This window comes from Mauremys mutica, chromosome 1, assembly GCF_020497125.1.
Source record: "Mauremys mutica isolate MM-2020 ecotype Southern chromosome 1, ASM2049712v1, whole genome shotgun sequence".
NCBI classification, from domain to species: domain Eukaryota; kingdom Metazoa; phylum Chordata; order Testudines; family Geoemydidae; genus Mauremys; species Mauremys mutica.
This window is the reverse complement of record NC_059072.1, coordinates 250,735,117-251,023,474: the sequence shown is the minus strand read 5'-3', so window position 1 is coordinate 251,023,474 and position 288,358 is coordinate 250,735,117. Positions and strand designations below refer to the sequence as shown.

At 43.5% G+C, this 288,358-nt stretch overlaps 2 protein-coding genes across 4 annotated transcripts; one reads left to right on the top strand and one right to left on the bottom strand.

Moving 5' to 3' along the window:
* The first annotated feature begins 69,835 nt into the window (after window positions 1-69,835).
* Window positions 69,836-136,160, top strand: ST6GAL2 (ST6 beta-galactoside alpha-2,6-sialyltransferase 2). Of its 2 annotated transcripts, XM_045006785.1 has the most exons (6): window positions 69,836-69,942; window positions 107,495-108,497; window positions 112,279-112,376; window positions 114,909-115,010; window positions 116,168-116,342; window positions 130,844-136,160. In XM_045006785.1, exons 2-6 carry the CDS (start codon window positions 107,552-107,554, stop codon window positions 131,110-131,112), a joined length of 1,590 nt encoding a protein of 529 aa, XP_044862720.1. In that variant the 5' UTR covers window positions 69,836-69,942; window positions 107,495-107,551; the 3' UTR covers window positions 131,113-136,160. The 2 variants fall into 2 exon arrangements, 1 of the variants encoding a protein (XP_044862720.1); XR_006577165.1 differs by lacking the exons at window positions 69,836-69,942; window positions 107,495-108,497; window positions 112,279-112,376; window positions 114,909-115,010; window positions 116,168-116,342 and adding an exon at window positions 128,862-129,025 and having other exon boundaries at window positions 130,844-130,978.
* Window positions 127,432-268,780, bottom strand: LOC123364566 (pinopsin-like). 2 transcript variants are annotated; one of them, XM_045006795.1, is made up of 4 exons: window positions 268,320-268,780; window positions 215,088-215,413; window positions 169,419-169,652; window positions 127,432-127,833 (listed from the first exon to the last, which is right to left on the bottom strand). In XM_045006795.1, exons 1-4 carry the CDS (start codon window positions 268,663-268,665, stop codon window positions 127,591-127,593), a joined length of 1,149 nt encoding a protein of 382 aa, XP_044862730.1. In that variant the 5' UTR covers window positions 268,666-268,780; the 3' UTR covers window positions 127,432-127,590. The 2 variants fall into 2 exon arrangements, 1 of the variants encoding a protein (XP_044862730.1); XR_006577167.1 differs by lacking the exons at window positions 169,419-169,652; window positions 215,088-215,413; window positions 268,320-268,780 and adding an exon at window positions 128,703-128,807 and having other exon boundaries at window positions 127,697-127,833.
* Window positions 268,781-288,358: the final 19,578 nt, after the last annotated feature.

The window sequence follows — 288,358 nt, the reverse complement described above, 5'->3', positions numbered from 1 at the left end:
CTCAAAAGTTATAGCAGCATAGCAACGCACTCTAAACATAGCTATGCCAAAAAACAAAACAACACAAGTAGCCATCACCATGCTCACACAAGAGTGCTTTTATCAGAATAGCTAACATCATTCAGGGTGGGGGTGTTCCTCCACCAGCAGAAAAACTCTTTCTGTGGGTGCACATTGCACCTACATTGGGGGCTACACAGCCTATCTAGTATAGCAGGGGTTGGCAACCTTTCAGGAGTGGTGTGCCGAGTCTTCATTTATTCACTCTGATTTAAGGTTTCACATGCCAGTAATACATTTTAATGTTTTTATAAGGTCTCTTTCTATAAGTCTACATACAACAATAGTTTAGTTATGTGTTATAAAATAAATAAGGTTTTTAAAATGTTTAAGAAGCTTCATTTAAAATTAAATTAAAATGCAGAGCCCCCCGGACCAGTGGCCAGGATCCGGGCAGTGTGAGTGCCACTGAAAATCAGCTTGCGTGCCACCTTTGGCATGCGTGCCATAGGTTGCCTACCCCTGTAGTATAGGCTCTGTAGTGTAGATATTGCCTGAGACAAGGAGGAGAGATGTGAAGAGAAATGTAGTGTGTAGGCAGCACTTATAGACCAACCACTTTTGCCAGTCTGGCTTTGGGAAGATGCATCTTTCTGTAATATGTAGATAAGGCTTCCCTGTTGAGAGAAAAACAGCCTGTTTGATTTTTTTCTTAATAATGAAAAAGAAATCTAAACATGCCTTACCTTAAAGGACAGGCCGCATGTACAACCTGGCCAATGTTATCCATGCCAGTTCTGGCATACCATTTGTATGTTGCTACTCCTGGTGGCAGCTGCCTCTCTTTGGACCTCCCTGGTCCTGCCTTTCACATTTTCCTGCCTCCCAGCACCCCACTATCCAACCTTATCTTCCCCTGCTTCTCACTCTGCCTCACTCCCTCAGCCTTCTGGTGCACTGGATGTGCCTCACCTTTTCCCATCCCTCCCCTCACCCAGTCTTCCCACTCCTTATATACTTCACCCTTCTTCAAATCGCCATAGTTGTGCAACAGGCAGCAGATCCCCCCACATGTCTCCACGATGTCACTCCTCCCAAAAAGCCGCTGGCATTCTACTCAGCTACTTACCCAACATACAAATGGTATGCCAGAACTGGCATGGATAACATTGGCCAGGGTGTACATGCGGCCTGTCCTTTAAGGTAAGGCATGTTTAGATTTCTTTTTCATTATTAAGAAAAAAATCAAACAGGCTGTTTTTCTCTCAACGGGGAAGCCTTATCTACATATTACAGAAAGATGCATCTTCCCAAAGCCAGGATTCTACCATGCCCAGCTGTACTTCTACATTCAGCAAACTAGTATGAGTTTCAATGTGCTGTCTCTTAAACCAAACAAAACACCTGAATAAGCACCTGTAGACAATTCTGCTTGCATGGTTAACGCCCCTCCACTCCTCATTAGGTAGGTTCATGATTTTGGTGTAGTGTACACATTTCTGGTTGACATCTCTGTTCAAGACTCCTGTGTAATGAAGCCACTGATTGTGAAGTTCTTGAACTCCAGTCAAACACTATTCTGTCTCTTTGCATTTGAAATTGTCTGCATCCTAGTATATGAAAACTTGGAGTGTAGTTTAACTCGCTGCCTACGATACAGAGACAGCAGTGTTCAGGACTGCAGTGATGGCATATCTGAATGAGCAACGTAAGGTGCTACAGGTTTTGCTAGTATCTACTGTGAACTGACAGTCTGCAGCTAGAATCAGGGAACTGGGTATTCTGCAATTTTTGTAGCTGAGGAATTGGCCAACAAAATTCCCCTCTTGGTACAGAATTGTGCTCCAGAATCTAAGTGTTCATTGATAAAAATGTAAAAAACTAAAAACAAGCAAAAACTTGGCCACATTCGAGGCTTCTTTTGCAGTATCTTAGTCATGGAAATCGGCTATAATGCTGCCCTAAAAGGAGCAGCTGAGGATTCTCAGGTAATATAAAGCTTTTAGAAGGCTTCATAACACCCACTCTGCTTGATTTCTTTTAGGGGATGTGTTGGGAGTGGGTTGGAGCATGCCCGGGTGGGTCCAATGCAGTCACAGATTACAGTAGTCCTCAGACACAAGACTGGAAGAGCGGAAATGGGGCTTAGTCACCTTCTTCTCCCCATACCCTCTACCCGCCCTGCATGAGCTGAGCAGAGGGCGGGCATGGCACGTATGAGAATCTGGTGCTGTGTTTCTAGCCCAGGTTGCAAAGAAAAGCTTGAATACATGAACAAAGCATCACCAATGCAGCAATGTGTGCCTGAGTTTGCAGACAACATGGAAACAATAGTTCTAAGAGGCATGGACTGTATCATTTTGATATCGTCAAAAACAAAAATCAGGACCCTTTTTATGGCTCTTTTTTTTTAAAAGGAATGTGAAATACTCACATGCGCAGCACTCTCTCCTTTCTTTCATCTGCTCAGCCTAAGTCAAAAAAGCTCCCCCTGGAGCAGCAGAGCAGAACAAAGACAGGCTAAGCTCTGCCTCATTTTTCTGAGCCCGCCTGTCCCTCATTTCCTCCTCTCTATATTGCTGATTGTACAGAGAAGGGGAGCAAAGGACAGAGAGGCACCATCAGGTCCCCATCCTGCCCCTCCTTTATAAGAGACCAGAGCAGGGTTTTGTATTGACTAGATGGGGTCATTTACTCATGGGTCTGCTGCTGCAAAGCTGTTTCCTGACAAGCTCTGATTTTGAATAGTGCTGGCATAAAGCACACTCCCTGTGTGCTGAGAGCAGGGTGGGTGCAAGGATGTTTTGCATCCTAGGCAAAACTTCTACCTTGCGCCCCACCCCCCGAGCCCTGTGGCAGCTCCCCCCTGCCCTAAGGCACCCTCCTGTGGCAGCTCCCCCCCCTCCACCCCAGCTCACCTCTGCTCCGCCTCCTCCCTGAGCATGCCGTCACCACTCCACTTCTCCCGCCTCCCAGGCTTGCAGCGCCAATCAACTGTTGGGTGCCGCAAGCCTGGGAGGGAGAGAAGCAGAGCGGGGTGGCGTGCTATGGGGAGGAGGCAGAGCAGAGGTGAGCTGGGGCGGAGAGCGGTTCCCCTGCGTGCCGCGCCCCCCCTTACTTGCTGCAGGCGGCCCTCCCCGTGCCCCCCTGCCCCAGGTCCCTCTGCCTAAATGCTGATGATGACTGGGGCGCTGAAGATCCGGCCGCCGCAGTTACTGCCGAAGGACCCAAAATGCCACCCCCCAAATGCTAGTGCCCTAATGGGTTGCACCGGCCCTGGCTGAGAGTGAAAGAGAGGCACAAAATACTTTATATCGGGGTAGCCACACATCAGAGATAAAAATTTCACAGTTAGAAAGTTATCAAAAGTTTTGTTTGATGAAATGAAAAACCAGGTCACTTCAGCCCCGCCCCTCCTCCCCGAGATGTTCTTAGGAATCTGGGACAACCAATGAAAATGGGACATCTGGGACATTACCTCTGTAACCTAGGAATGACAAATTAAATGTGAACGCTAAATGTTTCACTGCTAGTCACTTTGGCAGAAACATCTAATTTGCATATCTGAACAAATATAGAACCATACTTTACTGAGTAGCTAAAACTGAATAATACAACCTTTTTTTAAAAAAAAAGTTATCTGAGGCTGCCACAGAATTTGCAACAGTGTGCTGCAGAATCCAGAAGTTTTGCCACAGAGTTTAGGTTCATCTTGTAATGAAGTACATAGTATGGACCTTGGTTGTAACATATGAAACATAGTAATCAGAACAAGTTAGGGCTTTTACAGTCAACAAATGGTCTTACGACTGAAGCACATGCTGAAATAAGTAATGCACGCATCAAATGAACTTGGAACATGAGTGCATTTTTCTTTTGGTGATTACTGTGAAGATAATACACCTGTCTACCCATGTGTCAAAAACCTATAAAAATGAAAATGTGCATTAATAAAATGCTAGTGATTAGTCTTGTTGACCTCATGACTTCTATAATCCCATGCTGAAACTCCTACTGTTTACGCAACTCTAAATCCTACGCAATGAAGCTCAGTCAGAGAATTGCTCCCTAACCCAGGCAGATGTTCTTGTTTTTAGGAAACTGGATCTTCATTCCTGCAGGAACAAGTACTGTAACAAAAAAAGGAGACTCAAATGACTGATCCTAAAGTTGGGGAGAATATTATTTGTTAGTTGTATTGCACTAGTGCGTAGGATCCCAATCATGAACCAGACCTCATTGTTCTAGTCCATGTACAAACAAAATAAACAGATGGCTCCTCTGCCGAAGCACTTACAATCGAAGTATAAGGTGAGGAAAAACAGCCGAATGCAGTAAATTGACAGGGGAGCACAAGGTAACAAAGGAATCATGAACAGCATGATAAGCACTGTATTCCAGCAGACTGTTTGTAAGTGTAACTAATCTGCCTGTGGCGGGACACAGTTGAGAGTATCAATTCAGGACAAATTGTTTAGAGCAGGGCAGCTACTGCTGAAGACTGGGTTTCCTTTACTATTAAGGCACACCAAACCAGCCAGAGAGGACTCCGGTCTCAACCCACTGGCTAACCAGAAGTCATACAAGCAATTCCCTCAGACACTCCAGTTTTCCAGTATCACCACCAACACCACTCCTTATTGGGATGAATGCAGGGCCGGCTCCATGGGTTTTGCTGCCCCAAGCAACCACACACACACACACACACACACAAAAGCCACGATCACGATCTGCGGCAATTCAGCGGGAGGTCCTTCGCTCCGAGCTGGAGTGAGGGACCCTCCGCCGAATTGCCGCTGAATAGCTGGACATGCCGCCCCGCTCCGGAGTGGCCGCCCCAAGCACCTGCTTGCTAAGCTGGTGCCTGGAGCCGGCCCTGGATGGATGGTTATGAAAACCAATACCCCAGTAAAAGAAAAAAGGTTATTTCAATCCCAAAGGACCAAGCCCCAGACCCAGGTCAATAAACCAGTCAGATCTTACCCACAGATCACCCTGTTGCCAATCCTTTAGAATGTAAAATTTAAAGGTTTATTCATAAAAGAAAGAAATATAGATGAGAGCTAAAATTGGTTAAATGGAATCAATTACATACAGTAATGGCAAAGTTCTTGGTTCAGGCTTGTAGCAGTGATGAAATAAACTGCAGGTTCAAATCCAGTTTCTGGAGTACATCCACAGCTTGGATGGGTCATTCAGTCCTTTGTTCAGAGCTTCAGTATGTAGCAAAGTTCCTCCAGAGGTAAGAAGCAGGATTAAAGACAAAATGGAGAGGTTTCCAGGGCCTTTTATATCCTCTGCCGTGTGGAAGGACCTCTTTGTTCTTACTGTGAAAATCACAGCAGCCAGGTGGAGTCTGGAGTCACATGAGCAAGTCACATTTCCATGCATGATTCAGTTCTTTACAGGTAGAGCAGCCATTGCTCACATGCTACCCTGAACGTTCCCAGGGAGGCTTCTCATATGTGGATTAGAGTTCCCCAAGGTCCTTTGTCAGTTAAGTGTTTCTTGATTGGGCACTTAATCTGAAAATTCCTTTCTCAAGAAGAACAGGAGTCCTTGTGGCACCTTAGAGACTAACAAATTTATTTGAGCATAAGCTTTCATGGGCTACAGCCCACTTCATCGGGTGCATGCAGTGGAAAATACAAGTAGGAAGATATATATATATATACACACAGAGAACATGAAACAATGGGTGTTACCATACACACTCTAATGAGAGTGATCAGTTAAGGTGAGCTATTACCAGCAGGAGAGAAAAAAACTTTTTGTGGCAGTAATCAAAATGGTGCATTTGCAGCAGTTGACAAGAAGTTGTGAGGAACAGTGGGGGGGAGGGAGGAAATAAACATGGGGAAATAGTTTTACTTTCTGTAATGACCCATCCACTCCCAGTCCTAATTTAATGGTGTCCATTTTGCAAATTAATTCCAATTAGGTCTGTAATCGAGTGACCAGGGAGACTGAAGTGTTCTTCGACTGGTTTTTTAATGTTATAATTCTTGACGTCTGATTTGTGTCCATTTATTCTTTTATGTAGAGACTGTCCGGTTTGGCCAATGTACATGGCAGAGGGGCACTGCTGGCACATGATGGCATACATCACACTGGTAAATGCGCAGGTGAACGAGCCTTGGATAGTGTGGCTGATGTGATTAGGTCTCAAGAAGCTGATCAAATGCTTCACTAATGCTACTTAGAATCACACACATTGAGATACAAGTACATAGCCAATAATACAAAAATGATACGTGCGTACAGATAGCATAATCATAACCAGAAAATCATAATATTTTCATAGACACCTCACTTGACAACCTTTGTACAATATTTGCTGCAAATATATAACAGTAGTTGCAACAATGATCTATACGGTCACAGTTCATGTCAATAACGTCACAGTAAGTACTGCAGTAAAGGCGTTTTAAGGAAGAATTTGAAAGAGAATATCGTGGCTTTGTTGATACTTAACGGGGAGTTCCCCCCATGTATAAGGGGAGAAAGCACAAAGGTACTTGTTGAAAAGTTTGACAAATGGGCAATCCAGGACTGGCTTTAGAGGAGCAGGGGTGGGAGCTGATATCTTGCTAGTGTATAAGAGATGATGGGTAGGCTGGAAATAGGCCATGAAGGGCTTAAAAGTGAAGAGAAGCAGCCTGTGTTCAATGTAGGGGTAGAAGCAGGGACTGTTGTTGGGGGAGATGTGGTTGAAGCAGGAAAGCAATTTTCGCAGCAGTGTTTTAAATTGATAGAAGTGGGGCAGCATGGCTCCATGAAGTAGAATCTCTCTACCGAATTATTCATTTAACTTTTTCTTAGAGTCAAGTTTATTTTTAATTGGAATGAGGAGCACATTGGTCTTTGGCAAGGCTGGGGAAAAATTAATTCTCTAATCAAAAGATAAATTCAAGGAAGTAATTTGGAAGATTCAGGCATCAGATCCAAGTACAATTGAAGTAATTTCTTTATTTTACTTACCATGGTTTTATTGTGCTGAAACTACCATTAACTGAAGTAATTGGAAAGGGGGGAGGAAAGTATTGCCTATTGCAATTTAATTTCCACATAGGTGCTGAACACTCAGTGTCCATATTTCAATGTACTGCCATTGGCAGACTATAGTCAGAGAGAAGCCTCTTGCTTCTCCAAGACCAAAATGGCTCTCTGGTGGGCCCTAGTATATACATGGATGCTGTGTCTATACTAATGACAGCCTATAGAGCACATACATGGCACACACCCCTACCACATGTATAAATAGCAGTGTAGATGGTGAGTCACTGCTTAAATGAGTAAAGACACACCAGAACTTCAGCCCTACAAAGCTCTCTAGATCTCTGTACACCCTCCCACCGCTACACTATTTTTCACAGTGTAGCATCCCACGGCCTCTCTTCTGACAGAGCCTTTCCCTATGCCGCAGGGAAAGGCTCTGGAAGTGGAAAAATGCTCTGGCATTGGGAAGACAGTGGAGAAAGGCTCTTGCGGCTCCCTATCGCTGGAGCTTTTTCGACTGGCTCCCCACTGCCAGAACCTTTCCCTGTGGCATATAGCTGCACACAACAGTGTGGACACAGCTTGCTTTTCACTGCAGTGCATAGCTACACATACCATACATGCCATTGCCAGTGTAGACAAGGCCTATGGGTATGTCTATATGGCTATGTAAGCCCAAACTCAGGCTTGATCCCAACTCCTGTATCTGTCTACACACAATTCTGTCTACCTCAGGCCAGAGCCCACAGTGCGGGTGGGTTCAAGACTGGGTCCTGCTGGGACTCAGGTCCAAACTCCCTGGTTTTGAATTGTGGATGTAGCTCAGGCGCCGGGCCCCCCAGACTCAGGCCATGAGAGTCCACCAATGCTGTCCTACAACCCCATAGACTCTGTTCTTTGTCCTTTCTGTCCCAAGTGTAACCAATCAGTTTCCAGGAAATAGAAGATATCCCCACCCCCTTCCTCATGTACAGCAGCTTGGCATTTAACCCTTTCATTTTGTTCTGACTGCTGAGGTGCAAACCCAGTGAACCTTCTCCTGGCTGCCTCTGACCAGAAGTCTTTTGCCAAGCGCACCACTTCCTGGTCGTGGAAGCACAGCCAGATTTGGGTGAATCTGTGCTGCGAGGCAAGCAAAAAGTTCAGTTTTAGTAAGATTAACAGGAATGACCACACTTACCGGGAACTAGTGGAGAAGCTGGCAGAACAGGGGATTCACCAGACCAGTGCAGAGAGTGGCTTAAACAGCTCAAGATTGACTACTGGAAAGCCGAGGAAAGAATTTATCAAGCCTGAGTTTGATAAATTTATGGAGGGGGAGGTATGATGAGATTGCCCAAAACGGCAAGTGAGCCATCTGTGACTGCAAATATCTCCAATGGCCAGAGATGGGACACTAGATAGGGAGGGCTCTGAACTACTACAGCGAATTGTGTTGCAGCTGCGTGACCAGTGGGTCTGGCTGACCTGCTCAGGATCTAACTGATCACCATAGATTCTCTGTAACTTGAAGTTTAAGTCATGATTTGAGGACTTCAGTAACTCAGCCAGATGTTATGGATCTATTACAGGAGTGGGTGGGTGAGGTTCTGGAGCCTGTGATGTGCAGTTAGACTAGATGATCATGATGGTCCCTTCTGGCCTTAAAGTCTATGAGACCAGCACTTCGGGCACCTCACTTGTCATCCTGCTCCTTTTTGAGGTGTTTGACCAGGTGGTGGGTACTGTGCTGAGCACAGAGCCAACTGCTTCATGAGAGCCTAGTCAGCCAAGAAAGCAACCTTCTGATGCTCAAAATAGAACAAAACTGGAGGGGAGCTGCAGCATTTCCTGGGTCCATGCTCAGAGGCACTTTTTGATGACCCCCGCCCCTTGAGGAGGAACCTGATCCAGAAGGAACGGAAGAGACAGAATGCGCCCCACAGCCTGGTAAGTTTCTGGCTTCACGTTTGTTTTTATTAGTACAGAATGAGAGTGGTTGTCAGGCTATGCACCAATGCAAAAGTTATTACAAGCTGTGGGCAGCTGTGGCTATCCACTAATGGCAGATTGCATGCCAGCACCTTGGCATCTTCCCCCCATATGCCTCCACCCCTGGAATTCAAAATGGAGACTGGGAACCACACTGTGAAACAAGCATGCAAAAATGAAGCTTTATTAGAAAGTTGCACATTCTTGCTAAGATGGTCCAGGGTGTTAAAAATAAGAACCCAATATTGCCTTCCCTGGTAGTACACCATGCCATACTAATATAATGGTGTAATGAGCTGCCTGTAAACAATGAACTGTCTGGCGGAGGTTGAAATGTAGTCCATACAAGCTAAATGGAGTCCATGGATGTCCAAAGTGCAGCTGGAGGTTTGCAAGCAGTCAAGAAGTGTGCTGGGGTTGGGGGGGCAGTGATTTCTTTGCAAGCCTGTATTAGTGTGTGTTTGCATACAGTCATAAAAGGCTGTACCAAAGCTGTGGGGAGGCAGTAATCCATGCAGATGCTACTGCAGCATTCTGTTGATTTCCTCCACACATTTTGCCCCAATCCCAGATGCTCAGAGCTGCAAACTTTTCCTGTAGTGGAAACTTCTGATGGGTTGTCACATTTTGGGAAAAGGTGTATTTTCCAGGACCACCTCAGAAGCTGACCATCCCACTGCAGAGGTGTACTGTTCAGTCACCATAAGTTTGACTACTCCAGTGGCATACGTGGCTGGCTGGCCACTGGAAGTTTAGAATAAAAACCTCTTTGCCGCAGAAACCACAAGAATTGTTACATACTCCAAAATGTGGAATGCCTGAGAGACAGAGAAGGTTTATGTAGTATGCCACAGCCACTCTCTTTTCCCCAAAGCCCAAGGTGGTCTACAATTTTTAAACAATTGTGATTTTAACTTACCCTTTTTTGTGTACTCTTCTCACTACAATTAACCTGGTTGTGTCCACGGAGTTTCTAGGAACTGAAGCATTCCTCTCACAATAGACTGAAGTTCAGTTTTATAGAGTATAATTTTTGTCCTTGAGATTCCACAAGGATTTTTTGTGAATCACTGAGATAATAACAGTCTGTTTTATGTCTGCTTGCAGGCACCTTGAGTGGCCATCGTACCTCAGCAGCTCAAACATACTCCAGCAGAAGACTAAATCTCCATACCATCACAGAGTGGTCCAAGAGGAAGCGGTTCTATGATGAACTTACGGCTGACGTTCTGGATACAGACAACAAGCAGGTTCAATACCCAAGAGAAGGATTCATGGCAAGTGGAAAGTCATGAGCAAACTGCAGAGCTTGAAGACAGAACTGCAGTGCAGGAGCAGATGTTTGCATTGCAGTTCCTGGATCAGGAACGGCTGTTCAGGGAGGAAGACAGATCACAGCAGAAAGACCTAGTTGAGTGGCTGCTTTCACTAATGGCTGCTAGAATGGGTAGAATGGGGGCTCCTGCTGTGCCCGCACCACAGCCTAAGTCCCTGCCACACTGCCATGTGCTGAATACCAGGAACACTTTGGACAGTCCCATGGTTGGGTGGCCCATGCAACCAGGACTTAGCAGCTGGACAGGGCAAATCCACTCCTGGCATACTTCTGCTCCTGTGGTGACCTCCTCCTCACTGCACATATCCACCCCCACACACACACATGAACCTTTCCCCCCTGCAGGTCGCCACACCTCTGTAAAGGCAACAAGTCTGTGCCATTTCACAGACAAGGGAAAGGAGAACATGGTAGGGGACATGCAAAATTAGGGGATGTGTGTGATGGCGCTGTTCAGTGTTTGATTTATGCACTTTGTTTTATTACTGGTTGTGGTGTTGGTTTACTACTAGGGTCTTGGTGTTCTAGTGGCAGTTGGCCTACTTGGCCATGCGCTAATATATTTGTAATACAAATAAAGGCTTTTATTTTATTAAGAAAGGTTACTACTATCTCGATACCACATCTTATAATGTGCAGTTTGATTCTAAAGACAAACACAGCGTAAGGCACAATGGGCAAGTTGTATCCAAAACAATTTCTTGATACACATCAATGTAAATGCACAGTCCTCCCCTCACTCCCCCCAATCCTAACTACATTGTCATGTCATCCAAAATAAATATTTATATTAACATCTTCCCCATTCACTGTGTTCAGTGACAGTTAGCCCCTAGCCCCATTTCATTGTGTGATATGGCATTACCTCCTTTACTGTACAAAAACATTCATAAATGTACCATTATCTTTCTTCCTTGGGCCCCTTCATATGGGGGAGCAGAGCAGCCCTGATTTCTGTTGCCAAGGTGCATCCTGCTCCAGCTGGGACTGGTGCATTTTCTGATTGAGTGTACTGGTTCAGCAATCCGCTACTGTCATAGGTCCATTCAGGGGCAAGTGGCTCATCTTTGGCTTCATAAAGATAGTGGCTTGCTGTGCTCCTCACAATAATGCAGATGCTGGAATCCAAATGAGTCTGTGAACAGCACCAGTGGGATTTCAGTCTGCCAAATGTACATTCAGTCACCATTCTACCCCTGCTGAGAATGTAATTAAGCTTTCTTTTGCTAGGCCTTCCGAGATCAGAATGTGGTTTCAGAAGCAAAGGCAAAAGGGGGTCGGCAGGGTCCCCCAGAACAACAGTGCGGACAGTAACTCCATTTATGACAATGTCATTTGGTGGGAATAGTATCCCAGCCTGTCCATGAAGGTCGACTCCTGCCTGGCAGAAAGCCCTCCCATCATAAACCTTTCCAGTGCAGCCCATGTTGGCATCCATAAATTGGCTTCTGTGATCCACAAGGGCTGGCATAACAATGGAGTAGTATCCTTTGCGGGTTTTGTACTCATTTGCTCCTTGAAGAGGGAAGCTATGGACACCTGAGTCCTATCACGATTTGGCAACCCCATTCTCTCAAAGCCAGCAATTACTTCAGGAATATTGTTTGTGTCCACCACCGTTGGCTAAATCACATATCTGATCGCCTCAGAAACCTCCACCACCACTTTACCCACAGCTGACTTTCCAACACCAGTCAGTTTTGGTTCAAAACCAACCAAATTATTTGTGTGTATGTGTGGGGGGGGTTAGGTTTAGACAAAAATCAATTATTTGCTCAGCTCTACTGCAATTTTGCAAGTGGCTTCACGTGATCAGATCATTATGCATCTCCGCTGATTTCAATGGGGCTCTAGTCTGTACAGGAACAAGGATTGGCCTGTGCAGCTCTTCTTACAGGATTGAGGCCTACATTTTGACAAATCAGGAAAGCATTCACGGGCTCAAGAAGTTTGAGAGTCACTGTGTGATATCATATTATGGCACTCCAGTGATCATGCTAAAAGTTTTCACATTTTAGTAAGGCATGGAAGGGGTTAAGTAGTCTGCAGTAACTTGTAAATGGTCTAAATGTCTTAATGGCTATGTTATTACTTGCTTCTCATGGGTTCCAGCTGCCTTGTACAATGTTTACTAGCTGACTCAAAGTACTGCAGGAAGAGTGATATGTCTTCAACAACAATAAAATGTCAGTTATCTCCTCAAGTCTGTTGTGATAGAGACGGTCAATTGAAAATACACTGAGTGCAGCCCAATTCTGATCTCAGTGATGCTCCTCTTACACCACCGCACCATTTACTTCAGTAGAATTACTCCTGATCTCAACCAGTGTAAGTGAAATTGGACTCAGCCCTGTGTCACATCTCCTTTTCCCCAGCTCTGAAGCAGTTTCTGGATTTCAGGATTTACCTCCAACTAAAAGGCAAAGGATTTCACAGTTTCTCTCTTCAACTCTTTAATATTACATAAATCTGTTTTGGTGGGGGTAGATTTCCCCTTTCAATAAAGGAAGGGATTAAGAAACTCAGATTTGGAGGAGTAATGGAAACTGATTCATGAATTCAAATCACTAATATGGATCAAGGGTGAGCTCTTGTAGTACATGAAAGCACTTCAGGAAGGAATCAAGGGAGGTCAAAACGTTATTTTCCACCATTTCCATAGTTCCTTTGCTGTTGCAGAAGAGCACATTAGAGAACCATTCTTCCATCCCCCTCTTCAAACAATATTGTTTCTCATTACAAAGCCACCATATAGAATTTCATGGTACATTGGACCTGATTCTGATCTCTTACATCGATGTAAGATAAGTCACTGACTTCAGTGGTGTTACACCAGCAAACTGCTACATGTTAGATGAGAATCAGGGCCTATGGGTCTGAAAGTGAGTTGATGGTGTTCAAGTAGTCAAGTTTTTGTAAAGACCAAGGATGAACTGTTGCACTGCATTCAGTTAAATTGGACAGTATTTCAAATATACTGAATGCTAAATATGATTCCAGAAAACGAGTGTTATATAAAAGTGTCTTGACAACTCTGAACAGCTTGGCATAATTTCCTTGTCCATCTACACACAGCATTAGGACTGATACTCCTTTCACACCAGTACAACTCAACTGACTTATATGGAGTTGTTCCTAATACATGCCACTGTAAGAAATCAGCAAAGAATCAGGCCCCAGATTGTAAGCAGCTGCAGAGAGGAAGCCATTTGCAGCGCACAAACGCAAGCTTTTAACGATCCTATAAAAAACTGGAGCACTCAGGAGTATTTAGTGTAGCTATCCACTGGCACCTTATCCAGTAACTATTTGCATGTAGAGAGATCTCATTTATAGAGCAGTCTTGTAACACAGATGAAGGGCTCCAGAGCTAAGATAGTGATCAGCTGTATGGCCAACAGTTGAGGAGACATCAAAACTAGAAACTATAACATTTTGTACACCACCCTGATATACCGTCTTTCATTTGATTAACTCCAAGTGCTGCAAATATGAAATAAACCTTTGAAAACCAAGGGGAGGCAAATGCAGTAAGTGAAGTATTATCCTCATATTACAAATAGGAAACCTTAGGCACACAGAGACACTATTGTCAACTTTCAACTTTACTGAAAATCTCAGGATATTTGACAGGTGCTTTTTCTTAAAGCCCCAGCTCCTGTAGTCAAGTGACTACATGAGAATCTCGACTGTTTGTTCAAAAAGTCCATGTTGTCACATAGCTGTAATGCATAAAGGGAAATTCATAAAAGGAAAATGAGTATGAACTTAAAAATTGGATGGTAACCAACCATGAATCCCAGTGAGGATTCAACCTGGTGATGTTCTGAGCAAGAAGAGCTCTCAACCACACTTGCTGCTGTTTCATCACTTCACGCTGCCTCAGACGTTCTAGGATTCAGTGAGACATAGAGTGGGACAACCCTGTAATCTCATTCTATTGACAAGGTATAAGTTTCTAGGTCTCAGGGTAGTTGAGAAAAAGAGCTTAAAATGACCCAAATGAACCCTAAAGGCTCAAATGCCAGAGACAAATAAGACATGTCACAGGGTAGCTGGTCCCTGTGAGTAGAAGGGTGCCCCTGTGTCAGAGCAGGTGAGCCCAATCCAACCAATTAAACAGGGTGAATCACACCTGGGCCAAAGGGCAGTAAATGGATCTGGGTGAGTGGGACAGGCTGTGCCAAGAGAAGGGAAACCATGGTGGAGTAGAGCTAACTCCTGTGGTGTCTCCCTGGAGCAAGGCACCCTAGGGCTACTGCTCCAGGAAGGGAGCAGAGCTGACTAGAACTAGGAAGCTGCCAGGAGTCAGGGACATTTGGGATGGGTGGCCCTGAAGACAGAAAAGAGTGAGTTAGAAGACTGTTTTGTTGATTTACTTGCTTGTATTAAGAGAATAAACCTTTGAAAAGATTGGGTCTGGCAGCAAGTGTTGGAAGCTGGGGAGAAGCCAGGCCCTGTGACACAACCAAAAAACCACACAGTTTTGGTTGGGCCTGACTAAGGAGTTTTGAATACTCAGGTTTGGCAATACTGCAGATCTTGAGTGACTGGGCCAAAGTGTCAAAGTCCATGGTAGAGCTGGGCATAAAACCTGAGCATCCTGATTCCCAATCCCAGTCAGTTTCTGTACTTACTACTAGACTAGATTTCCCCCCAGTTATTCATGTTTCACTCTCATAGCTTTACCCCAAAGCAAGAGCACATCCACTATGTTTTATTCCCTCCTCTTCGTGCCCCTGCCACCACCCCCACCACTTTGGTCAATATTACCAGCAGAAGTGTAATTTATTGAGAAATCACTCTTTACAATTACTATAGTGACTATTTTTCTCCATACAGCTACAAATGCCTAGAGCTTTGAAAAGGTGCATTTTATAGACATCTAGATAAACAAAAATAATTTAAGACATCAAATATTAGTGCACCATAGTCATTAGTATTTAGGATAAATTCTTAGCCTGCTGCAGAAACTCCACCCAAGATTTATACTGCCTGCAAAACTAACCAACCATACCGAGCAGAGGGTTTTATGCAAACAATTTAACAAATTGTAAATCTAGTGCTAAATAAGCACATGACAATGAGCATGGCCATTTACTCAAGACTAAACCAAGATTTACTAAGAGTTATGAAACAGTGGAACCCATTATGTAGTACAGAATCCTGTTTATGACCACTGTTAAATCTGAGTTACTGTGCTTATTCTAAACACCACTTTTCAAGGATTTATAACTCAGCTATTTTATTACACCCACCATTGAAACTTGCCGTTCATGACCACAGCTTAGGGGCAATTTTTCTTCTAAAACTTTGTTCAACTAATTTCAGTCATGTTTTAGAACTAGGGGAGTTAAAAACTCTAGTAGACTTTTTGACAATCTCTGTCTTTAAAAAGATGAGAATTTTATATGCTAAGATTTTGCATGCACTTAAGGTGATCTGGTGCGTTACCTACAGTATTGTTGTTTAAATGCAAATGGCTGGGAAATGTGCTGCTGAAAAGCAGCTATTGCACATTCATAACACAAGTAGTAACATTTCTAATATGATGATTTTGCCCGTGTAAGTCTCATTGAAATAAAAGTGTTTTCAAGTTATTCCACTGAGACCATAGTAACTAACTGAATGAAGAATTTGAGTCTGAATCACAGGCTTTACTGTGTATTTAGAACAAGTGATCTTATTTGGCTCAAGGTCTGTTCCAAAGTTGTGTTTTGTGTCTTCTTCCCTTGTTGCACTCTAGCAGTTTATCGAGTCCTATTTTGTGGAACTAAGCCTAACACTCTCTGCCATGTAGTTTTCTTTATAGCCATGACATGCTTTTCATTTTATCATAGTGGCAGCAGCCTTTGTTAGAATGGAAATCAGGGGTCAGATCCTCAGCTCCTGTAAGTCAGCACAGATGCACTGAAGTCAATGGAACTACAGATGGATGCAATTTTTCAGCCAAAACTTTTAACTGACAAGTGCCGATACGGAATGACCAAAACACTGAGCATGTGTCAGTTTCAGCAAATTGTTCCAGTTGAATGGGGGGAAAAAACAGAAAGGTCTAAATGGATCATTTCAACATATCCAGCTTCTGGAGAAGAAAGCAGAGGGGTGGGGAGAGGTTCTACAATCACAAGGCAACTTAGTTGTCATTCAAAAAAGTCTCTGGTGGTACTGCTATTCTGCTACTGAATAGACTAGCGGTTAAGACACTCAGATTGGATGTGGGAGACCCACATTCAAAGCCCCACCCTAGAACAGGGACTGGAACCTCAGTATCCCCCACTCATAGTTGGCTGCCCTACCACCATGCTACAGAGTCACTCACTCTCACTCCCTGAATATTTAATACAACATGGATCAGCTCCAGCAAGTGACAGATAAATCTGCTATAAAGCAGCCACTAGCCTGGTGGTTGGGGCATTCATGAGACCTGGCTTCAAGTTCCTGCAACACCACTCCTGTCTTGTGAATGGCTCCTAAAATCAAAATGATGGGATTCATTTTGGGTTGAAGAAAACAAACACTTTGTGTGACCGGAGACATAAATATTTCTGGTTTTTTGATTTGCCAGAAATTCAGGATTTTGATTTTGGGTTGATCTGAAATGTGTGTAGGGTTTTTCCCAGAACTGCCAGCAAAACAAAAAAATTGATTAGCCCACTTCTAAGAGGAGCTGCACTATTTACATGCATGGAAGATCTCACCTTAGGGTATTTTTATGACATTTTTATTTCCTGCCGGGATTCTAGGCCATAATATTAGCAAAGGGGCAGAGTGAGGACATGCTCAGTACAAGCTGGTGGGGGCACATGTCCCTGCATGTCTCCCCACCCCCATGCATCGCCTCTGCTAGGACTGCAAATGTATTGACCAGTCTTCCCTGCATATTTTTGGCCCCGTGGAGCTGTTGTATCCCTTTGTAAGTTAGAACAGCTCTTAGCCTGCTTTAACATGGCATGAGCTGCAGCAGTATCAGGTGACTGAGGTGTGCGCTTTAACCTGCAATGCAAATGTTCAGTTCCTCACATACCTATTGAAGTGAGTGACTTGAATTCCTCCCTCCTACTTTTTCAAGTAGAACACCACATACCTGTAGGGCTTACAACAATCTGCCTGAGGTTGGAGCGGAGGCTGTGAGACTTGTAAGGAATGGGGATGTGTGGTGTGGGAGGCTGGAACTGGAAGGGAGTTTGTATAGCTGAGGATACTGTGTCTGAGGGTTATGGATGGATGGAGTGCCAAGGCATGCAAAGTGAGGTTAGTGTGGATGTTAATGTTCCCTCACTGGTAACTTTGTTTAGCAATTGCAAGCTTCTAATTTTAAGGAAGTAACTTGTCTGGGTATAATCTGATTTTCTGACACATGGTCAAACTGAGTGGAGTTTCCATATAATGGGATTTTGAATGGCCGGCACCTCCTATATTAACAGTTTGAACAGCTCAACCAACATTCCTTTAAAAAAAATCACTAAGAAAACACCTAGCAACTACAAGCCATACTTCAGCTACAATAAGTTGGCACAGTCAGGGGCGGCTCTAGACATTTTGCCGCCCCAAGCACGGCGTCATGCCGCGGGGGGCGCTCTGCTGGTCGCCGGTCCCGCAGCTCCGGTGGACCTCCTGCAGGCGTGCCTGGGGAGGGTCCGCTGGTCCCGCGGCTCCACCGAAGCCGCGGGACCAGCGGACCCTCCGCAGGTATGCCGCCGAAGGCTGCCTGCCGGCCGCCCTCCCCACAACTGACAGAGCACCCCCTGCGGCATGCCACCCCAAGCACGCGCTTGGCTTGCTGGGGCCTGGAGCCGCCCCTGGGCACAGTATCCCCTCAATTCTCCCAACAAAAGGAAAACAGACCATCATGGTTAATGGTCTTATCATACTTAGGCATGAACCAGAAAGACATGGGTCAAGGAAATCTGGTTCCAGTCATGTTAGTTGTAGAGGTGAGGTCATCTCTGGCATTACTGGTGCTGTATGTGGCTGCATGCTGCCTTAATGACACTTCTCACGGGAACATTACACCTGTGCTCTATAGGCTGAATGCAAGCCAGTGCCAAATATTTGTTTTGATCTGTAAAGCCCTTCCTGGCTTGGGCCCTGTCTAACTTAAAGCATGAAGAAGTGCAATGTTTAAGTAGGCAGTTAAGATCAGCAGGGACATTAAGCTGATACACCTTAAATATGGCATGGCATTCTTCTCGGAGAGGCCCGGACTCTGGAACCCACTATTGTATTTCTGAACCTCAGTTACAGTTAACTTTTGAGTCACTAAATTATTAGCACTGTAACTATGTAGACAAATACATGTAGCTTTGCACCACAATTAAACATGTATCACTGTGGAAAATCTAGGTCTGAGCACTTTTATTGCAGATTCGCTTGCGATAGTATAACTGACTTTCCCCTAGAAAGAAATTATGCTTAAATGAGAGTGAAGTTATTTGCAAATTGCAGTAATTGCTGTACTTTCTACATAAAAGCAGCACTCGCTTAGCTGCTTTCACAAGGCATAACATGGAGTTTGGCACTTTTTAGGAAACTCATTACATAAGTTAGCAGGGACCTTCTTGGCAAAGTTGCAAGAAAAATCAGTGTTATCAGGCCAAATGTTTGTGTAATGGGGTCCCCACTCACCACTAGCATGCCCTGTTGCATCTGTCAGGGAATGCTTTTGCTGTATCAGGTTCCCTTTGCAATAGCCTTTCTTCTTGTAACTCAGCCCTCCTGCCAGGTCATCATTTTGTCCACTGCTTCCAGGCTTGTAAAGGACAACAGGACCAGTGTCCAAATGCCATTGCCAGATGGCATTCAGTCCCTTCTCTGGCTTTATGCCACTGTTCTAGTGGCTTGTATACGGAATGCAGGTCCACCCATTACATCAGGTTCCAGCCCAGGGACTCCATTACCCTTGATCCAGCTCCTAAGTCTCCATCCTGGTTGCTGTTTCCCTGGGCTCCTTTTATCAAGCCTTCCTATCTTCTCTTTTCTGATTCACCACAGGAGCCAACTCTACTCCCCTTAGCTACTTCACCCCTCCTTGCCTCTTGCCAGAATCGGATCCCAGGGCCTACTCTCCCCCAGACTTCCTCTCAGGAAGCAACTGCAGACTCCTTCCTCTACAGCATCCTTCTGTGCTCAGCTTCCTGGTTTTATAGTGCATACACAGCCCTTCCCCAGCTGCCTTCTCTTAATTTACCCCAGCCCTCCTTCTCTCAAGTGATTCCAGGTAACCTAATTGGCCTCTCAATCTTATGTTAACCCTATCAGGTGGTGTGGGCTGCACACCCATCAAAGTGTTCCAAGGTCTGGAAAGGTAATCCACAATGCATGTTACTCATTCGAGGGTTACATTTTTGTACTGTCCATACATACTTCAGGGGGATTTCATTAGTTCCTGAAATATCCTCCTTGGTAATGTATTATTGGAAGAACAACTGAAGAAGACACTCCAAACTATAAATATAAAATAACTGTTTATCCGTTTACCAGATAATGACCACACAAGTTTAATGTCTTTAGTGTTTGGCTTTAAATTATTCATACTTATTTTCAGAACTATATGATACATAGTGCCAGTTTCAGGTGACAGCACCTGTAATCCACCCACCCCCTTCAATGGTCTGCTCCAGGAATGCCCCTTAGGGCTGTTCACCTCTCTCTGGGCAGGGACCCATATCCCACTCCCTTCTGACTGGGGTTTTAGGTTGGAATCCCTTTGCACTTTACTGTGACTATCCCAAGCCAGTCTGACAGACATCCAGTCCCTGCTCCTTAGTTTCCGTCCAAGGACAATGATAGTGATTTACCAGTGACCCTAACAGCTCTTCCAAAGCAGAACACATTTATTTAAGGACAAAAGCATGCAGAGCAAACCTATGACACGATAAAAAGATCTTGATACATACTACATGTACCAGAAGTTGCCCATCAGTCCTAGTGGGTTCAAGTCCTTCCAACCCCTCAGTACAGTTACCTCCTCCCTTGGAAATAAAGGTCAGGTGGATTTGTTGAATACAAATGAAAGGCCTCACTCAGTTCAAGCTGACCCTTTTATACCAACAGCCCTTTGTCTGTCTCCTTGGCTCTAGTACCTGTTTGAGCTAGTATATGCAAATCATCCCAGGGAATGGTGCTTCTCTGGAGCTGTTTACAATCCCAGGGTCTGGACTAATTACCCTCCACTGTTTACACTTCCTGGATGAGCTGTGCTAACTGTCTCCCATCAAGCTGAATACAATCCCTAACCTACTGTGAGACACAGAACAGTCATAAATGTAATACAATATGGTCTCAAAGATACTGCATGTGGTTGCATATATGTCACACATAGTATTACCATCTCCAGCTTTTATAAAAGAGGGCAGTGGTGGAGCAGGGCCTGCTTATTAGGGTTTTTTTTGTCTGACCTAACATTCCCCACTCCCTTTATATGTCAGCAGCTAATTGCAGGTTTTCTGATGTCCTCAAAGGGAATGTAATTCCGAGCAGGCTGAGAAGAGAACACAGATGAGCAGAACACTGTTATGTCTCTCCACTCGTAATGAGATTTTTAGAATGGGTTTAACTAATTCGCATCCGCTCTTAGTGCTGCATGACTAAGTGTTATGGGAATGGGATAATGACTAGAAAATTGGGACTGCCTCAGGACAAATTCCAGTAAAGGATCTTAACACTGTATTTTGTACCAGTTTATGTTGGTTAGGTATGTGGACTTTTTCTTACCAAAATAGTTAAATCAGTACAACCCCCTAATGAGGACACAGTTATACAAGTATAAAGGTGCCTTTTTAAGTGTGTAACACTTAATAAGTGCTACACACTTAAATAATAAGCAACACCAATATAAGGCCCCTCTACATTGCTATAACTGCATCCACACTAGGGGTTTGTACTGCTTTAACTAGATCAGTACTGTTACAGTCACACAACTCTGGCATATAGACAAGCCCTTGGAGCCCTTATGATGTTCCAGGCTTTCGCTGTCTGGTGCTCTAATACAGTTTGTGCTGCATCATTGAAGTCAGAGCCCATCCCTCTCGCTGGAATGGGATTTTTAAAAAGTCATCCTTGGTTGGATTAAACATGCTCACTATTTGCTTTTGCCTGGCTAGGGATGAATTTTTTTCTTCCTTTAATGCCCCAGTTTCTGATATCTCTTCCCCATTCATTCTAAGACCTTGCTGCTCCCATCCTATCTTTAAAGCTAATCTCTTCCTGATGCCTTTCCTGCCCCTGTTTTCTGGTATTGGCTCCCCACTCCAGCTCCCTACATTACTGCCCTGGTTAATAATTCCTTTTTCCTCTACTAGTAGTTTCCACAAATCTGGACTTGCTCATCATCTTCTTAAATATCTTCCCTTGCCAATGGCACATTTTCCCTACCGCCCCATTTCCAGCTTTCTCTTTCTCAGCAAAGTGTCTTTCTGCTGAGTCTGGAAGATAATACAGTCACAGTTCCTACCTGGAAGGCTTTCTTCGCAAGCACAAAGACTAGAAATGCAACTTTAAAAAAAAAAGAGATTAAATCCTGCAGAAAATGACTGATAAGGAAATAGCTGGGTGCAATAATGAGGAGCTTTTCTTATTGGAACAAATCTTTCTGCTCCAAGTTTGGCACAGTGCTGACTCAATAAAGCTCTCAATGAAAAAGTTTAAAACTCCTGATATTCAAATTGAGGTCCACAATTGATTGTTAGCTATTCTAGCAGGTCACAATGGCCAAACAGCTTCTGAATAGTGTATTCTCTAGATGGACAGGTTGCTGCACTGATCTTTAGCCATTATAAGTAAGCATCAGTGACCACAAAGGATGCATCTTCAAATATTCACTCGTAACTTCTTATTTCCCCCCAGTTATTTGAATCTTATGAAGGTGCCACTGTATTTTTGCCAATCCATTTGAAATATTGTTCATAGCCTGCTGGAACAAGGCTAGTGACAGTGTTTAACCCAAAAGGAAAATGGCGATATACTGGTACCACCCCATGTGCATTTCTATAATGTAGTCATTTCTGTTTTTGCTCTACTTACATTTGCAAGCAAACTCTCATAGATCAGTTTTGCAAAACTTTTGACTCCCAGCTAAGGAAACAATGTTCAGTGTGATGAAGTGAATATTCTGAATCTAATTCTGGGTTTAGTAGACCTGGACAGAAAATTATAACAGTGTTTGGGGTTGGATGGGGTGGGGGCTGGGAAAATTGTGAAAATATATGGAAAATTATAACTTTTCCAAACTCTAAATCATGTTTATTTGAGAATCTTCACACCTCCTCATGGTGCCATCTATCTTCAGCCCTGGCACAATAGCCAGCATGGGGCACAAAAGGTAACAAACCTCCTGCCTTGACTAAATGTAATAGATCCACTTTGGTTGTGGTCTGATGGTGCATGGCACAACCTTTACCTTGCAACATTTGAGTTGGTTGACCAGCCTAATGGTCACTTCTATGCTGCCTTGAAAACAAAACCACAACAAAGTTTCTGAAGCTCTGCAAGTAAGTCTGTTTCACCATTGTTTGAATATCAGGTTAGTTCAGCTGTAACTTTTCAAGCTACAATTGGACCTGTGAAGACAACTCTCTTCCTTCTTTTCCAACTAATCTGTTTGAGCGTGGAGACAATGGTCCCTACAAGTGACATTGCAGCTCCTGGAACAGCCTCCATCAGCTCCATCTAACAGCTGGTTAGATTTTATGTAGTCCTGCACAGATACAGGACAGAGGGTGCAAGGAGCCTTCCCATCCTTCTGCCCCCTTGCAAGTTCAGGCACAGGGGTGGTCTGGGCACTCACGATGCACAAGAAGTAACAATGGCACTCCGTTCCCCACTGGCTGCAGAGCTGGGTCACCAAAAGACTGGATGTTGAGTGTATGATTGATGCTATAACAGGGTGTAGTAGCAGCAGCAGCTGCTGCTGCTGCTTTTTGTTCTCCAACAGGCATTCTGTGTGTTGCAGTCAGTATGTCTTCAGAAGCTACCGCCTCTGCCCTGTCCCCTCGCTGGCGGAGGTGGCTTACAGCCACGATCTAGCCCTTTGTTTGTAAATTGCTTGGAGCAGGGATTATGATTCTTTTCATGTTAGACAGTGCAACCCACACTGAGGGTGCTCATTAAAAAATCATGTTCAGAAGTGATCCCTGGGGCTCTAGTTAGTGCTCTGTGCTATAGCATGAAAGAGTAGAGTCAGACCCTCAGGACCAGCCTCACTCCCTGGTTTGGCAGGGGCTGGGCATGCTGCGGAGGAATGTGCCCCTCTCCTAGCAGTAAGACCCCTATGGGTGATCTGTTGTGAGAGTGGTATCAACGGACACTGCTTGGGTGGGAAGGGTACAATAAGGAAGACCTGTGGAAGGCTTCCTTAAGAACTGTGACCAGTTAAGCCAGTTAAGGAGGGTTTCTAATGGATTTCAAGTGAGACCAGTGCTCCTCAGTTGGACGGAGGGTGAGTAGGTCATGGAACCCTGAGGGAGGTTGAATAGGGTGACCATTCACGCAGCCCCAGAATACTGGACTTTGCAGTACTTCCAGGAACAGCATGGGCCCACTCACACTGGCGTGACCTCACACTCACTATGTGTGCAAGGTCACACCAGCAGAGGTGGGGGGGGTCACGATTTTCAAAATGCCATCCCCCGTCTGACACCAGAAAAAAACACATCCAGTTCTTTCTCGGTACCAGCTGGGGGACAAACTTCAGAAAAGGAGCACTGTCTGGCTTAAAACCTGATGAATGGCCTGCCTGTTGAAGAATGAAGAAATGAAGAGATCCTCAGGCCTCTAACAGCTTATTGACCTATTTCCATATCAAATAGCAGGGTGACTGGTGTAATACAAGAACCTGAATAGAATAGTTCAAAGCACTATTCTGTGTGACATTTGCAGGTACCTAGGAATATAGTTCCCTGCCCAGAAGCTCTAGCAATCTAAAAAGACATAATGCAAAGGAAGCAGGTAAAGGACTTGACTAAGAAGCAAGTAATTAAGCAGTTAAATCTAGCATGCATCACATTAGCTTCAATAAAATTTTTCCTAATGATTATTCTCTGAGTTAATTACATGAGGCAAGGAAGCAGAGATAGATGATGGAGAGCTTAGTGATGCAAACGATCCCTAGAATAGAATACAATACATGTTCTGTTTGTCAATTAAAATAAATACCAGTCACACCAGCTTGGCCTCTATTTCATAGTTACATTGTTGCCATATTACTCAGAACCCCAAACAGGACTGGGACCCCATTGTGCAGCTTGTTGTACAGAGACAGTTGCTACCCCAGAGCTTGCAGTCTAAAGCTTCTGTCTTGCAAACTGCTCCCGTTGACTTGACGAGGCCTCCACACAGGCAGTGGGGTCCTCTCAGGCACAGCAGCTTGCAGGATCAGAGCATACAAATGAAAATGATGTAGGGAGGGTGAAAAGTTGCAAAACTACTTACATTATAAGCTCTGTGTTGACAGCCTCATGACTTTCAGAAATGTTCACCTTTCGGGATGAGATTTTTTTATGTCTGGTCTCTGCCTCAAGATTTTTGTTAAAGTTTAAGCCAAAGCCCTCTAGTCAGTGCCGAGTTTTGGGGAAATGGAAGAAATAAACTTTTCTTACTGTTAGAAAATTGTAAGCACACTTTTTGAACAAAGCTACAGGCATGGCTGAAGTTTGAAACATGCATGTTGGCAGAAACTGTTACCAGTGAGCAATAACATCTTCTGCTTAGTTTGGGGAACAAAATTAAAAAGAGATAAGTACAGAAAATGCTCTAAATTCCCAATCCTGCAAACACTGATTAGCTTTACTCATATGTCCCCACTTTCCTCAATATGACTACTAGCATGAAGTTAATCACATGCTAAGCATTTTCACGATTAGGTCTGCATCTATACTTTTAGCAACCCACTCTCTTTATGATGTATACTTTTTTCCCTATACAGCAAAACAGGAACAAATTATTGCTGCTTCCTGCTAGCACCAGCTGCATGAAAGCACTAGCAACTGTCTTACTGGGAGGTGTGACAGGGTGCCTGGGGTGCAATCTGTACTGTGAGACCACTGAGCCCTCCGTCCCACCAGCCTGGAATATCCCTATTATAATGTGATGTTGTGTAAATCCACAGATCCCTAGCAGGTATTGCACTTACACACAGACATCCACAGGCAGGGACACACCCAACTGAGATACATGAATGCTTTTGCAGCCACTCATGAACCAACAATGGAGAAGCTCTAGCCAATTCCTCCCAGGTCCTGAGACTTGCACCCCAGAACTGTACCATCTTGCCCTCATCAGAAGCCTGGCCAGTGTAAGTTCATTACTCAGTCTGCCCCTCCCTCAATGTGGAGAGGACACACACAAGCCTTTGTAAACTGAGCTGAGATTTCCCAAACACTTCAACCAAAACACACTGTTTTAGGTAAAATATCAAACAGATTTATTAACTACAGAAAGATAGATTTTAATTGATTATAAGTAACAGGTGTAGAGATAAAAATTAGTTATTTAAGAAATAAAAATAAATGTGTAATCTGAGTTCTACAAACTAAACAGGATTTGAATTAAGTAGTGTCTCACCCTGACAGATTGTACAAACAGGTCACAGATCTTCAATACACAGGCTGGGACTATTTCCCGGCCCAGGACCATCCTCCCCAGTTCAAAGTCTTTGTCCTCCAGTTGTGTTTCCATGTGGTGAGTTGTAGGGGGAGGTGCAAGAGGCCCGGTGATAATGTCCCTTCCCCTCTTTATAGTTTCTTCCAGCTTTCTGGAAAGATCTTTTGACGTGGGGATCAGGCAGTCCCCATTGGTCAAACAGTCTCCACTGCCTACGTAGTCTCCCTGAGAAGTCTTCTGGGATGGCCATTGGGAGAGTGGGTCACCCTTAATGGACCATCAGCGCATCTGGCTACTCCATTGTTGTACCTGAAAGGCTGGTTGTGGGTGTTCCCAACCTCCCAACATATTTCAGTAACACACACACAGCAAAACTTCATAACTGCCTATACAAGAGTAGCACATACAATCCAAAAGTATATGAATTTTCAGCTGATCAAGACTTTTAAAATGATACCTCACGAGGCATACTTTGTACAAAACATATTGTAATTATATGACAGTGGTGAATATGGGGGTTCCAGGGCACTGCTTTGAAGTATAGAATGTCACAGGAGAGGAACAGGAAGACCCTCAAAAACACTGTGGGCAAATGGAAAATTTTGAAGAAGGAAAGGAAGGGGGCATACTTAGAACTTGCTGTTTTAGGCTGCCTAGATTTTTTGCTGTATCCTACCTCATTCTGAAAATGGTAGAAGCATTTCTATTAAATTAAAGCTTCCCTTTTTCTGATGTAACATAAATAGATGTGCTGCTGACCTGCTAAACCACCCTTGAAGGAAACTATCTCCAATGAAACATAAGCATTGGCCCTTTCCATCCTATTAACATAAACAAGGTGTAGCTTTGTCAAACAAATTGGGATTTAATTGCTAACATTATTTAGAAGCATTCTTTCTTTGGAAAAAAAATTGTAAAATGGGCTGAATTGTTCCTCTGTGGTATCTACTATTCCTGTTTTAATTGTTGTAAAATGTATGCTGAAAAACATATGCAGTGCAGCAGAATCAATGTTTTTCGTGGAACCTTAAAGTGTTTCTGTTCTGCTCTGAAAAGTGACTGAGTAAAAAATGGCATAATCTTACTCAGCAAATCTGCTTTTCTCCCACTCTGTCGTATATCCTTAATTATTGACAACAAAAAATAGTCTGTTTGTTGGCTGTGTGAGCTCTGCAGTGCTAAGAGAGAGTACACTGGATTATATTCCTTGCTGGACATCAGCAAAATAATTATTTCTACACTGCAATATGTTGCACCTGAACAACTCCATTAAAGACAATGGGGATTGCCCTGGAGTCTCTGATAGAACCTGAAAATGCTGTAGTTGCAGAAGTGCCAGTGAGCATAATTTGTCCTGCAGAAACTTTACTGAACAAAGATGATGGGCACACCATTTCAATCACTATCTTTCTCATGGCACTGGAAACTTGGCACTCTACCAGTATATTGTCATGATGCCTGGATAGTTTTGACAGCTGGAGTATGTAGACCATCTTGTCCTAAAGAAACAAACAGACTGTACAGCCTGAGTGCTCTCATTCTGTGTCACTGACACCGTCAGTGATCTGACTTTCGACCAAGGGTGCTAGAGAACCTTCCTCTGATCGAGAGTGCACATGGAGCAAGAGGAAATGGACCCCCCCTTTGGAAAACCTCAGACATCTTAGAAAGACTTGCTCATTTGTGACTAAGAAGATAAGCATTTGGCTCTAAAAAATATCATCAATTTGGCCTGTCATGGTACCATCTGGAGATCATTTGTAATTACTATAGTTCCATGGGGCTGCACACTCCTTCCAACAAGCTTGGGGAGAACTGATAAGTACCATGAAGTGGCATCTTTATTTATAGCAATGCTAAAAAAATGCTTAATTGGTTCAAATGCTGTAAAATTGCTTTTCTTAATATAGACTCTAGTTCAGCAACAAAAGCATTGGAAATAATTAGGAGTAATCCATTAAAAGAGATACCATTTTATGTAGCTGGAAATATGCCAATGAGATGCTTTGAAATGAAAGTGGGTGTTTTGGTATCCTTTTAACAGCTTTCCACTTTTCAGGTGTTATTTTGCACCTCAATTTATAAATGGCCGTTTACTGCTGTACAATGGGAGAAAGCAAGCTCATAGCTCAGGGTGTGCAGGCACAAGTAAACCAGTTCCTTCCAGCTGGAACTAGGCTATTGCTATAGCAACATCCAAATGATAGACAGATTTTTGAATGTGCAGTGGTCTACTGTGATATAACAGAGCTTCTGGGATTTCTACCAAATGGCTTCAACCGTGAGTGCAATGATACCAAAAATTGCCAGATTTAAAAAAAAATCAGTTTCCAATTACACTTTAAAATAAACCCCACTTAAAACATGGTATTTGTATTCAAATACAATATTCTTATGCCAACAACTGTGTGGTGCACTAACATTCTAACTAACAGGCCATACCCAGGGTTTTCAGAAATCTCCAACAGGGGCAACTTAACTATTTCACTCCAGGCAGTGTAAGGAATAAATCAACTTGCATGAATCTTATCAGATGGAAGTGCTGTGTTCCTGCTGATTTATTCCTTACACCGCCTGAAGTGAAATAGTTAAGTTGCCCCTGTTTATTAGATTTAAGCACACACAAACATAAGCAATAGGTTTAGAACATCCCAGATATACCTAACATCTGGAACGGTAGAGAGTAATTAACAGCAGGTTCGCAGTGGCCAGTTGCTCACCCACCGGGGAGAAAGGATGTCAGGAAAAATGTCTCTCAAGGTGGCTTTAGAGGACTGCTCCAAAGTACACTCTGTTAGCTAATCTTTTATAACTAACTTCTACAAAACACATAGGTCATAATGACCCCTACTGGGTCATCACTTTTCTAACTTTCAATAAACTTTTAATATCAGAGGCGTCTAGATTCAAGGTTTTCCAAACACCAAGATTTTCAGACTCAGCTGTTTATTTGTCTGTCCCCTCCTCCCGTTCAGATTATGCCAGCTAGTTCAGAAACTGCCAGCTAGATTTGACCTTGTCTCTAAAAGCCTGTCTCCAAATTAACCCTTAACTATGTGGTGTTCTATTTCATTCATTCATGGTGGCTGAATGCACATAATATGGTTGCAATTAGCTTGATCACATTCCAGGGTATACACACCCTTCAAATCCAGGGCAACACTCTAAGCTTAACCCTGTCTACATACAGTCCCAATCTTGTAATATGCAGAGTCTCCTATAAGATGCTTTGCCCTCAACTCTTGGTCTTGAATCAATGGAGCTCCACATGGGCAGAAAAGTCTGCTCATGTGCCACCAATTGCAGCATTGGGGCCTTAGTAACTACGTGATTTAGGGCTCTGTAGGCTGTGTCCTATAATCATGAAACATCCCATGAAACTTACTGGAGAGGCCAATACAACACAACTGGCATAGGGAACTATAAAATGCATCTGCATCAGCCAATCCCATTGCACCCATGGATGGGGGAGTCTTCCCTCAGCTCAGCAGGCAATATTTCTGCCTCTGTTCTCCAGAGAGGTTCTGCTGAGAGGGGAGGGCAGCTTTAATTTACCCGGCACCCGATAGAAATGCTGTAGATGGGAGCTCATTCAGACAACAGCAGCTACTTTAGCAAATTTCAGGGATGCTCTGTCCAGACCCCCTTTTCAACCAGCTCTGCTGAGTTTGGGTGTAACATTGTCCCCTGCAGTTTCATTCTAAAGGGAGTTTCAGTGACTTTTGGCCACTGCAACCAGTCCCTTGGGCAGAGTTCCTGTCCCAGGGAACTCTGCTACCAATGACACTGGTAAAAGCAACAGTGACCTTAGCCTTATGTGGCTGGAAAGTCTGGAAATCCTCCCTCTTTTTTTGTTTTAAACATCTTAAATGTGGTGTGTACTGATGGACCACCTCACCCTAGGATCTAAGCACTTCACTCTCCAACTGGTCAGGGAAGATGCAGCCAAAGCAGGAACTGCTGTGCTGGTGCAGAGGGGCTAAAATGAGGCCCAGCTGGGATCACCTCTCTCCTCACCACTCCCCTGGACCTAGAACTGTGCAGGGGATAAACCCCCTTCCTCTGGGAGGCATGAGGACCCAGGTGATACCTCCCTTCCCCCTGCCATGTGGGCTTGAGAGAAAGCTGCAAAGAGGAGCCAGCCAGAGACTCCAGCTGGTGAGAGTAGAAATAGCCAAAGCAGGAACCTCTTTGGGAGAACTTCCTACAGTTTTGACTGGACTCTGTTTTCCCCCCTTTCTTTCAATATCCCCTTTCCCTTCTCTTTAGCTGACCCCCTCCCGCACCAACCCACACACACCCTACAATTATGGAACTAACAAGCCTGCTGCCATTGTTCACTCTGCCTGTTTGTTACAGCCTTTCCCTCACCCTGTGTCTGTCTGGTCTCTTTTGATTGTAAGCTCTTTGGGGCAGAGACTGTCTTTATGTTCTGTTGTACAGCACTGAGCCCAGTGGGCTTCTGGTCCACAATTAGGGCTCCTAAGCGCTATGGAAATCCAAATTAATAATGAATCTATCCTTACAACACTCCTGTGAGGTGAGCAATCTGGTGACCTTGCAGGTGGCCATGCAGGAAGTCTGTGGCAGAGCTCAGATGTAAGCACAAATTTCTTGAGTCCTGTTATGGCATTTTGACCATAGCACTGTCCTTCCTCCAAACACTTTCCAGATAATAAAGAAGATAAAGCAACTTGTCCTGTTCCTACATGCTAAATTCTTCTTCCCTGCAAGAGGAATTACATGTGCAAAGAGGTGCAGAAGCTTAAACTTAAACCGATACTGGGATGTGAGAATAGAGCTGAAGTTTGTGAATGAACGTAAAACACAATTCTTGATTAGTTTTCATGGTAGTTTCATTCATGGTAGCTTTTTTATTATATTCTTAAAGCACCCTAAAACTCAAAATTGTCTTTTCACCTATTTTTGCTTCTTGCTTCGTAGGTTTGTGCAAGTTTGACAACATCCTGTAGTTGGACTAAAATAAACTAAAAGATAGAGAGCCTTTATAATTCACAAGACAATCTGGATAATGTATTTCTCAGCATTCATGGTTTGGCATGGGATCATCAATTTTTCAAAATATTCATGTTTTGCAAACATATCTTCTGGAGCCAGTCGTCTTATGTCAGGAATCAAAATGGATAGTGGAGATATGAGAGAGCTATAAACATTTCTTCCTTGAAATTTTAGTGGTTGCATGCTGGTTTATTTCTCATGTTGAAAATTCTGTAACAGATGTGACAGGACAAGTGCTAAGAAGGAAAAGGAACTGTCAAAGTATCTTTGATATATTTAAAATTGACTTTCTTCTCTATTGTTAATATACTTTGGAATCTTTAAGCTTGTTTTTTTACTGGGACTGAGAGTCAGTGGGGGGAGGGGGGAAGATGATGAGAGGGAGGGGAAACCGATGAAGAGCTGGGGTGAAGAGGGGGGTGGAACTGGGACTAGCTGGGCAAGGAGACTGCAACAAGGAGCCAGAGTAGGGGAACACTGAAATTGGGCAGTGTCGCTGGGGAAAGGTGAGGGGGCAACTGGAGGTCAGGCTGAGGGAGAGAGACGTTGGCTGAGGAGCTGGGATTGGCTGAGCAAGGAGACGCTAAGGAGCCTGAGGAGTGTAGACTGGGATTGGGTAAGCAAGGAGAATGAGACAAGGAGCCGAGGTGGGCAAGAGACAGGACTGGCACAGGGACAGGCCAGAGGGCAGGGAGGCAGAAGTGGTCACATGGTGTGGGAGAAGTTACTGCAGAAGAGCGTGTTTCCACTAGAGCACACTCCTTTCCAGAGTAAGGAATGGAGTCCAAGATCCCTTTGTCCCAGAACTCCTATCTGCTAGTAGGTTTCACAAATACTGTATTTACTAAGGATGTGTGTTATCCTCTGTGTGGGCCAACACTAGAAGAGGAGGACAACCTACTAATACCAGTGGTTCTCAAACTGGGGCTGCTGCTTGTGTAGGGAAAGCCCGTGGCGGGCCAGGCTGGTTTGTTTACCTGACGGGTCCGCAGGTTTGGCTGATTGCGGCTCCCACTGGCCGCGGTTCACCACTCCAGGCCAATGGGGACTGTGGGAAGCGGCACCCTGTTAGCTAGTGGGGCAAGATTTGGGTATCCAGGAGGCAGAATCAGGGGGAAATCAATTATGGAGGATTTTGTAGCGAGTAAAGCATTCCAAAAGGTTCAACAAAGTCACCTAGATTAATGCAGAAAAGTTTCAGCAATAAAGTAGGCCAAAACCAACTTTGCACTGGAATGCACAAAATAGGGGAAGATTTTTTAGCATTGCCAGGCATGCATGCATAGTAACATATGAAAGAAACATGTTAAAGATACTCTTGTAAACGTGCCAACTACATGATCAGTCTCTCCACTAAGACTAGCACGATACTGCAGAGCCTGGCGCTTCTCTTTGAATGTAGGCACTCTTCTTGGCCATGCTCTCTGATGAGTTAGGCCTGGTCTACATTAAAAAAGTTTTTTATATTTTTTATACTGGTATAAGAATGTTGGGCAGCGGTGTGGTTTGTTTGAGTTTTTTACTTGTACAGGATTTATAAACCCTAGTTTGGATGCAATTATGCCAGTATAAAGATAGCTTATATCCAGAGCCGGCTCCAGACCCCAGCGCGCCAAGCGCGCACTTGGGGCAGCATCCCGTGGGACCAGCGGACCTTCCGCAGGCACGTCTGCAGGAGGTCCACCGGAGCCGCCGGACCAGCGACCGCCAGAGCGCCCCCCGCGGCGTGCTGCTCTGCTTGGGGTGGCGCAAATCCTAGAGCTGCCCCTGCTTATATCACTTCCTGAAGTGGAATAAGCTATGCCAGTATACGCACTTTTAACCAGTGTAACTCCATCCACACTTTGGCGTTGTGGAAGGTTTCTCTTCAACTATAGTGGTATAGTTAAAGCATCAAATTTTTCTAGTGTAGACAAGTCCTTGGATGAATTTGTTTTTAATACCTATGTTCCCCAATCAAACAATCTACCTTCCCAACTTGTTTGGGGCACAATTTTGAGTTTACTGGGAGAACCTGGACCCTGACATGAACCCCATGCAATCTCACTGAAATCAAAACTACCACAACTAAATTAACCAGGTGCATGGGATGTAAGTCAGGGTCCAATTTGATCCAAAGCATATCAGACAACGTCAGAGGTAGTTGAAGTCTCCTTTCATGTGATTGCCCTTTGAATACCAAATTCACTGAATGGCTAGGCTTTAACAGCAGCCCTATTTTTCCAGCTTGCTTACAGTGAGTAGTTCCCCTGAAATTGACAGGACTGTTCATGCTTATCATGAACAAGGTCATCAGGATCTGGCCTTAAATAAATTAAGGTAACCTGATATTTAAAAAAAATATAGAGAGGACTAAATCCTGCTAGCTTTACTCCAGCTAGTACATGCACTGGAGTCACTGAGGCCACTACATAAATCTTTTATACCATTCTGTTATAACTGGGGAAACAATTTGTCCTTGGCGCTGAAAGAAACTATTTAAATTTGGATCTCGTCAACCACAGGCTACCTCAGCAGAAGGAGAATAGACAAGATAGAATTTACTTTAAATAGAGTAAATTTAATTACACAAAGCAAGAGAACTTTGTCGAGACAGAAAGATGCCTTTCTTTTGGTGTTTGTTTGGAAAGAATTATATATATATAAAAACTTAGAGTAAAGGAACCAGATCTGGAAAAATCACCATTTTTGGAAAATCACCTCAGGTTTTTTCCACATAAAGCATTCACGTTTTTTCTTTGTGGTTACAATTCTTTGACAAACTAACAACTGATCTGTAAATATTGTGGTGCTTAAATGCATAGTAACATTTTTGTAAAAATGCATGAAGAAAATTAGGTTTAATGTTTTGACACAAGCTGACTAAATTCAAAATTAAGGTTCACTCCATCCTACACTCCTCCTGTTGTCCTGAAGTACTGCAGCATAAAAATTCACACCTGAGAATCCTACGTAACCCTTTTGTAAACCTGGATGACTGAAAGATGTAGTGCCAGCCTTTAGCCCAGATCATCTCTTCTCTATGGGGAAACAGTTTGGTGAGGTAAGTGCCCATGTAATTACACTCCCCTCCCCATTCTGCACATCCCCGCTCCCCACATGGTCCTATAGAAAACTCTACCAATCCCCTAGGATCCACCTGGGTGCTGGGGGAAATGGAGAGGTCAGTGTTATATGTGGGGTGTTCCAACTGCATCCTCTGGAAGCCTTTCTCCCTGGCAGCACAGAAATGTGGCTCTGCTGGCAGGGCTTCACCCTGGCTGCAACTGTCCCAGGAACCTGGGGAAGGAGAAAATGTGGGGGTTGTAATGTCTTAACATGTGGGTCTAGAGCAGGAAGATGTGTTTTCCCTCTCTGCCCATTCCCCAGTCCCTCCCCTGGCATGGACCCTGGACTGAGTGGAGGTGTATCTGCAGGGCTGGAAGGCTTCTGCATGGAACAGGGGTGATCCATATATGCAGAATCCCCTTTGTGCACACGTATAGGGGAGACTATCTGAGCCTCTGTACTTGCTTTGCTTTTTTAGTGTATATCGCAGCCCTCTGTGTTTCTTTTCCTTTGTTTCATTAAGTTCCTATTAAGTCCCTATGAAATGCTTATGAGTTGCTGTTGAATCCTAGCTATTGCGCACATTCAGTAGCCTGTCTTCTAAATGGAAACAAATTCTCTCCCAGCCCCCCACCCCCATTTCCCCACAACTATATGTAGCTCACATTAGGAATTAATGCCCCCACAACTTCACTTCAGCCCATCTCCAGTCATCAATCCCTATGTGGAACACGCCATCGATTTTTATACAATTGTAGAAAAACGCCAAAAGCAATTACTTAATTACAGTGAATCAAAAGTGCCTGAAGCCAAGCACATTTTTGTGCTCCTATAAATTAAAAAATGGCAAATTTGATTCCCTCTCCCCACGCTCTGGTCCAAATTTTTTTAATAATAGCTAAGACCTAGTGTGTCAAAACTGAGTCTGGAGGAAATGTTAAGATAAATTGTACACCCTGACCTAATTTAAATAAAGGTCCTCCAATAGTATTGCTGCAATGTTTAGGGTTACCATGTTTCAGGTTCCCAAAAAGAGGACAGTGTCGGAGGAGGAGGGAGCTGGAGGGAGGATACAATTGGGGGGGTGATGGAGGGCTTCATACTGGGAAGGGTATTTGTGGGTGTTGCGGGAGCGGGTGTGTGTACTGGGAAGGGTGCCTGAGGTGCTAGAGGGGGTACCTGTGGCCTCATTCTCAAAGTGGGGGGCAGTGTTGCTCCCTGTCACAGTGGCAGAGTGGCTGGTGCAGACCCAGGCCACAATGACAGTCATCAGTCAGCACCTCCCTGGGAGCTGAGGCCTGGGTGGGCAACATCCAGCAGCTGCAAGGGACCAATCAGCTGCAGATGCAGGGGAGGGACCAATCAGGAAGCAGACCAATAAGGGTTCTTTCTGAGCTGCAACGTCTGCTCTGCAAAACCCCCGGACGTTTCCTCTTATTTGAAAAATCCATCTGGACAGAGGGTAAAGGATCAAAAAGAGGCAATGTCTGGGAAAACCCAGACATATGGTAACCCTAGAAATGCTTTTTTCTTTCCACCTCTGGCTGATGCTGCGATAAGCAGCATGTGATAATTTAAAAAGGTGGCAAATATGTGCATCAGCGTCTGCAGAAAAAGGAGTCCATCTGCTTGTTTGAGGGATGTATACAAATAAAGAGTCCAAAAGAACACACATGGAACAAAGCGAGAGCAGAAATATAACTTGGTAGCTCTTTGTGTGATATCCTGTGACAATGCACTGAGTAGACTGGCCTTTAAATTCAAAGAATAATACCTCTTTTGAAAATAAAATGCTATGTTTTAATTTGGGTGTGTGGGTTTTATAGAATCTCATTTTAATTGTGTGTTGCAGGGAGATTACACTAGAACTTGGATCTTTCCTACAAAACAGCTTTTCTGTGCTGTTACTAGAGTATCCGATTACCTCCCCACATCTGGGTAGAATAATCTTAATATCCGTGTGTCGCCACTAGGGGGTGTGGCCAGGCACACCTGCTCTCCATCAATCTCTGGCTACTGCAATGGCCCCCTAAGGCCAAAGGAAGCTGTATGTAAGTCTGCCCTACATTATGCCATGCCCAGAATTTGTACCTGGTCAGCCTCAGGATCGGAGAGCTTACAAATGGCCTAAAACAATCTTTCTCTCCCACCCTGCAAAGTCCAATCTCATCAAATAATCTGGACCCAGATGCAGTACCCTACACCACAAGCTTTGATTCTTTCCGCACAATGCCACCTCTGGGAATGTCATAAGCATCCTCTGTTGGCCTCTTCCCAGTGCACGTTGCTTTCCTTAGTGAGTATCATCACTGCAATCTCTGATTTCCATATAAAAGTCTTTCATGAACATGCTTTATGTGGTGATTTTCCTAGAATTAGGGTGGAATTTCCAACCATGGTACAACCTCTTTTGGTTCCCCAATTGGTGAATGAGAGCCATAGTCTGAGTACTCTTGGATTCCTCGCTGATGCTAAACTCTCACATAGCAGCATCCAGGAGTAATGCCTGGTACCATTTCCACTTGGCTAGGAAATTCCATCCTATCCTAACAGACAATGACCTGGCCTCATGTAGTCATGCATTTGTCACCCCTTAGCTGGACTACAGCAATGAGAAATAACTAGGCGTGAAGCCTTCAGCAATTGGGAACTTCCAGCTAGTACAGAATGTTGCAGCACATCTCTTCAGCGATCATCAGCAGCGATCAGCGGCAAGGATGATCTCTTTCACAGATTTTATGTTTCATGGATCCTTTGGTGACTGAGGAGTCCGATCCTTGAGCCACAGGCTCATTGGTAGATGTTGCAGGTGGTGTTGGAAGACGGGGTTGGGCCACGATTGCTGCATGCCAGTTGTCTTTTCTGGTGTTTTTCTGTGACCAGGACAAGGAGATTTTCCTCAAAAGTGGATGTTCCCTCTCTGACAAGTCTTCACCAGTTATCCCTATCCCTGGGCTGCTGTCTCCCAGTGTGTGGTGTTGATGCCACATCTTTTAATGTTTATCTTGAGGGTGTGTTTAAGGCATTTCTTTTGGCCTCTCCATTTCCTTTCTCCTTTGGTGAGTTGGGCATACAGCAGTTGTTTTGGTAAGTGTATATCAGGCATGCGCACACAGTGCCCGCATCACCTCAGCTGGTGCTGGATAATCAGGGCCTCAACACTGAAGATTTTGGCCTCTGTGAGGACACTGATATTAGTGTGACGATCCTCCCACTTTATGTTGAGGATCTTCTGAAGAAAGTGCTGGTGCTGGCATTCCAGGTTTTTCAGGTGTTTTCTATAGGTCACCCAAGTCTCACAGCAGTAGAGGAGAGTTGGGATTACCGCTGCTTTATAAACTAAAAGTCTAGTATGTGTTCTAGTGTTGTGATTGTTGTGATTGTTGAGACAGTCTGGTGAGACAGTCTGCCAAAGGTAAGGCTAGTGCAGTGGATTCCGTGCTGAATCTCGACGTTTATGTCTGCCCTCTGTGAGAGATAGCTGTCAAGATAGGCAACGTAGTCTACATTTTCCAGTTCTTCTTTATCGATATAGATCTTCCTTGCTGGGTCTGACAATTGACCGGCAACTGGCTGGTGGAGAACTTTTGTTTTGCCAGTGTTCAGAGTTAGCCCTAGGCTTTTGTAAGCTTCAGAGAAGCAATTAAGGGCTGTTTGAAGATCCTCCTTTGAGTGTGCAACTCCAGCACAATCATTTGCATACTGAAGTTCAGTTATTGTTGCTGATATTACTTTAATTCTGGCACAAAGACGAGAAAGGTTGAACAGGTTGCTGTCAGTCCAATATTGGATACCAATGCTCTGTGGTAGATGGTCTTGGGTTAATGTTTTCCTAGCTGCCAAGAAAATGAAGAAAAGGGTGGGTGCCAGTACACAGCCTTGTTTTATGCCAGTTTGGATGACAAAGGGCGCAGAGGTAGAGCCACTGCACAGGATGGAGGCAGTCATCTGGTCACAGAGGAGTCTTACAGTAGTGATAAATTTGCTTGGGCGGTCAAATTTTGACATGATTTTCTACAGCTCCTCACAGTTAACAGAATTGAAGGCTTTGGGCAGATCAATAAAGGCCATATACAGCTTCTGGTGGTGTTCTTGACATTCTTCCTGGATCTGCCTGGCTGCAAAAATCATGTCAGTGGTGCCTCGTGATGGCCTGAAGCCGCAATGGGACTCTGGAAGTACTTCCTCTGCAAGAGGAAGCAGGCAATACAGTAAGATTCTAACAAGAATCTTCCCAGCGATGGAGAGGAGAGCAATGCCTCAATAGTTGGCCCTGTCTCCCTTTGTGAAAACAGTGACAATGTTACCATTATGCAAGTCAGCAGGGATTTCTTCTGTGCGCCACATTTTGAGGAGCAGCAAATGAAGCTTGTTAATCCGTGTTTCTCCCCCCACTTTCAGTACTTCAGCTGGTATGCCATCAGGGCCTGGTGCTTTATTGTTCTTCATTTGTTTAATTGCTTTGCAGGCCTCCTCAGGTGTTGGTGGGTTGGCAAGAGTTTCCCAGATTGGGTACTGAGAGATGGAATTGATGGTGTCATCAGTCACAGTCGATTCTCGATTTAGAAGCTTTTGGTAGTGTTCCTTCCAGCTCTCTTTGATAGATTTGTTATCTTTAAGAAGGGTACTATCATCTTCGGATCTTGAGCTTGATCCATACAGGGTCTTTGTCTCACAAAAGGAGCTCTGCATATCATATCTGTCAGCGAATATTTGGATTTCTTTTGCTTTGTCCTACCACCATTTGTTTTTGATTTCTCGGATCCTCCTTTGAACTTCAGCTTTGAGCTGAAGGAGAGAGCTCTGCTTCTGACTGGATAATAGTTGGTTTTGCCACTTGCAGAAAGCTTTTCTCTTCTGGTCCAAAAGGGCTGTAATCTCAATGTTGTTGTTGTCAAACCAGTCCTGATGGCGGGGGGGTAGCAAGGCCAATGGATTCCTGCAAACCTCATGGATGGTCTGATTTAGGGCTACCCAGTCTTCTTCAACACTTGTGTTGTCATTTCCAGGTGTGTGTATGGCCAGTTTTTCACTGAAGAGTTTTTGGAAGTTCTCTTGGTGCACTGAGGATTGAAGTCTTTGGGTGTTGTATTGCCATCTGTGTGATTTGGATTGCTTTCTATGTTTTGATGCAATCCCGATGGACATGACTGACCTCACCAGGTGGTGGTCAGTCCAGCAATCATACAGGGTATTGTGAGCACATCAGACTTGTCCTCTGCTTTCTACACTGGCTTCCCATAGAATGTCAAAGTCTCAGTCCTCGTTTTCAGGGTGCTGTGTGGTCTAGGGTAACAGCGCTGGAATCTTGGTAGAAGTAGGGGGGCCATGAGGCCCTGCCCCCCTCCATGGCCCCACCCTCTGCTTCTTCTCTTCCCCCTGAGGTGCTCCCCCAAACTAAGATGGAAGTCGGAGCCAAGCTGTGGTAAGAGCCGCCCAGGTATCCTGGAATGCTGTAGGGAGTCCCAGACCCTCCACCTGTCCTGGAGAGGGGGCTGGGGTGCCCAAGAGAACCCCCGGACTGTGTCCCCACCCCCACCCAGAGCAGGTGGAGGATCCAGGGCTTCCCAGTGCATTAAACACAGATACTACTGTGATGAGCACACTATAAGAAGCTATATACAAAAGAACACTCTGTTGGGTTTGGCAATACAAGCTATTTTATAGTTCCTTATTTAAGTCAAACAAAATGCTTAGGACTCAATTCTAACAGCATGATCACACTTGATTACAGGGCTCCGCCCCACACAGCACTCCGTATTTCAAAGACTGCAGATTTTCACTTCTGCCAGTTACCGGTATTGGTGATGTGAGATCCCAAAGATGGGCATGGTTTAGTGAATAGTGAAACTACTCCAAACTGGGAACAGTAGTCTAAGCACAACTACACCAGAAAGAGTCTAACAAACTGTAGGAAATTTTAAAAAAAGGGGGGAGGGGAACAAATGATTAAAGAACTTGAGGGATTAATTTATAAAGAAGATTAAAAGAACTAAATATGCTTAGCTCAGTTTCTCTACAGGGGTTAGGATAACTCCGTAGAAGCATGTGAAAGGTGTAAATTCTAGGAAATGAGAAGAATTGTTTAGGATGATGTGAGGAGATAAGTGGTGGTAAAGGAGTTAAATTGATCAGAGGAAAATTTAGACTGAACCAGAGGAAAATGTTCCTAACATTGATTCATAATAGGGCATTTAATTCTCTACTAAAGGACTTGGTGGAAGTCCCATTTCTTGAGTCATTTTCATATAGAGTAGTCAAATCCTCTATCCATAAAAGGAGATGGACAAGATGTCTAAGTGACTGAATCACAGGATAAAACTGTGCCTCTTAAGAGACATTGCCACACTGCTAGGAGAGAATGGAGATGCACAGCTCATGTCTCAGGGGGCATTATTCTTTTGAGTCATAATGTCTCTGCAGTGATGTGCTGCCAAAACTTGACAAGGGGCTCTCTCAAAAATGTACTATCTCAGTCAGGGGCGGCTCTACGTTTTTGGCCGCCCCAAGCAGTCATGCCTGGGAGGCGCCCCGGAGCCGCGGGAGCAGCGCACCTCCCGTGGGCATGACTGTGGAGGGTCCGCTGGTCACGCGGCTCGGCTGGACCTCCCGCAGCTGCGGACGGTTGGCTGATCCGGCGGCTCTGGTTGAGCTGCCGCAGGCATGCCTGCGGGAGGTCCAGCCGAGCCGCGGGACGAGCGCCCCCTCCGCAGTCATGCCTGCGGCAGGTCCGGTCGTCCCGGGGCTCCGGTGGACCTCCCGCAGGCATGACTGCGGCAGGTCCGCCGGCCCAGCCTGCCGCCCCCCGGGAAAGGGCCGCCCCACGTGCGTGCTTGCCGCGCTGGGGTCTAGAGCCGGCCCTGATCTCAGTCACTGATACATGTGACATTCCTTGGGAATATTGCAACTTCCTTTTTCAGCCCCTCAACCTGTAGTCTGGTACCTCTTGGTCCACCATGCTTCCCCTTCTCAGTATCTCACAGAGGCTCTTCTTGGTGGCTTCCCTACATGGGAAAGCAGGACCAACACCAACTAAATCATCCCAGCCAGGGCTTTGTCAAGCCGGACCTTAAAAACCTCTAAGGATGGAGATTCCACCACCTCCCTAGGTAACCCATTCCAGTGCTTCACCACCCTCCTAGTGAAATAGTGTTTCCTAATATCCAACCTAGACCTCCCCCACTGCAACTAGTTTTACTAGTGTAAAAACGCTAGTAGAGAGAGATGGGCTGCAGTGTCTTTCAGACTACCACACAGTTCAGCAATAACTTGGCCCTGTCTCCCCTTGTCACTTTCTGCACATGGTGCTGGAGTGGCTGGCACTGTTAGGATTACATAGTGCAGGCTGCAGCCCATTAAGATGCAAGAATGGAGTTCCCCTCACAGCAGTTGTCACTGTCTTGGCAATAGTGGGTGAAATCAGAGGGCTCAAAACTGTAACAGGCAGAGCTGTCCTTTCCATTTTCAGGTGTGTGGGAAAACTTTTTGTGATCTTTCATCTCCAGCCTTCCCCGTGATCTTGTGAACTTTTGTCCATGATCATCGCACCATTCTGCACAGAGCTGGCCTCAGCATTGTAGGGAGGGTTAGTGAGACAGCTCCTTAGACACATGCCACATGTAACTGACTACTTTTTACACACACATGGCTCCCACCCCATCCACCTGCTGCACAAGTGAAGCCTGCCTATTGCTCTCTGTCTTAGCAACTGGTTAATATGGCTTTGTTTTCAAAGCTGCCTCTTCCATTACATGCGTCTGATGAAGTGGGTATTCACCCATGGAAGCTTATGCTCCAATACATCTGTTAGTCTATAAGGTGCCACAGGACTCTTTGTTGCTTTTTACAGATCCAGACTAACACGGCTACCCCTCTGATCTTTGAGGGATAGTGCTTGAGACTTTCCTTTATGTAAGTATTTTTGAATGGCAGCCGAGGTTCTCTATCCTGGTCCCAAAGGCCAGATCTTTAACATGAGACTCATGCAAACACCTTCAAGTCCCCTCTGGCTCATGTGTTTGCTTCCTGGATGCTGAGAAGGGCTTTTAAAAGGAAGGAAAACATAGAGACATTGCTCCTCTAAATGTTCTTCTGTCTCCTCTCTCTCCGCCCTCTCTCACTGTCAGGACTGCACCCCCATGTTGTGCTTGCCACTGTGCCAACACCTGCCATTTCCCCTAGATGAATATGTACTTTCATGGCAAAGAATAAACAGTGTAGGCTGTGAGATGCTGCAGTCTGAACACTATGGGTTAAACACATAACTAATAATAAAAAAAGCCTACCTTAATCAGCCCAAGAGGAGCAGAGTGAAGATTTCATCTTACTCTGCCAAGCTGGAGTTTCTATGGGCTTTGAAACTCCACCATTAATGGTGATATGCACACTTGTAAAAGTGCTCTTTTCCCTTCTAAGTCAAGCACATTTATCAATCCTGTGACTTGCATGTTAAGTTAGAGACTTGACTATATTAAGAGACCCAATGGATATTAGGGAACTTCTGGATAGACCAAGGGGCAGATCCTGCCCTATTAACTTGAGTGGGATTGCTTATTTATAAAGAAGGGCAGGATTTAGTCTATACTGCATAATAATTTGTTACTTAGATATGCTGTTCCTAAAATTCTATCCAGACAGAGCAAGTGAATGCTAGTACAAAAGATTTACATTCCCAAATTATGCATGGCTGAAGATTTTCGGAGTCCTAGCCATAGTCACCTAAGTTGTTGTTCACCTTGTATATAAAATTGACTCCAAACACAGCATTTTTTAAAAAAAGCCTCCTAATGAAAATCCAAAGGAATGAACTCTTTCAATTTAGAAAAAATGAAAGTCATTAATTGAACTCGATTTCCTTAGGTTTACAAGCATGTGTGTATCACGGGGATTAGTGAGAAATTTAATTGTAAAAAATGTATTACTTTTGCGTGTACTGCCACATCCCATATCTTTGATTGTTCTGATTTTGTTCTGCCTCTTCAAGCTGATGTCTCTGCCTGCATTTATCATGCAACTAATTCCTAGGTTAAGTCAAAAGAAGAGAGTTTAAGCTTGTAGGGCATTAATATTAAAAGTGACTTTCACACTGGAACAAACTCAAAATTATTCTAATACAAAAAGCAATGTACTTTGTCAGTAATTTTTCATATGGTTTTGGTATTATTTCAGCTGTGATTTTAAATGAGTTCTCTGCACTCAGCTTCACTTTCCTCTCAGTTCTCCAATGAAATCTGAACTCTGCATTAGTGACATCATATTTTGCCTTGCTGAGGATATAATTTGGGGTCAGATTCTGCTCTCAGTTTAACCACTGTAAGGCCCTGATTATACCGGGAGTTCATTTCAGATCAGAGCCCTTGGGGCTGCCCACCATAAAACCCGGGTTCACTGGTGGTGACCTGGGAAAGAATCCTGCCCCACTTCTCATAGTAGACACAGGTAGCAGGAGAACTACCAGAGGTCCAGTTTTCACCTTGGATCTCTAGTAAGTGCTTTGAACTCCTTGCTTTTGTTGCAGCACTAAATAGGGTCCTGGCAGTGACACCCCCCCCCCATGCCCGGGGTTGGGCCCATTGCCTTAGCAATGGCATTGTACCCCTCTGTAATGTGGTGATTGTTGGGAAGGACTGCCCACCCCTTAGTCTTTCTGCAGAGGGCAAGGATATCCGGGACCTCAGCATGGCTCCATGTGGCTGCAGTGCTGAGGTATGTGACTCTAGGAGCATGCATCCACAAATAGACTGATCCTGTCTTTGTACCAGCATTTAAATGGGGAAGTGACATCTGGTCAAGATGACCACAGACATCTGGAGAGCACACAGTCAGGCAAGTCCTAGTATCATGCAAAGCAGTGTGGAATGGCAGTTGGAGGACTGGTAAGCCATTGCAAAGTAGAGACGCATCCCAAGAATGTTAGTCCTCAGTAACTCAATCTGCAATTAATTTAATCCAATTTCAAAGTGGATTATGGAATTTGTATTAACTGGCCACTTAATGTGCACTAAGAATTGTATTGTGTGGACGTGAGCCATTTTAATAGGAACAAATGAAAGATAGTGCAAAGTAACTACCCTGGCCCCATATAGACAAGGCCTAAGTTTGGAAGAAGGATGGAATATGATGAAGAAGCTTTTGTTCAACCACTCCTCTACTGAAAAACATACCAGTATGCTCAGTAAACTGGAATCTCCTCTATGGCTACACATAACTGGAATCTCCTGAAATATCTATTGATTTTAATGTAACATCTATTTAGTACAGCACAAAAATGTGCATCTGGGCCTAGCAGCAAAGGAGTTCATTGTGCTTTTAATCAAATGGGTTTATTCTAGTAATAAACATAGACCCAGTTTTATTATTTCTATGGCAGTAAGGAGCCCGAACAGGGATTAGCGCTCATCCTCTCTCTGACAAGGTGTATCAGGCATTCACTGTCCCCTCCTGGAGATCCCACCACCTTGGCACACTCCAGTCTACGAAGGTCTCCTGCTGGAAGGAAAGAGCAGTGAATTCAGACCGCCAGGGCTGCCTAGAGAGGCCTCTCGTGATCAGCTGCATGCAGAATGAGTGAGAGTTGGTCCTCTGGAACACAGAAGAGCCAGGAGCAGACAGCGGCCAATCAGAGCCCAGCAGGACAGATGAACAGGGCTGGCTGCTGTTTCTTCTGCCTAAAGTCAGGACAGGGAAACAAGACTGTCCCTGTCCTAACCCAAGTAACCTGGCCCAGTCAGGGCCTAACCTTGATAACACTGGTCTGGGATCTCTAGGAAGGAGATGTGTTTATATTATAGACTTAATTCACCTCAAAATAGCCAGCTGGGCATTAGTTTTCTGTTAACTCCAGAAGAGGACTAGACTGAGAGCAGACCTGGCTGGAGGGCTGGGCTGTTGAGGCAGCAGACCACTGTGGAAGAGGATGCAGATGGGCGCTAAAGAGGAAGAGTCCTTGCAATGCTGCATCCTGACACAAGAGGGTGATCGCACACTGTAACACTCCTCCACTACATGGCAACAGTGTTGTAGTACACCAGACCCTTCCAGATATTTGCTAGTGTTGTTCTTTGTACCATGAGCTCCAAGGTGTTCCAAGCACTAGGCTCCACAGACTCTAGGCTTTAGTGGGTTCTTAACAAATGTGTTCTCACACTCACTTCTGGCAAAGAATGGGATTCTTTAGGAGGGCTTGCAGGGAGGAAAGGGTGCAAATACTCCAGCAACAAGACTTATACAGTTGCTGTAAAAGATAACAAGTGCTTCCTACTCAGGCCATGGGCATAATCCAATAGAAGGGTATATGCATTATTACCAACCTCAAGAATTAAAAGTCATGAGTCACGTCTCCACAAATCACAATTGGCTTAAAAATCATGAGAATTTATTTTTTCAAATAATGGGGTTCTTTTTATTGGCCTTCTGGTTTCTGAGCCTTTAGGGCTTCATGCTTACAAGCTTTTCTCTGGCAGCAGGAGGACTAGAAAGACTATTTAAAAAAATAAAAAGAGAGAAAGAATTAGAGCTGAAATTCCCTTGGTTCTAGCCGATGTGGCTTGAAGAAAAACCCAAAAATATCATGAAACTCACAATCATGGGAGTTGGCCACACTGTCTATGGGTAAATATGCCCTATAGGTACATACTGTGCCTAGTATCTGGACTGCCCCTTTACTCCAACCTCTGCAACCAATTAGGTATTGATCTGTAGGTCTTACTGGCCAGAGCTGAGTCCTGTTGCTCTCTGTGGCTGCTTTGGGGGTCCTTTGTGTTGTCATCTTCCATCCAGCCACAGCGGCTGAGTCTTTCCTGCATGCAGGCTGCCAGTTCTCTGTTTGCAATGACTGGCTTCCCTGCCCTGCTCTCAGTTTCTCACCCAGTCTATTTGTCCCAGCTCTCAGGCTACTGCCTCCACCCAGCCAGCCACTCACCACCCACTGCTCCCTGGCTCTCTCCCTGAGCCTGATCCCCTCTGCCTTCTAGTTATTATTACTGCTCCCAATTTATTAAGCCTCTCAAATCTGTTTACTGACTAGAGGCTGAATGGGGTCCTTACCTTTCCTAGTTCAGTCCCTTTCCTACAGCTCATCTTGGGGGAGGGGCACTACCCAATAACACATCAGCAGGTTCATTACAGTAATTGTGTAGGTAGCACAATGAGGATATCTTCTTCCTTTACCGGCGGTGCAGCTTTCCAAAAAGGAGCTGAATAAGCAATAGTGCCAACTAATGGTGCCATTGTAACTTAATATTTTAACAGGCTTAACTCCCTGGTGCATTATGAAAGGTTAAATATACATATTCGATAACACTTGCACATGCCCGTTAAGAATTGTTGAAGGGCATGCACAGAAGCTGAGGAGAGGCCTACCAGATGCTGATTTGGGCCAAAAATATAGGCTCTGTTAAAATAAATAAATATTGTAGTGCTAGGACAGGAACTGGCAACCTTTGGCACACGGCTCGCCCGGGTAAGCACCCTGGCAGGCTGGGCCAGTTTGTTTACCTCAGCCCGCGCCGCTTCCCTCAGCCCCCATTGGCCTGGAGCAGCAAACCGTGGCCAATGGGAGCCGCGATCAGCTGAACCTGCAGACACAGCAGTTAAACAAACTGGCCCGGCCCGCCAGGGGGCTTAGCCTGGTGGGCCGCGTGCCAAAGATTGCCGATCCCTGTGCTAGGAGCTTCTGTTTGGGGCAGTTAGTGGTAACAATGTGAAATTAGAAGGACCATGGGGTTACATTTTCTAAGGCTCTTAAGTGACTTTCAGTGAGACTTAGGCATCTAAGTAGGCAAGTCACTTTTGAAAATGGGACTTAGGCTCCTAAATCATGCCCTTCTGAAAATTGTATTCCCTGGTATTTATTGAAGTTTTTAAAAACAAACACCAAAAAAACTATTTTTTCTGTTTGTGTTTTTAATTGCAATTTCAATACTTACAATTAAAGGTGGGCAATTACTGCAATATATCATATGCTTTATTTGTAACATAGTTGGGAGCCACCAGATAGACTATTTACAATAGTACCAACAAGTTTTATTTAGCTCTAGGTGAAAAGCTTATTGTTAGCTGCCATGGTTGGCTGCTGAGCATATAGGCATGTTGACTGCCATTATTTCTTTCACTGACTCCTTTCTTGAGGCACAAGTACTGCCAACAGGATATACCCACAAACACAATTTATTAGTGGTATAAAAAGATTACACTATCAGATGACTTGTAAATTTAGAATGAGTCTGTGGAAAGAACACTGTACAGAACTAAGGAGTCTATCTGCTGGGAGAGACTGAGAAGGCATGAATCTTCCTGAGGACTGGAAGAACTTCAGACAACATACAGAGTTCACTTTGAGTGTCCCCTGAAATCCACAGACGAGGAAGAAAAATATCTGCTAATCTGCTCAGGAGAAAGAGGTATATATATATATATACTGCTTGCTAGATGTCAGCTGAAAATCTGAGTGTATTACAGTAGGTTTTGATAAATCTATCACCTCAAAAGCTAATCTAGTGTTGGCATGCTATAAATGTCATGAGTCAGTACAAGGTCCAAGTGAACCCATAGAATGGTTTATGACAGATTTGTTGGCTCGGGACTCTGCATTTGCAGACATGGAAGAAATGATTCAAGACAAGCTACTGTTTTTGACAAATTTAACAAAATCTAATACAGTGGGGTGCAAAGGCTGATTTAAATAAAGCAGGAGACAGTGCTGGAGCACATGAAATGACACCATCCAGCTAAAATCCAGTTCTAACAAGGAGGCACTGTATGGAGTAGCAAAACTCTGTCTGCAGGCAGGCTATAAATCTATAAGCAAAGGGACAGCCAGTGGCAAATGTGGGAGAACACAATGCCAGCTGGATGTCCATCAAAAGGACACATGCATTACAATGGTAAGAGGAAATCACTTTGCAAAAGTCTATAAATCCTAATAAATGCAGAGAATGGATGGGAAAGCACAGTGCAACACCAATGATGTTTTAGTGAAAGTTATCAGCATCCACAAAGGACAGAAGTAGCACCAGGTTCAACTATTGTGACCCAACGGGACTAAATATAGTCAGAAGGGAGAAAAGTTGCCACTAAGTTCAAGTTGAATACTGGTGCACAAATCAGTGTAATGCTTACATATGTATATGAGCAGCTCTCAAAACTCTTCCCTCCTCCCTCAACAGAGACTGGCTATGCAGGTGACTGCTGCTTGTACAAGGTGTGTCTGTAAGCAAAATGCATATGAAAAAATCTATGGGATATATCTTCAACTAGTGTAAACCAGAATAGCTCTGCTGGAGATATGAATAGTGCAGGGGTAGGCAACCTATGGCATGTGTGCCGAAGGCGGCATGCAAGCTGATTTTCAGTGGCACTCACTCTGCCTGGGTCCTGGCCACCGGTCCAGGAGGCTCTGCATTTTAATTTAATTTTAAATGAAGCTTCTTAAACATTTTAAAAACCTTATTTACTTTACATACAACAATAGTTTAGTTATATATTATAGACATAGAAAGAGACCTTCTAAAAACATTAAAATGTATTACTGGCATGCGAAACCTTAAATTAGAGTGAATAAATGAAGACTCGACACACCACTTCTGAAAGGTTGCCAACCCCTGGAATAGTGCTTAGCGCTACCATGGAAGAACATGATGCAGATCTGTGTTATGCTCCAGACAGCTAGGGAAAAAGACAAGTGAACCACACAGAATAAAAGCATTGTGGTTACATTCGCTCAGATTAGGATATCCAACCCTACCCTAAAAAACTGGCGGAAAATTGCATGATTACTATTGGATTTTAAACTAGAAAAGATTAATAGATTCTAAGGCCAGAAGGGACCATTGTGATCATCTAGTCCAGGGATCCAACCTTTGGCACCCTGGCGGGCCAGGCCGTTTTGTTTACCTGCCGCAGGTTCAACTGATCACGGCTTCCACTGGCCGCGGTTCACCGCTCCAGGCCAATGGGGGCTGCGGAAAGTGGCGCGGGCCGAGGGATGTGCTAGCCGCGGCTTCCCGCCACCCCCATTGGCCTGGAGCAGTGAACCGTGGCCAGTGGAAGCCGCGATCGGTCGAACCTGCAGACGTGGCAGGAAAACAAAAAGACCTGGCCTGCCAAGGTGCTTACCCTGGCAGGCCACGTGCCAAAGGTTGCTGATCCCTGATCTAGTCTGACCTCCTGTATAACACAGGCTGCAGAACTTCCCCAAGATAACGACTAGAATGTATCCTTCAGAAAAACATCCAATCTGGATTTTAAAATTGTCAGTGATGGAGAATCCACCATGACCCCAGGTAAATTGTTCCAATGGTTAATTATTCTTACTATTTAAACAAATACACCTTATTTCCATTCGGATATTGGAGATGGTGATTTCTTACCAGGTTTATACCATATCTTGCAGAAGCATTGATAACAATAAGATCTTTTGAAGAGTGAGCTTCAGTGGCATACTGGCAAGAGTCCACCCTCATTAAAATGAAGCAACTAATTGTTAGCATACGCACAGTGGCATGGCATGATATAAATAAATATAAAATTCAGATGGATGCATCCAAGCAATAACTTGTGGCTCTATTAGTGCACATAGAGCAGTGAGTGGTTTATGTATTCAGGTCTCCCACCACTACAGTAATAACTTATTAACAGATGGAAAAAAAGTGATGTATGTAATTAGGTTCAGCTAGGAAGGCTTCCATCAATATGCGCGTGGGCGAAAAGAGACTCTGGAATCTGATCATATGTTACCCATCCTAGCTGTGTTTTTAGCACCATCTGAGAGTGAATCCATAAATATTTGTTATGAAGTTCATATTTGAATAGTGTGGCTTGACGTTAAATACCAGTGCTCTGAAATATCTTCAGCAAATCTGAAGCCCATATTAAAATAAAACCTCGTGGGTTTTTTTGGTTTGGTTGTGTTTTTTTGTTCAGTTTAATTTATTATTATTATAAACACCAGTCTAGGAAACAACCCATTATATGAACCATTTTTCCCAACATGGAAAAAATTGCATAATGAAGGTGATATTGATGAAGAACAACTCAATGTCCTTTCATATTCAGATGCTTTCAGTGCATTGGAAATTGCTTTGCAGTAGTTTGCACAAAAGATAAAGTGATGCAGTGCACCAGACCGCAACTTATGCACCAGAGCTTCTGTAATTTTGAGAGGTTTAGTTTTATGAACGTTTTGATTTTGTTAATTCCTCAGTTGCCAAATTGTTCATAAAATAAGGGTTCTACTATAATTGATTTGATACTTTTTTCTATTTTTTCCTTTTATAAAAGGGGCAGCTGTAACAGGCCATCTCGTGGCTCCTAATAAAGTTACAGATTTCTGAGGCCTGATTCACCTGTGCTTGGTATACAGTTGAAATTACTGGTGTAAAAACACCCAATATTCCTGTGTATAAGGCGACTTTGTAACTTCTAAAGAGGGCTAGATGTTCAATAGCAAATACATTACCAAAATGACCTAGCATTTGACTGTATTTTTGTTTTATCAGCCTTCTGTTGCGAAAGGATGAAGGGCAAGCCACAAGAGTACATGTACAGGAGAGGAGATGGTGCCTAGCATTAATTAATGATAATGTTAATCCTTCATAAAAAGCTCAGTGAAAGGGACTATATCACTCTTCTCGCTACAACTCAGTTCTCTGGGACGCTATTAGACAGGTATACATTATGCAATCTTTCACAAGTTTCTTTGTGACAATTATATTCTCGATGGCTTAATAGACATTCTTTTATGCTGTGAATAGATCATCCAACTGTGTATCTAGCATATGGACAACCGTAAAACTAGATTCTCTGGAAAAGAGGTAGCAGCCATAAAGCTGGCATTATTTTCCACAGTAAGGGCCAAATTTTCCCCTCAGTTACTCCAGGGTATATTTGCAGATAACTCTGTTGAGGCCAAATGAGCTACTCTGAATGTGTCCTGAAGTGTAACTGAATGCAGAATCCAACCCTCAATGTTCAAACTGAGCACTGCAAATACTAGATGCTCAGGTATACCATAGCTCTGTTAGATGTATTTGAAGAAAGTGGCCCAAAGTGACTGACATTCCCCGTGGTACAATCTGGACTGTTGAACAGCTGTGTCCCCTCAATTCTCCAATCTGGGGTGCCTTTTACATGGCTTTGCTGTGAGAACAACCACTCCTGGCCTGTTCACACACTGCCTCTAGCATGCAAAATCACTCCCAGCTGAATGATATGAGTGTTCTACCCAGCCACTCCTGAATTATATTGCAAAGTGACACCAATAAATTCTCAATCTCAGACTTGTCCCCAGAAATTTGCATCTTGCACTGCCCAGCTCTTTCTTTCTGTGCAGTACAAGCTTGTAGAAAGTCCATCATTTCATTAATAGAAAATGATATTGACAAACCTGTTATCTCAGATTGAGTTTCCCAAACACTTCAATCCAAACACACACTGGTTTAGATAAAACAAAAAAACCCAAGTTTATTAACTACAGAAAGATAGATTTTCAGTGATTACAAGTAAGAAGTTATAAAAGTCAGAATTGATTACAAAGAAATAAAAGGTAAAACACAAAGTAATACCTCACTTAACAAGCTAAGTGAACTTGAAAAAAAAAAGTTTTTCTCACCATATGCTCACAGCAGTCTGGCTGGATATTTCCCTCAGTCTGATTATGCTTCTTTTCTCTTTCAAACACTGTTGATGCTGTGAGTAGAGATGAGGAGAGAGAGGTGATTTTTGTCCTCTGTTCTCCCTTATAGCATTTCTCTTCTTTGAGAATCATCTCCAGCTGGGGTTCAGGTGATAGCAAATCTGTCTGCTATGGTGTACATTTCTCTCACACCCTTCTTCCTGCCAAAGAATGGTCGCTTAACCCAATAATAGTCCACTTGATTATGTTGGCACCTGACTGAGGCGCTGGCTAGCCTTTTGCCCCTGAGGAACTGGTTTGTGCTGCTTTTCTAAACTTGAAGAATGTCTCAGCAATGTCATAGAGCAGAATCTTATAACTTTACATACAATGTTGCTACACGCATTTTATCAGGACAATAATGTTCAGTAGATTATGAGTTTTCAAATGATACCTCACAAGGCATGCTTTGTACAAAATTTATCATAGCCTTGTAAAAGTTATGAACATAAGGGTACAGTCTGTCACAGTAACTTAAAACCTCCTTTGTACTCTCCCAATTCTGTGGGTGGCTATGGGGGTTGGTTTAGCCCCTGGCCCAAGTCAGTAATGTTTTGACTCACCGCTATTCAAACTGACACCCTCTTATTGCTCTGAAAGGGCAATACATCAGCAAGACTCACCAAGAGAGCAGCACCCTCCAACCCTGCTCCCTACTACTGCAACAAACCCATATATGGGAAAAATGTAGCTATGCCATCCTGTGCCTGCCAGGGATTTCCTCTGTGGAAGAGGAATTCTTCACTCTGAAGGAAGCTTTGGCACAAAGAGGCCAATGATCTGGCCCCTCTGCTGATCCTTAAAGTAAAAAAGTCATCAGCTGTGGCAGAGTGGAGCATGTGCAAGAAACCAAGTCCCAATAAAACTAATATATGTCAACTTACAGGTAAAGGGGCTTCACCCCCAAACTTGGTGCAGCTACGCATACTTTATCTGCAAAATACCCTCACTATCTAATGTTAAAAAGGGGGGGTGCCTCCATTTGTTTATTACATTGAGTCTGATTCCCCACTCCGTGCCTAGTCATTGATCTGACTGAGAGCATTTTACATCTCACTTGCAGAGGAGGAAGTGCCTGTGCAAGGTAGCAGAAAATCTGGCCCATTTTCGTTGTGCTGCCTTCATATCCCAGTTGTCGCATTTTCCCCTTTCCCAAGCTCACTACCATAGGCCAATAGTCTAAAAGACTTCAAACAGAAGATAAAATTACACAGGAAAAATGTGTACAGCCATTCAGAAAGTCTCCTCTCAAAGCTAGCTATGGTTCATCTACAGTACTAAATCAGAGTTAGATGGACACATTAGCACCTCTGTTGCTGTGATACTACAACCTTTGCATGTGAAAAATGCCTTTATTTTCATAGGCATGTACATGCTTTGCAAAACATGCTGTATAACAGGCAATATTACCTGCCCTTGCTTTTAAAAAATGTTGCCTTAAATTTGACACTTGCCAGCTAAATTATACTCCAACAGCATGGAGGAGAGTTCAGTACTATTCACTCCAAAACACAGTCCTCTGCCATTTTGTGTTGCTCCATGAATGAAGTATGAGTGGGGTGTGATGTGATCAGAACCTTGTGATGGGTGCTTAGTCTTATTTACATTTCTCATATGGTGTGTTTTTTAAATATTTAAGGGCTATCAGACCAAAAATGTGGAGGTGTTAAAGTCAAGTACAATCTGTTTCTCCTCCCTTCTGTGTGCTTATTTTTATAAGAATGTTTGTCAGAGAAAGATGAGACGAACAGGAAAAACACATTTTAGACAGTAAGGCTAAATTCAGGCCTGATCAGATGACAGTGAAATGGTATTGCACCAACCTATGCTGGTCTGAATTTGGTCTAGAGTCTGATCCACAGAAATCAATAGCAAAACTCCCATTGACTTTGATCGGAACAGGACTAGATTGTATGATTTTAAGACAATGGCTCGTTGCTGGGTGGTAGAATTGTGACATCTGTGAGTCTCCTCACGGTCATCAAAATGATTTGCTGCAATAGGGTCGAATGCTGTGAAAACTTGCTTGTGTAAACTTAAGTTTATTGCACAACTGTGATGCCACAGCTGAGGAATTTAGCCCACGGATGATAGTCATAAGAAATGACTTTTTGATATGTCTACATAGTATGTGATCAGTGGAGAAATATGCTTCTTGATACATGCTATCACATTAAATATGTATTAGGCCTCAAATTCCCAAAGGGCCCTCTCTTCCCCCCACCTTATGAGAGCAGGGAAACCCCAATCTAATGCTGTACATTGAGAATGTCATGCAAAATTCTCAGTTATTGTGATAAAAATATTTTCATGTTACTCATATGTTCCACAAATAGCAAGAAACTATATTTTCCCCAGCAGTCAGCGAGAACCCATGGATTTCCGCTTTGTGGTCACACATTTCATCTTATTAGCACAACATTTAATTTGTGCTAATCAGACTGAGGTGGGTAGAGCGCGAAATTAACTTGACTTTCATTTTGTGTTGTACAGTAAACTGACTTTATAGAATCACAGTAGAAATCAGAGTTGTGGATGATGGATGAGATAAAATGGAGATTAAACAGAGTACTGTGCCGTTGCAACTGTGCTAAAAGGGACACAATATTCAACTCAGACTTTGCCAGAAAAGCTCAAGTTCTCTGACAAATCAAAGGGCAAACTCTGCTCTCAGTGGCCTGGGTGTCACTGTGTTATAATGGAGAGCAGTTTGGACACAAACATTTTTCTTCAGCATCTCCTTTGTTTTTCGAGTTCTATATTCATCCCTTTTCCCATTTCTCTGGCATCTCACCTTGCTTCACTAAATGAAGCTTTTCAGAGATGGGAGACTCCTACATAGACAGAAACCTCAACTGCCTCCACCTGAAATAACAAAACTTCCTTTTAAGCACAGGAAAATAAAAGTAATACTTCTCAAATAATGGTCCCTAGCGTCTTATTAAGATTTGAGCATATTTTTTCCATTGGTGGATACAAAGATGTCTCCTCACCAGGAGCAAACTGTAATGTGGGCTGGCAGTTCCAGGAAGCTTCAGAAAGCTCTTGGCACAGAAAGGGCAGCTTCTGGGAGAAGAGAGAATAACTACAACCATTTCCCTCAAGACAGCAATATAAAATGGACAGAGGGTGGAATTCACCCAGGTGCAGAAGGCCTGTGCACCTCTCAAGCTGAGTGGTAAAAGCAGCCATCAGACTGTCTGGTGAGGAGTTCTCTATGCCACTTGCCTGCCTCAGAGAGATCTGTGTGCCAGCTCTCAGTAAGCCAAGGGCTACTTTGGGGCTAGTAGGGCTAGGGGCCATGGCAACTATACTTCTGTTAATCCAGTGGTTTAAAATCCCTATTAGTGGGCAACAGCAGGAATAATGCCCTTCGATGCTGCTGCGATATTATAGGGCATGCTGTACCTCTGACCCTTCCACAATCTTTCTGGGACTGTACCCTTCTTAGTGAAAGGCCCTGGGCTACCACTTTGATGAAGGACAAACCCTGCAACTCCACAGCTCTGAGCCAGGGTCCTTGGCATCAGCACCTCTGGTCTCACCATAGCTTCTTCAGCAGGTCCAAAGGACCTTGGACCCCTGTTTAGGACCTATGCACCCAGCTGATGTTTTCCAGTAACACAGAACAGCCTTTTCAGAACAAGACATTATTTAATAGTCAGCAGCAGTACAGTGTTCAGGGACATTGGGTTAAAATGGTAAATAAAAGCCTAAACGCGTACTCTCCCATACCGGCCAGCTTTCTCTTGCTTGGTTAGGAGGGCCCAGCCCACTGTGTACTACCTGGAAGACAGACTACATGCACCTTATCACCTGTGTCTTTTGTTTCAAATCCCACTCATGCTCTTTTAATGTGGACTGCCTTCCTCTCCCCTCACCTAACTTCAGGTCGGGGTGGGCTTCAGTGATATAGTGCTTAATTTTATAGTGCAGTAACCCTACAGAAATGATCTCAAATTGGTAATTCTATCACACATAAGTCTCCAAAATCCATCTTATGTGTGCTGTCATCATAAGGTATCACCAGTATTCCAAAACCTAACTAACGTTTTACCAGTAAATTTTATCTAATTGGAAATCTGTGCAACAACAATTATGAGACTTCACACCTTAGTAATAAATATATATTGTATCAATGGCACTATGGTAAAATGTTCCTGTTGTGTATATGTTAATTTAAAGATCTGTTCTCATTAAGTTCTCAATTTTATTTAATCTCAGTGGGGTTATTAGTTATTAGTTATTAGTTATTAAAACCTCTTTTAAACTCAATCCATATTGGAAAGAAGCTGGCCTCCATATTCTTAGAGTGAGAAATGATCACATCCTTTTAACTAAACTGTTTAACTATAGGTTGTTATCCATTATTTACAATGCTATAGTGGTCTCCATTAAAGAATAAATATTTGCCAACAGAAATCAGACATATGGTATCTGAAATAGCTATCATGTAAAATTATAAAAGCACATTAGAAATACCATACATAGCTTAGTCTGCTTGACAGCTATTTCTACAGGAAAGGTGTGATGCACCTAAGATATCCTTCCGTGGTAAAAATTAGCAAATATTGATTTTTTTAAATGGCAACCACTGTGCATGTGTTTTATATCTTGATGTCAATAATATCAAGGAAAATATTAGGCACTGAGTTACAGTAGACACAATTCAACTTAGCTGCAGAAAATATGACTTTGACTTTCAGAACATAGCTTTATAAGTTGCTTTATTGTTGGGAATTAGTTTAATAGCCCAGACAGTGAGGTTTCATTTTGATTAAATGGAAAGTTCCAGAAACTTCTGATACAATTTTAAAAACTTTGTCTTGTTAAGAAATATTAAAACTTATGTCTGAAGCAATTTTTTAAAAAAGCTTTGGTAGTGTGAAATACGCAACAAATGTAATTGGTCCAAGGAAGCTGATGGCCATATAATGAAATGAATTCCTGTGAGCTTAACTGAGGGTGGCTGTTGCTTAACTGAGACTTAAGGGAAACAATATCATTGAAAACTAACGGAAGGCATTTTATTTCACTATTAGTATAGACAAGTCTCATGTAACACCAGGGGGCTGTGCGCCTTTGACCTCTCTCATCCTAGTCTGAACACTAACTGCTTAGTCCCATTTCCTCTTCCTTCATAGGTGGGTTTAAATAGAACTCTTGGCTGCTGACAGTCTCAGGCCAATTCATCGAGGAATGGAGTCACTGTATATGCAGCAAATTTGCCAAGCGGACACTGACCCTACATCTCACAACTCTTAAGTCCGCTATGCTATTTAAAGGGTATTGGACTGTATTTTAGAAATGGATATAAAACACTATCTTATCATTGTTCATCTGTTTTTATCTGGTATTTGTTTCTTTTGCTTGGGGCTGTCTGACGTTTTTGTTTTCAGTGATAAAAGCAGTTACGGCTTATTTAAAAAAAATAAAAACCACTTGCAAAATATAGTACGTGCAGATGCACGTCAACTTCAGTCAGCTGGATAACTGCTGTTTCAAATATTTTTGTAAGTGTAATTAACCAAACTACACACACACATATGGGTGTCAAAATGTTTTCTGCATTTCTGCTGTTTTTCCAAATATAGCCGTTCTCCCTTTATCCAAAACATGATGGGCTGATTTCAACCTTTGGGGTGCACCACAGCGAGCCTCCAAACAAATTCAGACGGCAACTAAGGCTGCAACTTATAATGATGAGAATACTTAACCACTGGAACAACTCACCTTGGGTCACTGACGATTTTTAAATCAAGATTGGATGTTTTTCTAAAAGCTTTAGGGATTACTGTGGAGAAGTTCTATGGCCTGTGTTGTACAGGAGTTCAGACTAGATGATCACAATCACCACTTCTGGCCTTGGAACATATGAATAATCCAGTCCATGGACCCCCAAAGGCAAGAGAAGAAGGCAGAGTGGCACAAATTGCCCAGCAACCTTACTCTGCAGAGGAGCCTGAAAGCAGCTAATCAGTTCACAAGTGAGCAAGGCCATATGCAAAAGGAAAAGGGCAAGCTGGCTGGGAGATTATTTGATTCACAGCATTTGCTGGAAAACTTCTGCTGGGTAGGTTCCTATGGACCCCTGCTGCAATGTATAGGTTCCCTCCCAGGAGTACTGCTATCTGTCCTCCCTCACGAGAGAAGACACATAACAACATAACTGACCCAACGGAGGTACGGGGGTGCAATTTTCAGCCTGCTCTGCCTGAAGAAGAATTTGGCCTAATGAGTCTAATTCAAGTGTCGTAATCTTGAAAACTTTCTTTCAATTTAGGGCTAAGTCATCCTTGCTCTACCTACAGTATCCTGAATAAGCAAAATGAAGTCAACTTCTTTATACACTTTAATGGGAATCAGTGCCTCCAAGACTCGGACAGAAAAAGGAGAAAGGTTTTGGAGGTTCCATGATGAAGAAGAAATACAGTATTAATGCTATTCCATATGGAATGGATCCTTGTGACACAATATTTTTGTAGAAAATTGAGACGTTCTCTGCAGACAAGTTTGCATACCTTCTTTGGTTTTGCATGCACTTCTGAGTGCTGCTGCTTATATGGAAGACAATTACTTTAGCAACATAAGATAAAAAGATGGGAAAGAGAAGGATATGAGTTTCTTTTTGGGTAAGAAACAACTTTCTCCAACAAATGACCCTCTGCCACAGATGCTATAGCTGATGTATTTAAATGAAGAAACATAAAACCAAATCTTGCTGCTTCTTCCTCCATAATGTCTCTAAAATCCACCCTTTTCGTTCTGTCCATGCTAATAATACTCTTGTGCAGACCCTCTTCTCCCTCGTGCAACCTCCTCCTCTCTAGCCTTCCTGACACCCACCTCGTTCCCCTCAGATCCCTTCAAAACTCTGCTACTGAATACTGTTTTGAATAGACTTGTTTCTACCCTGTCATTCTGACCACCCCTTCTTTGAATCCCTCTGGTGGCATCCATTGCTCCATATCAAATACAAGCTTGTGGTCCACACCTCTAAGGCTCTTTATAACTTATCGTGTCCTCCTCTTCCACTTTCAGTGTGAACTGCCAATAATGCTATCCTCCGATGCTTACTTGTCTGCTTCTTCCCCAAGGACCTTTATGCTTTTTTATACATGGAAACCCTCTCTGAACTAATCAGTGCAGCTGAGACCCTGTCCTTCTAATCCTCCCACAAGACCCACTTCTATTGTCATACCTATGGGAAACCACCAAGTGCTAATGGCTAGGTAGATAATGGCTGTTACAATTGAGGTTTACATTATATTTTGTGTATTTTATCTTATCATTTCTAAAAGGTAAATTGACCAACTTGCTCCTTATAGCTATCCATATAAACATACCTCCTTATTACTGTCTTCCTCCCTCCACAGTTCCTTCCAATTGTTTGTTACATCCAGTTGTTGTACCTAGTCTTAGTTTGTATATGTTTCAAGGCTGTCTTCTACTCTTTATCTGTACAGCAACTAGCACAGTAGGGGCTCAGTCCTGACTGGTGCCTCTACATATTACTGTAATACTTATACTAATATTGAGACAAGTTTATTACAGGTAATAACAAGCTTTTGTCTACTACTTTACAAAAAGATTGTGTGATTGACAGTCATTCTTACAACACTCCCCTTACTCACCCCCCTTACTCACCACTTGACCTTCTGATCTCTGGATCCAGCCCTACCATGGAGGTTTACAGCTCAGGAATACCGTAAAAGGGGAGTAATGCGATGGGGAATCAAACCCCAAATTTTTACAGCTGAACAGCTCCTTACCTCTCCCTACTGGCTTGAGCCCTGTCCCCACACCTGGGGTCCCCAGAAGGGAGTTGTCTCCTCAATCCACTCCTTTCCCCTCTCTGCTGGCTCTCAGCTTCAGGCCAGTCCCCAGCGCCGAGAGGAACTGCCCATGGATTCTGGCAAGAGGACCCAGCAGGCAGAGCGGAACCCAAGAGTCAAATGCATGTGGATTAAAGGGAACATTGATGGCTGGGCCAACTTGATTGGCGTTGAGGGTCATATACAAGAAGTGCCAGGGGGCTGCTCCAGGCTAGATTCCAAGTGCCAGAGCAATGCTCGGGTTTGCTCAAGCAACACTATGCCCCTGGAAGTCTTGTAATCAGAGAGGTAGTCACTCATCCATACTCCCCTTGGCCAGCAGTCATTGGTCTCCATTGTATCTCATAGGTAGCTCTAGAAACATGTTGATGGTTCTTGACAGTTCATTCAAACTAGCGCATCTATGTGACCCACACCCAGTCCATTCATTGTTTATTTTCCTGTTCTCAATTAATGTCTCTGGAAAGTTACCCTTGAGATCAGTAGGTATCAATATAAAAGTGAGTGGGTAAACTGAGTGATGCCTAATTTTCATAAAAATAATAGACATTTCCTGCATTCTCCGCAGATGCTCTGTGTGTGAATTCCATCTCTTTCCTGATATAAGGACAAATTTTGCCCTCGCTTGTACTGTACTGCAAGGGTCTGCCAGGGTATAACTAAGAGCAGAATTTGCCTCTTTGTTCCCTGAACAAAACCAACTAATTTAAGCTTTGTTTGGGAGAGAGGTGAATTTTGCCACCCAGTGAGAAATGCTGTTTACTATGTACTAACTTTGCACTGTGAAATGTAGTGGAAAATAAAGACTTCGATTAAAATTGTCTCTTCTGTTCCTATGCCTGGTAGCAGCCCTCTTACAGCATTTCAAAACATATCTTTCCTCCCTAGTCTATACTTATTTTCCCCCTTCTGATTATAATGTACCATTTAACTAACAATTATTTATATATATATATATAACTTATTTAACTCTAAGTGTTACAGAATAAAGTTTTGTGGTAGCTTTTGTGACTCCAGCAATATGAGGACCCAATATAAAAGAGACTAGAAAAATTTCTTTCCTGGTTTAACCTCAGAAGAACTTTCACTCCAGAATCAGAAGGAAGGGCTGAACATATCTGGAGCAAGTACGCCAGATGCCAACACACAGACACCCACATGAAGTTGTCAAGTGGAAACCAAACGGTGTGAGGAAATGAGGGCACTCAAGAGAAACCTGAAGAAGAACCCTTAGCAGGGAGGGCAGAACAGTCAATCTCAACACCATAGAGCATATGGAAGCAGCAGCAAATGCCAGAGAAGAATGGAAGGGACTAGTTTCTGCCCTGTGCACCAACATTGGCACAGGGAGGGTTAATGTAATGTATGTACAACAATATTTATATTTCATTATTTGTCTTAACATTTTGCAGAGCATGCATGTTGAGAAATGTTTTGTTATAATGTGACTGTCCAGACTGCTGTGCTAATGAAAACTAATAGTTTTCTTTTAGGCTAAATCCTGATGGGGTTATTTTGGACATTAAATCTAACCTTTCCACTTCAGCTACAATGAAGTGTATGTGAGTAACTAAATGACAGTTCTACTCATGGGAAAAACTCTTGTGGGGGTCTGAACCTCAAATAATAAGTAATTGAATCAAGTGATTGTATACAATATTATTGTATTATAAAAGTGTACCAAGTAAGGTCGTTTATGAAAGCTAATGACAGACTGGTGATTAATATTGTCATAAATATGTGTATTAACACTATATGAGGAATTATGGATACTCATTAATACAGTTTTAAAGTCTGTGACCAAACACAGGGAGGAAAAGGTTTTATCCCGGACAGGAGGGAAGGCAGCTATCTACCTGTCTCCAATGAAATTAAGCAAGGTGTGACCAAAAACAATGGAAACCCCAATTACATATGAATCAGCAGCGGAATGGGAAGTCCACAGGAAGTGAAGAACCACAGGAGTGTGGAGACAAACAGTGAGCTTGGGAAGATATAAAAGACAGAAGCAGCCATTTTGGCATCCATTGTTGGGCAGACACACAAGACCAGAGCTCTTGCAAGCTGAGAAAGATGGGTCCTTCAGTTAAGAGACCTGAAATCTCTGGGAACTGAGTATAAATGAGAAACCTGCTTATGCAAAGATTTTTCACCTAGGAAGACAAGGGAAACCAATACCTTTAGTTCTGTGGAAGGACTTGACTGAGAGAAAGGCAGCCATGGCTGCAAAGAAGAAAGTTTAGTAAGAAATCTACCTTAAACCAAGACTGTAGCTTGTTAAGTCTTAGCGGCTAGAAAGTGCATTTTATTTTTATTTGCTTGTAATAATTTTGTCTTTATCCCTTCTACTTTAACAAAAAGAGAGGTTTTAAGTGAGTTCATCTTGTTTTACTTTTAATCTAAAGCAACACAATGCTGTGTTTGAATCAAAGTGATTGTTAACTCAAAGCTATAAGCTGTGCTTTTCTCTATTTAGAGGCACAACAAGCTGTCTTATTTCTCTGAGTTGTCCAAGAGATGTCTGAACACTTCAAGGCAGATGGTTATGGAGAAATTTGGGACTTGGTTGTGTGTTAGGGTCACCCTACAAATAGTAACCAAGGCTGGTGGAGACCAGGGTGGGGCTTTTGTATTGCAGGCAGGCTGCTGGGGTCAGATCACAGAACCAGGGCTGTACAGCACAAACACACTCAGGGAACTGCATGCTTGTCTGCTGACTGTTGGTGTCCAGGTTGTGAGCCACAAAAGAAGTGCATTTAAGACAGCCAGGGTAACAGGGCAGGCAGTGATACAACCACTCACTAGTCTGGACGGGACCCCAAAATGTGAGAGGTTCTAAAAGATTAGCCAGTTATCCTAAAAGTGAATGTATGCAAATTCATACATTTCTGTGTTAGTGTGCCCCATCAGCACAGATGCATTTCCCATTCTGAATTATGCACGCTGCTTTATTTTGTGAAAACTGTCATTCCAAATCCAATCATCTTTTCATTCTCATTTCTTGATGAGTCAGCAGACATGGCTTTTTTTTTCTTCAGAAACCTGTTACATGAAAAATGATTTTCAGTTAACCTTTGCAACAGAAGAAATGACCCATTGCAGCTCATCAATAATGCCTACATAAGTCACAAAGCAGCATATAAATGCTGCATTATGTGTAGCACCTCAACTTCTATTCAAGTCAATGGGAACTGCAGATGCAGAGTGCCTATCAAGTGGTACAGCTACTAATAAATTTTTAAAATGTAGCAGCTTCTAGGATCAGGCCTCTACAGCTTCAATGGAAAATGCTAAGAGACCTTTGGTTGGGTTCCTCAAAGTTAGCAATTGTAAAAAGTTTTTACTGGACATTTCTTTCGGATGCTAATTGCAATTTCTTTTCAAGAAAGAGACAATTTCATTAGCATGGAGTCTGTGTCCTTATCCACCTGATGACTATCTGTGTGATTTTGCCTAAATTCTAGAACTATCTCCCAGTGCTATTGTGAAAAACTGATCAGACAGCAATCAGCTGAGGTTGGCGACTGAGCTTGGAGCAGACTAATACAGTCTCCTACTGTGCTCATGCTGAAATCTTCTCCACTTTGTTGATTCCTTCTTTTACCTTGTATAAAGTCTGTTTGTTGCAGGCACATGATGGCTTACTGGACATCTGAAGATATGACAATTAGTACAAAGTTTTTAATAGGGTGTTTTTCAATTTTTAAAAATTTCTTCTTAGTCCGGTTATCCTACTGGAAGAAGTCTCAGGACAAGATTGTGACTTGTGCTATATGCCAAGGCAAGAGAGCAAGAAACCCATTACACCCGTCTGCAGAAAAGTTGGGTCTGCACACGAAGCAGTAGGTGAGGCTAAATACCTACTTCCTCCTTGAAACAGGTATTGGCAGGGGTGGGGAGTAGGGCCTTGACTCTATTTGCTGGCAGATACAGCTAAGCCAGAGGGTTAGGCCAGCAGTAAAATATGGCCCTTCAAGAACAAGGAAGAAGTAGGAAAGAAATTATGACTCAGAAATGTGTCTCTGAGTTACAGTGTATCCTGGGCCCACATCTAGAGCGGTGAAGCTTACATTTTATGCCAGATTTATTATAAGACTTACTGATAGTGAATAGCACTTACTCTGCATCTAACTCTTGTTCATGCTGAATGAGTTTCAGTGTCTATTTGAATCTGGCCCATGATTAGATTGTTTTTCAGATACATATATTTGAAAGGGATTTTTAACAAAATACCAGGCTTATTTTAGCAACAACCTGCTAATTTGGTAAGCACTGCATCCTTCCTGCCTCCCCCTCCGTCCCCCCAATTCCTTTGAGCCAGGATGCTGTAGTTACCAGGTTCCAACCTGAGTTACCTAAATTCTTGAATTCTACCCTATCATTCTGCTACTGAGTATTTCATCATGGTGCTTTTGAAGGGCAGAGAAATAGCTTCCCTTAGAGATAAAGCTATTCCACTGATCATCTTCTAGAAGATATGAAAAAAGAAAATTGGGCCACAACCTCTCCTGAAGGCAGGATATTAATTCCTTGTTGGCTCAGTTCCTAAATCCACGTACAAATGCAAACAACTGCAAACCCAATATACTTTTGAGGCACCAGGAAGTCAACTATAGTAACTTTATTAAAAATCCACTTCACAATTAAAAACAAAACCTGGTTCAGCATTTGTCAGGAACACAATATATAAAGTCTTCAGATTTTCTTTTGGCTGCATTAGAGGTGGAACAGGGAAGAAGCACACTGAAGGAGACAAAGTAGCCGGAAACAGTGCTTTTGAAGAGAAGCACTATTGAATCCTATTGAATTGAATCCTACTCAATTTATTCATAAATGATCTGGAGAAAGGGGTAAACAGTGAGGTGGCCAAGTTTGCAGATGATACTAAACTTCTCAAGATAAGAACATAAAAACATAATAAAGGCCGTACCGGGTCAGACCAAAGGTCCATCTAGCCCAGTATCTGTCTACCGACAGTGGCCAATGCCAGGTGCCCCAGAGGGAGTGAATCTAACAGGCAATGATCAAGTGATCTCTCTCCTGCCATCCATCTCCATCCTCTGACAAACAGAGGCTAGGGACACCATTCTTACCCATTCTGGCTAATAGCCATTTATGGACTTAGCCACCATGAATTTATCCAGTCCCCTTTTAAACATTGTTATAGTCCTAGCCTTCACAACCTCCTCAAGTAAGGAGTTTCACAAGTTGACTGTGCGCTGCGTGAAGAAGAACTTCCTTTTATTTGTTTTAAACCTGCTGCCTATTAATTTCATTTGGTGACCCCTAGTTCTTGTATTATGGGAATAAGTAAATAACTTTTCCTTATCCACTTTCTCAACATCACTCATGATTTTATATACCTCTATCATGTCCCCCCTTAGTCTTCTCTTTTCCAAGCTGAAGAGTCCTAGCCTCTTTAATTTTTCCTCGTATGGGACCCTCTCTAAACCCCTAATCATTTTAGTTGCCCTTTTCTGAACCTTTTCTAGTGCTAGAATATCTTTTTTGAGGTGAGGAGACCACATCTGTACACAGTATTCGAGATGTGGGCGTACCATGGATTTATATAAGGGCAATAATATATTCTCAGTCTTATTCTCTATCCCCTTTTTAATGATTCCTAACATCCTGTTTGCTTTTTTGACCGCCTCTGCACACTGCGTGGACATCTTCAGAGAACTATCCACGATGACGCCAAGATCTTTTTCCGGACTCGTTGTAGCTAAGTTAGCCCCCATCATGTTGTATGTATAGTTGGGGTTATTTTTTTCCAATGTGCATTACTTTACATTTATCCACATTAAATTTCATTTGCCATTTTGTTGCCCAATCACTTAGTTTTGTGAGATCTTTTTGAAGTTCTTCACAATCTGCTTTGGTCTTAACTGTTTGGTATGGGAACCCACAAGGGGAGAGGCAACTCTAGATTTAATCCTGAGTGGAGCGCAGGAGCTGGTCCAAGAGGTAACTTAATCACGTGTTTGGCCTATTCGCCCCGTTGGGGGGTGGCCCAAACATAATGAGAGTAGGTATCAATGGTAACATGTAAATATTTCCAAGGAGAAAAAAGGGGGATAAAGCATGACATCCATTTGCCAAATTTGGTTGAATTGAAGACCGCGGGGATTAACACCCAGTTCGGGGTAATGATGAAGACTTGCACAATGATTACAAATTTGAACAATGCATTGGGCCTAAATTAGGGGGATCATAAAATGCTTCGCCAAGAATTTAGCATTTTGATGAAAAAATGCATGACTATCAATGGGATCCGAAAAGAACAGAATGAGTCAACTGAAAAAGTTAAAGAAAAAAAAAACTGGCCACAGTCAAGGACACCGCTTGTAACCAAAACTTGGCAAACAGCCAAGAAGAAGGGAGGGCTTGGCAAACAGCCAAGAAAGAGGGGGGCTTGGCGGACAGCCAAGAAAAGCTGCTATGAAAACGGCAGGACTCGGCCAGGCAATAGCAAAATGTGTTAGCCAAAAAGGGAAGGGCAATAAACTCAGTCATGAATGGTAAGATATGATCCAAATTTGCTCAACAAATCTCTTCCCCATAGGGATACAGCAATATCCATGATATAGGGTTTAAGGAGAATTTCCTTTCCCCCTCCTCGCGGAGTTATAGCAATCCATAGGGTGCTTTGTTGAGCAGCTTGCAATCCGCCCACTCCCCAAATAGCTGGCACTTCGGATTTGTCCCAGGTGGACGGCCACTGCCGAGCGGAGATGACTGTAACGTCAGCTCCAGTATCCACCAACCCCTCAAGGGGGATACCGATAAGCGAGTTTCCTCATTAATTCCCACCGGGCTTCAGGATTATCTACCTGCCTCTGAATAGCCTCCTGTAATCTGTTAATAAATTCCACATGCAACCCTTGAGGGCCCTGGCGGGTGACGGTAAAGGACCGGGAGGGTTTCCCCGTCACCGGTACTTTAAACAGGGCCATTAAAACACAACGCCCCACAACTTGAAGCGTTGCGAGAGGGATATTCGCAGCCTGCTCCCGTATGCTGCTCGAGAGTATAGGCCCCCCCCCGATGCCCGCCCCTGTTGTAATGCTTCCTGTTGAAATTCACTATCCCAAATAACATACTGCACGGGGCTTAAAAGCATCCTACAAGGATCCTTCCAATCTTGGGGGAGCATGCTATACCCATTAGCAATCCCTTCTAACATGCCTCGGGTGAAGGTGGATTTCAATCCAGACTCAGTAACCGCTCGTCTCGCCTCTCGGAGAACGGAATGGGGAGGGCTGTGATCTTCACTTCAGCCTCTCCCACTGCGTTGCCAGGGCGATGTGTCACTGGGAACACAGCCAATAACTCCCTTATCTCTTCGGAGCTCAGGCTTCCCTCCTCCTTTTCCCTCTGTATCATTGCCTGAAAAGGGGACAGCCGAAAATTCGGCTGTGAAGAGCCATCCGTACCCGGACATGCATCATGGCATTCGGGTACCTCCTCAGGCGGCCTAGGGGGCAAGATCCGAGGGTAAGGAAGAGGGGCCGAAGGCGCGGGAGCGAGGAGGATAGCCCTGGAGGACGCTCCAATCCCGGTTGTCTCCAGAGCCTCCTTACATCGCTGCCAAAGCAGGAGCCACTGCACCGCGGCTCGAGGCTCCGCGTGCAGTGTCGCCCCTATCTTTATCCAATCATCTACCGACAGTGACCCGTGATCCGGGTACCAAGGACATTGGCGATTGATTTCAGCAAGTAGCTGTTCTAACTGACCCAGGGAGACTGGCCCCGCCAGCCTGTTGCATGATAGCCTGCAGCTCTTTCGCATGAACTTTCTGCTGAGCTGACTGTTTCCCCCCCATACTCACGGAATGAAGCTTTTCCAGCGAAAGATTCGGTGCACCGAGGGCTATTCCAGCCGGTGAGCAGGGGGAATCACGTCGGGGTCACCAGATGTTGCAATAAATGAAGCCAAGTCCGTCAGTCTGTTCCAGTGGAGCGCCCCAAGCGGGGGTTTTCCACGTCCTTTTATTATAATGGTTACATAAATCATTCTATTATGCGCATGTACTAACCCAAGCCAATTTCTCGCCCCCTCTCCTGATTGGTGCTTTATGCACTGCGTGTTCCAGTGGTACACACCTAGTCGGCGCTTAATCAGTGTGTCTCCTGATCGGAGTGTGGGCGGGTGGGAACCACTTCAGCCGCTCTAAATTCGGGGGCGGTTTTCCAACCCCCTTAGTGCTTGAGAAGTGTAAAGTTCCTACACTATGGGAATAACTTTCAGGCAGCAACAAATCCTTAGAATGATTACCCAGCAGTTGCCAAACTCTTAAGTACATCTCTGGTGAGAACACTTTTATTCAGGCTGCTTTTGCTGTTACAGTCTTCTGTGATGCATAAGGAGTGTCAAACTATTTATTTCATGTTTCATGTCTATATCTACAACTTACTTCTTTAGTTCAGATAAAGTAACTTCTTTTCCAAAGCCTGACTTCACAGTGTCCTAACTTGAAGAAAAAGGTTATTTTGTTTGCTTAATCAGATGTATCCTTCACAAACTTCCTCTTTCTTCAGTCAAATACAGTAAATAGGCTAAGTGGATAAAGTGCTTAAAGATTTATGATCATTAGTATTTGCTTTGCATATGGAGGGTTGTTTCAACAGTTGCGCTTCTTTATCTTTAACCCACTGCTTCTTGATCCTATTTTGTCTTTAACTCCTTTGTTTTATTTGTATGGTTTTAACATGCTCTATTTGAATTTGTTTTAGCATGATGTCTCCTATTTAACTTTAATGCCCATTGTTTTGATTAATTTTTCTTGAACAGTTAAGAAACATTTTCTTTCATAAACTTTGTTTTGAATATTTTAGATACAACAGATACAGACACAATAACACCCTGGTTTTGCAAAGGCTTATGTAGATGTTTAACTTTAAGCAGGTGAATAGTTCAATTCAAATAAAAAGTGTGATCGAAGCACCCATCTGTCTGTGGTAAACTACTATTAAATCTGAATAAGGATAGCAGACTCTAGCCCTAAAATAATAAAATCAACGGCTATCCAAATACTTGCCTAGCAAGGATTAGGTAGCAAATAACTTTCATTCTAATACATCTGCTTGTGGGAGCTAACTGAGAATCCAGCAGGAAACAACCAGTCTGGGTTGGTTACTTAAAAATGCAAAGGTACAAAGGTGCATTTACAGTAGTTCCTTTTTAACTTTTATTTTTAATTTCCTTTGCTGGGGCTGATCTTACAGGTTTCATTGTATTGTTTTTGAGTCCTTTATACACAATTTGTAGACATGTAGATAATAACTTCAACTAAGTCTTTACAAGCTTAAAATGTTTCCCCAATGAATGGAGTGTTATCTTAAAAGCCCAACCTTTTTCAATACCTCCTGCCTGCCTTGCTTTCTACATGGGTGGTGGAACTGTCACATCAGCCGCCTTTCTGGGGTTTGCGCCCGCCAGAAATCAAACTAAATTGTACCTAAAACTTTCTTGTATGGGAAAAATACGTCCCCTCTTCCGCTCACCCGCTGCTTTTACTTTGCAAGATACTTTATCATTCTCATGTAGCCTCCAAAACTGCTAGTGAGGCAGCTAGAGGGCACTACTGAGGGCATGTACTGCAGGACGAGCCACAGGGCAGTAACTAAAAGGCAGCGTAGCGCGCTTGACCTGCTGCGGATGCTCCTGCATGGCAACCTGCGCTGTCTGCAGGCAGCGGGCTTGCAGACATAGGTTGCCATTGGCGGTGACTCTCCAGCAAGGTCGCGGTTGTTAGAAACTGCAGGCTCGAGCTGGGGTTTCAATGCACCCGGTCCCGGCTTCACCCCGCAAACTCTCTCCAGGCGCACGTGTTTTGGTGGATTCGCCCAGCGATGAGCTACAGCGGTTCTCCGCGGCCGGGCTAAAGCGCCCAGCGCCAACTCGGTCCTGTCTCTAGGGGAGGCGGCGCAGCTGAGCGCCCGGAGGCCCCGCCCGGGCCGGGGAGGGGGGTGCCGGAGACGCCTGAGGCTCAGGGCTCCCATCCCGGCAGCGCCCCGAGCCGCACCCACCCTCGGACACGCGGGGCCCCAGCCGGCCACTGGGTGCCACGGCCAATGCAGCGGGCGGGCGGGCTCGCGTTCCCCGGGCACCCAGCGGCGGGGCTCCCCGCGGCCCCGCCTGAGCCCGAGGCGGGGCACCGCGCCCCCAGGCAGGCAGCAGTGACCCCGCCCCTGCCCTTCCCCGAACAATGAGCCGGGCGCGCCAAGCCTGCAGCCGCCCGCCCCTCCCGCGCTCCCTCCCTCCCTCAGTCCCGGACGCGGAGCCGGCGGCGGCGGCTGCAGCTCCCAACCCGGCGGCGGCGGCGGCGGCTGCACAGGAGCAGCAGCCGCAGCATGTCCGCCCCGCAGCAGCGAGCTGCGCTTCCAGCCAGGCGGGCAGCCGCCCTGCAGCCCCCGCCGCGCCCCAGCTCCCCGCGGCTCCCGCAGCCCTGCTCCTGCTAGGTAATGGGGGCGAAGCAGCCCCGCTCCCAGGGGCAGCGATGGGCGAGGCGGGGAGAGACAATAGCAGCAGCCCCCGCCGGGCGGGAGCGGGGCGCACGCGTGACCCGCCCCCGGGGAGGCGGCTGGCGGTGGGTGAGCCCGGGGGGCTGCGCAAGGTGGCAAGGAGGGGACGCGCCGGCAGCGCCCAGCGGAGCGATGCTGAGGCGTCCCTAGCACGAGGCGCGAAGGTGGGAGGCAGGGAGGCAGGGACCCCGCGCCCCGCTGGCTCGGTTTCGCCGCGGCGGCGGCGGCGGCGGCGCTCAGGCCGGCAGCGGGATGAGCGCGGCGCGCAGGCGGACTGGTGTGGCCGGGCGCTGAAGGGGATCGAAGTATGTTACCCGTCCGGGGAGCGCCGCGGTTTCTGCCCCCCCCCCCCCCCTTGCCGTGCTGGTTCGCCGATAGAGCAAAGAGCTCCGGGGTTGGAGGCTACGGGATGGATTCCCCCGCACCCCCCGGTAGCGATCGCGAATAGAAAGATCTGAGAAAAAGCCCAGGATTGGGCTGCAAACCCCCCCACACACACTAGCAAAAATTACTTTTTGTGGGGTGGTTTTCTGCTTTCCACCATTTACTGGGTGGGAAACACATACGTGAAGCCGTATGGATTCTCGGTGGCATAGCTCAGTCTCAGGCAGGGTTACAGTAGGCAGTGTGTGTGTGTGTGTGTGTGTGTGTTTTAGCAGGACTTGCCTGTTCAGAGAGCTGAATAGATATATTTAGAGAAGCGGCGCTTTCCAGGAATTTAAATGAGACCTTTTCGTGAGATTGCTTTCCAAGGCCTTTTTACTAGCTCCCTCTTAGTTTTCTCAGGTTGAACTTGGAATAGTTATGCAACTGTTTTATATTGTAAGAAGTACCTTTCCCCCCTGAAAAATATTGATTATCAATGTACCTTTAGTATGCAACTTTGGTCCTTTCTGCCGAATGATTATATTTTTATCAGGTATTTTAGCCTCAGTGATATTCTACTATTTTTATAGTTATTTTAATCATAATTGGTGTCAATGAATATTAGAAAAATACTTGGAATTGATTACTGCTATGAATGATTTATTTAATCACTTATGGATAGGCCCCTACCAAATTCACAGCAGTGAAAAATGCATCTGGTCTTTTGTGTGCTTTTACCCTATGCTATACAGATTTCACGGAAGAGACCAGCATTTCACAAACTGGGGTCCCGACCCAAAATTTGGTTGCGGGGGGGTGGGGGGGAAGGCGTTGCAAGGTTATTGTAGGAGAGTCATGGTATTACCACCCTTCCTTTTGCGCTGCTTCAGAGCTGGGTGGCTGGAGTGTAGCATCTGCTGGCCAGGCACCCAGCCCTGAAGGCAGTGTCCCTACAGCAGCAGTGCAAAGTAAGAGAGGCAATACCATATCATACCATGCCACCTTTGCTTCTCTGCTGCTGCCTTCAGAGCTGGGTGGCCAGAGAGTGGCAGTTGCTGGCCAAGGGCTCAGCTCTGAAGGCAGCAGTGCAGAAGTAAGGGTAGCAATAATATACTGTGCCATCTTACCTTTTTGCTGCTTCTGGCAGTGGCACTGCCTTCAGAGCTGTGCTCCTGGCATCCAGCTGCCCAGCTCAGAAGGCAGCACCACTGCTAGCAGGAATGCACAAGTAAGGGGGGCAATACTTGTGGGGGGAGGGATAGCTCAGTGGTTTGAGCATTGGCCTGCTAAACCCAGGGTTGTGAGTTCAATCCTTGAGGGGGCCACTTAGGGATCTGGGACAAAAATTGGTCCTGCTAGTGAAGGCAGGGGCTGGACTTGATGACTTTTCAAGGTCCCTTCCAGTTCTAGGAGATTGGTATATCTCCAATTCTTTCTTTCTTATTTTAATACTGGACCCCCCCCCCAATAACCTTGCAACCCCCTCACAATTCCCCTTTGCATCAGGACCCCTACAGTTACAACACCATGAAATAATCAGATTTAAATATCTGAAATCATTAAATTTATGATTTTTAAAATCCTGTGACGGTGAACTTGACCAAAATGGACTGTGAATTTGGTAGGGCCCTACTTATGGAATATTAAGATTAATTTGTTTTCACATGTAAAAATGTTAAATAATAAGTGATGTTATAGTAGAGCCTGCAGCAATCATTATAGTCAAGGTTGCATAATAGTTTTTATTCTAACCTTCTGTTTTTAGTCTCTCAACTTTCTGAGTTTTCATCTTTTGGGATGAAATTTTCTAGGCTTGGTCTCTGCCTGAAGATTATTTATTTTTGAAAGCTTGAGCAAAAATAACTCAGTTGGTTTTGATAATGTGGGGAGGGCGCATTTTCCTACTTAAAAATAAAATTTGTTCAATTTTTCTTTAAAATAACCCTTTACTCTGAATGGCTGTAATTTGGAATTTGACTTGGAAATAGACCAAGAAAGAGAAGTGTTTTTGAGTTTTCTGGTGAATTTTATTTGATTTGACTGAAAAATCATAGGCTGGGTATGTGCAGTATGTTTTGCATTTTTTTTAACCAAGATCGTAAATTGTATAGCTAACGCATGTATGACTGGCGAACTTAACTATGTACTGAGAAGCATACTAAAGTTGTGCCTGGGGTAAGTCCCTTGCACCTTTATATGAGCAAGGAATTAAGCCCTGATTCTGCAATTTGAGTGGGTTGGCTACAGTATCCATGCAGAAGCCATTCAAGTCAGAGAGACTCTATGTAGGTAAGGCAGTTGCCTGTGGCGTGTACAGTATAAGATAGGGACTTAAGTGAGGGCTGATCTGCACTTCGTAGGGTTTGTAGGAGGAAGCCTACTGTGATTTACTTTAGGATCTGTGCAGCTCCTGATGTTGGTAATAAAATATATTTTGTCAAGTGGCCCCACCTGGGCACAGACAAGGGTTATCCAGGAATGCCTGGACAGATAATTCCAGATTTGGAGTTTACACAAACTACTGGAAGACAGCAGGACAGCTGACTTGTGAAGTGCCATTTCCTTATGTTTTTGCTTTCCTCTGTGTTAAAGAAAAACTAGAAAACCACATAATTAGGATATTCCATTTTAAAATGTTCTTAAGAGAATGTTAGGGTTGTCCATTTAAGTGCTCAAGTAAGGAAATACCAAAGTGAAAGTTACACACCAACCATAAATCTGTTCCTTAGGCATGTGTGTCACAGGAGGGTTTACATGATTTCTTATATTATACAATACAATATCACTGCATTTGGGGGCAGAGTTAAGGTTTTGCATTAACAAAATCTGCATATCCATTTCCTGATTTTGAGTGCTCTCTCATGCAAAACTTACATTGTCTTTATTTTTTTTTTTCATGGAATCTGATACTTTAATTCAGTTTGGCAAGACCTGTGGTAAATAAAACAAAGGACCAGACTGATCATGCTAAATTAGGTCATGGTGGAGTTATTGAAGATTTACAGTAGTGGAGTACTCTGGATTTTCACCCGGGTATATTAGCACAAAGTGCTGGAATATCTGCTTGTCCAGTCCAGAATTGTATGTAAAATTCTCAGTAGGAACACACTCCTCTGCTACAGCAGCAATTTTCAAACGGATTTGGGGACCACTGAGGGTTTACAGAGCACGTGCTGGTGGTTTATGTAGAGCTAGTTGGCGTGTGTTGCTGGCTCCTTTTCCTTGGGTTAGTTGTTAATGGCATTAAGAGAAGCTAAACATGTACCACCTTTTTAATATTAGTTGTCAGTGTAAGCAATTGATGTTGTTTCTGTTGGATTTTTACAAATGGTAGGGGAGAGTGTTCACCAGAATACAAATGGAGTGGAAATGATCAGTGAGACAATTTCTGGGATACAGTCCACCCTATGAAAAAGCTTGATTTCTCCTGTGCTGCAGTAACTTTGGAACTAAGGAGTTGGGGCCTTGATACAGAAGACACAATACTTGAGTTTGCTCCCACTTTTTAAGTGGAGAACCAAATACTGTTTTGTTTAATCAGGCTTTTGGGGACTTCAGTGGGGCTTCTCTTCAGTAAGGGTTTGCAAGATTAAGCCATTAAATAGCATTTTCTAATACTACAGTCCTTTTTTGTGCGCCTAAAGTGTATTAGAAAAGATGGGTTGGTAATGCTGGTGGTATTGATTTACAAAGAAAGAAACTTAAAACAGGAGATTTTCCTCTAATTATTACACAGTTGTTAGTTATTAGAAAGTACTAGACTGCCACAGCTCAGTTATAATTACTGTTATAAATGGTTTATTAGGTACCATCTGACCTTTTGTCTTGTTTAATTATGTAAGCTTGGTGCAGTGATCTATGTACACTGTATCCAGCAAAAATAATTACTTTCAGATTTTCTTTATCTGAGCATGCCAGAGCCGCCCAGAGGATTCAGGGGGCCTGGGGCAAAGCAATTTCGGGGGCCCCTTCCATAAAAAAATGTTGCAATACTATACAATACTATATTCTCATGGGGGGCCCCTGTGCGGCCCAGGGCCTGGGGCAAATTGCCCCACTTGTCCCGTCCCCCCCCCCCCCCAGCAGCCTTGGAGCATGCTTACTTTAAGAGCAGCTGCATGCATTGTTCTACCATGAAGCTTGTATCCGTATGGCTCTATTCTGTAAATATGCTTCTTGTTTTTCACACTTTCATATTAGATGGCTCTTTTTAGTTAGGTATTCTCTTGGTTGTACTGACTCAGATCAATATTCTGTATTTCATCACATATTGTATATCTTGGGGTACATTAAAATTGGGTGCACATATTTATTAAAATGTGGGCACAGATTTACACAAATTAGCAAGTTACATGTATTTACCCCTGAAAGTTTAGAAACTTAAAATATTTCAGGTGCATAAATCAGAGTTTCCCTTCGTGATTATTTCATTCACAGATGTTGACTATTTTGAAAATAGCTTTCAAAGATACAAGAAGTTATGTTACCTGCTGTACAGACACATAGGAAGATACATCTGAGCCCTGAAGAGTTTACAGTCAAAGGCCCCAATCTTGCAAACACTTATGCATGTGCTTAAAGTTAAACACATGCATTTGTTCCACAATGGATTTTGTTTCTCCACAATTGAACTATTTGTGTGCTTCAAGGTAAACATATAAGTTGTTGAAGAATTGGGGAATAATAGTGTTCTGGACAATTATTATGACATCACATTAAAAACATACGCAACAATTTTTTTGTAAATCTTGTGGGCAATCTTAGATTACATTCTCGATCTGGTCCTGAAACTTTTACTCATGCGAAACTCCAGTGAGTTTTTTTTGTTATCCATATTAGTGATAATGTTTTTAACAAACTGCTTTTTTTAATTCAGAAAAATCAGTTTTTTAGCTTAATTGGATTTAAAAAAAATGGACTTGTTTAAAATACATGAATGTACAGCCATCAGCCTTGAGGATTAAGATTACCATAATTATGATGATCATTTGTATAAATTTAAACTGAGGTTTAATGTATCCAGACAGATATATGTTGTGAATTGCTTGAGCAAACAGTTCTTGGATGTAAATGCCGGGAAGCTGATAACATGGTGATCTTGATGAGGAGCTCTTTAGTCCAGAAACCACTCTGGTCAACCTGGCTTTAGGGGTCACAGAATATTTTTTTGTGGATTCCGTATCTCAAGACCATGCCTTTTAAAAATCTGCCTGATGTTACTTTATCATTGTTGACTATTTTGAAATATCAACATAAGAACTGGCCACTGTCGGAAGACAGGATACTGGGCTAGACGGACCTTTGGTCTGATCCAGTATGGCCGTTCTTATGAAAAATAGGCATGAGGAGGGGGGTTGATGTATAGCATGGATCTCAATTTTCATTTGGTACAGTGACCACTCTTTCTAATATGAAAAATATTCAACAAACTAATAATAAATAATACTTTTAACCATATACTTCATTTTAGAAGCATTACAAATGATTGCTAGTGGTTTTGCTTATTCACACTACAGCTGTGTGTCCTAATATGAGTAATACCAGGTCACTACTTGTCATTCCTGTTTTCATCTGCAAGTGCTAAAGGTGATTTTGTCAGATCATAGCAACGCACCACATCTACCTGGCATGCAAAGGATATGATATGTGGCAGTTTGGCACTCTTACATCCACATCTCATAGACTTACAAGGTTCATCACTCTAACGAGCACTTGATTAACTTCAGAATATTTGGAGGAGAAAGCACAATACTGCCTGGTACAGTTTTTGGGAGCAGAAACTTGCATATCCATCCATACTGGTCCAGGAGATCAAGTGGTGGTGCATCTGGACCCAAAGCACTTTTTCATACATGTGCCTGATAATGTGCTCATTTTACATTTTTATAAATGCTTCAGTTGCTGGTGATAAGGAGCTGAAATTTGGTGTTGATGTGGTACCTTTTCCAATTTTTGCTGTCTATGATATCTGCTGTGCTTCCAACATGGTGGCACAATTTCACAGCCTGAGAGTGTATGGGCAGCTGACAGTCTTGGTACAATGTTCTGGTGTGGCTCTGCAATAGTACGGATGTCAATTTTAGCTCTCTCTTGGAAAGGGGGTTCCATAATCACTAAAGATCTTTGGACCTGTTTAAGGTAATTGTACAAGACTAAAGACAAATACATCAGCATCCTGTGTTAATACTGATATTCCCACTGGTTTCTCTTTTGCAACCATCACCATTTATTATACAACAGGGGTTTCCAAACTTGGTTTGTGGCTTGTTCAGGATAAGCCCCCTGGCAGGCCATGAGATGCTTTCTTTACCTGAGTGTCCGCAGGTATAGCCGCTCGCAGCTCCCAGTGGCCGCAGTACGCTGTTCCTAGGCAATGGGAGCTGCAGGAAGCGGTGGCCCGACCCACACCGCTTCCCACAGCTCCCATTGGCCGGGAATGGCGAACTGCAGCCAGTGGATGCTGCGAGCAGCCGTGCCTGCAGATGCTCAGGTAAACAAAGCATCTCGTGGCCCACCCTGGGCCTTACCCTGAACAAGCCACGAACCAAGTTTGGGAACCCCTGTTATACAGGGACATGGCCAGCTTCCTCAGGCAAGGTAGCCATGTCTTTTATATTGATTACTGTACCTCCCTGGTTTATTTCCCCTGGGGTGTTTTCTCTACCTATAATGTGTAGCTGGTGCTTTAGTGTGTATCACTTGGTGAAACTTCTTGTCTTGAATGAGTTCTGAACAAATGATGTTAAATGAAGTGTTTCTTATTTTCAGTAACCATCAAGACAATTTTCTGTGGAGTTAACTGTGTTTTGCACTCAACTGATGCACTTTACTTGCTTCTGTAGCTCTGCTAGAACTTGAGACATTCTTTGAAGTAGAATCGTTGTACCTCTCAGAGAAGGTATGCATCCTTTGCTGCTAGCTCGTGGTTGGTGTAGACTCTGACATTGATCAAAAAGTTCTTGATGATACCAGTGTACTACCCAAGGAACTGTGGCACCATCAGTGACTGTGCAGGTGATTTCTTATGAAGTTTTGAACACCTCTGTTTCTTTATGTTAGCTGTAGCAATCTTCATGTCACCAGAGTCAGTGAACATTGATTATGGTACTGGAGCTAACTAATGTGACAAAATATTCTTGATGTCAACCCCTTGTGAACTTGCTTTTAGGCCTATCACTCTTGAATAGATATGGTTAATGTCAAATACTTTTGTTGGGCCAAACTGTACATGCTTTGTCTGTCAATACCAGTGTCTCTACTCAGTATTCTAGCATAGAATGCTATGGGCCAGCTATGTTCAAATTCTTGCATTTGACGAATTCCAGTTGTAAGTATATAATCTACATTGGATGGTGGGTGCCACTCTACCGCTGACAATGTTTACTATTGCTCTGAGTGTTTAGTGGGATTTAAGGGATTGGTGAATGAAGAAAATAACTGTCAGGTTTATAATGTCTATAATTGTCCAGTATTTGAAAATTAATTCTTATGAGTGCATGTAAGAATTTACGCGTGTATGCTCTGAGGGAGCAAGAATAATATGCCTTGTGTCTTGGTTCAGGCATGGAGGGATGACAAGGAAACGTACTAACAAGGTCTGCTAACACGGATACTAACACAGACATAACATATGTAATGCCTAGTGAATTATGCTCCATAACAAAATATTAGTGTGAAGTCATCATTTAAAAAACGACTGAAATTCAGAGAAAGTGGTTTCTCTGCCACTTGCATGGCCATCCTTAGGCATATGCAGCATACGTGAGGGGGCTGTGTAGGGCACCCAAATGGCTAGGGACGGCCCCGGCCATTTGACTTGTGAATCAGGAGGGGGATGGTAATAAGTTAAGTGTTCATATTTCAAAATGTTCAACAGTGACAAGGTGTTATCAGATAATTTCTTTGAATTTAGGGTCTGGAAATTCAGAATCCACATCCAGACATTGTACTGACACTGAAACAAGGTACTGCCAAAAACGTGCATTTGGCTACCAGACTACTTTACTTTGGACTTGCTCCTAGCAGCTGCTCTGACAGAGCCTTTGTTTACTGCCCTTCAAAGCACAATGACTTTCCAGACGCCCAGTCTTGTGTGGTGCTTCAGACTTCTTGGGAGTTGAGGGTGTGCAGCCGTGCACCTTACAAGATCAGGCTGTAATAGATGATGGTCTTCTTTACTTTCCAACTTCCAGAAAGAGATGTGCTCATATTTAGTTACATGTGTTTTATTACACCGGGTATATTTGCCCTGTGCTTTGTGGAAGAATGTTTTTTATAAATCTAAATGTAAATGAGAAATAAATGTTGTTTATTGCATATCTATGTAATTGTCTTCCTAGTAGGATTCACAACACATCCTGCATAGTCTGCACCTTATTATAGTAAGCACTATAAATATAACCAAATAAAGATGTTTTATAGCTAGGGCTACAAAATGACTGCTGGTAATTCAAAGCCCATTGACGCAAACAGACTTCAGAGGACTTTGGATCAGGCCTTAAAATCCCAGGTGTCAAACACTGTTGGTCCTCTCTGATGTTGTGAAGGGTTCAAGGAGACCCTGCAGGGTGTTCATATCTCCCTTATTTCATGGAGCTGTCATTGTGGGGGGACACATGCCCCACATCATGCAGGAGATTTTTAGGAGCGGGGCAGGTAGATCTTCCAGTTTGCAAGTCCAACAGCCAACCAGCCCCTGGGAGCTCGGAGTTCAGACCGTAGAGGGTGTGGGGTTCCTGAAGTTGAAGTAGCAGCTGCTTTGCTGAATGTTGAAAGATGATTTTGGTTCCCTTGTTTCCCTGTGCTAAGTCTGTGTATCTGAGCTTAGCAGAGGATTTATCCCTTAGTACATCTTTTGAAGAACAACTTTTGGGTTGTTTACAGTAATATCTGGCTGTAAACAAAGGCTCTGATCTTGTATGGAGGATCATGTGCAAAAAAACTCCTCTGCCCACAAGGTTCTCCTTGCAGGATTGGGGCCAAAGTATGTAAATGGGAAATTTATGCTTATAATATGTACTGTTATATTCTACAGCAATGGTCCAAAGTGCTACAGCCTATGATAGTATATTTACAGGGTTTGGCCAATCACATATATCATTCCACAATGTATATTTTTACTTCAGGAAAATAATAAAAACACTTTAAATCCACAGTTTAATCAAGCTGCTTACAGTTTATTTTAATTATCATTTAAATCTGATGGTTTTTAAAAAAAAAAAAAAGCCCTGATTTTAAATCAATCCACACCTGTTTCTCTTGGGAGCTTTGCTTGAGCATGGATTGCAGGATTTGAATCTCTCCATGTTTTTAAAACATGCACACAAAAAACTGGACATAAATGTAATAATTACTCACTTTATAAAGGTTCTGAAAGAGATCAGTTCTTATTTAAGGGTGTGCTAGTTTAAAAACGGTCTGAATTCAGTGGAGGAGTGTGATAGGATCCCCAGGATACAACCTGGAACAGTGGGACTGCAGTGCCCCTTAACTCTCCAGCCTGGGCACTGTCTCACAATGCTTTGCTAGTGACAAGCAGCAGACCCCTCCAGGTGCTGCTATCACTCAGCTACCAGCATACAGAGACACACCCAGCTAAATTGCATGAATGCTGTCTAAGCCACTCATGAACTATAAAGAGGGAGACACCAGCAAATCCTTCCAGCCCCCAGCCTTGTACCCCAGAAATGTAAATCTTACACTGCTCAAGACATTCTGTTGAACAATGCAAGCTCATTAATTAGTTTGCCACTTCGTCAAAGGATAGTGAACGTGCACCAGCAGGTTCCCCAAGCACTTTAGAGAAACTCACTTGTAGATGAAATATTAAAATAAGTTTAAGTACAGAAAGATTTTTAAGTTATTATAACAAAGGGATAAAGGTAGGCATCGAGGTCAGAGATCATTACTTAAGAAAATAAAAAGTAAACATGCATTTTAAATCCTAAACTTTCAGACTAAGCAAGATTTGGATCAAGCAGTTTCTCATCCTAGTATTTATATGTTATAGGCAGCTCACAGTTCTTAATACACATGCTGAATTTCCTTCTCAGCCTGGGACCAGTCTCCTCCGTTCAAAGTCTTTGTCTCCGCAGCATTCTTGTTGTCTTCAGCGTAGGTGAGGGAGGAGAGAGGTGGTCTTATGAAGCCACTGTCCCTTATTTTATGTTCTCAATTCATGTCCCAGGGAAGATAATGGCCCAGGCATGTCCTGGCAGGCCTTGCTGAGTCACAAAGTTGAGCAGTCACCATTGTGTGGTGCTTGGCAACTGCCTCTTAAAGATTTGTAAATCTTTTGTTTACAGTTCCTTGCTGGTCAATAGCTCCTAATGGTCATTTAACACCCATTTGGGTGTGGATCACCACCTTTGCTGTCACTGGAGAGCTACTTGTGGGCATCTCCCAAACTCACAACATATTTTAATAACAACCATATAGCAAAATCTCATAACTTTATATGTGGTAACGATACACAGATTTTGCCAGAACAATGAGTTTCAGCAGATTAGGACCTTTCATAGGGTAGCTTGCATGGCGTGCTTTGTAAGAAATATCACAACCATATACAAGTGAAGAATATGGGGGTCACACGGTGCTACTTTAAGGTACACTACATCACAATGGGCTAATAGATATCACAGATACTTTAGATTTTATTACACAAAGTGGGTCTTCTGTGGCTCAGGTGACTGATAATGGGATATATGGAGGCTTTCCTCTTTACACTGCCACTTTGAATCCAGTCAGTAGCAAATGAAAGCCTGTTACCATGTGATGGCAACTATGTGAAATGTGGACTCAAGTTCCTAATAGAAAAGTTTTCCAGATCACAGAAACAGCCACCACAATTAGACTAAGCAGTACCCTTGCGGTAAGACGCAGTAGAATGGCCAACAACTAGTTCAGCACTTCCTGTACTTTATGACACAGGAAATCTATCACTCACCACAAAAGCAGCAAAATGTAGAATCCACACAAACATGGGAGAAATCATGGCTGTATATGAAGGCCATAGGAAAATTCCCATTGAGTTCAATGGGTCAAGGTTTTCACCACGTATAATTATTGAGGGCCCAATCCAGTCCCATTGAAGATAATGGAAGCAGGATCACGCCAGGAATGTACATCGGATACCGATACATTGACACAGAGGTCAGTGTCCAATTATTAACAAATGTAAGTCCTCTTATACCCATTGTAATTTTATTGGAGGTTTATTGCATCCCTCAGATATTAATTCAGACATCTTGAAAACCATGTGTCTTTGCAAAGTATATGTTTACCAAAAACATGCACAGGATGGTTGCAAAGAAAATTTTTTTTTAAACAGTGCAAGAATATTTATCAAACTATAAAGTTTGTAATCCATACAGTGCATTATGAGCCTAATCCAAAACTCACCTGTCTAAAATAAGCTTTGGATGAGGATATGAATGAATTTTAGACCAGTTAGTATTCTCACTGGAAGCTGTTGTCAACAGCAAATGATAAATTTAAGAGGCAGGAAACAAACACTGTAGTAAATATCCCTGAGCTAGGGTGACATGTTTTGATGTATCAAAGAAGCTCACGGATTATAAGAGAATAAACTGCCAGGGGTGACTATATCATAAGGCATTGTAGTAGGGTTGCCAACTTCCTAATTGCACAAAACGGCACACCCCTGCCCCTCTCCTTTGCCCCACTGCTTCTACAAGGCCCCCTCCACACACTCCATCCCCTCTCCCTTTGTTGCTCACTCTCCCCCCACCCTCACTCGCTCATTTTCACTGGGCTGGGTCAGGGGGTTGGGGTGTGGGAGAGGGTATGGGCTCTGGGCCGGGGGTGCAGGCTCTGGGGTGGGGCCAGGGATGACAGGTTTGGGGTGCAGGAGTAGGCTCTGGGCTGGGGTGAAGGGTTTCAGAGTGTGGGAGGGGGGTCTGGGCTGAGGCGGGGTATGGGCTCTGGGTTGAGGGTGTGGGGGTCCAGGGTGGGGCCAGAAATGAGGGGTTCAGGGTGTGGGAGGGGGATCCAGTCTGGGGAAGGGGTTTGAGGCCTGGGGGGCAGTCAGGGCTCCGGCTAGGGGTGCAGGCTCTGGGGTGAGGCTGGAGGTGAGGGTTTTGGGGTGCAGGAGGAGGCTCCAGGCTGGGGCAGGGGGTTGGGGTGCAGGAAGGGGTGTGGGCTCCAGGAGGGAATTTGGGTGCGGGCTGTGGGTTGGGGCACGGTGAGGGGTGTGGACTCTGGGTGATGCTCACCTCGAGCAGCTCCCTGCAAGCGGTAACATGTCCCTCGGCTCCTAGGCAGAGGCACGGCTAGGTGCCGCGGTTCCCAGACAGTGGGAGCTGCGGAGCTGGCACGCATGGAGCCCCTGTGGCCATCCCTCTATTTAGGAGCCGAGGGATATGTCGCTGCTTCCTGGGAGCAGCGTGGAGGCAGGTAGGGAACCTGCCAGCCCCATGCCAACTGGACTTTTAATGGCCCAGTCAGCGGTGCTTACTGGAGCCACCAGGGTCTCTTTTTGACTGGGCGTTCCGGTTCAAAACTGGACACCTGGCAACCCTACATATAGAATAAGTGTTTGGAATAAGAACAATGGGGTTATAATAAGAGTTCTGGAAAAATCTTGAAATAAGTAATGTATACTATATAACTTTCTAAAAATCATGGCGTCAGCAATCATTCTTTCTGTTTTACAAGTTACGTTCACATAACTGAAGTAGTTTACAATAATATAAATACAAATGTGGTTTGTACTAAAAATAGGTAGTGACAAATGTTAAGAAAATTTAACTCAGATATCATACAGTACATAAGATACAGGTACAAGGTCAACCTAACCTAGTTCCATGCACAGACTTGCCACAAACATTAATGTGAAAATAAAAAAAATAAAGAATATGCCCAAAGACTGTTCTTATGCTGATGGGTTTGCATGACCATAACCGAGGTTGTATCAGCACTTCCTTAATAATCTACTTTCAGTGGTTTATAATTCAAGATACACATACGCAAAAGACAGACAACCTCCTTTGTTAAAGCTGCATTATGTAAACATTGTCAAGCAATTAACTTTTATGTTTATTAAAACCTTTCCTTCTCAGAGGGAGACCTTTAAAAAACAAGCCTCAGCCCAGAATGGATTTTGTGTGTTTTGGATGCTTTAGACTTAAAACGGACAGATAGAAAGCTGCAAGTCAACTAGAACAGTCAGTTTCTTTCATTATTTTGACAAACCTTTGAAAAGTGCCTTCTGTGCAAGCACAGTGCTTACATTTGAGAAACAGTTCTTAAGAATTTTATTACGTGCTGAAACATGTATTTACACCATAATCTGTTTTTTTTTTTTAAAGTGTCCTAATAGCCAGATGCTGCCATCCATCCACTGGGAGAAATACATCCTTATTCAAGTGTTAACCAGGGGTCAGACTGTGTTGTGCCTTATGTGGGTCTGTAGGGGGTGAAAAATGCATTAGGAACCTCCCCAGTCCTTGCACGCCCTACTCATTGGCTTGTCACAGTGCTGTCCCTGAGTGCACCCTGGTGGTTCGCATCACTCCAAAGAGGGTGCTTCTTTCACACCGGCCCACTGAATGGGCCCAGCTCAGCAAGGGAAGTATGGCGTGCCTTCTTAAGAGATCTAGTAGCAGTCGTGCTTCCCTTGTGCACTGGCGAGGGTCTGGAGTTAGGGGGAGAGAAGCCTATCATCTGTAGCTTCCCCTGGGGGCAGTATGGATTTGCATTGCTCCAGCATGAGGCAATGCCTGTGCTGCTTGACTGAGCCCTGGGTATTCTCCTGAGACAAGTGTCTCTCTCTGGAAAATTATCTGTGTTGTGTTCTAAATGCAGACAGTTTACCTGAGAAAAGCGTGTGTCTAAAAAAACAACTATACAATACAATGTTCTCCACGTCATAACAAATAAAACAGCCCTGATCAAGAGCTGACCAAGAGATGTGAAAAATCTTTGTGCTACTCTTATCTCCTAGACAAATAACTTGCATTTTGTGGCTTTAGAGGTTTTGTGCCATAGCTTTAATGGTATTTCAATTTGAGGGGGTTTTTCATGGCACTGAGTCTAGTCAGCTACTGCAGTCTATTGTTTCTGAAGAGCTGAGAGGAAAATGCAGTAGGGGAAAGAACATGTCATTCTTAAAAAGTGCTTCTAGGATGGATCAATGTTTGGTAAATGTAGACACTTTGAAGCCTATTCTCCTATCGATGCATGACTCCCATTGACAGGAGTTATGAGAGTGCATCTGTGCATCTCAAAAAGAATAGGTCCCTTTGTAGCTGAGGCATGTTGTGTGCAGAAATGTACTTCATGGAAAAGCATTTTTAAAGCAAGAATACATTTCTAAGATTTTCCACCATTGATCACTTGTACACTTTTAAATTTTCCAGACAACTTAGCTGATAATTGTTGTTGTCAAAGAGAGTGACAAACATAGAGGGGAATTGCTGAAGAAGATAGTTGCCTATATTGATGGCCATGTCAATAAATGCATGAGGCTGTCCAGCTATTCTTTATCAAAAACAAAATGTTTGGGAAGATTTACTTACAGGGCAGTCCCCACTGGAAGCCAATCCAATTCCAGACTCCCATGCTTTCCTGGGTTCATCCAGGCTCCAGGTTTGTGGTGAGGAAATTGAATCTTGAGGGCTGAAACTCCCTCAAATGGTTTCACTGTTGAAGTTTAATACTTGAAGACAAATACTGAAGTTTTTGTCTAGGAATTTTAGAATGTTTAATGAGTTAATACAATACTTGAAGACAAATACTGAAGTTTTTGTCTAGGAATTTTAGAATGTTTAATGAGTTTAAGCTGGGCAGGGACTCATAAGGGATATTTATGCAGCCTGCAGAAGCAAGCCTCCCAACTTGGGTTGACAGGCTTAGGCTAGTGGGGCTTCACTCTAGTGCTCTAAAAATAGCCATGTGGACAGTGCTTTGAAGTTGTGTCTTGGGCTGGACTCAAGCTCTGAAGCCCACCCCCATTCCCAAGGCTTCAGAACCCAAGTTGCAACTTTAAAGGACCATCCACACAGCTGTTTTTTCAAGCATTCGCACAAGCCCGGATAGCCTGTGTCTGTTGACCTTGGTAGGCTTACTCCTGTGGGCTGTATAGACATACTTATATGAACATTATGGGAGCATAGGTTAGCAGCCAGTGGGTATGTGGAAGAGGCATCCAGAACTGGAACAGGGAAGTGGAGGCTGAAGGAGCAGAGAGAAAGAAAGTGCCAGGGAAGGGGAACAGGGATTGCAACAATGAAGCGCCATCCATCCAGGAAGCAAGGAGCCCTTTGCCCTGGTGATGCTCATAAAGCAAAGTAGAGCATCAGGCCAATAGGATACTTGTGAACTTCATAGGGTGTGAAGTTCCTTTCTTGTGGAGCTTACAGGTGCTTCAGTAGCTAAGACCATGGATTGATGGAGCAGAGTGGATAGTGAGGTGGGGACAGATTTGCCATCCCTGAAGTGCTGGTATGATTTGCAGAAAAGGAAATTCAGTCGTTGCAAAGCTTGTAGGCACCACAGAAATGTTTCTGTCTGGCTTGGAGAGAAGCAGGTTGACTGTGGGTCTTGTAAATTCTAGAGGAGTTCCTAAACCCCACTGGGCTTGAGAGCACCCAGCGTTTTGCTCTTATGTTTTCTAAACAGCACGTGGAACTGGTGAGTTGAATTAGGTAGCTTGTAGTGGGCCAGTATGACTTTCCTACAGTGCACGAGCCAGCATGTGGTGTTAACAACACTGCGGTGCTTGTAGTGTGCAAGGAATCCTCATTTAATAACGAAATAGCCTGAAACTAGTCAAAGACACCAGTCCCTCACCAAGATATATAAAAGCAAATTTGGATATTTAAGCCAAATCATTTTTAAGTTATGATGAGGGGGGAAAATAGGAAACTGTCCAAGAAATGAAAACAGCTCACTTTTTTGGAACACTCATATCCTTAATGACTTATTTGATTTGCCTCAGACTTTCCAGAAAATCTTTACCCTGTCATAAGATCATGCCTGTGAAACTTCATGTGAATGTGTTTCACTTTGACGAAGTTACGAAGCTCAAAATTGGAGGTTGTAATGGGAAAGCTTCAGTATGGAAGGGACTAACATCTTTCCATGTTAAATAGTTCAACCTGCTTGTATTCAGTCTCTTTCTCACTTTAACAGATAACTTTTATATTCTTACAATGACTAATTGCTCACTGCTGTTTCTTGTTTGGGTTGACTGTGTTGTCTCTAATAATCTTAATCTAGTTTAGAGAGACAATAGAGCAGCATAGGCTTGGAGTCTGTTCTCTTCAGGTTCACTTTTGGGTTGTTCTTTATAAGGTCTCCACAACATTAGCCTGAGATGTTTACCTGCCCAAACCACACATTTAAGAGAAAAGTAAATACAGACAGAGAGACCACTCATGGGACAGGTACTGTAGATAAATTCACTGTTTAACTTCACACTGTCCCTTTAAAAATGGAGAGGGGAGGACTGGTATGGATGTCATGGCAGAATGAGTGCCACACCCTAGGGGACACCAGCTAGGATGTGATGATGGTTGAATCCCTGAAAGACTGGTGTTTGCATGAAATACCTATCAGCAACTTTCATACATAGCCAGATCTATATAATTAGGGGCTTTAAAAAGATCAGCAGGGCCATCTAGAAATCAATCTGCCACTTTATAGGCAGCCAATGTAAAGAATGCAGGATGGGCGTAATGTGATCACAGTTACTTAAACCAGTGAGCAGACATCCTGCTGCATCTGCAAAAGCTGTAAGAGGCAAAGAGAGACCTTGCTGGAAGCTCCGGTACCAAGGAATTACAATAATTAAGCCTTGCTGTCGCTTGGATATATGTTGCTCTTGTGAGGTTTTCATGAGCTAAATAAAGGCACAGCCAGAGCAAATTGTGTAATGCGGGGGGAGGGGGGGAATAAAAACCACTTTTGTACCATGTCCGACACAAGGACTTTATAAAAGTGATGGTCAAAACTGACAGCAGAACTGCTTGCTTATTTATTGCAGAATCATTAAGTGATCTGAACCTAAAAAAACCCAACAAAAATAAACCCTGTTAACTTTGTGATATTTTTGTAATTTTTATCTAATATCTCTCAAATAAATGATTAACAGTCAGGGTGTGATTCAGCTACAAAACAAACACTAGTATATGTAATGGACTCTGAGAATTCTTTATACCACAGGGCGAGATTGTGCCTGTCCCTGGCAGAGGTGCCTAATTTGTTTGGTGTGTGTGTGTGTTTGTATGTGGTGTGTCTGAGAAAGTGTGAGATTTCCTAGCATACCCCACATGCTAAGGACAGGCACAGTAGTTCAGTAACCCCTTGCAGTGAGTCTTCTACTTAGATTGACATGACCCACCATAAAGTGGAGGCACTGTGAGTTTTCTCCCCCCTGAACTGAGCAGCAGAGCTTGCCCTGCACAGAGGGAACCCTGCACCACTCCAAGATCCCAACCTCCCTTTGTATGATTCCTCATCATCCCCAATGTGAGCTGGTGCCTTCAAGGCATAATCTGACACTGAATTTCTAATTCAGATCTGCCAAACAGAATTGAGGTCTGTTTCCTCTTTGAAATGTAATACTTTCTCTAATCAAAACACTCAGTCACTTTTCATTTATCTCTGGCTGAGACAGCAGCGGAAGAAGATCACAGTAGTTATGGACACTTCAAATGGTTTGGAAACAAACTGAATGAAAATTTCATAACAGCAAAGACATGCTGGGTCAAGGCTTACCATTGTAGTAACTGGTTCACAGGTCTTCTTCCTGTGGCTGCTATTCAGAGAGGTTTTGCAATTTAGAGTAGCCATGTCGGAAAGAAGGCATTCGAGATAAGATGCAGTTTTAAGCTTTCAGCCTCTGTGGTTTTTTCATGATCAAAACACTAAAGTGGGAGTAGAAATGGAGCACAAAGGAATAAACAAAATTAAGTATGAATGGTATTGGCAATGTTACAGCCACCCACTTTAAAAGTAAGTATGCTAAAAGAGTCTTCTTGAAAGACTCTGATCCCCTACCAAGCCAAGCAAAATTAACTTTAAACTAAAGACACCAACATGCCCATTTCTTACAACAATGTGCTTGGCAGCAAACGGATATATTAGAATTCACATAAACTTGGATTCTGTGATTCTTGGAAAGGAAACTGCATCTGTTACCTGCTGCTGAAAATGCTGGCTCCTCGACAGCATGCCCTTGGGCATGTTCTATTTAAGTGGTTTGAAAATATGTGATTATGCTTCATGTGCTTGTCCAGATTCTATATCCTTATGGAGACAGTGACATTTATAGTATCTGCAGGCTGGCGTATTTCTTTTGCGCTAGCTTTTAATGGTTATCACTGTTTTGTTGCTGAAAACTTTTTTAAGGAGAAATCCGGGACTGACAGTGGCAGGAAAGGTTGGACACACACAAGCTGTTACCTGTTTGTGGTGATAATGTTAGAAATTCTACCCCCTGCCCACAAATAGTCAGCATTTTCATTTGGTTGGCCTAGTCCACAGAAACGCTTCTTCAGTTTCTCTTTATATGTCTTATGAACGTGTCTTAGTCTGCTCATTCCCTCACCAAAAATGATTCAGACCTGAGAGATACTTGTAATTGGTAAGTAATTAGTAAATAAGCCAGATAAACACTGTTCATTGAGAAATGTAGAAGCACATCGGACAGGATTCATAAAAAGCTTTATCAAATCCTAATAATTAAAGCTTCAAACATTATCAGCAGTTGGTGTGATAAGTCCATTTCAGTGTAAATTTGTTCACTGTTACCAATATCTGCCTCTTTCTGAGCAATCTTTGAATTGATTTTGAAATCTGGAAAAGCAGTACAGGTGTTGGGGAGGAGGGGTAAGTCTTTACAATTAGATCTTATATAGTGAACAATTTGATCTTACAAATCTAGTCGCTGGCCTGGAGAGTTTAATTCCACACCAGTCATTTTTTGCATGCAACTCTGCCTGAAGCTAATGGGAGTTTTGTGAAGAGAAAACTGCAGAAGCAGGATCCAGATGGAAGAGTGTGATAAAATTAATTCTCTTCCTTTAAATCATGTTCCTTTAGGTTCTGATACAATAGGACTTAAGCATGCCCTTATTAAATAGCTTGTATGTTTTAATAGAAGCGGAGCTGTTTTGTCACTTCCTTACTCTGAAGTTAATGGAACAACTTATACACCTGAGTGAAGTGTAGATTAATGTGAAGTTTGCAGAATTGAACCCTTTATGATTTGCCTGAGTTAAATATGTTAAGCTGAAACAAAATATGAGCTGTTTGAATATGTACAGTATAAGACAACCAGTCTGATGTACAGTTCTTGTCTTGGTTTCTGCTCAAATCTTTCTTTTCCCCACATACTAGTCCTGGTAAGAATATACAGTGGGATTCCACCCATTATTCAATAAAAATACTGCTAAATAATTAGTGAAGTCTTACTGTATTCCTATATATTATATTGCTTACTGTATTGACCTGAAGAAGAGCTTTGTGTAAGCTCAAATGCTTGTGTCTCATGTCACCAACAGAAGATGGTCCAGTAAAAGATATTATCTCACCCACCTTGTCTCTGTACTACTATATGGCAGTAAAATCCAAAATGTGCTGAGAGACATATGAACACATAGGAAGAAGCAATCCCTCCCCTGGAAAACTGCACATGTTGATATCTGAAGTCTCTCCCTATCCTTCAGCAAAGATTTATTAGCTTTAATAGCAGTTGCTGGATTGAGGTTTCCTATTGCGAAGACATCATTATTTTTAGTAAATATATTTCATTACGTTGACTAGGATACTATGGAGTATTATCATGAATAATTAAAATTAAGTATTGGTTGAAAAATAAATGAACTAAGTACACGTTTGTGATGCATAAATTCTGCTATTTTACTTTATTTGTTCATTTATGCGCTAGTTCACAAGTTCAGTGATTCTTAACAGGTTTGCCAGTCACTAGTGCTAACTAGCAAGGTTCTTCTGTACTTCCTTATGCGCAGGTGTGGAACCACAAACAGAATGCTCCTTTACCCGCACTTCTCCTACACTACATAGTGTACTGTTACACAGCAGAGCTGTATATTGAAAAAGCTGAATACGGAATATATTACTGAAAGCTGAGTGCTGAATGTAAAACTGAGGATTAGAATAATACTCTAAGGCAGTGGTCACTGCCTGGTTGATCCTGGAGACTCTCCCAGTCGATTGGGATCTCCAGCTGCTAAAAGTCTGAGCCTGCCTTGCTTAGCCCCGCTGCACTGCCGCTCGGGAGCTGCCCGAGGTAAGTGCTGCCCAGCGGGAGCCTGCACCAACCCCCAGTCCTGAGCCCCCTCCTGGAGCCAGCACCCCATAGCTCCTCCTGCACCCCAACCCCCTGCCTCAGCCCATGTCCTCCTCCTGGAGCCCTCACCCCCTCCTGCACCCCAACACTCTGCTCCAGCTCAGAGCCCCCTCCTGCACCCTAACTCCCTCCCAGAGCTTGCACCCCTCACCCCCTCCTGAACCCCAACCCCCTGCCCCAGGCTCAGCCTTGAGCCCCCTCCCACACTCCGAACCCCTCGGCCTCAGCCCAGAGCCCGCACCGCCTCCCGATCCCCAACCCCCTGCTCCAGCCTGGTGAAAGTGAGTGAGGTTGGTGGGGAGCGAGCAATGGGGGGTGGGGGGAATGGAGTGAGCAGGGAAAGGGCGATGCCTCAGGGAAGGGGCAGGATAGATCCTGGGTTACACTTAAATTCAAAAAGTGATCTTGTGCATAAAAAGGTCAGAGACCACTGCTTTACACTACCTTACACTCGCCAGCCCACACTGTGTAGGGGATGTGACAGAGTCAGGCTAGAATGCCTTATTATTCTAGATTGGCAGAACACCTCTTGGGGCCACTACCAGATGGCACAATTTGAGCTGCTCTGAGGCTGCTGTAAACTTGCACTTAGGGGCTTAATTGAATCCTGGCTAACCTCAGGTCCAAGAGAGATGGGAAGGTGGCGTAATGATAGTTCTGTCTCCTCTCCCCACTTGGATCTTCTACCAAGTGCAGTTAGGTAAACATGAGAATCTGGCCCAGAATTTGACTACAATGCTCGTATATGCAAAATATTTTGTGTACATAATTACTGAAGAATTCCAGGAGAAACTAAGAGCAGGTTGCCAGGAGGGATAAATAATACCAGAGATTCTTTGTGAACAATCTGCGTTAGCCAGTGCAAATTATTGGGCTCAATAAATAGGTAACTAGGTGAAATTTAATGGCCTGAGATATAAAGGAAGTCGGGCTTGGTGATCTAATGTCTCCTTCTGGTCTTAAACTCTATGAATATATTCATTCCACATATTCATAAAAATAAGTGTACGTTATTTTCTGTAAACTTGGTCTAATAAATTGCACTGCTCAGAACATTCTTGAGCTCCTGCTGCTGTATGAATAAATTTCACAGTGCTTCATCAGTGAGCTTTACATTAAATGTTAATGGCCAAATTTTACCCATGCACAGCTCGCATTGAATTGAGTGGGAGCCAGATTTCCCCCACGTGAGGGGGAAAGTTTAGTTGATAGGCACAACATGAGTCCTTTGCTGAAGTTACAAGGACTCCGCGCCTTGCAATATAAGGGCCTAAACTAGGTGAAAATCTGAGAGAACAAGGTGGATGAGGAAATACCTTTTATTGGACCAACTTCTGTTGGTGAGAGAAACAAGCTCTGTGCAAGCTTGAATGCTTGTCTCTCTCAGCAACAGAAAGTTGGTCCAGTAAAAAATATTTCCTCACCTGACTTGTATCTCTTATATCCTGGGATCAGCACAGCACAGGATGCATAGAACAGTGAAAATCTAAAACAGATGGGAGTTAGTGCTGATTCGTAGTATTGACCTAGTATACATATAAATTATCTCAAGCTTTCCACAGCAGTTTGGAAAAGAAGAGTAAAATCCTCCATTCAGAAAGGTAAGCCAAATAGTGGATATGGACTAGTTTGGATCTCTCTCTTTACTTGTCAGACAGACTTTACAGTGGTGGGGCATTCCAGACTTATGTGGACTTACACTGCTCAGATACCTGGTCATTGTTCATCAAAAATCTGTGGCTAAATATAAGTATGTCAAATGTCAAACATAGGCTTCATAGTGTATCCTCCTTGCCTGGGCCTAATGTTTCCTGATGGACATTTATTCTGAAAAATCAGGGCCACAAAAACTAAACGTGAAATATTGAAAAGTAAATTATTCAAGATAATGTTTTTCAAAATCACTGTGTGTCATACATAGATTAGAGATCTTGGAGCTCTTCTTCTGGACCCTCTGTCCGGTCATTTTGATTGTATTTATAAGAAGCTAGACTTCATAGAAACATGAAAGAGAGGGTTTTTTGGTGGCATGTGCACCTTTGTTGGAGGAACTCTGTGTCACTGCATGTATATCCTTAAATTCTACTCAAAGACATCATTGTAGTGCCGTGCACATTGTTGGCTCTAAAACAACCATTTCAAATCCATGCAATGGATAGTATATTTTTGGTACTTGAGAAGTGTGAAGGACATATAGTCTTCTTACCAGAACAGGTACAGTATGGTCAATGGCAGGGGTGGGCAAGCCTCCCATCACTTGGCTCTGCTGATGTGTTTCAGCTGTGACCATGAAGGACCACCTTTAGAGGCCAGAGGATAGTTGAGTCTTCATGCTTTTTAGTTGTTCACCTTCCAGCTAAGAGCTTGTCTACACATGGAAGGCATATTTATTTCAGAATAAGAGTGTCTATGCATGGGAGTTTTCCACTTTAAATTCACAGCCTACCTTATTCTGGAATAACTTTCATGTGTAGATAAGCCCTTCAGCTGCCAAATAATGCTAATCATCATGGGTTTGAGGCTTTTTTTTTTAACGTGCATTAAGAAATTAACTAAAAACTGACAACATGTTTAGATATTAGATGATTCTTCACTTCATAATCGGAAAAGAAGTAAACAAAATACTCTTGGTAAATGTATTTGCCTGCTTGCCCCTTCGAAGTATGCTTGGGGATAGGGGATAGCCAAGCAATCAGTTTCTGTAAACTCAGTTTTCTTTTAAAGCATTCTTTTCTAGTCTTAATGGTTGCAAAGAGAACCTTCCAAATGTGACTGACCATAAAGCCGTGAATTGCTGTCTTTTTATTATTTATTTGTATTACTCTAACATCTTGGGCCTCAATAATGGACCAGGGACCCTATTGTGTTAGATGCTGTACAAGCATAACAAAAAGAGCCTTCTTCCTGACTCAGCAGACAGCTAGCTCCAAGACCTCTGCTGCTGCTCATAGCTTCACTTGCAGAAGATATAATCAACTGGACTGTTCAGTTTCACTCTCCTGTTCTTTAAGAAAGCTATGAGCATTACAGATGTATGAGTTAAGAAAGCTATGAGCATTAACTGCCTTTGAATACAGTAGTATAAAGTGGAATGAGTTTAAAACAAATGATGTTAGGAGAGTAGATGGGATTGGCTGCAATCGAAAAATTATGGTGGTGGATATGCTGTAGAAAACAAATAGATGATAGGATGGCAAAGAAAATAATGCAAACATAACACCAAAGTCAGTCCAAACTAGAGGCCAACCACCGACTAGATGGTGGGATGCATAGGCCAGGACATGACCACGCTGAACTTAATGGAGGAGTACGTCATGGACAGGAATGAATGGTGGTGCGGTACTTGTCCCCGTTTCTGTAAAGATGCTTTGTGAGAAGGAGGAGAAGAAGAATTAACAAAGGTAGGCACAGGGGGGTAGATTCATAGAGGGACTTATGTGTTGAGACATTCAGCATCCCAATGCCTAACTTTCAGGTGCCTAGAAACTCACTGAGATTCACAAAGCTAGAGTTAAGCACTCAGGCTTCTAATGAAGGGAGAGTGATAGGCACCTAAAAATGGGATTCGCAAAAGCCAGCATGCTAGGCAGTTTCCCACCTAAGCTAGTCAATGGGAGATGCCAAGGAGATGGGTGTGTGCTAAACTCTGCCCCCTCAGGAAATTGGGTGCCTAAATTGGGGCTGGAGGGAGGCAACTATCTCTGATTGGGATTCTCAGCTGTGACCTTTTTTGGAGGAAGAGGACTACCTCACTTACCTGAGAGGTGGCAGATTCCTGTTCAAACCCCTTCTTTCCCTTATCCCAAGTGAGTACCCTAACCACTGGGGTAAAAGTTCTGAGGGAGGTCATCCTCCTTTCCTCCTATGCCCTCAGCCATTTCTTATGGAGTTAGGCATGGTCTGAGCACATTTACCAGACCAGGCCCCGAAGGCAAGTTAGGCAGAGGAATGCCTGTCTTCTCCAAGTACTTGCATTGCATTGGGGTTTAGGCAGGAGATAGGTGTCTGGATGCTGAGAGTGAGGCAGCAGTACATATTCACAGAGACAGAAACATAGGTGCCTAGGAAACTTTTACAGTGGGGGTAGTCAATAGGCAGACTGTGGGCCATATTTGGACCACTAGACGCTTTTGAACGGACCCTGACATCTTTTTATTTACTTATTATTACCATTATTATTATTTTTATTGTTTTCTCTAGAATCTGGACCTTGACTATACCTTGACCAAGAAATTTGGAACTTGACACAAAATAGACTACCCGTTTTACAGAATAAAATCTAGGAACCTACAGGATTCAACAGCAGCTGAGCAGGGGGTTTGTGAATACCAGTGGAGCTTAAATCTGTGACTTAAGCATCTAAAGTGGCAGTTAGACATCTAAGTTCCTTTGTGAATCTAGCCCTAAGAACTATTCAAGAGAGGAGGACCCAGAAAAGAAGATGGAGGATGGGCAGCCTGGGGCAAGGGTAGAGCAGTGGAAACCTACCACTTTTAGCATCCAGGAGATCCCTTTCTATGTAAATATGGTAAAGGGACTCCACCCTGTATGGGGATATATGATTTAGGGTGTTTTCTGGGTGAATGCATCATCTGTTTTCTCTCCCCTGAGACGAAGGGGGAGTGCAAGTTGGAGGAGAAGAGGGGAATGTTTGAGGGACAAAGGCAGGCCAGTGTGGAGCCTGAGGGAGAGAGTCTGTGAGTAAACTGAGAGAAACTGGGAGTAAGTGGAGAGACTGAGTTTTGAGACAGCAGATGAGGGTCGCTTTAGTTTAAGGCTGGCTAGTGAAGTCAGTCCATGTGTGATGGCGCGTTCCTGAGCATCCATTCCTGTTTGTTCCTGAGCATTGGTTCCAGTCATCTCCTATCATTGATTCATGTTGTCCTGGACATCCAGAATAGGAGAACCAAAAGTCTGGTCTAATGTGCACCCCCTCCCCCCACCTCCAAGCAAGCATCCCTGGAGTTGAATCCATCTCTTCAGGAAATCACAAGAGGTGCTTGAAGCTCATATGCTGGGTGTTAGCATCCAGTGAGAAATTTGGGGAAAGAGGAACCTTGAACAAAATTATGATGACCTATAACAGTGTTTCCCAAACTTGGGATGCCGCTTCACTGCTCCAGGCCAATGGGAGCTGCTGGAAGCAGCGGCCAGCACGTCCCTCAGCCCACGCCGCTTCCATCAGCTCCCAGTGGCCTGGAGCAGCGAACCACGGACAGTGGGAACCACGATCAGCCGGACCTGCAGACACAGCAGGTAAATAAACCGGCCCAGCCCACCAGAGGCTTTCCCTACGCAAGCTGCGTCCCAAGTTTGGGAAACACTGACCTATAAGATAATAGCCTATAGCATATAGAGATAGATATAGATAGATTTATTTATTTAGAGAGTTATATTTAGTTAAGTACACTTAGTAGTAAGTGATAGTGTGTGTATGTGTATTTTAATCATTAATTTTTTTTTATTATATATATTCTTCAGCTATTTAATGTTACTGTAGGTAGGTAGAATCCAGTTCCATTTGTTCTGGTTTAAATAAAATCCCTGTTACCTTTTTTTTTTTTTTGGACAACCAGTTGTATTACCATGGCTACTTTTTATCACAGTGCAACACACACACATCCAAGTTCTCTCCTGCCGAGTAATTATTATATCACCACTGTGATGGACCATTACTAAATAAATCTTAGCTGGTGGTTTTGGGATGGGGTGACCCTCAGATATCTTTCAGATTATACCACAATAAGCCTACTCTGAGAGGTCTGTTTACAGGAGCCTAAGGGATTGGGCATGGGGGAGAGTGGAGAAGAGAGCTTCAAATGTATCTGATATCTGCTAGCTGATATGAAGGACAGAATCCCAAGCAGGGCCCAGGGGTAGCATCTGGGAATAGGGGTTGTCTCTGGGTTTGAAGCAAACTGCCCACCAGTTATGTGTCTTCGCTTCCCCTTCCTCTCATGAGGAAAATGTCTTAAGCAGAATTAAGCCAGTCAGTTTACATAGAATATATTCCCCTTCTCCTGTTATCCAATCTGGAGAATTTAACCTGTTGGATAACAGGAGAAGGGGAATATATTCTATGTAAACTGACTGGCTTCCGACTTCAGTCATTATTTAAATTGAGCCTTTCCTCTAGAGCAGGGATCGGCATGCAGCCCATCAGGGATGGTTTGTTTACCTTCTGCGTCCACAGGTTCAGCTGATCACAGCTCCCACTGGCTGCAGTTCGCTGTTCCAGGCCAATGGGGGCTGCAGGAAGTGGTGGCCAGCACATCCCTTGGCTCACGCCGCGTCCCGCAGCCCCCATTGGCCTGGAATGGTGAACCGCAGCCAGTGGGAGCCGCGATCGGCTGAACCTGTGGATGCTGCAGGTAAACAAACCGTCCCGGCCCACCAGCAGATTTCCCTGATGGGCCGCGTGCCAAAGGTTGCCGATCCCTGCTCTAGAGGTAAAGGCACACATCAGCCTCTATCAAAAGTTGTTGTTGTTGTTGTTGTTTGTATTAATATAGCTCCTGAGAGCCCTAAATCGCAGAACCAGACCCCACTGTGTTAGGTGCTGTACAAACAGAATGAAAAGATGGTCAAAGAACTTACAATTTAAGGCTTCAGAAGAAATATATTTATTGTTTAACAGATCTTCTGCACTGGCTTATGGATCTAAAAATACACCTGGGACCTGATTCTGGCCTCAGTTACTCTGGTGTAAATCAGGAATAAATTATAGAATTACTGAGGTACAAAACTAGTATGAGAACAGTCAGTACCCTTCTTTTAAATTTCATAGCAAAAATGACCAACCAGGCTAATTTTGCAGCCCAGACAGACTTGCTTACACTAGTTTTTCACCGATATAATGCCATTGTTTTCAAAGGGCCTGATTCTCTACTGCCTTGCATATTGCATATTCACAGGTATGCAAAGTGAATATAAAGTGCTAAAAGTTCAGAATGGCAATGTTTTATATCCACGGCATGCACGTGTAAATGACTAGACAAATGTGCAAGGCAGAGGAGAATCAGATTCGTAATCTTCATTTAATTTACAAGGTTCCTCACACTGTTTGAATGATGGTAATTCTTAGACCTCCTGCATAGCTGCAAAGTTTCCAAACAGGTAGAATTCATGGCCACATCCAGTGGTTAGCATCACATTACATACAGCAGAAAAGATTTGTTGATCTAAATTTGGTCTAAAGTAGTAAATCACTGAGCCATGCACACAACAGTGCCAGAATGGAGAAAATGCATTAATACCACATTATTTTGTTTTATAAAGCCAAACAAAACATCTAGCTAGTGTTGGTTGGCTTGTCATCAGCAATGTTGGCATGTTAAAGTCTGTAGTGTTTTTTAAATATGCAAAAGAAAAATGAATATGTCATTCTAGAAAACTTCAATTTTTTATTATACTTATCTAAAATGGGCCAAATGGATTTTATTCTTTAGTTTGGCAGTCTTTCCCCCAGGATGAAATCTTTCATTCCAACTTTCAGCCCAGACAAAGTAAGTTTGTAGGGAAGACTGTAGATGCATATGTGCATATATACATATGTGCATGTGTGTATATAAATGAAACGTTAAAATCTCTATTATAATTCAATAAATTACATTATACAGTTAAAGAAGGATCAATTGAATTTAATTCTTGTGTGAGTAGTCCTTATAGAGCTAAAGATATGCTTGTGTAAGGAAAGTATTATTTAGCCTAAAGATAGAACTAAGAAATGAGAATTATTTTTACCACACTTCATATTTTAAAAGTTCATTTTAAAACAAGGTCTTTTTGTCCTTTCTAGCACCAATGGAAAATGGCAAGTTTAAATGTGAATATAATTGAAATCCAAGATTTAAAAAAAACAAAGTGCTACAGTTCATACATTACTGGAGTATACAATAGAGATTTATTCTGTAGGTGTAGAATTTACCATTATATTCTGAGAGTGTAAAGGAAGGAAAAATGTCAAGACCATTACAGACTTCAAATGGAAAATCAAACTCTTCAGACCATTCCCGCGTAGATATCAGATGTGAGTTTGGGCTAAGTTTATGTAATAATGTTTAAATAACTTTTGGAACCATGATTACTGTGTTCATATGATTGTGAGCATAAACATTTCTCTCTTCCAGGAAGCAATTTAGAGTTCTATTTTGTGCTGCGATAACTGCTGTGTTAAGTTAGGGTAATACAGCAACTACAAACCTTTATAGAGCAAAGAAAAGAAGCCTTTTATTTTAACCTTGCTGAAAGCAGAAATAAAATGAGCTGTTGCATACTGTGTAGAACTGCGCAAAGACTTGTGAGTAGTCACTGTGGTTTGTATGATTTGGTGAGACTGCAAATTGTTCATCCTGTCAAGCTTAAAACAAACAGACTCAAAACACTTCCTTTCTTTTGTTAAATTATGTGTTTCTGCAGAAACACATATCTAAAGCTATCTCCCCAAAAATATGCTGGTTGAGTATTTTCCTTCTATTGAATGGGCCATTTATTTCCCTCCCTCTGTATTTCTAGCTGCAATGCTCTAGAAGATTCCTGCAGTCATGCTTCGTTAAACCTGAGGTCAGAATACAGGAGCATGCTGCTTTGAACTGCGGTTTTGCAGGAGAAAATAAATTCATTCACTTCTCTAAATTGAAAGGAGTGGGCAGGGGGAATCGGTTCCACAGAAAATCAGAGAGGGTTGAAAATGGGTACAGTTTCCTGCTTGTGAGCTAAATGATTGGTCACACTGTGCCAAAGCACTTGTGTTTTAGAATTTCCTCTCTCATCAACAGTTACTACTGTGTGTCAAATAACACCCCTATGGAGGCTTATGATAAAAATATGCATTCTGTTTCAAATACAGACCAACAAGTCCATCACAGAACTCCGAGCAAGGAAGAAATCTGATTTAATAGAACAGTAGAAATAAAAGGGGCATGCTTTACCCACCAGGCCCAATGATTTCTCCCTTCCTCATACACCTGGGCTGTTGGGACCAGTGAAGCACCTCCTTGGGATTGAGCCAGCCCTTTGGGAGTGGCAGGGAGACACACGGCTAGGGTCCTGCAATTCACCCAGATTGTAATGTGGGGATTCCTTTTCCATGGGCCTAAGGCATCAGTGGCCTCCTTCTCCCAAATGACATAAGCTAAAGAAAAGCAGACTAGGACAAGTCAGTCCTGCTCCAGAGCAGCAGGAACTTCCTCTGGCACCAATAGGACAGGAAGAAGCCCAGCAGAGATGCATCATGTCCCTCTCCCATCCCCAGTTGTCACAGTTCCTGGATGTTGGCTGTTATTATTATTATTATTATTATTATTTTTTAAACAAGTGAAACTGTGGGCACCTTCTGTCTCATTGGCTGCCTGTTTGCCCTGCACTGTCACAGTGTCTCTGCCACCAGCTTCTCTCCCCATGCCCTCTGTGCTGTTCTCTAGCCCAGCGGTTCTCAAACTTCACTGCACCACAACCCCCTTCCGACAAGAAAAATTACTACATGACCCCAGGAGGGGGACTGAGACCTGAGCCTGCCCAAGAGAGGCCCGAAGCCCAAGCCCAAGGGCTTCAGCCCCAGCCCTGAGCGATGGGGCTCGGGCTTCGGCCCCGGGCCCCAGCAAGTCTAATGCCAGCCTTGGTGACCCTATTAAAATGGAGTCCCGACCTACTATAGGGTCCCAACCCACAGTTTAAGAACCACTGCTTTAGCCCTTCTTTCCTTCTGTCCTCTCTCTGGCCCTCAATATCCCCTTTCCTTCCTCTTTTCTTATTCTTTTCATCTGTGTTCCCTCCTTCCTGCCATTCCCTCTCACTTTACCGTCGCCCCGCTCAATAAAAAGAATAATATAACTGAATAAATAGAAGAAGAGCTAACAAAGCACAGGCCTATCAACACGATTGCTTTACTTGTATGTTTCACGCTTATCCCCATCCTTTGTTTAGTTTGCCTTTTAGGTTTATGATCTTTGGGGCAGGGATTGTGTGTGCACATAGATAATTAGGTATGTACAGCTTCTGGTTCAATGGGACCCTGATGCTAATCAGAGCTGTTGGGCACTATTACACTATAAATAATAAATGTTAACAATAATCTCTGTTTCATGATAGGCGAAGGGAAATAAAAAATGTCGGAGTAGAGCAAATTGAAACAAAATAACGTGCTACTTTAGGGATCGGTGAGACTGGACTGTTTATGTGTAAAGACTACTCACGTGAGCGAGAGTTGCTGGTTTGGGCTCTGACCAGGTACTGTTGTGACAAGCTGAGAAATGGATCTCTTTCAGGACTATGTAACATAGTGTGGTAATGCCAAAGTTCATTTTGAAGATTTCTAGAGATAACTGACACTTTCAGCGGCTGTATATTGCTAACACGTACTGATAGTTTCTGTTGCTTAGACAAATAACGTGCTGTTTTCTAGAAACATCAGTAGGCTCTATTATGTACTGTATAATGTTTTCCAGGAAACCTGTTTGAAATGAAGATCATCTATATAATATCTCAGCTGATTTTTGGCCCTTCTCTGTATTCTTTGCACTGCTGTGGCATCAGAAAGAGGATGGAAAGCTGGTTTAAACAGCTAGTTGGGGATTCTCCTTGTGGAACCCATGGGTGGTATAAAGTTGCCATCACAGGCTCTGTGTCACCTGTTCCTGGCTTTCCGAGTGTAGAAGGTGTATTGGGGCTGTGGCCAGGACATATTATGCTGTAGCCACTCCCTCTAGGGAATCACTACCAGCTGGTGGAACTTAGAGCCCTGTCAAGCCTGCTCTAAGTTCTACCAAGCTGCACCAAGGGCTGATTGGCTTTCTGCTGCATGGGTGGCATGTATAGTATGTAAAGGTTGCATACCATCACCTTTGTTCTTTCAGCCGTAGGTGAGCCATCAAGAGCTCTTGTATACTTGACATAGGCCTTCATTATGTCACCAAAACTGGAATGGGACTGTAAATAGTTTATAAAAGATGGAGAGGTTGTCTGTCCCTGGTTGAGCCCACGGTTAGGAAAGGAAACTTAGGATGGGAGTTTTCTCATTTATTTCAACAGGGGCCAGCATTTCACCCTTGATGTTTAATATTAGTAGGAATCAGATGTGGCTGTTGTGGAGATTATGAAAGTGAGTGCTGGTGGTTGTGATAGATGGGGTTGCTTGACATTTTAGCTGGCAGATGGGGTCACTCTGCAGCACTGTTCCCTCTGTTCCTAGATCTACTCAAGAGCATTCCATACAGCTAGGGATCCACACGTGGGGCGAAGGATGGGAGTGTCACATGTATTTTCCCCCTGCCAGCCCGGGCTGCGTTAGCTTCTAAGTTAAGTAGTCTCTGTGCTGTGGAGTTCATTTGATGAAGCTCCAGGAACAGTGACGGTAGAGAAGTTCCTGGCAGCTTGGCTCCAATGCCAACTACCTGGAGGGAGGTGGTAAAGGGTGAGCAGGTATCAGAAGCATAAAGCCTCCATGTGAATGGTTCTGGTCTCCACTGAAACCCCGGGGTTTATGCAGCCAAGTCCCCCTGTCCTGCAGAATAATCTAGGAAATGATCCTCAACAGAAACCTCACTGAGATTTTCTGTGGCTCGTAGTGTTGCCAACTCTAGTGACTTTACTGCAATTCCCACAATATTTGGTGATTTTCTTAAAGTCCCAGCTGCCAGAATCAGAGAATAGCTTGAAATCATGAACCTTATAGATGCCCAAGCACCAGAAGGCAACCCCCCACCCCAATATTATTTTTAAAAGTTCATTATTTTTAAGTCAGTCTAATAACTTTTGGGAGCCTGATTCATGATTATTGAAAGCTTGGGTTGGTAATACTGCCCATCTCTCTTCCCCCCTTAGGTGTCCCCTGGGAGGGGGCAATCTGATGCAAAGCACACAAAGTAGCATTATAGATGCATTAGCACTGCATTATTTAGATGACCCTCCAGAAACAAAAAGGAACTGTTTTTCATTGCCACAAGAAATACTGAATACAGTTGACTTATCTGGCAAATAATGATTAAAGATACTAACAAGAAAGCTGTCCAAGAGCAATTCATTAATTAGAAGGCCTAATTATAGCCAATAGACAAGTTCCTTTGCCATAAACAAACCAATATATATTTTTGGCAGACACCATCCCCAGGGGTCTCTGAGTTTTGCTGCCTACTGTACAGGCCTGTGCAGCAACAGTGAGAATGCTAAAAATAATTTGGCACCTCCCTCACGAAAGTGTGTGTGTGCGTGTGTGTGTTTCTCTACCCTAGAAATGCAGCCTCCAGCTGTCTTGACTCATGCCAGAGGTTTCTTAATACCATGGAATTAGCTGACTAAAGAAGCACATCCTGTCTACTCAGGCTATGTGAGGGTTCCACGAAATAAACTCTAGTCTGATTTCCAGCACCCTGGGAATGTCTGCCTGCAACTAACATTCAGTATCCCAAATAATCCCAAGGTGACCTGCTCTTTGTAAAACTGCAGCCAAGAAAAACCCTGTTTAACATAACAGTGCAAAACTTAGAACATCAACTTGAACCATGCTGACCTCTTAGCTGCTGGGGTCTATGCAGATTAATTTAACAATAGGCAGCCTTGAAAGGGAGGAATGTTCCAAAGGGATCTCCTTCACCCATCTCTTCTCCTTTAATAAATAGTCAGGAGGTCTGGCTTAGAAAAACTGAAAGTGCCCCTTGTTAGGAAACAATGGGAGTTACAGCAGAGAGGCAGCACACCAGTAATTTGAATCTTAGCAGAACAAAGTTACACCTCCCATAGACTGATGCTTTCATTGGAAAAATTTTGGTTGAGAATTAGGGTCATTTTCTGGACATTTAAAAAATAGACATGGTTTTGCCTTTTGCTGTCCATACATTGTTAGTATTTTATTAAATAAATAAATGACCCCCTGACCTGAGATATTATTTCAACTGGTTTTCATGCAAGCAAACTGGCTAAAGACAAAAACTTTCCAGATGGGAGTTGGAGCTTAGACATCAGCTAATTGCTTAGACATGCCCACCACTCAGGAGAGATGCAGCAAGATAAGATCTTGAGCTACAGGGGTGCCAAAGGGACACTCTTATCTTTGCTGAAGAAGAAACTATCTTACCTTCTAACTACATTCTCCATTGTGCCAGCCTTGCTCAGTGTGGGTAGCCTCTTAATACCCAAGTAATCTCATTGTGTGTAAGTAAGGGGGTAGGTGAGTTTGGGGTGGCACATTTAGAATTTATTGGAGCAAGGAGAAGATATGGAGACTGGCCTAGACTTGCTTTTATAGTCTGAGATTTGCATCATGAGCTAGCTGCCCAGACAGAAGTACTAGAAAGCCACTGGATTCCTTAGTCCGATTAATTTGTATACTGTGAGCTTGGTGTTATTTTTCAGTCTTTACTAAACATCTCTTTCCTATGCAGTATTTTTGTCTTCTCAACAATTGGCATGTTGATTTTCAAGAAACAAAAATAAAACAAGAGATGTCATTCGGGCCCAGTTATGTGCCTCAGAGCTGCTCACAAAGAGACCCTCTCCATGTGTGACTGTTCCACCCCTTCTACTGTGGAAAATGTGTGTGGGAGAGGAGGGATCCTGGACAAATCTGCACTGCCTTACTTCCTTACCTTCCTAAGACCTCACAAAGCCAGGATCTCTGAGATGGGAGGGGATTTGCCAGGAGTGGAGAGTTGGTAGCTGCATGCTTGGTGGAGGGGGCCAGGTCAGACTAATGGCTCTCTGGACTTGCAGATACCCCTGGGGCTATATTACCCGTGTTGTGTGGCTCCCCTTTTAACTGTGGCCAGGAGTCCCTGCTAACTGGGGGGAATAAGGTGTATATGTGGTCTTATTGGAATCCCAGAACTGGTGAAGAAGCACAGAGGCTCACCTGGATGGCCCAGGTGTCCAGGAGATCCCTGCGTATCTTTCATGTTTGTGGCCTGGCCCCACCTCCTGCTCCATGAGATAAAAACTTTGCAAAGGATCTTATACATCCAGAGGTTGTTCCATAAATGTTTAATGTTTTACTAAGTTTTCTGATATAATCTTGATGTGTCACTACTTCTGATTGCATTGTTAACAACTATAGAGCAGTATAAATACTTTGCTTTTTTGGAGAAAAAAAATTCATTACGTGACAAAAAACAAACAAGCCAACACATACTAAACCTGTTCTGCCTCTTACAGTCTCCTGGTAATAAAATGTTGTGAAAATTAGAAATATGTAAGATTTCATGCTGGATTATTTTTAAATAGATGTGTTTCACAAATCAGTGGAAAATGTTAGTGCCCTCTTCCTCAATGACTTAAGCCTCTGTAAATTGGACTGTTAGTAAGGTTGTGAAAGATGCTTCCTTTGTGAAACTTATATGAGACAAAAGGTGGGTGAGGTAGTATCTTTTATTGGACCAATTTCCGCTGGTGAGACAAATGTTTGACCTTAAACAGAGCTCCCAGACTGAAAGAAAAGCTCTGGATATGCCTTAAAGCTTGTCTCTTTCACCAAGGTTGGACCAATAAAAGACATTATCTCACCAACCATTTCTCTCTCTAATATTCTGGGACCAACACTGCAAACATGAAATGTATACTCAGCTAGAGGAACACCTGAGTGAGCAAAGGGTAACTCATCATGTGTGCTGTCCGGAAGGCAGTCGTTGAAAAGTGGAGGGTGGATGGAAACCAGCAGGGAAAATGATAAAAAGGGATGAGAGTGGTTCAGACAGGCAAAGAATGCTGATTACCAAATGCAAATCATTTGAACACTGAGTGGGCCGGTTAGAATAACTTCAGTGCAGATCTAAGTTACACAACAATCATACTGTAAGCAGTCTCCTGACAGAAATAGCCTTGAGTCTTTTAAAACTGGAAACAGCAGTCATGAACATACTGAGGAGACTCGTCTTGCACGGACAGAGTTGGGGGAAGGAAATAGGTCAGTCTGCATAATAGGTATTTTTCCAGGTGTTTAGTATAACCCAAGCTGAATGTATGTGGAGCATGGGAATTGTGTGTTCACTGTTACACTGATGAATTTCGTCCGTGTATTAGAAGTAAGTTTGTTTGCAGTGAAACTTGGCCACTCAGCTGTGACACTGTGATATTGTGCCTCTATTTGGACATTTGTAAGGCCCCAAGTCAGCTGCTCTTCTGCTGCTGGAGGCTTTGCCTAGACTAGAAAAATAGGAAATAGCTTTACTGACAGTTAAGTTGGGTGATTGGCACCCGTAGGTCTTAGCATCTGCAAAGTCCCACTTGCATTACTGCATCCTCCCCAGGTGTGTCTGGATGTATGGGCTGATCCTCTGCCCCACCCTGCCATAATATGCTCTTCTGTTGCTGGTCAGCTGAGTGGTAAAGAACGTCCCAATGTCTGTGAGGAGCCATCAGCCCTGCAGTGTATCTTCCTTGGAGTAAAGTCCTGTCACTCAGATTTTACTTCATTTTTCCAGGATTTTGTCCCTAAAACTCCTCCAGCGTTGTGGGCAAAGTGCAAATTTCCAAGTCTATACCTGTTTGTTTTTTTTAAAAAGTCTGTTACTATCCTTGAACTGTATATTTAGCGGCTTGTCCCATCAGTTCTATCTTTTAGAAACAGGCTAACTGTTGGCATCCCATCTTGGCATACAAAAATCCACTGTGTTCTTTCCACTAATACCACAGAATGTCTTATACAGGGGATGTGAAAAAGACAGTTGTTTTGCATATAAAGGACCTGATGTTCTGCTGGACTACACTGGTTTTAAAGCCATTGAGCCAGATCAGATGGTTCAGATGGTGCAATGAAGCAACACCAATTTATATCAGCTGAGGAAAATTTCCGTGGAGATACATCAGTGTAAAACTGGTGCAACATTGGATAATCAGGCTATAGAAGTAGTAGTACAAGCATGAGATGACACAGCTGAAATAGACATACTGCACTGTGCTCCATATTATTCTTTGACAAATAAAATTTGTCCTTCAAAATACAAATGGGCCGCCAGCATATTGCTACATGCAGCATATTTCTGTTTGTGTGGGAGTAGTGGGTCTAATTCTTCTCTCACTTGTGCTGGCTTTCCTCCAGTGTAACGCCATTGACTTCACATGAGTTATTTCTGAGTTATACCCATGTGAGAGAAGAATTGGGCTCAAAGTCTGCAGTAAGACCCATCCATATTTGAAATTCATGCTGAAGTTACACAGTTATCCACAGCACAGCCTGAGGCTAATATGTTGCTGAATAGTTTGTAGAACAACTTGCAGCCGGTGTGTACATCCCCTTGCATAATTTAACCATATAAAAATGGAGGTATCCCGTGTAAATGAATAAGGCCCCCATTCTAGCCTGCCTATGAGCCTCCCCTCACTAGCCCCTGTGCACAGCAAGGCTCAGTACCATGCAGAGGCCCTGTGCACTGACTACATAACTCCTTGATCTTTATACTGAAGAATCATAGTGGTTCGACTGCACAGGGCCTTCCATGGCCATAGAGGAGGGAGCTGGACTTTCTCCATAATGCACATTATCAATTTTGTTTTTAATCAAGTTGGTGTATTGGGTACAGCAGAAGCCGACAGGTAAATGATCTCCTCCAAGGCAGGTTCCAGTGTTGCTCTATAAACTGGCCACCAGAGACTGCTTCTGTAGCCAGCAACTGTCACCATGCAGATGGAGCCAAAATGTGTCACCTATGTGGTGTCCCTGAGCGCCTGTGTTTGTTTCTTCCCCTGAGACTCCCACGCTGCTGTGTATGCATTGATCCTACTCCTCCCAGAACTTTTAAATATACTTCTACTTTTTCTCTGTTTTCAGAACAGCTCTTGATTAATATTTGATATTCTTTTCAGGTTTCATTCCCCTTCACCAATACTTCAAGGCACAGAGGAGTTGGTACAGGCATTGCCATGAAACCTAACTTGAAGCAATGGAAACAACTAATGCTGTTTGGGCTATTTGCATGGGGTCTCCTTTTCTTGGTGATCTTCATCTATTTTACAGATAGCAACACTGCTGAACCAGTTCCAAGTTCCTTCTCTTACATTGAGACGAAGAGGCTCCTGCCCATTCAGGGCAAGCAGAGAGTTATTATGGGAGCAATACATGATCCATCATCCTCTGAAACCATAGATAGGAACGAGGTGCTTCTTAACGAAGATCTCTTAGATTCATTTAAATTGGGCACCGGAAGCATTAAAAAGTGGATTGATCTAGAGGATGGCTTTGAAAATGAAGAAGAGTTTTTTCCTTCCCAGGTAGGGAGAAAATCAAAAAATGCCTTCTATCAAGGGGATGACAACTATTTATTTGCTGCTGGCCAGCCTCAGCGACACAGCAACATTCAAGAGCTAGTGAAATTCATCTCTCCCAATGAGGATGATCAGAAGGAAAATGTTTTACAGGAAAAATGGACCCATGAGAAAAGAACAAAGAAAAGAAACCCGACACGCAGGAGAAGCCGACTGTTTGATGAGTCTGATGATTGGGATGGGTTATATTCTACAATGTCAAAATCCTTCCTTTATAGGCTTTGGAAAGGGGATGTCTCCTCCAAGATGCTGAACCCTCGCCTGCAGAAAGCTATGAAAGACTATCTCAACACCAACAAGCATGGGGTGCGGTTCAAAGGGAAACGAAACTCCAGACTGACAGGAGACCAGCTCATCTGTGAGCTCAAGGACAGGGTGCATGTGAAAACAATAGATGGCAAGGAGGCCCCCTTTTCAGCTCTTGGATGGGAAAAGCACGTTCCTCAAATTCCACTGGGCAGACTGTATCCACATGGCTTCGGAAGCTGTGCCGTAGTTATGTCTGCTGGTGCAATACTGAACTCTTCTCTAGGGGATGAAATAGGTGGGTGAAAATGCTTCTCACTCATTAGTATGTGTGTGTTCATCTATCAAAGGGTCCATCCTTTTTCAGGGATAAGCCTGATGATCCTTATTCTTCTCTCCCCCCAGCTTTACATCCATATAGCTCCATAGACTTCAGTGGAGTACTCCTGTATGACACCACTATAACTGAGAGAAAATCAGGCCCATGGTAGTCATTCATTTTAAGAGGGTGACATCCTTTTATTTATTTTATTTGGTTTGGGGCACAAAGAATGAATTGAGTTTAATAGAACCATGACAGTTTTACATATTGGTGTGATGCATGTTTACTTCCTTAACAGGTTAGTTTTATTCTCAGGCTTTCATTTTTAAAACCTTCATTGTATTTCTGACTATACATTAGTACAGTGTAAGGAAAAGCTTTTGTTTTTTTGTTGTCTTAGGATTTCTTTACTGATGTGACACAATCATAGTATGTTAAAAGGATCAAGAGAAGGAAGAAATATATGCATCACATTTCCTCCATTTGCTTCTGGAGCACCAAGAATTATCTGTCCCAACTTTCCGTAGAAATCCTTGGATGTACACTAGTAATTCCTCCCATCATCCAGGATTTCTCATCCTCATACCTGCTTCATCTTCCTGCTCTGTCTCTTTGCCATGCGTTTCCCTTAAATCTCTGTGATCTATTAGAACCGCTGTCATTATCAAACTACTCTAATGGGCTTCCAGCACAGCACAAGTGCCCTGCCAGCCTGCAGCTAAAATCAAAACTGAGTAACCCCCAATTTCATGAGAAGTCCCACTGATTTAGAAACCTCTGAGGTGAAATAGCTCAACAATTCCTTCCTCTCACTGTGTGCTGTCACTAAAATGAAGCAAAATCCTTTAGTGTCAGAGTCTCAAACCAGCACAGGTATTTTCAGTGTGGTCACCCTGACATTGTGGTGCCTTCAGTGCCCATTTGACTCCATGACACTAAGCATTCCCTCATAACTATTCTGGTCATGGCAGCCTCATGCCACTCACTCCATATTCTTGTGGAGCCTTCAGTTTAATTGGGAATGTTCACCTGATGTGTGTCTCCTAAATGGAAGAGTCCTAGTAAAAGTTACAGGTTTGAAATGCCACCATTAATAAGGCCTTCGTCAAACATTTCAATCTCTCCATCGGAAAAGCCTGTGGGAAAGGAACAGGGAAATGAAAATTAAGGTTTCTCTCAGAAGCCCCGTCCAGAACTTTCTGTCAGGTAGTCAGGGCTTAGCGGAGTGCTTGGTGACAGAACCTGTACATCTTTGGGGATCTGCTGAATGCTAGAGCCACCCATGCAAGGCCCCTGTTCTGCTGCACTGGCTCTAATGCCCACTCTAGCTATTTGGAAATGCTCCATTGGAGTCAGGGTGTGGGATATAGCATGCTGCACGCATAGCGTGTGGTGGAACGGTGATGCTGGCCCTGCCATCAGCCTTTCTGCCCCCAAGCTTCTTCCCCAGGTGCAGATTTTCAATCCTGAAGAGAGGCCAACTAGGAAGGAAGAGATCTTCTGATGGAAGGACATGGGGTGCAGCTCCAGGTTGCACGTGCCTTCTCGTAGTTTGTGATACACATATCAGGGTTGTAACTAGATCTCTTTCCAGAAGCAAAAAATTGATAAAAGAGGATCACAGGGACTTTTTATTAGTAGCTCTTTAGCTCCCTCTTCTGTGTTCCTGTTAGAAATGCTGTCACAGACTTTAATTTGCTCTTTGCTTTTTGGACTCTCATCATAGCTGTTTTTGAAAGAAAATAGATGTTGCAACTGTAAACACTTTAATTGTAGATCATGTTATTTAATGGCAAGCACAACTGTTTTGGCAGCATCACGTTCTGTTGTGAAGTCATGGGGAGGTTTTATTTTCCCCTTAACATGTGAACAGTAATTGGTCATTTTATAGCTTTATCCTGGATACCTCAAAATACTTCACCAGCTTTAAAATCACTCCGCTTAAAAGCAGCTAATATACCGGTAAGTGTTAAACTGCACCCAAGTTTACTTTTCTTTTAAAAGAAAAGGTTTTTACACGTGATATAAAAGCCAGCACTAATAGGTGTTGGAAGTTTTAAGACGCTGTGCTAAATTGTGTTAACAAGCACACAGTGAACTGTATAACTCCCCTTGGTCACAAGATTGTGGTAAAAACTTTCAAACCTGGACACCTAAAGTTAGGGTCCTAAAATCCCATATTTAGGCACCTGAATGCAAGGGGCTTAATTTTCAGAGGTGCTGAGCCTGCAGCTCCCATTGACACTTTTGGGGAAAAAAATCAGGCCACTCATGTTTAGGTGGAAGGGGCCAAAATCTTTAGAGCCAGAATTTGTGAGGCCATTGCACGGTGCACAGAGATGTACAAGAAGCCTCCCCTCCCTGCTTGGTACCAGAAGGAGCTGGAGTGCTCAGCACCTTGCAGATTCAGGCCTTTACGGCTCAGTCCCGAATCTCACATTCACACAAGTAGTTCCGTTGACCTCAGAGTTGGGATGTGTTGATCTGCAGGTTGCACTGCATTGCAGTAGCTCTCTACTATTTTTCCAGGCAGAGGGCCGGGGTGTAGAGAGGAGAGTTAATGTGGGTGGGACCAGCGTAGTATGCAAAGTGAATGCTGGGCTCCATGTTGAATGATTTTGTGGCTGTGCCCAGAGCTATGGATGGGTGCATTTTAAATATAGTTAAATTAATAACTGTTATAGTAACTCATTGTACTCATCTGTTAAACCTTCACGAGATGAGGTGGGTAGCATACTTTGGCCTAGATGATCCTCTACATAGGCAGAAGGGAGAAAACTTGTGTAGATCCCAGGGCCAGGTGTGAAAGCAGGAGAGTACTGTCTGTAGTGGGGGTGCCATTCTCACTGACCCCCTTTCTCATCGTTCCTCTGCACCCCCTTCCAACCTCTTCTGAAATCTACATAAGCAGTAGGGAATGCTCACAAAGACAATACTGATGGAAGCTTCAATCCAGCAAAGTGCTTAAGCTGAAGTCAATAGGATTTAAGCATGTGCTTAAAGATAAGCATATGGTTGACCACTTTGCTGAATTGGGGCCAAAGTCAGTTGTCTGTTATACAGAGCTCCTCTTCCTAATTGCACAACTCCAGTTTGTAGAAAGCCCTAGCAGTGCAGCTCGATTGGAGCCCAGCTGCCGGGAAGCCAGAGGGCCCTAAAGTTGCTTTGGAGGAATAGGGCCTGTGTGCTGACAGCTCTGCCCACCCACAGATTCCACAAGAACTGCACTGATTTTGGGGATGAGGTTGGATTTGCAGGTTTGGGAGACAGAATTCTGCTTTATAAAATATAAGCCTATTATAGACCTCTGTATCTAAGCAGTGATGATCATTACATAAGTGCATACTGACCTAGTTTAATGCATCTTTGCATGAAGTATTTGTTTTAATATACTGCAGTAGAAATAATATGCAAAATTGTGTGGACTAATAAACTTTCCATTCTAATTTTATCCAATTAGGGTAAATCTGTATACATTGCAAGAGACAAGGTGGGTGAGGTATGACATGGCTGCAACTACACTGCATATGCGTTGCAAGTTAAATTAGTATTGGATTGTTCTGAATTTTTCCAGTGGATTTGAACAATTGTAGTAACATATGGCAGATAAAGAGGATTTGGGCTTTGCCTCATGGTGGAATATTTATCCTCTGAATACAGTACCAGGATTAGGAAAATTTACAAATCCATTTTCCTTGAAATCAGATTGTTTTATCTTACTAAGAAATATATCAATGTAGCCCTTTTGTGCCCTTAGATTCTCATGATGCAGTTCTGAGATTTAATTCTGCTCCTACACGTGGCTATGAAAAAGATGTTGGAAATAAAACGACCGTGCGCATCATTAACTCCCAGGTCAGAATCTTTTGGGAACTCGTGTGTTTATTATTTCTATACAATATAATATTGCTTAATTAACATCTTAGAAATCAAACATTTTAAGGACAAAGATGGTTGGATAATCTGGTAAGCAACTAGTGATTCACACCAATGACATAACCATGATGTAGAGCTGATGAAACATTCAAGGTCAGTTCTCCCCTACAGGGTATTCTTGCATAGTGCCAGGAAACTTGAGGAGTCTGGAATCATGGAGTTCCCCTGAGACAAAGATATCAAAGGATGGGTTTGCAAAGTTTTGGATGAAGCCTGCAGATCTCAAGGTATCTGCTTAAGGCCAGAGTCATCACTGCAGAGGATTTGTACCTCCATACTGCTTCTGGGTCCCCGTGATCCCGTAGGAGCATGGATATTGGAACTCCCCTATCTTCCATTACAACTCCCCACTCCACCTTTTCCTGGGAGCTAGCTGTCTTGGAGCATGACCTAGGTAGGCCAAGTCACTCCACCTCTTTCTAAATCCAGTTGAAAATGTATACAAAATACAGAAACCGCAGTGAAAACTAGACAATGCATCTGAGCTGAACTTCCTCAACTAACCAAAAAAAAAAAAGTTTTCTTTGACAGATGTTAACATTTGTTGAGCTATAGTGACATCTTGTGGTTGAAGTATTTTTTTCAGTTTTCAAAAACTGCTAAAACCGATTTGCTAAGCTCTGGCCTTGGACAAACCACTTCATTTTCTCCTTTCAGTTTCCCCATCTGGGGATTGTGAGGATTTAATTAGTTAATGCCCTTACCGTGTTTTGAACATAAAACATGCTATATAAATTCTAATTATTATTATTGCATTTTCAAAATTGTGTCATAACAGACCTTGCATAACTCAATTTAGTAGCATTATTGTTAAATTATTCCTTTTCTTAACTATTTGTTTTTGGCAGTGCCCCCAGTGTGATAGGTGCTGAGCAAACTTAAAAGAAGACATGATCTCTGCCTTAACAAGCTTATACTCTGAAGACAAGAGCTCACATTATTTAAAAAAAACACTACCCACAGAAATGGGAGGTTAGGGATACTGTGGTGGTTTGGACTGGTTCTTCTGGTCTTGTAGAAAGCTGATAAAAAGTCACCTAAGCTCAAAGTTTGTGGTAGGGAAAATACTGCTATGGCAACAAAATTATTTTTCTCAAGGAAATATGGCTCATTGAAATCTAAAGGGAAATGACAATTAGTTTTGAATTCATTTCTATGGAATGTAGATTAATAAAACAGCTAGAGCCAAATTAATGCTGTTTTAATTACTGTTGAGGTCTTTCTTCCGAATCCTCCCTGGGTTTGGATGACCCAGGGATCAGCAAGATCTGGTTAGGAGCCAAAGGAATAGCAGCTCAGCAAAAGGATGGGCCAGGAGGAATGAAAGGAAAGCCACAGTGGGCTAGAAGAATTAGGGAGAAGATATATTGGAGAGAAACAGAAAGGCAGATGCAGCAAAGAATCCTGTGGCACCTTATAGACTAACAGACGTTTTACAGCATGAGCTTTCGTGGGTGAATACCCACTTCGTCGGATGCCAGAAAGGCTGAAAGGCAGATGACAGCAGTGGATCTGAGTTGTATTTCTGCTATTGCAAAAATGGAATTATTTTGCTCCTATCAAAGCAGATGGGTCTTTTACTCTGAAGGGTTGAATTTTCCGTTTTGGAACTACTTTCATTGAGGGATCTCTTTTATTTAAGCTGAAAAACAACAGAACACCAAAGTAGGATCCTGGAGTCACAGCCCTCCTGTGAAAGTTGCTGGCTCCCCAAGAAAAGGTTCCGATGTGCAGTTTGGGCTAGTAATACTTTAATTTTAAATTTCTGAAATACATAGCTGTGTCCACACACAACTGGTGGGCTTCTGGGTGGACCCGTAACATGTTACTTACTGGTGATCTACTGTGGACACAGTTGTAATTCAGTGAACAGAATCTTCACACAAGCATGAGTGCTGCTTATGGTTAAACTCTTAACATGTAAAATTGATAAAAGTTCACTGAAGGTTCAAGTAACACAAGTGGCTGAGGGAAGCTTTTATTTCAGAGAGGAACTCTGACTATTTTCTGGACACACACCAGCTGTACAGATGCTATGTGTGTCCAGAAAATAGGAGCATCTGAAGCTGTGGAGGGGGATGAGAAGCCCTTGGGGAAGTTGATTATTCTTTTTGTACTTCCTTTGGGCTCAGGTCTTTTTACGTGTTTAAAAAACCCCTTGCATTTAGCCTTAGCAAGAAAAGGTTGGTGATAACCCCCCTTTTTCCGACTCTGCCACCATTTTTGTTGGCTTGTTGAGCATCCAACAAAAGCATGGATGTGTATCTGTGTTGCCACTGATGTGCCATGTTTCAAAAAGCTTGATGTTCATAGAATCCCCGGACTTTACTCTGGTACACATTTGCATTTACTAGTGCTACTCTTTGCATGTTCTTTTGTAGAGAGAGGATTCACACTGCTCAGGTTTCATTGAAAACATTTGTGTGTGTATGTGTGTGTGTTTGTTTGCAGATTCTCACCAATCCAAACCATCACTTCATTGACAGCTCATTATATAAAGATGTTATTTTAGTGGCCTGGGATCCTGCTCCTTACTCTGCAAATCTGAATGTGGTAAGTCCTCAGTTTGCTCATTTCCTCCCAACCAGCTGAAAACAGTGGACAAAGTTACCTGCAATGAATAGTTTGATTCTACAGCCCATAGCTACCAGTCAGTTTAATGATCTCAAGATTTTAATGTGGTACTTGTAAGTACAGCACACCATTTCCATATGGAGAGATATATTCACTGGGCAAAGTCTTCTGAATGGCCTTCACTTCTACCTGAGCAGACTACTTATTTTAAGAGATACCGAGGACAGATGGATTGGTAGGGAGTTGGGGTGAGGTCTTACTGTTTTGGGTATTTAAAAATGAGAGTTAGATAATAAATATGGGAGAAATTGCTGTGTGCGGTAGGTAGGGAAAGTGCTGGATTTTTGTGGAGGGGCATGAGCGAAGGTAGATAATCACATCTGTATTTTCATTTTCCCGTATGTCCCACCACAAACATCCTATACTTAAATAAAAATACATAATACTCTTCCCTAGTCTCTTCCAAATCCATTGACCCTCGAGCACACCACAACATATATTTATTCACAAGTCCCCAGGCTTCCAAATTAATTTGCTGGTGCCCTCCTCCCCCAAACCCCTTTGTTTCCAGTCACCATCACCCCCCAAAAATCCATCTTGCAGTCACTTGGAGGGGCTCTGTAGAAAAGGAAGCTATTAGCAGTGGGAGCCCAGGGAAGCAATAGAGCTGAGCACTCTGCAGCTGGAGATAAGTGTGCCTGTTTCCTCAGGTGAACCCCCTTTAGTGCAGCTGACAGGGTGCTTTCTGCCTCCTCCAGGAGCTGCTGCAGCTGGTGGTGTTTTGGAATGAAATTCACCCCAGTGCCAATGTCCTGCACTAAGCCTATTTAACCCCTAATTAATTACTTAATGTGGGTCTGTGAATGGTGCATAGGCCTTGTGTTGGTTCTATGCACTGGAGTGAATTGCATATTGGGAGTACACACATGGAGGAGGGAGCAGAGCAGCCCAAGTTCGGGACTGGCTCACTAAGAAAATGTCCAGCAACCCAGGCCGGCTTGCTGCCTATGCTTTCGTACTTCAGTGCCAACACAGAGCTGCTGGTGTTGTATTTTATATACTGTTTAGTGTGTATTGAGCAGCACCCTAGGACTGATCAGTTTCTCACTTTTGGTTGTTTTCCCTCCACCCCCCAGTGGTATAAGAAGCCAGACTATAACCTGTTCACACCTTACGTGCAGCATCGCAGGAGGAATCCAAACCAGCTATTTTACATTCTCCATCCCAAGTTTATATGGCAGCTCTGGGACATCATTCAGGAGAACACTAAAGAGAAGATACAGCCCAACCCACCTTCATCAGGTTTCATTGGTAGGTGTATCTAGCAATGCCCTAAAAGACATGTTATCTAAATAATGGTTAAATAGATACATTCCTCATACTCAGGCCTGTTTTCATGCATTATTTATTGTGCTAGTGTAGTGACAATGACCATTTAAAATACACAGCATGGGAAACATAGTATAAAATAACAGAGTGACTTACCGTGAATGTTATGGATTCTTGACCCTTAAATCACTAGTTTACGAAATGCTCAAGTGTATGGACTTTTTCAGTGAGATATCCGGGGAGTTTGTATGAAACAAAACTATTACTTTTACTTACCACTAAAATCCACCACAAGTGATAGATGCAATGCTTTTGTGCTATTACTGTCCATTGTAAAGTTTTAAAATCTTTACCCAACCAGTCAAGCCACATGCTTCTTCCGCAAACGACAGGGGAGGAGGAGTGTTCCTGCCCAGGCAGGGCTCCATAGTACTGTTCCAGCCTCAGAGTAGCTAGTGCATGTCACCCTCCCTTTACAGTAGGAGGCACAGAATTCCAACTCGGTTTCTTGGCCCTTCCATAATATTTCCCTGAAGAAGGGATGACTTGGCCCGGAGGTCACATTTCCTGTTGTGTGACTGTCAGTGCCTGGTAGATGCTTATCACTAACATGTAGGGATACATGTAAGCCACGCATTCTGAAGTCTCAAGATCTTACTGGATTCATCACTGCTAGTGGATACACAAGTAGCAACAGTGCAACAAGGGCTGCCTTCCACCTCTGATCTGAGACTTTACCCTTCCCCCCTCAGATGAGGATCTAACCATAGTGGTCTATGTGTTTATCACAGTCAGAAAATACCGAGGTAACTCTCAAAGATGACTGGATGCTTGAGCTAGAATAACAAGCAGGAAAAGCCGCGTCTCCCCAGTGCTCTGCATCCTCTGGTGGCTTCCCATTGGATTCCAGAGCCAATTCAAGGTCTTAGTGAAAGTTTTTAGGCTTTCAGTGGGATAGGATACAGATCACCTGTCCAGTCATTATCCATCAGAAGAGCAGTGTTCATCAGGAATGTTGAAGCTGTGAGTTCCCAGCGTTAGATATTTGGAAGCTGGAGCCAAAGAATTCTGGGAATGATATCAGGGCATTGCTCAAAGCTCACCGTTCAGCAAAATCTTTCCTAGAATAATGAAAACGTTTTAATAAAATAAAATAACAGCTGCTGAACCTGGGAATGGTGAAGAGGAAGAGTCCAGTTGTCAATCCAGAATCTGTCTTTAGGAATGCTGAAACCACTTCCTCTCTGAAAAGTCCTTTGCGCTGTAAGAAAGACAACACTGAGACATTTTCCATGACAGCCTAAACTGTTGTGGAAAACTTCAGCCAAAACTGTTAGGCTATTTCTGAGAACCAGGCTAGCAGAAAATACCTTTTTTTTTTAAACATTAAAAAGTTCCATCTTGTAAACTCCTACCACCCCCGCCCCCCCCAAATTCCCCCCACAAAAAACAAAAGCCCCCCAAAACCCAAATCAGAAATGCACTCGGAAACAAATCAGCCTTAAAAAAACCCCACACCACCATCGTTATCTCAAAAAGAGAGATGTGCCAGACTCCATGAAATTAACTAGGGACATTGCTTTTGCTGTTGCTGTTACACAGAGCGCATTCTGGACAGCAGTATAAAACGCTAAGATAGATAATTGGACAAACCAACTGTGAGCCTTAATTGCCTTATTTGGCATCTAGCTACTATAGCGTTAGGTGCATTTGAAGGCTCGTCAGAATCGATATTTCACATTTAAGAGCATATTGAATATATATCTATACAGCGCACATGTAATGTCGTTTAAACTGAAAGAGAGCATACTACAGCAACTGTGTATTGTCAGAGGTAGACGTAAATGATAGGATAATGCACAAATAATGTAATTCAATTTGGCAGAAATTTGATGGGACATGTTAGTGTTCAAATTGGATATCAGCAACTCAGGTGGCAAATATCTGTTTGGAACTGAAGCTGACAGACACAGATGAGAGGGACTGTATGATAGCCATGTAATCTAAATTGCATGGTACTGCTTGTTTGTTTGCAAATCTAAAAAATTAGCATATTTAGGGATGAATATCCCTAGCAAATATAATTCAGATTGAATAGAGGGTCTAGACAAATGAAAGTTGTCATAAAATATTACAGTAACTTATTTTAAAGATGATATCTAGGAAATGATTTATTAAATGCCCATACTATCTTAGCACAATCTCATTATTAGCATGAAAACATCAAATTAAGAAAAATCCAGTTGTTTATAGTAGCCTGAAATGCACGTATGAATTTCCACAGGTAGAGGGACCTATTTCCTTTTAATCTAAGTCTGCACTTGAACCAAAATAAGCATGCATAAAATCAGTTTATTAGAATGACTTTTTTCTAAATCAAGATTTGCAGCCCTACAATTAAAACAGATGCATAACCCTTGTCACTTTTATATATTCTCCTAAAGGGACAGATTCTGTCATCCATACTCACATTGTTTAGTATGTTAACTCATCGTAGTCCTATTGAAGTCCTTGGGATTACTTCTGGAGCAAAGTATTGCTTAACATGGTTATAAGAATCTGTACCCAACTAAACAAAGGAATGGGGGAATGTCACTTTCCTGTTTAACACGTATGTTCTGGATATTCTCCCATTGCGGGTGATTCACCAAGTTTCCAGCTATTTATTGTATACTGAGAAAGGGGCATACAACTGAAAAGAGTCTGGGAATGCAGAGAGAGAAATTCCAGCTGACCCCGCTGTACAGAAGGCTTGACCCACCCACATATTGTTAAGGTCGCTAAGTGGCCCTTTTGCCAGCTGAGCTCTCCGTGCTTGAAAACCTTCCTAGCACAATAGTCAGGATAGCAAATCTTTAGTGGCGTTACTAGTGAGATAACAACTTGCTCTGTATTGTCCATATTTCATACGTTGCGAAGGGTGCATACTCTGAGCCCAGACCTGGGTAAAAGTACATCCATGGGATGGAGCCCTCAGGAGCTCTGCAGCCTTCCTTGTACCACTGCCTAGTATTAAGGTTGCCCAACACTTCCCATAATAAAGCTCTGTTTTCAGATGTTGATAACTTTGCTAAATTTAAACTATCTGGGCTGAAATTTTCCATGACAGGCTAAATTGTTTTGGAAAACTTCAGCCAAAACTGTTCAGCTATTTCTGACAACAAGGCTAGTAGAAAATACTTTCCTTTTTTTACATTAAACAAAAATTCTGGTAACCTTTCCTTTGGAAATGCTCTAGCACTCCCATGTTGTGGAGTGGGGATTTGAAATTTGGCAGAGGAGTGGCCTTTGTGTCAGGGCTTTACTGTCCTCATGAAAATCTGCCCAAACTTGGCCAGGTTATAAGCCTTTGAAAAAAATCACAGTTTGCACATGCTCAGCAGAGACTTTCTAGAACTTAACAGTTAATATCACCAAAGATTCTGTCCTCACTGAGCATGTTCAAGCCGCTCACAGCTCCCAGTGCTGACCAGACTCTGCATGCCACATCCCAGGGGTACTGGGCTGAAGTCAGATTTTAACTGTAAATGGCTGCTTTTAGCTTCTCTGGGTACTGGAATGGAGAGCAGGAAGCTTGCATCTCTTGAGCTCTCAGTGACACCCCCCCCCCCCCGCTGGCACCCAGGCAGTGTAGAGCAGTGGTTCTCAAAGCCAGTCCGCCGCTTGTGTAGGGAAAGCCCCTGGCGGGCCGGGACGGTTTGTTTACCTATCATGTCCGCAGGTTCGGCCGATCGCGGCTCCCACTGGCCGCAGTTCGCTGCTCCAGGCCAATGGGAGCTGCTGGAAGTGGCAGCCAGCACATCCCTTGGCCCGCACCACTTCCTGTAATGGAACCCAAGATTCTTGTATTGTCAGCAAATTTCTGTGAAACTCACTGGCAAGTAGCCCATCCTGTTCTAGAGCTGGTCCACATAGATGACAATAACCTACTATTGCTATCATTTATTCTGTGAACTCAAATGGTAAAGGTCTGTGTGATGGATCTGAAGGTTCCAACTCTGCTGATGAGCATGTGGGTGTGGCTATGATGCTACATGGTGAAATTTCTGATTTTTTTCCTTTTTTTTTTTTTTAATAAAAATTAGGAAATTACACACCCCTTTGCCTCATTGAGATAGATGGTACTCACTAAATGAACAGCTATCCAATATTTTGTTTTATCATGATAATATAACAAAACATGATTTCAGCACCACTCCAGTAGTGTCTTTTAATTTTCAGCCATGCAATGAGACATATTGCTGGGATGAAAGTTGCATTCATTGGATACTGCACATTATAAGAACCACAAAAGATGAAGCTATTCTGAGTGAAAAGTGAGACACTAAAGAGAGAGCAAAAGAGAGAGAGAACGTAGAGCATGACACCTACAACAACATGCAAGCAGACAGAGGTGCCAGTTTTGGCTTGAGACGGCACAACACTATGACAAAGGTGCATCACTAGAGAGAAAAAAAATAGCAGGAATGAAAAAGTGAGAGGGAAGAAGAGGAATGAGTAAATCGAAAGATAACAAAAGAGGAATAAGCAAATGGAAGTACAGACAAAGTAAGAACACACACCTTGTTTAGAAAAATGGTGTGTTTCATTTACAGCACACAATTGTATCCTCGCCAGTAGCAGAAAGGGCACTGAACAGATGAGGGGTGGGGAGCTTCATTATGGTGTTTGTGAGGGAGGGAGGCGATCTTTGGAATGAATACCACTGCTTTTTTAACTAATTGAAGCACTACTATAATATATATAGTGTTAAGCCACTTTACAAGAGACATTTGCCTTTCTGTGGTCTCACCCTTGTGTGCTAAAGATTGTTGTTGGGACAGCATCCAGTTTAGAACATGGAAAGGTTTTGCCTTTGGCTGGCAGTGTATCATTGTATGGAGGCAACCGTTCTCTTTCAGCAGCTGCCTAGGGTAAGGGATTCTTGTGTCAGCTGGTGTGCTCCAGTCACCATGTACCTGAGGGATCTGCACCAGCAGCCTTGGCCATTGCTGTAATGGCTTCTTCCCTTTAATACTGTGGCTCGCTGTCGCTCATCTTCTGTGCACACACTGTGTTTTGTTGCTGTGAACAGGAATTCTGCCTTTCACAGCAAGATGGCATCGGGTGTTGGATCACTCTGGCTACATCTGGAGTATGTAGAAGAGGAGTATACCTCTCTTGCTTCTAGAGCCTTTCATGACCCTTCATGCATGTATAGTCACACTTCCATGTGACATGGTACATGGGAATTATAGCAAATACACAGAATGGATTCTTATGGCTGTGAATACAGAGCCATACACAGTTGCATATCTGCCCATTTGCATTGGTAGTAGTAAAATAAATCAGTGCTTATAGTAACCTATGTGCTAAAGAACACCTGCTTCATCTATTAAACAGTATCATGGCTCCTAGTTAGTAGGACTTTATCCTGGTCCAGGTGTGTGTAAGAAGGGAAATGAAGCAGGATAGAGCAAAATTCAAAGAGAGCTGGGTTTTAAGAAAATATAAACAGTAACTAAATACTATTGAAAAAGAAATTCTTGTTTCAGGATTTACAGTTCACCGTAACAGTTCAAAACAACAGGTAGGCATTAAGGAGTCTTGATAACACTATATTCAACTACCTTTGCATGCGTAACTCAGGATGACAACACAAGCAAGCAAATCATAACACTGGTACATTATCAGATTGTTTTCATTCAGGACACGGATATAAAACCATTTCAAATGGCATGTTGACAAGAAGAATGCTGCTGATCTCTACCTAGGCTTAAAAAGAATGTTTGCATAATTTGAAAACAGTGACAATGTTAAACATATTAGTTGTTTTAAAACCATTTGCCTGTTATTGTTACCTTGATTTAGCTAGTAATCTGGCAACTAGTTGCTAAAAAACAAAATTGGACTGGTGTAATGGTTACCCTTTTTCAGATATATTATCATGCAGGTAGAAAACGCTCAAACATTTAAGACGTTTCAGCTTCCTGGTATACACAGAGAAGAGAGTAAACTCATTTCAAGTAGCATTCCAGGCATTATCTATCACTTTTCATCTTTTCATTCTGTGTGGTGGGTTTCTTTAATACTCCAGCATGTCATTTGACCTTGAATAAAACACTTAACAGCACATGGTAATATTAGTTAGCATTTTCATATCTATGAATTTACAGAATACATTATAAGCAGCAAAGAATCCTGTGGCACCTTATAGACTAACAGACGTTTTGCAGCATGAGCTTTCGTGGGTGAATACCCACTTCTTTGGATGCAAGTCTTGCATCCAAAGAAGTGGGTATTCACCCACGAAAGCTCATGCTGCAAAACGTCTGTTAGTCTATAAGGTGCCACAGGATTCTTTGCTGCTTCTACAGAACCAGACTAACACGGCTACCCCTCTGATACTTGACAGAATACATTATAGTTATTCATAAACGGTGCAACTTTTTGTGTTCACAGTAACGTTGATTTCTAATCAAACTACACGATGCAAAAATCTACATCAAACACAGGTATATTACTGCTTATGTCTAGACACAAACGCCATTTAAATTCTTTAATTAGTGTTGATTTTTTGTAAATTCAAGTAGTGTTCTCTTGTGGTTAATATTTGTCATCTTTGATTGACCAAACAGACATGAAATAACCTTCTTTTGGAAATGAACACAGCACTTTTCTTCATTTAAAAAGTCTATTAAACCCACAGAACTGTGGGTAACATACTGCCTTCAATCCATGTGCATATCTGTGGCATCATATGGCCCCCTATTACAAACATGAACCAATACTCCTGCATCCAGCATTCCTGAACACCAATAAAAAGTAAATTTCATACATACATGTGTTTTGTAGTATTTCTAGGGATACACCTCAATGATAGCACAGCTACAGCATTTACCATTGCTTCTATTCTTGCTTTTTGTTTGTTAAATTTGATGGAGTCAGTAGCATCCACCTGAGAATCTGTCACTTTTAATTTAATTTGTCAAAGAATGACAAACACACAGTGTACATATGCAGACTAATGTGCAGAAAACTGTATTTTCATTATGCCCAATGTTCATAAAACCTTCATGTACTTTATTAAACAAAATAGTTTAATTCAAAATAGTTACGTTGTTAAACTTAGTTCTGTGGCTGCTACTGTGATGCGTGGGGAAAAAAGTGGCATATACTGAGTGTGTGATAATCAGATTACATGTATGTGGTTATTATATATTATATGGTATTTTGTTCACTCTCTTACACATAAGCTTGTTAAGATCTCTTTAATGCTGACTTCTTAAAAAAAGTTAACACCTATGGGCCTCATTTTTCAGAGTTACTGAACATCCACAGCTCTTAACAGAAGTTGTGAGTGCCCAGCACTTCTGAAAATCAAGTTCTATATCTGTATTTCTTCATTGTAAATAATTCAACAGTTTTGCTAAATCAGAAGCTGAGCTGAAGTCTTGGTTAATATCTGAATTAGATTCCTTACGTCAGATGCTTTTATATGTCATCTGTTATACTCAGGTATATTAAATTATATTTTATATATTTACAAACTAGGAAAAATGTTTTTTAAATTAATTTGCTAACCACAAAGCACAGTTGTACCATGCAAAAGATGAATGTTGGACATTGAAAACCTCTTGAATTATTAAAATTACCAAAACCAAATTAACACATTTTCTCCTTTTGATTAGAATCTCTGTGTTCATTTGTATAAACCAGCCATGCAAATAACGTAACACTTTTCATTTAATTCTGTTTAAATATTTTCAGCAGCACAGATTGCAAAATCCCAAGAGTTTAGTTGTGCCATTTAGACTCAATTTAAGCCAAATCTAATCTTCTAAAGTTATATTGCTATTAAAAGGAAGGTAAACTAATGTATCCTATTGAGCATTTTGAAATATTTAAATTTTTATTAGTGTCCAAAACTGTAATATTATAATAAAGAAACAGCTGGTCAGCAAGCTTGATAACCTGATAATTTCATTTGAATAATATATATTTTAAATACTCTTTTCAAATGAATATTTTTAGTGCTAATCATATTTTCCCCTACAGTAACTTATCTACAGAATACACATAAGTCACACTCCTGAACTGTAGTCTATACAGCAACTTTTCTAGATTTTTCTGTATGTGGGCAAAACTGTTTTTTAAATTTCCTATTTTACAGCTGTTGTAATCTAAATATGGTTTTTGGACCATAAAAAGAGAGAGAGGGCATTAGCAAAGACTAGGTTTGGCTTATAGGGAAATCTTTTCAGTTCTCTTTTTGCATGTATGGTAATACTGTAGCCTCACCAGTTATTCTTGCCACATTTAAGGTCAGGTAAAATTGTTCTTTGTAATTTCCACACTCTCTTTTTTTTCCTTATTAAAAATAGATGTTATGTTTAAGCTCTGAGAGCTCAAAAATAGTTTATTATAGACATCAGAACTGGAAAAGGCCTATAAATCGTTTTTTTCTGCCCACTTGTTGATTCTGGGTGGATCCCCATAGTATATTCTTGAGCAATCTGTCTAGCCTAATTTTTAAATGAATCACCTGATAGAGCTTCCCCAATTTCCTTAGAACTAGTACGTAGAGGAGTCGGCCTCGTTGTTAAGTTATTGCTCATCTGAAATACAGGGTTCATTTCTGGGTACCTCAGTGCCAAGCTACTGACAGTTTCAAGGGGGCTTGAGAAGACCACTCAACATGCTCGGGGATGAAGAAATTGAATTGCGAGGAAAAATTAAAATAAATGTAGCTTGGCACAGCAACAACTAAATAGCTGGGGCCAGATGACATAAACTTCCCATTTGAAGGTCATAAACACTAAGGAAAATGGAAATGAATAGAATGGTGCAAAAGGATATAAGAGAACTAAGGCAATTAAGAAAGAGAGGCTTGACTGTGAGATTTACTAGGCTGTGGAATGCTCTCCCCAGATAAATGTTAGTAGCCCTATTGCTAGGAACTTTTAAAGAGCAGAAAGTACAGAGCATTAGAAAATGCATTGTAGGGAAAAAATATTGATATTGGCAGGGGGCAGGTCTAAATGTCCTAGTTCTTTGCATTTCTAATTTCTATTATTCGTTTTAGATTCCTACTATTTTCATTCTGTTTAATGCTTTTCTAAACTTAGTCCTAGGTTATCTATCAGACAGGGGTTTGTTCTTCGAATGAGGAACAGTTTTAAATATAAAATAAAAAAAATAAAGGCTCTAAAACCTAGGATGTCTAGTCATGCTTATGCAGAATGAAGAGGTTAACTTTCCTGTTTGTGCCCTTTTTTACAGCTGTGTGAGGAAAGAGTGGAGTGTCATCTCTAATTTAGAATTGTATTTGTTTTATAGTTTTTATCGCTAGCTTTAAAAGACATTTTACTGGATTATTAGGATTCTTGGCAGGGTTTATGCTGTCAGTTTTGTTAATGGAATCAGAAGTTACAGATGGAAAAGAGCTATTCTGTCATATAGTATATTTCCCTTGCCAGTATGTACTCTCCAGTGACTTAATCCTCTCCCTAAATAAGGTTGGTGAGATGCATTGAACCGTAAAGTACTCTGTACCAGACACTACCCAATTAAAAGAACATCACTGATTACTTTATTGTAGTTTTTATTGTTCTTTGTTTGCAGCATGTTTTTAAAGACTCTGTTTAAATTTTAAAAGTAACTAATATTTGTCCCTTCTGTTAAGCTTTGCATGTATATTCACCAGAATGAATCACAGTATTGTTCTCTTCTAGTCTTTAAATCAACTGCTATTGGAGCCAGAAGGACACTGGAAAAGTGGTGGAATTCTTTCTAAAATGTCTTAATAGTGGAATAAGCATTGAGGAAATGCTTTAAATATCTACTCACGCTTCCAAAAGGTATCTTGACACACCCCGTATTTGAGTGCATGCAATTTTGCAAGCAGTCATTTACACAACTGATTTTTCATGCCCTACCATTTGTGTGCCCAAATGAGATATTTATCACATGCAGAACAGACACGTGCTTGATGTATGCAAGAAATGGTGTTTGCATGTGTAAATTTGATTATTTGCTTGCACAAGTGATAGTGTTCATATATAGATCACAGTTTGCAAATTTGGCCGATAAAGGATAATGGCAATAACTGTGTGAGCAGTAATTAGCATAGGTTTACATAAATCAATCAATCAATGCAAATTTGACGCACTGACTCCAGTTTGGAACAGAATTAAATGAGTAGATGTGAATTCAGTAAAATATTTCATCACTGCTCATGTAAATCTTACAAAATTCAGGCTCTGTTAGATGAGGGAAAAGGTACCTGGAACATAAACAGTAGGAAAAGCGGAAGAAGGGCAAAGTGTGCCTCCCACTCCTTCATCCAAGCCAGGGGTGGGGGAGGAGGGAGCTTTTAACCATAGGCACTTCCCACACATCTCTTATTCCTTGGCTGGTGCAGGGAGCACTTTCCCTCTTTTTTTCCCCCAAATCTACTTTAGGCCCTGTAGTAAATGTCTGGCTGCTGGTCCTGGAGAGTTCAAGCCCCGGAACAGACAGACAGCATGCCCTGCCAGACTGTAAGAGTTGCAGTAAGCATTGGAAGAAAGACATTGTCTGATACCTGGATCATCAACCACTTAAAAGGATTGAACTGCGCCTGGAAATAAATAGGTATTAGCCAGGCAGGGTGCAGAATACCAGTAAGTAGCCACATGCAAATGTAGGACTGTTGTAAATGCTAAGGATGGAGATTAATGTTACAGGCTAAAGGGATTTAACTAGGAGAAGTTGAATGAAATTAAGAAAGGGAAAATAGGGTGACTGTCAGGAAAATCTTGGAGTTTTTTAGACTTTGTCCTAAGGGAAGGGGTGGAATCTTCATCACTCACTTTTATAAGTATAGGAGACCAAAATACTAGTAGGGAAAAATCTACTGGCAAAAGGATAAACTAGATGACACATATGTCCTTAATATAGATTGACTCTTGGAGACATTGCTCATCAGATTATAAAGATTTAAACCTTCACTGCTTTTCAGTTCTCTATTAAATAATTAACTTATATCTGGAAGGTCACCTGTATTGTTTTAAAACTGCCATATCAAACCATTTCTTCTGGGACTTTCAATCTTAGTTGCTATTAATAAATAGGAACAGAAGCCTATTTTTGTTCTTCTCATATTTTTTTTTCCTATTCCACAAATAGCAATTTCCTTTAGGAATGTTAAAGTAAACTGGGTAGTGTGGCAATAAAACAGCGTACACCGGTTAAGGTGTGTGACTAGTCATCAGAGAGAATTCTCCTTTAACATCTGTGGCGTGTCTTCTGAAGCGGGCTTCAAGCTTGACTTTGGGCTCAGCAGACAGGGCACTTTCTCATCCGTTTCAGGAAGTACTTGATTATTACATGTGACTCCACTGTCCACTTTCTGATTCAGCTGGATTACGGTTACCTTAGACTGACATATGGTTTCTCCATCAGCAGCCGAAGGACGGTAGCAGTGGAAAAGTAGAAGAAAGCATTTGTAAAACTGAAAAACAAAATCAAATCAGAGATTCTTTTTTAAACATAGCTGCTAGACAAATTTAAAATTAAATGCATCTCTAGTTACAGGTTGGAGTTATGGATTCACTCTGAAAGATTAGGCTCATAATTTTTGTCAATTTGTAATTCATCATTTCTCACTCCAAATTTCTCACTCACATTCTTTGTTGCTTGTAGGTGAAACAGTAAATTTCACATATGTTTGGGCATCTTTCCTTTTGGATTAGTATTGTTACTCTTTAGGGTCATAAATTCCATTTAATGTAAAAGGAAAACTTCAGTATAATCGAAAACATGTTCTAATCACTGCATCAAATGATAAAAGAAGAGTTAATTACGAATACATTGTTTTAAAGTGACTTAGAAAAGAAAAGAACAGAAGCCAGCACCGTGATTATCTGATGAGGCAGGGCAGGATGAAAAGAATCAGCTTTTGCATTAATAAGCATTGGAAATCTGAGTTTTAATACTGCAAATTACATTTTAAACAATAGTTTTGCTTAATTTTAGTAGTAAATTAACTTTTTTAATGTTGATTGATTTTAAATCATGGGATTTAGCTCTCAACCCCTTTGTGGCTCTCTAATTCCAAAACTTTCTAATGGGAAAGCCTATTATCTAACTTCTAATTAGCAACACCAAAAGTTGGACAGTATCATTTCTAACGTAGCCCTGCTATGAGAGACAACATTCTCATTCAATGAACCGGGATAGTCCCATGCATGGACATGGGATAGAGACAACAATGCCTGGCACAGTGGAGGTGACCGTTTCCTAGCTTTAAACAGGAAGTGAATCTCTGTGCTGATACTGGTGGATGTCTTAGAAATCTTGGACACAGCTGATGATACATACGAGACTGAGCCAGAGAAAATGGGTCTGCATTATGCTAGACAAATCCCAGAGTGTCACAGTGGGCACCTGCTTGTCCTCATCTATGCCCCATCGCATAGAATCCCATCCTCCTAAGCATTTATATAGAATTCTTTGGAGAGCTCTGTGAGGTCACGTGCTCTAGTGCTACCAGTACATGGATGACACTCTGCTATATCGCTTTGTCCACCTATGTGATTTCTGTGTCTCCAAAATGTCTCAATGCCTTTAAAGAAGCCAGCGGATGGATGAAGAGCAACTGGCTCAAACCCACTCTAAGAAAGACACCACTTACGAAACTGGAAGTAAGAAATGCACTGAGGAACATGTTAGTACTCTAACCTCACCACTGAATAATAGCATCAAGACCAGAAGTTGTCAAAATGGTGGGAAGAATCTGGGTGAATGCTGGACAATGTAGCTGGGGACGCACCAGTTGGAAGTAACGGAGGAGGAGAAGGACCTAGGAGTCCTGGTTGATCGTAGGATGACTATGAGTAGGCAATGTGATGTGGCCGTTAAAAAAGCTAATGCGGTCTTGGGATGTATTAGGCGAGGTATTTCTAGTAGGGATAAGGAGGTGCTAGTCCCGTTATATAAGGCGTTGGTAAGACCTCATTTGGAGTATTGTGTGCAGTTTTGGTCTCCCATGTTTAAGAAGGATGAATTCAAACTGGAACGGGTACAAAGAAGGGCCACTAGAATGATCCGAGGAATGGAAAGCCTGTCGTATGAAAGGAGACTTGAGGAGCTCGGTTTGTTTTCCTTAACCAAAAGAAGGATAAGAGGAGATATGATTGCACTCTTTAAATATATCAGAGGGATAAATACCAGGGAAGGAGAGGAATTATTTCAGCTCAGTGCTAATGTGGACACGAGGACAAATGGATATAAATTGTCAGTCAGGAAATTTAGGCTTGAAATTAGACGAAGGTTTCTAACCATTAGAGGAGTGCAATTCTGGAACAGCCTACCGAAGGAAACAGTGGGGGCGAAGGACCTCCATGACTTTAAGATTAAGCTAGATAAGTTTATGGAGGAGATGGTATGATAGGATAACGGGCTTAGTCAATAGGTCAATTAAGTGCCACACTGGTAATTAGTACAGTGGGTCAATGATAGGATATTGTTAGCCTTTTTCCAGAGGGTATGGCTGGAGAGTCTTGCCCGCATGCTCGGGGTTCAGCTGACCGCCATATTTGGGGTCGGGAAGGAATTTTCCTCCAGGGTAGATTGGCAGTGGCCCTGGAGGTTTTTCGCCTTCCTCCGAAGCATGGGGCAGGGGTCGCTTGCTTAAGGAGTGGGTGGATCGGCTTATGTGGCCTGCATCTTGCAGGAGGTCAGACTAGATGATCATAATGGTCCCTTCTGATCTTGAATTCTATGATTCTATGATTTTCCCATACCAATGACTTCCTAAAACTAAACTGAAGTCAATGGGACTAGTCACGTCTTTAAAGTTAAGCATGTGCTTAAATGTTTACAGGCTCAGGGCACAGATAAACATCTGAAACCAGGGAGAAGAGAAGGGTGAAGACTCTAAGTTTCTATTCATTTTACATAATTGTGTTCAGAGTTTAGATATGAAGATGATGGGTATCCAAGAAATACCTTGGTGGGGCGGGGGGGTTATATAATTTACACACTATCTAGTGTGCTAGGTGCATCAGACAGATATAAAGATAAGGTATGTATTGCTAAAGAACTATATAAATAGACCACATACAAATAAGGGAATGCATTAAAGGGGTAATGATGAAAAATGATGTGATTTAAATAGTAAGGTTTAGCATATGCCTGGGTTAGTTCCATGATTTTGTCATGGAATTTTTGGAGGGGCAATCCCTTCGGTGAATTGAGCAGGGTGGAGATGGTAGTCCAGGGTTTCAGAGGGCTTTTATGGGTTTCATAAGCCTGCTGTCCTATCATATCAACACTGCAAGAGATCATGGTCTTTATATAACAGTGTAAAGAGGCAACTGTTCTATTACATTTGAATATTTTTAAACTAAGCACAATAAAGCATTTTGAAGTGCAGTGGTGAAAGACAGCAGATCACAGGATTGCAGAAAAATTCTAAGGAGGTGAAATAGCTATATTTTTGTCTTTAAATTTCATTTCAGGGATCCTCATCATGATGTCCATGTGTAACGAAGTGCACGTGTATGAATACATCCCTTCAGTCCGACAAACCGACCTTTGTCACTACCATGAACTATACTATGATGCAGCTTGTACCTTAGGGGCTTACCATCCACTACTGTATGAGAAACTGCTGGTGCAGAGGATGAACAAAGGTTTGCAGGATGATCTGTATCGGAAAGGGAAAGTAATCTTGCCAGGGTTCAGGTCTGTAAAGTGCCTGGCACAGAATCACTTCCCACACTTGTAAAAGTGAATCGTTCAGAAACAATGTGCAATAAGGTACTACTGTCGTACTATAAACAACAAAGGAATACTTGAAAATGTATCTTAGACCAACCTAGTCTTGAGTCTATAAACTGTAATTAAGTAGCAGGAATGAGCATTTCTTCCTTCCTAAGCCTGAGTATGTATAACTGCTTTGCAAATAGTTAAAGAAAAAAAGCTTTGCTCATGAAAGGTGCAAAGGCACTGTTAAGTAGAAATACAATGTATTATTGTGGGCATGACCTGTCAGAAAACATCAGAGGTACAGGTGCCACATGTACTAGATGCCAAACTTTAAAACAAAACAAACAAACAAAAAAAACTTAACACAGAGCTCTCTGCTGAGAGATGGATGATTTCTCATCATACCACAGGATTTTCACATTCCTCCACCCCCAAAATAAAATAATCATGGTTTTGAACTGGGCACGCTATGAGTATAATGGGCCTGATTCTCATTTATACAAAGGTCCCTTTACTCCATTCTGACAAGTTAAACGGACTTTAAAGTGAATGTAAATTACCAATGTAAAGGGACCTTCCTAAATGAGAATCAGGCCCCATAGCTAGTCATTGTATTAAGGTAGTTTCTGCAGCCAGAAATTAACAAGTGATATTTACTCACTTTTAAATGGTAATTACTGTACACACAGCCAGGTTATTTAAATAAAGATAGTATGATGCACATATCTCTCATGGTCCATGCAGATGCTGCATTCAGGCAAAGGGTGAAGAGAAGAGAATCTTCTCCTTTCTTCAGAAAGCACTCATTCTGCCCTATTCAGCTTGAGCAAAAGACCAGCAAGCAGGCATAAGTGAGACTGAAATGGTGCATGGGCTTTCTGCCTGGGGGCAGTTTCCCCCTCTGTGCACATATGTAGATATACACTCCAGGGGAATGGAGACAATGTGCTCTGCTTGCACACATACATTTGAAAGCAAGTTGTAAAAAACAGATTTCTTACAAGGACATTCAAAAAATGTAGGCCTGCCTTTTCCAAGGAAATAAGCATTTTGGATGGGGAGCTTTCAGAAATTAGTTGTTTGCCTATTTTGTTGTAAGCCAAGTTAAATTAATTTATTATTGCTTTTTTAAAAAGCATGGCATTTTGTTTTTGTGAGGAAAAATAGGATGTCAGTATTTTTTAATTCAAAATTATAAAGTCTATATCCTGGAGACATTGTAAAGCCTTCAACAATCTTACTATGGCTTACACACCGAGACAATCTCATAATTTCATTGTAAAAACACAGCATGGATATTCTCTAAACCACTTCTAAAATCCACCTGGATGTTAATGCATTTAAAATATGTTTTCTCTGACAAGAGTTCAGTTTCAGGCTGGAGGTAGGTTAATGTTCTTGTTTGCTTTTTAAAATTTGGTTTTGCAGTGAGCAAAATTCAGCAGGAGTGATTACGTACAAGAAATCATACGTATCCTATCCATATCCATTCAGCAAAAAGGTGATTGGCTGGAAGGAACACTGTTATTAAAACAGTGGAGGGGAAAAGCATATTTCGGTATTGGCTACTGAGAGATAGCTGGCGATGGAGAAAACCATGTTAATGTATTTTCTGTCATCTTTTTAAAAAATCAGTGATTTTCAATCTTTCTTTCTTTTTTGGATCCCTTAAAAAATTTCAACTGGAGGTGTGGACCCCTTTGGAAATCTTAGACATAGTCTGTGGACCCCCAGGGGTCCATCCACCACAGGTTGAAAACCACTGATATAAATATAAATCAGAAGAATTTTGTAATTCTCCCATCCAACCTTTCCTGCTGTTTTTTCCCCCATAAGAGCAGAATTAGTTTACTGCACACACTTAGCCGTCTTTTTGCAAGTTGTCATTATCTTGGGCTTTGCAGTCCTTCTAAAATTCTTCCTACCTCACAGCAAGTGTGTTCATGTGATCCAGATACCTATCCAATCAACACAAGGCTATGTTCATAAAGCATTTTTTCATACTGCCAAATGGACAGCTTTCATTAATTTCAGCCTTAGTATCTGGATGCATTACATACTGATTTTGGAAAACACATTATAATAATATTTTTATGTCTGTTTTTGTTCTTAACAGTATCCAGTCTTAGTAGTGCTATATAACCTCCAAGGAAAAAAATACTTTCCCCATATATTTGTTTCACTTCGTTCACCTTTGTGAAACACATTAAATAGGATTTTTTCTGCATGGGCAGAGTGGCACTTTCTCATAGTGATCTTAGTATCAGATCAGGGTTTCCCATGTCCCAAGTTCAAATTGGATTAGCTTCCACACCTTTCAATAAATGGAGCTGATCATATTTCCAGTACAAATGAGTAAGTCACTGTGCCATATGCAGAAGTATCTCAGACTCCACAAAATAGCATGCCAGTTTCCCACTCATTTGCCCATGCGAAACTTAAACTCTTGTTTCCATCAGGAATAAAAAAAAGCTAACCAGCAATACTCACAATTGTCCACAACAATAGGATTGCATTGTATTACACTCTAGACAGTCTGTCGTCACGGTGCAGCTTGTACGCAGCCCTAAGGACTCTAAAGATTCCCATAAAGAAAAGTGTGAGGCAGCGTTCTTAGCACTCTTGTTTAAATGAAGTGCTACCTTTTAAAATTCTCACACAAAACTGGGTACACATTCATAAAATGTATTTTATACTTTAATCTTACATGCACATCCTTTTTTGGGTAGTAATAGCGTGCACTCGAGGCACCTGAGCAGAAAATCTTTCTTGGCCAAGTGCAAATGCCAAGAAACATTCACCTTTCCCTAGATTATATAATTATTTAAATTGGTGTGGCTCTTTCATACACCACGTCATCTGTCCTAATTCTATCCCTGTGTATATATTAATTCACCAGCCATATGGGTGTTATATCTTCATGCCCTAGCTTAGCTGTGCTAAGTGCACCAGCTTCTTCCCCAAAAGGAGGCCAGCGTCAACTCTGTGAAGCACAGGGTCTCAATCATCCCAAGGAGGGAGGGCCTTAAGATGGCTTCCAAATCCTCATTTCCCCTGTGATATTTCATTGTTCTACAAACACAGGCATCTTGACAATTTAAGATTTTTCTCCTCCCACTCCTTCTATCGTCTTAAAAAAAAAAATTCAGTACAAGTTCAGCTGAGTCTGATTTGCTAACTGAGAATTCAACTGCAATTTTACTTCTCAACGACAGGAGGCCAGCAGGGGGAAGCAAAGGGCAACATGAAGAGAACTATAGAACTGCTGCTTTCAGCAGCCTTCCCTCCCTGCATGGTGTCTCCCTCCTGAGCTTTGATATTCTTTGCTTTTATGGGAGGCCACTGAGGTTTTTTTGTGTGTTGTTGGTTTTTTTTTAAACTTTTGAGAGTAGAAATCGTGTATCAAAAATTCATACAAATCAGTTGCGTTTAAAAGAGTGAATGAATGTGTATTAGGTGTTCAATAGACATCTGGATAGCTTTTTAAAAATGGTAACTGGTGACTGATGTTTTATATATACATAAGTGACGTGTAATACATTTCCCCATCCAAATCGTTCATCAATATTTTAGGGTGCAATTTTGTAACCCTTGTATGTATGTAACTCGCACTTGAAGTGAGTGGGAGATTTGCCTGGGCAAGGCCTACACGCTCCTGAAAGATAACACACGTGACGCAAATGCTCAAGTTATGCCTCTAGAGTTACAAAAGCCGAGTTGCTGTGCACTGATGGTGTATGATTAAGAGGTGAGATGGTTGCACTTAGGAAAAAAACACCCACAAAGCTTGGGTAAATCTGCTGAATTTATGTTAATTTTTGGTTTGCTGTGTTTTCCACTGTGAATTATGCAGCTTTTTCAACATGTGGTGGCTATAGTGCTTTATGCATGAAGCCTTTATATGGTTAAATCAAGGTATTCTTCTGTTAATTCCAGAGAAATTATGAAAGTTTTGACTCATTTTGAGCCACACGTTTTTAAGGGGGAAAATACTTCTGATATTCCATTCTGTCTGTGGCTCCAACGCTTCCCTGGCCCTCATTCTCCACACAGTTACACTGTTAAGTGCCAGTGTAACTGTTACATTGGTGTAACTTCACTGACTAACAGATTTGTTTGTTACATTGTTAATTATATTGATCTACACACATGGGGATGGGTCTACATGCTAAGCTCAAATATTTAGTTAAATCAGTGCAACCTACTGGTGTTGACATTCTTTTGTTTTAGATTAAGAATTCCTTCTTGATTCTGTTTGCATCAATTTCTTGCCAAATGAAGCAAAATTGAAATAGTTCATTTTTAACCATGAGTGCCACGTTAAGAGGTTACACAGATTTAACTCAATCTGTTTAGGAACAGTTTGAATTAAATGGGGGTGCTCAAATTGTGTCTAGACAAGGCCGTACATGGTTGCTTTTGTGTTGGTCTCCCTCTTCAGTAATGCTCTCATAAACCGGGAAATGCTATTCAGACACTGATACAAACTTATGATGAAAGTAATGTTAAATGCGTTTTCTGTGAAAGTGTCACTTTGAGTTCTTTCCCTTCGTCTACAATCCATAGATATGCTAGATTGTTTTTTGAAGCAGACTGTGAAATGTCACTAGAGAACATATACAGATTTCCTGAACGCTCTCCTCTCCAGTGCGAAGAGGATACCTGATTTAACTGTTTGAACTTTAAAGTAGCCCATGTCTGGGCATGCCTCTCACAGGCTTATTTAATTAAATGAATTTTGACACTCTGAATTTCTTCTCTTCAACTTGGCAATCAAATCCAGAGTTTTGTTCTTGAAATATCAGCTATGTAAAAGTCTTACATGTAGCCATATCATCTCATCCTCTGTGAAATGTAGTCATTGAACTATTCAAATATGGAAAACTGTGTACTTTTTTAATAGCTTTGAGAATTATTTTGTATGATGATTTTTTTTAAATGAATGTGTACTCTTCAACAAATTAAATCTTGAGATTTTACAGGAGTCACATTTTTAAACAGTGTTTGTATACATTTTAACACTTTTCTATTTTCTATTTTGATTTTGTATATTTTTATGTATGCACAGTGTACAGATTTTTGCTGTAAATAAAACATTTGTTTTCATTTATTTAGCAGCACTGGTCCTTAACTTGAATGGATGAAATTGCACGTGACATGAAATGAGGATGTTACTGGTCAGCTCTACATAGTGAGGAGACCAAGATCTTGAATTGAAATAGAGGTAGAGGCTGACAAGTAGCTTGTTTAATTAAAAATGGAAAACATACAATATAAGTGGATTGGGATACAGAGCAGGATTATGGACTAAATGGTTGCTATAAACCACTGATCAATAAAAGGATGTGGGATGACTTGGACAGACTTCGTTCAATGACAAGAATAGGGAGAATACACAGACGCTGAGGGCTTGTGTACGCAGGGAAGTTGGCTGGCATCTCTCTAGTGGAATAATTATTTCAGAATCAAGTCACTGTTGTTATAGACTAGAGCATCCTCAGGAGCCATTATGCTAGCATAGCTATAGAAGAACAGTTTATTTCACTGTAGCTATGCTCGTCAATATCTCCGCCTAGACAAGTCCTAAGAAAAGGCTGCACTCTAGTGACTAGATGCTCTGTTCAGAATGTTGGCAAATTTCTGTTGAAGTGAATGTTTTGCCTTCTCAAGAAATCATGTCCTAAAATTAGTAAAGCAAAATTTCTTTACACAGACCATAATTTAAAGTGAAGAATGAACTACAAAAGGGAAAGCATAACTGCACAGACACTTAGGGGATAAAATACAACATTGTGCACCCACCAGCGGCCTGAGCCAAAGCCCACTGAAATCTATGGGAGTCTTTCAGCTCATTGTAAAGAGCTTTGGCTCAGGCCCTTAATTTAGAGAGGTGGACTAATCTAGATAGCTTGCATTTTTTCATCTCAGAAAGTTCCTATTTACTAGGCATGGTCAAGTTGCGAGGAAGTCAATTAAACAGAAGTGCGATGTTAGATGTTGGATTGAAAGCCATTACAAAGTCAGAATCCCACCTTTTATTAGACCATTTCCTTGAGAGGAGTGTGCACATGTGGAAACTAGCCAATTTCACTTTTTCAGAAAGGAAACAGTCATTTACACTAACCACACAACATGAAAGTAAGATAAGAGGCCTTTTTTGTTTAATAATACTCTGATTGGCTAGGGGCTGAACAGAAAAAAATATTCTTTTGAAAAACTTGATTTGAAGGCGGCTTCCCCTTTCAGGCCCTTCAGGTTAACTTGACTTGTGTTTTTTACCTGTATTTTTTCACAAGATCACTGCATTCTTCATGGTAAAATGAACCTAGCAAATAGGGGGCATTGGAGGGGGAAATTCCCTGCCGAAGAAGGCGCGAGCACTAATTCTTGGGGTGAGTGGGCAAGCTTGTTTGTCTGGTTGGTTTTTCTTTTGGCTTGCTTAAAATTTACAGTGTGGGCTGTTGGAAATTGTGTGTAAGGGGACAGTTGGAGTGGGGGCCAGGGGTTTATTAGCTGCTACCTGAGCAGGCACTAGCGAGGCTCTAGCCTCCTTTCCTCTGATCCTTCATCACCCTTGATCATCCTTGTGGTTACCCTGCCAGTGTGCTAATGAGGGGGCAGGTCTGACCTAGGAGAGAATGGCCCATGCTAAGTGAACAGGACAGAACACAGGGGAGTTTGAGAAGGAGTTTGTAGAAGAAGAAAGAATAAAATCAGGGTTTGAAACAGCTCCGATGCCAGTGCCAACACTGCTCCTGGCTCCTCCACCTGTGTCCAGATAGAGAACCTGACCATGAATGCCACTACCCAAGCCCTGGTGTGGATTTGCAGAGACTGTGGCCTGCATTTCCCCAGGCTGGGGAGACCATCCAGTGTGAAAGGTGCCTGCTGGTGGAATCTCTCAGGAAGCAGGTGGGAGAGCTACAGGAGGAGGTGGCTAGGCTGAGGAGCCTCCGTGCACATGAGGAATTCACTGAAAACATGAAGGTTGAGGAAGCAATCCAGCTAGAATGGACTGCAGTAGTACCACCAGGGGACAAGGAAATGGCTCCTTCACAGGGAGAAAACTGGCTGGTGGCAACTTCTGGCAGCAGGCAGTGCTTCATCACGGCTCCCAACCCACCATGCATAGAAATAAAAAATGGTTTGCTGCCCTGGCCATGTCGGATAAGGAATCTCCCCTAGAGGTGGAGGAGCAGAAGCCATGTACCCCCAGGGCTGGAAGGATCCTGGCCGCTACTCCCAAGAGGAAATGGCCAGTGACTCCCTTCTAAGGGAGGCAGAAGCATTGAGCTGCTGACCTGACCTGGCATCCCAAGAGGTGTGCTGCCTGCCAGGGGCCCATATTCGAGATCTCATGGAAGGATTGTTGAGGTTCATCTCTGGCCCTCTGACTCCAATCCTGCTCAGCCACGTGGGCACTAATGATACTGTGAGGTCTGGCCCCGAGCAGACCAGAAGTGACTACAGGGCTCTGGGAGTAAGGGCGAGGGAGTTGGGAGAGCCAGTGGTGGTCTCATCAATCCTTCTAGTCAAAGGTAAGGGCCCAGGCAGAGAAAGATACAGCCTGGAGGTGAATGCCTGGCTGCGAGGATATAATAAAAAAATAATAATAATTGGAGATTACCAATCTTCTAGAACTGGAAGGGATCTTGAAAGGTCATTGAGTCAGCCCCCTGCCTTCACTAGCAGGACCAAATTTTGTCCCAGATCCCTGGGACAAAACCCTCAAGGATTGAACTCACAACCCTGGGTTTAGCAGGCCAATGCTCAAACTACTGAGCTATCCCTCCCCCCTGGATGGTGTTGCTAAGAGGGCTTCAGCTTCCTTGACCATGGGATGCTGTTCAGACAAGAATGGCTTCTGAGCAGAGATGGAGTCCATCTATCAAGAAAGGGCAAGAATATCTTCAGGCTGATTAACAGAGTGAGGCAGGCTTTAAACTAGGTTTGACGGGGCAGGAGACAAAAGCCCACAGGACTGTCCAAAACATGTAGACTTCGGTGAAGGTTTGGAATATGGGGGGGGAACATGGGAAATCACAGCTGGGACAAAGGAGAGACGAGGGAATATAGAGGTGAAATCTAACAAACATATTAGATGTCTATACTAATGCAAGAAGTATGGGAAACAAACAGGAAGAACTAGTAAATGATCACAATTATGACATAACTGGCATCACAGATTTTAACTTGATGGGATAATTCACATGCCTGGAATATTGGCATAGAAGGATACAGCTTATTCAGGAAGGATAGGCAGGGAAAAAGTGAGAAGGTGTTGTCTTATATATCAAATATGTATAAACTTGCACTGAGGTTGAGATGCAAGTGAGAGGCAGAACTGTTGAAAATCTCTGGAAAAGAATAAAAGGGGTTAAAAAAAAGTGATATCTGAGTCTAATACAGACCACCTAACCAGGAAAAATAAGTGGATGAGGCTTTTCTTAAAGAGGATTCAGTGGTGATGGGAGACTTCAACTACCCAGATATCTGTTGGGAAAATAATACAGAAGGGCACAGATTATCCAGCAAGTTCTTGAAATGCATTGGCGACAATTTCTTATTACAGAAGGTGGAGAAACCAACTCGGGGAAAGGCTGTTCTAGATTTGATTCTGACAAACTGGGAGGAACTGGTTGAGAATTTGAAGGTGAAAGGCAGCTTGGGTGAAAGTGATCATAAAATGATAGAGTCCACGATTCTAAGTAATGATAAGAGGGAAAACAGCAAAATAAAAACAATGAACTTCAAAAAGACAGACTTCAGTAAATTCAGAGAACTTGTAGGGTGAGATCCCATGGGAAGCAAGTCTAAGGGAAAAAAGAGTTCAGAAGAGTTGACATTTTTTTAAAGAGACATTATTAAGGTCGCAAGAGCAAACTATCCCAATGACTAGGAAAGACAGGAAGTATGGTAAGAGACTACCCTGGCTTAATCAGGAGATCTTCAATGACCTGAAACTCAAAAAAAAAAAAAAAAAAGTCCTACCAAAAATGGAAACAAAGTCAAATGATGAAGAATGAATATAAAGACCAACACAAACACATAGGGACAAAATTAGAAAGGCCAAGGCAACAAACAAGATTAAATTATCTAGGGACATAAAGGGTAACAAGAAAACATTTTACAGATGGGTGAGAAACAAGAGAAAGACCGAGGACCCCGGATAAGCTCATTACTCAGTGAGGGGGAAGGACAATAACAGAAAATGCAGCAGTGGCCAAAGTGCTAAATGACTTTTTTTGTTTCAGTTTTCACCAAAAAAGCAGGGATTGAATGACTAACATAGTGAACAGCTGTATAAATGCGATCTGAGGTTAAGACAGGAAAAGAACACGTTGAGAATTATGTAGACAAGTTGGATGTCTTCAAGTTGGCAGGGCCTGATGAAATACATCCTAGAATACAAAAAGAACTGGCTGAAGAGATCTCTGAGCCATTAGCAATTATCTTTGAGAACTTGTGGAGGACAGGAGAGATCCCAGAGGATGGAGAAAAGGCAAATACAGTACCTATCGAAAGGGGAATAGGGAGAACCCAGCGAATGATAGACCAGGCAACTTAACTTTGGTACTTAGAAAGATATTGGAGCAAGTAATCAATTTGTAAGCACCTAAGTAATAAGGTGATAAGTAACAGTCAACATGTATTTGCCAAGAACAAATCATGTCAAACCAACCTAATAGTTTTCTTTGACAGGGTAACAGGCCTTACGGATAGGAGGAAAGCAGTAGATGTGATATATCTCGAGTTTAGTAAGGCTTTTGATACTGTCTCACATGACTTTCTCATAAGGAAACAAGAAAAATATAGCCTAGACGAATCTACTATAAGAAGGGTGTATAGAGTGGGTTTGGTTCTATTTAATATCTTCATAAATTATTTGGATAATGGCAAAGAAAGTATACTTATAAAGTTTGCCAAGCTGGGAGGGAGTGCAAGCACTTTGGAGGACATGATTGGAATTCAAAATGGTCTTGACAAACTGGAGAAATGGTCTGAAATAAACAGGATGAAATTCAATAAGGACATGCGAAGTACTCCATTTAGGAAGGAATAATCAATTGTACACTTACAAAATGGGAAATGAGTAGGAGGGAGTACTGCAGAAAAGAATCTGGGAGTTATAGTGGATCACAAACTAAATATGAGTTAATGTAACACTGTTGCAAAAAAGTGAGCATTATTCTGAGATGTATTATCAGGAGTGTTGTAAACAGCAAGACACACGAAGTAATTCTTCCACTCTATTCATCTGGAATATTGTGTCTAGTTCCGGGCATCACACTTCTGGAAAGATGTGGACAAATTAGAGAAAGTCCAGAGTAAAGCAACAAACATCATCAAAAAGTTTAGAAAACATGACTTACAAAGAAAGACTGAAAAAAATAGGTTTGTTTAGTCTGGATAAGAGAAGACTGAGGGGGAACGTGATAACAGTCTTCAAGTATGTGAAATGTTGTTATAAAGAGGAGGGTGATAAAGTGTTCTCCTTAACCGCTGAGGTCACAACAAGCAGAAATGGACTTAAATTGCAGCAAGGGAGATGTAGATTAGACATTAGGAAAAACTTTCTAACTGAAAAGGTGGTTAAGCACTGCAACAATTTGCCTAGGGATGTTGTAGAATTAAAGAGCAGGTTAGACAAACACCTGTCAGGGATGGTCTAGATAATACTTAGTCCTGCCTTGGTGCAGAGGACTGGACTAAATGACCTATTGAGGTCACTTCCGGTCCTACATTTCTGATTATTTAAATTCCATTGTTTCATAAGGTGATACATGGTGATCTTATCTTATTGTGTGGGGCTTAATCTGCAAACTAGCTGGTCAACTATTGAGAATCCAATACCTTGTGGATTTCTACAGCTTTGGCACTGGTCACAGAGTAGGCCCTTTAGCTCATCTGTGAAAATTCCATTTCCCTTAATCTGCAGGGGACCTGCACTAATCAGCTGTCTGCAGGGGGGCTGAGGGCCTCCTGGGAGGTGCTGAATATTGTCCACTCAGGTTGACTTCATTGGGAGTTGAAGGTCCTCAGCTCCTCACATGCTTGGCCTGACAGAGCCTGGGATCACTTGAGCACTATTTGCTTTTATCAGGTAGATCAGAGTAAATGCAGTGATGTGGAGCTATCCAGGATTTCAGCAGAAGATTGAGACCCATCAGGAAAGATGACATGTTGTCTTAACCCACTCTGTGCTCAGTGATGATGGCTGCAGAACGTGAACCACTACCTTTCTGATGACATTGCAAGGAAAGGGAGGTAACTGGTGTAGATGTCCTGTGTAGATTTCATCAGAGTCAACTGAACTACTGTATGCTGTAGAATGGCTGGTAGTTTGTCTTCTTTGAAGAAGGCACTGATGATCTAATTTATTAATGGAAGTCAGAAGTTCTTTACTAGACTTTAGCAGCCATGAACAGCTAGTTCTGTTTTACAGGTGGTGACGTTGGACATTCCTTAGAACTTCCAGGATCTCTTGTTTGGTAATTAGTCCAAATTTCATCATAACAGATGGTAGCAGACATTCCTCATACTGAGGTGGTTACTTTTATCCCAGCAGGGTCCTGTCTGGATTTGATCATTTTTGTTTAGGGAGTAGACCAAGAACTTCTTGTGGTAAGTAGGACTTGGATCTGGGGTCATGTGTACGTATTTTGCATCAATAATCCAAGAGTTTTAAAAGGAGCTTGCTGGACTGTTGATGTTTATTTTCAATAAGTTGTGGAGCACTGGGGAAGTTCCAGAAGACTGAAAGAAAGTTAATTTTGTGCCAATTTTTAAAAAGGGTAAATAGGATGATCCAGGTAATTAAAGGCCTGTCAACCTGACATCGATACTTGGCCAAGATAATGGAGTGGCTGATAAGGGGTTATATTAATAAAGAATTAAAGCAGGGTATTATAATAAATTAATGCAAATCAATATGGCTTTATGGAAAATAGATCCCATCAAACTTACTTTATATTTTTTTTATGAGATTACAAATTTGGTTGATAAATGTAATAGTGTTGATGTAGTATACATAGACTTCTGTAAGGCATTAGACTTGCTTCTGCCCAACATCTTGATTAAAAAACTAGAATATAAAATTAACATGGCACACAGAGATTGATTCTTGGCCTTATGCTATTTAACTTTTTTTATCAATTAGCTGGAAGAAAACATAAAATCATCACTGATAAAGTTATCAGATGACACAAAATTGTCGGAGTGGTAAATAATGAAGAGGACAGGCCATTGATTCTGAGTGATCCAGATTACTTGGCAAATTGGGATCAAGCAAACAATATGCATTTTAATATGGCTAAATGTAAATGTATAGATCTAGGAACAAAGAATGTAGGCCATACTTATAGGACAGGGGACCATTCAAAAAGGGTGTTGATAAATTGGAGAAGGTTCAGAGAAGAGCCTGAGAATGATTGAAGGATTAGAAAACGTGCCTTACAGTGACAAACTCAAAGAGCTCAATCTATTTAGATTAGCAAAGAGAAGGTTAAGGGGTGACTTGATTACAGTCTATAAGTACCTATAAGGGGAACAAATATTCAATAATGGGTTCTTCAAAATAGAAGCAAAGGGTATACCATGATCCAATGGTGGAAAGCTGAAGCTAGACAAATTCAGACTGGACATAAAAGACATCAATTTTTGATAGTGAGGTTAATTAACCATTAGAACAATTTACCAAAGGTTGTGCTGGATTCTCCAACACTGACAACTTTTAAATTCAAGATTGGACATTCTTCTAAAAGATCTGCTCTAGGCATTATTTTGGGGAAGTTCTATGGCCTGTGTTACGTAGGAGGTCAGACGAGAATAGATGATCACTATGTCCCTTCTGGCCTTGGAACTTAAGAATAAGAAAGTTTACTGCATGGAACAGTTGTGCTGGTTGTGATTTGGCTGATGTAAGGAAGGTCACTATATCTTCCTTTATAGCTTCAGGGGCTCCTTGAGCTATTAATGAATTGTGGATGAGTAAGTCTTGTGCCATGGGCATTCCAACCCCCTTATGCACGTTTTCTGAGACTCATGGTCCCTGCGGCAGTGATGTGAGGGAAAGGGTCACTTGGGGGCTATTTTGTCAATGGTTTTGTTAAGAGGTTAGTTGGAGTGTTCTTCTTCAACATGTTAATCTTTTGATTTGATGATTTTTTATTCCAGGATATTCTGGGACCAAAATCTATTGACAACTAGCTGATTTGCTTGGTTCACTGGAGTGACAATGATGGATCACTTTAATACATATCATACATCAATAATGTCTATTACAGACCTGGGTATAGTTCCTTATTTAAATTCTATTTCACAATAACAAGAAGTCACTCCACACAATGCACTTCAAAGCAATGATTGCACATCTTTGGAAGTTAAATTCAGTCAGTCTCTGGCTTTGTGCCTTATTGCCCAAGGCAAGCTACAAATGCACTTCTTGTCATTTCTTGTTATTAAGAAATGTATTAGTGCTCAATTAAATGCTTATCCACATTGATGGAAATGTTAATTAGATTCATTAAAACATTTGAATCCAATTTTAATGTTTTAATGTAGATTTTTCAGGGAGGAGGGGGGACAAATTAAAGATATGTCCACCAAAAAGATTGCCAATGCAACAGCAAGTACAAATAAGATATAATGGAAGAAATCAAAGAAGCTGTGAATGATATAACCAGATGTACATTAACAAAAAACATTCTCATTCAGTCAATGCTGCTGCTAAGATTTTTATTTTACTGGCAAAGCATTAGAGATGGTTGATGTAAATTCGTGAAAACAAAATTTCACCAGTAGCACTGGCTGACTAAAAAAAGAGTGGCTGGGAGAGAATCTGAATTAGTTTGTCAAGAGCAGGAGTGTCCCTCGTGTATTCAGTTGTACTGTGCCTCCAAATGAATGATGTATTGCTATGTCAGGATAAGCACAGAGTATAGGCAATTAACATCTATAGAACTGTAAATGTACATGACACTTTACAAACCACAATAGGGGAAGACATTTTCCTGCCCCTAAGAACTTACTCCCTGAGATGCAGGACATGAGTTCCATTAAGGGAGGAGGGAGTGGAGAGAAGAACTGGGGAGAAGGTAAGAATGATTTACATACATGGTTCATGGTTATCAGATTTCCTAATTCACTCTCCTAGCCCACCCAACCCAGCTCTTAGAGCCAACCTTTATAGTGAAGTTACAGATACAGCTTGCTGTCTTCTGTTGGGCTTTTTCCAAGACCTCTTCCACTCAGTTCCCCAAGAACTCAGTTCGACTCCAGTCTCATCACTTAGGTTCTTTTATTTGGCATACAGTAAAGCAGGGCCGCCCAAGGGGATGGGGGGACAAGAGGGGCAATTTGCCCCAGGCCCCGGAGGGGCCCCCACCAGAGTTTTTCGGGGGCCCCTGGAGCAGGGTCCTTCACTCGCTTCAGGGGCCCCAGAAAACTCTTGCGGGGCCCAGGCCCCCGGAGCTTCTTCCGCTCCGGATCGTCGTCAGCAATTCGGCGGGGGGGGGTCCTTCCACTTCGGGACCCAGCGCCGAAGTGCCCCGAAGACCCGCAGTCATTCATTCATTCATTCATGCCCGTCACCCCAACCGGGGTATGGGCCGCCAACCACAGATCTCCAGAGTCTTCTATCCTGGGCCATTCGCTCTAGCTGGTTCCAGGTATAGCCCATTTTTTTGCTATCAACCTGAAGGTCGCGTCGCCAGGTATTTCTTGGGCGGCCTCTTTTCCGCTTGCCTTGGGGGTTCCACCGCAGTGCCTGTCTGGTGATGTTGGTTGGCTGCTTGCGTAGTGTATGTCCTATCCAGCCCCACCTTCTCCTTCTAATTTCTTCCTCTGCTGGAGTTGACAGGTCCTCTCCAAGAGGTGGATGTTACTGATGGTGTCTGGCCAGCGGATCTGGAGAATCCTTCTGAGGCAGCTATTAATGAAGGTCTGGATCTTCCTGGTGGTTGTTTTGGTTGTCCTCCAGGTTTCAGCTCCATACAGTAGGACTGATTTCACGTTGGAGTTGAACAGTCGAATCTTTATTGCCAAAGACAGCTCTCTGGAGCTCCAGATGTTCTTGAGCTGTAAGAAGGCTGCTCTTGCCTTACCAATCCTTACTTTGATGTCTGCGTCTGTGCCACCCTGCTGGTCGATGATGCTACCTAGGTAGGTGAAGGACTGTACTTCTTCCAGGGGCGTCCATTCAGTGTGACTGGGTCGTTGCTGATGGAATTGATCCTAAGGATCTTGGTCTTGTCCTTGTGGATGTTGAGGCCAACCTGTGATGACGTGGCTGCCACTACGTTGGTCTTCTCTTGCATCTGCTGTTTACTGTGTGAAAGGAGTGCAAGGTCGTCGGCAAAGTCCAGGTCATCAAGCTGGGTCCACAACGTCCACTGGATTCCGTTCCTACGCTCGTAAGTGGATGTCTTCATAATCCAATCGATGACGAGAAGAAAGAGAAGTGGTGACAACAAGCATCCTTGTCTGACTCCGGTTCGCACCTGGAAGCTGTTTGTGAGCTGCCCTCCATGGATCACTCTACAGTGTATGCCGTCGTATGAGTTCTTGATCAGGTTGACCACCTTTGCTGGGATGCCATAGTGCCGAAGGAGCTTCCAGAGGGTCTCTCGATCCACGCTATCAAACGCTTTCTCATAGTCAACAAAGTTGATGTACAACGAGGAGTTCCACTCCATAGACTGCTCGACTATGATGCGGAGCGTTGCTATCTGGTCCGTGCATGATCTGTTCTGCCGGAAACCTGCCTGTTCATCTCGTAGCTGTGGATCGATGGCATCCTTCATTCTCTCTAAGAGGACTTCCCTGGCACCGACAGGAGTGTGATTCCTCTATAGTTGGCACAGTTGCTGAGGTCTCCTTTCTTGGGGATTTTGATGAGATATCCCTCTTTCCAGTCAGCCGGAATCACTTCTTCTTCCCATATCTTCTCAAAGAGGGGGTACAGCATTTCCACTGAAGCATCCAGGTCTGCTTTCAGGGCCTCTGCTGGGATGTCGTCAGGTCCAGCCGCCTTACTGTTCTTCATCATGGTGATGGCTTTTCTGATCTCGGCTCTGCTTGGTTTATCGCAATTGATTGGGAGGTCCTCGTAGGCTGGGTCGATGTCTGGTGGATTTGGTGGTGCTGGTCTGTTCAGGAGTTCCTCAAAGTGCTCCGCCCATCTGTTCATCTGTTGTTCTATTCCTGTTATAGACTTTCCCTGCTTGTCTTTGCTTCAGCATACTCTTTTTGAGCTTTGGCTTTGCTGCTCTAGTCCTGCTGTTGTTGACTGCTGCCTTCTTCTTCTCTGTCTTCTATCTTAGTCAAGGACTCTGCTGTGATCCACTCTTTCTGCTGGTGTTTCTTAATTCCAAGCACTTCCTGGCATGCTGACCTAAGCGAAATCTTCCTTGGTCTCAGAAGGTTGACGTTGTACTTCGCTCTTCTGTCTGACGCGTCTATCCATTCTTCAGCTTCAGCTTCAATCTGGCTAAGTGATATGGTCGATCTGGTTTTCTGTCATGCCTGCTGGTGATACCCAGGTACTCTTGTGGATCCACTTGTGAGGAAAGATGCTGCCTCCTATGACCAGGTTGTTAAGTGCACACAGATCCACAAATCTCTCTCCATTCTCACTCATCTCTCCCAGAGCGTGGGTCCCCATGACTTGTTCGTATCCTGTGTTATCAGGTCCAATTTTGGCATTAAAGTCTCCCATAAGGATGGTAATGTCTTTGTTTGGGAGAGTCTCTAATATTTTCTGGAGTCTGTTGTAAAAGTAGTCTTTGTCCTCCTCTTCACTGTCATTGGTTGGAGCGTAGCACTGAACAACATTCATCTTAATCCTCTTCATTTTAGTTCTGAAGGATGCTGTGATGATCCTGGGACCATGTGCCTCCCAACCAATCAGTGCTCTCTGTGCCTGTTTGGACATCATGAAGCCTACTCCCTGTGTGTGGGGTGCGTTGCTCTCTTCATGTCCTGAATACAGCAACAGCTCTCCTGTCAACAGTCGTCTCTGTCCAGCTTGCGTCCATCTTGTCTCGCTAATGCCTAGTAGGGTCAGGTTGTTGCTCCTCATCTCTGCTGCAACCTGCGCCGTCTTTCCTGACTCGTACATGGTCCTCACGTTCCATGTGCCGATGGTAATCCTCCTGGTTGTAAGAAGGGTGATTGGCTTAGTGGCTTCCTCGCGGCTTTCACCACCCAGCGTCATGCGTCTTCGAGTTGAAGACCCTTCTTTTTCCAGGCTAAAAGTCTCTGTTAACTCTATTGTTGGCGTTTCTGTAGCAAGCTGATTTTTACGGGGTGGAGTTGCTAGCCCCACGCCCAACCCTCCTCCTTTACCCTGACTTGGGACAGGCAGATGGCCCCAAAGGACCTCTCTGGTGGAGTTAGGGTGTGAAGGTTGGACGTACAACACATGCAAAGTTACACAGCAAACCTCTTCCTTCATATCCATTGACACATTACATTGCACTTACTGTACACTGCTTTACACATTTTGGGATTGCTTGGTTACTTTGTAGGAAACAATTCCTATCTGGCAGGATCTGTTTATGCACTGTCCACACTTGACCTACTTTTTACCACATTTCCAAATTATTTTGTCCATTGTTATTTTGCTCATAGTAAATGGTTCCCTGGGTGTTTTCCCTCTCATCTTGGCTAGCTCAGACATTGTCTTAGTTTACTGACCCACTCACTTATTTTAGTTGGCACAAATATTGTGCTTTCAGCCTGCTAATTAATCTTCCTACTTCTGTTGTCTAGGAAATGAGGCCTCCCCCAAAGGAGATGGGGAAGGAGATTATGTCAGGCCAGGCCTACATTGTTCTAATATGGCATAGGCTTTTCACCTTGGAAACCTGCTGCTGATATGGGTACTGCCTGGTATGAGTTGTAGGTTTTAAGGACAAAGTTGAAGAAAGGAAATGGTACTTAGTGGGCAGAACATGGAAAACTGTTCTAATTGTAGGGAGCTACATCTGTGAAGGTGAGAACTGATTAATCCTGCTGCAGCCATTCAAAGTGAGAGCATCATCTCCTCCCCACCATCCAAGGAGAGGGCCGAGGCAGATGTTGAGCTGTAGACTGGGAGTGCTGAGATAATGAGTGAAGGGAAGTGGAGGGAGCAGAGAATAAAAAGGTGCTGGATCAATATGGATTTCTTAAATATAGATTCTGAGAGAGTAGGAAAAAGGAGATGGGGAAGGATGGAAATAAGGTTAGCAGGAGCTGAACATAAACACTGGAGAGAGTGGGAGAGGAATGGATGGGCATGAAAGGGTGGACCTGGATTGGAAGAGACATCACCTGAGGGGAGAAGAAGGCAAAGAATAAGTCTGAAATGACATGAAGATTTGTGAGAGTGAGAAAGAGAAGGTCACACTTAGGTGAGCAAAGGATGAGAGTGTGATGAAAAGGTGGAAGAGGAGAGGAGAAGCAAGTGAAGGAGAGGTTAGAAGTAATTAAACAGATAAAACTGCTGTTCCCTATTGGCTACTGCTTTTTTATTCTTTTTATAATATCTACAGAGAAACCTGACCAATCCACTGCTGTATTTGATGCCAGGTGCAGTGCTATCTATTTTATATAAATATAGAGAGTATTAAAGACGAGGCCTGGTATTAAAAGGTTTAAAAGTCAATTTCTATTTGCCTGACTGCCCTCAGAATTTAGATGATCAAAACCCAGATTCACCAGAGTCTCTTTACACAAGGCATAAATCTAAGCACAATTTTTTTTTTGTCTTTCATGTTCACTTTGCTCAGACTTCCTGATTCAATGCACTCAAGTTTTCTGTTTGCTCTGGGGAGTTCTTGAGGCGACATTAGAATTAGTTAGCTTGTTCCATGCAAATATAACTTATGGACTGGTGACTTTCCAGAGTGTAACTGTAACATTTTATACAAGTCCTTAGGAAGCTCCACTGAACAGAGTTGGTCAAATGGCTCAGCTTGACGCTTCTCCATTTTCTTATGACTTTTTCGGAGTAAGTGATAATTAAGGGCCAGATTTGGCCTTGTCCTTACAAGGTGCATGCAGGAGGAGAGGAAATACCAGGCAGAATTGCAGTCCCTGCACTCTGGGAAGTTTAGGGATTGCTCCCTCCCTGCTACTCAAGTCTCCCCAGGGGGGCAGGGAAGGGTGGGCAGAAGGCAGAGCGTTTGGCTTCCTCCTCATCTGACCCTACATGCATCAGCCAGCAAAACTGGCCAGCTGCACAGGAGGGAATGAACTGTCCCCCACAGAGGCTGTAGTAATAGGTATGTGTATGTGTTTGGAAGGTGTCCCTTAGGGTGATGTAACACCATGCTGAGTTCTGCCTAAATGGCCCAACCTGGCCCTAAATTACTAGCTATGACAGAGTGAGATATTTTGTGTCAAATTGCAACCTTTGTTTTACAATGAAGGCAGGTTGTTGTGATGCATTCCAGACAGGTGCCCTGCCCAAGGATGATGTTCAACACCTTGCTGAAGGGCCATCAAGGAGAAGTCATCAGACCGCAATCTAAAGCTATTAACTGTGACTGTCCCTCAACTGCTGGCCCATCCTTCTGGAACAATAATTTTTTCTGCACAGGAATCCACATGGGGATGGAGACAAGTGTTCCAACCAAGCAGGTGGCAAAGAATGAGCTGGCAGAGTTAGTCGTGGCAGAGGGAAGAAATCCCTTGTGAAATCCAAGGGGACTCCAGAATCCCAGGTAGTGGAAAGTCAGAGGACAGGCACTGCAGCTGTCCTGATTTTATAGAAGCAGTTGGAGGGGGAAATTGCCAACAATGCTGCCTGCAGAGATATGACTTGAGACTGTTTTTGCTACATTGATTCCTATTGGTCCTGGACTTTGGTCTTTCTAAGTGTGTTGTACCAATCGGTTGCAGTGTTTACTCACAGAGGGATTCCTGATTACTGTGTAATAGCTGGCAACTTATTGAAATCACCCTTTTTCTCAACGTAATCTGCAGCTGCTAATACAAACATAACACAACATACAGTCAAGCTGTCAAACTTGTTGCCAGGAGATGTTGTGAAGGCCAAAAGTAAAACTGGGTTCAAAAAAGAATTCAGTAAATTCATGGATGATAGGTGTCATAAGAATGGCCATACTGGGTCAGACCAATGGTCCTGTTTCCTGAGTGTGATCAATGCCAGCTGCTTCAGAGGGAATGAACAGACCAGAGAAATTATCAAGTGATCCATCCCCTATTGTCCAGTTCCAGCATCTGGCAGTCAGAGGCTTAGGGACACCCAGAGCATGGGTTGCATCCCTGACCATCTTGGCTAATAGCCATTGATGGACCGGTCTTCCATGAACTTAGCTAGTTCTTTTTTTAACCCAGTTATACTTTTGGCCTTCACAACAACCCCCTGGCAATGAGTTCCACAAGTTGACTGTGCATTGTGTGAAGAAGTACGTCCTTATGTTAGCTTTAAACCTGCTGCCTATTAGTTTCATTGGGTAATGAACACACTGGTTCTTGGTAAGAACACACTGGTTCTTGTGTTATGAGAAGAGGTAAATAACACTTCCCTATTTACTTTCTCCCCACCATTCTTGATTTTATAGCCCTCTATCATATCCCTCTTTAGCTGTCTCTTTTCCAAACTGAAAAGTCCCAGTCTTATTAATCTCTCCTCACAGGGCAGCCATTCCATACCCCTAATCGTTTTTGTTGCCCTTTTCTGAACCTTTTCCAATTCCAATATATCTTTTTTGAAATGGGGTGACCAGACCTGCATGCAGTATTCATGATGTCGGCATACCATGGATATATGTAGCGGCAATATGATATTTTCTGTCCTATTATCTATCCCTTTCTTAATGATTCCCAACATTCTGTTCGCTTTTTTCACTGCTGCTGCACATTGAGTGGATGTTTTCAAAGAACCATCCACCATGACTCTTTCTTGAGCAGTAACAGCTAATTTAGACTCCGCCATTTTGCATGTATAGTTTGGATAATGTTTTCCAATGTGCATTACTTTGTCCCTAAACCTCTCACTTCCAGAAGCTAAGACTGGACAATAGGAGAGAGATCAATCAATAAATTGCCCTGTTCTTTTCATTCCCTCTGAAGTATCTGGCAACAGCCACTGTCAGAATACAGGATATTGTGCTAGATGAACCAATCCGTCTGACCCAGTATGGCCATTCCTCTGTTTTTATACATTTAGTATGCTTATTAAATCCTACATTGCAGGAAGCTGCAATACACTGCTGCTGAGAGGGATAGGAGTTTGGATAAAGAAGGGATTTTTGATCGCTGTAGCACTTTCACTTGGTGATCTGTATAACAAGAATCCAACCAGTCTCCTTTTCATATTTTATGCATTATCCTGCCATTTTTATTGGCTAAAACAAACTTGATGTGAATGTATCTAAAACTCGCTGGGAAAAATAATCATATATTACTTTTATGTGGCCTGGTGCTTTACAGATAAATACAAGATGATGGCCCAGCCCTGAGGTACTTACAATTTACAAGTAAGACTAGGGATGTTGGCAAACACCAGGGGCAGATAAGGCAAAACATGACATGTGAGGGTTTGCTGAAACCAAATATGGTCTTTCAAGCTTCCCTGTGATTTTAAATTGCCTCTTTCTCTCCCCCTCCTCCACCTCCAAGATGAGATGGCCTTTTGGTGGCAGTAAGTGGCCCTCAAGCCATCTTCAGCTCTCACTTTCCATTACAAAACCTCAATTACAAGCTCTTCAATAGTCCTAATTTAGATTTTACAAATAAATTGGGCTGAAAATAGATATTAGGCCATTAGGCTGGGTAATGGGCAGCTGGGAGAAGAGAAAAGAGGATACAAAAAGGAAATACAGCAATGAAGTATGGCAAGAATTATATTAAGAACAACAGAGGTGCGCCAGCAGGATGAGTCACTGAGAGCACAAGAGAGACAGGCTTCCAGTGCCTGGCCCAGAGCAGCCATTACAGGGAAAGTTCAGTTTTGCCCCAGTAGCCCTGGGATGGAGGGAGCATGTCCAGTTGCTCTGAGTGGACGGCACATGTGCAGTCTGGTTAGCACTAAGAGCTGTGAGAGACTTGCACATGCTCAGTGAGGGTGGAATCTTCAGAGGTTTTAGCAGCTAAAATCCAAGAAGTCTCTACTGAGCATGTGTGAACTAAGATTATTCAAAGGTTTATAACTTGGCCAAATTTGGGAGGATTTTCATGAGAATAGCAAAAGGCGCATTCCTGACACAAAGGCCATCCCCTTGCCAAAAGTCAAGTCCCTGTTCCAAAGCATGAGGGCTCGAGACCACTTCAAAGAAAAGGTCTTAAGAGTTTTTTATCATGGGCAAAGCAATGTATTTTTTCCTAGCCTTGTTCTTGGAAACAGATAAACAGTTTTAGGTTAAATTTAAAAAAAAATCAGCCTGAGGCAGACAATCAGCATGGAAAATTTCAGCACAAACAGTTAAAGTCTAGCAAAGTTAAAAGCAACTGAAAAAAATAGTCTTATAATCGGAAGTGACAGGCAACCTTAATAATAGGCAGTACTATCAGCCCCACCTATAATTCAGGAGCCATGTCTAAAACCAGAATTAATATTAGTTGCCTACATGCACAACTCTGAGGTGGTACAAAATATGTAATATAAAAAGCACGGACAATGTCTGCTTTCCTTCAAAATTTGTTGTGTTTTTTTTAATTGAAAAGCTGAAATTAGTCTGCCAAAACCTGAATATGGTTTGGGGTTTCAGAAGTGTGGCCAAATATTTGCTGCTTGCTGTGTTTGATTGTTTAAAGAAACAATAAAAAAATTCTGCTTAAAAAAATCCAAAACTTTTGAACCACTTCAGCTTGTGACCAAACGCCTGAGCCCATCCAGTCAGAGATTTTTTCCAGATTTCTGATACTCTGCTGGCTTCCTTGACTCATATCTGTCTCCATAACTTTGGGTTCATTTAGGTTAGAACATAAGAACAGCCATACTGGGTCAAATCAAAGGTCCATCCAGCCCAGTATCCTGTCTACCGACAATGGCCAATGCCAAGTGCCCCAGACGGAGTAAACCTAACAGGTAACGATCAAATGATCTCTCTCCTGCCATCCATCTCCACCCTCTGACAAACAGAGGCTAGGGACACCATTCCTTACCCATCCTGGCTAATAGCCATTAATGGACTTAACCACCATGCATTTATCTGTTTCCTAGAGACTGGCTCCATGGGGTCCCTCACAAACTGGAGACAGTTACTGTGGGTTTGTCTTTAGTATAGCTTATGTACATACTCCACGAACTGAGCATTTGAGCTTGTTCCAGAATCTGGGATGAGCCTATGTTGTGAAAACTGAAATGCTCAAAATAGCACATGCATGTGAATGGACACAGGGTGCTAAAATTAAATTAACCCAGGGGTTCTCAAACTGGGGGCTGGGACCCCTCGGGGGGGTCACAAGGTTATTACTGGGGGTTGCAAGCTGTCAGCCTCCACCTCAAACTTCGCTTTGCCTCCAGCATTTATAATAGTGTTAAATATATAAAAAAGTGTTTTTAATTTATAAGGGGGGGGCCGCACTCAGAGGTTTGCTATGTGAAAGGGGTCACCAGGACAAAAGTTTGAGAACCACTGAATTAACCCCCTGGAGCCTCAGGGAATGCAGGGGAGGGGGGGGGGGTCTCTCTTGGTAGGGTTGGGAAGGATATTGCTCTTCTCATGTGAGCCCTCCCCCAGTGGCTAATTTTAAATGAAGCTACCCTCCCCTGACATGAATCTCCCTATGGCACTGAAATTACATGCAGACTATAATTTGGCATTTGAGAAGTGAAAGGGATGGTAGCCCTAATGGAAAACCTAACAGCTTGGCTCTTCTGCAAGCCTCAAACTGGTGAATGAGCTTCAGGGTAGGGAAGGCTGTGCCTCCCAAACAGCCTGGCTCTGCCCCCATCCGACCCCCACCCACTTCCTGCCCGTCGACTGCCTGTCCCCCTCAGAATCCCCGACCCATCCTGCTTCTTGTCCCCTCACCGTCCCCCAGAGACCCCACCCCCCAACCACCACCCCGGCAGGGGCGGCTCCAGGCCCCAGCACGTCAAGCGCGTGCTTGGGGTGGCAAGCCGCAGGGGGCGCTCTGCCGGCACCGCAAGGGCAGTAGGCAGACTGCCTTCGGCGGCTTGCCTGCAGAGGGTCCGCTGGTCCCGCGGCTTCGGAGGACCTCCCGCAGGCAAGGCAGCCTGCCTGCCGTTCTTGGGGCGGCAAAATGCCTCCCCGCTGAGTCCTGACAGACCACCGGAACGCCCACGATCCAACCCCCCCATTCCCTGTCCCCTGACTGCCCCCCCAACCTCTGCCCCCTCCCTGTGCCCTGACTGTTCCTGGGACTCCCTGCCCCTTAGCCAACGCCCCCGGCCCCCTCACCCGGAGCCTCAGCCCATCCAGCAGCTTCCCTCGACAGCTGTGCAGCGTGGCTCCGGCGGGACCTGAGCTCCGCCCTGCTCAGAGCCGCATGGTAAGGGGGTGGGGCTGCGATCTCCAGGCTGAGCTCCCTCCGCTAGGCCTGGAGCTCGCAGCCCTGACCCCTTACCACGCGGCTCTGAGCAGGGCGGAGCTCGCAGGCCCCTCACTGGAGCCATGCTGCAGCGTTGTCCAGGGAGGCTGATGGATGCGCTGAGGCTCCAGGAGAGGGGCGGAGACGGGGTCGGGTCGGGCTGGGGCCGGGGCGGGAGCCTCAGCCATACTCGTGGGGGCCCCTGCAGAGCCCGGGTCCTGGGGCAAATTGCTCCACTTGCCCCCCCACCCTGGGCGGCCCTAGTGAGAGAAAGTAATTTGTAGAACAAAAACCTCCCAAACACTGAACTGAGCAATACTAAAGAGGCCATTGCATCTAGTTCCTATTCCTACCTTTAAGTCAGAATAATTTAGAACAGTGAAATCTGATTGATGGATACTGACTGACAGTGCCAGAGGCAAATCTACCAGCCACTACTGCAACATTTGTCTTAAAGATAAAACATAAAGGGTCTATTATTGCCACAACACGCAATGAGCATTTTCAGATTATTTTATTAGTCCCCATTTCTTGGAGAGTTCAAAGCATAGTGGAGATATTTTGATGGTTTTTAAATATATCTTGGATTTTTTTTGAAGTCAGTACTACATCCTGCCTACCTACATTTCCCTGGTAGTTTCAATTGTTCTGATTCAAAGTCTTGATTCAAAGTCCACTGAAGTCAATGGAAAGACTCCCACTGAAGTCAATGGGCTTTGACTGAGCCCATGCTGTCCTGGGCCCAGTGCAGTTACTACAGCAATGGAAGGACGCTGGAGGCTATGACGTCTGTAGTGTAGACAATCTCTTAAAGGAGTGAAACCTATCAAGAACTTATTTTAAATAAGCAATTATGACTCTGGATACACAGAAACGAAGTCTCTCTCTCTTTCTGGTTCAGGGGATCAGAATTTAATTTAGCGTAACCTATCTTACTTTATTCAACTACATTGGCCTACCGTTTTCTTGCATTACCTGATCCATAGTGTATGTGAACTCAGCACTTCTTGACTAGCTTTCTTCTGAAAATTTTAGTCCCATTAGCTTTCTGAATTGGTGGCAATGTATGAATATGTTTGACAATATATCTGAATCAGTACACATTTCTATATTTCAGTTCATTCCCAAATGTATTACAAGTCAGTGCAGATGGGCGCACAAACACCCATTTATGCCTGGCTGAGCTTTTGAAGATGTTGGCTTCTCCCAAGGATGCAGTTTGTGGAAGAACCAGGAACAGAACACATATCTCATATCCTGGAGTACCTTAAATCAGAAGACCATCCTGGATGGTGCCCCTAGAGTTGGTGCAGGACTGGAAGGAAATCTCAAGCTATATGGACAGTGGTGAGAGAGCTGTAGCACCGTGCAATTTTTGTGCCACAATAGTGCACTATCTTTGGTTTAAGTTCTCTTGTTAACACCCACAGATCAGCAGAAAGTGCACCGCAAAATAAACAGAATTCTGGTGTAACCCAAAGAGGAGGGACTGAATGCTTAAAAGGCCTTAAAATCTCTTTGCTTTTGAAGTGTCTGTATAGCCTAAGTTGGGCAATTTATCTTATAACAAATCAAGTTTGCTCAAATTTGAGGGCATTAATGAAATTGTAAGACAAAAAAGAAATGTTGCTAGTGCTGTTTCTTTCCTGTATCTTCTGCTACACTAAACAGCCTTCTGTTCAATCCATCTCATTTTTAACCTGTGCTGTACCGCCTAAAAGATATTGCCTGAAATCCAGTGTGACCTCTATCCTGGGCATAGTACTTCAGGCATGATCTCTGCACTCTGGCAAATTCAGGAGAAATGTTATGAGCAGAATCAAGTCCTATATATAATATAGTTTATGTCCATCTTACTAAGGCCTTTGGCTCTGTAAATCACGGAGGCCTGTGGACAGTCCTCCACAAGTTCAGTTGCCCCAGTACGTTTTTCAACATTATTAAATCTCTTAATGCAGAAATGCAGGTCCATGCCTTTAACCAATGGTGCTTCTCAGTTACCTTTGTTGTTACCAATGGAGTCAAACAAGGCTTTGTTCTTGCTCTGAGATTATTTAGCATCATGTCTGCAGCTGTTCTAATAGGTGCATTCAGAGACATTGATTGTGATATTTATATGCAGTACCATATGACTGGAGGTGTCTTGAATCTGCATCACCTTTTTGCAAAGACAAAAGTTATTAATACAATCGTTTGTGAATGTTGTGAATACAATCGTTTGTTCGCTGATGATTGTGCTTTATTGGCCTATAACCTCAGGAACATTCATTTGCTCTGATTGCTTTCTGCATGCAACAAACCTCGATGCCAACTCTGCCCACATATCTACACCAGCGACACCATCACAGGACCTAACCAGATCAGCCACACCATCACCGGCTCATTCACCTGCATGTCCACCAATGTAATATACGCCATCATATGCCAGCAATGCCCCTCTGCTATGTACATCAGCCAAACTGGACAGTCTCTATGGAAAAGGATAAATGGACATAAATCAGATATTAGGAATGGCAATATACAAAAACCTGTAGGAGAACACTTCAACCTCCCTGGCCACACAATAGCAGATCTTAAGGTGGCCATCCTGCAGCAAAAAAACTTCAGGACCAGACTTCAAAGAGAAACTGCTGAGCTTCAGTTCATCTGCAAATTTGACACCATCAGCTCAGGATTAAACAAAGACTGTGAATGGCTTTCCAACTACAAAACCAGTTTCTCCTCTCTTGGTTTTCACACCTCAGCTGCTAGAAGAGGGCCTCATCCTCCCTGATTGAACTAACCTCGTTATCTCTAGCCTGCTTCTTGCTTGCTCATATATACCTGCCCCTGGAAATTTCCACTACATGCATCCGACGAAGTGGGTATTCACCCACGAAAGCTCATGCTCCCAAACGTCTTTTAGTCTATAAGGTGCCACAAGACTCTTTGCTGCCAAAACATTTTGGCTTAACAATCAGCCTGAAGGAGGTAGAAGTCATGGGTCCAGCCTTGACCGGGAAGTACTGCACCTATTTCAGTTGTGTCCATTGACAACATACCATTCAGGGTCATTGACAAATTTTGCTACCTAGGCAATGTCATTTCATGAGATACAATGATCGATGATATTACAAAGCTCATTGGTGCAGCCAGCAATGCCTTCAGAAAACTTCAGTGTCATCCCTGGCATGAACACAGTGTCAGAGTCCAAACAAAAACTGGCGTTTTCCGCAATGTCATCATCACCACACTCCTCTACAGCTGCGATATGTGGAATACCTATCGATGCCACTCAAAATGCTTGAACCAATTCCACCTATGATGTCTATGGCAGATAATGGGAATTAAATGCCAAGATTTGCTTCCAAACTCCGAGCTCCTTGACTATACAATGTGACAAGCATTGAAGCTTTTATAGTGAGCACACAGCTGAATTGGTGCAGTTGTGTGGTCCATATGTCTGACAGTAGAATACTGAAGACTATTTTCTACGGACAATTGCAAACGGGAGCTTGTTTCAGGTGCGGACCAAGAAAATGTTACAGGGACATTCTCAAGGCCAACCTCCAATCTTGTAACGTTGACCTCAATATCTGTGAGCTATTAGCCCATGACAAGATCCAATGGCAGCAGCTCTGCCACCTTGGACTGAAAGACCCCAAGAGCTCACAGACTGCAGCAATCAAGGAGAGACATGTGAGGCATAAAGCTAAAAGCAGCTCATATTCATCTACAATTGCCTTCACCAGTGGCACTTGTGGACAGGACTGCAGGTCTGAAATTGGTCTTTGGTCTCATCTCAGGATCCACAATAAGTAACTGTAGCTCATCCATCAAACTCAACAGGAGACTCCATCACTGCTGTCTTGAATGGTAGGTGACAGTCAATCAGGAAGGAGAGGGAGCAATAAGCACCATGGTAGGGAGGGGCGAGGGACGGATCTGGCAAGTTTTAACTTGGAGTTGTGTAGCTGCATATTTTTGAGAAATAAATGGGATGGAATTTTTAAATTCTGTGGCACAGTCAACATCTTGAGCAATGGGGGTTGGGGGGATTAAAAAACATGGAGGCAGAGAAAAGCAGACTTCGACTCCCTCAGGGAACTGATGGGCAAGGTCCCCTGGGAGAATAACATGACGGGGAAAGGAGTCGAGGAAAGCTGGCTGTATTTCAAAGAAACCTTATTGAGGTTGCAGGAACAAACCATCCCGATGTGTAGGAAGAAAAGTAAATATGGCAGGCGACCAGCTTGGCTTAACAGTGAAATCCTTGCTCGTCTTAAACACAAAAGAACAGCTTACAAGAAGTGGAAGATTGGACAAATAACCAGGGAGGAGTATAAAAGTATTGTTCAGGCATGCAGGTGTGAAATCAGGAAGGCCAAATCACACTTGGAGTTGCAGCTAGCCGGAGATGTTAGGAGTAACAAGAAGGGTTTCTTTAGGTATGTTAGCAACAGGAAGAAAGTCAAGGAAAGTGTGGGCCCCTTGCTGAATGAGGGAGGGAACCTAGTGACAGAGGATGTGGAGAAAGCTAGTGTACTCAATGCTTTTTTTGCCTCTGTCTTCACAGACAAGGTCAGCTCCCAGACAGCTGCACTCTGCAGCACGGTATGGGGAGGAGGTGACCAGCTCTCTGTGGAGAAAGAAGTAGTTCGGGGCTATTTAGGAAAGCTGGACGAGCACAAGTCCATGGGGCCGGATGCGCTGCATCCGAGGGTGCTAAAGGAGTTGGCCGATGAGATTGCAGAGCCATTGGCCATTATCTTTGAAAAATCATGGCGATCGGGGGAGGTCCCGGATGACTGGAAAAAAGCTAATGTAGTGCCCATCTTTAAAAAAGGGAAGAAAGAAGATCCAGGGAACTACAGGCCAGTCAGTCTCACCTCAGTCCCTGGAAAAATCATAGAACAGGTCCTCAAGGAATCAATCCTGAACCACTTAAAGGAGGGGAAAGTGATCAGGAACAGTCAGCATGGATTCACCAAGGGCAAGTCATGCCTGACTAACCTAATTGCCTTCTATGACGAGATAATCGGCTCTGTGGATGAGGGGAAAGCAGTGGATGTACTATTTCTGGACTTTAGCAAAGCTTTTGATACAGTCTCCCACAGTATTCTTGCCAGCAAGTTAAAGAAGTATGGGCTGGATGAATGGACGGTAAGGTGGATAGAAAACTGGCTAGATGGTCGGGCTCAACGGGTAGTGATCAATGGTTCCATGTCTAGTTGGCAGCCGGTATCAAGTGGAGTGCCCCAAGGGTCGGTGCTGGGGTCGGTTTTATTCAATATCTTCATTAACGATCTGGAGGATGGTGTAGACTGCACCCTTAGCAAGTTTGCAGATGACACTAAACTGGGAGGAGTGGTTGATACGCTGGAGGGTAGGGCTAGGATACAGAGGGACCTAGACAAATTAGAGGATTGGGCCAAAAGAAATATGATGAGGTTCAACAAGGACAAGTGCAGAGTCCTGCACTTAGGACAGAAGAATCCCATGCACTGCTACAGACTAGGGACCGAATGGCTGGGCAGCAGTTCTGCAGAAAAGGACCTAGGGGTTACGGTGGACGAAAAGCTGAATATGAGTTAACAGTGTGCCCTTGTTGCCAAGAAGGCTAATGGCATTTTGGGTTGTATAAGTAGGGGCATTTCCAGCAGATCAAGAGATGTGATCATTCCCCTCTACTCAGCACTGGTGAGGCCTCATTTGGAGTACTGTGTCCAGTTTTGGGCCCCACACTACAAGAAGGATGTGGATAAATTGGAGAGAGTCCAGCGAAGGGCAACAAAAATGATTAGGGGGCTGGAGCACATGACTTATGAGCAGGGGCGGCTCTAGGCACCAGCAAAACAAGCTGATGCCTAGGGCGGCAAAATGTAGGGGGCGTTCCCTGCCGCCGGGGGGGGGCGGCAGGCTGGGCCGGCGGACCTGCCGCAGTCATGCCTGCGGGAGGTCCACTGGAGCCCCGGGAGGACCGGACCTGCCGCAGGCATGACTGCGGAGGGGGCGCTCGTCCCGCGGCTCGGCTGGACCTCCCGCAGGCATGCCTGCGGCAGCTCAAGCAGAGCCGCCGGACCCGCGAACCGTCTGCAGCCGCGGGAGGTCCAGCCAAGCCACGCGGGACCAGCGGTCCCTCTGCAGTCATGCCCGCGGGAGGTCCGCTGCTCCCGCGGCTCCGGGGCGCCTCCCGCGCATGACTGCTTGGGGCGGCCAAAAACGTAGAGCCGCCCCTGCTTATGAGGAGAGGCTGAGGGAACTGGGATTGTTTAGTCTGCAGAAGAGAAGAATGAGGGGGGATTTGATAGCTGCTTTCAACTACCTGAAAGGGGGTTCCAAAGAGGAGGGATCTAGACTGTTCTCAGTGGTAGAAGATGACAGAACAAGGAGTAATGGTCTCAAGTTGCAGAGGGGGAGGTTTAGGCTGGATATTAGGAAAAACTTTTTCACTAGTAGGGTGGTGAAGCACTGGAATGGGTTACCTAGGGAGGTAGTGGAATCTCCTTCCTTAGAGGTTTTTAAAGTCAGGCTTAACAAAGCCCTGGCTGGGATGATTTAGTTGGGTTTGGTCCTGCTTTGAGCAGGGGGTTGGACTAGATGACCTCCTGACGTCCCTTCCAACCCTGAGATTCTATGATTCTATGAAAGGGTAGACCAACACGGCAGTGCTCTGACAGTACTGAGAACAAAGTTGTTTAAATCCTCCAGGCTAGCTGTATTGTAATATAGCACAAAATATTTATTGGAAGAAGTCACTTTCCCATGTTGAGTCTCCATCCATGATTTGGGAGACTCCTGGGCTTCCAGCATTGGGTCGACTTTGTGGGTTCAGCAGAGTGACAAAATCCTGGATTTCAGGATCATTCTCCTCTGTCTCAGTGTCCTACTAGATAACCACAGAGGTGTCCTGGATGGTGTCCACAATGTGCCGTGGTGCAGTGACAGCATCTCTGCTAAAAATATGGTCCGGCTCCTCTTGGTAGCTGCAGACTTGCAAGCTCTCCCAAAACCTTATTGTTGTCTCTAACATTCTTAGGAACCTCTTGTTGTGGCATTGTCTTGGGTTCTAGGATTGCCTCCTCTCCTCATTTACTCTGATAGCCTCTTGTAGACCAGTGCACTACAGTGACGACTCTTCACCGGGACCTGGACACACTCCTCTCCCCAGAGGACAATATAGATCAGGACTTCAGCAAAGGCACACATACAAGCATAAGCCTGGCTGCTGATTTTTTTTTTAATTCTAGATATGTGAACTCACTGTGAGTTGGACTTGCAAAGGGCCACACCTGGCTTCATGCTTTCCCGCATTTAATGGGGAGGTGACATCCAGTTAAGATGACTGTGGAGCAGTAGAAGGCACACAGGTGAAAAGAGAAGCCAACACAGGTAGCCAACAATGCAGTGTAGGATACCAATGGGAGGCCTGCTATATAGATGTGGAACAGCTGTTTGAGGATAGGAGTGCATCTGCACATACTTGGTTTCAGGTAAACTCCTTCAACATCTCAGTAAATCCACTTCCAAAGCGGGTTTTTCAATGCAGGTTAAAATGGCAGATGATTCACAACAACAAATGTTGCAAGGCACATTATCATGAAATAATTCAAATGAACCTGCAACCACTTTCAAGTGTACACAAGCCCACAGTCTCCCTGCAGCTTGTCCCTAAACACACCCCACTGGACAACCTTTATTCACACCACTGAACTAATTATTTATGTGAGCAGTCCCATTGCAGGCAATGGGAATCTTTACATGACTAGGTGCTCACCTAAGGCTTGCACAAATTTAGACCCATGTCTTATCTAGAGGCAATTTCTAATGCATTATGGGCCTGTTCCAGTGTCCACTGAAGTCAATGGGAATCTTTGCAGTTTGATGAGTTCACTGATATTTTCCCAGGATACTGTCCCTCCTCGGTTGTGTGAGAAGTTTTGAATGGTCACAGTATTAAACTTTTTCAAGTGATGTGCCTAGTCTTTTAACCATCACTGCTCTCTCTCCAAATCTTTTGAGAAAATTACAGTCAGCTTCTATTTTTATTAGTGTAATTATTTTAATACAAAAAGACAGACTGAGTGGAAATCAAACCACTAACCAGGGACTTCACATTCACATCTCATATAGCCCTTCTCATGCATGCTCTCCTCAATTATGCTCAGATGCACTTTTTCAACATCAGGAAGAGTTCATTGATAATCACGGTATGATTTTTCACAATGCAGTATTAGCCATGCAAGCCTTAGTGGATGTCATTTCAGGAGCAGAACTTGAAACAGTAAATATTTAGGAACAGCTCTTGTTTTGTGTAATTAGGCATAGCTTCATTGCCTTCAGTGGAGTTTATGGTACTTAACATCAGCAGAGGATGCAGCTTGTAATCTTTACACTGGCATCCAAGCAAGAGGTTCTACAGAGCTTAAAACAATTTACTGATAGGAGTTTAATTTGGTTTAAATTAGACTAACATGAAGTATATGGCACTTCCAGCACTCTTCAGATATTAATATTGAAAGGAAAACCCCAGATTGGAGCCCTGACGGCATGAGAAATGCACTGACAACATCTCTTCCTTAGCTACCAAAACTGCAGACAGAATTAGAACAAATGCAGAGTAATTGAGCTGTTATGACGATCCATGACCCAGTTGATCAGAGTGTTCCTGTTCTGAAAAAAAGGTGAAAATATGGATTTGTATCAACCTTCTACTTTTGTGTTGAACTTACACACTTAAGTTCCACAATTCTGAGAGAAAAAAAATCACTTTATTTTACTTCTGACAACTTTCTAAATGGTATGAGAGCTGAAATACAGCTCTGTGGGCTAGAGGATTTGGGGGTTCAAGGTTTAGGCACCCTGGTATTCACAAAAACCCTGTTCAGCTGTGTCCTAACCCTGTAGGGGCCTAAATTCTCTAAGCACCTATGTTTCCATTAGTAAATTCCCCCTAGGCACCTACATTTCTGTTGGTAGGCATGTGCACAGTGCCTAAATCCTGACGCTGCACTGAGTTGCTTGGTGTCTAGCTCACACCAAAGCCCCAGCAGGATTCACAAACTAAATGTTCTCCTGCCCTCACCTGTGCGGCCTGATCTGGTCTCCCACATATTCAGTGTTCAAACCACTGGGCAGTTGGGTGTAAGGGTGGTGGCACCACTGCTACCTCCTCTGTTTTTTCACAAGAAAGAAGTGAGCTGGCTTAGGTACCTAGCTGCAGGAGAGAGTTCATGGCTGTGCACCTTGAGTGGAGGATGGCATCTTCTTTCGGCCTAGAGATTAGGCAGGGGTTAGGCCTCTCTAGCTTCATATTGGCTAGCTTAGGCTGCTTCTGGCTCAGTGATGGATTCTATTAATCTCTTTTTAGGCACCTAATTCTCCCCATACGTTGTATAGGGAGCCTGGCTAATAAACGAGGTTGTGAATTCCACTAGGTGGCAAGGCACCTAAAAGTTAGGCACCGCAATGCTCAAGTTCCCCTAGTGAATCCCCATTATTAATTACTATTATTATTTTGGTTTCATTACACTGAAACCTGACCCAAGTCCCTTCTTAGAACTAATTTTTGCCATGAAGCTTACAAAAACTGAGAATGAGGAAAGTAACTATTAAAACCCCCCAAACCAAACAACAGCAAGAAACTGGAACACAAAGAGTAGCCACCATTTTAAGCACTAGCCTTGATAGCTGTGCCAGCTTTGTCCTTCCTCTTTGCTTTGCTAAGCTCTGGCTATCATGTTAAGGTAGACGGTAAGAACAAGTGGAGTAAGCTGTCTGAGGGCAGATCCAATATCCTGTATCATCAGAGACTAAGAAAGGACATTTCAGAAAGAATCAAAGACATCTTCAACTTTTTCAAAGTTCCTAGCATCTTTGAAGACTGACTTCACTTCCTGATGTTGCCACACTGTAGACTCTTCCAACAGATTTTGTGCCTGAAAAAAGAGACTTTCCTATGGCTATTCCTCCTTCTTCCAAAGTTTATTTGGGTCATGTATCTAGAACACCATCCCAATGCAGTATCTACCAAGAAGGAGAGGGGAGGTGTTGCAACAGTAGAGTAGCTTGCTACAGTGCCAGCTATGTTTCTTGGGTATATGTGCTAAAAGTTTTTCTTCTTGAGAAACTGCCTGGCTGTATTTTCCCTGACTGTAAAGAACTTCTGTTGTAGGTGGAATCTATAGCACCATCAATTTCAATCCAGTCTGATTTTCCTATGAGCTTATGACACTGTGAAAGATGGGGTTCTTATTACAGTAACTCCTCGCTTAATGTTGTAGTTATGTTCCTGAAAAATGTGACTTTAAGCGAAACGATGTTAAGCGAATCCAATTTCCCCCATAAGAATTAATGTAAAGGGGGGCGGGGTTTAAGTTCCAGGGATTTTTTTTTCACCAGATAAAATATATATATATATACACACACACACACACAGTATAAGTTTTCAACAAACAATTTAATACTGTACACAGCAATGAGGATTGTGAAGCTTGGTTGAGGTGGTGAAGTCAGAGGGTGGGATATTTTCCTGGGAATGCCTTACTGCTAAACGATGAACTAGAACAGCTGAGCCCTCAAGGGTTAACACATTGTTAACGTATCCTCACATTCTACAAGGCAGCACAAATGGAGAGAGGGGAAACAGCATGGCAGACAGGGACAGACTCTCACGTGTGTGTGTGAGAGAGATGCACATTGCCCCTTTTAGTATGCTGACCCCACTCTACGTACATTGCCTTTTTAAGTAGATCTGCAAGTTGAGACAGCCCCTACTGCCAACAAGCTCCCTCCATCCTGAGCCCTGTCCTGTCTCCCCCCTGCTCTATGGAGATGAGGTAAGCGGGGGGCAGGAGCAGGGGGGAAGGGGGACACCCTGACATTAGCCCCCCTCTTTCCTCCCCTTGTACAGCAAGCAGGAGGCTCCCGGGAGCAGCTCCCAGGCAGAGGGCAGGAGCAGCACATGGCAGTGGGGGGAGGGACAGCTGAACTGCCTGGCAATTGATGGCCTACTCAGAGGCTGCTGCACAGGGAACTTAGGGGAGTGGGGAGCTGATAGGGGGGCTGCCAGTCCACCCTGGTTCCAAGCACCCACCAGCTAGTTCCAACGGGCAGCTCTTTCTGCAAGCAGTGGACAAAGCAGGCGGCTGTCAAACAACGTTATAAGGGAGCATTGCACAACTTTAAACAAAGCATGTTCCCTAATTGATCAGCAACGTAACAATGAAACAAGGTAAACTGGGACAACTTTAAATGAGGAGTTACTGCACATGCTTGGAGCAGTGTGGTCTTTCAGCTGCTCTTCTGACACGACCTCAGTTCTGTGCATCTCTCTGGGTGTCAATTTATACATGACATATAATTATTCTTATGATATTGTTCCTGTGAAATTTTGAGATACCAAAGACACTGTGCTATGCTTATATATTTCTGTATCTATATTGTTCCTCAGGCTTCCATAATTTTATCACTGATGATATGTTATTTGTGTGCAGATGATACCAAAACATATCCCCTTTGTCAAATCTTTCTGCAGCAATCTCAGTACTCACTGATTGAAACTAAAGACCTAATCATTCAGAACCCTTTCAGAATAAATACAGATAAGACACGGGCTGCTTCTAAGGAGTACTCATGAGCTTTTTGAAGCATACGGGGGAGGAGAAGGAAGTTGCTGTTTTGCTTCCCTCTTAGCACCTTCCAGTAGGAGTAATTTGTCCTCCTCAACAATGGCTCAAAGAGGACTTCAAAAGAGGCAAAATCCTGGTCTTATTGAAATCAATGGGAGTTTGTCATTGACTTTAATTAGGCCCTTGTGTCAGCCTGGAATCTTAATTCAACCTCAACCCTTGATGCCAGAAGCATATTAGTTCCAGTCAAACTTCCTTTTCCTGTTTGGAAACATGGGTCTACACGAACAACAGTGAAGCAGCTAAGTGCTCTGAGGTAGTTTGATAGGAAAGGCAATGTTAGTATATCTTTGTTTATTACAATCTCATTTTTCCATGTCTAAGCTGAACATAATGCTGCTGGTCATAATTATTAATAGTAGATTCCAGCGGATATATAATAAAGAATCCAGAGCCACTATTTGTTTTGTTATAGTATAAATAAAAATGTTGATAATATATTGAACTGAGGGTGAAATTCTATAGTAATTTTCATAGTTATAGTATCAAAAAGACGTCTTTATAAATCACAATGAACTTTTAGAATTCATAATTTCAATGTATGTTTAGAATTTACAACAATGGATTCACAATTTTCAACATCCAGAACGTCCAGAGATTTTCTCAAGTGCAAATTTAGCATCTAATGATGTGTCTAGAAAGCACCTGCTGGAGGATCTAATTCATCCCTTGGGTTTCTACAGTCCTGTTCCCTACACAAAAAATATGTGGGTCTTTTATCCGGGCTATTGTTGAAGATCTCTGCAGTTGGTGGCTCAACAAGCTCCATCAGCATATTCCATGCTAGATGTTATTTTTAATGTCTTTCTTTTAATTAACAGTTCTGTTTTCCCAAATAACTAGCACTAACTATTTAAGTTCTACACCAACTCATTAATTTCAAACATTTTGGGCAAGATCTTCAGCTGGTGTAAATCTGTGAATGCACTTCAATGGAACTGTGCTGATTTATACTAGCGGAGCACTTGGCCCATTAAGAGCCAGACTCTATCCTCATATCCTCATTAGCATCCAGCTATCTCTGCATTTGAAGGGGAAGAATGTAGCATTTGGCTCTCAAACTTGCAATTGTAATGGCAATTTATTTTCAAGGGTCATTGTCAAGGCTGATAAATAATAAATATTTCTCCAGCCTTCTTTTCTTGTATATCTTTATCCAGGTCATGCATTTTTAAAAACCTTTCCCCCCGCAAAAAAAACCCCAAATGGTTCAAGTGCTCTTTTTGGTAAATATATGCCAACATACCCCACTTACACAGGGAACTCTGCAACTTACAAATTAACATGCAGTATGTGTGAAAAAGAGATAAAGCAATTTCAGTATGCAAATACATTTCCAGGGTGAATTACATTGGTCTCAAACTTTTCTATACTGGGATCCTGCTGATGTTGCTTCTCATGTAGCTAGAACAGAACACCCCTTTTACTTAGCAATATGGGAAGGGTGAGGTGGTGATGATCGCAGACTGAGAACCTCAGGTGTATTGTGAACAGAGTACAGTATCCCTAAGGACAATGTATGTCTCAACAGAGTGTCTACCCCGTGTTTTCCAACTGAAGAACCGATCTCTCAGACCGTGATGCAATTCCTCTTACATTCTTACTCAGTACTGTTTAGCTTCTGTAGGGATTTCAACCAATCATACCCAATTTAAAAAGACACTTTAGACATCATGTGTATCATGCACATCTTTTCCCACAAGGCAGTAAATTGGCACCACCACAGTGATGCAGCTCTTTGAGTAAAAGGGCTAGTGGAGTACTTCATTTACTAAAGCACCATTTTATTCTGTTTGTTACTCTGTCTGTGAGGTACCGAAATAATAATACTTTGCACCTTTAATATAATGACTACTTTAAAGAGCTGGATATGGGTTATCTCCATTTGAAGATGGGGAATAAGAGGGTAGCTGTGATGTGGGACTCTGTCAGATATGCAGAGGACATTGGAATTGGGAGAGATCAATGATAATCATAAAAGAGCAATTGGAAGACAATCAGTACAAATATTAGGCATTAATCCCTTTAAATGAGTCCAAACAATTTTAAGCTCTGAGGTCAACCTTTTGGTTTTGATCATGTAGTAACAGATGAGCCATTTAAAAAGACTGTGTAGTGAATAGGTAATGACAGCAATGTTCCTTACCTGCTTGTTCATAAGTATGTAGATAATTGGATTGCATACGGTACTGCTCTTTGCCAGGATGGAAGGTATGACATATGCTACTGGAGAAACTGCACCTGGACTACCAAATGTTGCAAGCAGTGCTATAACTCCATAAGGCATCCAGCATATTAGATAACAGATTATTGTAGTAATCACCATGAAGAGAACATGGTATTCCCTTTTACGGGCAGCATTCTTCCGGATTTTTCCAACCTAGTGAAAGGTAAACAATAATATCGAATTATGAAGAAGCTAGAACAGTCATTTTATCGCTCAAACAGCTTATAAATCTCAGACTACAATTCAAAGTATCACATTCTGACTGACAAAAATAACTATAGAAGCAAACTGAGGGCCCGCTCCAAAACTGATTGAAGTCAATGGGAGTCTTTCCATCGACTCCTCTGGGCTTTGGATGAAGCACTGAGTGCATAATGCTATCTGTCAATACAAACCAGAATTCCACTACAGTTTTAAGAAAAGGCAGAAAGATGACAAAGTCATCACTTATTTTTTCTGGTCTCCTAAAACATCCCCAGGTGTTTTATAAAAGATGTACAATTAAACGTTTATCTGGTTGAGATATCAAAATGAACAAAACATTATTAGCACGTGTCCTGAGAGTTGTAACAAACTTTCTCTTACTGGACTGTTTCGACTGTATCCATACCTCTGATGGCCTTGATAATATAAGTGAGTGCACAGAAAACACATATCCCCCTTAGGCAGAAACCTCACTAGATACTGAAGAGGAATAGACTGTGTTTTGTGAATATGTTCCTTTTTTTGTTGTTGTTGTTTTCTCCAAGTGCCCCCTACACATGGAATATTCTTCCTGATCATCTATGCCACCGAACCTCCTTGCTCCTCCATCCCCCCTACTTACAGCCCAACTTTTCCCACAATATTTTAAACAATAATCCTCTCATTAATAAAATAAAAAGTGTAATTCTAAAAGACACTCTTTTAAAGGCCTCTTAACCATGGCAGAGAGGGATGGAAGGGTCTTGGTGAAAATGAGTCAGACCCAAAGGATCTTGAACTTCGTGAATTTGTAAACAAAAGGGCAACTCACATTAATATAAATTGCCAAACACTTCAAGCAAAAAACAGAGTTTGAAGTGAACTGATTTTGGACAGATTCTGTTGTAGACTGCAGAAATGCACATAATGAAGGCTCTGTTTCAGGGAAAAAACATGTACATGAAATCATTAGAGCCGAAGGTGGAAACTGTTGACAATTTGAGAGGTATAGTATCTTCCATTGCAATCTGCAGCACATAAGCCATGCAAAGTCTAATGGCATTTGTATGCTCAACTCTCTATATACTAAGGAGAGAGAGAGAGAGAGAGAGAATGTGTGTATACACTCCTGACTGCGAGTTATCAACAAATATTATTATATACTGTGATTAATGTGAAGTTATATGGAAGGCAGAGTAATAAGATGTGATGTCAGTCTTTTTGGTGTGGCGTTTGTCTGGCACCACAGTAGCAAAACAAATACATTTTACTCTAGTGTGTGTACATAAAGCAAACACACTACTGTACTACACAGAAGAATTTTGCCAAATTTCCCAGGGCCCTCTAATACCAATTCTCTCTAAGTAGCAATAAAGAAATCTGGCTTTTCTGAAAATGTAGGGGAAAAAACATTTAGTAGGAACGAAGCTGCTTATATATACATTTTATCCTATGAGACATATTAATAAATAAAAGGTCCAATCATGCATTGCTTGTTCATATAAAACTCCCACTGGCTGTAATGGAAATTTTGTCTGATTTCAGAGTGCAGGTCCAGCTCCTCTGGGAGCTGGAATAATATTAAGGACTTAATATTAATAGAAGCAGAAAAAGTCCCCAGCTCAGGCATGTTAATCAGAGTTAAAGATTACCAGTGAAGGCAGAGGCTTCAGTCAGCACATTTGTGCTCCATATTTTAGATAATGGCCCTGCCCTAAAGAGTTGACGAAGAAGGGAGGCCATGTAAAAGCGAAGTGCTCGTGCTGTGATGTTTGGCACACATCTAGCTAGTTCCATGGGTTTATTTTTACCGGTGTTGACAACTCCTGTGATTTTATTGTGAGTCTCACAATATTTGATGTTTTAGTTAAAGCCCCAGCTCCTGGAAACAAGGGATTATGTGAGCATCTCAACAGTCATTTAAAAAAGGAAATGTCTAGTCCTCACGGTTGCAGAGAAAAGCTTGAAAATGTGACCCAAGTGCACCCTAAAGGCTCAAAAGCCAGAAGGCAAATAAAAAAATTGCCAAATGTATATTTTTAAAATCTCATGATTTTTAAGGGGCTTGACCCATGATATTTTAATGTTTGGAGTTGGCAATACTGCTATGTGCTTATGTGATCATGCAAGTTAGGTAAACTCTCTCCTGATTCCTGATTTTTTTTATATCATGCTCTTCCCTACCCTCCTTCCTAATAATAATCCCTAGCTCTTATATAGCACTTTTCATCCATTGATCTCAAAACAGTTTACAAAGGAGGTCAGCAGCATTAGCCCCATTTTACAGATGAAGAAACTGAGGCACGGGGGGTGTGTGACTTGCCCAAGGTCACCCAGCAGGTCAGTGGCAGAGCTGGGAATTAAACCCAGGTCTACTGCGTCCCACTCCAGTATTCTATTGGCTAGTCCTGTCCATATGCCCCATCCCTTGCCATCAGTCTTCCTTCTCATCCTGCTTCAGCTCCCTGTCCCCATCACAAACCTTGACCTCACATTTACATTCTAGAGTCAGTACTATTTCATTAAAATCAACCAATCATTCACACACAACCAGTTAATCCTCACATTAGAATTTGAAAGCTCCCAGACCTAGGGTTGGGGCTTAGAGTACTGACCTCACCTACTGTACCTCCTTGCCATTTCTCAAAGCAGCTCAAGTCCAGCCACCGATGCTTTTAGTGGTGGTGGACAGAGAGGGCAGGGATTTTGAGTTGGTTGGATGCATTCTGGGATGTCTTTAGCAAACCAAGACATTCCAGAGGATGTCAGGAAGTGCTGGAATGTTTAAAAGGGTAGCTAAAATGTAATTGTGTTCTGCAGGGGTGTTCAACCTACAGCCGGCAGGCTATGAACAGCCCACTAGAGCATTTCATAAAGCCCACAGCCTGCTTCAACACAATATACTAGCGGTCCATTCATTAGCGTTTTGTCATCATGTTTACATCTTTTTAATTTACACAAATAAACTTTAATAGCTCAATAGCTTTGACAGGATAACACCTTGTAGATGGGGAGAAGCTGAAGTTGTGGTATATCTTGATTTTAATAAGACTTTTGATACTGTCTTGCATGACCTTCTCATAAACAAACGAGGGAAATACAATCTAGCTGGAGCTACTATAAGGCGGGCGCGTAACTTGTTGGAAAACCATTTCCAGAGAGGTTGATGGATTTCCACTACATACGGCTAAATGCAGTGCCTTGCATGGTGTCAAGTATCAGAGGAATAGCCGTGTTAGTCTGGATCTGTAAAAGCAGCAAAGAGTCCTGTGGCACCTTATAGACTAACAGACGTATTGGAGCATGAGCTTTCGTGGGTGAATACCCACTTCGTCGGATACAGTCAAGCTGGAAGGGCATAATAAGTGGGGTCCTGCAGAGATCAGTTTGGAGTCCGGTTCTGTTCAATATCCCTTCGTCAATTATTTAGATAATGTCATAGAGAGTACACTTATAAAGTTTGCAGATGATAAGCTGGGAGGAGTTGCAAGTGCTTTGGAGGACAGGATTCAAATTCAAAATAATCTGTACAAACTGGAGAAATAGTCTGAAGTAAATAGGATAAAATTCAATAAGGACAAATGCAAAGGACTCCACTTAGGAAGGAACAATCAGTTGCACACATACGAAATGGGAAATGACTGCCTAAGAAGGAGTACTGCAGGAAGGGATGTGGGGGTTATAGTGGACCACAAGCTAAATATGAGTCAACAGTGTAACGTTGTTGCAAAACAAGCGAACACCATTCTGGGATGTATTAGCAGGAGTGTTGTAAGCAAGACACGAGAAGTAATTCTTTCGTTCTTCCCAACGCTGATTAGGTCTCAGCTGGAGTATTGTGTCCAGTTCTGGGTGCCACATTTCAGGAAAAATGTGGACAAATTGGAGAAAGTCCAGAGAAGAACAACAAAAATGATTAAAGGGCTAGACAACATGACCTATGAGGGAAGACTGAAAAAACTGAGTGTGTTTAATCTGGAGACGAGAAGACTGAGAGGGGCATGGTAACAGTTTTTAAGGTAAAAGGTTGTTACAAGGAGAATGGAGAAAAAGTGTCCTTCTTAACCTCTGAGGATAGGACAAGAACCAATGGACTTAAACTGCAACAAGAGCAGAGTAGGTTGGACATTAAGAAAAACTTCCTATCAGGGCAGTTACGCACTGGAATAAATTCCCTAGGGAGGCTGTGAGATCTCCACATTGGAGATTTTTAAAAGCAGGTTAGACAAACACCTGTCAGAGATGGTTTAGATCAGGGGTGGCCAACCTGTGGCTCCAGAGCCACATGTGGCTCTTCAGAAGTTAATATGCGGCTCCTTGTATAGGCACCGACTCCGGGGCTGGAGCTACAGGCACCAACTTTCCAATGTGCTGAGGGGCGCTCTCTGCTCAACCTCTGGCTCTGCCACAGGCCCTGCCCCCACTCCACCCCTTCCCACCTCCTCCCCTGAGCCTGCCATGCTCTCGCTCCTCCTCCTCCTCCTCCCCCCCACAGACCCTCCTGCATACCACAAAACAGCTGATCGGGAGGTATGGGGCAGGAGGGGGAGGCGCTGATCAGTGGGGCTGCCAGTGGGCGGGAGGCACTGGGAGTGGGAGAGCTGATGAGGGGGCTGCTGACATATTACTGTGGCTCTTTGGCAATGTACATTGGTAAATTCTGGCTCCTTCTCAGGCTCAGGTTGGCCACCCCTGCTTTAGATAATACTTAGTCCTGCCATGAGTGCAGGGTACTGGACTAGATGACCTCTCGAGGTCCCTTCCAGTCCTACAATTTTATGATTCTAAGTGTGTAAATAGACAATACTGTACAGAGAAACAATCTAAATACATATTAAATAAGCTGAACTTAAAATATAAATCAGTACAGGTGACTTTAAATCTTATCAAAGAATCCATAGAATCTGTTTGGCCCACACAAGGTCGTGCTTAAGTTTATGTGGTCCTCCTGTGCAATAAAGTTGGGCACCACTGGTGCCCCATCCCAAGAGTCTAGTTTTTGAGGACATACAATGTATTTTTATGGATTTAACTCAGTTGTCATTGCAGTTTTATAGTTCACCTTTAAAATGTGTTACCTTTTAAAGTTCACCTTTATAGGTGTCAGAAAGCCTCAAATACAATACACTTCAACAAGGTGATCCAAGGCCTGAAAAGTTATGTTTTTGCCAGGATCAAGAACACTGGGCAATTAAACAACAAAGAAGTGGTTACATGCCATATTTTAAAACAGATACTAACCAAATCACTATAACTTATTTGCAATAATCAAATGTGAACCTCTCTCAGAGAAAGCTTTGTGTCTAGACAGTATTGGACAACCACAACCGAAAGAGTGTTCAAAAACTGTTTCCATGTATATGGCAACTGAGTTTATGTTAAGCCTAAATTAACTGCAATGAGGTTCAAATGTTTTGTTTCTGCTATTTTGAGTTAAATGTATTTTAATTAAATAAAGAAGTAAACTGAAATGATAGTAAAAATATATATTTGAGGTCTGTTTGTGTATATATTATAGAGCGATTTATCTACACTGGGCTTGAAACCACTAGCTACATCTGTACAGCTGCCCCAATGCAAATTCCTAGGGTGAAACCCTTACTCCTGCTACAATCCCTGTACTCTGGGGGAAAAGGCTGAAGCAGTGAGAAGTGGCTCTCTAAGCCCCAGTTGTGGCCTGGAGATGATTCCCCTGGCACAGCTGTGAGTCTGCCTTCTCAGGGCAAGCCCTGACATAGGGAGCATACCCATAGGGCATGGAAGGGGTGTGTTCCGGCTGCAGGAGCTGCACTGCAGGGATTCCAGGCAGCACAGCGGCCCATAGGGCAGCACTCACAGGCAGCTGTAACTGTAACCATAGGGCTAAGTCACACCAAGGGCTGAGGAGCAGCCCATGACTGGGAGGACATGAATCCATAGAATTAAAGCCATCATAGCTCCCCGTCTTCCCCTGGCTGTCAAATGGGGCACAGCAAAGAATCTCACCCCTAGTATAGATATGATCTGTAGCTTTGTAGTTTATTTGCCCTGGGCTAAGAAGGATGTGCTTCTACAAATCACGCTACCTTGGCTACACTAGGGGTTGGCATCAGTTCAACTATGCACTGAAATCCCAGCGTGGGGCAAGTTTATGTTTGTTCCGAAGATTAGGGAGCAAACATGTAGATGGACCTGTCCTGGGCCAAAATGTACATGTCTGCTTTGTTACCACTGATCTTAGAAGACAAGTTATAGCTACAGCCACTCCTGGAAAGGACCTAGTGTGGCTGAAAACAGTCATGTAGTGACGACCTGTGCTTGTCATTATAATGACATTTATACTTCCTGGGGGTCTCTAGATTTTAGACTACACAGGCTCAGGATGGGTTTCTAAACCAGATGAAATATCAGGATCTTGCAAACTCCTTCTATATTATACATAATGTTCTTTTAACACAATTTGTTTGATAAGGTTGCGAAGTCAAGCACTCAAATATTAGAAAAGGCCACAAGTAAGGTTTCTTGTGCAACCTTAATTCAGCTCCCTGGTACATAAGCCTTATGGCACAATCTTTAATTACACGATCACTCATTATTTATTCCATAGGACCCCTCCCTCATTAAGTACAGCTCCTTGTCAGATATGGTCTCCTGCCTCCCCTGCTTCCTAGTCCCCTTGTCCAGCTACTCCCTGTCTTCACCATCCTGTAACCCAGCTCCTCATCCACTCTCAGTGTTCTCTGCCTCCAGTCAATTGGCTCCCAGTCCTCCCTCCAATTTCCCTCACTAACTCTGAGTACCAGTCTCCTCCACGGTTCCCAGGCCCAGTCTCCTTTCCCAACCAGTCCCAGTCTCCCCCTCCAACTCCCAGTCAGTTTCTCCCTCTCTAGTCCCAATCTTATTAGACTCTTTGTGCCCATCGACTCCTTTCCCTACCCCCTTACCCACCCCAGCTCTGCATTTGGTTCCCCTTTGCATTCCAATCAGGCAGCTTCCTCCTCCATGGGGCCACTGAGAGCACTGGAGACACTGGCTCTCTACTCTCCTTTCCGGTAAAACCTCTCAGATGTTAGTTATGAACTCTTACTTGGACATAAATATTTGGTTAAGTATACTATCAAAAACCAAGACATAATGCAATAGTCATAATCGAGTGCCGGTCCTGGGTTGACTAGTCAGTTAAAACGTCTGGAAATGAAAAGGAAAAAACAGAAGGGAGCTAGACTTTTTAATGGGAAAGTCACAGTAGAGGAAAATGAGACCAGGGAAGAATCATTTTTCTTCCTTCCACAACTAGTCAAGTAAACTAAATAGTCTTCTCTTTTAACAGTCAATCATTAGACACTTAAATACTTCACACACTTTCTATAAAAGCCCAGACATCTTCCAAGATAGGCAGTGATTCAAATGTTGGTAGCCAGCAGTTGCTGATCTTGCTTCTCTCTCCACAATCTGGTTACCAGTCTCAAAAAAATTAAATACGGGCTGTTAAAAAGCTATTGGAAAAGACAGGAGATGGAAGAGGTAATCTGTCTCAATGTAGCTATCAAGCCTGGTAACATGGTAATTGGCACTTTATGAATATCAAGATATACAGAATGTCTTCGAGTTTACTGTAGGTAGATTACCATGGGAAAGCTGGTAAAAAGGGGGATTTAACTTCAAATGACCGTGTTCAAAACTAATGCTAATACCAAAGATACATAAGATCCCTCTAGAAATCAGGAATCAAACAAAAACTTCTGCTTTATCAATGGCCTGTTACCGTCCTATGGGATCTGATTCAACACGGCACTTAAGCACATGCTTAGATCCCACTGATTTAAATGGGATGTGCTTTGGCTGAATTGGAGTCATAATGCATATGTTAAAATCAGCAGAAAATACAAAAATGAGTAAGTCATGACATCATAAAAAGGGTGCTTTACTCTTCTTTATTTTAATATCATTGTTATGATTACAAGGTGAAGTCGAGATCAAGAATATTTTATTACCCTAAATCTGGCATTATTGGAATCTTGGGTATTGAAGCTGGAATAGTTATTGAGCCTAATATTAATGTTTCAGCCTAAAATGCAAATACGATAGACCCAAATTAAGGGCCATGTACAGTCCTTGACCCATAGATGTTATTCCCATCAATATCAATTAAGCTTGTGGACTTGGGGAAGTCCATGTTCCTCTACCATTAATCATTTTAGCTGAGAGAATTCTCTTACCATAGTAGCTAAATGTTTCTTAATAGTATTCTGACTTGGTAAACACATTCTCGTGCATTAAGTCAACCAGTTATTGCTCCATCATATACTCCTGGTTGGATTTGTTTCCCAGGACCAGATTGGCACACAGCATAAAAGTCCTAAAATAGTTAAATTCATGTGTTTTTTCTCGCATGTCTTTGACAAAATCCAGTGAGTACAGTTATTTTGGTTTCCATAATAGAGCCTGGTTTTAGAAAGGGAAACTTATTGCCCTCTTTTGTTGCCTCAGATTTATGCCTCATCCACCTCTTGTTCCAGCACACTGATATCACACTGAATGCAAACCTATCTATGGGTTTGCACTGAAATTCATTCAGTTTGTTGGAAAACAAATTAAGCTCTTTCATTTTCAGGATCAGCAAAACTATAGGACACTGATCTCTCAGAGAGCTTAATCTTCACCTGTGCACACCTTTCTACTCCCTGATCCTGGCTGTCCAGGAATAAAATCACCCCTGGAATGACATTCACGTGCTTCATAGCTTTAGACTTTTAGAACTTCCCTGAACCCAACAGCCACAGCTAACCTCACCACCCACCAGAACCAACTCATAAGGTGGTTGGGGTTTCAGTGGAGCAAAGCACGTAGCTACCTTCCCTAGAGGGGAGTCATGACCATTGTGGCCTGTGCATTCTGGCACTTCATCCCTGACCTTCCCTCATGCCTCCACTGGGACTCGTCAGAACTATCCCCAGGAAATAATTCAATCTATGGGTCCATTCAGTCCTGAGTGTGAGGTGTGACAGCAACGAATTACAAGCAGGTGGTAAGAGCTTTTGATTGTTACCAATCTGGGTCAGACTACAGTTGATGATCTCAAAGTGAAAGACCTAGTATCTTATTAAGAATTTCCCAAACCATCCAGTCCACAGAAAATACGGAATCTTAAGAAGAAGGGACTGGGTGTGTTCCCACCCAAAATTTTGTAGAAAATTGTTTCTACTGATCACTACTGATAGAAAAATAATTTGAATGTAAATAACCTTGGACGTAACATTTGAGAATTAATATGCCCACAGGTTTTTCTGGCAAACTGTTGTATTATGAATATCAAAACACACCTCACAGCCTTTTCAGTCTCCATTTTCCACGTCTTATTTTCTTCACATATATGATTTTTTCAGACAGATGAATGATGTGGAAGTGCTGCTGTAAATGTCAGCTAATGCTCTCTCTTGCCCTGGTTTGCACCAAACATACTCCACTACCACTAAAGGATATAAAAATAACATTTCAGAGACGTGACTATTGCCATAAACAATACATCTGCTTATGAAATTAGACAAAAATGCTGTAGGGACTTCATCTTTAGCATGATCCCTCTTGACCTTAGAAAGAGGTTTTTTCCCGTATTACCCCCCAGACTTTCACACTTCATTGTCTGGCTCTCTCTTTTTCCATCTACTTGACACTGTTTCCTTTAGCCTCTTCAGTTCATCAGTCCCCTGGAGAAAGAATATTTTCAATGGGCCAGATTATGATTGGCCTGGCCCACACATGAAGCACGTGAGCTTCTCTCAGCCTTGTCATCCCATGAAAGGACCAAATGCCCCAGGAGCCCCTGTTGGGTGGGGCAGTGGTCCTTGATTTGTAACTGTGTGTCTGAGGGTTGTTCTCCAGAAGGCAGTACTCTAGACTGCCGGAACACATCAGGGAGCTGCAACAGGCTTTGGTTACTGTGTTTTGCTATAATTAAATAATAATTAAATTGTAGTATTGCCAAACCCAAGTGTTCAAACTCTCTGAGCCAGGCCTCCCCCAAAACATGAAATTTTAACAATTATATTACAATTTGCCTCCTGGTGCTGAAGCCTTTAGGTTTCATCTTTTTTACTTTTCTCTGCAACAAAGAAAGGTAGAAATGTATGGGTTGGTTGGGGTTTTTTTTAATGAAAGCTGAGATGCTCAGGTTATAGCATGATTCCAGTAGCTGGAGCTTTAACAAAAACACCAAATATTAGACCTGTGATAAAACTGAGAGTTGGCATGGGTGTAATTAAATATAATCTCTGTGCCTTAATGCAGAGTAAACTGTGTGCAGGGACTGCTTGCCATCTCTTACCTCTCTAGAGAAAATTACCTGAAAGGCATAAGTGGGATGGAGGTGGGACTAGTTCCTCTCCCATAATCCTAGCCTGCAGAGCAGAGCCAACATCCCAAGGCCAACAAGTTGCACCATTCCAATGGATGGTGCTGAATGCACACTCCTGAAGCACACCAGGAACTCTGGGAGAGATTGTGTTTCCTGAAGCAGTTTCTCCTGGTGCTTTCTCAGCTGTGCACCATTCTTTGCATGCAACAGTGTGTATCTTGCACAAACTATAGCTAATGGTTGGATTTATTTTTTAAATAAAAAATGGAAAGCAGAGTAATTTGTAAAAAGAAAAATAGATATCTGCTATCCTTCTTGTACCTGGAATTGGCAGCAAGAAGGCCTGAGTTCAAAATCTAGGGGTTCATCTTAAAAATACAACACAGAACCATCTCAAACACCCATCCAGTAATCTAGGAAAATTTAACACCAAACCTGGGTGCCTCAAAGAGGCAATACAAGCTCTGAGTCTGTGTTCAACAAAAGAGAACTTTTATTAAAAGGGAGGGAACCAAACATTAATTTGGGAAAACACCACAACCACACCCAAAAGTCAAATGAATGGCTGGTCTCTTGGGACTGGAAGCAACCTGAATATTGTGTGATTTTTGGTGTAACCATTTATCACTAAGTTCAGCTTGCCTGGGTGGTAAGACAGACTGAAAAGTCTAAGGGGATTGTCTGTGGCTCCATGGTAAGACTGTTATAGCGATCCAGGAATTCACATTTGTTACTGACTTGGTGAAGTGTAATTATAGTACACATCACCAGTTTGGGGTGTCTGCCCCGTTTTTGACAGTCTGCACTGAGGCAGGCACTTACAGTCATGAGTCACTCCAAACAGTGTGACATTGTTATTCTCTGAATGATTTGTTCCTTCTATCAAAATAAATAGTGCTTTGGTTTTAGTAAGGCTGTTTTGTTACTGAATACCACTAGTCACAGACTCCTGAAGGGAAGAACCACAGATGCTCAACCCAGTTGGATCTGCAGGGTGAGAACACTGGATACACACGGTACTGTAGCCCAGAGCCCAGTCTAAGACTGGGAGAATTGCAGAATTCAACCCCAGGATTAGTAAAAGTGCAAGGCCTGACACCAGAGGGCTGCACTCAGAGAGGGGATGGAGGTGCAGCTAGTGCTGTAACTATGACATGAAGTATCAAGTCATGTAACAGGAAAAATAATATAAATTATTAGGTGCTACTCAGCAATGAGGCATGCTGTTACTGAAGTCAATGGGAGATCCTGGGAGCACTTTCGGAAATCAGGCAACTACCGGTAATTTAGATGTCTAAATATGAACATAGGTGACTAACATAAGGATCCTATTTTTGAAAAAACTTGGCAATAAGCTATGCAGAAATTCTTTGTATTTTTTCAATAACCAAGTTCTATTGTTTTATTCTATGTTTTTATTAAATCTTTTAATTCTTTGAGCTGATCTAATTATTCAGTCAGAGCTAAGAAAAATGGAAAATAAAGCAAACCAATATTTAAAAGCTGGCCTCAGTGCATTTTGCATTGACTGAATTGCTAAAGCAGAGTATGAAAGCACCTATACTCAGTGTCAATCATTCATTCCCTGCCCATCTATATGCACCTTCTTTCAGAGATAGTATCTATTCAACTGGATATCTGCAGTATTGCAACTGTGGTTGAACTCTTCAAAGACTGATGTCAAATTACAGATAAGAAGCTCCAGTTACAAAAGTTGCTGTTTGTTGCCAAGCAATACAATGTTAATATTATTTGTATGTAGGGAATAGAATTTGCACCTACACTTGGAAGTGTAGCATTGGATGTCAAGAGTAAAACAGTGTCAAGATAGAGTGAAACGATGATAACTGAAGTAGGAAATAAGAACAGTCACATGTCTTCATTAGACAGCCAGTTAGGAGAAGAGCAATAGTTCATTTCAATTGAGATGGGCAAAGTGATTTGGCCAAAATAAGAACAGACCAAAAATCTTGTCCCAAAATTTAAATTGGACAAAACTATTTTTTCCAGTTTGGATAGTTTGGTTCACTTCCTCTTCCTTTCTATTTGTTTTTAATTTCTGGTTTGCCGCTTACTTTTGTATTGCAACCAGAACACCATAAGTACTGGAAATTTCACTCGGGAGCCTGTTCTCGCATGTTTTCATGCCCCATTCTGCAGACTGACAGTATGCCTGCACTGCAATGTAAGCCCAGGGTTGGAACTCAGGCTCAAGCCTAACCCCTGTTCCATCTACACCCAAATCTCACTAGCCCAGGGTTTGGGCCTAAGGTCTGAGGCCTCCACAAGGGGAGAGGGTCTGAGCCTGAGTCAAGTCAGGAACTGTGGTTCAAGCCCTATAGCTTTGCAGTGTAGACATAGCCCCACTGGACTTATGCTCTGGGAATCCACCAAAGAATCTCACGGGCTAACTTTCTTTGTCCTAGAGACAGTCAAGTTTAGCGGACAGTCAAATTTTTCCACACTGCAACACAAACAAAGGGTTAGAGTGGCCACATTTTGGAAGGGTGCTAGGAAGTCTGGGATATGGCAGCTTGGACTTGGGATCACATAATGCAGTGCAGAGACTGGAGCCTCAGTTTGGGACCCAGGGTCAAACAATACATAACCTGGGGTTACAAATTAGTATAGATGATTGAGCCCTAGGTTACAAACCCAGAGTCTGCTAACTCAAGATCTACTAACCCCTGGGCTTACATCACAGTGTAGAAGCAGCAAAGAATCCTGTGGCACCTTATAGACTAACAGACGTTTTGCAGCATGAGCTTTCGTGGGTGAATACCCACTTAGTCGGATGCAAGTGGGTATTCACCCACGAAAGCTCATGCTGCAAAACGTCTGTCTATAAGGTGCCACAGGATTCTTTGCTGCTTTTACAGAACCAGACTAACACGGCTACCCCTCTGATACATCACAGTGTAGATATACCCTTAGGGCACAGATAGTTTGAAGAACTTTTGGTTGTTTATCCTGACAGAAAGGAGAATTTCAAAAGGTTCATCCAGTCACCACTTTTCAGTTCATTGTAGCCTAGTTGTAACAACAAAAATCTCTACAGCAATATGGCCTCAAGGGTCCTAGAGTGAATGTCCTAAGTAAAAGATTAAAATTGAGGACCAGTACAATAGCAGCAAAGAGTCCTGTGGCACCATATAGACTAACAGACATATTGGAGCATGAGCTTTCGTGGGTGAATACCCACTTCATCAGATGCATGCTCCAATACGTCTGTTAGTCTATAAGGTGCCACAGGACTCTTTGCTACTTTTACAGATCCAGACTAACACGGCTACCCCTCTGATACAGTACAATAGCACTCTTTGAAATGCTTCCAGTTCCACATGCAGGGCCAGTAACATAAGCATAACTGTGAGGTCTAAATGAGTGGATCAGATGATGGTGTAGGGAAGACAGATTTAGGTTTATTAGGAACTAGGGAAACTTTTGTGGAAGGAGGAGCCTATACAGAGACTTGGGCTCCACCCACACCAAAATGGAACCGGACTGCTGGCACGTAAAATTAAAAAGGTGGCAGAGGATTTTTTAAACTAAAGTCTGGGGGAAAGCCAACAGGTATGGAGGAGCACACAGTCTGGATGGAGACATCCCTTAAGGTAAGGATGAATTTTTAAGCAGGTACTGTGATGGGATGGCCTAGTCCCTGAGGCCCCCAGCTGGAGGCCTTGTGGCCCTGTCACACTGCCCCAGAAAAGGGCAATAGAGAGGTCCTCTAAGCTGCCTAGAGCAGCTTTGTGGGAAGCAGCCAATCAGGGCCCAGTGGTGGATACCAGTGATGTGCCAGGCATCTAGAAACACCCCCCACCCACCCTCCCAAAGGAACAGGTAGCAGTTTAACAAAGAAATGTGGCATGAATACTAAGATCCCATGCACAACAGAGGCTGCAGTAATGGCAGTAGTCCCCTCAGCTACCCAGCAGACTACAGTGAATAGCTCTTCAGACAGAGGTCTGAGAGGGACCCAGACTCACTGTTAAAAACTCTCTGGTAGAGAGACCTGGGAGAGAAACCCTGATAAACAAGGGCAGAGATTATCATGACTAGCTCTCCAGGTAGAAAGGCCTGAGAGAGAACCCTGATAAAAAGGGGGCAAGGATTATAAAGCTCTCCAGGTAGAAACTCTGAGGAAGCAGGGCAAAATTAGTAGAAGGCATGTCACAGAACAACTTAAGGAAGGAGCCTGAACTAGAAAATCTCTCCAGGTAAGAGAGGCCAGGAAAGGAAACCCTGAGAAACCAGAGCAAGGACTACTAAAGCTCCCTAGGTAAGAGAGACCAGGGAGGGGGAGCCCAGACAAATGGGGACACAGGCAAAGGAAAACTCCAGATAGAAAGGTTGGAGAGAGTAAATACCCTGCTAAAGTAGGGTGAAATACTGGTAAGCAGAGACATTACCTGCAAGAGTACCACCTCAATCTTGTCTGAGGGAGGAGGTGTGTGATGGGTGGACTAGGCCCTGAGGCCCCCTGCTAGAGGCCTTATGACCCTGCCACACCCACTCTAGAAAAGGGCAGAAGAGAGGTCCTCCAAGCTGCCTAGAGTGGCTGTGTGGGAAGCAGCCAATCAGGGCCCAGCAGGGTAGTATAAGAAGAGCTGCAGGACCAGAGCAAGTTCAGTTCCTTGTTGGAGGAGAGTGGATGCTTGGTGCTCCAAGCTGGCTGCTAGGGCTGAGTTAAAGATAGGTTGCTACCAGGGACCGGCGGATCAATGAAGGAGCTCCTGGTTGGCTATAGGGACTGAGCTGGGGGAGGGCTTCAGGAAGGTAGTGTCTCCAGGGAGGAAGCCCTGGGGATATAGCCCCGTGCCAGGGACGATGAGTTTAAAGACCGCAGACACACCCAACCAGAGGGGGCACTCATGAGAGGTGGGTGCCGATCCCATTACAGGTACTTAGTATCCTTCTGTAGAAGAGAGGAAAGAAGTTGGCAAAGTATAGATAGGAGCTAGTAAGGAAAAGTCAAATGTGAAAGAGTCCCAGTTAAACATATGTACAAATGCTAGAAGTCTAGCTAGTAAGATGAGATGACTAGAATTCCTGCTATTATATGACGATATTGGTATAATAGGCATTGGGGATATCAGTATAATAGACATTGTGGAAATTTGGTGGAATGAGGATAATCAGTGGGACATGGTAATACCAGGATCCAAAATATAGAGAAATGACAGAGTAGGAGATGCTGGTGGGAAGTGTCACTCTATGTTTAAAAAAAAAAGGCAAATTAATTAAACAGTACCTTAGAATCTTGATGGATAGAAATTCTGTTCTTGAATTTCTTGAATAACAAGAGTATAGCCAGAAGAATATACAACTGACCACCTGACTAGGATGGTGACGGTGACTGTGAAATGCTAAGGGAGGTTAGAGAGGCTACAAAAGCAGAAATAATAATGGGTGATTTCAACTATCCTCATATTGACTAGGTAAATGACACCTCAGGGTGTGATGCAAAGATAAACAACTGCTTCTTGGGGCAGCTAGTCCTAGAACCTGCAAAGAGAGGCAATTTGTGATTTAGTCCTAAGTAAAGCACAGGATCTGGTACAAGAGGTACCTATTTTACCAAGTAGTTCAGCTAGTGAGCATAATGCAATTAAATTTAGCATCCTGGGAGGGGACCATATACAAAAAACCAATCAAACGAACAAGAAAACTGCATAGTAACATTTAACTTTAAAAAGGGGAAGTGTATTAATTTAAATGGAATATATGGGTCAAAGGTGTTAACATACCCAGTCTCTGTCTAACATTAAACACTTTCGGGTTTGGCATTCAGAGTTTGTTTAGTACCATGGCAAACACAGCATTAAAAATCCTTTTAATCTTAGAGATACAGACAAGAAGGAAAACCAGTTAAATCATCTGAAATGTAAAGTATTAAGTAAGGCTTTCCTTTTAATAACATTTCTTGTTCCCTTTCCCTTTCCCTTTAGAGAGTTTTAGAAGGAAAAAAACCCCTCTTGTTTGACAAGTAATTACTGTCTTTTTGGACAGTCTCTTAGATGGTATCAAAAATGGTACAATGGGAACTGTGGGCGGTTCATTAGTCACACTTACTGCAGCACAAAACAATGTCCCCAGAAGTCCAGGTAATACACACGGGAGCAGAGTACCAGTGAGGACACAGTAACTTGGGTGGGGCTTTGCAGGGGGGCTGCTCCCACCCAGCCCAGGCTATCCTGGGGGACTGAGACGTGGGAGCTAACTGCCCTAGAAGTTGCACTGAAATTGGTCATAAGGGCCTCTACTCCACGCTGCTATCAGTTAATTTCCCTCAAATGTTGGAGTGTTCACCATAATGGAAACATACTCTATAACAGCAAAGTTGCAAAGTGCTGCATGTCCTCAACATCCATTCCATTGATGCCAGTGGAAACTAAGAGGGCTCAGTACCCAGGCAGGTTTCATTCATTCACTTCCTCTTTGCTTGTTTAGCAAAGATGGTTTCACTGTAAACCTGAAGGAGATAAAAATATCTCTACCTCAAATTTACATGTCAAATAGATGTTTATTCATTTTTTAATAAGGAGGTCATGTATCCAGAACCATTAAATGCTTGAAAAAAATAATTACATCCTAACTGGGAAGAGTTAGGTCTTTCTAATCTCTGACTTGAGAATATCACAGATGATGAACATAATGAAATTACTTCAATTAATTATATTCAACCTGAGTATTTATAAAATGAATGCACAACAACATCATGATTCTCTCCTAGACAGAATTAAGTACTTCCTCCCTGGGTTTGGTACTAAAGACAATCATCTAGAAATAAAAAATAATTTACAAGCTTCCAGTTAGGAAATATATTTACTTTGTAATAAAGGTTTATATTGTTTTAGATTATCTTATCTCTATTGCCTCTGCTTTTCCTGACTTCTGACAAAACTATTGCTTTTATCAGTCTGATAAATCATCCTGTAAGTCAAACATTGACTGTGCAGAATTATTTCTGCTTGCAAAAAGCCATGGTTGAACAGACAAATAATAAACAAAACCAAAGCCTATACTAAATACCGTGTAATCCTCCCTCCAAATCCCTCACAGTTAGGGGTCAAGAAGTCTCCGGAATGTGATGTTCATGCAAAAATGTCCAGTAAGGATTTATGGGCTAAATTTTTAGAAGCTTGGGCATGTCTAAATCCCCATGTGAGCATTTAATTCTAGGTTCAAGTGGGATATGAGCATGTATTGGATTTTTTAAAGGAGGTGGCTGGGTATGTGCAGGACCTGGGTGCCCTAGAGGACATACACACACTAATGAACCAAGTTCTGGGCATGTTCATGGACACAGACGGGCCTTTATTCTACATAGTTCAGTTTTGTGTCTGGGGGCTGGTGGTCTATGACAGACAGAAAGTCAGACTAGATGATTGGGTGCTTCCTTCTGGCCTTAAATTCTATGACTCTGATTCTGTAGAGGCCCACAATCTATTTTCAGAATTGCTTGGGAAAGTGCCCATGCTAATTTGGTTGAGTGCCAGCTAGCCTATGAACATATGGGCTGTCTGCATCACCAGGAAGGCTTTCATTGTTGTGGTGGCCCAATACTTGGAAGCCGTAGTTGCTCATTCCAAGGAGGCTAGTTGCTTGGTGAGGCTGCCCTGAGTCACTTCACATAAAAACCATGTACTTACATAGTATGTCAATAAGTAATCAAGCTAAACTCATTTACAGGATACAGAGACTTTCCCCTATGCACCTGGCTCCATGGTCCATCCCTAGATCTATACAAAGGAGACCTACAATAGGTCTATAAGGACACCAGATCGCTACCAGAGAGAATCTTTGCATATGAAATATTCCAGGCATCACTATGAGTAGCAACAGAAGAGTCCATCCTGACCGGTTTGTCAGTCTTAGTATGGCATTGCAGCCTGTCACAATATGCAGTAGATATTTTTATGTATCAGGCCAATTTGCGCACGCTGTTGACAGATTTGTATATGCTAACAAGACAGATGTGGCTGTGGTCACAAATTCCTGAACAGTCAGGCTTATTGACCCCAATGTTTTGGAAATTTATCTGCCAGGTGGCCATGCTGCTGTGTGAACATACCACAGACATTTGTGCACCTGAGCTGTGGCATAGAGAAACAAACGCGAAAAGAAAGGCCTAGTTGCCTAGCAACTGTAACGCAGGCCTCTCAAGGGAAAAAGCACTGTTGTGTCTGTAAACGCAAAATGTCCATTTTAAATCGTCATATTACACTGTTGGGGAAACGGGATGGTTCATCTGCTTTTGAGTGAGTAATATCATAAGCCTTGCATCTACACTAGCAAACTTTGTAGCTGTAATTCACCACCAGTGCAGCTCGACTGCTAATAGAAATGGCGGAAGCTATAACATTGACAGAGCTCAGGTGTTTTTAATAGGGCATCTAACTCTAGTCTGAGGAGGATTAGACAAGTGGGGGAAATGACTGAGGCCTGTCTGCACTACAGCTTCCACTGGTGGTGAATTACAGCTACAAAGTTTGCTAGCATAGGCAAGGCATAGCTGTGTTCTCTTGACCTTGGTTGGGCACTCCATCCCATGGCAATCTCTTCCTTCTCCCTGTACCCTTCACTAGTCAGCCTCCAAAGAAATTCAGGCTAGTCAGTAAGAGTAAGGAGAAGTAGGCAGAGGTAAGCCTGTACATAGAATCATAATAATGTAGGACTGCAAGGGAACTTGAGAGGTCAGCTAGTCCAGTCTCCTGCACTGAGGCAGGAATAAATATCTAGACCATCCCTGACAGGTATTTGTCTAACTTGTTCATAAAAACCTCCAATGACTGAGATTCTACAACCTCCCTAGTTAATTTGCTCCAGTGCTTAATTATCTTTACGGTTAGGAAGTTTTAAATCTCCCTTGCTGCAATCTAAGCCCATGGTATGACATGGCATGGCAGAGTGGATTGCCAGTGCTCCTAGCCTGTTTCATTGGAGCTGTGCAAGCAGAGACGTAGGCAGCTGTTCAGGAAAGAAATTGCTCTGGTATTTCATGGTGTCTGAAGCTTTCATGCTGCCAACTCTGATGTGGGACTAGCCCACTACACCTCTCGTGCATTCGTTGTCATGGCCCATTGAACGTGACTCACAAAATGGCACTTACACACTGCTTACAAAATTAGGAAAAGTTTAAAAGGCAACACTAACTGTTTTTAGGCCAATGCTTATTTCTTGCTAATAAAGATGCCTCAGGCACCAAAGGCCTGGAGAAATATTTTTTAAAACAAATGTTTAATTCACTATTAATGACAAAGTTTTTATAAAGTAAAACAAATTTGCTTTATGAAACATTGCTTGATACATTTTCAACAACTTCACTTTGTAAGCTCAGATGCTGCACCACTGGGTCTCTAATAACCACAAAGTAGTAGTGTGACATTGTGTATGTTTTCAATCTACTTAGAGTAAGCACATTTATTTTAAAGAATCCCTTTCTAGTGTCTAGATCAGGGATTGGCAACCTTTGGCACCAGGTGCTTACCCTGGTGAGCCATGTGCCAGAGGTTGCAGACCCCTGCACTAAGTGAAAGGGAAATTTTCTCTCTTGAGCATTTTTGAAAGGGAAAAAAAAACACTCTTTGCACAAGTCCAGACGTGCTACTTTTTACATCCTTATGACTAAAAAAAATGGGCTGGCTGATCTGCTTTAAGTCTTCCACCCATGTTTATCATGCACATAGATAAACATGATATGTTATGGAAGATATTAAGACAGAAAACATCATAATGCCTCTATATTAATCCATGCTACATCTACATCTTGAATACTGCTTGCAGTTCTGGTCGTCCCATCTCAAACAAGATATATTAGATTTGGAAAAGGTACAGAGAAGGGCAACCAAAATTATTAGGCTTATGGAACAGCTTCTATATGAGAAGAGATTAAAATGAGATGACTAAAGGGGGGATATAATAGAGGTCTATAAAATCATGAATGGTGTGCAGAAAATGAATAGAGAAATGTTATTTACTCTTTCACATAACACAAGAACCAGGAGTCACCCAATGAAATTAATAGGCAGCAGGTTTAAAGCTAACATAACGAAGTATTTCTTCACACAATGCACAATCAACCTGTGGTCAGCAACACAATCCCATGCTCTGGATGTCCCTAAAACTTTGACTGTGAGAAGCTGGGACTAGATGACATGGGGTAGATCACTTGATAATTACCTGTTCTGTTCATTCCCTCTGAAGCACCTGGCACTGGCCACTGCTGGAAAATAGGATACTGGTCTAAATGGACCATTGGTCTGAACCAGTATGGCTGTTCTTATGTTTTGGAGACCTATTGGTATCACTAGAATGGGCCAATCATGGAGAAAGTGGTTTGCAATACTGACTCCATCACCATCAGACAAATCCCTGTCCCCTCTGTGTAACATCCAATACAAATATGGTGTTGGAGCACATTTACAAAACATACTGTTAGTATATGATGATGTCTATAGACAAGATGGGCAGGTTATGTACTGAAGTAAAGTGCTTGGTTTTGCAAAGATTGTTTTATATGAAAATTTGTTTTTGTTTGGTTGTTTACAGCAGGTGCAGGGGAAAGTGCAGGAGACTACTGATTTACACAATAGGCCCACTCAGTTTGAAAAAAAGGAATGAAAGACAATAGCACTTCTGTCACTTTGCATTGACTTTGTTGTTTGCAGCTGCTATGAGCTGAGTGTTATGGATTGAGTTAAAATCTCATTGAGATCGAGAGGTATGAACTCATCCTTCAATAAATACAACTGTATAAAATAAATTCCCACCTGACACAAGGAGTAGGTGAACTGACCCAGGAGCTTTTGCTGAGTTTTGCTTTGCATGTGTATGAGAAGAAAGGCAGAACAGACAAGAACTGAGGGTACGTCTACACTACGGGACTATTCCGAATTTGCATAAACCGGTTTTGTAAAACAGATTTTATAAAATCGAGTGCGCGCGGCCACACTAAACACATTAAATCGGTGGTGTGCGTCCATGGTCCGAGGCTAGCGTCGATTTCTGAAGCGTTGCACTGTGGGTAGCTATCCCGTAGCTATCCCATAGTTCCCGCAGCCTCCCCCGCCCCTTGGCATTTCCGGGTTGAGATCCCAGTGCCTGATGGGGCAAAAATCATTGTCGCGGGTGGTTCTGGGTAAATGTCGTCAGTCACTCCTTCCTCTGGGAAAGCAACGGCAGACAAGCATTTCGCGCCTTTTTTCCCTGGATTGCCCTGGCAGATGCCATAGCATGGCAATCATGGAGCCTGTTTTGCCTTTTGTGACTGTCACCGTATGTGTACTAGATGCCGCTGACAGAGGCGATTCAGCAGCGCTACACAGCAGCATGCTTTTGCTTTTGCATGACAGCAGAGATGGTTATCAGCCATACTGCACCATCTACCAATCCATAAATTGGTAATAAGATGATCATGGCTACCAGTCCTTTTGCACTGTTCCATTTGCTGCTGTCATAAGTGCCCCTGGCTGCTCTTAGCCAGGGGCGCAAAAGCCAAAATTGGGAATGACTCCCTGAGTCAATCCCTCCTTTTTGGTATCTAAAAATAGAATCAGTCCTGCCTAGAATATGGGCAAGTGTACTAGAGAACCACTGTATATCATAACCAGAGAGCACAGCTGCTCTGTGTCAGATCCTGCAGAAATTATGAGCTGTATGCTATTCACAGGGGGTGCTCCTGCAACAACCCCTCCTGTTCATTTCATTCTTCCCCCAGCCTTCATGGGCTACCGTAGCATTGTCCCCCCACTTGTGTGATGAAGTAATAAAGAATGCAGGAATAAGACACAGTGACTTGTTAGTGAAGGCAGCCTCCAGCTGCTATGATAGTCCAGACAGGACAGTAAGGAGTGCATCCCTCTGCTAGTTCAGGGACACTTGAATCTTTTCTTTACACATGAAGGGTGGGGGCTGATGGAGCTCAGCCCCCTGTTGCTATGACGATGATGGATATCAGCCATACTGCACCATCTACCAGGAAAAATTAGGACCAGGCGACCTTGATCGACCTGTCCCAAGCAAGTTGGTATGGTTACCAGTCCTTTTGCACTGCCCCATGTGCCAATAGGCTGATGATGAGGACGGGTAGCAGTCCTATTGTACCATCAGCCACCCATGGCGGGGTGGGAGGAAGGATGTTATTGTTGAGTGCTGCACCATCCCGTCTATCTGCAGCATTCAGTAAAGATAGGGTGACATGTAAAAGAGTCAAGACAGGATTGTTTTCCCTTTCACTTCTGGGGGTGGGTGGGGGGGTGCGTAAATTGCCTAGCTATGCCCTGACCCACCGCGGACACTGTTTTTGACCCTAGAAGCATTTGGAGCTCAGCCAAGAATGCAAATGCTTTTCAGAGACTGCAGGAACTGTGGGATAGCTTGAGTCCTCCAGTCCATGAGCGTCCATTTGATTCTTTGGCTTTCCGTTACGTTTGCCACGCAGCAGTGCGCTGAGTCCCTGCTATGGCGTCTGTCTGGAGATATTTAAAAAATGATTTTGAATTTCGTCTTCTGTAATGGAGCGCTGATAGAACAGTTTTGCCTGCCCTTACAGCGATCACGTCCGCATCGTCCATGCTGGAGCTCTTTCTTTATTTTGATTTTTAACTGCATCACCACCCGTGGTGATCGGAGCTCCACGCTGGGCAAACAGGAAATATTCAAAAGTTCGCGGGGCTTTTCCTGTCTACCTGGCCACTGCATCCGAGTTCAGATTGCTGTCCAGAGCGGTCAGTGGTGCACTGTGGGATACCGCCCGGAGGCCAATACCGTCGATCAGCGGCCACACTAACCCTAATCCGATATGGTAATACCGATACTAGCGCTACTCCTCTCGTTAGGGAGGAGTACAGAAACCGGTTTAAAGAGCCATTAAAATCGATATAAGGTGCCTCCTAGTGTGGACGGTTGTGGCGTTAAATCGGTTTTACGCTCCTAAAACCGGTTTAAATGCGTAGTGTAGACCAGGCATGAGAGAGAGTGAAAGAAAGACAGAAGGAGCAACTGAATCACAGTGTCTGACCCTAGAAGAAATCTGGGGGAGAGGATTTTGGGTTAGGGATGCAGGCTGAAAAGTGTTCTTGGTGCTGTGAGCAAAAGAAGCTGTTTCCTGCTGTTTGATTCCTTCTGTGTCCAGGTACACTGGATTTTGTATATTCTTTGTAAATAAACAAAACTGCACCAAAGAAATACCTATTATCAATTTCTACTCCCAACTGAAATATCTCCAGGGCCCCAAACATTGATTAACCACTCAGTTCTGACACAATATTGGAACCAACAACCACTATGGTCTGAGTCTTCCTATCTCTGAGAAAGGGCTTTAGAGAGATTGACAATAAGTACCTGCAAGTGCAGCTGGATACGAGACATCAGGCATTGTAGCTTAGTTTTTTAAGAATGTTGTTTTCTTCTTAAAAAAAAAATTCCCATAAAGGAGAAAACTAAACATTTCACTAGTTCATTTTTGTGCTGCTGCTGCTGCTCTGTTGCTCTATTCTGGATAGCACTTTTTACCAATGATGCATGAAAGAAGCATAGATTTGTGTTATACAGATTCTGCATGGAGTGAAGAATAACAGTCAAAAGATTGTAGTAGGGGTGGCAGCTCAAAAATCAAAATACATTGAAAATCTCTTTTGTGTTCTTTACCAGAAATTCAGTACTGTACTGTACCAGTTCTTCTGGGCTATTGGTAGGTATGCAAGCCCCTCACACACAGAGATGAGATAAAGGCACATTAGCAGGCAGTCTTATCTTTGGATTTTTGTACTCTTATGAGTTAAAATTAGACCACAATGTTGCCTTACAGATTTTTTTTGTATTTAATATTTAATAGGTTTAGTGGATAACATGCTAATTTTTCACCAGTAGGACCATCTATGATATGCATAATGCAGTACCTGCTCATACTCCAGCAGCTTTTGGCCTGGAGAAATATAGGTGTAATCTGAGATAAGAGTCAGAAACAGGGGCGGCTCCAGGCTCCAGCACGCCAAGCGCGTGCTTGGGGCAGCATACCGCGGGGGGCACTCTGCCGGTCGCCGGGAGGGCGGAAGGCGGCTCCGGTGGATCTCCCGCAGGCGTGCCTGCGGAGGGTCCGCTCGTCCCGCGGCTCCGATGGAGCATCCGCAGGCACGCCTACTTGGGGCGGCGAAATGGCTAAGCCGCTCCGGTCAGAAATATGTTTCCATTCAAGCTTTCAGACAGCAAAAAGGCAATGTGGTCATGTCTGCACCTTAATACATTGTGAATTAATATAAAAACAGTTGTTTTCAGCATACTCTCTTGACTAAAACGCATCTATCTGAAAACAAAATAAAGAAAAGAGATTAAAGGAAAAATGGTCCACAACTCTTGCTTGTGAAGCACTATAAAAGAACTCCTTACACAGAGTCAGGTCCAAACCTTTCATTATCCTTCCTGCATTCAGTCTCTACAACATTTCTGTGAAATGCCCATGAACTGGAGGAACTGCAAAAGAATCATGAAAAAGGAAAAGCTCATTTGTTATTAGGATTAGCAGAATGTTATAAATTCTCCATCTCTTGGTGCCTTCAAGACTGGATGTCTTCTGGAAGATGTGTTTTAGCCAAACAAAAATTATTGGGCTCAATGTGAGGGTCACTGAGTGACATTTAATGGGCTGTGATATAAAAGCAGTCAGCTTAGATGATCTGAAGGTCCCTTTTGGCCTTAAATTCTATTAATCCATATAGAAGCTTCCCAGGGTAGAGGAGACCCGGATTCCTAATGTGAACAACAATCAGAAAGAAAGCACTTAAACAAATGTTCAGATCTTCTTTATATACCACACAGAAGAAAAAAGTTCACAACCTAACTTTTGTTTTCCTTTGCAGATCACTCTTAAGAACCGAAGAAAGATGACGTTTTAGCAAGTGGTGCATTTATAACCATAGCCATAGCTGATCAGCAATACAGGCTAAGTCATAATAACTGATTAGTGGGGTGGACAGCGACCACTGAACTCTATCACCAGAAATTATGTTTGCAGCATTTCTTTTATTTTGCTTATATGGCAGCACCCAATGCATATTATGAATCTTAGACTGGTAGTTTGAGCCAACCAAGATGGTTACTGGACTCTAAAAGACCATACCTCTCAACTTACAAACTGCCAGTGGGTGACACAAATTATCCAAATATGTGCCAAAATGTGGAACCCTGTGTTATGTTGCACCACAACTGAAAAGTTATGTTTTTAACACCTCTTTATAAGGATGTTCTCACTGTATGACTAAAATAAACCAGCTCTTCAATCTGGTAAAGAGTTGTGGTGGTTGTGGAATGGGCAGGTGCTCAGGATGTTTGAAGGTTAAATGTTTTAGGGGGTGTCCCTGTCAATGCTTTCAATGGAGCCCCATAGCAGTAGGATACGGTTGGTCACCGTTGGGCAGCATGTCGGGGAGCCCAGCTGGGGACATGTCATACCCCTGTGCTGCAGCACGCTGGGCTGGGGGCTCTGTCATGGGGGGCAGCCTGGAAAGGAAAACAAGTAACAGCACCTGCCCCTGCAGGCCATTGGCAATGCAGCTGCAAACAAAATTTGCAGCAGCCTGACTTGCTGCTAGCAGGGGCAGGCTTGGCCCTGAACCAGGCAGCTTTCCCAGCATCAAGGTTCTTACTAACTAACTCGCGGGAAATGCCATCTCTGGGATTGGCCTGCTGGCGCCCACGGCCCCTGGGGGAGGCAGAGAAGAGCAGCTGACTTACCGGCCCGCCACTCCAGCAGGCGGTGAAGAGAAGGATCAGCAAGTTCCTCATCCCAGCTGAGCATGGGGCCGGGATCAGCTGTGCAGCAGGCTCCAAGGGCACCCCACGAAGCAGCAGAGAAGGAGAGCGCTCCTGAGTCAGACACATAGGGTCTGCAGAAGAGCCGCCCCCGGGGGCCAGGACCTAGCCTCCCACACACATGGGCAGCTGCTACCCTGCAGCCAGGCTGAAGACACGCTGGCACATGCTCCGGCTGCTTCCCCCACTTTAAATTCATTTAATATATGTGATAGATTCCGGATTTTAATTGATTTATTTTAATTATCTTTTTCAATGTAAATGGTTTGCTTTCACATCATACCTATTAGATATTGCCAGTCTGTAATATTAAGGGCCCACCCAAACTTACTGGCTCATATGCTGACAGAATTAACACATGCTCACCCAGTCACAGAGTGATAAATGTGGGGATCGGCAAACACAGGCTCCATATGGTGGATCCATCTCAGCACTGAATAGGCTACTGTATAACACAGTGCTCAGAGAACAAGAAGCGGTCATGTGATCAGAAAGTGACTGAGTTTGAGAGGCTGCAGTAACTGGCAAATGTCCATGTGATGTTTTGGGGATTCTGTCTACGTACAGTGTACTGGGGCACACAAGCCTCCACACAAGGTAGGAAGGGTTAATGAGCTACTTGAAGGCCCAGTCAGATCAAATTGAGAAACCTAGAGCAGGAGGCAAGCTTTCAGGGAGGAGTTCAAAAGAAAGAGCCCATACACTGGAGTGCATATGCCATGCTTGCTTGCTGGTAGGAGGAGAGAAGGCTGGCCAGAGCCTGGAAAGACTTACGCCAAACTGATCCCTGGAAGAAAGGGAAGGGTTTAAGTTTGTGTTGCTTCAGACTTGTTTTGGATTTTGAGTGCCCTGGAAGGGGATAGGGTCTCTGTAACCCACAAGGAATTGGAGGTTTCGTGGAGCAGCAGGAAACCAGATGGGAAAATGAGGCTGATTGTTTTCTGCACTGCACGGTGCTGCAAGTGGTGTGCTGGTAACTGTGTTATAACTAAGGCCCTTCGTTTTCAGTTTAAACCGATTTTTACTGAAAAAATCCCTTGTTTTCCAAAAAGTATTATTCTTTTTTTTTCTGATTTCGACCCTACTTTTCTACCAGTCAAATATATAAAAAGTAACTTGTTTTATTAGGAAAATACAGTACATTGCATGAGATACATGTATTATGATAATACATTAATCTGTGTGTATATGTAATGCTGACTGTTGAAGTAAGGCTATGTATTAGTCTAGAAGAAACACACTGTAAACAAACAGGCACGCACACAATGTCTGAAGTTGTGGAGAGAGTATTTTCGAAATTTGGCTACATCCAAGACTGAAGAGAACGGAGGCTCCTTAAAAATATTGCTGCGAACCTATGCTATACAGGACTTTTGGAAACTACACTAAAGGACTTAACATAAGACAGTGAGTGTTAATAAATATTTTAAAATATTGAGCCCAATTATGAAAGGTAAATATTTATAGGCTAATAGTTCTAAGTCTACAACAGTAGACTTCTTTATTCAAATGAAAAGTTTTATTTGGGAATTAGAAATATATTGTTTTCTTAAACTCAGAGGTAGCATTGTGTTTTGAGTTCTGTTTTAGTAGTGCAGCAAACCACATTTAATTATATTAATCAAAGCATTAATCTACTGAATACTTTTTTCCTCTGTCCTTATGTCCACCAAAATAAACCCTGATATTTACCCCAAAAAATTATTAATTGCTTTTTCCACTGATTTTCACCTGTTTTTTTTTGTTGTAGTAATAAACACCAATAAATTCCTGGGAAAAATTAAATAAAAAAAACCTGAAAACACAGAGCCCTAGTTATAACATACAGCTTATAAATTCTGTCTGACGTTGGGGGTTGTCTCTGTGCATCTGTTAGACTACAAACACCATTCTGGGGCTTGTTTTCCTTCTCTGTTGTCTTCTTACCTTCATGTTGCACTAAAATCCTGGGAGATGGTGACACTGAGCTAACAATGAAAGGTTGTTAAACCTTGATGGTCTTGTAGTCACAGGGAAGACTCCATGGACAAAGTTGGCCAGGGCAACCAGTTTTTTTAAGGATGAACTCCAAGGGGGAGGTAACAGATCACCTAGTGGGGGGACTTTGATCACCCAAGAAGATTGATCAGGGCCACCTGACAAAGGGGACTTGTGCTTACAGAAGAATCTCTTACTGGCTCTTGTAGAGAGAGAGAGGGAGAAGAGACCAGAAGCAGAAAGCTGGCTGCAAAAGTGAGAGAGAGGACCAGCTTTAAAGGAGCTCAGAAGCCCCCAGTCAAGGGGAGGTGGACAGGCTACAGGAAAGGAGAAGTCAGACAGAAGGTGGTGCCTGAGGGGGGAGCACAGATCAGGTAAAGCTCCTCCTCTCCCCCCTACCCCAGGTAGAGCCTTCTCCACCCACTCTGAGAACCGGGAGGTCTTGCAGGGCTTTGGATTTTGTATGAAGCTATTGACTGTTTGAACTGTAGGGACCATGCCCCAAACTGAAAGAGCACATAGTAGGAAATAGCCCAAGGACGTGGGCTTAGCCTCTGTGCAGGGAGGATCCTGCTGGTGTTACTTTCTACAGGGCCCTTGGCTGGGCCCTGGTGGAAAGGGAGGACGTGGGGCCCCCCTGCCATGCCCCATTTAAGGGCAAAGGCCCAGATGCACTGGGAGGCCCAAACACTCCTAGCCTGAGGGTAGCTTCTACTGCCCTCCTGATAGACAAGGGGTTGGTCAAGTGTGCTATCTACTAGGCCACCCGGCTTTCCAATCACAGACTCATTGTCCATTCCAGAAAGAGAATAGTGAGCAGGGGCAGACAGGTAAATCATCCTATGTTGGGGATAACTGTTGGTAATAGAAAACGTACTAGAAGAAAACCCAAAGTAACATGCAGATATGAAAGAGCTGAGGTCCAGGCTGGCAGCAGCAGCAGCAGGAATGCAGGGTTCCCCACAATGGGCCTAAAGCTTGATTTGGAGAGATCAGGTTGAGAAGATAGTTCATGAATATTCAATTCTTAGCTGAGGTGGCTTAAAAGTGCATCAGTAAGTGCCAGTTGTTTTGGGGTTTGTTTTATGCAGACACCTCTCCCAGGAAAACTAGAAGGAGGCCCCCAGATACACAGCCCAACAGCCATCAGATGTTAACTTTATATATCTTCAGATTGTCATGCCTGTTTGCACTGTGCCTAGCACACTCCCAAGCCCAGCACAAAGTTCAGTTGTGCTAGCCTATTATACAGGTCTTAGTGCTGAAGGTGGATGTCTCTTAGGGTTCAGCTCCCCTCCTATTTAGGCATAGGGTGACCAGACGTCCCGATTTTATCGGGACTGTCCCGATATTTGCTTGTTTGTCCCGCGTCCCGACCAATGTTAGGTCGGGACACTGGACAAACAAGCAAAGGCTCCGGAGCCTGGAAGGGCTCGCGCCCTTCCCCGCCCCGACTCTGCCTCCTCCTTCCCCAATTGGCTCCCTCCCCAAATCCCCGCCCCCATCCCCGCCCCATTGGCTCCCTCCCCAAATCCCCGCTTCTTGCCAAGCACGCCATGCCCAGGAGACGCAGGGGAACGTGGGGCCGGGGTGAGTGTGAGTCCGGCCTGGCCCCGAGCAGGCAGGACTCGGGCGCGGTGCCTGGATGGAGAGTAGGAAGTGGCCTGCGGGGCCAGTCGGTGGCTGTTCTCCCCACTTGGGCAGCGGGACACGGGAGCAACCGCTGCTGCAGCTCCCACTGCCGCGGGGGGAGGAAGCGGCCAAGCACGTGGCGTCCGGGCCTGAACCCGGGCCTGCTGCGGGGACCCAGCAGCACGCACACTGCGCCCCGCCACTGGCCAGTCGCGTCTGGGCTGGCTGCCCAGCTGGTGCAATCCCGCGGCGGAGGCATCGGCAGCCCAGCCCCGTTCGTTCCCCTATGGGACCAGAGCAGGATGGGGGGGCTGGGGCCTGCTGCCCCCACTCCAGGGCCGCCCGTGGGATTGCACCAGCTGGGCAGCCAGCCCAGACGCAACTGGCCAGGGGCTGGGCGCGCGGTGTGCGTGCTGGGTCCCCGCAGCAGGCCCGGGCTCGGGGGGTTCATGGGCACCAGAGCCGCAGCCGCCAAGTTTGGCCAGCGGCCGCTTCCTCCTCCCGGGGATGTGGGAGCTGCAGCAGCGGCTGCTCTCAAGTCCCGCTGCCCAGGTGGGGAGAACAGCCGCCGCCGCCTGGCCCCGCAGGTCACTCTGAACTCTCCCTACAGGTACCATGCCCAAGTCCTGCCTGCTTGGGGCCAGCCCGGACTCACACTCACCCCGGCCCTGAGCTCCCCTGAGTCTCCCGGGCCTCCCTCCAGCGCTTGCGGAGGGAGAAGGAATCGGGGGTGGGGAATTTTTTTTTTTTTGCTCTTCCGCCACTTTTTCCCCCATTGCCGCCCCCCCCCCGCGTCCCGATATTTGACCTGGGTGATCTGGTCACCCTATTTAGGCACCAAAGTAAGTGGAGCTGCTGGAAGCTGGGCCATTTTGAGAATCTGGCCTTTACCTACTAACAGGCCTTACCCTAGTGAAGGGTGTGGCCGAAAGCTAGTGGCGTTATCAAACCCCTTGTTCTGATTCCTATTACAATGACGCACTGATTTCTCATGTAATGCGTGATCGAGTACAGCCCCAATCCTGTACATTCTCAGTGGCAATACTTATGTGAATAGAGTTTGATGTACTTAAGTGTTTGCAGGGTTGGGGAAATCTTTTTCAAAGTAATATTTACCTTCTTATCTTTTAGGCTCAACGTATTGATAAGTTGCTTTTATTTCTGCTTCCAAATAAATTTCTCTCCCTCTCATTTAGCCTATTGAAGATTTTAAAACTCAGAATAAATAATGGTGCTCATTAAATGTAACTTCCTCTCCATGCACAATAGCCAATATTAGGAGAATGGGTTACATTACTAGTTAAAACAGATGTTACAGGCTTCTGAAACATTTTGGCATTATGTGTCATTTCTCTTTAATGTGCCTAGAAATAAAACTGTGTGCAGTCTTACTAAGAGTCTCTTGGTAAAAATCTCACATGCATTTTTCAGCTAGAATCCATTTGCATAGCTGAGAGAGATCCAATTTGAATTTTCATTACCACTCTTAACTAGAACATAAGGCCTGGGATATACCCTAAGGGGCAGCTGTAACAAATACACAGCTGGTTAGCAGATGTCAGCTCTACTAGTTAAAACAAACAAAACCACATTTCATCAGCTAAAAACAAACACAACAACTGCAAAATATCCTAACTCTAGAGACATATTTGTTTAGCCCCATGGTTTTAAGATCTTAATCAGATGCACACTGTCTTCTGTAAGAATGATTAAGGAAAAATGTTCAACCAAATGTAAAGTTCAGACTTAAAACTGGAAAAAGTCAATGTTAAGCCTCTTTATTTTCATACTATATACCACAAAGAGCAGAGTGAATTGAGGCTGTGAGGAGATAGTATGTAGAAAGCCCAATAAATTATACTAAATGGGTATATTATCACCCAGAATCCTGTTTTATATTTACTATATAAAACGCCAAAGCATTAGGAGGTATAACTTTGCATAAAGAGCAAAAGACAGTATGTGTGTGTATATATGTATGTGTATATGTATGTATGTGTATACACGGGTATACACACACACACACACACACACACACACACACAGAATATGAAAGAACCACACAGGCATGGTGGGGTCCACACAGGCATGGTGGGGTCCAAATATCTATATTCACTAAATATAAGAACATAATAAGAACATAAGAATGGCCGTACCGGGTCAGACCAAAGGTCCATCTAGCCCAGTATCTGTCTACCGACAGTGGCCAATGCCAGGTGCCCCAGAGGAAGTGAACCTAACAGGCAATGATCAAGTGACCTCTTGCCTGCCATCCATCTCCATCCTCTGACAAACAGAGGCTAGGGACACCATTCCTTGCTAATAGCCCTTTATGGACTTAACCACCATGAATTTATCCAGTTTGCTTTTAAACGCTGTTATAGTCCTAGCCTTCACAACCTCCTCAGGTAAGGAGTTCCACAAGTTGACTGTGCGCTGTGTGAAGAAGAGCTTCCTTTTATTTGTTTTAAACCTGCTGCCTATTAACATTAATAGAATGTTATAATATAATATAGAATGTAAGGCCTAGTTAACTGTACACTGGCTGCTCTGGCAGCGTTTTGGTGACTTGAGACATAGAAAATAGAGAGGACTAGTAGACGGCTCACAAACTATTTAAAGGGATAGTACCCACTTTTGATACACTACAGTTTACCTTTAGGTTTTGGGAGTTTTTTATTTCATGACTAGTTGTGGACATTTTATTGAGTTTTTATTTCCTAATTTTAAACAGGTAGGGATAATTTACATAATCAGCTGGTGTAAATACGCACAGCTCCATTGACTTCACAGAATACCAGAACATCATGTTTGTAGCATGCTCTCCCCACAAATGTGGGATGCACCATCATTCAAGAGATGGCCAAATGAGTAGGGTTGGCCAAATGATTCAGGTTTTGCAAATGTCCTTATTTGCCCAGCTTATAGACTACTAGTCAAATATATAAAAATTTCATTAAATTTTGCACACATTTTTCTCATTCTTTGCCTAACTCAGCACATGATGCCCCTACTTACATACTCCCACGAATTACTACCCACACGGAGTGAGAGCATGATCTGATTAGAGCACAGGACCAGTAATCAGGACATCTGGTTTGATGCCCTGCATTGCTACTAATTCACTGTCTGACACTGGACAAGTCACAACCTCCCTGACTCAGTGTTCCCATCTGTAAAATTCGGATAATGATATTTTCCCTCCTCACAAGGCTGTCATGAAAATCTTTGCAGAATGAGTCCTTAAACTGACCCGTTACGCATTGTAAGTATCAGCTTACTGCAAATTGATTTTATTTGATTTATACTTGTAAATGGTAAGGCTCCTAGCTGGAATACTGTGTCCAATTCTGGACTCTACAGTTTAGGAAAGATGTGAATGAACTGGAAAGAGTCCAGAGAAGACCAACAAAAATGGCAAATGGTTTAGAAAACCTGATCTATGAGGAAAGGTTAAAACTGGGCATGTTTAGTCATGAGAAAAGAAGACTCGGGGGGGGGGGGTGGACTGATAGACTTCAAATATGTTAAGGGCTGTTTTAAAGAGAACAGTGATCAATTGTTCTCCATGCCCACTGAAGGTAGGACAAGAAGTAATGGGCTTAATCTATAGCATGGGAGATTTAGTTTAGATATTAGAAAAAACTTTCTAACTATAATAGTTAGCTCTGGAATATGCTTCCAAGGAAGGTTGTGGAGTCCCCATCATTGGAAGCTTGTAAAAACAAGTTGGACAAACATTTCTCATGGATGGTCTAGGTTTACTTGGTCCTGCCACAGAACTGGGTCTGGACTTGATGACTTCTTGAGGCTCCTTCCAGACCTACATTTCTATGATCTGTCAGACTACCCCTTATGGAGGTGATGCTGTCATTAAGGTATCTGTTTCTAAGTTTTTTAGTTTGTATGTGACAAGTTTCCCCCCAACCTCCAATTTCTTTAAAATTTCTTTAAAGGTAGAAAAAGGAAATCCTGTTCCCAAGGACCATTTTATAGATTGACTTACAGTGGATTGATAGAGCACCTGATCCTGATTATACTCAATTTAGTTTTGTGTGTCTATAGCTAATTGAATTGAATGAAATTACTAATGATTTATACCAGTATAAGTGAAAGGAGACTCAGGATCATCACTTTTTTTTTCATTGCTGTCTCCATCCCAACAGATGAATGGGAAGGACCTACGTGTTACTCCTAAATAACTGAAGGTACTGAGAGTGATCCTATCATGTGCGCTTAAACACTAGCATTGCACTTGTTAGTTAAAACTACATTAAATGAGACCAGCTGAATGTTTCCAAAGATCCCTAAACTAGATGCAACAAACGACTATCCTGACAACAGCTGATAGCCTTCCAAAGTGTTTAGACATTTCTACACTGATTGGATTCACCTTGTGTTAACCCCTCTGACAGCTAGGCTGATGAACTTTTGACTCTTGCAGCAATATGGAGAAAAATCAGATGTTACCCGGCTATCTTTATTTCTTGACTTTTCAGCTTTTACAGAAATATTGGATTCTGCAGCTGCAGGCACACTGCCTTAACAATGCCTTGGCATTAATACTGGATATATGCTTAGACCCTTTTAACAGTCAAAAGTAGTCAGTCCTGAGGTTCACACTAGCCTCACTGTAACAGATTCTTATGTTCACTTGCTGGGCAACCATTGACAGCTCAGACAATGGCAGGACAATTCATACCTTTAAAAACTAACTGCACTAATGATTTCTCCTTATAAGTCAGGGAAAGCTTCCTTTTAATTCCATCAGCCTTAAAAGCAAGGAACATAAGAACTAACTCAAAGACTAATCAAAGCTTGCTTTATATGCATCTTCTTGAAGAGAAGATTGAGGAGGAGCGGGAAAGTGTATGCGAATGACTGCTATTCATCTAGAAGATAAAGAAAACTTCATATACTACAAAGGGTTCTGTAGTTAACTCCCTTGTTCCTCATGCCCCTGTCTCCCATAAAACAGGGATAATAATACCCACTTCACAGAGTGCGGGGGAGAGAGGAGGAACATGAAGCCCACAGGGAAGACAGGAAGTCAAGCCTAAATAGAAGTTGCCTTATCACTGGAGCTGAGCACCCTCCCATGGAAGTAAAAGAGTAATCGGTGCCAGCACATTTTCAAATCAGGCCACACACTCTAACTTTAAAGGACCACATCCAGGGGGCTGGAACAATTTGTATAGTGGGGGTGCTGAGGATCCCTTGAACCAAACTGTAAACTCTGTATATAATGGAAACCACTTCAAGCCAGGGGTTGCGGTAGCACCCCTAGTTCCAGCACGTACGATCTTATTTGAAAATTTTTGGCCTTGAGCCTATTGGAGTCAGTGGCAAAATGTCACTGACTTCAGCTGGCTTAGGAACAGACCCAAGATATTCCTGAACATCTCCAAGTTGCACAAAGGCCTGGTCTAACCTACAAAGCTAGATTGACGTAAACCACTTTGCACTGACCTAGTTGTACACGGGTTTACACTTAAAGTTATCTCCCACCGATGTAAGATATTACACCTACCTATATAGTAACACCACCTCCCTGAGCAGCACTGATCCACGGTCTATGCACGCAGGCTGACACAGTGTGAGTGTAGATACAGGGGTCTACAGGGGTCACATAGACTGGATGTCCCCCTCCCTCCCCCTTTAAAATCCCTGCACATTTTTGAAATGCCTTTTCCCGATTGTCCAGCTGAGTGAGCACACCTACCATCTCTCCATTGTTGTGTGCAACGGCCCAGCTAACCATGCTGGCTACAGGCTCCGGACACACTCCTGCCTGGAGTAGAATGGAGATATTGTACTCCTGGGCCTGGGGCAGCTTTTACAAAGCCCTGCATGTCATATTTGGTGGAGACCCCACCATGACACTGCACTCCACCGTTGATACATCCAAATACCCAGAGTGACAGGCCCCTGCCATGACCAGTGAGGGGGACACATGTTGGAGACAGGCAACTGGGGGATTGAGCTGTGCTGCAAGCAAGGACCTGTTTTTGACTCCATTGCAGATCCTGCAATTGAGCACGGGCAAGCCTGAAGCAGAGGAAGGAACGTCGGGTAAGTGTGTAAATAAATTTCCCATTACACTTATCAGTCCTCCAAACTTATCAGAACAGTTAAAATTGAATAATTAATTTACTTCTACTAGAAGAGCTACTGATACAACAAAGAAAGATAGAGTAATCTTTCCACTACCCTCTAGTCAGGGATGGGGGGGGGCATACAGAGCAGTTGGTTTATGTACACAGGGATGTCCCTTGCATCTTCCTGAGACTCAGTGAAACTTTCATGGGGGTACTCTCCAATCCGCTCCTGAAGGTTTCTAGGGATTGCAGCCTTATTTCTTACTCTGCAGGAGGCCACTTTCCAGTGCCAGTTGGTGATAACTTCAGCAGGCACCATTGCCTTAAACAGGCTAGCAGCATAGGGGCCCAGGTGATGTTGGGACGCTAGCAGCAGCTGTGCTCTTTCTCTCTGCCTTCATTACCCTCACAAGCAAGAGAGCTAAAACCACCACCACCTGTGGAAAATCATGCCAGTATTCAGTGCCATGCACCAAGAAATTCCCTCCTCGTTTCCCTCACCCTGGCAGCTCATACTCACAATCGTTAGTGGTGCCATGAACAAGCACTCCGAAGCAGAATTGCCAATCAGCAGGTCTTGTTTAACACTTTGGGGGACCAAAGGAAGGGGAGATTTTTGGATATTAAGTTTTGCTTTCAGTACATACTATGCAGACAATGTTTCCCCTCCACACCAGTGGAACAACTGACCCAATAAGGAGGAGGAGAAAAACACTGTGGGTATTCTGTGAGATCCTTCAAGCCAGTGCTACAGCAAACTTTGAACAGAGGGCCGGGAGGCTGAGTATTGTGGACTGTTTGGAGAAGGAAGGAGCGGAGAGGAGAAAAGCATAGAGCAGGGGTAGGCAATCTATGGCACGCGTGCCGATTTTCAGTGGCACTCACACTGCTTGGGTCCTGGCCACCGGTCCGGGGGGCTCTGCATTTTAATTTAATTTTAAATTAAGCTTCTTAAACATTTTAAAAAACTTATTTACTTTACATACAACAATAGTTTAGTTATATATTATAGCCTTCTAGAAAGAGACCTTCTAAAAACGTTAAAATGTATTACTGGCACGCGAAACCGTAAATCGGAGTGAATAAATGAAGACTCGGCACACCTCTTCTGAAATGTTGCCGACCCCTGGCTTAGAGAAAGAAGAGATGCACCAGGAAATAATGGGGCTTCTCTAGCAGCAAACACAGATGCTGGAGACTCTTGTGGAACTCCACGTTCAACAATCCCGGGCTCACCTACCACTGCAACATAGTGCCTACCTACACCACCCACCCTCAGCATTCCACGTGGCCACACCTCTGAGAGCCCACTGTTGATATGTGTAGCTACCATGGACAGAAGTTTTCCTTTCCGTTGCTTTTAAGTTTAAAAAAAATTGGGAACCCTTAAATTCAAAAGTAATTACTATTATGTTCAGATTTTGTTAGGTACTGTTTTTGTTAATGAATAAAACTTACTTTGAAAACTATTAATCTTTATTAATTTACAACTCATGGTATACAATTCCTGCTGGCAGTGAAAGTAGTGGTGTAGTACACTCACAATCCATAGGCTCAGTGATAAGTAATAATCATAAATGTACAGCCAGCATCACAATATTAATAGGTGCACTGACAGTGTCATACTCATGCATGTACACCAAGCACCAGACAATTCCTATCAGGCCCCAAAACAGCAAATCCAGGTTGAGCACAGTTCACCACAATGCACTACGGTGGCTCATGGTTAAAATACCCTTTCAAAGCCTCTCTGAGCTGTATAACTGTGTTCACCTCTTCTAATAGCCCTTGGATCTGGCTGGTCAAACTGATTAGAGAGCTGCTCAGCTTCCACCCCTGCAGCAAGTTTCCCGCTCTGCTTCACAAATATTATGCAGGACACAGTAGTCAGCTGTAACCATTGGGATATTTTTTGTACTGAGATCCAGCCTGGTGTGTAAACAACACCAGCGCCCTTTCAATCTACCAAAAACACATTCAACTATCATTCTGCACCTGTTGAGCCTGTAGATGAATCTTTCCTTGGTGCTGTAGATGTGGCCAGTGTATGGCTTCATGAGCCAATGGAATAAGGGGTAGCCTGGACTTCAACATTACCAGTGGTAACCCACCAGTTGGGAAAGAAGGTCCCTGCTAGTAGCTTTCAGAACAGTTTTGTGATCTTAAAGACACAAGCATCATGCACCTTCCCTGACCAGCCAACACTGATGTCAGTGAAGTGTCCCCGCTGATCCACCAGTACTTGCATAACTATAGAAAAGTAGCCCTTTCTGTTAATGTACTCTGTGGCAAGGTGCTCTGGGGCCAAAATAGGGATATATGTGCTGTTTATTGTTCCACCGCAGTTTGGGAACCCCATTGCTGCAGCGTCATCCACTATGTCCTGCACATGGCCAAGAGTCACAGTCCTGAGTAGCAGGAGACAATGGCTTGCATTCTTGCTCAATAATGGTCCCCATGGTGGATTTTCCCAGTCCAAAATGACTTCCCCCTGACTTGTAGTGCCATTACAAAATGGCACTACATGTTTCCACAGTGTGGTCACCACCCACTTCTCCACTGACAGTGCAGTTCTCAGCTTGGTGTCCCTGTGTTGAATGGCTGAGGCGAGGTTGGCACACAGAACAGGAAATGTGGCCTTGCACGTCCGAAAATTCTGCAGTCACTGCTCGTCATCCCAAACCTACATTACAATGCAATCCCACCAGTCCGTGCTGGTTTCTTAGGCCCAGAAGTGGCACTCCATCTCTGCTGCTGCTCTGTGAATGCTACCAACAACTGTGAATTGGTTCGTGCTATCTCCCACAGCAATCTGTGCTCCAAGAAATCATCATGTTCCCCATGTTCTTCTGGCAGCTCTGCAAATATCAGAGGATTGTGCATCTTGTGCTTGCAGCACTCATGGCTGTAGTACAAAGGTGTTCAAGCTCCATGCGTCTGTCAGAGATGGCAGAGAGCGACAAGTCCAGTGTGGGTTTGTGGGAAACTGAAAACAGGCATTAAAATGATGGGCTAGAAATAATATTGTGGGATGGAGAACTTTGTGTTATGGGAAGTTGACCCCTTGTTCCCAGTCACCCCCGCACAACTTGCTTCTGCCCCACTGTGCATTGCCAAAACTACCCAAATGACTGCTGAACCGTGGCATGTTTGGTATATCAATTTTGCTAATGACTTAATGTTTTATTACAAAAAGAAAAAAATTAATTGTCAATGAACAGAGTCACAAAAAACCCAAAGGGCTAGTTTCTCTAACCAATCTGGTGGGGTCCATGGTATTTTTTTAATAGAACAACAGTGGTATTGTACTAGGAAACAAATATTATTTTATTTCTCAGCTGGCTTGATGAGTGGCTTTGAGGGGCAAAGTAATAGAGGTAGAAGGAGCAGAGTATTGGAAGGGCACTGGAGACAGCATTACCAGACTGCCCATTTCTCACTCAAGTGGGCTAGTTTATTTTCTTCCCACATATTCAAAATTGTTGTGGGCTGGTACCCATTTAGGAGTTAAACGTGAACCTTTGGACTATACTTCTCTGGAAATATTTAAAAAAAACAAATTTCTACAATGCGCAAACCTTCAGGGGAGGGAAAGTATGAATGAGTTCAAAGACAACTTCTCGTCTTACTCTATGAATTACAAAGCTCTATCAATTTTAGTTGTTTTTTTTAAATCCTACATATGTAGTCACAATGGCCATCCCTATTGCAGTAATTCTCAGCTTTGTGATTCTAGCCTAAGGTGGGCTGTGAAGTTGTTTTGTAGTAGCCACAAAATAATCTACAGCTTTATGTCTATACTACAGACCTTACAGCAGCACAGCTGTACCCCCAAATGAGCAGTGGTAGCTATGTCGGCGGCAGAGCATCTCCCGCCAGCATAGTACTGTCCACGTCGGCACTTTTGTCGGTGAAACTTACATCAGTCAGGAGGTGTTTTTTTACACAACTGACCGAAAAAAGCTCTAGTGTAGACATTGCCTTAAGCTCTCTCAACTTTGCCCTTCCTCTCCCCTCTCCCCACCAGCACTTCCAGATAACATCTCTAAAAAAACTAGAGCTGGTTGAAATTTTTCAACCAAATGTCTTTTTCCTTAGAAAAAAACTGTTTTGTCAAAATTAAACTGTTTGTGAAAACAGTTCAATTTTGACATTTCTATGAAAAATCAAAATGAACATTTTTCATGTTATTGTTTCACATTGTAAGTTTCATTTTGTTTCAGTTTTCAAAAAAAAATTCAATTTTTAGTCTTTGTATTTGGGGATCTCGTCTCTCCTTTCCCCCCACCTCCTTTCCCTACCACACCTTCTCACACTGGAAGAGCGGGGAGTGAAAAAGAGAGAAAAGATGAGGAAAACAGATTTTTCCCTCAGTTTTTTTCTCTCACTCTCCCTTTTCCAGTGGAAAAAGGCAGAAAAAATAAAAATGGAGAGAAGTGGGAAGTGGAATCCAAAAATCTCAAAATAAAAAATGGGAGAAATGTTTCTGAAAACCAAACAAAAATCAAAACTAAATAAAAATTTTCATTTTTGCTGAAAAATTATTTTTTTCATGGGTGCAGGAACTAATTCCCCCCGCCCCCTGCCGTCCCCAAACCAGCTCTAAAAGGAATCAGTCTGACCATTAGCCTTTTGTCCATGTTCCTCAATGGGACTGTTAACTTAAGGTCTGTTGCATGAATAAGAACTGCAGGCTCAGACTCGTGTGTTAAATTGCACATTTGATTGAGCTACTACTCATACTCCTCTTGAATATTTGAAGTGTTCTAGTTACATTTTGTAAGGCATTTTTGAACCTTGATGAGAGTGAGTCTCCTGATGAAATATCTTAGGAGATGAATTCCAGCCTGGCTTTGTGTAGAATCTCTTTGTTAATGGATCACTTTTCTGGTTTGTCATTTGTCCTTTTGGCAGGTCTCTTGCTATGCAAGGAAGAGATAATGTAGGCTGAAGAGATCTCTTATACCAGGGGTTGGCAACCTGCGGCACGCGTGCCAAAGGCGGCATGTGAGCCGATTTTTAGTGGCACTCTGCTGCCAGCCAGGGTCCCGGCCACCCGCCCTGCTCAGCCTGCTGGGATGAACGGAACCCTCGGCCGGCAGCAGGCTGAGTGGGGCTGGTGGCCGGGACCCCAGCTGGCAGGAGCCAGTGGCCAGAACCCCAGACCGGCAGCAGGCTGAGCCACTCAGCCCACTGACGGTCTGGGGTTCTGGCTGCCAGCCCCTTGCCAGCTGGGGTCCCTGCTGCCGGCCCCACACAGCCCGCAGCTGGTCTGGGGTTCCGGCCACCGGCCCCGTGCCAGCCAGGGTCCTGTCCACCAGCCCCACTCAGCCCACTGCCGGCCTGGGATACCAGCTGCCGGCCCCGCTCACCTCGCTGCACTATTATTTACTTTACATACAACAATAGTTTAGTTATATAATATAGACTTATAGAGAGAGACCTTCTAAAAATGTCAAAATGTATTACTGGCCGCAAAATCTTAAATTACAGTGAATAAATGAAGACTTGGCACCCCACTTCTGAAAGGTTGCCGACCCCTGTGTTATACATTACTAATTTTCATTATCGAACACATCATATTTCATTTGTGTGATCTCTTTGGGTCTTTCCACTGGGGATCTATTCATACTGCACCTTCTGTGCTATAGAGCTCTCAATACTAATCTGTATAATTCAACATTTGGGAGTTGGGTTTCCAAAGTATAAAACAACTAATGTCAATTTTATAGGTATTTTTCCCCGAGGTACACAATGATAGAATTATTTAGAAGTATCATAATACAAGGACCAAAGAAAATCAAAAACCCAAATTGCAGTCTAATAAATAAACTGACCCCAATTCCCTCTCCCTCTACTATGTAAGGTGCAAAATGTGATCAGAATATATGTGAATAGTGTACTGTGATAATGGTGATAGTTTTTCTGCCCCCTCTCCCTTCCAACAGCTCCTCAGTCCAAGTTCCTCTAGTGAATCTTGCTCATCAACAAAAATCTTAAAGTATAAATGAAACATTCAACATCAGCAACAGGGAAAAAATGGTTCTCATAAAAAACATGATATAAACTTTACACAAGTTTAACAAGAATGTACATAGGGACTCTGACGGAAATTCAGATTAAGTGTTTGTATCTTTGTGTGTCTATCTTAAAACTTTGATATACCTGTGAGAGGCCTAACAGCTTCTCAAGCCATGGTTTATTTTATAGTTCTCCATGCAGAACATTCCGTGCCTAAGTTATGGTCTCACAACACAGACCATTCCCTGTTTTACTGTTTCCCAATCACTGTCCCATGACTCTTCTGGAGTCCAACCCTGAGTAGGGTGGACACCTCTGTTTCCCAGGTGCAGCCCATAAGATGGGCAGCACACAGTCTAACTAACTAATCCCAGCCATTCAGGATAAATCTTCTTCAGGAAAACCTGTCCTAAGATAACATACTTGAAAAAAAACATCCAAAAGTCTTCTGAGACCCTTAAATCACAGGGACTCTGATAATAGATCAGTCCAATTTTTTTTTAGTTTAGTTTAATAGTATTTGCATCTAAAAGGTGTTCTTCAATATTTATACACAGATTCTACAGATATGTGACTTTCTATAAGTTTATTACATTCTTTGGGAAAAGTTATCCTTTACAACACCTGTGTGTTAATGAAATTCTTGCAAAATTCTACCAATGAATTACCTAGAAATGACTACACAGAGTAAGCCTGTTAAATTTTGAAAAGGAAAAGAGAAAAATACACAATTACACTTCCTGAAAATAAAACATAGGCACCATGCCAGTCTTTGCATTATCTGTTCCCTGTCTATTAAGATATTTCTTCTACTTCAGTGAATTTACATGACAAGATTAATAGTGGCATAGCTCTTGTGTTCTTAATCTCTGGGTATAATAAAATTTATGCATGTAATTTTCTAATGTACAAACTTCTTTCAGAGCTTATAAAAACGTAACAATGCATATGTTAGAAAACTTGCCAGCAGCTACAACATAGTTATTATGCTTATTATGGTGTGCTGCAGACCTACATTACTTCTAACGTATTACTGGTAATGTTACAATAAGACTCACCTTTTCATCTATAAAACAAGAATATGGTTCTGCTTTCTAGTAATGGACTCTCTTGCTCACTCAAAAAAGTAACAACATTAACATGCATATAGTAACCTCTCAAATATTTTTCCATTACAAAAAATATTCTCTATTTCTGTATAGAAAGGACCTAATTTCTTATCACCCACAGCTCATCTGTACAGTACAGTACATCACATCAAACCATAATGTTCTCTGGCATTTTACAGAAGATAGTTGCATATTGTGAGATTATGAATAGTTAGATGACATGAAACTGGAGAAAAAACTATCTTCTAAGCAAGGTTGCTATGGAAAATTTTTGAAAGTTTTAGAGAAGTCATGGTAAAAACTTCTGGAAACCATGGAAATCGCCTGAAAAGTTATGTTACATGAATGTGTTACAGCAAATTCATACCACTGAATATTAAGTACACATTATGAATATGGTCAGGATTTTGCTATATTATTTTTCAGCAACAGGAGTCTTATTAAGATGATTTTTAAAATATCGACAGGATGTGAATTAGATGCTATGTCTAACAGTTCAATATTTATCTGATACAGACTTTGTAGTAATTAAATCACTTCTGTAGACCTGGATCTATACATATTTTATGTATTGATATGGTCTAATCCAATATGGTAATTCCTTTGTTCTGAATTAATCCGAGCTCTCCATGTCTCTGAAAAAATATCCAAGACTCCAATTTGACTACTTTCCACTTCCATCATTTAATAAAATCTATGTGTTTCTAAATGTCCCAGTGTTTTCCATTGATCTTCTGACTTGACCAGAAACCAGTCTTTTTAAAAGCCTCAGGGGAGGATTCACACCTTTCCTACTGCTTATTTCTCTGTTATGGTCAATTACCAATAAAATCAAGTCGTTTTTCTATATGAGATGCTGCAGAAATCCCTTTGGGTCTAAATTCAGTGTGGCTATGGATTGCACTCAAATCTTGTCTCCAACATTCTGCTCTTTCAACATGCTCACTATTCCAGGTTGAGACCAACCACGCATACAGAGGAAAAGATTACTACTCATTTTTTAAATAAAACTGAATAAAGTGACATTGATGTTTACAGCAGTACCTAGCAAATGAGGCATATGCTAGTGGTTCTCAACCAAGGGTCTGGGACCCCCTGGTGGGTCGTGAGCAGGTTTCAGGGGGTCCACCAAGAATGGCTGGCATTAGACTCACTAGGGCCCAGGGCAAAAAGCTGAAGTCCCGCCATGTGGGACTGCAGCCCGGGGCCAAGCCCCACCACCCAAAGTCGGAGCAACTTCGCTTTGTGGTGCCCCCTATCATATGGAGTCCCAGGCAATTGTCCTCCTTGCGACCCCCTAACACCAGCCCTGGCTTTTATACGCAGTGCAGTAAAACAGTTGTTGTGGCACAGCTGGGCTGTGGAGTTTTTATAGTATGTTGTGGGGGCCTTGTAAAGAAAAAGGTTGAGAACCCCCTGGCATATGCTATTGGCACTTTATCTATATAGATATTCATATGCTATGATGATGGGTGACAGTACAAAATATTTAGGGAAGCAAGAGCTGAGTAAGAAAGTGATACTTTTGTGATCACTGCAAGGAGTATGCACTCTATTATGGGTCGCCTCTAAGAGCTTGTATACACAGGGACACTCAGGAGAGTTAAGATAAAGGTGTAAAATGAATCCCCAAGGCTTAAGCCAAAGCAAGAACTAAGGCTAATTTACTTCTGAATAACCGCGTCCACTCAGGGAATTAATGCTCTTTAACGTCATACTTTTAGTTAATCCATCTTAATTTTCCAGTGTTCCCATTTAGACAAAACCTAAGCATTCACTCCTTCCTTCCTTATGCATCACTGAGCTGCACCACTGTTCCAACAGTATCAAAACTTCACAATGCTCTGTTTTCCATCCAGCTATGTCTGAAGATAAAATTCAGAGTGCCTGATGCTCCATGCTGCTCTAAGAGGGGGCTGGGCACTGAATCTTTTTTTTTTTCAATCAATTTTTTTAAAGTGTAGCAGAGTTAAAAGGTCAAACTAATCTTTAGTGTAACTTCACTGCCTGCAGTGGAGTTACGTGAGTATTGAATTAGGACCTAGTATTTTAAAAGACAGTGATATGTCATCTATGTAGGACTGAAATGGGGAACAATGATGGAAGCCCTCGTTAATATGACTGCAGGGCTCATCCAATTGCATTGGCTTATTTAACATATAATATTTTTCTGTTCCATTTTGTTAATTTGAGAGCCAGCATGCTCTATAGGACCTACCTGGCTACCCAGACATCTGTTTCAAGTTGAGAAATAAGAAAACTTGGTGCGGTCCATCTTCCTCCTCCATAACTTTTTCTGCCTTTTTTTTCTCCTTATCAGTACTGCATCTTACAACCAGATACTTAAAGGAAAATGGTATTTCCTAGAGGCAACATCTCTCAGATCATTTATACTGCCTATATTTAGCATATCATAGCTTACCTGTTTAACAGCATAAAGGAGACGCCCATAGCAGTATATCATGACCATTACAGGGATGACCAAGCAGAATATGAAGAGACAGATGATATAGGACACAGACTCAGCTGATTTGGAGGTCCAACGTACTGAACAGCTTGTCCCGGCCCCCTCAAGCCCATAACTGCTCCAGCCAATGAGTGGTGGTACTGTCCAGATCAGAGAATAAAGCCAGGAACCACCAACTGCTAGCAGAGCCTTCTGATAGTCAGAGCCTCGTTTGTTACATAGGGTGATGGTACTATAGCGTTCATAAGACAGGATAGCCAAGGAGATCAGGGACACAATACCTGCAAAAAACCCAAACAATTTAGGGATTAGTACCCCTGTTTTATATGGCACCAATGTAACAGATATGACAATATCCTGGACACACATTACTGAATTATAAGTGTAAACCTTACTGAATTACGTTTAAACATTTTAGGAGTACATTGTATTGAAAGTGCAAATGTTTATGTACTATTGAGGGATTGTATGAATTATCATGGGGGATGGGGACCATAGTCCTCCAGGAACTAAGAACAGTGGGAGGGTGATTAGGCAAATTCACTCAAGTTTCAACACCTCCAGAGAGGTGCCACCAGCTGGTGAGAGAATCACTAATATTGGTTCAAACTGGATTATCCAGAGACTAAAAGTCAAAGAAAAGATTTTTGGTTAAATAGCCTGAGTTAAAAGTGACTCAGGGCCTTCTCTCTGATCCAGCAGACAGACAGGACCTTCTGTCCCAAGGGGAGTCCAATTCTTAGGGAATGGTTGGAAGGTCTTTGACTCACTGAAGCCCAATAAGAGTTGGGAGCTAGTTCTGAAGTTTTGATGAAGTTGTGACCACAGGAAAAACCACTGTGGGAGGTTTGAAGGACAAATCACCAACCAGAGACCTTGCTGGGAATCACGGGGAGATGCCTGATAAACTGATTACCACATGTGTAGGTTCTTTCATTGTTTTTAATCATGTTTTCTCTGCAACGCTTTTACCTTAAGAATAAATGTGCTTGCTTAGAAAGGCCCGTGTGGTAACTTAACTGTGGCAATTACATGGTGTGCCGTCTCTGAGGAGAGAAGCGAAGCAGGCCTGCTTAGGCAGTCTGTCTTTTGCAGAGAAGCTCACAGTATAACCAAGGAACTGTGCAGCCTGGAAACACCTCGCTGAGAAGAGGGAGAGACACAAATCTCTGCCCAAGGAAGGAAACAGCTGAGGAGCTGGAAGCCTAGAGTGGATACCTTTTCTGGACTATAGAGGGGGGAATACAGTTGCACTGGACTACGACTGGCAGCAAAATACTAAATACTCTTTTCTACATTGTTAGAGTATTTGACGTATCAGTGGAAACGCCTTTTTGCATTGAAATCCGCACTGGAGCCAGTAGCTCTATATAGTATATCAAATTCTTCTTGCCTAAACCAGTGGTTCTCAAAGCCGGTCCGCCGCTTGTTTAGGGAAAGTTCCTGGCGGGCCGGGCTGGTTTGTTTACCTGCCGCGTCTGCAGATTCAGCCGATCGCGGCTCCTACTGGCCGCAGTTCGCCGCTCCAGGCCAATGGAGGCTGTGGAAAGTGGCGCAGGCTGAGGGATGTGCTGGCCACCACTTCCTGCAGCCTCCATTGATCTGGAGCGGCGAACCGCGGCCAGTGGGAGCCACGATCGGCCGAACTTGCGGATGTGGCAGGTAAACAAACTGGCCTGGCCCGCCAGGGGCTTTCCCTGAACAAGCAGCAGACCGGCTTTGAGAACCACTGGCCTAAACTATTCTTTAAAGATGCTAATTCTTTAGAAATACTAACATTCAAGGTAACTCTCTGAAGCCCTAACATTTTTAGTGTTTCCCAGTGGAAATACATTTTCTACATGAAGTAATACATTTCTTGAAAATATTACCTTTCTAAGGTGTATTACTTCTTTACAACCGGGAGAATTTTCAAATAGCATATTGCCAGTCAGTCATACAAAGAGCATAAACTCTGGATTGGAGAAGCTGGAGAGTGTAGAAATTTCTGCTGTCATTACACCCAAAATTATACATTCTTCCTCTCATGTGAGCCTGATTCTCCTTGTCTTGCATCTTGTGTAGTTATTTTACCCCTGTGCAAAGTGAGATGAATGTGGATAACCACTTTACCCCGCTACCATTCTGATCTGATAACATTTTGTACTCATGCTGCACAGGCGTATATGACTATGTAGGATGGAAGACAATGGAAAGTCAGGCCAGCAGTATATGTACATCTGCAGGTGTGAATTGTCATAGCTCCAAGGACTTCATTTGAGCTACGACAATTTACATAATTTAAGGATCTGAGCCACAGATTTTAAAGCCTGAAGAGACTACTGTGGTCTAGTATGACTTCCTGCAAAACATAGGCCATAGAATTTCACACAGTAATTCCTGTATCAAGCCCGTATCTTGTCAAAGAAAGACATCAAATCTTGATGTAAAGACTTCAAGTAATTGAGAATCCACCACATCCCTTGGTATGTTGCTAATTATACTCATTGTTAAAAATCTGAACCTTATTTCTAGCCGTATTTATTTAGCTTCAGCTTCTAATAATCTACTTTCAGAAATATTTTTTCTGTGCCAATACTTATACACTGTGGTAAAGTCAACTCTTATCCTGAACTAAACTAAATAGATTGAGCTTAAGTCTTTCCCAGTAAAGCAATTTTCCAGATTTCTTCTGAATTCAAAATGTTATCAGCCCTCTACGTTTCTCTCTTGGAATTAAAATATCTTAATGTGACTGATCAATGTTATAGCTTAGTTATTATAATATAATTGATACTGTAGCTGAAACTATTTTGTTATAGATTCTCACATATGCTAGCCTGTCACAACTGTAATTGTTTGCAATATTATTTAGCCATATTGATCATATGATATGAAAGAGACAAGATAGGTGAGGTAATATCTTTTACTGGAGCTCTTCTTCAAGTCTGTGTGGCTCAAAAGCTTGTACCTTCCCCCAGTAGAAGTTGGCGTAATAAAAAATATTACCTCACCTACTTTGTGTGATGATTACCTGTTCTGTTCATTCCCTCTGGAGCACCTGGCATTGGCCACTGTCAGAAGACAAGATACTGGGCTAGATGGACCTTTGGTCTGAGCCAGTATGGCCGTTCTTATGTTCTTATAACTAAATGCTCTTTCACTTCTTTGCACTTTTACCTACCAAATAATTAATATGAAAAAGAACGCTTAGCTTTTCTCATTCCCACATTGTTGATGGATGTGATCTGAAAATAATTACAAGAACGTAAATAAATGGTTGCTTTTGTAGGGAACATAGGCCGTATTTGAATTTAGGCCTGAGTGACTTTATTTGGCAAAATGTTTAAGTTACCATTATTAAGAAATGCTTGAAACAGCTTTCTGGCTTGTAGGCAAAAGGGGAAGGTCACTTATTCACCCTAGGCTCTGCCTCTGCCTTTCAGAGTCCCTTTTTCCCTTGTCGTGCTTACTGTCCTGTGGATATGTGGAAGTGGATAGGCAGAGAAACTATGGGTGTGGGGGTGCTACAGCACCCCCAAATTTTATGTGGGGTCCCAGCCTCTGGCCCTGCACCCAGGGGCTCTTCTGTTGCTGGCACCACGCCCAGGGCTCCACTCCTGGCCTCATCCCGGGGCTTCACCCCCACCCCCAGCTGTGGTTCCAGCCTTGGTCGTCTTACCCTGGTCCACGTCCCCCACTCCCGGAGCAATGGCCCTGCTCCCATCCCCAGCTCTAGCACCCCCCTTCTAAAAACTGTTCCAGTGTCACTGTGGAAGTGAGCGAATGTTCAGTGCTAACTAGCCATTAATTATATCTCAACAACTAAGCCACTTATGTAGGGCCTAAACATAAATCTGTTACCAGTTCCTTCTCAGATGAGCCTCTTACGTGTCCTGCTTACCAGGAGGACATCTGATTGTGATCATCAACAGACTTTTGCAAGAAAATGTCCATCTTAGACTGGAATCTTTTACTGTGACCTCAGATCAAGATACCAAATTATTGGTCCCTGATGAGCTACAGCCAACATGCTCAACTCTTTTATTGGAGAAGGGTGGTCCCCAAGATGCAGCAAGAGGACACTGAATGCTACAAGAGACTCTAGCCATGTGGAAGGAAAGGGTGGGGACTCTCTCACACTAAAAATTATACCTGAAGTTTTATCCAGCTCTCATCCCTGGATTGGCCACCCAGAGAACTGAAAGACCCTGACCATCAGCTAAACCAAGCCTGAAGCTACGAACAAGGGGAGGTACCTACCTGCATGATAAATGAACTAAAGTTATTTGCAACATCAGAACTACTTCTTAACTAAGGGCTTGTCTACACTACCAAGTTTTGTTGACAAAACTTATGTCGACACCCAAAAGTCGACAAAACAAAAATTGCCAAAGGGTGTTCACACTTGCTCCCTCTGTTGACAGATCATGTCCACACAGGGGACACTATCATTGACAGGGTGAGCAATGCACCGTGGGTATGTATCCCACAGTGCAGTGTTGTGGGAAGGAAGAGCTGATCGCTGCGCATCTTGGGATTCTCTCCCTGTTCTCCTACAGCTCCCTCAGCTACTCTGTTCCTAGTGCAGGGCAGAACAGGAGCATTCCAATGATTTGCTCTTTGTTTGTTCCCCAAACAGAGCAGCACACAGATACTTCCTGGAGCTTTGAAACGAGAGGGGCACATGCCTGCAGGGCAGCAGAGATCAAAACATTGAGCAGAGCAATCAGGGCAGGCATTGTGGGATACTGGCGGAAGTCAGTTCTGTCGACAAAACAATCAGCAGAGTCTAAACTGGCTCTTTGTCAACAATAAAGGGAGGGGAAAAGACAAAAGTCTCTCATAGGAGTGGAAGTTTTTTGTCGCCAAAACTGGGCATTTTTCACAACAAAAGTCCCATTGTAGTGGGTATGCTCTTGCTGTTTTGTCGCCAAAAAGCAGTTTTTGGTGACAAAACTTGCCAGTGTAGACAAGCCCTAAGACAATGTTTCCCACTGGCCGCAGTTCGCTGCTGCAGGCCAATGGTGGCTGCTGGAAGCGGCAGCCAGTAAGTCCCTCGGCCCACGCCGCTTCCAGCAGCTCCCATTGGCCTGGCCAGTGTTAGCCGTGATCGGCCGGACCTGCGGACGGGGCAGGTAAACAAACCAGCCCGGCCCGCCAGGGGCTTTCCCTACACAAGCGGTGACCCCAGTTTGAGAAACACTGCTCTAAGACTAACCACGAGTTTGAGACTCTAATATGTCTACACTACATCTTATGTCAGCAGAACTTATGTCATTCGGGGTGGGAATAAACCACCTCCCTGAGCGACATAAGTTACACCAACATAAGCGCCGGTTTGGACAGCTCTGTGTTGGTGGGAGAGCGTCGCCTGCCGACATAGCTACTGCTGCTCACGGAGGTGGTTTTATTATGCCTATGGGAGAACTCTCTTCTGCCAGCCTAAGGCATCTTCACCAGATGCGCTGCAGCACTCCATGTGTACACATGGTGACGTGAAAGTGCTTTTGAATAGAATTCTCCAACAATGCTATAAAGCGAGTGTGTGGTTTTGTGCATCCCTAACCGTTTCCCCACAAAGACACTAATCTCCCCTCCCTCCCCCAAACACACTCACATCTGGCAAGTTTATTTCTAAGGCCTGGTCTACACTAGGACTTTAATTCGAATTTAGCAGCGTTAATTCGAACTAACCGCTCAACCGTCCACACCAGGAAGCCATTTAATTCGAACTAGAGGGCTCTTTAGTTCGAATTTGGTACTCCACCCTGACAGGTGGAGTAACGCTAAATTCGACATGGCTAGCTCGAATTAGGCTAGGTGTGGATGCAAATCGAACTTAGTAGCTCCGGGAGCTATCCCACAGTGCACCACTCTGTTGACGCTCTGGACAGCAGTCGGAGCTTGGATTCTCTGACCAGCCACACAGGAAATGACCTGGGAAAATTTGAATTCATTTTCCTGTCTGGGCACTTTGAATCTGACGTCCTGGCTGGACATCGGGGCGAGCTCCGCAGCACCTGCAACGATGCAGAGCTCTCCAGCAGAGGAGTTCATGTTATCTGTGAATAGAAAGAGGGACCCAGCATAGACTGACTGGGAACTCTTCGATCTGATCGGTGTGTGGGGCGAGGAGTCTGTGCTTTCGGAGCTGCGCTCCAAAACAGGGAATGCGAAGACCTATGAGAAGGTCTCCAAAGCCATGAGAGACAGAGGATACAGGCGGGATGCAACGCAGCGCCGCGTGAAAATCAAGGACCCCAGACAAGGCTACCAAAAAATCAAAGCGGCAAACGGACGCTACGGAGCCTGCCACCACTGCCCCACCAGTGACCGTGGACTCTGATGATGGGACAGTGTCGACGGCCAGTTCCTCGGTGATGTTCGCGGACGGGGAAGATGAGGAAGGGTTTGTGGAGGACGAGGCAGGCGAGAGCGCTTACAACGCTGGTTTCCCCGACAGCCAGGATCTATTCATCACCGTCACGGAGATCCCCCAACAACCCTCCCCGGCCATTAACCCGGACCCTGAATCAGGGGAAGGAGCAGTCGGTAAGTGCTTTAACCATGTTAACTTTTATTCTTAATATAACAGGAATCTTAACTGTGTGAAAAGGAGGTCTCTCTAGATATGGGGATAGAAGAGAAATCATCCTTGGAGATCTCCACGAAGCTCTCCTTGCGTTAATCGAAAAGCATCAGCAGGAGGTTCCTGGGGAGAGCTGCCTTATTGGGTGCTCCGTGGTAGCACAGTTTTCCGCGCGAGGCTTTCATGAGGTACTCAGGGAGCACTGCCTCCCCGAGCACGGCTGCATCGGGCCCTGGTTCGTGCTAGCTTTCACGCAGCATGCGCTCTCTATCTCCTTCAGTGACCCTCCTCAGGGTGATCTCGCTCGGAGACTCCTGCATCTAATTAGGGTAATTACTGTAATTTTACGCCTGGTCCAAAGTATTTTAAAAAAATCTACGGACAGACGGCATAGCACAGACTCAGCACGCAGCTGCGTGAAGAGCGTAACGGAAAGCCAAAAAATATAATGGATGCTCATGGAGGGAGGGGGGAATGAGGACGCAAGGTATCCCACAGTTCCTGCTGTCTCCGAAAAGTATTTGCATTCTTGGATGAGCTCCAAATGCTTCTAGGGTCAAACACAGTGTCTGCGGTGGGTCAGGGCATAGTTCAGCAATTTGCGCACACACCCCACCCACCACCAGAAGTGAAAACAATCCTCTGTTGACTCTTTTACATGTCACCCTATCTTTACTGAATGCTGCAGATAGACGCGATGGTGCAGCACTCAACACCAACATCCTTGCTCCCCCCACGCTATGGATGGCTGATGGTACAAAATGATGGAAATCCGTCCTCATCATTAGCCTATTGGCACATGGGGCAGTGCAAAAGGGCTGGTAACCATGCCGACTAGCATCAGTAAGGTCTATCAAGGGCGCCTGTCCCTAATTTTTGATGGCAGATGGTGCAATATGGCTGGTAACCGTCCTCATCATTGCAACAGGGGGCTGAGCTCCATCAGCCCCCACCCTTCATTGTAAATAAAAGATTCAATTGCCCCTGGACTAGCAGAGGGATGATGGGCTCCTTCATCCACATTCCTTAATGTCTTGCCTGGACTATCATTGCAGCTGGAGGCTTCCTTCCACTCATTTCTCACAAACAAGTCAATGTGTCTTATTCCTGCATTCTTTATTACTTCATCACACAAGTGGGGGGACAATGGTATGGTAGCCCAGGAAGGCTGGGGTAAGAACGGAATGAACAGGTGGTGTTGTTGCAGGAGCACCCCCTGTGAATAGCATACAGCTCATAATTTATGCAGGATCGGACACAGAGCAGCTGTGCTCTCTGGTTCTATGATACAGTGGTTCTCTAGTACACTTGCCCATAATCTAGGCAGGACTGATTCTATTTTTAGATACCAAAAAGGAGGGATTGACTCAGGGAGTCATTCCCAATTTTTGCTTTTGCGCCCCTGGCTGCTCGGCCAGGGGCACTTATGACAGCACCAAATGGGGCAGTGCAAAAGGACAGGTAACCATGCCCATCTTATTACCATCTTATTACCAATTTATGGTATGGTTGATGGTACAATATGGCTGGTAACCATCTCTGCTGTCATGCAAAAGCAAAAGCATGCTGCTGTGTAGCGCTGCTGGCCCGCCTCTGTCAGCGGCATCTAGTACATATACAGTGACATACACAAAAGGCAAAACAGTGTCCATGGTTGCCACGCTATGGCGTATGCCAGGGCAATTCTGGGAAAACGGGCTTGAAATGATTGTCTGCCGTTGCTTTCCCGGAGGAAGGAATGACTGGCGACATTTACCCAGAATCCACCGTGAAAATGATTTCTGCCCCAGCAGGCACAGGGGTCTCAACCCACAATTCACAGAGACAGCCTAGACTCAGTTAATTGTTCGCAAAAATGTATCTTTGCAAGGAATTCACTCCCTGTTTCCCATCTCACAGCTTCCACTGTCTCCAGACCTGCCACAGCATCCCCCTCGCAGAGGCTGGCAAAGATTAGGCGGCGAAAGAAAAAGACAAGGGACAAGATGTTCGAGGAACGTATGGGCTGCTACCTAGCAGAGGCGGACCAGCAGAGCCAGTGGAGGGAGACCGTCTCTCTGTGCCAGCGCTCACACAGCGAACGGGAGGAGAGGTGGTGTGAGGAAGACAAGCAGGCGACTGAAACAATGCTTGGACTAGTGAGGGAGCAAACGGACACGCTCAGGCGCCTTGTGGATGTTCTGCAGGACCGCAGGAGGACAGAGACACCCTGCAGTGTATCTGCAACCGCACTCCCCTGCCACAAAGTCCCATACCCCCTTCACCGAAAATAATCAGGAGGAGGGGCGGCCGGGGACGTGAATACTGTCACTGCACCACAGCACAGTGCTCAAGTACCCAAAAGCTCTCATACCCTACAGTTGCCAAAGTCCTTCACTTCCAGACTCACAGTAGTCCCAATCCCAGTCCCATCCCCTAACTGTCTACTTAATTAATAAAAATGCTTTGCTGTTAATTACTGTTTCCGTTATGTTTTTTCAAAGAAGACTGTGTTTGAATGGGGGGCGTGGGGAAGGGGATGGTTAATTGCATAGGACAGTCACCTTTCCCAGGGTACAGACACGGGGGCAGGATCAGCAGCGGGTCACACACACGGTGCAGTCAGTAGGCACCCTGGTCGGTTTTTGGAGGTGGTTTCCAGGATCTGTGTGGGCGGGGGAGATGTGACTTTGCAGCGGGGGAGGGCGGTTACAGATCTTATACAGCGGTCCTTGTCCTGGACCGCTGAGTCACGCAGCTGAGGAATCTGTATCCGTCCTCCTCCACCACAAGGTCACATATCCGCCCGCACACAGAATTCCATAAAGAGGGATGGCAGGCTCCGTTGAAAGAAGCATTCCGGCACTGCGGACCGCTCTAGGAGCAGGAGCCTGTCATTCCTTGAGTTTAGAGGCGGTCTTTACATCACCGCACACCCTACCCAGCATAGCCTGCGTCCCAGTTTCAACCCTTTCACGAAAAGTCATGAATAAAGAAACCTTTGTTAAGTAATAATGGGACATGTATTTTATTTTTACACGTGTGCTGGAAGTGGGGGTAACGGGGTGAACGGGGTATGTAACCGAAGAGGAGAGTCAACAGTAACTGGGTAAAGAAACAGGGGCAGGTTCAGCTTCTCTGTAAAGAAACTGAACAGTCACAGGTCACGCTGCTCGCTGCTCGCTGGTATTTGAAGAGTTCCTTGTCGCTGTCCCAGGCGCCTGTATAGGGCTTCATGAGCAAGTGCATTAGTGGGCAGGCTGGGTCCCCGAGGATGACTATAGGCATCTGCACATCCACAACAGTTATTTCGTGGTCCGGGAAGAAACTACCTTCCTGCAGGCGTCTGAGCAGCCCACAGTTCCTGAAAACACACGCATCATGAACCTTGCCCGGCCACCCGACGTTGATGTTTGTAAAACGTCCCCTATGGTCCCCCAGTGCTTGCAGCACCATTGAAAAGTAGCCCAATTTCTCAGCAGCTGACTGTGGAAGACGTGGACGATAAAGTGCGAGGAGGAGAAAACGGCGATGATCGCAGCAGGCTCCGTGCTTGCAGTGCTGTGGCGTCCGCGCTGTCACTGACCAGAAAAGTGCACGAACAGATTGCCCGCAGGCGCTTTCAAGGAGGGAGGGAGGGAGGTTGTGATTGACAGTTCAATGACGACACTTACCCAAAACCACCCTCGACACATTTCTCCACCCAGCAGGCATTGGGGCTCTACCCAGCATTCCAATGGGCAGCGGGGACTGCGGGAACTGTGGGATAGCTTCCCACAGTGCACCGCTTCCAAAGTCGACGCTGGCCCCGTGAATGTGGACTCAGAAATTCGAATTAGTGTATTTAGTATGGATACACAAATTCGACTTCATAAGGTCGAATCCACAAATTCGAACTAAGTTGATTCGAAATAGTCTTGTAGTGTAGACAAGGCCTAAGAGACTAGTTTGGGTTAAAAGTGTTATTCCAAAGCTGCTAAGTGCCTGATTTAACACTTTTGCCTCTTTGTAAAAGTGTCAGAAAGATGCAGACGCTGTATAATGTATAAAAGAGAATAAGTTAAGTAAATAGACTCTAACATTGGTTGTATGTTCAGAGAAACTTAGTGGAATACCAACGTGGGAAGCTATAAAGAAATCATTCTGAGAGTTATACTTCCTTAGAACAAAGGCAAGAGTCAGCTTCTGTCTTTCGCAGACTTAGCCCAATTGGTTAGATCAAAATAAAGGTATTTTTCCTTAACTTTCCTGTGAAATATTGAATTAATTCTTGTGTCAACCTTATACATTGACTTAATAGTAATTGCCAAGTCAGATAAATTGAACCATTGATTTATTGACGGAATTCCAGTTGTAACCTTGATTTGATCATCAAATTGTATTGTATTTGTTTAGTTTAGGGAAACTGGAAGTAAATTAGTTAGTGACATATTTTGCTTAAATTTATATTTGTTTGCTTATTATCTTAATAAATCCATAAAACACACAAGACTGGTTCCTCTTGTGAGAACACCACCTTTTTTACAGGTAAAAGTAAATACATTGAGTAGCTCCCGGACCTGCATTGTAATTATTTGATAAAAATCTTATTACCACTGCACTTTCTTTGAACTAAAGGAAGTTCTCTTTTGAAATAACACAGAATTGAAGTTCAACTAATAAATTAGGACCAGGGCATCGTCAACCATGAACTAACAAAATATTAGCAATCAGTTTAAAACATAAACTACCCCCCAAACACATTTTCCTTTAGAATATTGCATAGGAAATCATTTTTCTTATCTACACAAAAAATTCCTTGCCAAAAGCCATTTCAGTTTTACTTCTCTTGTATTGAGTTTCACTGACATGACCTATATTCTACTTCTCTCTGCAGGAACAGGGCGATGATATATGTGATCCCAAACTACAGGAGTTCTAAAAATTCGTATTCCTCTTTTTTGTCACCATAAGACTTTAAACCATGTATTGTATTTGAGCATATAACGGTGTTGAAACTAATATCAGGCCACACTGACTCTGGTGCTTTTAAAACAGTAGATTGCTGACTTTAATGTGAATAGGTGGAAATTCAGAGAAGAGCAGGGAAAAATATGGAGGTGCTAAGGAGAGACTGACTTATAATAGCATGGAAATGAAAGAACACACTGTGTAACTTGGCTAAATAAAGACTAAGCAGTTATGAGACATAAGAACGGGCATACTGGGTCAGACCAAAGGTCCATCCAGCCCAGTATCTGTCTACCGACAGTGGCCAATGCCAGGTGCCCCAGAGGGAGTGAACCTAACAGGTAATGATCAAGTGATCTCTCTCCTGCCGTCCATCTCCACCCTCTGACAAACAGAGGCTAGGGACACCATTCCTTCCCCATCTTGGCTAATAGCCATTTATGGACTTAACCTCCATGAATTTATCCAGTTCTCTTTTAAACCCTGTTATAGTCCTAGCCTTCACAACCTCCTCAGGCGAGGAGAGACAACTACCTTTTGAAGACTACAAATGCTGATGAAGGGGAAAACGGTTGTACAAGGGATTGTATAAAAAGGAACAATGAGATAAAATTAAGAAGAGCCAAAACAAACAAACAAAACCCCAGGGTTATCATGAGGGAACACTTCCTAAGAATGAGATGTATTAGAATGGAATAGGTTTGCAAAGAAATAATGGAAGGCCTTTCACCTCAACATTTAAAACAAGACCAGACAGAGTAGTAGAAGATACACAATAAAGACCAATCTTATACCAACACAGAGGTAGAAAGCGGGACCGGGGACCAAACAGTTCTCGTCAATCTCTACCTTCAAAGATTATCTTTTATTTATTTTCCCGTAACTTTCCGTAAAAAGTTAAGTTCTTCACCATCACCACTGACAGCTGAAGCACCATGAAAACATGAGAAATAACAGATTTAACTAGCTAACTTGGATTGAAAGATTCTAATTTCATACCCACAGAAAAAAACAGGTGCTGATTTTCTAGTTTGAAACTCTGAAACTACATAAATACCAAGGGAAATGTAATAAATAGAGAATGAACTCTCAAGATAGAATGAAAATTTACCACTGGATCCAAAGAATTTTTTGGGTAATTCCCCTAAAGATGATTCTTCACAAAAATGTCTTCATACTTTTATACTTTATGTATTAATTGGCAATGAAAATAAGACGGTCCCAACTGTCCCTAAATGGATTTCACAAGCTTCAGAGGGTGCCACCAATGAAGAATTGGTGTATAGACTGAGAAATAGAATTGTCAACAACTTTGGAATCCTTGCTTAGCTAAAGTGGTATAAATCATATTACTGCTTTGTTATATTTCCTATGTTTATAAAATCAGAGTCTACTTGATGCAATATAAGTCTCAACTTTTGTGATTTTCTTATTGTGAGTTTCACAGCAATGGATGCTTTCCTAAAATCCCCAGCTGCTGCAGTCATGTGAATGTGAGAATCAGCTTTTTAAAAAGAAAATCAATGTTTTAGCCTGCATGGTTGCAGAGAAAAGCATGAAAAATGTGACAGCCTCCCCAAGTGTACCCAAACAGTTCAATCACCATAATGCAAATGAAAAGTACCCAAACTTCGGTGTGGGACTTTTTCTTAATCTCATGATTTTTAAGACAATAATGATATTTCCGGGCCTGACTGTTTGATGATGGTTTGCCCTGTGGCATCAGCAACACTGTGTATATCCATGCCCATAAAGAAATGCCTTCTATAAATAGGGACCAAACTAAACCCACTAATTCTAGACCTGCATCTGCTTTCAATTTAAAGGCAACAGCAAAAAGGAGCAGGGCCAAATCCTCAGCTGGTATAAATCTGTCTAATTCCATCAAAGTCACTGGAGCTCCACTAGTTTATACAGCAAAGGACATGGTCACCACTCACTTCAGTTGGAGCAGGACTGAGTCTTCCATTTGTACTCTTGGAACCCTCAGCTCACCCATGGCTGGAGTTTGGTTTTATCTATATTTTGAAAACAAGCAATAGCATAACAAACTGCAGCACAAGTTTCTCTCTGAGTGTGGCCTTTGTTAGGGCTTCCCTTCTGAACTTTGGCCCAGATCTACAAAAGGACTTCAACACCTAAATCCAACACTTAGCAACACCTAAGTCCAACTGTCATCAATCACTTTGAGTTTGTTAGTTTTCTTTTATACAACTGTAATATGCAGACAAGGTTTGCTCAGCTGTATTAGCAGCCATACAGAGATATAAAACTTAAATTCCTATCAACAATACATAAGATTAGCTGTAGTGGTTCTTTTCTTAAGACTTCTGTAAGGCCTGTAACTCTGCTGGTAACCCACCCTGTTAGGAAGTTTTAGATTCTTGTCTGGAGACTGGCTGCTTCCCACTGAAGACTCATTACAGCAGATCATAGAAGATTAGGGTTGGAAGAGACCTCAGAAGGTCATCTTATCCAACCCACTGCTCAAAGCAGGACTACTCCCCAGATAGATTTTTATCCCAGTTCCCTAAATGGCCCCCTCAAGGATTGAACTTACAACCCTGGGTTTAGTAGGTCAATGCTCAAACCACTGAGCTATAGCTCCTTGCTAACTCCAACCTGAATAAATGGAGGGTGGAAGAGTCCCCCCTATGAGTGAACCTTGTCTGAATATTACAGCTGTATAAAAGAAAACTAACAACTCAAAGAGATTGGTGACAGTACTATTGGATACTTGCTGAAACACACTAAAAAATCTTTGCATGGTGTCAAGTATCAGAGGGGTAGCCATGTTAGTCTGGATCTGTAAAAGCAGCAAAGAGTCCTGTGGCACCTTATAGACTAACAGACGTCTTGGAGCATGAGCTTTCGTGGGTGAATACCCACTTCGTCGGATGCATGCATCATGCACCCGACGAAGTGGGTATTCACCCACGAAAGCTCATGCTCCAAAACATCTGTTAGTCTATAAGGTGCCACAGGACTCTTTGCTGCTTTTAAAAAATCTTTCTATATTTTCCCTATACACATAAAGGGAGAGTGGAGTGACTTATGCATTTGATGCCTTTTACTGGTCTCAACATCTTGGTATGCAACAAGGGAGCTAGGAGGACGTCAGGCTCAATTCCTGATTGTCTGGGTAGGTTTGAAAGCCACATGAAAGAGATGAAGATTAGAGAGAACCATAGTGAATTCTTTGATAAAGATATTGCACCCTCATGCAATTTCCTCCTGACATAATGTTTCATTTTAATTAAAAAATAACTGATTTGAACATTTCCAGTCAAGCTATAAATGTGTGTTTATTACAAATAATTCAATTACCATGCTTTTTTAATACTTACATGAAATATTTTCAGTTTAATTATCACTTGCTAATCTACAAGATAATATAAAAGAATGGACTAATGAATTTGGATTGAGGGAGAACTGACCCCAAACTTTGTCCAAAGCATTAATAAAACTTTAATAAAAGTAGGTTTTTTACATATTTATTCTCCCCTAAGTTGTTTTCACTATAGTATGCCTCTTTATTTCTCAGTCTCCTGAAATGGAAGTGCTGAAACGTTCAGAGAGATAGTTAGTACAAGATTTTAGCCCAGCCTTGCAAATCCAAGAGATATGAATAATTTGTCAGGTTTGTTTACCTGCCCTGTCCACAGGTCGGGCCAATCGCAGCTCCCACTGGCCACGGTTCGCTGCTCCAGGCCAATGGGGGCTGCTGGAAGCAGCAGCCAGTAAGTCCCTTGGCCCGTGCTGCTTCCAGCAGCTCCCATTGGCCTGGAGCAGTGAACCGCGGCCAGTGGGAGCCGCAATCAGCCGGACCTGCAGACAGGGCAGGTAAACAAACTGGCCTGGCCCGCCAGGGGCTTTCCCTACACAAGCGGTGACCCCAGTCTGAGAACCATTGCTATAATGTATAGGAAAAAAGCCAGTACAAAAATGTCCTCTGAGTTTCTAAAACTTACAGATGACAATTTCCTAACTCAAAAATTGGTGCATTCAACATGGGGGAATTCTGTATTAAACCTTATCTTGACAGATAAAGAGGAACTGATCACAGAAGGCCACACTGGTTTAAAAAAAAATCTGACTTGGGGGGGAAGTGAAAGCAGCTATATTAATAAAAACAAACAAAACAATATAACAAATGCGGGGAAGAAAGGGGAAGCTGGTAGTAATAAATATAAATCAAAAGTTAGGAATATTAGAAAATAAGGGAAGCCAAAGGACACAAGGAGAAATCTATGGCCAGCAGAGTTAAAGAAAATAAAAATTAGCTTAAGGAACAAAAGGAATCCTAACAACGGTATTGGTCTATTAATGGATGGATGGAAATGGCAGAACTGTCAATAAAGAAGAAAAGACGGAAGTGCTCAATAAATATTTCTATTCTGTACTCGGGTAAAAAGCAGACGATGTAGTGAGATTATATAATGATGGAATACTTTCCGTTCCAACAGTAACTCAGGAGGTTGGTAAACAGCAGCTACTAAAGCTAGACATTTTTAAATCAGCAGATCTGGATAACTTGCATCCAAGTGTTTAAAAGGGCTGTCTGAAGAGCTTTCCGGAGCACTAATGATGATGTTCAGTAAAGCTTGGAATGCTGGGGAAGGTCCAGAGGACTTGAAGAAAGCAACTGTGACAATATTCTAAAAAGGTAAATGGCATGACCTGGGTAACTATAGGCCTGTCAGCCTGACATCAATCTGTGAGCAAAATAATGGAGTGGCTGATATGGGACTCAATTAATAAAGAATTAAAGGAGGGTAATACAATCAATGTCAGTCAACATGGGGTTATGGCAAATCAATCTTGGCAAACTCACCTGATCTCTTTTTGGATTTGATTACAAGTCTGGTATTGGCATTAACTCAGGAAGTCCTAATGGCTGGTGCTATTATACAGCAGTCTGACTAGATGAATGCAATGGTGCCTTCTGGCTTTATATTATATGAATGAATCATAAGTTAGGTCTATTTGATGAAAGATCTAGAGCTCACTGTAAAGCCCATTGAAGTCAACAAAAAGACTTTCACCGACATCAGTAGGCTTTAAATCACAAAGTGTCATTAGAGCAGGGGTTGGCAACCTTTCAGAAGTGCTGTGCCGAATCGTCATTTATTCACTCGAATTTAAGGTTTTGCGTGCCAGTAAAAATTTTAATGTTTTTAGAAGGTTTCTTTCTATAAATCTATAATATATAACTAAACTATTGTTGTATGTAAAGTAAATAAGGCTTTAAAAATGTTTAAGAAGCTTCATTTAAAATTAAATTAAAATGCAGAGCCCCCTGGACTGGTGGCCAGGACCTGGGCAGTGTGAGTGCCACTGAAAATCAGCTTGCATGCCACCTTCGGCACCTGTGCCATAGGTTCTCTACCCCTGCATTAGAGGCTGGACAAAGTCGACTTATGCTTCTGTGCATACTGCTTTGCCTGATGTCAAGTGGGGGCGTTTGTCAATCACATATGTTGTAACCTCCGACCTCCAGCATTGTTGTAAGTTAGTCTGATAAAAGGGTTGTAAGAGTTAAAGGCTGTTACCTGCCAAACCCATATTATGCCTGTGTCTATATGTTTGCCTGTTATACCTTGACCGTACATCAGTGTAGTTCAGTGGTTAATTTGTAATGAAAGAGGTGCTGGGGCTGAAGCCATTTTTTTACATTCATAACTGATGCAGCAAGCCCCAAGGTGCTGAGGCTATGAACTGCTAGCCCTAGAGGTGCCAGGGTTCAGCCCTGGCACAAATTAAGATGTAGTTAGACTTAAGCTCATCAGGGAAAAGACCATGTCTCATTTTGTATCTTGTATAGCACTAAATACCTGTAGTGTTTGACCCTTCAACCCCTACTTCCACTGAGCAGCACTTATTCATGTCAGTGTCCCATTGAATTCACTTGGCGAGAAGAGAGGTGGGAGAATTGGGCCCTATGCTATTAGTAAATGGTTGCTACTTGAAGCACATACATTTTTATAAACTGATCCTAAAGTGGAGGGATAGCTCAGTGGTTTGAGCATTGGCCTGCTAAACCCAAGGTTGTGAGCTCAATCCTTGAGGGGGCCACTTAGGGATCTGGGGCAAAAATTGGTCCTGCTAGTGAAGGCAGGGGGCTGGACTCAATGACCTTTCAAGGTCCCTTCTAGTTCTAGGAGATTGGTATATCTCCAATTATATTATTATTATTTGTAGTGTAGACAGTTTTCTGATGCTCTGCTATAACATGGAACTTATGGCTGATATCCTGCATTATCATAGAATCATAGAATCTCAGGGTTGGAAGGGACCTCAGGAGGTCATCTAGTCCAACCCCCTGCTCATAGCAGGACCAAACCCAACTAAATCATCCCAGCCAGGGCTTTGTCAAGCCTGACCTTAAAAACCTCTAAGGAAGGAGATTCCACTACCTCCCTAGGTAACCCATTCCAGTTCTTCACCACCCTACTAGTGAAAAAGTTTTTCCTAATATCCAACCTAAACCTCCCCTCTGCAACTTGAGACCATTACTCCTTGTTCTGTCATCTTCTACCACTGAGAACAGTCTAGATCCATCCTCTTTGGAACCCCCTTTCAGGTAGTTGAAAGCAGCTATCAAATCCCCCCTCATTCTTCTCTTCTGCAGGCTAAACAATCCCAGTTCCCTCAGCCTCTCCTCATAAGTCATGTGCTCCAGCCCCCTAATCATTTTTGTTGCCCTCCGCTGGACTCCCTCCAATTTATCCACATCCTTCTTGTAGTGTGGGGCCCAAAACTGGACACAGTACTCCAAATGAGGCCTCACCAGTGCTGAGTAGAGGGGGATGATCACATCCCTTGATCTGCTGGAAATGCCCCTACTTATACAACCCAAAATGCCATTAGCCTTCTTGGCAACAAGGGCACACTGTTGACTCATATTCAGCTTTTCATCCACCGTAACCCCTAGGTCCTTTTCTGCAGAACTGCTACCCAGCCATTCGGTCCCTAGTCTGTAGCAGTGCATGAGATTCTTCCGTCCTAAGTGCAGGACTCTGCACTTGTCCTTGTTGAACCTCATCATATTTCTTTTGGCCCAATCCTCTAATTTGTCTATAAAAATACTGTATTTGTAAGATCTACAGTACATGAAATAAATGAAGAGAGAGCTTTTAATGAGTTAGTTAGCTGTTGCATATTAATATAATCTCATCTTAGTGGGTGAAACGTCTAGAACACTGAAGGAAAAGGCAGGTGAATGGGATAGTTGGTCACTGAAGTACAACTACATTAGAATAACTAGTGTCTGTTATTACAGTTACATCTAGCAATTGTGCTACACTGCTAGTCTAGATAGGACTCAGGCATTTTTTAATCCCCACATCATGAAAATCTGCTCATAGGTTAAAGTGTCATGTTCTAGGACTTCTGCTATTGCACTGGTGCAGCATGACCTCTGCAGGAAGTTGCTGTAATAAAAGTACTAATTTTTCTAGCATATACAAGGCTTTCGAAAAACCTGTGTACAAAAGCACTGAGACTGGATAAAGAGCTGGGAGGAGGGGGAGACTGGAACTGGTGTGAAAAGCGTCAGAAGGGGATACTGAGACTGGGTAGGCAACAAGAATAGGCCTAAGACAAGGAGCAGGGAACATCCGCACTAATACATAAGAATGGCCATAGCGGGTCAGACCAAAGGTCCATCTAGCCCAGTATCCTGTCTTCCGACAGTGGCCAATGCCAGGTGCCCCAGAGGGAATGAACAGAACAGGTAATCATCAAGTGATCCATCCCCTATTGTCCATTCCCAGCTTCTGGCAAACAAAGGCTAGGGACACCATCCCTGCCCTCCAGGCTAATAGCCATTGATGGACCTATCCGCCATGAATTTATCTAGTTCTTTTTTGAATCCTGTTATAGTCTTGGCCTTCACAACATCCTCTGGCAAAGAGTTCCACAGGTTGACTGTGTGTTGTGTGAAGAAATACTTCCTTTATTTGTTTTACAACTGCTGCCTATTCATTTCATTTGATGGCCCCTAGTTATTGTGTTTTGAGAAAGAATAAATAACACTTCCTTCCTTACTTTCTCACACCAGTCATGATTTTATAGACCTCTATCATATCCCCCTGTAATCGTCTCTTTTCCAAGATGAAAAGTCTTATTAATCTCTCCTCAATGGAAGTCGTTCCATGCCCCTAATCATTTTCCAGATCCAATGTATCTTTTTTGAGATAGGGTGACCACATCTGCACGCAGTATTCAAGTCTGGGTGCACCATGGATTTATACAGAGGCAATATGATATTTTTTGTCTTATTATCTATCTCTTTCCTAAAGATTCCCAACATTCTGTTAGCTTTTTTGACTGCTGCTGCACATTGAATGGATGTTTTCAGAGAATTAACCACAATAACTCAAAGATCTCTTTCTTGAGGGGTAACAACTCATTAGGCCCCATCATTTTATATGTACAGTTGGGATTATGTTTTCCAATGTGCGTTACTTTGCATTTATCAACATTGCACACATATCTATTATTATCATTATTAAGTTTGCAAAGTCTAAAAGCTAAGAAATGCCAGGGTTAACGTTGCCTGTGATCACATAATTAAGGACTACTACAGTGGATACAAAAAAATTAGCATTGTATGGGCAACCTCAATTCTGGCATTTCCTAACCTTTCAGTGCTTGACTTTGCAAGCTTAATAAAGCTGTTTTACATATATAGTCAGTCAGGGGCGGCTCTACAAATTTGGCCGCCCCAAGCAGTCATGCCCGGGAGGCGCCCCCGAGCCGCGGGAGCAGCGGACCTCCCGCAGGCATGACTGCGGAGGGTCCGCTGGTCGCGCGGCTCGGCTGGACCTCCCGCAGCTGCGGGCGGTTCGCTGGTCCGGCGGCTCCGGTTGAGCTGCCGCAGGCATGCCTGCGGGAGGTCCAGCCGAGCTGCGGGACCAGCGAACCGTCCGCAGTCATGCCTGCGGGAGGTCCACTGGGGCCGCCGGCCGAACGTCCCCTCCGCAGTCATGCCTGCGGCAGGTCCGCTGCTCCCGGGGCTCCGGTGGACCTCCCGCAGGCATGACTGCGGCAGGTCCGCCGGCCCAGCCTGCCGCCCCCCCGGGAAAGGGCCGCCCCAGGCGGGTGCTTGCCCCGCTGGGCTCTGGAGCCAGCCCTGTAGTCAGTTATACCTGATATTGTGATTGTTTCCAGAGACTCTAATCAGTATCAGGACCCCACTATACTAACACCTAGTGAGTGACAGATCCTGCCCCAAAATTGCTAAGGCTCTGTCTATACTAATTACCCCCCCCCACCCACTCCCCAAAAAAACAAACAAACAAACAAAAACCAATAGGTTTCAGATAGGTCAATGTTGTACTAAGTCAGAATAGGGCTTAATGTGGTTAAAATGACATTTGAATATATTGGGACTATGCAGTGCCAATGCATACATACAGTGTTATTCATAGAGTTCTGCTCAATGCATTTTATTTTTCTCACATACATACATTTCCTTGTCTTGACAGTTGTTTTTCAGAAAGGTAGCTTACTCATATGTGCTCTGGCCACACTGCAATTCAAAAGTGAGCTGGCTGTAATCATGGTCTTATTAGCTAGAGCAGATGTTTGATCAGCATGGCTTTAGGTTCTAATTGGATAGCTAGCTTTCAAAATGCTGTCCTATATATCCTGAAATGGGCCTGAAAATAGAACAAGCAGGTCTCAAACGTAACTCCCTAACCCCCCTTCCTCAATATAATAAAGAAGCACTGGACAGAATTCTCTCTAAATGAAGTGTCAAGCACTAAAATAAATAGCTAGCTAAACTAGGTCTCAGGCATAGGGAATTTCCTGTGTGGCAATTAGTTGCAGGGAATAGGTTGTAAAAAATTTAAGTTAATATCACAAACTAGGACATTCAGACAATCCAGAACTATTATCTGAGACTTAATTATACATTATATTTAAGGTGGGTATACAACTATTTGAATGACCATATTCAAAGGCAATTATCAATGGTTCACTGTCAAACCAGGAGGATGTAGCTAGTGGAGTCCTGCAAAGATCAGTCCTTTGTCTGGTACTATTCAGTATTTTCATTGAGGACTTGGATAATGGAGAGGAGAATGTGCTTAGGAAATTTGCAGATGACATCAAGCTGGGAGGGGTTGCAAGCACTTTGGAAGACAGGATTAGAATTCAAAATGACCTTGACAAATTGGAAAATTGGTCTGAAATCAACAAGATGAAATTCAATAAAGACAAAGTACTTCACTTAGGAAGGAAAAATCAAATGCAAAACTACAAATGGGGAAGCACTGGCTAGGTGGTAGTACTGCTGAAAAGGACTTGGGGGTTATAGTGGATTACATATTGAAAAGTCACAAAAAATGTGATGCAGTTGCAAAAAAGAATACTGTATATACTCGATCATAAGCCAGTTCATTTATAAGCCACCCCACCCCCCCCAAGATGATAAGTAAAAATGGAAAATTTTTATAACCTGTTCACAAGCTGACCCTATAATTCAGAGGTCAGCAAACTTTGGCTCCTGGGCCATCAGGATAAGCCGCTGGTGGACCGAGATGGGTTGTTTACCTCGAGCGTCCACAGGCACAGAGGTAACTTCTCTAATATTACTTGTAAGCAACTGCATCGGTAGCCAGAATGTGATCATAATTAGGAGGGGATGCTCTTGGGGACTAGAGTGATTGGGGGATGAGCGGAGAAATATAAAACAGCTAGAGGAGTGGGGAGAGAGGGTGATCTCATTTGGGAGGAGAGAGGTTCTGTGTTGCATCAGACTACCCCATGATGGGAAAGTTTGAGAAATTCACCATAACCACTACCCCCAGTCTAGGCACTTGGGTCATCTAGCTGAGAGGTCTAAAAAGAATGGTTGCTAACCTTTCTGTAACTGTTGTTCTTTTGAGATGTGTTACACATGTCATTCCAATGCAGGTGTGCATGCCCCGAGCACAGTTGCTGGAATTTTTTTCCCTAATGGTATCCATTGTGTTGGTGCCAGCACCCTCTGGTGCCACACACTCATAGCGCTGGTATAAAGGGCCCTGCCAACCCTGCTCCCCTTCAGTTTCTTCTTACTGACTGCCACCGAAAGAGAGGACAGAGGGTGGGTTTTGGAATGGACATGTGCAACATATCTCGAAGAACAACAATTACGGAAAGGTTAGTAACCGTTTTTCTTCTTCGAGTGCTTGCATGTCCATTCCAGTATAAGTGACTCACAAGCAGTTGTACAGGAGGTGGGTTCAGAGTTCAAGTATAAGATGACTGCAAGACTGTGCGGCCAAAGCCGGCATCGTTTCTAGCCTGCTGTTTAATGGCATGGGGTGTTGTGAATGTGTGAACCAATGGGTTGCTGCCCCGCGGATGTCCTGAATCGAGACTTGCACTAGGAAAGCCGCAGAGGAGGCTTGAAACCTTGTGGAGTGAGGCATCAGATTAGCTGGAGGTGAGATGTTTGCGAGTTCATAACATGCCCAGATACAAGAAGTAATCCACAATGAGATTCTCTGTGAAGATATAGGGAGACCTTTCATTCTTTCTGCTATCGCTATGAACAGCTGAGTAGATCCGCAGAATGGCTAAATCCTTTTTATATAGAAAGCCAGGGCCCACCTAACAACCAATGAGTGGAGGAGCTGTTCCTCTCTATTTGCATGTGGCTTAAGGTAGAAAACCGGTAGGAAGATTGGTTGACTGCAATGGAATTGTAAGACCACCTTTGGAAGGAAGGATGGGTGTGGTCACAACTGGACTTTTTTGTCCTTGAAAAAGACCATATAAGGGGACTCCAATATGTGGGCCAGATCTCTGAAATTCTCCTGATTGAAGTGATAGCCACCAGAAAGACCACCTTCCAGGAAAGGTGTAACAATGAACATATTGCTAGTGGCTCAAACAGGGTCCCTATAAATAAGCTTTGATAGAATGAGGTTCAGGTCCCAGGGAGGGATGGGATCTCTAGGCATTTGAGAAAACGGATCACCATCTCAAGTGAAAAGACAGATCAGTTGTCGACCTTGGTATGAAAGGCAGAGATGGCTGCTAGGTGAACCATGCCTGACGAGAGGGCTAGACCTTGTTGTTTCAGCTATAAGAGGTATTCTGAGATGAGCTTCAGAGATGACTGCAAAGGTGGAATTTGTCATTGGGAGCACCAGATGGAGAACCGTTTCCATTTCACAAGGTAAGTAGCCCTGGTGGAGGGCTTTCTACTGCCCTGTAGAACCTCACAGACCTGCTCCGAGCAAGCCCACTCCTCTGGATTCAGCCATGGATCTTCCAAGCCAACAGATGAAGAGAGCTGATATTCAGGTGGAGGAGCCGACCATGGTCCTGGGAGCTCAGGTCCAGGTGTAGCAGAAACCTTAGTGGTGCCTCCACTGACAGGGCAAAGAGGGTGGTGTACCAATGCTGTCTGGGCCATGGCGGGACTATGAGAATGACCTACACTCAGTCCCACTTGCTCTTCACCAGAACCTTGTAGATCAGTGGGATAGGTGGAAATGTGTAATAGAGGTGCTTTGACCATGGCAACAGGAACATATCCATAAGAGACTGCAAGGCAGTGAGCAAAACTGGTTGCATTTCCTATTGTTGCGGGTGGCAAACAGGTCTATGAGGGGAGTCCCCTACCTTTGCAAGATGTCCCTCATGATGTCTGGCCGGAGAGACTGCTCGTGGTGAGAGGAGAAAAACCTGCTAGCTGGATCTGCTCTTGGGAAGTAGGATGCCTCCAGGCTGATGGGATGAGCAATGCAGAATTTCCACTGGCAGTTCGTGTCCTGACACAGGGAGGAAGAATGCACACTGCCCCGCCTGTCTAGGTAGAACATGGCCATCGTATTGTCCATGAGAACTGAAACAGTCTTATCCATCATGTGACGTAAAAAACACCAGGCAGGCTAGACTCATTGCCCTGAGCTGCCTGACATTGATGTGGAGGGAGAGCTTGTCTTGGGCCCAGAGAGCTTGAATCCTGAGGGACCCCTAGGTGAGCTCCCCAGCTGAGGGCTGATGCATTGGATATTAGGGACAACGATGGTTGAGGTTTTGAGAAGGGTACCCCTGCACATACCATGTGGCTGTTCAGCCACCATGTCAGTGAACTGAGGACCTGGGCAGGTACCGTGAGCACTGAGTCCAGGTGATGACAAGAGGGGGAGTATACCGTGACTAGCCAGGCCTGGAGAGGTCTGAGACATAGCCTCACATGTTGCACTATGTATGTGCATGACGACATATGGTCCAGGAGGCTCAGACATTTTCATACAGTCGTGATCAGATGAGCTTGGAGGGACCTTATCAGGGAGGTAATTGAGCGAAACTGATTGTCCAGAAGTAGAGCTCTCACTTGAACTGAGTCAAGTACCACACCAATGAACTCTATCCTTCGGACTGGGATAAGGGTGGACTTTTGGACATTCAGCAGAAGACCAACACTTGATTGAATGAGACAGATGTAGGCTTCCACTTGAGCTCTGGATCTAGACCCTAGCCAGTCATCGAGGTATGGAAATACATGGACTCCCTTTCTTCTGAGAAAGGCAGCTACTGCTGTGGGGGAGGGATAACTCAGTGGTTTGAACATTGGCCTGCTAAGCCTAGGGTTATGAGTTCAATCCTTGAAGGGGCCACTTAGGGATCTGGGGCAAAATCAGTACTTGGTCCTCTTACTGGGGATTTGTCCTGCTTTGAGCAGGGGGTTGGACTAGATGATCTCCTGAGGTCCCTTCCAACCCTGATATTCTATGATTCTACTGCCATGCAGACTCGCAGCGTGTCTGACTGGCCAAATGGAAGCCCCGCAAACTGGTTGTGTCCTTGGTTTACTACAACTCTTAGGAAACATCTGTGGCCATAGAACTCAATATGCAGAAGTAAGCATCCTTTAGACTGAGGGCAGCATACCAGTCCCCTGTATCCATCAAGGGAATGATAGAAGCCAAGGGACCATGCAGAACCTTTGGTTCTTGAGATAGCAGTTGAGATGACGCATGTCTGAAATTGGTCTGAGACCACTTTTGGAATTACAAAGTAGCAGGAATAGAACCCCTTTCCTCTCAGGTGAAACAGAACCTCTTCCATGGCTCCCACCCAAAGAAGAGATTGGACTTCTTGCTCCAACAGATGCTTGTGAGAAGGGTCCCTGAAGAGGGATGGGGAGGAGGGATGAGAAGGTCTCATGACTGAGTTCTACTCTGAAGTTCTATTGTGCTGAGAACCCAGCAGTCTGAAGTAATCTTAGTCCAGACATCCAGAAAGTGGGAAAGGTGGTTGGAGAACAAGGGGGTTCCTGGAGAGTTTCATCAAAAGAAGTGCTTTGAAGACACTGACTGTCTGGGGCCAGACTGCGCAGGACCTGCCAAGGAAGATGGGGAAGGGGGTCTGGGCCTGAATCCCCTCCTCTTTCTCCTCTGCTGATCCTGTCTGAGTGGCTGAGAAAAGTAATGGCTTGTCTTCTGTGGGTGTACTGTTTCCTTGACCCTGCTGGTATGTAGAGCCCCAGGAATTTCAAGGTTGCCTTTGAGTCCATGAGACCGTGCAGCCTAGCAACTGTTTGCTCTGAAAAGAGTGATGATCCTTCAAAGGGAGGTCCTGTACAATTTGCTGCATCTCATTGGGGAGCCCCAAAGACAGCTCCTACACATTGTTACTGCTGTATCCATTGATCCGCCTGTGGAATCAGTGGCATCCAGGGCCAACTGAAGGGAAGCACACGCCATAGTCTTCCTCTCCTTGACTAGGGAGAAAAACTCCTGTCGAGAGTCCTGGGGGAGTAGGTTCTTGAATTTTGACATAGACTTCCACATGTTACAATCATAGCAACTCAGCAAGGCTTACTGGGTTGCTATGTGGAGCTGTAGGCCCCCTGTGGAATATGTCTTCTAGCCAAACAGGTCCAATTTCTTTGGATCCTTTGCCTTGGGTGTAGGACCTGCCTGTCCTTGGTGATCCCTTTCATTGGCGGCTGCTACAACCGGAAATCCCAGGGAGGGTGTGAGAAGAGGAATTCATACCTTTTGGACGGTATAAAATTCTTGTGATCTGTGAGCTTTGCTCTCAGAGGGAGGGAGGCAGGAGTTTGCCACAGGGCCTTGATCGGGTCCATGATGGCTTCATTAAGTGGTAGAGTCACTCTAGAGGGGCCCACTGGGGATAAAATGTCTAAAGGATTGTGTGTTGCCTCCTTGACCACTTCTGTTTCGACCCCCAAGTTCAAGGCTACCTGCTTTAACAAGTCCTGGTATGCCTTGTGGATGAAGAGGCAAAAACTGGCTGAGGTGCCTCCATTGGTTCCCCGGCATCTGCAGGAACCTGCTAGGGCTTCCTCCTGGGGCTTAGTGCTGTGCTCAGTACCAGAGTACAGATCTGGAGTCTCTCAATGCAGTACGAGGTATGACCTAGCCTCCAAGACAACGGAGTATGAGTGCCTTGAGGGGGTGCCCTGCAGTGGGAGAAACCCCCAAGAGTTCCAAAAGGGCCACTGTATAGCTTCCAATCCTCATGGACCTGGTGGCCAAACGTTTGGAGGTACCGCTGAACTCAGGGCCGTGGGTGGAATCGGAATGGCCCGGGGAAAAGCAAGGTTGGTTGTGCTGATGAGGGGAATAAGGTCCCACCTCCAAATCCAACAAGCTGTTCAGCGGAGACCAAGGCGATGTTGTGCCTCTCGGAATGGAAAAGGCTGCTGGGGTGGAGATCATGAGGCTGTCAATGGAGGTTTTCCCCTAGACAGTGGCCTGGGCACCAGGCAACAACCTAGTAATAACTCCCTGCTGCTTGGCTGCACCAGCAGTGCCAAATCTTGACACTCCGTGGACACCGGTGCTGGTAGAGTAAGGTCCCCAGCCGCTGTAAAAACCTCAGGGTTCGACAGCACTGCAAACAGTATGGTACACTGTCTTCCCTGAGGAAGTGGCTCCTGTGCAGGTGACAGAGGAGCTTGCAGCGGCACTGGAGTTGCAGGCATTTGGCAGTGCAGTGCCAGGGATGAAGAGTGCTCCAACACAGGTATCACTCTATTTTTGTTTCCTTTCACCTTTGGCACCAGGGACCGGCTCTTCTTTTGGTCTTGTGGTGCTGCTTCTTCGGCACCAGGGAAGAGGATTGGTGCAGAGATTCATGAATCATTGGAGGAGAGCTCTGCACTGAGGCTGAGGTGCTTGGTGATGAGTCCGAATGTGACTCCGAGGCAGATCTTAAGGCTGCCTCCATGAGGAGGCTCCACAGTTGTGCAGCTTGGTCCTACTTGGTTTGGGGTCTGAAGTGCCTGCAGATTTGGCAGTGGTCTTTCCTATGAGCTTTCCCCAAGTACTTGAGACAGCTCGAGGGCAGGTTGCTGAAAGGCAAAGACTTACCACAGGATGCTCAGGGCTTGAAACCTGGCAACTGAGGCATGCCCTGTCATCGGGGAAGCGGACAATCCCGCTAAGCATGGAGGCATCCACAACTAATTCCTAACTACTAAACTACAACAACGATTCACACTAAAAACTGGAGAAAACCATAGGAGATTAATTGCTTGACAACGAGGGGTTCCAGCAACTAGATCCAGACTAACACGGCTACCCCTCTGATACTTGAGGGGTTCCAGCAACTGTCACAGGCAGTAAGAAGGAACTGAAGGGGAGCAGGGTCAGCAGGGCCCTTTATATTGGCGTTATGAGAATGTGGCACCAGAGGGCGCTGGAGCTGACCCAACAGATATCACTAGGGAGGAAAAAATTGGCAACTGTGCTCGATGCATGCACACACCTACATTGGTCAAGGAAGAACTTAAACGTCTGCCCCCGGGAGAACATACAGCAGTTCCAGTACTGATAATACCTTGTATATTGAGGCTCTTTGGGGGGCTCCATTTTAAGAGATCAGGCTTCATTCAACACTGTTAAGAAGTGGTGATTTTTGAATATCTGCTTCGTTTATATAACTAATTTGCTCTGACTCAGTGTGAGAGGGCAGGGGCTGGCTTTCAGGGGAAACAGTTTTATTACTGTATTTAAACTAGAGTGCATTTTATTGTAGTTTCCTATGGGAAAAATGCACTGTACATATGAAATACGTAGTTTAAGCAATTCAAAAGCAAAAAAGTGACCTTTCCAGCACACTCATCTTTCAATTTCTGTTTTGAAAATGCATTCCCTTAGTCGATAGCGTATGAAATACGAGCACAGGAAGCTTTATATGAAGTGTATAAAAGTGGGTTTGGAGGAAAAGGCAATTGATATGAAGATGTCATTTTCAAATACACATCAGGCCCAGTTGCATCTTGTGTACCACCTGCTGCAGGTCCGTGGAGACCTAGGAGACTGTGTAAGGTGTAAGCCAGGCACCATTTGGGCCTCTGGGTTTATTTCTCATTCAATTGATTAGTTATTGTACTGAGCAAAACTCCTTCATCAGGTTTACTATAACAGATCAAAGTACTCAGAACACAACCCCCTGGAGATTTCCAAATCTACAACAGTTGCTGCTGCCAGCATTTTTCTTGTGTGTGTTGATGTAGAAATAATATAACAACAATAGCAGAAATTTTCAAAAGCTAACTCACTGTGCAGACTAGGGGGAGCTTGATGACCTGGCAGTTGAAGTCCCCATAGCAAATATGAGCATGTTTGCAGAAACAAGAAATTATTGTTGCAAAACATAACACTAAACATAAAGGAACAACAAAACTTGCTCACTGTACAAGTAAAATATTTTATTCTAACTTCGAAATTTGCAAAGTCTCTGAATTTTGACAGTCAATCTTTGTTTTCCCAATCATGTACACAATCACCAGTAATATGTTCTGCAGATTAAATCATATCCTCAGCTACAACTGTACAACCCCATCAGCATTTAGCGAGTTTACAGATTATGCCCTCAGCAACATCTGTGCAGACAATAGACTTGCACAGGTGGAACCGAGCATACTTTGGTCTGCAAAATCTCTCTTACTGGAGATGGTGCAGAGGATGAAAAGAGGATTGTTAGAGCCCAGTTTGAGTTTGTGGGGCTGACAGAGAAAAAAAATCATATACACTGAGCATATTTGATCTGAAAATGAGTGAGACACAGTGAATATAGAAGCCACCATTTTTTACAAAGTCACTTTTTTTAGTATAGAACTACAAATGTAGGGGCATGCATTGGAGCAGGAATAGAGTTACATAAGTCCAAAGCCAGTGCAGAGTACAAGAACTCCAGCAGATGGCCTTCTGTCCTTACACCATCCCCAGAAAAAACATGAAATCAATGTGGTTTGTTGGCACGAGCTCTCCACCTGATAGAATTCTGCAAAGCAAACTTCATGAAGTATTCTGCCTATGTACGACTTCCCACACAGGGGTAAAAGAGTGCCACTTGATTATTGCAACGTTACAGGACCTACCTCTTCAAAACCTTAAAACTTTCCAGAACTGAAGTGCCTATACTCTCAAACAGGCATTGTTATTAATGAATAGCTGAACATTACTGAACCAACTTCTCTAAGTTGTATGGCTACTAAGTACCTAACCTTCAATAAAGAAACAAATTACAAAATATATCTTGCTAGGGTTATACAGTGAACTGCAATCAAAGTCAGTCTATCCACTCCTGACAATGTTTCTATATACCACCAAGGAAATTCCCTGTAAGGTCAAGCCTGCAACATGCTGAATGCCCTATTATCCTATTGGGGTCCATTAGAGCTGAACATGTTCTCCAAATTGCAATATCATACTAACTATCTCTACTGAACATTTTTTACAAACTTAACTATCAGCCAAAATCACAAAACACTTATCTTTAGATCCTTTTATTCCAATGTGATACTCGCAGACTTTAATGATCAAATTACCATTTCCTTTATGTCTTGCATTCTTCCGGTGACAAAATTGGAAAAGCATTTCATACAGAATCATTTACGATCCATTAGTTCCGAAACCCAGCTTTTTAATGTCTCCGAATTAGTCTTTCAGAATAGAGCCAACTTCAGACATCGAGAATTTTTTTTTAATTTAATCAGATAAAGTAGAAGCTATTTCTTGAGAGACCAGAACTTGTTATATGCTTGTTTACTTTTTTTATTCTTCTACCTGTATAACTTGTAGTAGTGGTCTATTAAAGCAGCACAACTTTGCAATCATTTTTTTTTTAAAGCACAGCTCTTCTCTTCTTGACTCTAACAGGCATTTGAAAGAAACTGATATGGAAGCTGTCCCCACAACCAGACCTTCTAAGACAAGCCTGGAAGCACAAAGTACCAGTCTCGTTCAATAATTTATCTTACCCTTTTCTCCTTACCTATCATTTCTCTTCATCTTCCCTTACCTGAAATTCTGTCCTATCTTTGCTTCTCTTCTCTTTTATCTGGTAAGATCTTCGGGACAGGGAATATGTCTTACTCTCATTGTAAAGCACTATGTAAATGATACCTTAAAAAAAAATCTGTAGATCGGTTTAATACAACGTTTTTCTACTTTGCATTAAGGATTATTCTAATTATTACTCCTATTTGGTGATTTAACATTTACTAATACAAGGCACCATTATTAATAAAGTTTTTAACATACACATATACACCCACTTTCCTTAAAAATGTCTTAATGTAGAAAAGAGTTCCCTCTTGTGTCTGAACGATATCAATACAGGTAAATATCATTACCTGTAGAATTCTGTGTACACTGCATTTTCATTAGAGCTTACAGGGCACAAAAAATATTAGTTTTATATTCACTCTCCAGTATCCACCTTCATCATGAAATACAAAGCCATTGTGTGAACCTGAAGCCTCCTGGACTCTCAGCAGGCCACCATCTTGGTCCTTCTACTATCCAGCTGCCTTTGGGTTACAGAATATGTAAAGTAATATTGCTAATACTAGACAATGCTCTCATATGACATGATAGAAGTAGCTTTAAGTATTTAGGCTTGGCAGAATTTGATTTTTATTTTTATAATTTAATTGGATAATCTATTTATTTTAAAGCATTGTTTCTATTTTATCTATTTAAATTTTCAGTTGTGTAAAATTATGGGATTTAAACTTTTTTTTTATTTGACTTAAATTTTCACAGTTGCAGGAATTTATGTGCAGGGTTCTGACAATTATTTAATGACCGTAGATGTTGAGATTCAAAAAGTTAAAGCTTTATAACTTTAAAACACAAAACACCACCTGTCAAAATACTCAAATATCCTTCAATTAAGCCGTAATAAGTTCTCAAGCAGCATTTTTCTTTCTTTGCCTATCTATAAATTTCCATTATTGATGGAAATATTTTTTGTTGGCTTGTATATGTATGGTAAAAGACATTTACTGCCATGTACTGGTTAAAATTCTAATCCTTCCAAGCCTGTATGTATTACATCTTTCAATTGCCAGGGAAAGGAATTAATAGACCATAATTAATTCTGTAGTGGTAGTACCGCTTCACTGTGCCAGGGCCATGCTTCTAACATGGTGTTAACATTGCTGAAGTCCATTGCCTAACAAAGTGAACACTAACAATATAGGATATGCTGAGTCTTTAAGGTTCTTTCACCACATTTTAGAAACTGCTTTATTTTTAATCCATAATGTTGCAGTCAATACTCACATATAAGGATGAATAAGAAATCAAAATATACATAGCAGCCTTAACTCTGACCTTGTATGTATGGCTGTTTCTCATACTACGTCAGCATCCAGCATCTCAAATTGTACATAGGGGAGTGTGAAGCAGCAGTGCTGAGAAGACTGGTCCTGCCCCCAGAACTCTGATTGACTGGAGATGTGCACTGAAAAGAAGCTGACTTTCCCACCCTCATAGAGCCCTGGGTGGCTAGGGATCTGGCAGGAAATCCTGTCCTTATTTCTTGCTCTCTGATTGGAGTAGGGGATGCCATTTGAGAGGGGAGGGCATGGGCTTTAAGAGAATATATGTGCTGCTGCTTCAGAAACACAGTGGGCTCCAATGGAGCCTGAGCAGGGAACAGGCTCAGGGAGCAGTATAACTAGCTGGTCTCTCGGAGCTTTCTGTGCACACAATTCTGCCACTGTTCAAAGGGAAGGATATGCCTAATGCAGGACAATGGCGCTGAGACTGGAGGGACACCAGAGACTGTTTGTAACTGATGGATGTAGAGTCACTTTTAGGCACCATGGATTTATGCCTTACGCACATTGACTCTTCTTTGTAATGATGCTGGGGTTCTGCCTGCACTAATGATGGCACTAGGCTACAACTAGGCATTGGCAGTGCTTAATTTGTGCCAGGTCTTGCCAGGGCTGAGCCCTCGCACCTCTAGGCTTGGCAGTTCATAGCCTCAGCACCTTTGAGCTTGCTGAATCAGTTATGAATGTAAAAGAATTGCTTGAGCCCTGGCAACTCTTTCATTAGGAATTAAGCACTGGGCATTGGTGTGATTCCTGTGTGAGTTCTTGCCTTCTGGGAGAGAGCAGGAATTTGGAATTGCCTAGCAAAGAGGGGAGTCCTCGCCACAGGAGGAAAGCAGGTTGTTTTATTCGTTTAAATAAAAACTGTCTCTTGAAAGCTGCTCAGAGGTATGGAATGTGAATAGTCCCAAGTGAGATGGACTAATGAGTATGGGTGCAGGGGTCTCCTGTATATGACAATTGCAGATTACCAGACCCTTAATTTTAGCATTTTCTGAGTTGCATGCAACTGTGCAATTTTAGGTGGTTTATTTTTGGGGAGATGGATAATGTGTAGTATGGACACACACACTTAGGCCTGGTCTACACTAGGACTTTAATTCGAATTTAGCAGCGTTAATTCAAATTAACCGCGCACCCGTCCACACCAGGAAGCCATTTAATTCGACCTAGAGGGCTCTTTAGTTCGAATTCGGTACTCCACCCCGACGAGGGGAGTAGCGCTAAATTCGACATGGCTATGTCGAATTAGGCTAGGTGTGGATGCAAATCGAACTTAGTAGCTATCCCACACTGCACCACTCTGTTGACGCTCTGGACAGCAGTCCGAGCTTGGATGCTCTGACCAGCCACACAGGAAAAGTCCCGGGAAAATTTGAATTCCTTTTCCTGTCTGGACAGTTAGAATCTCATTTCGTGGTTGGACATCGGGGCGAGCTCAGCAGCACCGGCAGCAATGCAGAGCTCTCCAGCAGAGGAGTTCATGTAATCTCTGAATAGAAAGAGGGACCCAGCATAGACTGACCGGGAAGTCTTGGATCTGATCGGTGTGTGGGGCGAGGAGTCTGTGCTTTCGGAGCTGCGCTCCAAAAAAAGGAATGCAAAGACCTACGAGAAGGTCTCCAAAGCCATGAGAGACAGAGGATACAGCCGGGATGCAACGCAGCGCCGCGTGAAAATCAAGGACCCCAGACAAGGCTACCAAAAAATCAAAGCGGCAAACGGATGCTACGGAGCCTGCCACCACTGCCCCACCAGTGACCATGGACTCTGACGATGGGACAGCGTCGACGGCCAGTTCCTCGGCAATGTTCGCGGACGGGGAAGATGAAGAAGGGTTTGTGGAGGACGAGGCAGGCGACAGCGCTTACAACGCTGGTTTCCCCGACAGCCAGGATCTCTTCATCACCGTCACGGAGATCCCCTACCAACCCTCCCCGGCCATTAACCCGGATCCTGAATCAGGGGAAGGAGCAGTCGGTAAGTGCTTTAACCATGTAAACTTTTATTCTTAATATAACAGGAATCTGAAATATGTGAAAAGGAGGTCTCTCTATATATGGGGATAGAACAGAAATCCTCCTGGGAGATCTCCACGAAGCTCTCCTGGAGGTAATTGAAAAGCCTCCGCAAGAGGTTCTTGGGGAGAGCTGCCTTCTTGGGTGCTCCGTGGCAGCACACTTTTCCATGCGAGGTTTTCATGAGGTACTCAGGGAGCATTGCCTCCCCGAGCACGGCTGCATAGGGCCCTGGTTTGTGCTGGCTTTCACGCAGCATGCGCTCTCTATCTCCTTCAGTGACCGTCCTCAGGGTGATCTCGCTCGGAGACTCCTGCATCTAATTAGGGGAATTACTGTAATGTTACGCCTGGTCCAAAGTATTTTTAAAAAATCTCCGGACAGATGGCATAGCAGAGACTCAGCACGCTGCTGCGTGACGAGCGTAACGGAAAGCCAAAGAATCAAATGGACGCTCATGGAGGGAGGGGGGACTGAGGACGCAAGGTATCCCACAGTTCCTGCTGTCTCCGAAAAGCATTTGCATTCTTGGCTGAGCTCCAAATGCTTCTAGGGTCAAACACAGTGTCCGCGGTGGGTCAGGGCATAGCTCGGCAATTTACGCACCCCCCCACCCCCAGAAGTGAAAGGGAAAACAATCCTCTGTTGACTCTTTTACATGTCACCGTATCTTTACTGAATGCTGCAGATAGATGCGATGCTGCAGCACTCAACACCAATATCCTTGCTCCCCCCACTGCCATGGGTGGCTGACAGTACAATATGACTGATATCCATCGTCATCATCAGCCTATTGGCACATGGGGCAGTGCAAATGGACTGGTAACCATGCCGACTAGCATCTGTCAGGTCCCCCAATGTCAAGTGCACCTAATTTTTCATGGTAGATGGTGCAGTATGGTTGATAACCGTCTTCATCATAGCAACAGGGGGCTGAGCTTCATCAGCCCCCACCCTTCATGTGTAAAGAAAAGATTCAATTGCCCCTGGACTAGCAGCAGGATGCTGGGCTCCTCTCCTCCACACTCCTTAATGTCCTATCTGGACTATCATAGCAACTGGAGGCTGCCTTCCACTCATTTCTCACTAACAAGTCACTGTGTCTTATTCCTGCATTCTTTATTACTTCATCATACAAGTGGGGGGACAATGCTATGGTAGCCCAGAAAGGCTGGGGGAAGAATGGAATGAACAGGTGGGGATGTTGCAGGAGCACCCCCTGTGAATAGCGTACAGCTCATAATCTATGCAGGATCTGACACAGAGCAGCTGTGCTCTCTGGTTCTCTGATACAGTGGTTCTCTAGTACACTTGCCCATATTCTAGGCAGGACTGATTCTATTTTTAGATACCAAAAAGGAGAGATTGACTCAGGGAGTCATTCCCAATTTTGGCTTTTGCGCCCCTGGCTAAGAGCAGCCAGGGGCACTTATGACAGCAGCAAATGGTGCAGTGCAAAAGGACTGGTAACCATGACCATCTTATTACCAATTTATGGTATGGTAGATGGTACAGTATGGCTGATAACCATCTCTGCTGTCATGCAAAAGCAAAAGCATGCTGCTGTGTAGCGCTGCTGGACCGCCTCTGTCAGCGGCATCTAGTACACATACGGTGACAGGCACAAAAGGCAAAACAGGCTCCATGGTTTCCACGCTGTGGCGTCTGCCAGGGCAATCCAGGGAAAACGGGCTTGAAATGATTGTCTGCTGTAGCTTTCCCGGAGGAAGGGATGACTGACGACATTTACCCAGAACCACCCGCGAAAATGGTTTTTGCCCCATCAGGCACTGGGATCTCAACCCAGAATTCACAGAGACAGACTAGACTGTGTTCATTGTTCGCAAAAATGTATCTTTGCAAGGAATTCACTCCCTTTTTCCCATCACACAGCTTCGACTGTCTCCAGACCTGCCACAGCATCCCCCTCACAGAGGCTGGCAAAGATTAGGCGGTGAAAGAAAAAGACACGGGACGAGATGTTCGCTGAACTTATGGGGTGCTCCCGAGACGAGGCGGACCAGCAGAGCCAGTGGAGGGAGACCCTCTCTCTGTACCAGCGCTCACACAGCGAACGGGAGGAGAGGTGGCTTGAGGAAGACAAGCAGGCGACTCAAACGCTGCTTGGACTAATGAGGGAGCAAACGGACATGCTCCGGCGCCTTGTGCATGTTCTGCAGGACCTCAGGCAGGAGGACAGAGCCCCCCTGCAGTGTATCTGCAACCGCCCTCCCCCGCCACAAAGTCCCATACCCCCCTCACCCAAAATAACCAGAAGGAGGGGCGCCACAGGCCGTGAAAACTGTCACTGCACCCCAGCAGAGTGCTCAAGTACCCAAAAGCTCTCATACCCTAAATTTTGAGAAGTCCTTTCCTTCCCGCCTCACCCAAGCTCCCATCCCAGTTTCATCCCCTAACTGTCTAGTTGATAATAAAAAATACTTTTCTGTTAATTACTGTTTCCGTCATGTTCTTTTAGAGGAGACTGTGTTTGAAGGGGGGGAAGGGGGTTGGTAATTGGACAGGACAATCACCTTTACCAGGGTACAGACACGGAGGCAGGATCAGCAGCAGGTCACACACACACTGCAGTCAGTAGGCACCCTGGTCAGTATGGGAGGTGGTTTGCAGGTTCTGTGTGGGTGGGGGGGTACGTGACTTTGTAGTGGGGGAGGGGGGTTACAGATCTCATGCAACGGTCCCTGTCCTGGACCACAGAGCCACGCAGCAGAGGAATCTGTATCCGTCCTCCCCCGCCAAAAGGCCACATTGCCCCCGCACACAGAGTCCCAAAAAGGAGGGATGGCAGGCTCCGTTGAAACATCCAGTCCGGCACTGCAGACCGCTCTGGGAGCAGGAGCCTGTCATTCCTCGAGTTTACAGGCAGTCTTTACATCACTGCACACCCTACCCAGCACAGTCCGTGTCCCAGTTTCAACCCTGTAACGCAAAGTCATCAATAAAGAAACCTTTGTAAAGTTACAGTGGAACATGTATTTTATTTTTAAATGTGTGTTGGAAGTTGGGGAAGCGGGGTGGGCGGGGTATGTAACTGCAGATGCTAGTCAACAGTAACTTGGTAAAGAAACAGGGGCAGGTTCAGCTTCTCTGTAAAGAAACTGAACAGTCACAGGTCACGCTGCTCACTGCTCGCTGGTACTTGAAGAGTTCCTTGCCGCTGTGCAAGGCGCCTGCACAGAGCTTCACGAGCCAGGGCATTAGCGGGTAGGCTGGGTCCCCGACGATCACTATAGGCATCTGCACATCCCCAAGACTTATTTTGTGGTCTGGGAAGAAACTACCTTCCTGCAGGCGTCTAAACAGACCAGAGTTCCTGAAAACACGCACGTCATGAACTTTGCCTGGCCACCCGACGTTGATGTTGGTAAAACGTCCCCCATGGTCCACCAGTGCTCGCAGCACCATTGAAAAGTAGCCCTATTTCTCAGCAGCTGACTGTGGAAGAGGTGGACGATAAGGTGCGAGGAGTTGACAACGGCCATAACTGCAGTGGGATCCGTGCTCAAAGTGCTGTGGCACCCGCGCTGTCACTGAGCAGAAAAGTGCACGAACAGATTGCCCGCAGGCGCTTTCAGGGAGGGAGGGAGGGAGGGAGGGCGTGATTGACGGTTTAATGATGACAGTTACCCAAAACCACCCTCGACACATTTTTCCCCCCAGCATGCATTGGGGGGAAATCCCAGAATTCCAATGGGCAGCGGGGAGTGCGGGAACTGTGGGATAGCTTCCCACAGTGCACCGCTTCCAAAGTCGACGCTGGCCCCGTTACTGTGGACTCGCACAGTCGAACTAGTGTATTTAGTGTGGATACACAACTTCGACTTCATAAGGTCGATTCCACAAATTCGAATTAAGTTGATTCGAAATAGTCTTGTAGTGTAGACATACCCTTACACTCCAGGCTCCCTCACAATGAACAATATATTGTACCTTTAAAATGATAACAGTAGGACAGCTAGGGACAATGATCCGCCTCCACAGACTACCATTAATCGTTATATCTCAGTGGTTTTGTCATGAGCTGTCCCAGTCCTAAAGAACACAAAGTCCTACTTATGCTCATCCTCAAATTCAGTTTTAAGCTATCAGTTGTGCTCTGTCCAATGCAGGCAAAATTTCACAAAGAACTTCCTCTGTCAACTCTCACTATGAAGAATGTTTAATCCTTTGCTTTATTTCTTGTGTCATAAAGTGTTTGTATACAACAGGGTGTTACAAAAAGTCTATTTAAATCTGGACTGACATTTTTTCCTGGCATACCATCAACCGATTCCTCTGCTGCAGTCTTCCCATCTCACAAGTTCATGTAAAAGCAATACATCTACATTTACAGGAATATTCGCAGGACAGTAGAACCCTGCAGTTGTAAACACCAGAGTTACAAACTGACCAGTCAACTACACACCTCATTTGGAACTGGAAGTATACAATCAGGCAGCAGCAGAGACAAAAAGTAATAAATAAATAAAGCAAACACTGTACAGTACTGTGTTAAATGTAAATTACTAAAAAAAATTAAGGGAAAGCAGCATTTTGCTTCTGCATAGTAAAGTTTCAAATCTGTCAATGTTCAGTTGCAAACTTTTAAAAGAACAACCATAATGTTTTGTTTAGAGTTATGAACATTTCAGAGTTACAAACAACCTCCATCCCCGAAGTGTTGGTAATTCTGAGGTTCTACTGTACAATGCTCTACCACCTGCTCCTGCTGCAGCTGATGCTGTGACTGTTCCAACTCAGGGTTTGGCTACACTTGCAGATGTGCAGCGCTGGGAGTTACAGCTGTGTTTGTACAGCTGTGTAGGGAAAGCGCTGGTGTGTGGCCACACTCACAGCTACCAGCGCTGCAGTGTGGCCACATTTGCAGCGCTGTTGGGAGTGGTGCATTATGGGCAGCTATCCCAGCGTTCAAGTGGCAGCAACGTGCTTTTCAAAAGAGGGGGGTGGGGTGGAGTGTAACAGGGAGCGGGGGAGAGAGAGAGAGTGGATTTTTGGAACCGACACTGTGTGTCAGCTCCCTGCCTTGCAAAATCTGAACATTTCCTCGACCCCTCATTCATTCTTAATTGCAAACAGCCTGCAGACCAGATAAGCAGCTTTTCCAACTGACTCCCTTTCTCCCCTCCCTTTCCCCCCCCCCGCTGTTTCTCTCCTCAAACAAACACCAAGCTGTAGACATTCATCCCCCTGCCTGCCTCATTCACAGCAAGGTAGTGGGTTATCTCAATTGATTGTTCACAGTCAGTTACAGATGGATCACAGCAAACAAGAGCTGTGTTTGTTTTTTAGATAAGCAGCTCCCGGAGCCCCGAGTTCACAACAAAACAAAGAGAGGCATCATAACAAAACAAAGAGAGATTTAGTTAAAAGCATTCTGGGATATCTCCTAATACCCTGGAGGCCAATAACAGCGCTGGTGTGTGGCCACACTTGACGAGCAGCGCTGGATCACCAGCGCTGCACGCGTTATACCCCAAGCAGACCAGGTGTACAGCCAGCACTGCAGCCAGGGAGTTGCAGCACTGGATGTCCCTTGCAGGTGTGGACAGTTACTAAGTAGCAGCGCTGTAAAGCCTCCGCCAGCGCTGCAACTCTCCAGTGTAGCCAAGCCCTCAGTCTAAGATCTGAGATGCTCCATGCTACTCCACACTCTTCCTTTGGAAAATTCTGCCAGGATTTACCAAGTGGTTTGTGAAACTCAGCAAATCTTTTGGTGAATTAAGGCTGCGTCATGGGGAGTTCTTACCAAAGGCCTGTACAGACCAAACAGAACGTTTTAATTGTAGCTGACTTGGGGAAAAGCTGCTTCTACAATCAAAGTCCTAGACGTATTCACTACAATTGACTTTTTTACTATATGGACATTAAAGCCACCGAGAGAAAATAAAACCACTTATGTCTCCTCACTGAAATGCTGAACTCTGAGAGGGTTTATATGTAACTTGTCAGCTTTGCTATGCTAGTTTCTAGTCTGTATTACATTTGCTGCTGTGTGGAGCTCTAATTAATTATTTAACTTCATTAGGATTATTAGTTAGGTGAATTTAACAAGGTCCCCTGTTAACATAGTAGGCAGAACTCAGAAGGCCACTAACATGCACATTATCAGTTCTGTATATAATAGTGAGGCGTGAAACTCACAAGCTTCAGTTTGAGTAACAGTTTAAATGCATATCCAAAGTCAATACCAACCCACAGCTGCATGTTCTAGAAATCTCATAAAAGTACACTATTTTCTAGTTCCAAATACACTACGAGTATAGTAGGATGTGCTCCCTCAGTGGCATTTCAGTATTTCTGCTTCAGGCCCAGGCAAAACCCAGAAGTGTAGAAGTAACTGATGGTTTTGAACCTTATAAATAATTACATATATATTTTAAGAAGAGCCATGAGCTAGTGCTGATTTTAAAAGACAGTTTAATTATTAATTCTGAAAAAGTTATGCTATCTACTTAGCTTTCTTTTTTCTGTTCATGAATTGTTCAAAATAGGTTTTGATTTTTACAAATATATTTAATTATCCAACCAGCTTATGCAAACAAATTTCAGACTATTGGTTGATTGAAGACTTGTGCCACTTTGACTAACTGCTCTCTGTGTGGCGTGATTAATCCCTTAATTACATGTTGTCTCTGCTCCTGACTGTATAGCTGAAATGTCTGAGCAAGAACATGGTAAATAGTAAAAAATGGGAGTCTCTAAGAAACCTCTGAGCATGTGCAAACTGATTTCTTTTCAGAGGTTTACAACTATTCAGCCTGAGGCAGGCACCTAGCATGGAAAACTGCAGCCCAACCAGTTAAAGATTGGTAAAGTTATAAGCAACTGAAACCAGAGATCTATACAGGAAGGGTTGGACAACCTTAACTGTTAGCAGTACTACCTGTGCCATCTAAAATAAAGGGATTGCTCATCCAATGTGACACCAATAGTAAATATAAGGCTTGATCCTGCAAGATGCTCAGCACCCCACACTCCCATTGAAGTCAGCTGAAGTTGAAGGCTCAGCACCTTGCAGGATTGAGCCCATGAGGATAATAACAATAAATCTGCTGACCCAGACCTCACCAAAAGCCTGGAGGAGGGAGGTGGGTAAGGATGGGCTTTGGGATGATTGCAGAAAACTAACAAATGTGGCTCTAACAGACCAGACGGGCCAACATATTGCAAAGTCAAGTAGCAGTCATGGCAAATACCCTACCACAGATCCCTCTCATTTATATCAAAGGCTCTCTAGATCAGGTACCTCCATTGATCTCATCTGAGGTTGTGTGGCACTGGGAAAGAGGTGGTCTCTTGAGTAACCAGATCCACAATCACTTAGGGTCCATAAAAATGAAATGGAATATGAACATTTAAAATTAAAAATAGGACAAGGACGTCACTGTATTGCAGCTGCCCCCGGAGTGACTCTCCCTAGCATGTCCAGTCAATCAATAGCATCCCATCAGTGTCAATTATGGAAAAGATTAAAGCAAAAAGAGGTCACATTAGTTCAATAATCCAGAAAATTTCTGATTACGAGGCAGGGGTATAGATTATTTAAGTAGCGCTTCTATTGGCTGTGAAATATACAAAGATGATAAATGGCTTGTGAATCAATAGGAGCTGTGGTTTATTGATTCACAAGCCATTTACGGAGTAAGTGTGTTTGGAAGATACTTCCCCTGTAATGTTGGTCCCTTTTCGATGTTTAGGAAAATACAAATCTAAACAATTTAGATGCATCATTCTAGAAGCCCCCACTTTTCTCCAACAATACAAAAATTTGCAAAGTATTTTTTCATTTCAGGAAGTATTCTTACTGAGGACACTGGCAGACATTAACAGGCAGAACTGTATTAGCTCTACGTGAGAAATATCTTATGGCTGAGAAGTTGGACAATCTTAAATATTTTAATTATTGCATATGGTCATGTAATTATTTGGAATCACTGAATCAATGATTGTCTATGAGCATTCTCTAAGCATTCTCTAAGGATTAGTTTGGTTAGCGGTCTGGAAAACGTCTGTGTCCTAATTAAACATTTCCTACAAGAAACTGTAATGGAAAATATATATCAGTCATTATGAAGGAGCCATTTGCCTAATTAATTGTAATTTAAATAGGCAGAGAAAAGGCAATGTCTCTCCTTATTGGCAAATTTCAGAGATTGCTGCATTAAATGTTTTTAACTTTTACAAAATGTAGGAAAGTGATTGTAATGACCTTCAATTAGGAGGTGCTAGAGCAGGTGGAAGAAGATCTGAGGCTACTAAAATCAAAGAAAATGAATAGCTTTTCATGATAAGCAGTTGAGAACTCCCCCATGTTTGTTTGTTTTGTTTTGGTTTTTTTGCCTGAGTATATAGAGTACATTTTACCATACAGTTCCTGGCTGTACTTATACCCACCCACTCCCCTGGATGTCAATGAGGATGCAGAGTTCTAACTGAAGACAGGATTTGGCCTAATATATTTCAATAATACATTACTTCATAGGTAAGTTAAATGATTAAAGCAGGGGTCGGCAACCTCTGTCACGCGGCTCGCCAGGGTAAGTACCCTGGCGGGCCGGGACAGTTTGTTTAACTGCCGCATCGGCAGGTTCGGCCCATCGTGGCTCCTACTGGCTACGGTTTGCCATCTCAAGCCAATGGGGGAGGCAGGAAGTGCCGCGGGACGTGCTGGCCACGGCTTCCCGCCTCCCACATTAGCCTGGGACGGCAAACCGCACCCAGTGGGAGCCGCGATCGGCTGAAGCTGCTGATGCGGCAGGTAAACAAACTGGCCCGGCCCGCCAGGGTGCTTACCCTGGCGAGCCACATGCCAGAGGTTGCCGACCGCTGGATTAAAGACACGGTTGGCCTCAGCATTTCATTTCATCAACATTAGGCCACGAATACAGCATGTTTGACATAAAGCACAACATTTCCTGCATTCACATTGTGTACTAAGATTAAGGATCAGTGCTATCAAATGCAACCGATCAAACCTAATTTCACCAGAAAAAACGTTCCATCTTTTTAAAGAGAGCTGACAACTATGACAATTTATAGTTGGCTCATATTCAACATAACTTTGCAGGAAATCCTAGATTGTCATTGTCTCAGCCTAAGCCCCTTTCAGCTAGCTGTGATCTGATATGTTGTTTACATATTTTCTCTACGCAATATAGATGTGTGCTCTGGTTGCTGCAAGCAATCAATCAAAAATGGCCATCACACATGACCAGGTAATGGTACCTAAAACATGCAACAATACCATGAGTTTCTCCATTTCAGTGAGTATCAAGTACAGAACAGGGCTTTGTGTTCTGTTGCTTGTGTGAGGGAACACAGACCTGGTCTACACTTAAAAGTTAAGTTGACACAGCTAAATTGGTCAGGGGTGTGTAAAATCCACATCCCTGACCGAAGTAACCATGTTGAAATAACCCCCAGTGTAGACGCAGCTATGTCACCGAAAGAATGAGAGGAGGCAGTGAAAAAAACCCTGCTATAGGTGTAGGCTGCATCTACACTATGGGGTTATGTGGTTGTGTTTAGACTCCGTAGTGTAGACATATCCTAAGTCAGACAACATGGACTGAACACGTTTTACAAAACATGACAGCAACACAGAGACAACCGCTAGCAATCAGTCAGGAAGCCTAACCTACATTACAGACTGAGCACAACTGCCCTGTTTACTCGTTCTGTGCTACTGTGTTTCGATGACTTCCAATGCACAGAAAAAAAGACTATATGCCACCAGAGACAGATTAGGGTATTGTGGAGTCCTGGGCCAGAGCAAGTGGGGGCCCCTCCCTACCCCTTCTGCCTGCAGTCCCGTACCTGTGCCTCCCCACTTCCTCACTACCCCTGGAGCTTCTGACAGGGAAATGGGTCGGGGTACAGGGGCTTGCCCCGCTCTGCTCACCCGGCACTTCTGTGGGATTGGGGTGCGGGGGCTCCCCTGCCTGCCCAGCGTTCCTGCCATGGAGAGAGTCAGGGCGCAGGGGCTTCCTCCGCTCCCTGGCAGGCGTTCCGGGCAGGCAAAGTGGGGTCAGGATGCAGGGGTGCCTATTTTTTCGAGGCCCCCCAATTGGCCGAGGCCCCTGGGTACAGGCCCCATTGGCTAATCCGCCACTGCATGCCACCCTTAACTGTTTGTATGTCTTCATGCTGTTTGGCAGTGGATAAGTAGACCAGACCTTCCTCTATCAAAATGAGGACAATTGTTTTCATGATTCCCAAAGGCTGTGAACCAGGTAGAGCAGACAGTGCTCACAACAGCTATCTGACAATGAACAGAGACCTGGCCATTGTGCTTGAGGCACATTGAGCATAATGATGTTAGCAGGAACAGCTACAACTCACGGCATCAGCAAGGATTTCCTTTTTTTTAAAAAAAGGCTGATAAATGTCATCTGAAAGGTAGCAATAGGGCAGAGAATGATCATATATCCTAACATGGGGACACTTCCTCTCACCCACAACTCCCTACCCTATTGATGAATGAGTATTCAATATTAATATTTCAAACAGTGCGGTATAAATATTGTAGGCTATAATGCTTTGCACCATTCCTACACCATATGATTTACAAACTTACACAAGGTGCTACCAGGAGACTGCTCCCGTCTTCTGACCCCAGCTATATGTCCCATGGGTACAAATTAAAGTCCCAGCTCTTATGCATTCCAAACTCTCTGAATAAAGCCAAGGGGAGGTTTTGGTGTACAGTGGATGTAGGATCAGGCTTTAAAGCAGGTTTGTGAGTTATCTTCTCTCGGAAATAAATGGTAAGTTACTGAACGTTCATATTTAGACAAATATTCCATATTTTTAAGCTGTCAATAGGAGCTAGAGATGCTAAAGTAACAGCATCCAATGTCCTGGAACAGGGCCTTCTGAACAGGAAAGTATGTGATGAAAAGGAAAAATGGGGAGAGAACAGTAAAAGTTTAAGAGGAAGAAGGGTCACCAGACACCAGGTCTCAATCGGGGATCAGAGCTTCACATGTAGATGTAAAAATGGTTTTAATAAGCACAGTGGTCAGGATATACTAATATAGGCCCCAGTCCTGCCAGTTCCTCTCCATAGACAGAGCCCTGCACCTATATGGTGCTGCATTGACTTCAACAGGACTCCATGTGGGGTGCAGGGACCCAGACGTGGAGAAATGTACAGGATCAGGGCCGTAGTATTAGTCACTGCGTTAGTATTATTAAATGGGTATTTTCATTCTGTCAGCCTTACTCTAGAATTAGTCATTCTTTTTAAATAAAAAAGAATGTCCTACAAAATTACCAAACCTGTTTCAACATATGCACAGCCCAAGTCTCCAAACCCATCCTCCAGGAGTTGCTCGCGTGAGTAAATACTAAGGTAAGTATGGGTTTGCTGGATCAGGTGCTTAAACTGGTAAGAGACTATTTTGTGTGGTGTCAGTGTTACTTTTTCTCTCTGACTACGTAACATGTATTAGGCTTAGAGGCACACGAATAACTGTGCTGAGAGGGCTTACATGAGTTGTATGTGGTGTTTGCTTGTGTTACAACAAAATCAAGCGGAAATTGTTTTGTCACCCTCACCAGGAGCTGAATTCACAAAGGGGCTTAGGAGATGTGACCCTGAGTGTCGCATCACCAAACTTCCAAGTGCCTAGAAAAATCACAGGAACAACACTGCGATCCACAAAGCCTGAGGTAGGCACCTAGGGGCCCTTTACAATGAATGGGGAGAGAGAGTCACTTTAGATTGCAATCCACAAAAGCCAAAGTCAACATGCTAGGCACAGAACTACCTAAGCTAGCCCATGGGAGATAGAATCATAGACTTTAAGGTCAGAAGGGACCATTATGATCATCTAGTCTGACCTCCTGCACAACGCAGGCCACAGAATCTCACCCACCCACTGCTGTCTCATGGCGATGAGAGGGCTATGTCTTAAATCCCAGCCCTCTCACTGAGTTCAGTATCTACACTGCAAAAACAGATCTGCAGCAGCGAGTCTCAGAGCTCAGGTCAACTGACTCAAGCTTGTGCTGCATGACTAAAAATAGCAGTGTAGACATTGAACCTCAGGCTGGAGCCAGGCTCTTAAACTCAGGCCTGGTCTACACTAGGGGGCGGATCGAGCTAAGTTACGCAACTTCAGCTGGACTAGACGCGATAAATCGATCAATCGCTGCCCACCAATCTGGCAGGTAGTGTAGACATACCCTCAGTGAGGGGAGAAGGTCTCAGCTTCAGCCTGATCCCAAATGTCTACTCTGCAATTTTTTAGCCCCATAGCATGAGCTGATGTTTGCTGCCACAGGTCTTTTTTGCAGTATGGACATACCCTAAGTCTGGACTGCAGGGAGGTACCTATCTCTGCCAGTGATCTATAACCAGGAGCCGCTCTCCTGGAATCAGGCAACTTAGCCACCTAAGGCATTTCTTGTGACAATGAATTTGGCAGGCAGAATGAGTTAGTTATCACCACCCCCACCACATCTACTTCTCCAGCCAGATTTTGAATGGGATCTGATCAGTTAAGCAGCTTCTAAGCAAGCCTACTGGATCTGGCCCCAAGTGCAACATAGGCAGGAGGAATGCCTATCTTCCCTCGCTTTGTGGGTCACCCTGGGGTTTTGGCAGGAGACAGGTGTCCAGACACTTAGAGGGAGGCAGCTGTGCGCATGCTCAGAGGCAAAAACGTAGGCACCAAGGGAACTGTTCCCTTAACCTTCTCCTTATTAAACTAAATGGACCCAAGGAGCTCAATCTATCTCTATAAGGCATGTGTTTTACTCCCTTGCGCGTTCTCATGGCTCTTCTCTGAACCCTCTCCAATTTATCAACATCCTTCTTGAGTTGGGAACACCAGAACTAGACACAATATTCTAGCAGCAGTCCCACCAGTGCCAAGTACAGAGGTAAAATAACCTCTCTGATCAAGAGTCCCCATACATTTGTGGTCCTAAAGTAATATGGGACAAAAGCATTTTGGCTTTCTAAACTATGTCCAAGCAGAGGCCCTGTTATTTATAAGCTGTGTTTACCTAAGTGTTTTGAGTGCAAGCACCAATTTTAACATTGTTCTCTTGAAATTTTAAAAGTACATTAGCCCCTGCAGGTTTTAATATTATTTCTGGGGGTGTGAGGGAAGTGGCATCATAAAAATAATGGTATTGTAAGCACCTGAACTGCACTCCCACTGGTTGTCATCATTTTTCTTCATTAGTTTAAAATAGCAATGTATATTTAATGAGAAACTACCACCCATGAAAACTTATTTAGGTCACAGTGATGACTACAGGCATATAAGTGCAAGAGAGAGTCAAGTTTACTCACTCAGAAAGGAGAGCTTTTAGGCTAGCCAGGGAACTAAAGCTTCTGAAACATAAGGCTGGTTATGCTTCATTTCAGACTTGTTTATAACAAGCATCCTTTAAACCACAGTCTGAGTGCTAACCAGCAAGATGCTAAGCAATCTTAGCTGACTTCAGTGGGAATTGAGGATGCTTAGAACCTTGCAGGATCGAACCCTTTTGTGATGGGTGCCCACCCCACACAAAGCCTCAAGCGATTAAAGTGGCTAGGCAGGCCAATTAACTGCCCAGGCTGTACCTGAGGAAGAAGACAGGCAGCAGGTCACTAATTGGAAAGGGGCTTACCTGGAACAGGAGGGACCCATATAAAGCCCAGAGCTGTGAGCAGAAAGAGGTTGTTAGGACATAGTCTATGGTCACTCCCTGGGAGGAGGGAGCTTGGGCTGGCAAACCCAGATAGAGGGGGAAGCTCAGGAAAACAGTGGCAAGGGATAGGACCATACAGACCTTGGCTGGTTATTACAGGTTCCCTGGGCTGGAATCCAGTCTAGAGGGTGGGCCTGGGTTCCCCTACCAGCTGTGGTAAGATGAGGCCCTGAAGCATAAGCCCTTATATCAGAGGCCCCGTATGAGGCCTAAGGCCTGAACTAAAGTAATGGTCAAGACTTTGCTCACATAAAGCAAAGTTAAGCTGTGAGCCAGAGGCAGGCCCTGCTCACAGAAGCTGGCAAGAAGGCTGATGCTGCAATTAAACACATACCTTAAAGGTGCTAAGCACTAGTAATATAAACATGTGCCAGGATGGTACCAGAACAGTCTGATCCATCCTAAAGACAGGGGCAAAAGGGTAATATGATGGACAGTTGTTTTGTTCAAACCAACATGTACAAGGTGAGAGGCGGCACCTTACTATGTAGAGGGGTTGCACCTCAATACGTCAGGAGTGATGCGTAACTTGTTCGTACCTGTGTATAAGAATGCATCCCTGGGGTGGTGTCTTTGCCAGCCTAGGGGGCAGTGGAGAGTTTCGCCACTGACTGAGCTGGTCCATTGTCAGGGGGCACATATTCGTAGTATGTCCTGTAGAGTCTGTGGGAAACTATTACTGTGCTTCGTTTGGCAATAAACCTGGCCGGGTGCCTTCGTACCTTATCAGAGTCAGTGGTCATTGAGGGTTCTCTTGGGGTCTGCTGTGCCAGCGATCTGCAGAGCCGGGGAAGCACACAGAGGGAACACATGCACGCAGCCAACTGTTAACATTAAACAGAGCAGAGCACCACACCAGTAAGTCTGACGACACCAGCCACTGGGAAGTGGTGCAGGACGTTGGAGATGCCAGCCGGACAGCTGGTCTGGAAGGACTTTGATTCCTCCGGAAGGAGAGGACCTTAGTGATCTGGCCAGAGGACCAAGCCACAAACAGGAAGCTGCAGCTCTGGGAGTGAGAGGGGCACCAGGCTGAAAGAGATGATGGGGAGAAACACCACCAGAGGAGGCAGCGTCTGGCAAGAGCTAATCCTCAGAGCTGCCAGGAGGAAGTGCAAGATGTGGTGCGTGAACCCTGTGACACCTTTCTACAGAAGAGAATTAAGACTTTGCTCCTGCAACAAGCTCTGCATGGACAGAGTCTTGAGTGGCATCATTATTATTTATATTACCATAGCAACTAGAAACCCTAGTCATACACCAGGATCTTACTGTGCTAGGTGCTGTACAAACACAGAACAAAATTGTCCCTGCCCCAATGAGTATCACAGATGTCAATAGGATGTGACCTCCATGGAGCTCCTTAGTTTGTACAATGCAAAATAAAGAGGTGATAAGTAATCATGTAAAATTCTCACTACAGGATTTACTTTGAAGGAGCACATCACTGTCCTTTAAATTGGTGAAATAATTTACGAAACATTCTGTAACAGCAAAGGAGTTGCCAATAACTTCCAACTATTAAAAAAAAATGCTAATTTCTGATTTTCCATCGTGACCTTTTCTGGAATACTGCTTCCTTGGATCTATTGCCTACACCAGGGATCGGCAACCTTTGGCACGCGGCCTACTAGGGTAAGCCCTCTGGCAGGCTGGGCCGGGTTGTTTACCTGCTGCGTCCGCAGGTTCGGCCGATCGTAGCTCCCACTGGCCGCGCTTCGCCACTCCAGGCCAATGGAGATGGCAGGAAGCCGCGGCCAGACATCCCTCGGCCCGCGCTACTTCCCGCAGCCCCCATTAGCCTGGAGCGGCGAACTGCGGCCAGTGGGAGCTGCGATCAGCCGAACCTGTGGATGCAAGCACCCTGGCAGGTTGCGTGCCAAAGGTTGCCGATCCCTGCCTTAGACCTACTCCTTGGGAGGTTTAAATTTGGGAAATAAAACATACATTTTGGGAAAGAAGGAAATATGTCTTTGCCTGAATGATGTGGGTGTGAGGTCAGAGGGTGTTTTTATTTAAATAACAGTTGCTTGAAGCTGCCCAGCAGACTGAAATGTCAGAAATTGCCCCAGAAGCTGGAGGTCAGTGGGCAGAATGCAAGTGAGGTAGGCAAAGTTGCAAGGCAAATTGAATTTGGAGTGGATATCACCCCCCACATACATTGTTTGATTTTCCCAAAAATTCTAAATCTCAATGGAAAAACTGTCAAATTGTGAATTTTGAACATTCATGACCAGCTCTATTCAACATCTGATGGGATCAGGCCTGTTGTAGGTAACCACAGTTAATTAATCGAGCTCTTAGACATTTTCCTGCAGAACTGTCCTTTTGACATTGAGAGTGCATCGGGAACTCTCATGAGCACAAGAGTAAATCTGGGGTTACACATAAACAGTAACTTTAAATATGAGCAGAGTGACTCCTCCCCAACTCTACCACTACTAGTTTGGCTATTTAGATAAATTTTAATGTAATCAGTTCCTTTTATCTAGAAAAACTGTTCAATATGTAGTTTTGTCTCTGTTTTCCTTTTGAGTGAAAAGAGCAACAGTAGCAGATTATAACTAAGACATCCTTTTATTTCTGTTTTATTTCCAGTGCCACAACAGAAGAGCTGGTAACAGATAAGAGACCTGACATGCCAAATGCACTACAAATGTCACTTGCATGTACATTTGCTAATCCCTTAAATGTGTATGTTAATCTATTCTTTCAGCTTCCCTGCCCCCCTCCCCACCCGAATGATAGCAATAAGCTAAATTATAAGGAGGGGGATACATCTTGAAGTTATTCTTTCCCATCTATTTCCCAAAAAAGAACTGGAGGGAGAATGAATTTTTCAAATCTCCTGTTCAGACGCTCCAGTAGTAACAAAAATCAGGACAGTGGAGGATTTGGTGTGCACGTATGTAGGCTGAACCGAAGTGGCACAAGGCTCATATATCTAATATATTTGTGTGACCAGATTGGGTACTAAATGTAAGCGTGGGAATGGTCCCGCTATTGTGGGGAGCTTTCCTGGCTTCTGCACTACCCCCCGTGAAATGGGCTAGCGGAAAGATCTGAGTCCTCGCTCCCACTTCTTTTACCCAGAGGCCTCCCTGCCCTTGAGGCCTCCCCTTCCACTCTCCTGTCTGGCAGAGTTCTCGTAACCTCAACAAAGCTGGGCCCAGGATTCCTGGGGGGCTCGGCCCCCAACCCAGCTCTGGTCACCTAAGACAGGGGCTAGGGTGTCCCCACTCCGGGGTGCTCTCGCTGCACTGGACACTTCCCTGCCCCACTGATCATTACATACAATTTAAACAAATACAAGTTATTTAATAAACAATTAATTAAAAAAGAATAAGGAAAAATGGGAAAGGTTAAAGAAAACACATCACCCCACTCTGTGGCAGGGAACATTACAAACAGTGTCTCTGGAATGTCAGGGCAGTGCAGTCTCTGTTCCTTGTAGGTCCCAGGTCTTCTTCTCAGGCCCTGGCTATGCTGCAGGGATGCTGCAGGTTGGACATTTGCTTTGGTGACGGCCACACACCTCCGGGCTTTGGGTGGTGGGACCCTTCTTCCCAGCATCAGCTCCCGATTGGTTTAAGAGCCCCCTCCTAGTCTGGCCTGCAAGGACCCTGGGCTGGGGGTGTCTTTCTGCACTGGGCCCTTTGCCCAGGGTCCCACCTTGGCTGGCCCCAGTTGCTCACCGCACCCAGCTTCAGACTGCTCCAGCTCCAGCCCCAGCTCCACTGTTCTAGCTCCAGCTTTACTTTGCCTTAGCACTGATGCTGCTGCTCTGCCTCCAGCCCCCGAGCTGCTTCTCTGGCCAGGGCCGGCTCCAGAGCCCAGCGGGGCAAGCACCCGCCTGGGGCGGCCCTTTCCCGGGGGGGCGGCAGGCTGGGCCGGCGGACCTGCCGCAATCATGCCTGCGGGAGGTCCACCGGAGCCCCGGGAGCAGCGGACCTGCCGCAGGCATGACTGCGGAGGGGACGCTCGGCCGGCGGCTCCAGTGGACCTCCCGCAGGCATGACTGCGGACGGTTCGCTGGTTCCGCGGCTCGGCTGGACCTCCCGCAGGCATGACTGCGGCAGCTCAACCGGAGCCGCCGGACCAGCGAACCACCCGCAGCCGCGGGAGGTCCAGCCGAGCCGCGCGACCAGCGGACCCTCCGCAGTCATGCCCGCGGGAGGTCCGCTGCTCCCGCGGCTTGGGGGCGCCTCCCGGGCATGACTGCTTGGGGCGGCCAAAAACGTAGAGCCGCCCCTGCCTCTGGCTCTGTGGCTGCAGCCCTGCTCCCAGCACAGGATCTGCTCTTCCTGGGCTGTGTCTCTGGCTCTGTGGCTGCAGCCCTGCTCCCAGCACAGGATCTGCTCTTCCTGGGCTGTGTCTCTGGCTCTGTGGCTGCAGCCCTGCTCCCAGCACAGGATCTGCTCTTCCTGGGCTGTGTCTCTGGCTCTGTGGCTGCAGCCCTGCTCCCAGCACAGGTCTGCTCTGTGGGCTGCTTCCGTGGCTCTGCTCCCAGCACTGACCTGCTTCCTGGGCTGCTTTTCTGGCCCCTCTGGCTGGCCCAGCTCTGCTCCCCAGCTCAGCTTGGGCCCCTGCTTTCTCCTTAGGTTGGCCCCACTCTGTCTGACCCAGGCAATTCCAGCTCACACAGAGGATGAGACCCGCCCTGTCTCCTGACTCCCTGATTAGCCTGCCAGCCCTGTCAATCAGGCTGACCTGGAGCATTGGCCTCTCCGCATTCTTTTAGTACTGGGAGCTAGCCAACAAAAACACCCCCACTGAATGTTAGTAAGGGGACAACAGTCCCCTTACATAAAGTATACAGCAAACCTGATCTCCAAGTAATCCAGAGAACAGAATTCTTGTATATTTCAATACCTTGGTGGCTCACAAAAACAGAATTGACAGGCAGAGCAAGATGACAAACTGACCTGGATATATGTTTTTGAAAAACAAGACAGTCTTAGTGCTGAGAATCTATTTTCAGACAGACAATCTAAAAATACACTTTAATTATACACTGCCACTTTACTATTGACACCTCACTGTGATAACGTGGCAATTGCCCAGTGGAAGATGGCTGCCTTGGATGTTTACCACCAGTGGAGCATCAGTTTGGGGCTAGGGAGGCCACATTTGGTGAAATTATGCTGCATGGGAGCATGACTACATCAAATACTGCAGGGGTATGTAATCCAAAGTGGTATGTGTGGTCTTAGAAACCCGGAAGTCTTAGAACTGTGCTAGTCGCACAGATGGTACACATACACCTTCCACATCCACCATGTTACAAATAATAGTGTAAGACAAAATCTTTAAACTCTTACCAAAGCAGGAATTGACAAAGCCATACCACATGCAACCATACTCTCCTCCAATCCATCTGCCGTGGATGTTGGATGCAAAACTGAGTGTGGTGCCAGAGATGCACACTAACATGTCACTGGCACTGATGTTCAGCAGTAGCATGTTCACAGGGTTGCGCAGGGTTTTAAACTTGCAGAAGAGTATGAGAACGATCAAGTTATTCAAGAAGCCAAATACCAAGATAAATCCAAGGAAAACAGCCACTATGGTGTGCCCTGTTCTAGAGAGTCCAGTTCTTGGCTCATGAGGATCTGTAGATGCTCCAAAGCTCAGGTTGGCTGTCCAGTTGGTACTCATTTCTGACATTATAGTAGGCTGGAGAGTGCAGGAATATTAAATGTTCAACTCCCAGATCTTCTAGCCACTTTACAGAAGTATCTTTCCATTACAATACAAATCAACACTAGATTCTTGCGGCCTTCAGTCAGTTGGCAAACTGCTTCTTGACTGTTAACAATAATAGAAAATAATGTCTCAATGTAGAAAAGCTTATTGTACTGCTTATTCTGTAATCATTTGTCTATTAAACTTGTAGGCTGCATAACAGAAGAGACTGATAGCTTCAAGGGCACCATCGTTATTTTAAAATTGGACTATTTCAGATGATTACTTTTAGACCAAAGGTAGAAGGCATCTTAAAAAGCTGCCAGGTCTTCAGAGCAAAGAAATTTCTAGTAATTGTGATCAGTCCCATTGTCACAAATGGGTTCTTCATGGCAAAAACATCCTGCACACATGGAAAGAAAACAACAAGCATTACATCCAAGACAATTCTTTTCATATTAATACCAAGAGGCTACATTTTGTCTTAACAAAAGTTCTTCTTGCTAAAGGGGAAGAGCTGTTAACAAACTCAGTCTTTTGTTTTTTCTCTGCATGAATAAAATCAGTTATTTGAGGTCTTAGAGTGCTTTTTGCATTTTTGAAAGCTATTCTAGAAGGCTTCCCTCTAGACAGCAGTTTGTTATGCAAAAGACCACTGAGACACTTTATAAGCCAGGCACTAGTGCGAGAAAATATTTAGTAAGTGGTTTTATTTAAGCACTCCAATGTCTCTCCTGCTGTGTTTGTACAGCTCCCAACGCAGTGAAGTCTCAATCTTGACTGGAGCCTTGGGCGGGTGGGGAAACCTACTATATTGTACGTAATTACTGATTACTAACAATCTGAAGGGAAAGAGGAAGAGTTTTCTTATCCAAGCAGCCGCATTTTTAGTGCATCCCTTGAAGAGAAAACATGTAACATGTAACATTGAAAGACCCATGAGATCTATTTCATATCTACCGCATTCACTGGCTATCAGACGTTCGTCTCCACTATTCATAGACCTCAACCAGCTTCTCGATGCTTTTTCCCCCTCACAGACTTAAATATGTATATCATATGTTCATTATATAAATATAATGTATTTGATTAATTAAAATATAATTGATAAATACCACAGAGACTATAACACATAAAGAAAAAGGAAACTAATAAAGTACAATATCATGAAAGAGGTATTAACTCTTTAGCCACCGCTTTCAGAACAGGTTGCTGAGAACATAATTAATCTATATTCTTATTTTACATAGATCTTTTTGTTAAAGGGGAACTAAAAGGGTAGTTATGATGTTGTAGAGATTTGCATTCCCAATTTAAAAAGTGCATAGTATCTTTAGCTTCCTGAACTAAAAGATAAATTAAAAAGGGGGAGTTAAAATTTCTGTTTCAGAAGCCAAGTGTTCCCAGAAGATTATTCATTATCTATATTCTTTCTTCATAAATGAAATGTGTTATCCCTTGCATTGCTCCTAACCGGTAGTTTCTCTGAGAAGTACTTGATAGAAAGATGCATCACGACACCAGAAAGGTATGGCACAAAACAACTAAACAGAGTTTACTAAAAATTCCGTTTAGCTGTTTCATGCAATGTCTCTCTGGTGTCATGATGTGTTTTTCTAGCAAGTATTTTTTCTTCATACTGTACCATACTTGCAAACTCATTGTGCACTTCTAAACAGTCATATTGCTACATCCATCTCATTACTGTAATGATTTTATTTAAAGTACGCAATGTATCATGACTTTACCTTTGTGAATTATAAACAACGCTTCCTTAGCTCTCGTCCCTTAACGTCCCTACTCTACTTGCGCTACACTGATGACATCTTCATCATCTGGACCCACAGAAAAGAAGCCCTCGAGGAATTCCACCATGATTTTAACAATTTCCATCCCACCATCAACCTCAGCCTAGACCAATCCACACAAGCGGTCCATTTCCTAGACACTACTGTGCTAATAAGCGATGGTCACATAAACACCACCCTATACCGGAAACCCACTGACCGCTATCCTTACCTACATGCCTCCAGCTTCCATCCAGGACACACCACATGATCCATTATCTACAGCCAAGCTCTAAAATACAACCGTATTTGCTCCAATCCCTCAGACAGAGATAAACACCTACAAGATCTCTTTCAAGCATTCTTAAAACAATACCCACCTGCTGAAGTGAAAAAACAGATTGACAGAGCCAAAAGAGTACCCAGAAGCTACCTACTACAGGACAGGCCCAACAAAGAAAATAACAGAACGCCACTAGCCATCACCTACAGCCCCCAACTAAAACCTCTCCAGCGCATCATCAAAGATCTACAACCTATCCTGAAAGATGACCCCTCACTCTCACAGATCTTGGGAGACAGGCCAGTCCTCGCTTACAGACAGCCTCCCAACCTGAAGCAAATACTCACCAGCAACTGCACACCATACAACATAAACACTAACCCAGGAACCTATCCTTGCAACAAAGCCCGATGCCAGCTCTGTCCACATATCTATTCACATGACACCATCATAGGACCTAATCACATCAGCCACGCCATCAGGGGCTCGTTCACCTGCACATCTACCAACGTGATATATGCCATCATGTGCCAGCAATGCCCCTCTGCCATGTATATTGGCCAAACCAGACAGTCTCTATGCAAATGAATAAATGGACACAAATCTGACATCAGGAATCAAAACATTCAAAAACCAGTGGGAGAACACTTCAACCTCTCTAACCCGTCAGTGACAGACTTGAAGGTGGTAATTTTGCAACCCAAAACCTTCAAAAACAGACTCCAAAGGGAGACTGCTGAACTCGAATTAATATGAAAATTAGATGCAATTAACTTAGGTTTAAACAGAGACTGGGAATGGTTGGGTCATTACACTAATTGAATCTATTTCCCTATGTTAAGTTCTCCTCACACCTTCTATGGGTCATCTCAATTATCACTTCAAAGGTTTTTTTTTCTCCTGCTGCTGATAGCTCATCTCAATTGATTGGACTCTTCCAGTTGGTATGCATATTTCCACCTTTTCATGTTCTCTGTATGTATAAATATCTCCTGTCTGTGTGTTCCATTCTATGCATCCAAAGAAGTAAGCTGTAGCCCATGAAAGCTTATGCTGAAATAAATTTGTTAGCCTCTAAGGTGCCACAGGTACTCCTGTTCTTTTTGCAGATACAGACTAACACGGCTGCTACTCTGAAACCCATAAAATATAGATGCTTTTCAGGAGCCATTTTCATTAACAACTTACAATTCAAAAGGTTAACTTTTCCTGCATCTCTCCCTTTTATCAGAGGTAGAATAATTTGGTTTGATAAAATTCTTTAGTGGTAAAGCCAAGGAAAAGTATATGTTTGGAGCCCTGACAATACCTTTTAAGTTGTCCTGGACAGGTCTGGTCCTCGGCTTTCCCAATGAAGGGAAAGTGAATGGTTCTGTTCTGTGAATGAGATGTGCTTTAAAGTAACTTTAGAGCAGTAGCAGGGAAGTATGCAGGAACAAAATGCAGAGGTAAACAAAATATAGGTTTATTATATTAAGCATTTTTTGGACACTAAAATTTCATAGCAGGAGAGTCTAACAGTTTTAACATCAGAACGGCCATACTGGACCAATGCTGGTCAGACCAATGGTTCAGCCCAAGCTCTGAGGCCCACCTCGCAGGTGTCTGGATGTGACGTTGCACTCTATATGATCTTATAGAAGTATGAATTTGAGTGTGAATATAATGTAACTAAAATATGCTTCACGCAAATGGTCTCTTGTAAGGTATCATTACAAAGTTTATAATCTGCTGAGTGTGGTAATCCTATTTCTATAAATGTATCACTCTTGTATCTGAAACTAGAAATATGAACTATAACTCTGGGGGCCTACTGTAATTATGCAAAGTGTGGGTCATTAATGGTGGTTTGGAATCTTGATAGCTCCGAATAACCAGGACAATTGACTGTAGATGGCTCTGTTTTACTTGTAAGTCTTCCTGTATACCTGTGTGCTGGCAAGTGGGTAATGGAGTCTTACAGTGACATGTGATCATGTCACCTGAACTGGAATCCATCTTTAACCTGGTGTTTTTCCATTTAGAAGGAAGGGGGGAACCCAGAGAGGGACAAAGGATTCCTGCCTTATGCAAAAGATATATAAGTGGGTGGAACAGAACAAAAAAGGAGCCATCATGAGAAATCCTCTAGCTACCACCTGAGCTGGTACAAGGACTGTACCAGGGGAAAGGGTTGTGTTCAGACTAGGAAGGCGTCCAGTCTGTGAAAAAAACTTATTGAAACATCTCTGAGGGTGAGATTTTATCTGTATTCAGTTTTATTACTGTATTAGGCTTAGAATTGTGTGTTTTATTTTATTTTCCTTGGTAATTCACTTTGTTCTGTCTGCTATTACTTGGAACCACTTAAATCCTACTTTCTGTATTTAATAAAATCACTTTTTACTTATTAATTAACCCAGAGTATGTATTAATACCTGGGGGGACAAACAGCTGTGCATATCTTTCTATCAGTGTTATAGAGGGCAAACAATTTATGAGTTTACCCTGTATAAGCTTTATACAGGGTAAAACCGATTTATTTGGGGTTTGGACCCCATTGGGAGTTGGGCATCTGAGTGTTAAAGACAGGAACACTTCTCAAGTTGCTTTCATTTAAGTCTGTAGCTTTGGGGCACGTGGTTCAGACCTTGGGTCTGGGTTGGAGCAGACAGGCGTGTCCGGCTCAACAAGACAGGGTGCTGGAGTCCCAGCCTGGCAGGGAAAGCAGGGACAGAAGTAGTCTTGGCACACCAGTTGGCAGCCCCAAGGGGGTTTCTGTGATCCAACCCGTCACAATGGGATCCATCCTAATCTGGAAGTCTACAATGCAATTACACAGCCTCGCAGCCCAAGCCCTGAGAGCCCGAGTCAGCTGGCAGGGGCCAGCCACGGTTATCTAATTACAGTGTAGACCAGGGGTGGCTCTAGGCATTTTGCCGCCCCAAGCATGGCAGGCAGGCTGCCTTCGGCACGCCTGCGGGAGGTCCACCGAAGCTGCAGGACCAGCGGACCCTCTGCAGGCAAGCCGCCGAAGGCGGCCTACCTGCCGCCCTCAAGGTGCTGGCAGAGCGCTCCCCGCAGCTTGCCGCCCGAAGCACGCGCTTGGCACTGTCTGATTCTGTTTTTTACTATAGTTTCAACCATTTTGTCTAGTACTGAAGTTAGGTTTACCAGCCTGTAATTTCCAGGATCACCTCTGGACTCTTTTTTTCAAAATCAGCATTACATTAGCTGTCTGCCAATCATTTGGATGAGAGACTGATTTAAGCAATAGGTTGCATACCACAGTTATTAGTTCTGCAATTTCATATTTGAGTTTCTTCAGAACTCTTGGGTGAACACCACCTGGTCCTGGTGACTTCTTATTGTTTAATTTATCATCAATTTGTTCCAAAGCTTCCTCTATTGACACCTCAATCTGAGACAGTTCCTCAGATTTGTCACCTAAAAAGAATGTCTCACATCTTCTGCAGTGAAAAATGAAGTTCATTTCAACCTAGTTTGGACCATTAGATGCAGTTCAGTGTTGAGAAAAAGCAGTCGCACTGCCCCAAGAAAGAGCTCAGGGAGGGTTTACAAGTGCTGGGGAACTGTTAGCCAGCACTGTAATCTGAAGAACTGACTATTCATGAGTGTTTGATATAAATACAATTATAAAAATCTAAAAATGTAGTCTACTTTTTTTTCCATTTCCCATACAGCTTTACCCATCTCTTTTGCATCTGACCACTTGTTTTAGACTCATCCTGCTCTCAGCCCCACAACTCTGACCTTCTTTATACCCAACCAACTGTACTGAAGAAAGTTCATCCACACACAGATTTTGTACTGGTATAACTATTTCAATTAGGCGTGTGGGATATTTATAAACTAAAATAATTATACTGGTACAATCTGTAATGTGGATGCAGCTATACCAGTGTAAAGGTGCATTTATGCCAGTATAGCTTATTTCCTTTCACGTGGTATGGAAATAAACTATACAAGTATAAGCACTTTCATACCAATATAATTGCATCTAAACAAGGAGAGTTGTATCACTTTAATCGTACTGGCACACTATCATTTTTTGCATAGACAAGGCCTTAGTTACAAACTTATAAACAAGCATGTGAGTAACTTTACATAGGGGGGAAAATCTCTACTGAGTTCATGAATAAATCCTTGGTGCACAAAGCAATCTACCTGCATATCTGCAGAATTGGGACCTCAGACTATCAACTCCTTAAGGCAGGATATGTGTTTGTCATTGCTGTAAAGTGCCAGAGACTCCTTATGTATATGACAATAATACGTAGCAACTATGCAGAAACATAGAGCACTTGTGTATGGGCTAGAGAAATAAAATAGTATTTTTTTTAAAAGTCACACACATTGGGGATGTCTGCTGATACTGCCAAATAAAATAAAAAGCAGGCTGAGTAAGGTTTGCTTAAGTCCCCAAGAGAACATAAGGGTATCTAATGGGGAAAGTCTCAAGTTCTGTGCTAGGTAAGAATATGTCCCATATTAAAAACACAAATACAGTACCATATCCTACATTTCTTTATAGATTTAGACAAACCACATGCCAAGTGATGGTTTTAAGAAAGCTGCTGGGCTTCATTTATTTATTTATTTGAGACCCTGAATTGGATTTACCCTGGCTTAATATTAGCGCATAATTGAGTAATATGGATTTGATCCTCCCAAGTGCTCAGTTCTGCTGTAAGATGCTCGAGTTCTCTCAATGCCAACATACTTCACCACTATGCAAGATTGAGCCCTACATCAGTATGATTTTTCAGCTCTTCTGATTAGCAAATTCTTAACTGAACAGTAAATCCCATTTTGTTTTTTTTTAATATTAAATCTCTAAGTGGCTTTCCAACATTTAAAAAATACCATTAGTAAATGAATTGCATAGTATTCATCAAACAGTATTGCCAGGTCTCTCTGTATTAGTTTGCTTTTGGGTGGGAAGGAAAACACTGAAAATGATCTGAAACATTTGGCCAAGTGAAATGGCTTGGATATCAGCACAAGTCACCAACAAGCCTCAATAGCCCTTTTTTTATTTTATGTGTTACAAATTTTAAAAATAGTTCTGACAAATGCTAGTCAACAAGATGCTGAATCCAGGGACTCCTGTCACTGCTGGGCCGTTTCTTCTGAAGCAATCTTGTGGGAAAAGAGGGAAATAAGTATGATCTGTGCTTTGCATTGATTAAACAGTTCCTTCCAACTTTGCCCAGAAAGAAGGACGTAGCTTGTGACTTTAAAGTTATTGAGCTTGCTAGCATTAAGAGGTTTCTATTTATATTTTTGAAATTACACTTTTTATTTCCAACTGAGGGATTCTTAATCTACATTATCTTGCAAAGTTGTAAACTATGCCAGAGAATGGTCCTCGATTCACTTCCAAACTTAGTTGATAAAACTGTAATAAAAAAAAAATTCAGATGTCCAAAACCTTTTGCAAAAAAAAAAAAAAATAATTAAAAAATAATTCTATTGGGACGCATCAGAGCAGTATAGCAAACTTGTAGCTTGTTGTGGATATAACCCTGAACAGTTACCTGATTTAAGATTTCACAGTAAATGCAGTGGTTCATTTAAAAAAAATTAACTTAAATATATTTATCCAGCATAAAAGTGTATTGAAAAATGTAACATTTAAAACTGTTTTGATATTTCAAAGTAAATCTTGGCTGAAAGTCTTTTAAAGATGCAAACAACTAATTCTTGGATTTTATGCTGGATTAATGAACATCCACCATTTATCTTAATCTGTTGACTAAAAGACTAAATTTTACTTTGAATTTTGAAATAGTAAATACAAACATGATCAGATCTTACATTTTTAGTTTATATATGGCAAACCAAATAAATATAATTATTTGAGTTCTCCACATACAAAAAGGGCAGACCAAAAGAATCCCTCTTGAACACTACTCAGAGAGAGAGAATTTATAGGACTCTCAAAGAACGACCCAGGATATACAGGGATGGCAGGAATGGAGGAGCCTTGTACACGTCCAAAGTGACATTTGATGGCACAGGAATGATTTAGATTCAGTTGCTTAAAAGCAATTAAGAAACAGAACTCAGGCCAAAGTTTTTGAAGCATTCACAGATCCCATTGATTGCTGGGTCCCCAAACCTCTGAAAATCAGACTACCTGTTTAGATAATTAACTTTAGAAACCCACATTTGAAAACTTTGTCCTCTCTTTACACTAATGTAGTAAAGCAAACTATAAAACCTAGACTATTTAGTTTACCACACTTAGGAGAAAATGTACTAGCTGTAAAGACAGGCAAGGAATTTTTGAATATTAAAGCAATGGGGGGGGCATGAATGGTTTGCAGGAAAACTCTGAGCCACCTTTGTAGCTGGACCACTTCTTTAGCACCTTAAAAATTAAACTCACACCCTAGAGATCTTTGTTATTCAAGAAGGAAAAGCAAGCAATTGTCAGTATAGTTCAATTCTAACTGCCAACTAAACAACACAGTTAAGATCAACATTAAGCAAAAGTGATGAAGAGGTGCCATTTTTGGGACTTGGGGAGTAACTCTGGGATACTATTTTAGGCTTTACCAGCTACAATAGGGCAACTCTTCAACATATTAATAGACAGCATCTTCACTGAGTACCTTAAAACTGCCAAGCATTTAAACTCCCTCACATCTGCCAGCAGAGTAAATATGTATGGCCACATGCCAGGGGAAAGAAATACAACACTGGCTAGATCGTTGTTTGTGACTTAATCTGATTTATTAAAACTTTTTAAATATATTTTTTCTGATCATTTTAATCTGACGTAAAAAAATACAGCTACGTCTGTTTAGAAGTCAGGATTTAAAGAAAACCATGTCTTCAGCACGGTGATTCTTAGATATGATGTAGATAAAATGTAATCCCCTGCAATTCCATGCAGGCTGCTACCCCGCAGCCCCAGGAATTAGAAAACATAATCATGTCTGAAAGTTACATGCGGGTTTCTCAAGTACGGGTAGGAACAAGGCTGAAGAAATTGTAAGTGAAAAATTAATTCTGATCGGAAGATGCCCCACCAGCAGGGAACCCTGCTTCATTTAATGTCGCGCTAACAGCATGTTGCAGAGGGGCAGAGTTGGAAGGTGCCTGACGACCCCCAAACAAGCCGGATTAGCCCCCCTAATCCTCACACCAGAAAGGCGGCTCCTGGCCGTTTTAATTCCCCCCTCCGCACTCACCGCAGCGCCGCCGAAGAGGGACAGCGGGGTCTCAGCCGGGCGGGAGGTCTGTGCAAACGCTACTTCCCTTCCCAGGTGCTCCCGAGCCACACGGGGGAAGCGAAGCCGGCCGCTGCCATCCTTCAGCGACCGCCCCGACGCCCGCGCCGCGAGGAGGGTCCCCGCCGACTTGGCCGGCCGGCCGGCGAGTCTGAGTCTAAGTCTCCGTCTCCCGCCCCGCTCCCTGCGGGCAGGGGGCTCGGCGCTGCCGGCTCGGGAAGCGCGACTCCAGCCGCCCCGGCCCGCGCCCGCCGGGCCAGCGCGCTAAAAGGGCGAGCGGCTCGGCCCCCGCGCTCCCCAGCCCCCCGGGGCGCCTCGCCCCCCGGCCAGGCCCCGCCCCGCTCTCTGCCCATTGGGGGGCGGGGGCCCAACCCCCTTCGCAGCCTCCCTCCGCCCCGCGGGGCGCACCTCGCCTGTAGCGCCGCGCCCCGGCCGGGCTGTTCCTCCGGCGGCGGCGGCGGCGGGAGCTTTGAAGGGGGAGCGCTGGCCGGATCCGGCGCAGGGCGCCCCACGCGCCTGGCCAGGGGCCCTGGGAGCCTTGCAGAGAAAGCGGCACACGCAGCCCCCCCGACAAAGGAACCGGGGTAGCAGCTGCTGCTGGACGAGACGCCGCTGCCAGGGCTCAAGCTGCGGCCGCGGCCCCTGGCACTGACATCCAGCTCGGCTCCACGTGCCCCAGGAGAGGTGACAGACGCGCGCATGTGTGTGCCTGGAGGGGGGGGGGGGCGCGCTGCTGATCCTGTTTAGCGTTTGGCTTCTGTGTGCACAGCCTGGGGGGGCTGATCCTTTGGGAGACACTCTCCCGCCCCCGCCGCCCTTTGCTCTATGCAACAGCTTGCGGAGCTCACTCAGCACCTCAGTGCCCCGGCTCCTTCCCTTTCCTGCGAGCTAGAGGAAGCTGCGGCTTTATGCTCTTGCTGGGGTTGCCAACTCCAGTACTGTCCTGGAGTTCGGGATTAAAGATTAATCTTTAACTAAAGATTGTCTTGAGATAAAACGTCCAGGAGTACATCCAGCCAAAGCCGGCAAACCGCCTTGTTGTTGCCCGTGCACATAAGAACCAGCTGGGCAGAAAGAGGACTGGACACTGTTCAGTCTGAAACCACTGGCACTTTCTGTCCCCTGTTGGTCCCTTAATGAGAAGCGTTCCGGCAATTCCTATTCAGCCCCCAGGGTGGGCTCTGGGTGCCTTTTAGGAAACGATCGAATTGGGAAAGAGAGAGTTTTGTCTCTCAAACGCCAGGGTTTGGGTCTCGCACCGTTTAAATAATAACAAGCCCAGCAAGCAGCCTCCCCCTTTAGGAGAAGAAGCTTTGCCAGAGCAGAATACAAGGAATGAGGGAAAATTCGTCTCTGAAGAGAGAAGCAATCAATTGCTAGTTGAAAGACCATTTTGGAAAGCAAAACAGAAGTGAGATCACGAGATTATCCAGCAATCCGAATGACCTGCGCTGTGGATAATCCACAATTCAGGCTTTCAGCACAGATCCTCCCAGTATCTGCTGTTCGGCATGCCGATGTTCCCACCAGCTCCGTGGGTTTACTTTTGAGTTGCGTCACCTGATTTACTGAGTTAGCTGAGTACAGCGATAATGTGAAGCTGGTTGTAGACAGATCATTCCTTCAAAACAAGAAGAAAAAACACACCTGCAGCGACTGAGGAACCCAGCTCCTGAATATTTAACGTTGCAGAGTAATACAATTTGGTCAAAGTGTGTGGGATAAAATGTAGGTCTTTATAGTTAGATGATAAACTGGATTTCCAATATTTCTTTCTAGTCCCTTATCTCTCTCTACTAGGATTGCAAAAGTTAACTCTGCAGTCTTGGACTTCATCAATTTAGGTCAGGAGGTGAAGGGGCTTTCCCTCAGTACTAATAAGCCCCTTCTTGTTAGGGTGTGAAAGACCCACAGACAAGGGGGGAACTGATTGTCTACACTGGAGAAACAGTAATATTGATTAGAGGCAAATTAAACTATAACTGACGCAGGAGAACTGGACCCCAGGACTTCCCTTCTAACTGCCAGGTGACAGAGTCACTCTCACTTCTGTGTGGCCCAAATGACTATCCAAGTTTTTATCAACAGTGGAAGATGTTTCACCAGATGAGACTGAGGGAGCCCCACATCAGAATATCCTATACCTCAGTGCTTAGGGCAGAGTCCTGATGATTTGTGAGATGGTCTCCCACTTCTTTCTTCCCCTCTGATGGGGATGGGGGAAATATAAATACAAGTTTCCCACATCCCAGAGGAGAGCTCTAACCATTGAACCACAGATTATAAAATGGGCACCACCCCCACCTCCTCCTCCTGCTGCCACTGCTGTTTTGTGTGAATTAGAAGCTTACCCAAGTCATTCTCACAAGAAACACTTTGTTCCTGAGCCACCTGACTCCTATAGAAGGGTTCCTAGCATGAATCCCAAGCAGAGGCAGGCATGTTCCTACAGCCCAGATTTAGGTACCTCTCTCTGTTAGGTGTGTGCTAAATCCCATCCCTCTATCTGGTCCTCATTTCTCATCGGCTAGTTTAGGTGGCTCTCTCCCTAGCAGGCTGTCTTTTGTGAATTCTCTTCTAAAGCCCTTCTCTTTCCCGCCTTCATTATACAGGGATCCCAAGCACCCAACTCAGGCTTTGTGAAACCCAGTGTTATTCCCGGGATTTTCTAGGCACTTAAAAATTAATCATTGTGATGCTCAGCATCAGTAAGCCTAAATCCCTTTGTGAATCTTGCCATCAGAGACTTATTTTGCATGACTTATCTGTTTGCAGATTTATCCACATTTGCCAGGTGCAGCTTTGTCTATTTTTGAACTTTCATGGCTTGGGATAAAGCAGGCAATTCCAGGCTTAGGGTTATTCTGTGCTGAAGTATATATTGTGCAAAAAAGATAAAAAAAATACAATATATATTTAAAATTCAAAAATTTATACCATCAATAATTCCTTCTAATAGGGGAAAAAAGACTCTGGGGAGTGCATCTGTAGACAAAGTCCTTATAGAGAAAATTATTCTGGGGCTATACCTTTCTTAACATGACCGCTGCTAGCTCTCTTTCTTCCTGAGCTTCTAACATGAGGCTTTTTAAAATTGTAAGTGGAGGTAAAAGCCTGCAGTTGAACATCCTCCTCCTACTCCACCTCAGTTAGGTAGAACAAGATCCTTTATAAAACTGGACTCAGGCAGTTCTCCACTTCCTCTGGCTGATAGACGGCTAGTCTGATGCACCTAACAGGTCAGGAAGAGAAGTTAATTCAGAAATTCAAGCAGAAACAATTGAGATAAGCTTGGGTTTTGTATTTGTTTTTAAACTGTGTCTAACTATGTCTTGGTCTATGACTGGCATCCTGATAATACAGACAAAAATGTGTTTCAAAACTTAGAAAAAAAGCTACTTGAGGCAATAAGCTGGGGAAAACCTAACACAGGCCTGCAGTCCTGTGAGCAAAGAGACAATATCCCACTTTCACTAATTGCTGGTTGGAAGTCCCCTTGCAGGTAAGTTAAAAAGAACTGGATAGCCCCTACAATTTTTCAGGTGTTCAAGGCCCCCTTTCCATGTGAGTCTGAATGGATCCATTATGTGGAGGGCAACCCAAAATGGGAAAAAAATTGAATGGCCATTTTTTCAATGTAAGTCATAAGGAATGTGCCTGCACCCCCTTCAGCTTGGTGCATCAGTGTGCAAGTAGATACAGAGTTACCAAACTGACATATACTAATGCCTTTTCATGTGCATGAAATTGATCTTTTGCAGGCATTAAAGAAACCGTATTTTCTCATGAACCAGGTCAGGTCAGTCTCTTGTGCTAAACTTTGAAAATTCAGTCCTAAATATTAAGTCTCCAAACCAGAGGAAAGATAGGAGTAAGTTTTCAAAGCAGGATACACCTGCAAATAACCTATGTCAACAATAAGCAGGTTGCTAAACAATTTACATGCCCACCTTGCCACCATGAGATTCCTTGGTTTCTAAGATCGGAAGCCCCTGTTGCAGCAGATCTGTGATAGTGGAGAAGAGACAGGCAATAAAATGCAAGATGATCTCTGTTTCGGTTTTGGTGTGTGTTGCTAGGTTCTGGGTGGAGCGCCTGGGGAAACAGTGTTGTAACCTGTGCTTTGGACCATATCCTTCTTGGCTTGCAAAATCTTGTGAAAAGATAGTAGGTGTATTGTTGCTGGAGATTGTCAAAGTCTGCTAAGGTGCCAACATCACTCCAGTAGGTGGCTGACAAATACCTGTTAAAAAAATCAGTGTTGTCAATTGGTTGGTCTCTAATGTTGCTTTTGGGGGAAGGAAACTGAAGGTGCACCCATTGTGGCCTGCTGTGAAAATTTACCTCTTAACATGTTGTGATCATAAGAAGTCCATAAGCTACCTTCTGAAACACACAATCATTCTAGCTCTGTTGCTATATCTTCATTCTAATTACTCCAGTTTACCCATTGTTTATCTAGAAAGTCCAGGTCTGTCCTGGACTTACCTTGCTCTCTACTGTAGCAATAATGAAGCCAAGTCAGTCAATCTGTTCCAGTGGAGCGCCCGAACGGGGGTTTTCCACGTCCTTTTATTATAATTGGTTACATAAATCATCATATCATGCGCATGTACAAACTCAGTCCAACTTCTTGCCCTTTCTCCTAATTGGTGCTTTATGCATAGCATGTTCCAGTGGTAATCACCTGGTCGGCGCATAATCAGTGCGTCTCCTGACCGGATGTGGGGGGGGGGAACCACTTCAGCCGCTCTATGATCGGGGGCGGTTTTCCTACCCCCATAGTGCTTAAGAAGTGTAAAGTTCCTACACTCTACCTTGTTGTTCCTCATTCAACCATTCTTCCAGAGCAGCTCAAAGCTAAGATTGATACCTGTTCTGAAATTTACAAAAACAATCGCAAGGTCATGACTATCTCCTGTGTCCCATTAGTCTTGCTTGCATGACGATTAAAGAATCTTAGATTTACTTCAGGCCTCACAATGCAGTGACATTGTGATGCTGAGTTATGACAAAGCAGTGATATGTCCATACATAGTTATGTTATGAGGTGAACATCATTCCATGCAAACATTGCAACTTTGCAATGCAGCATCATGACATTACTTTGTCCTGCCTGATAAGTATAAATAGGGGGAAACTCTAGCAAATAAGGGGAAACCTTTCCCTTCTGCCTGTGCACAGTTACCAAGAGATCGATAAACAAACACTGGACTCATTTGTAAATCTTGAGCCTCTTATTCAAAAGGTTCTTTGTATATTTTAATTCAAACAGAAGTATCTTAGAAAAGTCACAGCAGTTTGTAATCTATACCTCCAAGTCCAAGTAGTTGATTTGAAGAATACCTACTTACAGCACATGACAGGTACATTGGCTTGGAATACACATTTAAACATAATTTGGATGGCATGGAGAGCCTATTTTGGACTTTTGGAGAGAGAATAGTTGACTTGAGCCCAAGATGGAAACTGCTCATAATCCTCTTAGTTTATGCACAAAGCATATGATTGTAAAGTTCAAAAGGGAGCTATAACAGCTAGGATTAAACATTGATACAATTAACAGAAGGTTTGGAATAATAATACTTTTGAGATCTTCAGATGTTTCATGCTATAGAAATGCCAAGAGCTTTGCGAACAATGGCTTAAGTATCACAGTTGTGCTATATAAAGCTGAGTGAATAATTGGATTTTTCAAGTCAGTTCTGAAAAATTGAAAAAACTTTTTATTTCAAGGAAAACCTACAGTGAATTTTTTTTAATTGACAAATCAAAAAGTGTGTGGGGGAAATACAACTATCTTTTTAGGTCAAGCAAATCATGTCATTCAACCCAAAATGCACTGTCAATTTTGATTTTGAGCAGTTAGTATTTCTGAATTTTTTTTAAAATCAACATTAAAGGAAATTTTGAAATGAAGTTATTTAAAACCAAAATATTGAAATATTTCAAAAGAAAATTGACTGAAGCAATTCAGGAAAATTTATATGAATGTTAAATGATTTGAGGTGACCAAATCTGCATTTTTCCCCCCACAAACTAATCCAGCCAATAGACTGGATCATAAATTTTTCAACAAAAGTTAAGCAGAAAGCCTGCCAGTCCTTAGAGCCAGGAGCCTGAGTGTCCTGGCTCTAACAGCAGCTTGACTCCCAAATTTGCCACAAGGAACTTGGAGGTCCTGAAGTCTGTGGTGGGGGTTCCCCAAAGCCTCAGACCCTGAAAGTCCAGGCAGCTGCAGAATGAAATAAACATTCTTGTTGGGTTCACTGAGGCAGCTATGAAACTGACAAAGATGTCAATTTTCCTTATTTTGTCTCAGAAACACCATGGTTTGGTATTTCCAAAATTAAATTTTCCTGGATTTGTAAATTCATGGGGGAAAAAATGGTACATTTGGTTTCAATCCAATTTGGAACAAAAGCAAATTCCAAAAGAACTCATCTTTTTGAGAACCAAAACCTCCAAGTTTCAGCTAGCGCTACCAGCAATAAAACCCAGATTTCCTAACTTTAACCACCAGATTATTCTTTATGTTTGAGTAGTGAGAATTATTGAGAACCATAAAAGGGTTAGTGTGCTCTTAAAGGTTGCTAGGACATAGAGTCCCACTGTCAGGATCGCTAGTTACCAAACTTCTGTTAGTGAATTTGAAGTCACACAGAAAAATGATGAAAGACAAAAACACCCTATCACCCATAGACAAACACTTTTCACAAAGCAATCACTTTACATCTGACCTCTCACATCTCATCCTCAAAGGAAACCTGCACAACCATTTCAAAAGATGAGCCTGGGAACTTAAATTCATAACTCTGCTGGGTACCAAAGCACACAGACTCAAGAGAGACACATGGCTCATTAAAACCATTTGTAACACACCATTGCCTGCTAACCCTTAATTGCCCACTTCATTTTAAATAATGCATGTGATGCTTAATCTGACCCACCTGGTATTTATCTTGAACACTCTGGTTACCTTCCCAGACCTGAGAAGGAGCTCGGTAACACTCAAAAGCATATTCCTTCCTCCAACAGAAATTGGTCTAATAAAAGATATTATTTCACCCACCTTGTTTCTGTTGTTTCAGTGAAGTATTCTTATAATCTGTTTTATTCCTTGAGGATGCTTTTACTCAATATCCTGGAGGACTCAGAAAAGCTGAGGTTTTGTAGTTGATTTAAGTTCCTTAAACAAACCAGCTGTTGTCCAATTCACTTGCAGGCTTAAGTTGGACTGGAGTTTGGTGGTTCTCACTTTGAGGATTATGGTGAGTCGTAAACAATTCATGGTCCCATTTTACATGTCTATACATTTTAATTTAGCTATTTTGGGGGCACCTCAGACAGACCCTCAGCCTTGTCCATGAATAAGTCCTGCTTCATGCTGCGAGTTGCTTGCCAAGTCATGAGCAGGAGGGAGCAACAAGAGCTATGGAAAGTCAATGCTCACTCAGCAGCAGCCCTTAGAAGATTTGCTGGTTTGGGTAGTAGGATGGAAGACAGAAATAACTGGAGACATCCCTGCACCTTACCTGTCCCCAAGGTCTGGTAGCAGGGGAACAGATGAGAAACACTCCCCCTCTTCCGAATGGAGGGGAATTTGACCAGTGTGAGGAGGCAGAAGTGTTTGGGGGAGGAAGAGGAGAAAGCTCAACTGAAGAAGTTGAGTCTTTTGAATCCCCCCCCTCCCCCCCGCTCTCCTGGCAGTTCTGCACAATCTCTTTTCCTCCCTGGCAGCCCTTTGATCTACTGCTGGGGGAAAACCCACCCTGGTCTGGTTAGCATATATACTTGTTTGTTAACCTGAGATAGAATTTTGGGTTTGTCTTTTAATATTGTTACATCCTTACTAATATGTGTGAAGAACAAAGGACAAAGATGCTGTGTGTTGCATTTCTCAAAACCAGATGGGTTTTTTTAGTACAATGGGACAGATAAGGGATGAAGGTAAAAGTGTTACTGGGTATGGCGGGAGTGTTATATATGAGTGCACACTTGACAACTGCCTCAACTCATACCTCAAAGCAAGGTCAGGCAACCAGTCGGGAGGTGCCAGGTGGGATTGGGGTGGGAGGTAAAACACGAAAAGACCAGAGAAATGCCTGCCCCTGACTGGAGCACAACCTCACTCTTTACCTCTCCCATGGGGTACAAAAGGGGTGGGATGAAAACCCCGACTCACAACCCTCCAGAATGGAACATGACCACAAGTTATAAGGGGTGTGATAGGGACATGCATTGCAGGTATACTTGAGCCTGCTAAGGAGTGGGAAGGGGAATAGGGGAATGAGGAACAGGGACACAGGCAAGGCTCTGCAGTGTCAGAGCTGGGAAGGGGGACACAGGGTGAATGCTCTGCGGCATTAGAGCTGGAAACAAAACACGGGGAAGAGGGAGCTCCATTGGTGTGCGGAGCTAGGGGTTCTATTGGCGTCTACAACTGTAGTTGGGGGAGGGGAAGGCGAAAACTCTATCGGAGTATACAGATAAGCCCGACTGGTGTGAAGGGCTTCAGAATATGTTTGCTTGGAACTAAAACCCCAATAAACATTGCATTGCCTCCACTTTGGACTTCTGGTCATCTGCTTTCCATCTGTGTGACAAGAACCAGGGAAGGGGGTGGAGGGAAGGCCCTCTAACAGTCTGTATCCCCTTCTCTCGGGTGCTCAAGCAGAAAACACTGGATTTCTTGCTCTCATCAGGGATCGGGGAAAGGGAGTTGCAGTGAGGCTGCAGATGAAAGACCTTCAGGATGAACAGAATGGCGTGTTTCCATGTAGGTGGCTGGCCCAGCCCTTCCCCAGCAGTGCTAACTTCTCATCTGTTTGGGACTTGTGGTGTTTACAGGAGCTCCTCTCTTCTTCCACACTCCCTGCAGATTCTGTTAATTCCACTGGGACTACTGGAAGCAGAAAGATCCAAAGCCTTATCATCAGGCTGCCCTTGTTCCCTGAATATAACTCCCAAGTTAGGATAGGGTTTCTCCCTAGATTATAATTTTAGTTAAAAATAATGAAGCAAGTTAGGTCTATTACCGGGAGCTTTGCTGTATGGATAAAACACTCGGTTCAAGGATGTTATTGGATCCCTTTTTACTGCTGCATCAGACAGTTTATTCAAGAGTTCATGAGTGGTGGTGTTTTTGCTTTGCCTGAGCACTTCTGATGAGCAACCAGACTAGAGACCTTTAGAAATGTGTTAGTCACATATAAAGCAAAGCAAACAATTCTGCTCAAAGTACCAGGCAATCAAATGTTACCATAAATCCAGCCTAGAAATGTTTGTCCATGTAGGTTTTTTAATAGGGGGTTTACACTCGAGACAGTTTCCAAAACAATCCCAACGGAGACCTAAGGTAGACAAGGCTCCCAAGGCAACACTGCATTGATTAGACAGGAAGGGAGCTCCCATTCTGCATGTCAGGAGTGTGAAAGGATGAGTCGTAGTTGACTAGGGGTTGGTCAGAACACCCCCTCCTGCCCACAACCCCTAAAGCTCTGGTTGACTTGCTAGATAAGAGGTAGAAATACCACCTTTACATTTCTGCAGCCAGCACACCTCTTACTGAAGGAGGGAAATGCCACTTCAGAATGGGAGCTCAGCCTGTTCATGTGGAGATAGGGGATTGGTTGCAGGCCACCAATCTGGCACTGGGTGAGTCAGCTGGGCCAGGGAGAAAGCTTGAGCAGGGGGTTTGTACTGCTGGAGGTTCCAATACAGCCTGAACTGCAAGTGCTGCAGCTGCAACCAGGCTGGCAGAATGATCCAGACAAGGAAGCCTCGATTAGCATGGTGACACAGGGAACACAAACCTGGTGGCACAGCAGAGATGGGGGCTTGCCACTCCAAGCTCAGCTGTCCACAAAACACCCCAAGGAGAAGGAAGTACTCTAGTTTGGGAACTGAAGCTGGAGGGCAGTTTGGATTACCAGCCGTTTACATGAGCATTATTCTGTTACTGAAGTGGGAATAGCTCTGTGCACTGTATTCTTGCTGGGATTATATGGGTAACGAGTAATTTTTTTAATTGCTTGACAGCCCTATTTTTAAAAAATCTCATGGTTTTTAGAGCCAATTGTGCTATTTGGAGCCTGAGCTGTGTGCTTTTAAGCTTTTGTCTTAAAAATAAAGTAAATCTTTAGCTATTATGCTTACAAGAACATAAGAACAGCCATACTGGGTCAGACCAAAGGTCCATCTAGCCCAGTATCCTGTCTACCGACAGTGGCCAATGCCAGGTGCCTAGAGGGAATCAACAAAGAAAGCCAATTAATAAACTGAGTGCAAACAGAACCCTGAGTTTACGGAGTCCCTGAAACAAATGAGGTGGAAGGACTACCCCAAGGAGACACTCTCTCTCT

Bases quoted from the DNA above. Each gene is read 5' to 3' on its own strand.
- ST6GAL2 (XM_045006785.1), top strand. From the start codon at position 107,552: ATGAAACCTAACTTGAAGCAATGGAAACAACTAATGCTGTTTGGGCTA. The intron at 112,377-114,908 runs GTCAGAATCTTT...GTTTGTTTGCAG, and splicing joins TGCGCATCATTAACTCCCAG to ATTCTCACCAATCCAAACCA. The intron at 115,011-116,167 runs GTAAGTCCTCAG...TCCACCCCCCAG, and splicing joins ACTCTGCAAATCTGAATGTG to TGGTATAAGAAGCCAGACTA.
- LOC123364566 (XM_045006795.1), bottom strand. From the start codon at position 268,665: ATGTCAGAAATGAGTACCAACTGGACAGCCAACCTGAGCTTTGGAGCA. The intron at 215,414-268,319 runs GTAAGAGTTTAA...GGTTTTTTGCAG, and splicing joins CTTTGTCAATTCCTGCTTTG to GTATTGTGTCCCTGATCTCC. The intron at 127,834-169,418 runs GTAAGGAACATT...TTTGTTTTTCAG, and splicing joins ACATACTTATGAACAAGCAG to TTTTACAAATGCTTTCTTCT.